We start from the raw sequence: 288,358 nt of genomic DNA on the forward strand, positions 1-288,358 counted from the left end.
CTTCTACCACTAAGCTAGGGAATCGTTGACTGGAAATAATCTCACTAAACCAATTAAAAAACTCTTCATGGATCTTTCTCATCAGCAGTTCAGTCATTCATATATCTTTGAGATATCAGCAGAGGCTAATCATGTGTGTGTTACTAAGGAGCCCACTGTGTCTATTTGGTAAACACACTTAGATGAATCCAAGAAGAAAACCAGGACAGCTAGGAAACTTGCATCCTCTCTTCTGCCTTATCCCCGGATGAAATGAAACAGAAGTGGGAGATTATGTTCTTTCCCCATTTTAATTTAGCAAACCAGGAATTGTTTCAACTAAGTCCTATAAAGATTGCATATGCTCCACAAACATTCCTCATACATAACAAACCTTGGGGTCAGGTTTTTAGCAGCCAGTCTGAAGGCAATGTAAACACATTCCTATAAAGTCTCTCCTGTTTTCAGCAAAAGATGGCTTCCACCTTTTCCAGAGGGGCCTCCACACAATTCAACAGATTTACTGAGTGCCAACTATCTGGAAAAGGATCTGGAGAGCAAAGAAGCATGAGAAAGGTAGTCCTCAAGACAGGAAGGAGGGACTCGAGTGAGCCGTGGCAGAGCAGAAAGAGCCTGGACTGGCACAGGCAAGCAGAAGGGCCCAGATGTGCAGGATTCTAATACCTAATATTTTTACACATTGACTGTTTGCAAATACAGTCACTTTCTGTACGCTTTCTCACCCAGTCACCACAACTTTTAGATGTGGATACCATTATTAAACCCTCTTTTAAGACGGGACCTACTTGCCCGAGTCACACCCTTAGTTAAAGACAGAAATTCAGACTCCAAATGTAAGTTTCTCCTCAATCTCCAAACAACAACAACGACAAAACAGTCTACCATGATGCTTCATATCTAAGTAGGTCTGATTTTTTTTAAGAAAATGAAGTCTAACTTCCTCATTGCACATTAGATAATTCAACTCTGAAACCTGAGTATTGGCTATGATGGGGTCAGAGTTTTACATTTTTGCCATCTGAATATTCTTGGGATGAACGGTGAGGCTAAGAGTGACTTTCATCTTTTTCATAGCCCACCCTTTCTTCAGCACTCAGAGCTGCTACACCGTCTCAATTACCTTTCAAGTTACAATTTGACTTCCATGGCACCTGATCAACCTCGAGTCCCATATCTGATATGTGTTTTCTTTTTTAAAAGTATTTTTAGTTGTAGATGGATACAATGCCTTTATGTATTTATTCTTATATGGTGCTGAGAATCGAACCCAGTGCCTCACACATGCTAGGCAAGTGCTTTACCATTGAGCCACAACCCAGCCCTGATGTGTTTTCTTCCGTGTAAGAAACCTCAAACTGGAAGGGACAACAGACATTATCTGTTCTAACTCTCTCCCATTTTTCAGATGAGGGAAATAGTCCCAGAGAAGCAACTCACCCAGCTTCACAGATATGGATTAATAGGTTGCACCTCCTTGTGTGGAACTGTTAGTTTTTAAAGAAACATGAAAGAGGCCCACAGAACTGCCTGAAGTCTTGGTTTTCAGCCTGATTTAGGTGATGCGCCTCTTTAACTTCTGTCAATCCTCCTGGTCTAGAGTGAGCAGATAATCTCCATTTGGCCCTGTCTTTTAACACATAACACTTGGTAATCTCTCTTTTTTAACCAAAGGAGAGCAAAGCTCAAGCTCAGAGCCTTTGACAGTCAACCAGACATCCAGAGTCTAAAAGCATCGTTCTGTTTTCATTGTTTTTATTATTTTATCTCTATTTATGGAAAATGATACTGACTTTCAATTTACAGTACTGATAGAGTTTCCCCTAAAGTAGATCTATTTAGTTTTAAAAAATGGATCTAGGCCGTTAAGCAAATAATAGTGTAGATGGGTTCATAAATATGACAAAAATGTTGATCTTGACAAACAAATGACTAAAAGCAGGAGATGTGGCTGTCAACCTTGTGAATAATGATTTGGGGCCACATCCAGGCCCCCAAGATTCAAAATCACACTGCTGAGTCCCTTGCCTACTTTGAGAACAGGCACCTGTGTAAGGATTAGGGGTAGATTCGAGTTGAGCAATCACGCAGCATTGTTCACACCTTGCCCCACAATTCCACCACTTATGTGGTCTGTTTCTTTGGGGTGTGTGGTTCCTCTGTCACCCTCACACCCCACTTCTTTTCTGTTACCATAATGACCTTTCTTTTTCCATGGATTCTGACATGAAAGATGCCAAACCAGGGAATTCCCTCACCCTGAAGGATGGTGGTTCACTGTGGCCTCCTTGGGCAGGCTTGGGTGAGTGGAAAAATGATACAGGGGTAATATGGGGGCACTGGGGTTCTGCCTCTGTCACACCCTTGCACATGTGACAAGCACCACCCTTCCCTAGGTCTCAGTTTCCTTATTGTTACGATAACTATACCACCAGCTCTTGAACCCTGAGTTCAACTGATCCTGTCCTCCATTTATCTCCTGTCTCTGCTAACAGGGAAGGTGGGCTGAAGAAAGCTGGTCAAAAGGGAAAGGAAATGGACAGAAAAATGGGAGTTTCCTGATTGGTGAACTAAGAGATGTGTGTAGATAAGTGGAGTTCCAGCCTCACAGGGCCACTGTGAGGATGAATTAATTAAAATGATGTCTGTAGGTGTCTCACCACGATACCATCACAGAGTGGGATGGCTGAGCATGGCGTAGTAGTTTGGTCAAGCATGGGGCTGCAGAGGAGGTGAGCCAGCTTCTACAGAGGAAGGGTCATGGGTTTCTCACCAGGCTGGACTGGACAATGGACTTATTCCTTTCCCCTGGGTCTGACCAGGGACAGAAGGAACATTCAGAAAAATAACACCAGGAAGAGAGTGATGGGTTGGGGGCCCTGTGTGGAGGAGAAAAAAAAAAAAATGACGAGGAACAAGTCAAAGGTCAGGAAATCAATTTTTTTCTCCTTACAGATCTATAAGTTTAGAGGCTTGTAAAGGTCACTGTTGTCCTTTTAAAGTACCTCCAGGATTTACATCCTGAGTAGCACTTGGTCTCCCTTGTGGTAAACATGAAGATCCAATTAGTTTTCCCTATAATTCAAAGAGATCCGAGCAACAGGGACCTTTCCGGTTGGGAGTCAGTTTGGCTATAAAGTTTCTTGCTACACTATTCTGCGGATGAACTTTAATCCATATCTTATCTCCTGCTTGAAAATGAACATCCCTTCTCTTCTTATCATAATGTTTCTGCTTTCTTTTCCACTTTTCCCCCCTTTCCTTTGGAGTCTTGGCTATATTCCTTTTTGGCAATTAGAATAAATTCCTTATACTTGGTTATTTGCTGCACTTGGTTACCTTAAGAATTTTTTCTGCCTGACTTGACTCAAGGAAGCATTTTAAGGTCCCATCAAATCAGAATGTTCTGGAACCCAACCTTTCTGCTTCTAAGTCTTTTACAGTCATGGGGAAGGGAGATTACTGGATAGTTTTCTTTTTTATGTCATCCTTGACCAGGGACGAAACCACTGCAGCTTCTGCTGCATGAACCTTGATTACAGAGGCTGCTTCTCAGCCTCCTGGCTTCTCCCCTGCCCCCTGGGTTTTCTAATCCATTCTGGTCATTCCCAGGGGGTGAAGGGGCAGGGTGGGCAATTGCCAAGAACAAACACCCTCCAGGGTAGGCTTTCTCCTCCTGCTGGCAGTGAGACTGGTGTGCTGTCACAAGCAGGGCTGGTTCTGGATTCCCAGGGTAAGGAGATTCTTCACCCCTTTTCACAGAGGGTGAGAATCTGTCACATAGTAAATACTCCAGGCCCTTCTGAAAAGCAGGGCAGAAGTAAGAGATCTGTGTGTGAGTAAAGGAGTTGCAGGGCCTTTTTGGGAATCTGGAGGGATCTTACTTTACTCTCTTCATCAAAAGAAGAGGAGTGAGCTCTTCAACGACAAGATGGTACCTCATCTAAAGGTCATCTGGAAGATCTGACAGGAGACATTGGGCCTCACTAGCACAGTCCCTGGTTGATGAGGGATTCCTGGAAATCATATAACCACCAACATTTACTGAGTGTTTACACCAACAGGGCTTGATAGAGACACTTTACAGGCATTATCTCATCTGATCTCAGAGCTGCCCTATGAGACGGATACTATTATTTGCTCCATTTTACTTGTACATAAACCAAGGTTCAAACAGGTCAAGTATCTTCCTAAAGTCCAAGTGAGTAAGGGTGGGGCACATTACATGTGACAGTTTGACATCACTCTTTTCTTCACCTTTGGGTTAACTGCACACCTACCTAATGTGGCTGAGCTATAGAGGAGTATTTTTGCTTTTGCCTCTTAAAGATTCCCATTCAGTTTAACTCTTTGCCTATTGCTTAGCAGTCTAGATAGGAAGCATATCGAGTTAGATTGTCTCCTGAAGTTGCAAAGAACAGAAAATCCCACTCAAACTGGCTTTAATAAAAGAGATTTCTGAGTTCATGTAACAGCAAGGCCAAAACTAGGGTGATCCAGCACTTCAACTGCATTATCATGGACTTGGTTTCTTTCTTTCTCTTTGGTCTTCTGTGGTGTCAGCTTCATCCGGAGGCTGACTTGCCTTTGGTAGCAAAATGGCTGCAGTTCTAGGCTTTGCATTTGCATAGTCAAAAAGGTGAGAGAGTATTTCTTTTCCAGCATCCCAGCAAGAATTCAAAGATTGACTCTGGCTGGACAACTTCCAGTCACAGCTAACTCTTAAATCAATGCTTATTCAAGGCCCTTGGGGTTAGAATTTATTGACTGATATATGCCAACCAGTGATCATCCCTGGAAATACAGGCAGAATCTGTTTCCATTGGCTACATAGAATATATTGGGTGAGAGGACACCTAAATGAAAATCTGTGTGGTCAAGAAGGGGAGGGCACAGAATGGTAACTGGGTAAGTAATTCATATCTCTGAATTATTTACAGATAATAAGACTTACTATTGGTTAAAAGTGACAGAATGCCCAGTGATTGAAATATAGGAATTTATTACCCTCACTGAACATGAAACGTGAAGGCAGACCATTCCAGTTGGTTTAATGGCTCAATGTTATCTCCAGTGACCTTAACTTTTTCTGTTTTGTCATCACATTCTCAAATGTGACCCAAACAGGAAGGAGGCCGGGAGGCTAGAAATAAAAGGGCTTTCTTTCCATGCATCTTTTCTCTAATTAGGGTAGGAAAATCTTTCCCCCAAATGCCCCAACCATCTCTGTCTCTCATCCATTGGCCTGAACTGGATCATATAGCCATTGTGAGCTGCAGAGGAGGCTGGGAAAGTGATACCTGGAGTTTTTTGGTACCTGTGATTTGAAGTTAGCAAGGAAAGAGTAGATTGAGAATGGTCTTGGGTAGTCGTCCAAAAATGTCATGGTTTGCTAATTCTGTGCTACAGAATTGGAAGCCACGTCCTAAGATTTTGCTCATGTTTATTAGAGAGAATCAACAGGGTCTGACTTAACGTCTTTAAGCAAACCTCAGACTCACAAGTAGTAGACTTCCTCCATATTATCTTTCAATACAATGCTTAATGTACCAGTAAGTGTTCATGTGTTGACATCAATGAGAGGTTTATCAGAAACAAATTTAGGAATTAGCCTACTTGACATTGTCAGCACTAACTGAACACCTCACACTTAATTAAACATCAGATGTCTAAAGTAGGCTTATGAAAATTGGAAATTCCAATGGAGGCTGTTAATTAATCTGAGGTTTGTTTTTTCTAGATGGCAAAAATATTTCTCTACCAATTAATTGCCTAATCCACAGGGCTCTAAACTCAGTCTCTGGGTGTATTACAAATATCCTATCACTCAATAAATTGCAGCTAGCATCAGCAAAATACTTTTGGCTTATTTGGAGACGGGAGCAATGAGGCCAAGAAAGTGACTCAATAGATTAGGGGAACGGTAGAGTGAAGGATGCTGAGAACAATCTGATTACACACACATATATCCATTATTTTTGAGTTTCAAACTATTCCAACTTTGGACATTATTTTTTGTCCCTCTGACTTCCTCTGAAAAATGACATGAACAAATTTTTCATTGCAGTTGGAAGCAGACTTGGTTTGAAGAAAGAGGCCAATAGGAGGGAAAATGTGACAAATGAATCTGCTAGGAAAGAAAAACTTAAGCCACTCGGAGAGCAAAGGATCCAGGAGTAATTGCAGTTTGGCTGGGCAGGGTCTGTGCAAACTTACATTTTAGTACTGACTCACAACCAACATTTCATGGTGCTTTAGCATTTATGAGACATTTCACTTACATTGCCAATTGGCCCAGCTCTAATAAATCTCCACTAGAGGATATTTGGTATGTACAATTATAGTGGGCTGTAATAGGTATTATTTTTTTTGTAGTCCAGCAGTTTATCCTCAATCTTCCCTTTTCTGGAAGCTGGCTCAGGCCTGGCCAATTATAGTACCCATTCACCTGAACCCATGGAGGGACCAGTCAGGATCTTCCCCTGGGATTTAAATATATAGTTTTCCACCCACCTCATCACTGCTCCATGTTGTAAAGCTGGAAGAAAGAACTGGAACTATAGAGGAGAACAATGGAGATGGGAGAGAATTTAGCAACACTTTGAGGCCAGGATCAACCTTTGAACCCAGTCCCTTGGGATGTCTGAGTTAGGTGAGTCAATAAATTCTGTTTCTGGCTTAGCTAGTTTGAGTATCTGTCACTTGCATGGAAGAATCTTGACTGATACCATTTATGCAAGTGACAATCCATCTTCCCAGGTTCAGCTTAAATTGAGCCTTGTGATGGCGTCTTCCCTAATGACCCCTCCTTTTTCCAGTAGCTACATCATTCAGTGGCTGTGGCCAACTGCACAGCATTGACTGCAATCGCAATAGTCTCTTATTTTTCAAATATCTTTTCAGTAGTAAAGCCCTGAGGGAATGGATCATTTAGTCCCCAATTAATAACCAGGAGAATTTTAAAAGTTTGAGGGGAAATTGATTAGAATTTGAAATGCGTTTCTCGGGATAATTGATGGAAGCCACAGTTAAGATCCCTGGCTAGGTCACAAAAGACGATTTTATGAAAATGTTTTTATGATGGCAGAGAATAATAGTAGTGTCATGCAGAAAACCATGCTGGAGGGAGAAAGCAGGTTGGATTTGAGGAAAGAAGGAAGTTGAAGCAGATGTTCTGGACTAGCTAGAGGAACTTTAAAGTTGTGTTGGTCTTCTTTTTCAAAAAAATTAGTTTTGATTTTTACCAAACTTATACAATCCCACAGGGTTTAAAGAGCCAAATAGTTCTGCAGGGTTTATCACATAAAATAGCTGTTTGGGGGCCGCCTACTCAATTTCCTGCTTCTTGGAGGCAACTGCTTTTAAGTCTTCTGGTTATTTTTGGTATTTAACATGTACATCTAAAAGCCACTTCTTGATTTTCCGCTTAGGTTTTATGTGCTCATTTCCATTAAGGAACATAACATTCCAGTTTTGTCCGACCTGTTCACCCTAGTACTCATTGCTCAGACCTCATCTTCTTTGATCATAAATTTGATTGGATCAATATTTAGTGCTCACATTAATATGACTATTTGTCCTTTATGCCTTTTAAAGAAAGGGTACATGACAAGTACACTGGGAACAGGGGACAAGTTACAAGACCTCCAGTGGATGCCTGAAACCATGGATGGTCCTGAACCCTATGTACACAATACAATGTTTTTTCTTATATGTCCCACAGTGTTGTCACATAGTACCAGAGTTAATCTGTCCTTTGTGTTTGTTGACCTACTCATCCTTTGTGTCACTACTCTTGGCAGTTTGGGCCATTATAAGTAAAATACATGTTATTTGAACACAAGCACTGTGATACTGTGATAGTTGACCCCACAACCAAGACAGCTACTAGGTGACTAACCGGTGGACTGCAGATGGACATGCTAGATAAAGGGATGATTCACTTTCCAGGTGGGACAGAGCAGCGTGGGATGAGATCTCATCAAGCTCTCTAGGGTGGTGTGCAATTTAATACTTATGAATAGTTTGTTTCTAGAATTTTCCACATAATAGTTTTGAACCCTGGTTGATCATGGGCACCTGAAACCATGGAAAGCAGATACAGATAGAGGGCTATTGTATATTTTTTGAGAACATGCATGTCTAAAAATACCTTCTCAGTTAGGAATAACTTGCCTAGGTACATAATTCTGAGATGGACGCATTTTAGTTTTGAAGGTGCTGTTCCAGTATGATGTCCCAGTAGGGATCCTGGACTCTGCAGCTACACACCTGGTTCAAGGCTCAGCTCTGCCATTTACTATGTGTGTCATATTGGGCAAGATGCTTTGCTCCTCTGGAACTCGAGATTTGTCTTCTGTGAAGTGGAGATAATAGTAGTACCTATTTCACTGGTTGTTGTGTGGACGAATTGAAAAGGACTTCAGACAGTGCATGGCACGTAGTTCAAGGCTTCCCTAAGTCTCCACTCCGTCACCTTTCAACTTGTAGTGCTGCTGTGCCCCTTCCTGTCCCTTCCCTTTTTTTCTTTTGGAGAAGCTGGGATTACAGGCATACATCATCATGACTCATGGTGCCCTTTATTTTCATATATTTTTATCTACATGTTTTATCCTTTGGTCATTTTGTCATATACTTAATGCCCAAGAGATCTGCCTTGTTCTCATTTCCCTCTTAAAAACAAAAACAAAAACAAAAACAAAAAAAACCCCTAAACAACAGCCTGTTCTTCTATCTCTGAGAATTTCAATGGGGGAAAAAACAAGACAAAACTTTTTCTTTCCTTTCTTTCTTCCTTGTTTCCTCCATATTACTTTTTTTTTTTTTTCCCTGTTTACTCTTCCATCTATCTTTAATATTAGAATCTTTCTTCTAACATCTGGTGATTCTTGGCTACCTGCCCACTGGGGCAGGGGGAAAAAAAGCTGATTGGAAGTACTGTGTACCTGGATAGGACTTGTCAATTATTGGTTTAGGGACAGGGTGACAAGAGCCCCTCATGTCTACACCTTTCCTTGGTGGTCAGATTCACCAGGGAAGAATCTTGCAATCTCTTCTCTGGAGATGTGTATCAGGCTGCCAGTCTGCCAGGGAAGAGGGCTTAGGCAGCAAGTAAATAAACTTTTCATTCTCCCCGTTTTAATGCACTAAACTTCCCCTGAGGCTAAACCTGGAGTGTCTTGGTGGGGTGAGGAAGTCACCCAGCTGTAATAATTTGGAGAAGACATTTAAATGCTTGCTCAATAGTCATCCAGCTGAAGCTGTTGACTTGTTCTCCAGTTCTGCTGTGCTAATTGAGATTCTTTCCAGTGGAACTATCCCCATTGTAGGATTTAAAATAAATAAATAAAAAGGGAGCAATTGTCCACATTCTACTTTACTCATCAAATACATTTTTTCATGTTAATTAAAAATAGTCTGGCAGAGAATGGTGGTGCATACCTGTAATTCCAGTGACTCCAGAGGCTGAGGCAGGAGGATCGCAAGTTCAAAGCCAGTCTTAGCAACATAGCAAGGCCCTAAGCAACTGTAAGTCCCTGATTCAAAAATAAAAAATAAAAAGAACTGGGGATGTAGCTCAGCAGTTAAGCACCCTGGGTTCAATCCCCTATATTAAAAAAAAAAAAAATCTGAAGTGTAGTTAATAGTTGTCTTATAACTCTTCTTATACATGTATCACAATTTCTTTAATCAAATTTTTACAGCTGGGTAGATCTGGGTTATTTCCAAATTCTTTATAAGCAACAGTGCACTGAACATCTTTGTTGCAAAATTTCTGTTTATATCCTGATTTCTTCAATTACAATTCAGTGTTAACTTCTAATGATACTGCTTGTGATAGTCCATTAATCCTGTGAGATGCTCTATAAAATACAGGTTTTGCAAACACACTTTTGGGAGTCCTGTGATTCTGTGTGGTTTTGGAAATCAGTTTAAAAACACCACAGAAGAGTCTGTGGTGCATTTCAGTTTGGAAGCCACCATGTGTAGACTCAGCTTGCATTTTACCCAAGAAAAGCTGTGCTGATCAAGGCCTGAAGGAAGTAGTGGAAGAAAATCTACAGGGCAGGGGATATCTGGCTCAGAATGACAAAGAGCCCAAGATTAGTAGAAAGCACACAGCATAATCTGCCCAATTTACAATCAGGATGTGCTTAGAGTACTACATGGTAGGAAGTAATGTTTCAGCATAATTTCTTTTAAAAAATTCATGACACTGAAATAAGGCACAATCATTTGGAAGTCAAACTTCATAGCATAGTTTTTTTTTGTTTGTTTGTTTATTTGTTTTTTAAGACTGTCCTAACAGTTCTGAAAGTTAAGGGAAGGTTCCAGATGGAAAAACAACAACAACAACAACAACAACAACAACAACAAAAAACAAAAACAAACAAACAAACAAAAAAACACATTATTTCAGCAAAGTCAAATAAAGGGTCAGGTCTAATAGTTTTGAAACATTATAGTGAGCAGAAATCTCACAAGGCAAGTTTGTTAAAATGCAGATTTCTGGGTCTCATTCCACTTAGTATAACTTCTCTTCTATAGTACAGGCCTTAAATTCTGAACCTATACCAAGGACTCCCAGGAAATCTGATGTCAGAGGCTGTGGACCACAACTTGAGAAATTAGCTCAGACTGTGTTCTACCAGAAATTACCAGGGTTCTTTGAATTCCCTGGTAATTTCTCTAGAATTTCCTGGTTACCTGTCCCTGGGTAGCAGGGATAAGGCTGAGATTCTTTTTATTGGTGGTTGGTTTGTTTTTTGAGACAGGGTCTCCCTAAGTTCTCCCGCTGGCCTCAAACCTGCAATCTTCCTGCCTCAGCCTCCCCACTGACTGGGATTCCAGGCAGGAGCCACCATCTCTGGCCTGAGAACAGCTTTTAATTATCAAGCAAGGCACCAAACCCAGAATATGGGCTCTGTGACCCACACTGGAGTAATTATTGATCAGAGTTTGTCAGGCAGACTATTGGGATGGTAAGGTTCTCTAACCTCCTTTCTGGTCTCTTTCCTGGGGGTAAATTTCATGTAACCCCTTCAGAAGTCAGGGGCTGTCAGGCTGGAAGGCTATGAAGATTCTGGGGATGGGCTTTTAAAATCTGTAATTAGGGAAAATGACAAAACAGGCTGGCTTTGCTCTCTGTCTCAAGGAACAGGAAATGCCCACTTAGCATTTGGAAGCAAATTTTTGTGGGATCCCTGTTTCTCTTGAGTCTTGACACCCTGACTTTCTGCCTCCTAACACTCCTCCTTCTGAGGCCCTTTCCCCTACTTCTGGAGTCTAATTAGACACAAATCCACAAATCTTTGACCCAAACACGTAGGAAGAGCCCTCAACCTAGAGTTCGGGTTCAGCCCATCGGGAGGGAGGTGCTCTTTCAGCTCTCATGAATTAAGGGGGCGCCGTCCTTGCTGCAAAGTGGCCCAATCACCTTCCACTTCTGCCCCTTCGGGCCACTGGTTGCATAGGGGAGTGCTGATCTTTGGGATCAAAGGTCGCAAGCTCACCGGGCTCGGCGCCAAGCGCCCCCTAGCCCCCACTCAGCCCGGGAGATCCAGTTCAGGGGCGCGCGACAGGCGGGGAGCCGCGGCGGCAGCGCAGAGCCCTCAGCTGCCGGGGCCGCCACGTCACTCACGACCTGACCCCACTGTGCCAGCCCTGTCCCCGGAGGCGCGAGCGACACCGGCCGCTGAGGGTAAGCGCTACTAGGCTGGGGGCTTTCTGGAACCTGGCACTGGTCCCAGGGCAGGTGCCAGAAATCCGGGGGTTCCTGCTGGGACCCCCCCCCACCCCCCCCCGAGGGTGTCTGATTCCCTGGGTTTCAAGTTCAGACCAGCGGCGACCTTGCGGCTTCCCCTGCCCGCCTTCTCTTCCAATCTGGAAAGAGCTATGGTCTGGGGGTGGGGGGACCTGCAGTGTGCGCCGACACCACTCCAGCCTGGCGGAGGGCGGCAATGTCCCTTGTCCCCAGCTGCTCACTCCCAGCCTCACTTGCCGCCCTTGTGGGCCTTGCCCTTGCACAGCCTGGGCTGGGGCAGCCACCCGCTTTGCTTCTAGAAAACACACCGGAAGGGGGAGCTTTGGGTCAATAGGAGGCTTTTCTGTCCGAGAAAGGCCCGCCTTCCTCGCACCTGGTTTTAATAAGAGCCCGGGGAGAAATATGGCCCGGGGCCTGAAGGATCCCCAAGATCCTTGCTCATAGAAAGAAGGGTGCACATGGACCGTACGTGCGCAGACGCACTCCCTGTACAAAGGCTTGTAAAGCCTCGTGCACTTTTCAACTTTAATTGTAGCCTGGAGAGGATGTAGGTTGTAGTGATGTTACATGGGATATAAACAGCAGTTAAAAACACATTTATTAACATCGAGGACAAGGAGACTGCACAGTTGTGCACAATGTATTCTTTTCTTCCCTGTTTTAATCACAAAAAAGGAATATTGAAAAACAACTGCGGCTCCTTCCTATCCTCCCACCTCAATCCATGTGCACACATATTTTTACATAGTTGCAATTAGAAGTACACAGCATTCTCATTCTGGAACAAGGGAGGTAAATTACACCCCAACAGAAGGGAAGTCTTCATTAGTTCTAAGGAAAAGATCTCAATACATGAACTGGAAGTTTAAGATTGTATCAGGCTTTCAACCTATATTATAAAAGTTTAAAGGATAAAAGACATGAAAGGCTTTTTAAAAAGACCCTTATGAGACATATAAATATCATATATTCACACACATTCTTATTGCATCTTTGTCCAAAGCCAAGGGGAAATTTCTTTCCAATGTAGCCCTTTGATGTTTACAATCTTAAAACAATTACTCTTATCCTTAACTTGAACTAGAATTTTGAGAACACTTTTCTAAACCTTTAATAAGCATTTAAGCTGAGATCTCAGGGTCTTTCACTTCCGTTCCCTCTTTCTAGAATGCTTTCCCCTTGCCTTTGAATGGCTACCTCCTTCTTATTCAGATCTCAGCTCAAATGTCAACTTCCCTGACACCTATGCAATGACAGTATTTTATTTTCTTCAAAGCACTAGCTATGACTTGAGATGCTCTTGGTTCAATTATTGCCATTCTCCCATCCCCTCTAAAACATAAGCTCCAGGAGAATAAGGGTCTTGCTGTTTTGCTTGATATTTTTTCCTAGAACTATACCAGCCTCTTCCACACTGCCAGTGTCTACCAGAACTAGCATTTTAGTAAACACTGAAAAAAAAAAGTTCACAACATCAAATGTGACCCCTGAGGAACCATCTTTAGACCCCCATCTCCCACCCACTGCCTTTCTCCAGAGTGATTGCTCTCTGATCTGCTGTCTCATGTTAGGGTCCTACCCGCAGTGTCTCAGGCCAGTCCCAGGAATTAGGACCTGGAGACAGCTGGAGCTCAGGCAGTATCTGCTGGGTGGGAATTTTGGACTGGAAAGCAACTGGGACTCTCCCTGGGGAACAGGACTGCTGGTCACACAAACCCTCTGACCCTTTAGCACCTTCCAGTGCTTGGCTGCATGTGTGAGGTTCTAAGGTTCGTGCATTGTGGGAGCTGCTTGAGAAAGATGCTCTGTTTATGTTGGCCTCCAAGTGCAGGGAATAATTATGTAAGTGACAGGCTGCTAAAGTTGAGGGCTTTCCTTGTGGGCTGGGCCACCAGGCTGCCATCTGGACTGCTTGCAGGCAAAGGCCATGGATTCCTGTGATTCCTACACGGTTCCTTAGAACCACGTCTCTGGGGAAGCCTCCATGAGGAAAGGGCTGGGGTGGGGACAGAAGAGTTTTGAATATTCCCATGGTTCCTTGGGGTTTGATGGTAGTTGAGAACTTCAGAACAATCCTGGAGTGAAGTGTCTTGCTTGCCTTTCTTCAAGGCCACACAGGGCTTCAAAGGTCTCAAAGGCTCTGTGGTCAGAGCCTGCATGGACAGTAATGAATGAATGTTCTCTCCTATGTGCTATAGACAGCAATTTGGTAGAATGAAGACCACTGAGGCGTCCACTTGTGTCACCAATCTTGTTCTTCTACCTTATCAGGGAAGCACCATTATCACTTCCTCACAGATGAAGAAACTGAGGCTGAATAACTTGCTGAAGTTCTGTGCTATCAAATAGTGGAGCCAGGATTTAAATCAGAACCTGTGTTCTTAATTGCTACATGTGGCAATTCTTATGTGTCACCGGTATAACATGCTGTATCTGAGCTTAAAAAAAAGAAATTCATTACTTTGCCAATGCCCACTCACATAAAATGCATACTATTGACGTCTCTCTGTGAATTAGTAGTTTTCTCCATTGCGTGAGAATTTGTCAGAAATAATACATATTACAATGTAGGAGTGGCTGTCTGCAAATTTCCACTCCTAGCCCTTTATATTTTTTATTTATCAAAACAGCCTACTATTCTGAGCAGTTCACTTAATAATAAGAAATGCTATACAGTTTAATTTAAAATAAATGTATATAAAATGAGGTGCCAACTACGTGTATTATAGTCTGTATATAAGACAAAATCATTAGAAAAAAGGATCTGGGGTACAAGAAAGAGAAAATTGACTATCACTGTCTCGAGATTATAATTGAAGTTTGGGAATTTGATGGTGTATGCACAGGGCTAAATGTTATTCATTAGTCCAACAGATATATATGGAATGATTCTTATGTATAAAGCATTGTGTTAGGTCCTCACATAAACTAGAGATGAGTAAGACAGTTTGATATTCAAGATGGTAATCCTTTAATAACAACCTTAATAAACTGTATTGAAACCCTTAATACTAATCAAAGCTGATTTTATGAAGAATTATGAGATTCCTACTATTGAAGTACTCTGAGTTCAAAGAAAAGATCAATGACTTCAAGAATTAGCATTTGAGCCCAGTGTAGTGGCGCATGCCTGTAATCCCAATGGCTAAGCAACTCAGTGAGACCCTGTCTCTAAATAAAATACAGAAAAGGGCTGGGGATGTGGCTAGTGCTTAAGCCCCACTGAGTTCAATCCCTGGTATTAAAAAAAAAAAAAAAAAAAAAAAAAATCAGCATTTGAGGCAAACTTAGAAGGTGGGTAAAGAAGAAGGGGAAGAGTGGAGTTTAAACTTGACTGAGGATGAGCAAGTACATGAAGGTCAGGGGCCTCGAGGCCTGTTTGGAGAGTAGAAAATAGCTGAGCCGGCTAGAGCATTAGGTTCTCCGTGCTGGCAAATTAAGCTGGGAGGATGGGCTGGAGGGAGAATATGAGGAATCTTGCATGGCAGGTGAAGTCTGGCCTTCCTTCCCAAGCTTTAGGGAGCCACTCGAGGAGACTGAGTGTAGTGGTGGTGAGCCAGCCCTGTGCTACAGAAGCAATCTTCAGAGGGTGGTTCCAATAGTATTAGAAAAGGAAGAGACCTGAGAGAGGGAGCCAATGAGGGGGTCACTGGGGCAACCTAAGGGAGACTTCCTGAGAACCAAAACTAGCGTGATGGCAGAGGAGACGGGAGAAAGGGGGGTGGATGGGAGAGGAAGTCTTGTTAACCAACAGAATGTGTTGAGAGAGCGAAAAACAATTAAAAAAACAAAAAAAAAAAACCAACTCTCAGATTTCAAGATTGGGTGCTACTGAAAAAAAAAAAAATAGACATCAAGAGGAAGAGGAGCTAAGCATATAAAAACAGAAAGACCAATGAGTGTGAAGCTGAGAAAGTTGGGATTCCAATTTTTGTACTCCAGGACTTTTCTGAGCCTTTGGTGAGACTGCACCGTATAGCACTTCCCAGGGTGACCACAGAAGTCCCTCTTTCTTTCTCCCCAGGCATTTCCCAGGACCTGGTTTAGAAATATCTCCACAGACCAGGCCTACAAGTAAAGAGAATGCTGAGCTTTTTACCTTTGCAGGTTGTCATCTTCAGCAACATCAATTCTACAAGTGTAGTCAGGAAACATCTCACAGGAACACCTGAGAGCCCAGGACACTGGGTTTTGGGACCAGATCAGTTTGTATCTGCCCATGTCTTCCAGCTGCTGCTCTAGGCCCCATTTCATGGTGCCTTGGATTTATGGGGACTTATCAAGGTTGAAAGGAAGAATGCATACTTGGGCCTGAGGGTGGGGTGTGACTGAGACTTATTTTTTCCTGAGGATACTTCGCCCCTCCTTCCAAGGCCTGGAAGAGGTAGAGGCCCTGTTTCTGTTACTGGTGCTCCAGGGCTGCTCTTGTTTGGACACTGTTTCCTTTAGATCAGGGTCCTTCTGTTTTAAACACGGTGTACGTTTAAATTCTAGATTATCCAAATGGACTCATCTGTAGGCCTATGCAAGCTCCCCAAGTGACATTTGATGATATGTCCAGTTACATCAATGCCTGCTCTTATCAGAAAGGAACCCTTGTGATCTTTTATAAAAACATGGCAAAATATACATAGAATTTGCCATTTAAGCCATTTTTAGGTGCGTGGCACACAGTGGCATTGCCTATGTTCATGTTGATGTGTTTCCATCACCAGGTCCAACTCTAAGACAGCTTTCATTTTGCAAAACTGAAACTCCAAACCCTTTGAACTCCCATCACCTCCTCCTTCTGGTGCCTGGCTACCACCATTTTTTCTCTGTATGACTCTGATTCCTCTAGGTATCTCTTACATATAGAGTCACACAATACATCTCCTATTGTGCCTGATTTACTTCACTTAGCATAATGTCTTCAAGATCAGCCATGTTGTAACATGTCAGAATTTTCCTTTTTAAGGCTGAATCGTATTCCATTGTATGGATATACCACAGGTTGTTTACCCATTCTTCTGTTCATGGACACTTGGGTTGCTGCTACCTCCTTGAGATCTTAATTAAGTTCATTAAGTAGCCCCTGCTTGGAGCTTTCTTTCACACAAGTTGGAGAGTCCTTTTGTATTTGTTTTAATTACATTTGAGTTGATAATAGAAAATCACCTTTTTGCTAAAGCAGTTTAAAACTGGGCCTATTGGATTTCAGAGAAAAAAATAAAACACAAAAAGCCAGCATTTCTAATTCCAATTTTAAGTGAACTTGGGTAGCAGTAGTTATGTATTTGATTGGGAGTCTTGTTGGAGAAACTAACTAGTGATTCCTTCAATTCTGGAAGAGGAAGGGGCTGTCCTAAGGGTTAGCAGTTCAGTTTTGGGGCCCTCTGTGCTTCCTAGGTCTTGGCAAAGCTTCTCACATTTGAGTCCAGAGGTTGAAGAGTCAGTAGGTTGGTTGGAAAACCAGTTCTCGATTCCACAAAGAAGGAATTTGGCTGTTTCCCAGGACGTGCTAGGTTGGGGGCTGCTATTGGTTCTTTGTTTTGAATTGGAGAGAACAGATTAAAAAGGGTTTTGGGGGAACAGAAGGAAGTGTGAAAACCATCAGAGTCCTTATCTCAGCTCACTTCCCACCCTTCCTTCTTTTCTCTTTCAGAGAAGAATTTGGTTCATGGAGAACAAAATAGTTTTGACTGAGCTAGTAGGTGTGGAATAATTTCAAGGCTAGCTGAGCAGCCTTGAAAGGAGCCACTTGATAAATTTTATTTCCCTTTTGCCAGCCTCACAGGGAACCAGCTTTATCTTTGAATCTACTTGTTCCCAAACTCTGCATGGAGGCACCTCAGGGAGTTTCAGGAGTTTCAGTAGTCGCAGGAGTGTCTTGAGGTATTTTGGGAAATCAGTTGTACTTGACATCTTCATGTGGGTTACCCGTGAGCTACTAGCCTGAGATAGTTCATAGTGTCACCATTGGGTTGATGTGCTACCTTCACTTCAATGGTGCCATATCTTTGTGAGGCTGGGTTATCAGTGGTTGCCACGATAAAAAATCAGCATGGAACAGGAAATGAGAGGAGATGTCTCCAAACTGATTCCACGGTGCCCAATAAGTGCATATATTCCACTAAGTAATTGTGATTAGTTAAGAGTGGAATAAAATATATTTTAAAAAAACCTTATATTTATTGATTTTTCAAGTGGGTTACTGAATTATTAGAACACAAGGACTTCAGTTTTTTTTTTTTAATTCGCTACTTAATAAATGGAACTGTTAGACATTTCTTTTATTCCAGGGCTACCAAAAAATTGTTGAGATACTCAAAACACTATGTACCAAGAGAGTTTGGGAATCTCTGTTTTAATAGGTTAGAAAATACCCATAATATCGTATTTACTTTTAAATATATAAGACATAGGTTTTGAAATCAGATGCAAAAAAGAATCAAGTAAATACTTTGAGATTTTAAAAAAGCATAAAGCCTTATTTTTCTGATTATAAAATTAACATGTTTTGGTTATATAAAATCCAGAAAGATGCAAAATTGAAGGAAAATCATCCATATTCCACCCCAAGAGATAACATATGCCATTTCCAAGAGATAACAGTTGATAACATTTTTATGCTTATCTTTCTAGACTTTTTTCTGTATTTAAGAATAGATATTTTATCAAAATTGAACCATATGCCTTATTTTACTACTTTTAAGAATTCATTATTTTAGAGCCGTATTTTCATGTTAACATGAATACCCTTGTGACCATATATAATGCATACATATTTACTTTAAACAAATTTACAAATACACTTTCCAGGGCCAGAGCCTCTCAGATCTGAAACCTGAATTGTAGGCTGATTCCACTAAGAGTAGCTCAACTTTGCCCTCTTGTGGTTTAAAGCAGCATATAACGTTTTCCCTCAGCTATTTGTGTAGGCTTTGACACATAAGAAATAAAGGTGAAGGATAAAATATCTTTTCTAGGAGCTCGAAGTCTATAAGGGCAGATGAGACATACAATCAAATAACTTTGAAGTAAAATCGGAAGTAATCAGTGTCACCAGGGAGCTAGAATTAAAATCCCATAGGCCGAGAGCTTAGTCCTGAAGATTATAAAGACTTAAATGACACACAGCAGTGGCAGCAACAGCGATAACAGACAACTTTTGTTGCGGATGAACCAGCAACTGCTCTTTGCATTTTTCATGGACAATATGGATTTTCTCTTATCAGGGGCTTTAAATATAGGTAGATTTTGGCCCAGAGGGCTGATGAGGAGATGGAATGGAAGGGATGGTCCTCCAGGTGGGGAACTGCCTGCAAGGGCAAAAGTAGCGGGGAATCTACAGAAAAGAGTGGACTTTACTTGGGGCGAAATGGAAGCAACACCAAAAGTTAGGCTTGGGCCTTAAATCTCGGGCTAAAGAACTCAGTGACCTTCATTCTGTTGACAGGTCATAAGAACCAATGATTCTAGCTTTTTGATGGGAAGTAATTTGATTGGCTGCATTTTTAGAAGACAAACTCTTTATAGTGTGAAAGAAGAGAGCCTCAGGGCAGAGGGACCAACTAGGAGGCTATTGCAATACAGAAATACTTAAATACAGAAAAAAGTCTAGAAAGATAAGCATAAAAATGTTATCAACTGTCCCTGCAGGATATAATGCAGCTCTGAATAGGTGCAGTCAGAATATGGGCAGCTTATGGACTTGGGGAGGCAGCCAGCAATGACAGAATCACTTGCTTTTCTTAGTTTTATTGTTCTTGTACAGTCACAGTAACATTGGTGAACTTTGAATGGAGGTCTGTCTACCTAATGGGCTTGCTTTATGTGAGTTAAACAGATGATTTCCCCAATATTCATATGCTACTTCCCCCACCTTCAAGAAAATAGTTACTTTAAGGATACCAGCTGGACCACACTGTTCAGCCACTGATCTGGTCATTTTGCAAAAGGCCAGGTCCTATGGTGGGGCACACTAATCCCAGCTATTCTCTTAAGTTTGCAGTGGTGACATGATATTTGGAGAATGGAGTTACAATATGTACCTTTTCTTTTCATTTCTTTTCTTTTCTTTTCCTTCTTACCTTTCCCCCCAATGAATATAAAACCAGAGACTTTGCTGAACAGGGCAGACAGAATTTGAACTAGACCTGAAGAGCTGATTGCAAGGGTGGAAGATAACTGGCACTGCCTGATAGAGGAAGTAGCAGCATGCTGTTTTGTGGCTATTTAAAACTATGACAGAGCTCATTGAGATGATTGGAATGTAGTGTACCTTCCAAACTAGTGAATTTTAAACTCTGATTTATAAATGCCTCTGAAAGAATTCCTGCCTTTAATATAGTAAGTGCCGAGATCAGTGATCGTCAAAGCAAGGTCTGCAGTTTGTTAGCATCTTCTTGATGGGCACAAGTCTCTTCCAAGAATGGATAGGTGTTATTTTTTAATAAAATAAAAAGCTAAGTACATAAGCTTGCATTTTTCATTAATCGAGCTAATAATGATGGCATCTTCCTCCCAGCTCTTTGTGATCTCTGGCTTTACCTTGCCCACATGGGGACATGTCCACATTTGAGGATCATTGATGTAAAGAGAAGTGATTTCATGAGATCTCTTTGTGCATTTCTTGGTAACTAGATTTTTATGGGTCCTCTTCAAAACTACATTGAATTGTAATGCACTTTAAAGATAACCAAGTTGGGGAAAGTTATGTCAGGTATTTCTAGGGCATCTAGGACCTAGAATTCAAGAGAATTTGCATGGCTTTTTTTTCTCTGAATGTTAGAGAGTATGCTCCTGCTCATGGGTGAAGAGGTGTGACTGACTATAACATATAATGTAGTTTCTTCAGTTTGTGGATCACTAATTAACATGCTTGAGCTATTTCAAGCTTTACTGGAATCATAATTCAAAACTGATTTGTCATTAGTATACAGCAGTATCATATTTCAAACTCTATCAGATTAGAGTTATGTACTTTATCACTTTTTAACCCGTTTAAATTGCATTCCTGTTAATAGGATCTATGTTTTAACATCAACAGGCGGATGGTTGGATTGCATGGTTCATGTCTAGTTGAGTTTTCATGGCTAATTAAGCACATATGTACTAAACTAACCCCTCTATTTAGAAGAGAAGGATTTTACTAAATATGAGCAGATTTTTATAACAGGCAGCTTATTTTCATCTGCTTAAGTAGTTTTTTAAAACATGAACCATTTTTCAGTACAACTGTATCTTAATGTGTTAACTGTATTTTTTTTAATACAGATTTCTTTCACTGGCTTAATGGGAATTCACAGAAATCATAGCCTTTTAATTAAAGCCAATATGTTTCAGTGCCAAATATTCTGAAGAATTCCAATGAACCAAAAAAGAACACATTTCTGAGCTGGAAGTGTGCATATGGGGCCCTTCAGGAAGCCTGACAGAAATGTCTGATGGAAGGATTTGAAGCAGGGAAAAGATTAATAAAAAGAACTTCAGTGTAGTTTTCAGAATAGCTTAAATGATGTGGGTAGTGAAATAATTTTCTACACCAAAGGATGGTTTGATTGAAAAATTGAGGCTGCTGCATAGTCTTGATGTAAAAGTCTACATCTGACTTTAATTCACTTTGAAATAATAAAGACAGTCTACCATACTCATCTTTTTTGAACCTAAAACTAACACAAGTGACTACTTTTAAAACTATTATAAGTGATCTGATAAGCAAACTTTGGAAAACAAGAGAATAGAACACTGAAATTCAAAGGATCCTGGACAATCTGGGATATAAGGTAGTTCTAAAAAAGTCACAGATTCATTTGGTAATAGTTTGTTTAAAGAAAAAGAGCTCGGCACGAGGAATCAGATGATCTAAAGTCTAATCACTGGCCTGCCTCAACTGGTCTAGGGACTAGGCAAGTCAGTTGACTTTTCTCAATCTTAAACAGTGATGATATGTACTCTAACCAACTTATGAGGCTGTTTTAAAAATCCTAATGAGGTATCGTGTACAGAAGTTCTTGATGTGAACACTTTGTGCCAACTGAATTTCTGTGGTTTTGAAATAATGATCAGGAACTGTTCACTATTGTCCCCCTCAGGTATTTAGCACCCAAGAAAAGGCTACATGGACAGCAGTGAATGTCTGAATAAATGAATGAATGAATAGTTCTTTGCTCTAGGTAATTTTTCTCCTTCAGAGACTTGGGCCAAAAAATAAAAATAAACATGTGCTTTGGGATTCTTTAGAGTTTCACACAGGTGTGCTATGCTGGTATCCATCCAAGCTTGAACCATGTGTATAAATACAATATATTTCAATAGACAGCCTAGTTTTGCATATAATACAGAATGTTTGGTGGGATTTTTTCCCCATGCTACTGGTTTTGACCACTACATCCCCAGCTGTAAATGCAACATTTGACGAAAGCCAATGACAGTTGAATTTCCTCTCTTTCCTTCTCCACTGTTCCACCCCTCTAGTTTTTGACTCAAACTCCTCTCATCCTATAGGTTATTTACAAAAGTAGAGAGTAACTCAAACAGGAAAGAGGGGAGAGTCCTCTTGGCTGTTGCCTTTTAGGGGAAGAGTGTTCATGATTTTCTCCTTTCTCAGAGGGAATGAGTTTGCGTGTGTATGTGGGGTAATTCTCCCAGCAAATTAAATGAAGGGAGGAATTGCTTCTTGCATGCAAGGAAGGAAATCTGGTTTTTGGTTCCTCTGCTCTATGTCTGCTTGGTCAGCAGGCATGCAAATCTGACCCTTGGCCTACTGGAACAGAGAAGAGAACTGGAGAGGGATGGCAGGGTGCAGAGAGGGCGCAGCCATGGGGCAGCCCTCACACGTGCTGGCTGATGTGGAGGGATATGGGGGGTGTACCATGGCAGACTGTGCAGGGCTGCTGGCTTTGAGACTCTCACAGGAGGTGGCCCACTGTGTAAGGATGTGTCCCAAAGAGTTGCACTTCCAGCTCCAGCCTGCTCTGCAGGGGAGGGAGATGATGGAACTTAAAATTCAAGTTGAGATTGGTACCTGTTGAACTAACTTGCAATAAGTGGTGGCAGCCCGAGGTGCACTACTGAGTCAGGAAGGGATGTTTGACAGCTCACAGTTAAAGCAGTGATTAGAGGATAAAGACACAGAGAAGAAAAGAAAGCCCTAACTGTTTCAAGTTTGCATGGCACTGAGCAGAGATTCTTCTATGAAATTATGAGGTGGATTGAAATCTGTCCATGTGTGGTTTGACTCTAGGATACTTAATATAGAATCCAGACTCTGAGCAGAAAAAACTCTGAGATAATTCCTTTGGGCTAGTAGATTTCAAAATGCTATTTTAGGACGTCCAGGGTGGGGTGGCTGCCCATAGAGTTTGCTTAGGACCCCTAGGGAGGGAGAAAAATGGGGTTTAGGTGGTGAGCCTACTGAGGAAGGTGGAGATTCTGAGAAGGCAGGACTTCTCCTCTCTCTTGCTTTAGCCAGAAAAAGTTTACTTTTATCTTCTTTTACATATCAGGCTTCATTGTAAGACTGCTTGTGGAAGGGGTGTCCTCCAAAGACATTTCCCTTATTTCTGGAATAAGTAAACTGTAGTTGAGACTTGGGAAGTGACAAGCCACAGGTCACAGGACCTTGAGTTCAGGTTAAGGATTCAGGTCACTTAATTCAGCAGCCTATTCCAAATGGAAGGGTTGAGTTATCATCAAGTATGCAAGGGGCCTTTATTGAGCATCTACTAGATAGTCATACAGGTTCCCCCGGCCTCCCTTCTGTTCTTCCTGAAAAGATTGATGAAGTTATTGCATCCATTTGGAGCCTCAACTGCAGGAAAAACAACTGCCAGCAGGGGCCTTCTTGGGTTACCGCGGTAAGAGATCTCTGCAAGTCAAACACTATTAACTTTAATGTGGCAGCTTTGATGGTGGGGAAGAGACAGCTGACACCGTATTTCCTTAACAATAAACCACTCTGACAGTTAAAAACAAACAGGCTCAAGATAACATATAGCATTTCGGAGAAGAGGGCCAATAATGAGCGCAGACGGATGTGAGCGGGCTTTCCTCTAAAGCCGTGTGCCTCCATCTGTCCATCTGCTGTGGAAACTTCTGAAAGGCAAGGCTCTTACACAAACCACTGCCTGGCTTATCATGTGAACAGCCTGGGAGGAACTTTCAAAGGAACCCAGTACTCCTGAGGATCTTTCTGAAGACCCTCTTTACTCCACTTTAGTCATCAGATTGGAGCATTGATGTTTTATCTATCCAGTTCTAGAAACCTGGGCAATACACTCCTCAGCCTTCTCTGCCACAGGGTGACCTGGCCTTCTGAGGTCATCTGCATGGACTGAGCTCCTCAGATTCCAGAAATGATCCTGTGAGCTGCTACACAGGGAGCTGCCAGGACTCATTCCATCTCGTCAGATACTAATCCAGAATGTGTCTAAAACAAGTAAAACACCACCACCCCAGTCAGGGGGAGACTAGGTTTGGTGCTAATGCCTGCTGGAGGCAATGGTATGTAATTTGGAGCTCTGATGGGATATGATCATTAGTTATTAAACTCAGATTTCAGTGAGACTATGATGAGTGACAGATAGTTATAAGAGATGTTTATCTCTGTGCCCTCCCCAAGCTGTCACTTATGGAACACCTATGTTCTATCCTTTCACCGGGGGCTTTGAAAGGATCACTGTAATTGTACTTTTGAACTTTTACATGGTTTTCTACATGTATTTTCTATTTTGAACGTCACAACCTCCCTGTTGAGGTGGTTTTTCTTAGTTTCACTGGTTTGCCTGGGGCCACATAAGTAGAAAATGTCAGAACCAGGGATGAAGGGATTTCGAGACTCGTTCTACTCTGAGGAAAAGCCCTGAGGGGTGTGTGTGTGTGTGTGTGTGTGTGTGTGTGTGTGTGCATGCATGCACACATGTGCATGGGCTGGTGGTGGAGTGGACGGTGTCTGCAAAGCAGAAGAGCCCACCCTGATTACTCATAGACACCTACTGTTAACTCTGAAGCCCTAGGTTAGCCCAAATGCCTGCTCTTGCCTTGGGAGATTCTTTTCTTCAGTGAGACGATATATAGCCCACATACCTGCTTTCGTAAGGGTAATGGTTATTGTTTATATTACACTAGATACTTATGCAAATGCCTGATTTTATACTTATTCTTCACACTAATTTTAGAGGTACTTGTATTACCCCTAGGCTATAAAGGAGGAAACTAAGGCTGACATTAACGTTTTCAAGGTCACACAGCTAGGAACTGCTTGTCCGCAAGTCTGTGTTTGTCCTTCTGTGCCTCACCATGCTGGACTTTGCGCTGAGCTTGTGGCCAGAGATGAACGATGAGAAGGAGAGACGCCCTGAATTAACCAAACTGTACATTAACACTCATAATAACAACAATGACTTACCACATATGCCAGGTCCTATGCTACTGTGTATCCACATGATGTCATTCATCTCCATAGCGATGCTGCCAGGTGAGAGAGGGCCTCTGACCCCAGCTCCATAACTGGCCTATTGTATGGATTAGGAAGAGCAATTGAACTTGTCTAGGCCTCAGTTTCCTTATCCCCCAAAGATGACAGCAGTGAGTCCTTCGGGAGGATGTCGTGAAGATGAATGAGGTCATACATGCCAGGCCGTTGGCACAGTGCCTGGCCTGTAGAGAAAACTCTAGGGAAATTGCTGTATTTATTATAACTTGGGTATTATTATTATCATCATTTTACAGGAGAAGCAACTGAGGCCGAGAGAGGTTAGGTCCCATGGCCAAGACCGCATGTTAAATGGAGAAACTAGACTCTCCTGTCTCCTGCCCATCACTGCTCTCTATCCCTTGATCCTTGGTTCTTAGCTTTGATGGATAAATCCTCCCCTTTTTTGTGATTTGGCCATGAAAAGAAATTGAATGTTAAAAGCCAGGACACTTCTCTTTCCCCTGCGGTGTAGAGATAACTTAAGCTGGGAGGGGAGCAGTTTCCATGGGTGACAGAATGGAGATTCGGGATGCTCTGAGCCAGCAGAAACACTGCTCTGGTACCTCCAGGAAGGAGCGTATGAAGCTCTCTCTGAAGGGTAGACATTCCGATAGGGTTTGGAAGGCCTGCTTGGGAAGCAGCTCTTGTGAAACAGATCTGGGGTTTAAGATTAAGATGAACCAGCCATGCTCTGAGGCATAGCTGCTCAAGAGGCCAGTGTGATCCGAGACATACTTCTGAATCATGATGGTCCTGGGATCCCTAAGGGAATTTGGGGATTTTGTTGTCTGCTTTGTTATTTGACAGTTGAAGAAGCTAAGCATCTTTTTATGAGGTCACAAGAGGTGTTTGGAGTCATTTCGAGGTGACAGGCAGAATAGACTTTCTTGCTGGAGGCCACATGCCTTTTTTATCCCAGCCTTGGGTGGGAAATCAGGTCATTTCAGGAGACAGTGGGCTCTTCTCCCTGGAGGTTTGCAGATAAGAAAGAGACTGAGAAGCACAGGCAGCCCCAGACCTTTCAACTCTAGGATGGTTGGTCAGAAGTTGACATACATTTAGTTTTAGAAACTGTATTTCAGATTTTGAATTTGGATCTTTCCTGGGCTATTTATTTGTGGTAAGATCGCCATCATGATGCTGGGCAGAGACAGTGAGCTGCAGCTCCTAAGGAGCCACACAATCATGAAGGTGAATGACACTCCATCGTGTGCTGTGCAGTATTCAATAGATTGCATGAGATCTTCAACACTGATTGTAAAATAGGCTTTGTGTTCAATGTTTTGACCAACTGTAGGTGTTCTGAGCACATTCAAGGTAGGCTAGGCTAAACTGGGACATTCCATGGATTGGGCATGCTAAAGGACAGTGGGATTTTCAGGAGCAACCTCAATGCAAGCTGAGAAGCATCTGTAACTGGCACTCAGGATTTGCCAGGGTTGCTTCATTAGCTCATTCCAGCCTCTTGGTGGTTGTATGCCATAATCAGTCCTATTCTCACCTTTTAGGAGGTTCAGAAAACCAAGGCTTAGAGCAGTTCAGCAGAGGCCTCCCATGTGAAAGTTATAACTGACCTAGAATTCTAAGTTCCAAGTTTGAAAGAGAAAATTCCTGTTGCCCCTTTCCACACCCTTGGCTGAGATCAGATTTCTCACTGATAGACACCCTGGAAGACTTGGGTTAATGAGGACCCTTATAGCCAGAGGAGGATGACGATGACTCATACTTGTGTTCAGATCCCCAGGCTGGGGGACAGGGGCATTGGAAGGACTGAGAACCTCAAGAGCATACTCCCTTATCGTCTGGCATGAGAACACCTCTGAGAGACCCACTGTTTTGGGGAGCCAGGGTGGCACCCCAGGACTGATTCCATGTAGCCCCCTCCGGATTGTCCTGGCCCCTTTTCTTTGCAGCCCTAAAGATGCTGCCTCCATTATTTACTCTGGCTGCCCATCCCCGTCCCCCCAGCTCCAGCCCATCAGCTCAATAAGAGTTGCAAATGAAGACCGAGAAGGAGGGATGCTTAGGCAGAGTTGATGCTCCCGATTTCCTCTCTTTTCTCACCCAGAATTTGTGCATCCAGATGAAATCCCAGTAGAGTGAACATCTGGGGTGTGGGCCAGGTGGGAGGCACTGTGGGGAAAGCAGCCTCTGGCCATGGCGCCTGTGCCTGGGGGATGCCCCTCCCTGGGCTGGTGGCAGGCAGGGCGGCTGGGGCAGGTGGGTGTCTCAGAGCCTCACTCTGCGTTGTCCCCTTCAGCATGGAGCATATCTTCTGGGCTGCCCTTTCTCAAGTGGGATTTGACCCTGGATGCTATAACCTGGTTTCCTTTTTTGAAAAGAAGTACAGACCCTTACAGAGGCCTGGGCTGTTTTGCTCTATGTGGACTTGGCATAAGGGACACAGACAGTCACAGGCTGCCTAGAAGTTCCATGGCAGCTTTTACTGTGATCACTCCTGTAATGACCAGGAAGCTGGGGCTGATTTAACTGTTATTAATTTCAAAATGTCCAAAATCTCTGCCCTCTAGTGGCTCTTTGAGAAACATCCACAACATTATCTGGAGCGGGAAGAAAAAAGAAGTCAACTTTTCATTACAAACGATTTGGATTTAAACAGAATGGTCAAAGAGCAGGATGACTGGAGAGCTGAGTCCCTGATCCCCACACTTCAACACCCCTTCTGCTTCCGTTGCCTCTTCCTGGCTGCGGATAAGCTTGGGCACAGTCCAAACCAATTTAGACTATTAAAAAACAAAACAAAAAAACGCAGCAGCACATCCCTAAAAACAACTCATTTTGGATTCCTTGTTCTTGCTCAAGACAGTGCCTCCAAGGTCCTCTGACTTGTCATCACTGAAGTGTGTTCACATTACTGAGGGATAACACAGCGGACTCGCAGCTTGCAGTAAACCTATTTTCTTTAGAAAACATCCCTTTTGCACTGCCATTTTTCACTCCATAACAAGTATCCTATTTTGAGAAGAAAATGTCTTTAGGATGTTGAGTTGAAAACGCCTTTCATAGCATACCCACCTTAATATTTGACTTTTTCCATTTCTTCAAAGTGAAGACAGATCTTAATTTAATATGGCGAGTTGAACTGTGTGTTCCCTTCCTCAAGTTTTTAACTTTACCCTTAAGTTGACTCTTGCCTACTCGGTGACCTTGCACCCTAATTTTTCCGTTTACTTCCTGTACTGCATTTGAAGTGCCTGTAAATCACGTCTCAGGTCAACCCTCTCTTTAACATGAATAATATTTGTATTCTCGCTGTGCAACACAATTTTACAACAATGCCAATTTATTTTCTTTTTGGCAGTCTAGGCTTTCATCCTCTTTTTCTTTTCTTTTTCAAAGCCCTATATATTTCAAGTCTTTCTCTTAGCTTTGGCGGTGAGCCCTGCTTTAAAGCACTGGCTTTTCACTTCCAGAGGTGCATCTGGAAAACCTCACACGTGCGGTTCTAGGTGGGCTGACCCAGTTTGATGTGGGTTCAAGGCAGAATTGGGCCCAGTCAGCGGCTGAGATGTGGAGGCAGAAGTGGAAGAAGGTATTGCAGGGCAAAGACCCTGGTGACAGATTCTCACTGGGTACTTGGGTTGGGCACTCGAAGGCTTACTGCCCTTCCCCCTCCACATAGGACCCTCCTTTAATTAAAATCACATACTTTGATGATCTTGTAATCATTGGTTTGTTTCCAGAAGCGATCAGGTTGCATGAGTCAGTGAAGCAGAAACAAGATCTACTGACCTTGTGAGGGAGGGAAATTTCAGCATTGAGCCCAGGGAGGGTAAAAGCAGATAGAATTTTTATTTCAATATTATCTTCTAAGAGCTTAGCTGATAAGCTCTGGCTAGTTCCCATGGTACCATTCCTTCCCCTTCTGAAAAATCATTCAACTATTGCTATACCCATTACTCTTTTGTCCTTACGAGTTCTTTGTGTGTTGAGTGTTCTTTGTTGAAGGGCTTAGAATTCTAAATTATCTGTGCCCTTACGTGGGGCAAAATTCATCCAGCACCTGCCCAGACAGTTGGCAGAAGTGACTAATTTATGGGGCCTAAGAACTTTGGAGTATCATACCTCTGGTGAGATGGTGAGGGTGGGCCCAGTTTGTCTACGGCCAGGTATAGCAGCATGGCTGAGAGTCTGACCCGCAGTCGGGTGGCTTCCCTGTGTGACTGCGGGCAAGTCACTTGCCCTGTCTAAGCCTTGTTGTTTTTTCTTCCTTTTTTCAACTTGAAAATGGAAATAGAAGTAATATAACGTGAGGATTCATGGTGGCGATGCATACAAGGTTCTTAGCACATCGTGTTCAATAAACCTTAGTTACGAGGACGGAAGATTCATTGTCGAGCATTCGCCTCTGTCGTACAAACTTGGACTGGGGTCAGAATGGCCTGAGTTGAGACCCTGCCTCTTATGTCTTAGTTCAGTGACTCTGGAAACTCACCTACCCACCTGCTATACCTGGCCACCTGAGCTCCACCTCAGGGTTGCTACAAGGCTTGTCTGAGGTACAAGCTGCTCCAGGCTTGGCACATGGGGCACCTCAACAAAAGCTAGCTTATTTAAGCCCCTTCCCCAGCTCCCTGGAATGATGGGTTGTGGCTGCACTAGACCATTCAGCCCTAGCTTTGCTTGATGTGTTAGATGAAAAGAAAAGGAGACCCCTTAGTTGAATACCCGCCCTCCAAGTTAAAAATAACCATTTAACCCTTCCTTTTAAACATCAAACACCCAGAAGCCTTTGGCTCCACCATATAAAATATCAAGTTAATTGAAACAAATATTGCTGTTTTATTAAAATTAAATCAGTGCTATTTCCATCGTTACAAAATAATGAATAGAAGGTTCTCCCAATCTTTCCTCTACGGAACAAAGTGCCCTGATAGGGAAGTGGCGCCCAGTGCCACGAAGAGCTTTCGGGACATGCAGTGCTTTGGATGTCAGCGAGATGGCCGGACAGATGCCAGCACTGAGCGCCGTCCACGTGTCCTAGTCTTAGGCTTTGCCCCTGGCACGCCTCTGGGCAGAATTTTGACCTGAATACCCAAGAGGACTTTTTTTCTTTTGTAAGTAACGAATTAAACTGATAATCAGTGTTTCCTGGTGGTTGGAGAGGTAGGAGCCAGGAGTCCACGGCAAGGGGGTGAAATGAGAGCTGCTTTCTGCTCAGCTCAGAAGCGAGGGCTTGTCCTCTGCGTGGGCAGGTCCGTGAGAAACAGCGACACCCGCTCTTGGTGTGAGCAGTCTGATTTCTGCTTACATACACAGACTTGATTTATAATCGAAGTCCGGACAGCATCTGAGTCTAATTACCTGGGTATATGAAAGTTCAGGAGATCTCAACTAAGTTAGCAATTCAGGGATGCGCTTTACCAGAAGCAGATGGAAAAAATAAAACACTTTAGTTTATGACTATTTTTCTATTCGGGGGAAGGAGAAAGAACAAAAAGAGTTGCCAAATTGATCCTTGTCAAGCACTAATTAAATATTATTCATGATTAATTTTGATGTTGATGTATTCAGTGTTTTAACAGTGTCATAAATATCTGAAAGAATGAAATAACTCACTTGGTGTAGCTATAATAAATCATGCATACCGCAGTCCCCACGTGCCTGTCTGAGCCAGCCCCTTGTTATTTTTTTTTTTTTAATATGTATGCTTGTTAGTGACTTTTCTGGAATGTTATTAAGGGATGTGAGGAAACAATTTTCTAATCCTGCTTTGCAGTTGCTGTTTCATCTGATTAAAAACAAATACATTTAAAATTATGAAATAATATAAGAATTAGAGATGAATACTGAAGAATTAACAGATGAAGTGATACAGCATCTAGGATCTGCCTTTAAAAATATTCAGATTGACTTGAAGAAGGTTGTGTGGGTGAGGCAATGGATGAAGAGACTAGCCATGAATGGGTAATTCTTGAAGCTTGGTGATGGATCCATGGGAGTTTATTATAATAGTCCCTATTTGTGAATATTTTTGTAATTTTCTGAAATAAGTGTTTAACAATATTTCTCTGAGAAAGTTCAAGTTTATTTCTTAAGAAAAATTGCGGTAATAAGTTTTCATTGTAAGCATATATGTAAGATATGAGCCAGAAAATGTAGTTAATCCAGTTTGGGGTTGACAGAATAATGTTGATGCTGAAAATGCCAATAGTAGCTTCTTTAATTGAATATCAACAGTATGCAATTACTATAGTAGATGCTTTACATACTTATTTAATCTTTAAGGGCTGGAATGTAGCTCAGTGGTAGAGTCCTTGCCTAGTGTAAGCAAGGCCCTGGTTTGAACCCCAGCAACACACACAGACACACAGACAAGATTGCTATTCATGCTAAATATTTTCATCCTTATTTTATACATAATGGAACTGAAGCTTAAGGAGGTTACATTACTTGTTAAAGGTCGCATACTCAATGTCAGAAACAAGGTCTCTGAAGTTCCAAACTCATCCTCATTCTTCCCTGCTCTTTAATTTATAGAGATTGCATTCAGTGAGACAGTTGGGCTAGAGCCACTCATTCAAATAATTTGAGCAGGAAGAGAACTTAGAGATGCTGTAGTCTGAAGATGGCAAACAGTTGACATGCCTGCCTTTGCTCCTTCCTACATTGTGGCAGATATGGCTAGTTGATTGTGGCACTTGCCAGTGCTGGCTCAGAATCCTGTTCAACACAGTGCCCGAGAGCTTGCTGGCTCAGAGTTGACACTCATATAGAAACCAATTCATCATTTATTATCTACCTTGCCACCTTAACAAATAAGAAAACAGTCCTAGAGGAGTCAGAACTTACTCAGGGTATCACAGCTAATAGGGGACAAAGTACTCATTGTAGGTCCAAGATTTTTCCACAAGTAGCTAAGGATTCTTCCAAGGGGGACTTTCTCTGATTTTTCTTATATGTGTTAATACATACAAACTGCTTAGAACCAGGGCCAGGTACATAATAGATACTGAATTAATATTGGTTATTATTATTGTTATTATAATTACTACTACTACAAGAAGGGGTAATGAAATATACCAATTATAAGATGTAAAAGCTGTGAATAAAATCAGGTCAGTTTGCAAAAGCATGTGCTAGTTTCTTAAAATAGCAACAGAGTCCTGGGTGGAAGTTGGCCAAACAGCTGCAGCCTCAGCCCCTAAGGCCCTCTGAAACATAGGCTCCTCAGCCTTGGGTCCCCCATCACTGCTCCTCAGGAATGTGCATGGCAGGCACCGCTCTGTCCAGCCTGGATGGATGATGTAAAGCAGCCGACCTTAGCATCGCCTTTGTGTGGCGCCAGCAGTACCCCGCCAGCCTCACCTTGCCAGGGGTTGGCAGACCTGTAAGCCACTCAGCTGACTCACGGTGTTCCTGCAACAACATGCCATCCAGATTGGGACTTCTCTCATGATCTCAGGTCTCCCTCTTCCCTTCTGAAGCTTTTAAAATTCTTGGACGATTTTGACCAACATTACACCATTCACAGCAGAATTTTCATACCTATGGAAAATGTGCCATCCGGAAGCCTTTATTCTTTGGTGGTTTTGTGGGTTGGTTCTGCCTTTCCTGGGAGATCCATGAGGCAGGTATTATGAGTGGAAATTTTTTTCCCTTAACCTGAAAATTAAGTAGCTAATAGAAGCCCATGTAATTTGTGTGACAAGTGACAGCTTGTGTGAAAATAACTTACCCGTATCCTGTTACACATTTGCATCCATTATGCTGGGTAAAGCTGTATGTCACTGGCAGACCATTAAGATGTAGTCACCAGTGTTTTCCTAGGTGAAAGGGTAATTATTTTTGCTGTTTGCTTGTAATTTATTAATAGTCAGTGAAGAACATTAAGGTAAAGGATTATTTCAAACAAAGTCACAGATCAAATGTGTGGAGGGCATAGTGATCTAGCAGCTGATAAGAAAGGCTGTTAGTATAAAGATAAGTTTTAGTTTGAGATCTGCATGTGCTATTCCTGATGGGCTTTTCAGATGACATTGGTGCATTATGCATGCACTGAATAGAAAAGGGAGAGAAGACCAGTCCATCATTTGATTTTGGAGAGAATCAACTCTATGCTCTGGAATAAAATCTCACTTTCTTATCATGTTGTATGCACTCTAGTGTGTATGCATAATGATTTTTAAGTGGCATATGCATATCCTAAAAAAGTTATATATTCATTTTAGGGAAAGAATATAAAAACATACCAAGCTCATGACTTGTTTTACTTAGGTTGATAAACTAACTCACTTTTTAAAAAAAGTGAGTTGAGGAAAAGTGAGTTAAAGAAAAAATTATATAATGGTAAAGGTACTATTCAGATATGTTCAAAAAGGAGACAATGATATGCACATAAATGATGTTTCGAGAACATTGAGCTAGAGACTAGTTCCCTCAGAATCTTAAGATTATCTTTGCTAAACACCGGGCATGGTGACACATGCCTGTAATCCCAGCAACCCGGGAGGCTAAAGCAGGCAGATTACAAATTTGAGGCCAGTCTCAGCAACTTAGTGAGGCCCTGTCAGGGGAAAAAATAAATAAAAGATTATCCTTGCTAACTAGGGGTGACCCCATGTCTGGACATAACGTATCTTATGACAAAACCATCTGGAGCTCTTACGATATTTCACCTTTTCTTTATATTTTCACATAATATTATTCTTCAGCTTGTGAAGCAAAAAACAAAACAAAATGTTGAATGCAAGTCAAAGCAAGCATTGGGAGGAATTTACTGGATTTTTTTCTTCTGGGTGTGAGATGAGAGATTAGTTTTGAGTGAGTTTGCAGATGAGCCAAGTTCTCCCCTGAACTCTGCCCCCAACCTTGTTTGGTCTCTGGGATAACGTGACCTTTCCCTGGACCTCAGTTTCCACATGTGTAAAATGAGGTTGAGATGATCACCAAGCTGCCTTCCAGCCCTGACTTTTGGACTCAGAATTCTGGAAGACAGGAAAAGCAATGCCTTCTTTAGCAGTATGATGTTCGGGAAAATTGTACACATTTCTGCATCTCCTAAGAAGGTTACTAACACCACAACCTGAGCTGATCTCTTAAAATGAGCAAAGTGATTTCTTTAAAAGGGACAGCACTTATTTAGGATATAAACTTGGATGTATTTGCTAAAGCAAAACCAAGTGCTGTTTCTTTTCTTTCACATTCAGGGTCTTATTGGAAAGCACTGCCCCTAACCCAGCTCAGGGAGAGGGTCAAAGATGATTTCCCAAGTAAGGAGGACTCTAAAGCTGATTCTTAACAAAAGGGAGGTTGTTAGCCAGAGAAATGGGAAAGGCGATTCAATCAGGGAGAGTAGTTTGAAGCAAGACCTGGTGATGCAAAGGATGTGGTTCATTTAGGGCAAAGCAAGCATTTGCTGACTCAGCAAATAGTCATTGTGCTGCCTATCTGTCCCAGGCACCAGGACCATCAGGCTGCAGTGTAGGATCAGGGGAAGAGGAGGGAGACCGGTGAGTGACACTGACTCCTGAGGGGCCTTAGAGGCCTTGCTGAAGTTTGGACTTATAACAAGCCACTGTCCACGGGAGAGGCCAGAAAGCTTTGAGGTTAGGTGAATTGTGGGAAAGACAGAGGCTTTGGGGTATGCTTAATGGATTGGCTTCTAGATCTCCAATGGCTCAGTAGACTTCAGGGGTTTTCCCTTGAGAGTGTCTTTCTGAATCTGGTGACTGGCAGGGCATCAAAGGTCTATAATTATAAACACTCTTGTCCCCTGGGTTCTGGGAATGTGGAATGATAGATGACTGTACCTAGCAGCCAATTGCATTGCGACCTCTGATGTTGATTTGCAGTAGAACCGTGTAAAGCTCCCTTTGAGCTTTTCTCCTTGGATGAGGAAGCAGGTATCTCAGAAGGTATTTCCACAGATTGGAAAACATAGGCATGTTTCCTCTCGAAAAAATTTTTTCACAGATGGCGTGAGGTATTGTTCTAGAGATAAACCGCTTGTTCTTTCTGATTATTTCAGACACGAGCAGCCTGTTCCTTTCCATCGACCAGATCTGGATAAGCCATTGCCCATCCGATGGAAGTGCAACATAGGAGCAAGTGAGACAGTGCTGAGCCAGGAAGCCAGGGGTGGGCACAGGCTTTCTAGAAAGAGTTAGATACATTATGGAGAGAAGATAAGGAGACCCTGAGAACACAGTATCTTGCAGTGGTTCATACAGCTATTTAAAACTACAGTTAAAAAAAGAAAAAAAGAGCTTCTGCCGCTACCCACCAAATACTCTGAAACATGAAGGGTCTGTAACAACTCATCATTTAAGTCTTTGTATTTGATACATTTCATTTGAGGAGTTAAAAGTAAAGGAAGACTGCTTGTCTGGTGGACTTGTTGACTGCCAAGTTCAAACTGTAACCTTATTGCTTACTAGGTCTAGTCCCCTTTGCAGGTGGCTGAATGTCTGTCCCTGTCTTTCCTCCTCTGTAAATGCAGTAATAATACACCTTCTCGAAATGATTCCAGGGAAGAGTAAATTTAATGAACTTGGCAAAGCTCTTGGTAAGCGTGCAGTGAGCAGTAGCTATTGATATTATCCAAGGGACGTGTTTTTGGACATCTCCATCCAGACAACCCTAAACGATGTGGTAATGATAGCAAGTTACCTGCCTATGGAGTTCAGCAAAATTTATAATTTGTACGAATGTGTTCTCAGGTAGGAGAATCAGAGCACTTAACCAATTTTGCCAAGTTCTTGGAGTGAATAAGGCCTAGAAATGGCACACAGATGCCAATTCTTTTGATTGAAACCTGGCTCTGTCTACTGCATCATGGCATCTCTACCAAGAATGTCTTTGAGAGACATTTTCATGTAAACTCCACTCTCTTTCTCCAAGTGAACCATTCTTATTTCTGTAAATCCAGAAATGACCAGCCACTTGTGTCCTACCTAACATGAGCCTGTTGGGACACATTTGACTTCCTAGATCTGGGTTTAGTCAGGCTGGGGAGTTGCTATAGGTACAGCCTGGGGGAAAGTGGCAGGGCTTTCATAGGGTTTATTACTGATATCTGGGACAGTCCTCGAGAATCTTTTTTTTTTTGTGGTGCTGGGGATTGAACCCAGGGCCTCGCGCTTGGGAGGCAAGCACTCTACCAACTGAGCTATATCCCCAGCCCCAGTCCTTGAGAATCTAAAATCCGATGTCTCATTTCAGTTGCGCTCAGAGGATAGCTCCTTGCTATGTTAGAAAGGTGCTTAACATTAGCTTAGAAAGTGAGTGTGAGTAAATCTTTGCTGGGGCAGAAAGAGCTATAGCAATGTCCCCTACCCACCTTATGCATAATTAACAATAGTCATAGGGGCTTGGGACTATTAATAATCACCTCTTGCCAGGTGTGGTGGTGCCCACCTGTAATCCCAGCAGCTTGGGAGGCTGAGGCAGGAAGTTTTACAAATACAAAGCCAGCCTCAGCAGCTTAGGAAGAACCTGTCTCCAAATAAAAAATAAAAAGGGGCTCAGTGGTTAAGCATCCCTGAGTTTAATCCCTCGTATTCCCCTTGCAGCCCCCCAAATAATCATCTCTCTCAGAGGGCTCCTGTTCAAGTCCATATCTTTTATCGTGGTCTGTTAGGTCTCTTATGGGACAGGGTTACCTGTACTTCATAGATTCTGGTCTTATGACCTGCAGTTTCCTTCTTGTAAGAATGGGCCTAAAATTCCATAGCTTGAATCGTGGCTTAAATGCCGCTCCGTATTTGCAGAGGTTGATTTTACTGTAACTGGAGACCTCTGACGGAAGCTGTTCTTGCACAATGTCATGTGATGTAGTCGTGAAAGGACTTACTTTGTTTCTAATCCTGAGCAAGTGACTTCATCTCTGTGGTGACATTTTCTCTCATCTGCAATGAGGGAGTTGAAATCAGTAATATTCAAGAGTCCTTAAGCATTTAAATTCTATGCTATATAAGCATTAATTTAGGCATAAATTAGAAGAATCAAGAGGAACACCAGACTCAAATTGAGACATGGAGACATGAATGCATTTATCCTTTTAAAAATTAGTTTTGTGGCAATAGCAAGATTCATAAAAAGACATTTTAAAGCACTTTCTGTGTAGTCTCTGTGCATGAAAGCAATAAGGTTTTTTTTATCATTGGAAAGTGTGTTTTATTCTTATTTTCTTCAAAAATTATTTTAAGGTGAGTAGTCATCCAGACCAGAAGTTCCTATTCCTGGTTTATGGTTAAAAACTGAAGGAGAGGGGCTGGGTTGTGGCTCGGTGGAGGAGCCCTTGCCTAGCATGTGTGAGGCCCTGGGTTTGACTCTCAGCACCACATATGAATAAATGAATACAATAAAGGTTCGTCAACAATGGGAAATATACATAAAAATAATTAAAACAAAAACTGAAGGAGACATTTTAAAAGTATGGTAATTCTGGGTACCTCCCAGACATACAGGATCAGAATAACAGGATTGTAGGCCCAGCAGTCTCCATTGAAGACCAAGAAGATAGTCAGACTCCCTTGGCGAGTCCCAGGCTGGGAAATCCCTGCTCAGTCAGCCTGAGTTGTATGATTTTGATGGAGTCAGTTTCTGATGGCTGGCTCTGTCTTTCTCATTCCGGAATTTTCCTAGCGCCTGAGGTGAGCCATTGGGGATAATCTGCATTATATGTTCTTTGTTAACTGCGGGGGTGTGTGTGTGAGAGGGAGCCCAGGCCTCATGTAAGGCCTGGTGTTTCCAGTCTGTGCAAGGTGAGTGGCTGCATGTCAAACCCTGCCTTTGGTGCCTCCAGTCTGACTTTGCCATCCTCTTCCCCTTGGGGATTCTGCCCTCCCACATGTGCTCCCTGACAAAGCTACTTCCTCCTCCTACTAGTAAGAACTCCCTTGCTATTCAGAGTGCTTTCTTCCATTTTAGGGGGTAACGGCTTTATTGAAATATGACTTGCATACCATGCAGTTCACCCTCTTAAAGTGCACAATTCAGTGGTTTTTAGCAGATTCACAAATATGCGCAACCATCTCTGTAGTCAATTTTAGAACATTTCATGATCCCAGAAGAAACCTTATACCCTTTAGCTAACATCCTAGCCCTAGGCAGCCACTGATCTTCTTTCTATCCTTATAAATTTGCCTCTTCTAGGCATTTCCTGTAACTGGGACTATATAGTGCACCACCATTTGGACTGCTTCTGTCACTCAGCATAATGCCAAGGGTTCTCCACATTGTAGCACCTTTCTGTGTTTCACTCCTTTTTAAGGTTAAATACTATTCCACTCTGTGGATAGCCCACATTTTATTTATCTGCTAATGGCCATTTGGATTGTTTCCAGTTTTTGACTATTCTGAATAATGTTGCTGCAAACAGTTATGTATGGATCTTTGTGCAGCTGTATGTTTCCATTTCTCTTGGTACATACCTGGGAGTGGAATTGTGGTCGGCCATATGGTAATGTCATGTCCTATCTTTTGAGAAACTCCTAGACAGTTTTCCAAAATGGCTGCACTCTTTTAAATTCCCACCAGCAGTATCAAAGGGCTCTAATTTTTCCATGTTGTCAACCACTACCTATAAATAAAATGAATAAAATAAAGGTCTGTCAACATCTAAAAAACCCACGTTAATTATTTCTCTTATTATTTTTTTTTAATCATGCCCACACTATTCGGTATGGAATGGTATCTCATTTTCATTCTCATGGAATGCTTTCTGCCATTTTAGAATTTAAAGTTATTCCACACTATATATTTTAATTTATTTAATCCCCAGAAAATACCTTTTTTAAAATTAAGGCAAAATCTTAATTGTTAATTGTAGAAAGACTAGAAAATGCAGACAAGCAAAAAAGTAGAAACTCCACATCATCTGTAGTATCACTACCCAGGGAATACGAGTGTTGCTCTGTGGAGCGTCTCTTTTCAGAATCCTTTCCATATAAAGCTCACTTAATGGAGAACTTTGTAGAGCACGTTGGGGAGCCGATTAGTGGAATTATGAAGAAGTTACTCCCGTCTTTCCATCTGAATAAGACCAGGGATGGGCCTCTTGATCATCCTTGCTAAGATTCTGACCTGGGTGGTAGATGAAAGAAGTACTCATCCTTCTTTCATTGAAAGAAGTTCATTGGAAACCGTGTCTGACCTTTGGCCATGTAGTTCTTAGTTGTCACTGAATGAAGGTCCCTGCTGTCATTAGACATGGAGTGTGGCCTTAGGGAAGGGGTTAGGGGTAGCCTGGTTCCCTCACATCCTGAACCTAAGAAACTTTTGACATGGTGCTATGAGGAACATACATTTTTATCTTTATTTGAGAACACTGGCTTCATCAGACTTTCGGATGAGGAAGAGGATTATGCATGTTGCCACACCATCTCTAATAGTTGACCCAACCTTTTTGAAGTGATTTAAAAAAGCAGTCTTTTCCTAACATCTAGCTGCTTAAGGGTTGAATGGCAATTCATTTTTCCTAGTAATGCAGGCTGTCTCAAGTTCATCGTGTTAGCCAGTGATTTGCCTCTTAGAGTAGATGCTTTCCTAGCAACAGTGGGATTCTGACCAGTAGCCCTGTTCCACAGGGCCATTTTTTTCTCCAACAGTTAAAATGAAATATTATAGAGCACTTATTATATGCTGGTCCTTTTACATAGCTTATTGCATTTAATCCTTACAGCTATTTTACAGGGTATGATTTATCACTGTACCTGCTTTACAGATCAGAATCACAGAGAGGTTAACAGGCTTTGAATGTACTAGTCTGGCCGTGGAGTCTTCCATGCTAGCATTCTAGAAAATAGTAATTTTTAAAAACTGGCAATTAAACAAATCAGGAAACCAAAACAGTTATAGAGATGAATGCTTGCTTATTGGAACTGTGTGTATTTGGGGACATGGGACAGTTCAAACACCTCTGCTATCTGTTAGATGTCACACACTGGCCCACCTCGGTCCTTCGCCCCTACCACTTGGGAAGGAGGCTTAAAATTAAGTGAGGTCAGCCTCCCCTACAGAGTGTGCCTCTATTACATGGCCTTTTTGTTAATTAAGCATTTCCCTGTGAATGCGCTTGAAGATCCTTTCATTCTCTTTTCTCAATCTCCTTCCCCCTCCTCTCTCCCATTCCCACCTCAAGTACAAGGTCACAGACGCTGTGGGGAGAGTAAGCAGGGCAGCACTTAGGAGAATGGACGGTGTCTCTGGCACAGGAGCACTGTGGGAAGGGTAGTGGGAAGACTGGGAAGGTGAAGAAGGATCTGTGAGTGGTCCAAGTGCCACTCAGTGAAATGGGCATTATTAGCTGTCTTGACTTCTTTTTGGAACAAGGCTGTCTGTCATCCCTATTTAAATGGATGAGTTTTCAGGCTCAGAGAGGTAAGACACATTGTCTGGTATCACACAGCACCCCAATGGCAGGTCCAAACTGCAGTTCTGCCTTGAATCCCAAGGCTTCATGAATATGTATTTAATTTATATTCTGGAGTTTATGAGTCTAGGTCCAGAGCTCCCTGTTGGGACCAAGAAGTGGAGTCTCTGCTGGCCTGGTAGGAAGGAGGGGATGAGTGCAGTCAGGGTAAACTGGAGCCTGAGTAGAGGGTCTGATTTGGAGAATGGTGCCTCTGCAGAGCCCCCCCAGCAGCTGACTTTATGTCCTACCTTTTACCAATAATAGCAACAATAATAATAAAAAGTGAAGGTTTTTAAGCAGTATTTCTAAAACTTTTATAAAACCTTAGTGGTAGGACTCAGGTTTAGGGTCGGGACCCCGGTTGGGATTCAGACTTTTCCACTGGCTTGTGACTTCTAGCTGCTTATATGGACTCCATTTGCTTAATTTATGAAACGGAGATTAATGCTACCCGTGACTTAGGGTTGTTGGAGGATAATGCTGGTAAGCGCCCCAGAAGTGTTAGCTGCTGCTCTGACCCGCCCACCCCTGTGCCTTCTGTCTCCATCTCGTCCACCCGGGAAGACCCTCCTTGCTACTTTACCATCTACCCTGATGAGGACCCACTAGGTTCAACTACTTTCTGGAAACTCTTTAGGAACTTCATCAATTCTGATTCTGTCTTTGTTTGGAATTGGGTTGGTTGGTTGGGGGCCTTCAGAAACTCCTTTGCTGAAAGGGGTCTCCCCAGACTGTGTGTACCTTCCCCATTGATGCCTCTCTGGGGCCAGAGCTGCTCTATCAATTCTTTATTAGACCAGCTATTTTTTATTTATGATGCTTGCGGGTCATTAAAAATGGCACTCCCTGTTGGGGATACCAGCAAGGCTTTTAGCCAGTTTTTATCAGGTTTGTTAGAGTAGATATGAATATTTTAATAGAGAGAAAGAGCAAAGGCTTCAACAAACTTAATTTGTTCTAGAATCTAAGTGACAGGCTTAACAGGGGTGCCAAGTAATTCGGTATAATCAGCCCAGATAGTGGAATAAGGAACACAATTAAATGGACCAGGGAGCTTTTCCAGAGGGGCCACAGGGGGATTCCCCCCACCCCCAGCAGCAGCAAATCACTGTGTCCCTGGATCCTTTAGTCCATGTAAGATCTAGCATAGCCAACAGGCAGCTTCCAGGCCCAGTTAAGTTCCCAGGAAGTCAGGAGAGTGTTTTTGCAGATTCCATTTTAACATTTATAGAATTCTTTTCCCAAGATGCTGATCTTATTAAATTATGTACAGAATGATGAATAAGCCAGGTCGCTGGTGCCCCTCAAAAGCATACTTGAGGCTTCAGTTTGGATCGCAGTCATAGAGATGGTGACGGGTTTCTTGATGTAGTTTAAACCATATCCACTTGGGGGAGCTTTATGATTGAATTTTAAGATACAAGTCAGGTTTCTTTTCTTCTTTTTAATGTGCCACATGAGATCCAGATGACTCCCCCCTCCCCACTACAGTGACAAGCTACTGAAGCAAGCAATGGTTGCAGAAATACAATGATAAATCAGTGTGAGTGGCTTTACTTTATTGGCAATTCCTCCCTCTGGATTTGGAAGTTATTCTTGATTTTTAAAAGCTTCTTCTCCTTCAAACTAAAATAGTTTAAAGATAAAATAAAGAATAGCAGTACTTTCTGCTCTTTCTTGGATGAGTATTCTGCATATGTATGCAGACATCAACGCATATTTAAATAACTGCATGTCCCAGTTGATTTTAAATAACCAAACCGCCAGGAAAAAAAAAATCCTTGAACTTTTAAGAATATGGTCAATTGCAAGGAAAGGTAAAATCAGGAAGCCAAATGTCTGAACATGGAATGGTGTTTTCCTGGGTATGCGGCATGGAACTCTCCATCAACCTTCCTCTGTCTCAAATAGGTGGGGCACAGAGAGGTCTAATGAAGGACAATCCATTGCTGCCCGGGCATAAGTCCAGGTTCCAGATGGTCTTTGGGGTCTACCCAGATTTGGACGGTTTTGAAATCATAGAAAGCTAGTTAGGGTTCCTAATTAGGACATTTGCTAGAGAGTGTTGTCACAATATGGATGCATTATTAACCCATTTTACTATGGAATAAAACGAAACCAATTATGAACCCACGTAAACAAGAGTGTCTCTATGTGTCCACCTGCCCTCACAGAGGGAGCTGGAAAGTGTTTCTGGAAGAAAAATGGCTTCGTTATTGCCTAATCTCAGCCTTACTCTTTTCCCTTTTCTCCTTTGTCCTCTTCCTTTGATTTGGTATGATAGTTCCGCTTCTTCTTTACTTAGTGCCTGGTTCTTCTATTAATATGGCTTTGCTATCTTGATAAAACCTTTCTTATTTTTCCTTCTTTCTTCCCAGGAAAGCAAAGGAAGCATCTGGAGGGTCACTTTTCAGTCTCTTGTCCATTGGTGATGGGTTTCTCTGTGTCTGCACACTGGCCAGTTTTCTGTGCCATGCTTGGCCACCCCAGTGGGCTCAGCATCTCCCTGTGTGCTCTCTCTCTGTCCCTCTCATTGGACAACCTGACCTGTCTTGACATAAGCATCACATTCTCTGACCACTTCTGCCCTATAGGGATAAGTCTCAGGAACCTACTCCTGTGAAGACCAGCCCCTGCCCCATCCCCTGTTCTCCGTCCTCATGGGTCACATCCATGGGCCTTTCTTTGTCTGCTCAGTGGAGGGGAAATGTCACTTTGCTTCCTTGGACCCTGTTGATCCCACCAGGATGACTTTTCTTCAGGACGGGGGGAAAAAAAATGCTTCCCACTCCTATTTTTACAGTATTTTCTGGTCTTTTGATTTTAATGTAGTAGTTCCCAACCATTTTCTTTTAAATTATTGACTCTTTTTTTAGAACTAAATGTACAGAAGCCCTACCCAGTGTGCCTCTGGCTCCAAGGGGCCCATGCAGATCATTTTCTTAGACAGCTTCCAGATCCTGTGCAACCAGTCTTTGCTGCTCTTCCATCAAGAGGTGGAGTCTGCTCCCCTCCCCCTGAATCTGGTGGCCTGGTGTCTTGCTTTGATGAGCAGAATGTGCAGGAAGTGATGTTGAACAAGCACCAGCCTGGATCTCAAGAGGTGCTGTGGTTTCCATTTCACTCCTTTTGGGTTCTTCCCTAAGACCACCAGGTGAAGAAGCTGTTCTAGCTCAGCAGAGGATGAGAGGAGACCTGCATTTAAGGGCATGGAAAGACCAGTCTGCTGTGGTGGCAGCAGAGGACCCCCACTGGGGTACCACAGTGAACCCCAAGCCTATGGGTCAGAAAGTCAGTGCTTTAACACACTCTAGAAAACTTCCAGCCTTCAGGATCAGTCAAACTGATGAGGTGTATGTAACATGCATAAGCTGCTCTTTTCCTGCAAGTGGGTGGTTTTTAAAAGTTCTAGTTAAACAACAGTAAGGAGACAACCCTGAGTGCTACCATTACACATTGATGTTAGACTTAGTGCCCATTTCCAATGACCATATTCTCACTTGTTACCTTGTGTTGGGTTCTGTGCTGAGCACTTCACATGCATTGTCCCATTTAGTCTTCTGGAAGACCTGGCGAGGCAGGTAGGATTGTCTTCATTTTACAGGTAAAATGGGAACTCGGAGAAATTAAGACATTTGTTCATCAGAGCTGTGGCATTACACAGCTCCAGGGCATGCTACTCATACTGTTGTCTCGATGGCACCCCCTAGTGTTGTGCAGTTCACACAGTGGTCCTGCCCAAAATACACCCTAACAAGTGGTGGAGCTGGGATTTTAGACTGCAAAGTCTGAACACTTCATTTCACATTACTTTATAAACCTTTGACCTCTGTAAGCCACTTTATTTCTTCTGTCAGTTTCTATATATTTGAGTGTTGATCTATCCAGCTGCCTATTCATCTGTCCATCCATCCATCCACCCAACATCCTTCCCTCTTTCTCTTTGCCCCTCTATCTACCCACTTGCCCACTCATTCAATTTAGAGGAATCATTGAAGATATTAAGTACATTTTCTATAAAAGGTCTGGATACACATTTTCTTAAACTATACTTGGAAACATTACTTTTCTACTGCTTGTTTTTATTTTTAAAGTTCATTTGAAATATGAAATCTAATTGTAGACCATTTAAAACATTTAGAAATGAAAACACATTTCTGGAAAATCATGTGTCCACAGTCCAGATTTCACATATTTGCTTCAAGTTTCCTTTGTTCCCTTTTTAAAGAAAGAAGATAGAAAAGAGTCAACGCCCTGCCTCTCCCTCTCGCTTCTTTCCCCAAGGTGTGTCCCATCTGTGTCACATTCAGATGTGTGATCTTATCTTTTTACTGAATCTTATCTTTTTACTTATCTTTTTACATAGATGAAGGTATCTATGAATAATATTTAGTATTATAATAATATTGTTTGGAGTTTTCGTAGTTTGCATTTACTATAGATATGCTTCTCCAACTTGCTTTTATCTTTCAACACTGTCTTTTCGTGATTTATTCCCTTTGACATGTGTATTCAGGTTCCATCAGGCAGTGATACAGGCGTAGGGCAACATTACCATAGAGGTTGGGAAGGATTTTCATGGAAGAAATGGCCTTTGAGCTAAAGAAACGAGAATAAGATGTTAATGCTAGGAATTGGGTGAGCGAATGGAATGGCGTGTGGATGTGTGCCCAACAGCACCGGGGTGCTCTCTGTGGAGGGTGGGGAAGGACATGCCAGGCAGAGGGAACAGCATGTGCAGAGGCCTGGAGGCTGGAACGAGCATTGCATGTTCTGGCTCTGCTGTAAACAGCTCAGCATGTTGGGAGGGAGGATTTTGGGGAGTGGGGCCATTAGAAATGAAGCCAGAAACAGTACCTGGGACTTGGCTGTCATCATTATTTGTTGAGCAAATGAACAATTAAAAGCTTTTAGTGTTACAAATGCCATCATGAGGCAAGCCCTTGATTAACTAGGATGTTCAAGACATTGTTCCTTATCATTAGCGGGGCTCCCCACACCTCTTTGGTTCTAAACTTTGTTCCTGAACTTACGAAGACTTAGATGAATGTTATTTCCCTCTATCAATAAGCAAGGTTTGGCAAGCCCAATTCAGTCTTCTGAAATGGAGGCTCTTTCAAGTCTTTTAAACCAAAATTAGAAAGCTATAGAGCATTAATTAGGACTAGAACTGTTGATGCAGCTGGTTTAGAAAATTAAGTCAAATGAACTTATTCCTTCTCAACACAGGTAATGTAATACAGGTCATTTGTGCTTAGGATGGGTTTGGGTAAGACACATCTATTATGAACTAAATTTTTTTCATTGATTTGAAGTCATTTGTTAGCACCACTTCAAAAAAATTTATTTTTAACATTTATCTTTACTAAATGGATCTATGTTTATTTCAAGGTCTTAATTCATGCAGTGGTCGTTTCTGACCACATCTGATTGGGATTTTGTAGTCAGGAGACTGAGGACAAGGTCAACATGCGGATCCCTTTACTCTGTGTTAATCAGCAAAGGTTGGAGGTAGCCAGGCTAGCTGACTCCCCAGTTATTATTAATGCTCCCTAGGCTTATCTATGATGATCCGTAGCTAACTTCTCAAAGCAATTCAAAGCTTGTACTCTAACATTCTTTAACAACAGCTGCTCTTCACATGTAGAATATTTATTTGGCCACTTGCTGGCATAACCAGGGTTCTGATGGGATGAATTTCCTAAGCCCCAGAAAGTCAGTGCACCCTGAGTGCCTTTGTGGTCTCTTTCCACTGACTGATCTCCAGCCACTGTGGTGCTGGTGGGGTGGTTCAGGAGAAGCAGAACTAGGGATCCCTTTGTGGTTACAGGGAGAGATTTCTTTATTCCAAGCTAGGAGCTGTGTTAGTCTTGGGGATGGAGTAGAGGTTACTCATAACAAATCCCATCTTGCTATTCAACTAGTGGGAAGTTGCTGGAGCAGAGGGAGACATATTTTTGTCATCTTGAATTAAAGATTTATATTTTTCTATAGGATTCATGTTGCAAATAATAATTAGATTTTTCAGGGTAGCCCACAAAATTCTAGTTGCTTAAAATGTAGCTGAAGGGGGGCTGAGGAGATAGCTCAGTCGGTAGAGTGCTTGCCTTGTAAGCACAAGGCCCTGGGTTCGATCCCCAGCAGCCCCCCCCCCCAAAAAAAAAAAAGTAGCTGAAGGAAAAAAATGGTGAAAACACAATGTACATGACAGACTGACAGAGCTTCTCTGGTTGAAGCTAGGTTGGCCTCACAGTCTTGAGTCTTGGTCCTTGAAATTCCCTTTCCTCTTAGGCTTGCTTCACTCATGTCTGGGAGGAGTGCTGTGTGCTTTTACTGTTCCACTGCAAGAGAGGATACACAACTCTATGGTCAATTCTCCAAGGCCAAAGAAATATTGGGAAAAGATTTAGCAGCAGCAACAACAACACCAAAAAAAAAAAAAAAAAAAAAAGAGAGAGAGAGAGAGAGAGAGAAATAGTAGTTTTTGAAAACTGGTCTGTCCCATGAATGTGGGCTGGTTGCACAGGAACTACCCAGGAAGTATAAACCTGATTAAAAAACAAACAAACAAACAATGTATTGCCATTCCTCAAAATTGCAATTCAGTGGCCTCAGACTTGTTCATGGGAATCTATATATTAAAAAGCTGCTCCAAAGGACAATGGTCTGCAGCCATATTGGGAAACCTGAATTGGGCCACCTGACTTCCTGGATTCCACACGGCCTTTAGCTGGTGGCTATGTCCTGCAGCAGTCTTTCTCCAACCCAGGGCAGGAGGTAGATCCAGACACATCAAGAGAATCCTGAGGAGAGATGGGAGTTTCCTAGACTTTCTAAGGCTAAGAAACCCGTACAGACTGGTTTCTTATCTGGAATGTCTCCTTCTCATTAATTGCCAGTACGGATATCCACAGTTGTCCCCTTCCAGGACTTTGGCTTCACCTCTGGTCTTAACAAAACAGAGCAGAAGAGTACGGCGCATTTAGTCTCCTGTGGAAAGAAACCACAGATGAAATTTGAAGAGACTTTTTTTATTACTAACCTGAGACCTGGTTCCTTAACATTTATATATTTTTTTAAAAATGTGCCCTAAGTCTGAATCATCCACTGAAAGGAACAGTCGCAGCCACTCAACCTTTTGGGATAGAACTCTTAGAACTTCATGTGATTCTGTGTTTAGTTGGTATTATCAGGATAGGCCTCCTGATTCATGAAATGGTGCTTCCTTGTTAGCCTTGAAAACACTAGGTTCTAGATCCTAAAAGAAATGGGGGCTAGCGAGGGAGGAGATGGAAAGGAACTAAGAACTGGAGAGAAAGAGAGAAGAGACTTAGAGGGATGTTTTTGGTGAATGGGATTTTGGGTCCTGGGTGAGTGCAGTATGCTGGTTAATAATCATAGCTAAAGTGTTGTGCTGAGTACTATGCAGAATTCCTATCTTTAACCCCGATGATAACCCAGGAACACGGCTGCGATCATTGCCCTCAGTAAACAGAGGAACCTGACATATGACTAAGTTCAGTAACTTGCCTTAGGTCCTATAACAAAGTCGAGTATTGGACCCAAATGGAAACTATTCATGCAGATGGCTGCACTCTTGTGTGCATTTGTGTTGTTGTTAATAGCTGTTACTGTGAATGAGGTATTTGAAGCAAATCCCAATCCTATGTCATTTCACTCCTACTTCATTTTGCATTTCTAGAAACTATGAATACTTTCTTATGTTACCATAGTGTCATTATGATATCTAACGAAAGTAGCAGTAATTCCTTGATATTTCGTAAAATCCAATTATCTTCAAATTTCTCAGATTGCCTTATGATGTCTTTGTTAAAAATCTTGATTCATACACATCAGGATTCAAATAATGATCTATACATGGCAAGTGTTATTCTGCTCAACCTTATTTTCTCGAGAACAGACCCATCTCTTTCAAAACAATGCCATTAATGTGGCTGCGAACACACACAGCCATTAACCCAACAAATAAACCTGATCAGTTAACCTGCAGAAGTTCCCAGTGTAGATGGGTCTGTTTCTCCCGTCATTTAACTTGCAGAACCTGTTCATTTACTCCTTAGCACTGTACATGGTATCTCTTGGACCTGTTATTCTAGGCGGTGCAATGCAAATCTACCTTGTCATTGCTTTGAAAGATATCAGGAGAAATTTCCCTTATTTCTTAGTGCTTTTTTTTGGATTTTTTTTCCTTTTTTAAAAAATTGTAAACAAATGGGATACATGTTATTTCTCTGTTTGTACATGGCTTTTTGGATGTTTTTTAAATTTATTTTTAATTATCAACCTTGTATTTCCCCTAGGAATGGACCATCATTTATTTAACTATTTTTTCTGCTCTTTTCTAATTTGTTTATAGCTTTTTCCCTTGTTTATGCTTCAATAGACGTCTTTACAAATACAGTGCTTTTTATTGTTTCGCTAGAGTAGCACCCAGATGTGGAGTTAAAGTGTTGAAAATTCTGAGTACTTCAGTGAATATTGAAATATAGAAAAATTGCTTTCTATAGGAATGCATTTTCTTTACATTAACAAATTCAAACTCAAGGTTTCTCACATTCAATGGGAAGATCTCATGGATTCTTTGGGTAAACAGACACAGGAGTGAGTACATAATTGCAGATCTGTCCCTAGTCTTTCCTGGTATCTTTCACAGATGTGATAAAGGAGATTAGCATTGCATGACCCAGAACAGCACATCCAGGAGAGACAACATACAGTGTAGGGATTAACTGAAGATAATTGAAGGGATATCCTGACCTACTGATTTAGTATGTTGCAATATTATGATTTGGGCTTTATTCAGTAATCCTGTTTTAAAGGGGATTTTGTTTGGGTGTGTTCCAATGAATTCTAGCTTGGTTGTTCTAGTGAAGTCTACCACAGGCAATTTAGACACTCCATTTTGAATAGATACTTAGTAAATATAAGTTTTTTGCAAAGTAAAAACAAGAAATGAAAGTCATGCCTCTTTTCCCAGTACCTGTTATCTGCCATATCCCAGCTAGTTGTTTATTTTGTTTTGTTTGTTAGATGATGTTTTGCAGGTGACTTTTCTACAGAACACTTTATCATCTTTAGGAATGAAGAATGTATTACAATGATTTCACAGAAAGGATACAGTGATTAAAATATTAGCGTGATTGATTTCCAGATGCCTTCACACCTATGCATTCCTTCCTTTTCGAAGTCTCTCTTCCTTACTCTTGAGACAATACTTGTTGGCTGTTTTAGTTAGAAGTCATCCAAGCTTCTGTAACAAAACTACCCTAAAAGTACAATGACTTAAATAATGAAGAAATTAATTTTTCTCTCACATAACAGTTCTAATGTGTGTGTTCCAGATTTATGACGCAGCTTTGCTCCATGAAATCTTTGGGAACTCTGGATCCTCTGCTTTATTAAATCTGCCAGCCCTTAGGCTATAGTCAGTGTCTGATTCAGGCTGGATCTTTGCCATTCTGGGCTCAGGAGTGGCACGTGCTTCCCCTCTTATTCCTTTGGCGAGAACCTAATCAGATGACTATATTAACTGCAAAGGAGTGGAAAAGTATAGTTTTTAGCCAGGTAGCCTTCTTCCAGGAAGGGGTGGATAATAGAGTTTGGTGGGTGAGAAGCAGCCTGTGCTGTGTCATCTGTGATAGTGTGTTCTGGAGTTTGACACACATGAGTTCCAACCTTGGCTCTACCAAGATAGTCAAGAACAAATGATTTACCATCTTCATTTTCTCATTAGAAAAACAAACATAATTTCTACTTTATAGAATTGCTATAAGAAATAAATTAAAGGCACATATACATGGAAAATACTTAAGAAAAAAATATTGGTAGTTAAGAGCCCATAATTGGGAATCAGACTGATTGAGTTAAAGTCTTGACTCTGTTTTTGTTAGCTGTGTGGCCTTAGATATGTTTTGCAAAATTCTCTGACATCTATTTTCCCACTCTATTCAATGGGACTATTATTTGTGCCTACCTCATCAGAGTTATAGAAAGAATTTGATGAGGTCTTCCATGCTGGGTATATTGCATTATTTGTCCATGTCTGATCAATCATGGCAATTTTCTCATATTTATTATTATGTGTGTTCATTTGTTAACTCACCGACAAAATGTAGTTGATCTACAAAAGGTAGTAAAACACAATCATGTAAGCATGCACCTGTCCCAAGTTGCTTTATTCTTTTGTATCTCTTGTTGCTGTCCATTCCTGCATCCTGCCAGCAGGTTTAGATGTACAGTTGATATATTAAGTTTGTGTACTCTTTCCAGTCCATGTAAGCACCTACTGATGACTTCATATTATAAGTCACATAGATGAAGTTATTTAGCGTGAACTCTACAGCTTGTCCCAGAACCTGAGTAAATATTCTTTTTCATAATGACTTCAGTCTCATGCAACTGTTTGAATCAAGTAAACTGGCCAAAAGTCCCTCTATGGATAAGCTAAGCAATGTGACAAACATGGAAGAATCAGAGAATGATACATGGCTGCTTTAACTTCAGGGTATCTCTCTTGAATCAATGAAATGACACTGGATTGCATTCCTCAGGTCTGATTTTGACATTTATTGACAGGATTTTGATTATCTGATTTTATGCAAGTCACCTAAAGCCCTGTGATTTCTCCTCTTCACCTCCAGGGACCCCTCTGTGATTCCCACACGATTGCAGGTACACTTTCCTTTTCTCTGTCTTGCCACCCACTACTTACAGAGCTGACATGCTGCTCTGCTGTACCATTGTGCTGTGCTGAGCCGTGTGGCATTCACTCTGGCTCCAGCGATGTCAAATGAGGGGGTATGGATGCCTTTTTCAAACTTGAGACTAGCAAAAGATAAAGCCCCCTTTTGTTTGAAACCATTGGAAGTGTAGTCTTGAGTTCTCACTCATGTAGAGAAAGCTGTGGGGCGGGTCTTTTTCTCTCCCACACCCGCATCCGCTGCCTTCTATAGTTTTGCATGGAGTAATTGAGCAAACGAAATACCAAACGTATAAAAGGTAACATTATCAAAGTGAATGAACAAGCAAGCGCTTACCTAGCCGAACTGTAAGACATGGAAAAATAGGAAGACAAGTTAATGATCTAGAAATTGTATAGCTTTGCTGTCTTAGAGTCATGGCAAATGGAACGTATGGCATTGGGTCATTTTTTGCATTGATATGAAAAGAAAATGAGTTTATTTTACAAATAAATGGAGTTTGTGTTTCTGTTTGTTATTCATGACTGTAATGTTTACTTCTCCTGAAATAGAAATATGTCACCTAAATATTAAATATAGAGAAAGATTTTTCCAGCTGTTAATGAAGAATTTTTCTTTACATGCTGGGCCTTCATTCCCATCAATAAATATTTTATGCTTTTTCTTTCATTTTCTATTCGTCTGATGAGACTGTCTGAACAGAGACATCTTAAGGGCTAGGGGAGGCATTGGTGAACAGACTGACAAGTTAGAAGTGTTATTTTCTTTAGTATTAGAATTTTAGATTAAGGCCTAGAATCAAATTTACTTCATTTCCTCATGGATTTTATGATAATGGTGTTTCCATTTCCTATGTCAAGATTTAGAGTAGGCTCAGAATTCCATTAAAGCTGCCATTAAGAAATCTACCACATCCATTGTTGGCACCATAATGGACATTTATTATTTTTGCTTCATGGCCCTAACTTATTTCTGGTAGCAGAAGCCCTCTTTTCCTTGTAGAACTTATCCCATACCCCATTCTCAGTTCATATCACCCAAGCCTAGCCATTCAAGATCCTCAGTAATAGGATAAGCAGTCGACTTGTGTCTCAGGTGGCTAGTCCAAGTCAATTACAAGACTTTTTGAGAAAAAGGAGTTATCTGTCCATTTAAAGCAAGAGAATAAAGCAGGAAACTGTCATGGGTGATCTTGGCTTCCACATAGTGAGAGTCACCTAGGACTGAAGACAGCTCAAAGAAACTGAACGAAGGGATGCAGGAAGATTTCTGACCATATCACTTGAGCATCCATGCCTGAGTCAGATTTCCTTTACCATTGTTTTCTTCAAAGTATTCTGTTTTTTCCATTTGCAGTTGTAGGAGTTCTGGCCATTATAAGCATCACCATTTTCCTGAGAAAGCATTTGTTCAGCAATTGGGTCATTGCATGCTAACCACTTAAAAATGGCTTCCTGCCTACCAGGAGAATATAGTATGAATGGAACACTGGAATCAGAGGGCCCCCTGGCTCAGCCTCCTACCTGATGCAGAACTGTCTTAGTCTCCTTCACTGATGGTCACTTTAGAGTCAAAATCACTGCAATTTTCAATGATTTCAAGATACACAGTGTTTTCATTTCCTAGTCTGAGTTTCAGAATAGTTCTTGAATTCCATCATAGTTCCTCTTTTAAAACAAATTCACCAATCTCAGGTAACTTGTTACCTCACAAGCCAGTGCATTTCAAATTTGGAAAGTTGTAATTCTCAGAAGGTTTTCCCTTTTATTGTGTTGAAATACATTTTATTTTTACTTTGGTCACTGGTCCTAATTCTGCTTAGATATTAAAGCAAATCCCTCTTTTACACAGTAGTGCTTCAGATATTTAAGATACCAGGTATCACTCTGTCTTTTGATTCCAGCTACCTAACCCCAGTTCCTTCCTTCATCCTTCCCAGAATGGGGATCTCCATCACTGTATTTGCCTCCCCTCAATTCTTTCCTCTGGTTAAATGTCCCCTTTAACCTGGGACTAGCACTGACCTAGCACTTGCTTTGTTTTCCTCTAGACACTTACATGAGTGCAGCCTAATACTGAATTACATTTTAGGGCTTCCGTTTCCTACAGTTTCTGATTTATAATGAGGTTAGTAGCTCATTGTATAATGGGCCTTCTATTTCACTCACTTTTTTTTCCTCCCAGACAGTTCTTAACCCAGGTCTGTGTTTGGGGTTTAATTATTTTGGTCTGCATTAGGCCTTTGCAAAAACCATAAGCTTTGCTCCCCTGAATTTCCAACACAACGTGGAAGGTAACATTTTGCCCATGTGTTTCTGCCCTATATAAAGAAGTATGGAGCAAGGTGGCCCAGATGTCTCCTTAAAGCCACAAAGGCTAAACTCCTCCCTTTATAGACCAGGAAACCGAGTCATAGGTGATTAGGCAAAGGGCCAGTTGTGGTCATGGTAAAACCAGGGATAAAATCTGGATCTTTGTGAAAAAGCACCACATAACTTTAGCTGGATTTGGGAAGGAAAAATATGGATTTGGTATGCTTGAAATGTGCATATTTCTTTCCTTTTTGGTTGTTGGGACAGTGAGGACTCTGGATGGCCTCCTCACCGTTGTATAGTGCCCTCCTTTTTTCCCTCCAACCCACCAAACATCTCTTTTTCACTATCAGATACATCCAAGGATACATTTCAGGCACATATTGCTCTGGGAAAATCTCACCCTGAAAGATCAGAGATTGATGCCCCAATTCTAAGCCAGCTGGCTCTGGAAGCAGAGGGACACTGTCCTGTCAAGAATCCAACAGTCTTGAAACTTCAGCTTGGTGGCAGCTACATTGTGTTTTCTATTTGTTTTTAACCACCAGAGTTTTTGAAGGATATTTGCATAAAAATAGCATCTTCTCATTCTTGTCAGTTCCTGAGGAGGAAGTCTCCCCCTGAGTCTTAATCCTGTTAGCAAGACTTGTGGATTGGACTGTTTCATGGGGGATTATGGCATCTGAGAAGACACAGGCAGTTGGAGAAGCTCAAACTCCGTGTGAATATAGACACAGCCGGGAGAAAACACCTTGGTTATTATTAATGAAAATCTGTTACAAGAAATAAAAGCATCGGCATAATGGGGAAGAACATATGACGGAAAATTATTACAAATAAATCCAGTTTAAAATTAGTGATCTGGAAGAAGTCATAAGAATCCATGGATGTTGCTGGACTTACGATGGGGCTATTTCCTGATAAACCCATTGCAAGTTGAAAATGAACTTAGTCCAGCTGACCTACTACCATAGCACAACCTGGCTACTTTCAACATGTTCACAGCACTTGAATTAGCCTATAGTTGGACAAAATCCTCAAACAAAAAACCCAATTTATGATAAAGTGCTGACTATCTCATGTACACACACAGATGAGCATTTTGTAGCCAAGACAGGTTGTGAAAACACAAAACAATATCCCAAAGTGCTGGCAGCACAGTCCTCTGCAGAGTGTTGGTGATTTCCCTTCCTGATGGCCCGACTGACTGGGAGCTGTGACTCACGGCTGCTTCCCGGTGTCATCCTGCATGTTGCCATCCCGGGAAAAGATCTACATTCAAAGTCCAGTTTCTACTGAATGCTTGTTTCTTTCATGCTGTCATAAAGTCAAAGGGTCCTGAGTCGAGCCACCGTATGGTGAGCCCTCGTAAAGTGAGGACCACGTGTAGTAATGGTGTTTGCCTCTGGGAAGGTCAATGAGTGGCTGGAGATCTGGATGGAAGAGCAGTATTTTGGTTTTGAACCATGTCTTTGAATGTATGACTTCTCCAAAAATAATCACATCAAAACAACAAAATAAGTAGGAAGTGCTACAAACAGTTCCTTCACCAGAAACAAGTAGTTTGATTCAAGAACTTTCAATGTTTTTTTTTAATGTTTCAAGTAAGTTTTATAAACAGCTTTGGGGAAAGACTTATAAAGCCAACTCATTTAACTTTGTTTTCTTTGATGTATGGGATTTTCTTAAAATTGTATTTGTTAGCTGGGCGTGGTAGCTTACACCTATAATCCCAGCAGCTTGGGAGGCTGAGGCAGAAGGATCGAGAGTTCAAAGCCAGCCTCAGCAAAAGCGAGGCACTAAGCAACTCAGTGAGACCCTGTTTCTGAATAAAATACAAAAAAATAGGGCATTGCAGTGGTCAAGTGCCTCTGAGTTCGATCCCCGGTACCCAAAAAGAAAAAAAAAAAAAAAAAATTGGTTGTTGCTACCTTTAAGGGTTTTTATTTATTTTTTATTTTTTTATTTTTCAGGCATCATGTCTTATTTCAGTATTTTCTGCCTTGGTATTCATTGATTTTTATCATCTTAAAGACTCTTTGACAAGTAAATAATATTCCATTTCCATATTTCTAGTCTTGTTGCACACTACTTGATATTTTGAAAATAGCTCCTGACCCATTTTATTTCCATCACATCTTCTTTCTCTTAAAATGTGATCTTTCTATGTGATGGACCAACTTTGCTCATCCTAAGGTCCTTTTGCCTCATGTGGGTTGTTTCAGTGTGCAATGAGTAAAATCAGCATTTGTGACTCTAACATTTCCACATTGGTAAATACAGAGACAGCAGTTTTTAATAGATGCAGCTTCATGGAGATTTTTTTGTTTCGAAAGACATGATTTTTTTTTTCTGCCATGGTTTTGCCTTCTCTAGAAATAATAACCATGGCTGCCATTATTTGTGATAGGAGAGGGTCTGTAGAAAGAAAGGATGTTGGCTTCAAGGTAAGGGTTTTGGCACATTCCATGCCATCTCATTGGTTACAAAGCCTTCCTGGAAGGCGTGCAATTATTCAGCTTGCACAGCACAATTAAGTAAACAATTCATTTAGTTTCTCTATTGATACTCTATTGCAGAGGGATGGGGTGGCTCGGGAGATTGGAAATGGGAGCTGTAGCCTTTTCCCTTGACGTAGGTGGTTTGGATCTATGTGTTAGGGTAGTGACCACATAGTGCCTCCCGTGCACATGACTGTGCAGCGACCCATGTGAAGCAGACTGGTGCTTTCAGGCCCACGGAGAGTTGGTCACATCTCCACATCCAGGATCCCAGCTGGCAGAAATATGTGCGGATTATACCGATATGATTCTATTCAGTTTGTGCTTTGGTGAAATTCATATCTTGAAAGTCCTACTTGCAGTAAAGTGAGCTTCAGAATATCTTCATAAAGCTCTGAGCAAAGGTCTCGCCCTTCTGCCTTTGTCTGGTGATTAGCACACTTGGTCTGTTTACTTTGGCCTAGTGGCTTAGGAATCTTTAGGTTCATAAAATTTCTTTCACATTTTTGAATGTCAAGATATCTACTCACAGTTAGTACAAACTACTTGGAGAAATGCAGTACTTGGGTATAGGAGTCTGTTTTCAATTTGTAATAAATCATGGCATGACTTGGTAGTTATAGTCTGCATGAAGCTTCTTGGAAGTGAAACAGATGTGCTTCTAAACTGAAAGGTGCCAATCAGGCTAAGAAATCTACCCTGGGCTTGGCAGGCTGTGTTAATGAACCAACTAGGATTCCCCAGCACTTTGTTTTCAGTCTAGTATAATATTTAGTGATCTTTTTCTATACAAATTTATCAATTCTGTCAATTTTATTAAAGAGGAATACATATCTGGGCCTCAGATTTTCAAAACTGAAAGCAACTTGTTAAAGGGAAAAAAATACATATATGCAAAATCCTAGGTTGTATAGTTACCAATGACATCTGGACAACCCTGTGATATCTAAGAAAGTTACCATTTGCTAAGGATCCTTTGAAAACTCTACAGGTGTTTCAGTGTGGGACATATATGTAAATCTTAATAAAAAAGGAATAATAAAATTGATATAGGACCGATGAGGCTGGACACCTGCAGGAAGCAGGTTTATTGGCTGCGGCCAACTGGTCCAGAGTGTGGCTCATGCCTGAAATTTCCTCCTCTGGACCAGGAGTCTAGAAATTCTTTGAACTTCATATCCATTTTTGCTGGGTTGGAAGTTTACATTTTTGCAGGAGTGTATATAAAAGTAATTTTTTTCTTTAAGTTCTTAGAAAGTGATTTTTGTCTCATTTTTTAGAATAGTCAGAGGTTTTACGTGTTTTACCACAAAAGCAGGAGTAGCATCATCAAGACCACTGTTAAACTTAGCTTTTCCAAGACAGAGCAACAGGAAATAGGAGGTTCTAACCACACTGAGCTCTTTTGCAGAAATCTTTGCTGATATTCTATATTCTACTAACAAGAACAATTATTGGTGAGGGTCTCTGGAGAAACTTTTGGTGGAGGAGGGGGCTTCACTACAAAATCTTCTTTAGAGCTTGGGAGGCTGCAGCAGGCTCAGGCATTAGAAAGTCTATTCTTTTTTAAATTTTAATTGTTTTAACCAATCCATCTGTTCCTAAAATTGTTTTGGTCTAAGGGATTTCCTGAGAAAGTATACTGCAATAGTTTGGATCTGGAATGTCCCACAAAGTCCCGTGTCTTAAAGACTTGGACTCCAACTTGGTACTATTGGGAGGTGATGGAGGGGAGGTCTAGTGGAAAGTTTTGGGTTGGTGGAGTTGTGTCCTCCAAAGGTATGGGGGACCCTGGCCCCTCCTCTTTCTATCTTTTGCTTCTGGGTCATGATCCTCTCACCTTCCAGCAATTTTGCTTAACTGCATGCTCCCTGCCATGTGCCCCACAAGTAATGCAGTCCATAGATCCTAGAGTGGTACCTCTAAAACTCTGACCCCAAACAAATCTTTTCTCTGTATATGCTGATTATCACAGGTATTTGTTATAGTAACAGAAAGCTAGCTAACAGATGCCTCTGGGTATGGGCTCCAACTGGGTCTGAGGTTTCTGGATTCTGATTTGCCAATGTTAGATATGATTTTTCAGATACAACTAGCTTCTCCCCAGCACCCCTTACAGGCCTGACAACCTCCACTCTTCCTTTTTGACCTCTGTGACCCAGTGGCCAGGTGATGAGTGTGAGTTAATAAGCATGGTGGAAGCTAAAAAGGTTGCATAGTCCTGGTCACATCGGCCTGTGGCTCTGAGGAGCCAAAGGGGCAGTGTCTGGGGTTGGCTCCATGCCTGTTTTTCAGAATGACATCTCCTGGTACATCCTATCAGTGCAGACACCAGTTCTGGTCTGGGAGCCGATGGGGCCATGGTGCAGTGGAAGGAAGAACAGGTGGGTGGGGTAAAACAGTGCCTGTTGGTTCTTCAGTGGTTAACAGGGGCAAAAACGTGTGTGTATGTGAAAGGGGACACTCATCTAGTTGTACTCAGTGACTGTGAAGATTTCTTTATTTTTAAAAATGATCATGGACTCTTACTTTCTTATGGGTCATGGTGAGTAACAGACCACTATTGAACTTTTTTTTAAAACCCCTTTGCTTTCTTCACAAAAAAACTAAACATACTGGAGAAAGACATGAATGAAATAGCAGACTTATCTTTTCCCTCTCCCTTTTCCACCCAGCCTGATGGGATTGGAGGTTCACCAATTCCTTGGTGGTGGTCTGAGTCACACCTGTAGGTCCCGAGCTAGTTTGGGGCGGTGGTGGGGTTGAATTTGTGACAGCTCCCTTTGTCTATGATATAATCAAATGCCAGGGGCCACCTGGTTTCCTTAATTTGATTCAGGTTTATTATTTAAGCTGAAAGATGTCACTTAAATATGAAACTGAATAGGAGGAGAGTCAAGTTGGATCTTTCTGTTGACAAGAAATTAGCAATTCTCATAAATTCATCATGAATTGCAGAAACACAGTGGGAAGATTTTTCAACTTCTTTGGTGAAGCTATACTAGTTCCTTTTGCAAATTATTTGAGAAGAATCTTGTGAGAGGTTATGGAACCGATTCACTGCCTCACAGGAAGACTGATTCGACTTTTATCTTCTGAGTTTGGCAATGAATGCTTTTATTTCGTTTAGAGAAGCCTCTATAACTTCTTTTCCATGACTCATAACTTTCTGAGCGGTCATATTGTGTTTTACAATGAGAGCTATAATGAGTGTTTGCAGGAAAGTGTTATCTAAATCGAGCTAGCCATTTTGAGTACAAGAGTATGAAATAAAGAAGCAATTGATCTTTCTAAACTTCACATTTGCAAGGTACCCAGGCCTTAGGAACTAACTTTCCTGTTAAGAGAAAAGAAATTTGGTGGATATCTTAAAACAAACAAATTAATTCTGACTTTAAAGCTTTCAGGCAAACACTTTCAACTTGCATAGGCTACCCATAATTTTAGGAAAAGTGGGTAGCTTTAAGGCAAGATTGTTTTCTCTGTTGGTGGGTGTAAATGTGTATGAAAGCTATTTGTATCTCATGTAAAATTGGGTCTGTTGACATAAGCATATTTTTTTAAAAAGCTTGGAGATAGAAGTCTGCATGAAGACTTCAAAGTTGCCTCTTCCTGAGAACTGGAATTTAGTCAAACAAGTTACTGTGAGATGAGTCACAATTTGAAAGAAATATTTTACATAGATTTTTCTCTGAATTTGTATCAGAATGGGTTTGTAAAGGGAAGTTAAAAGTAAATGTCAGTAGATAGGGGAGCAGGAAACCTCTGGTGTTGAAATATCATTCAGGATGGGAATACTAGAGCTAAAATAATGATATTTTGTATTTCCCTTCTTTTCATTTGTTACCTCTTTCTGAATTCACAATCTGTTGCCTTTCTTCATATTGAAAAAGAACTAGAATTGGACTAGTAGAAAAGTTTATACCATGAGATCCTTAGAATTAGAAAATTGAAATATTTAAGCTTTCACACAGATTTCATTGTCATTTATAGCAAAGCAAGGCATGCATCGCTGTGAACCAAAATAATGGTTTTATTTGAATTCTGAATTAAGGTTCATATAGGGTTCAATTTGTTTATTTTCAACAACATAATTTGAGGCTAAAAATTCCTTTTCTTTCTTTTCCTTTCCTTTCTTTTCCTAAGTAATATTTAGAGCTATACAGTTTAATATCCTATGCTCTATGTTTAGCAGGCTCTTTTCAAAAATTTGTGCCAAGTTTTAACCTTCAATTTCATTCAAAGGTCACACCTCTTTTACCAACCATTGGAGGAAGGAGGTAAGGAAAGTAGGAATACTGTGGGACTCCGTTCATATTTTGTTTAATCAAAAGAGCTGGATTCTAGCCTCGATTCTACCATTAACTAGCTTTTTGAATTTGGTCATGACACCATACTTCTGAGTCACACTTTATCTTTCAAAGTGGTTGGAGTGGATGACCAGTAAAGACATTTCCTTGATTCTACACAAACTCTAGTTTCTCGGATCTCTTTCTGGGGACATTTTACTGTAGTCTGTTTCCTCTATGATTTCTTAATTAATGGGGGTTTCCAATGGTGGCTGACAGAATGAAAAGAAGTAGAAATTAAGTCCTGAAGAATTTTTCTCAAGGCAGCAGGGAAGCTGCTTTCTCAAAGTCAATAGATGGGTCAACGTGAAGTCCACTGATCACCAGGTTGTTAATGCAGACACATAGAAGTCATCCACATGAAAGTCATGTCTGTCTGTCTCTCTCCTCCCTTTACTCCTCCTTCCCTCTTCCCCTTTCTTTCTCTTTTTTACCATGGAATCTCACCTATCTTTTCTACTTGCTAAGTATTTCTTGCCTCTAACTTCTGTCTCCATTAACAATAATCATACTCATTACCTAATTTCATACCTAATCATAATCTTTTATCTGAAGTACCACAGCACCTCAAAACCAATTTCCCTACTTCCAGTCCTACCCTCTCCATTTCCATGAAGTAGACAATATGATCTCATTTTATTCCTCTCTCCACCCCACCTGTATGCTCTTAGATTCCAAGATGCCAAGACCTTCCTCTTATCAGGAAAACACCCTGTTCCCTCTGCCTGGAACATGCCTTCACCTACTTTTCACATGTCTGGAACTTTCTCTTCTAGCACGTCCCAGCTTACTTATCATCTCTTTAGAGATGGTCTTCAACTAAGCAATTCTCTATCATTTTCCCTGTCCCTCTTTTACTTTTCCCTTCTTGGCACTTAAGGGGTATTTATTTGCTTGTGTAATGAGTATAAATCCTTATAAAACTTTAATTTGCAAAAATGGAATGTTAGTTATTTCTTTATAACTGAAGCACACTCAGCTTAGGAACCTTCATTTTGATCGACTGATGGCCATGGAGGAAGAAAAAGTCTAATCAATTCAAGATAAATTCAGATAACTCTGAATTTTCCCAGTTTTTTTTTTGTGTGTGTGTGTGTGTGTGTGTGTGTTCTATCAATTAAGAATGATTACTTTTCACTTTCACTTTCTTTTTCCTCAAGACAGTTAAAATCAGGAGGGACTGATGTATTTTCTGAGCATCAGGAGAAAGGCATCTAGTTTGTGCCATTTCTGTCATTGATGGCCCCTGGTTGAGGGGCCTTCTCTCTCTCCCCAGTTCTGACCAATTGAAATACAAGACAGATGAGGAATGCAAATGAAAACTGAAAGAGCCCATTTTCATTAAACCTAATATTAGAAAATGTGTCTTCTATCTGTGGGCGAGTGGATTTGCTCATCACTGTTCTAGTCTGAGAAAATGCTCTTAAAATAGTCTCTAACAATAAGTGCTGAGGTTGTTTTAATTATAAAGAACAATGGTCTTCTTAATCTTTATCCTCCTCTACTTTTAGGGGAGAGGAGCTTGGTCATAGTCTTGATGGAATTTTTCCTACACAATTTTAGTTATTTCTTTTTTTAAAATAAAAATATTCCAGAATAGTGTTGGGTAGTTCTATTATGCACCGTGTAAATAGTTGTTGAATGAATGAAAATATTTGCTTTACATGAGCATTTTTCTGAATGTGTTCATTTAACTTTAAGACAGAAACATTGGAAATAAGAATTATTCTATAAATATTCATTTGTGTGTGTGTGTGTGTGTGTGTGTGTGTGTGTGTGTGTGTGTGTGTCTGCAGAAGCACAAAATTCCACACTGTTAATTTCCTATGGTAGGCCTCTTTTAAGATGGACTCCATGGATTGTGCCTTCTGATATTCACATCTTGAGTGATTCCTTCCCTGTCAGCATAAGGCTGAGCTCTAAGACTTACTTCTAAAAAAAATATAATATGGCAAATGTGATAGATTTCATTTCTGAGATTTGATCTTGGGATCTCCCTTTCTCTCTGAGGGAAGCCAGTGTACACAGTGAGCTGCCCTGTGGAGATGCTTATGTGGCAAGGGATTGAGGGAGGACCCTGGAAAATGGCCAACAAGGAACAGTAGCTTTAATCAAACAGCTTTTGAGAAACTAGATCTTGCCAACAGCCATGTGAGTGAACTTGGAAGTGGATCCCCATCCACCCAGTTGAGTATTCAGATAAGGCTGCAGCCCCAGCTGAGTTTGGCTGCAACTTCATGAGAAACCTTAAGCCAGAGATGCCCAACTAAGCTGTGCCCAGATTTTATATCCATGGAAACAGTGGGAAAAAAAAAAGCTTGTTGTTTAAACTGCAAAGTTTTGGGGTTCATTTGTTATACTACAAAGGATAACTAACTATCATCTGTATAAAGTAGTGATAACAGAACATTTCCTATCCAGCATGTAGTAGGAGAGCGAGAGTTAGCACTTGGGAGGCTCCCAGTACATCCTTTTTAATATTTATAGGTGATAGACAATCAAAACTTTTGTTGAATTTTTCTGGGAAGTTTTCAGGTTGCCTTAAAAGAAATGAGGTCTTTGGGCGAGAAGGCAGACAACTGCTGAGAGGTACATGTTTGTCTTTCAATTGAGTTTATTGTTAAACACAGTTGCTTGTATTATTACTTACAAAATGAGGAAGAGGTGGCAGGGAACCTCAATAATTACAGCACCTCATATTAGAAGAAATATTGAAATTAACACCTGTAAAAGAAAATCACCTTGAAATGAGGGATGGAAAATCTGGTAGAGGAAGACAGCTTAGCCAATTTGGACAGTAGTTTAGCCAGCTTTTTGTTGCTGTGACCAAAAGACCTGACGAGAACAATTTTGAGGCGAAAAGTTTATTTTGGGGCTCAGTTTCAGAGGTCTCAGTCCATAGATAGCCAACTCCATTTCTTGGGCCCAAGATGAGGCAGTGCATCATGGTGGAAGGGTGAAGTAGAGGAAAGCAGCTGGGGACATGGCAATGGAAGCAGACAGAGAGCTCCACTCAACAAGGACAAAATATATACCTCACATCACATCTCCATCAACCCAGCTTTTCCAGCTACCCCCTATCTGCCTTCAGTTGTCACCCAGTTAGTCCTTACCAGGGGATTAATGCACTGATTAGATTAAGGCTCTCATAACCTAATCTTTTCACCTCTAAACTTTCTTGCATCGTTTCACACATGAGCTTTTGGGGGACAACTAGTATCTAAACCATAACCTTCTGCCTCTGGACCCCAAAAGCTCATACCCATCTCGCAATGCAAAATGCATTTAGTTCATTTTCAAGAGTCCCCATAGTCTTAACATTTCTAGCATTGCCAAAATGTTGAAGTCCAAGTCTAAAGTTCCTTTGAATCTCAAGGCAAGCTTTCAGTGTGAGGGTCTGTAAAAATCAAAAGCAGGTTACAAACATTCAATATATAAAGGCACGTAGTAAACATTTCTATGTGAAGAAATAGGAGCATAGAATGAAGGGATGGGACCAAAGCAAGACTGAAGTTCAGCAGGGCAGATGAGTCCTGTAGCTTCACATCCAGCATCTGGAGTGCATGGCATCCTGATGGTCTCTCCAGAGGACTTATGTAGCTCTGCCCCTACGAGTTTGCTGGTTGCGGCCCACATGGCCTTCCTTTTGGTTTGTTTGGGCTTGATTCCTGAAGCTTTCCTCAGCAGACATCCCACATTTCTGGCATTTAATCTCAGTTGCACTTTGTCTGGCCTCTCAAGCCTTCCTTTGAAATCTTGGTGGAAGCCTCCATGACCCTCTAACTCCAGCATCCTACATTCCTGCAGAACCAGCACCATGTGGTTGCCACTAAGGTGTGCCAAGATCTTGAACAGTAGCCAAGCCTCCATGGCTGCAGCAGCCTCTGAGTACCTGGGTGGCTGAGCATGTTGAAAAAAACTTCCTAGGTCCCCTTGTGCAAGCAGGTTGCCCTACTGGTTACTTCTCAAGGCAATATTTGCTTTTATACCCTTGAGCCTGAGATGGTTATGGCCTTGCCAATTCCTAAGATGCTCTCAAGTCATCTTTCCTGATGTCTATGGGCAAAGTCTTTGGTGTTTCTTTAGTGACTATAATGTCTTTAACAACCACAAATTCCTTAGCCCCAATTTTATTCACAATTTCCTGGCCAAACTGCAAGTTTTTCAAATCTTTCTGCTTTGTTTTCTGCTCCTGATTATCACAATAAACTTGGTTAAAAGCTGCTAGAATATCCACACCATTGCCTGAATACTATGCTGCCTAGAAATTTCTTCTGTCAGATTAAGAAGTTCATCACCTTTAAATTCAACCTCACAGAAAGTCTCAGGACATGGGGCAAAATGCAGACAACTTCTTAACCAGAACATAACATGAATGATCATTAGTCCAATTTCCAATAGAGTCCTCTTTTTCCTCTAAAACCTCTTGAACCAAGTCTTCATTGCCTACAGTTCTAGCAGCATTCTTGCCTTCTGAACTCCCACCAGAATTGCCCATTAAGGTCCACTCCCAACATTTCTGAGGCTTTCCCAGCTTGCACTGCTAAACTTCCTAAAAATTCCTCCCACGAATTCCAAAAAGCTCTAAAACTTTCTGAACCACATGGTCAGGTTAGTCACAGCAATAACCCCACACTTCTCAGTACCAATTACTGTTTTAGTCAGCTTTTTCACTGCTGTGACTAAAAGAGCTAACAAGAACAATTTTAGAGGAGGAGAGGTTTATTTGGGGGCTCATGGTGGTGTGGGGTTTGCAGAGAGAGATAGGGCCCTGGGATTTAACAGAAAGCAGTGTTTATTTTGTGCAAGTACAGACCCAGGGGAGTTTCAACCAAAGGCTGTCCTGAAAGCAGCAGGGTTTTGCCTTATATAGCAGTAGTGTCCCCCTCTCCCCACCTCAGCTTACATATTAGCCCCTTTGTCTCCCCTATATGGAAAAACACATTTTGCCTAGGTGTTCTGTGCTATAAAATCATAAGGAAGTGAAGACAGCTGCACACGTGCACCAGAAGGGAGTAGGGGGAGTCCCGCAAGGTTGCACACGTGCACTGAGTGTGCCACTCACCTCTCTTTTCTCTGGGAAACGCATACTTATGAGTCATGAACACTCGCACAGATACTGCCGCACCTTGTTGACAGTCGTGCACGTGTGCACAGAAACTAGCCACCGCACCAGCTTGTCTTTGAAGAGGCCTCTACCACAATAGTTTTGGAGATCTCAGTCCACAGCCAGCACCATTCCTTGGGCCCAAGGTGAGGCAGAACATCATGGCGGATGTGTATGGCGGGGTAAACCAGCTGGGAATATGGGACAGGAAGCGGGAAGAGAGCTTTTCTCAACGAGGATAAAATATATAACCCAAAGGCAGGCCCCCATCAGCCCAGTTCCTCCAGCCACACCCCACCTGCCTGCAGTTACCACCCCGTTAATCCCTATCAGGGGCTCCTTGATTCCACTCACTGGTCTCATGACCCTTGGCACATTGCTTGACCCAACGAGCCCTAGTTTCCTCAAATTTAAAATTATTATACTATACTTACTGGGAAGAATACATATCCATATAAGTATATAATATTTTCTGTATAAATGAATATTCGCTGTCGTTAATTATTATTATTACATTTGCCTAATACTGTGCTTACGCATAGTAAATATGCAATAAACACTTGTTTCTTGCCTCTTCCTTTTTCCTCCCCCTTCCAAAATCTATCCAATAATATTTTCTGAGTTCTATTTATTAATTTTACCTATTTCTCCCATTTCAAAAGAAACATTTTGATGCTGAGAATTTTTGAAATGCACTGCTCGCTTAAACCTTCTCTTAAATTCTCCTTTTATTTCTGAAAGTTTTCATGTTAGCGAAGTCTTCTGAGATCTTTTCAATATAACCCTTCGATTCATAGTTTGAACTTACCAGGTAGAAGTACACTTTTTTCTTTAAGTTTAGAAAGTATTAGTAGCCAAATGAACTAAAGGGAAGATACTTTGATGTGTAGTTATCCTGGCTATGTAAGAATGAGTGCCTTTTTGTATATTCTCCAAGTACCAAACAAGCAGGAAGACCTGTAATTGTCTGAAATTATGAGAGAAAGACAAGTGAACTTGTCATCGATAGGATGGAGTATGGTGGGAAAATCAGGAAAGGACAACAAGCAGTGGAAGTTCATTGAGGACGAAATGCGTAAGGGCCGACTGACCACATTAAAATAAATTACTTTCCCATTAGTTTAAATAAAACTTTAATTTCAGTTTAACAAGTTTAACATTGAGATTATTAAAAATAACCCTCAAAATAATCCTGCCTTTGTAAGCTTTTGAAGTTAAAAAAAAAAAAAAAAAGCCAATTGAAAGGAGTAAGTTTTTAAAAAAAATCTCACAGGCTCAGTGATTGTGATGGAATTGAATTCACTGCTCAGTTTCTAGGAAGGGATTAAACATAAAAGACAAATAAATTAGGGTATTGTCAAGGATCTGAAATGGGTAAAAATTCTACAAAATCAAGGTTTCATAACACAAAGAGGAATGGAGAGGGTGGAGATGGTTCAGGCCACTTAACAGTGGGGAAGAGTTCAAAGACAGAATCAACGTGTAGTAAGGAAATAAACCCTTGAAAGTGAAGCACTCCAAATTCAGTATTTGACTCAACTACCTTCAGTTCTTCCTTAATGTAGAAGTGATTTTGTGCCTTGGGTTTTATATATATATAAATCTCACCAGTGGTCAGGTTCAAGTGCCCAACAATTATCCCCAAGCAAAGCCTCTGAGGGTTCACTTCTTTGCTCATTCATTCATTCATTGGTTCATTCATTCAACAAGTATTAATGGGCCTGTGGTAGGTCCTGGGGTATAGCAGTAAACCAAATAGGCCTGGGCTGGGGAAACTCTGCCTTTCTATTGAATGCCATTCCCCGCCCCCCCCCCCTATAGAATATTCACAGGACCTGACAACATATCAAAGCCAATGAGGAACCCTGCAGTAAAGAAACCTCTTTAGTCTCCTTGGATGAAATATTTCCCATACAGAACCCTTTTTCCATAGCATACCCTTTACATCCTCAAGGGACCAGTCTTTCTTGGAGTATCCTGTGGGAAATCTAGTTTAAGATGGAATCTGCTGCCTAGAAGGACAGGATGACATTGGATCAAGGCTAGTGAAACACTGCTTTAATTCTTGTTACTACTTGTTGATTGCAAAGACCCCACTTAAAAGGAGCGTGTTGCTGCCTTGAGTTTTCCCAAGATCCTTTACAGTCTTCCTGTTTGCAACAGCTGTATTTTCAACTTGGAAAAGAATACAAATTCAGGAAGACCAGGAAGGTCTTCGATTTGTTAAAAATGGTCACAATACTAGCTGTTTGCCAAAAGGAACTTTCTTACTCTTCCTGGTCCTCCATTTTGGGAAAATAGATAAAAGTGTTGAATATCTGGTTCTCCTGGCTTCTGTTAAAAACATTCCAACAAATCTAACTGATCCGAAAGAAGGGAAACTCTGCCATTTTGGGATTGCATAATTTCATAAAGCTAGAATATTCATCAAAAGTATATTAGTACAAGTGCAAAAAATTAATCCATACAAAGTAATGGAAGCACACGGTACTTTTAATTTTTCAGTGGCCCTGGGGCACCGTTATCTGCTCTTTTCTGGGAAATCACTCATCATGTAGCTTTTGGGGAAAGGGAGCACTTTGGCCCCTTTTCTGGGAGCAATCCAATGCAGTATGGATATTAATTAAATTTATTAAACAAATAACACAGCGACTCGGGGAAGCAGGGGTCCATCTGCCAGCTCTGCAGACAGATCTCTGCAGAGACGCGAGCTGAATGGTAGTTAAAGCGAAGTTGCCGAGCTCAGCAGATGGGCTCTTGTCTCCAGTGGGGGAGATTTGGTGGCGGTCCAACAACTCTTTTCCCCCTCCAGGTTTTTGTTCCTTGCAACTGTGATTGAAGAAGCCCTTCTCTGTCTTTTCCCAGCCTTGTGCCTCTCTCCCCCGTCCCACCCCCCTTTGTTTATGTGAGCAATGTTTAAATCTGAGTGATTTGTTAGAGAGGCAAGTCCCGGCTGATCTCATTTTGTGTATGTGCTGTAAAGCTCAAGCAGAAAATAATTAGGAAAATGTAATCCCATTGACTTTACACCCCTCTTGTGTACACTGCAGCAGCTCAGCCCTGCTGCCCTGGAATAAAGTCTCTAGACAGATTTGAATTTAGTCAGCGTCCCGGTTCTCTGCGCTTGGAAGTTCATATTACTCTGAGGTTTCTGTGTTTTTTATTCTTAAAATCGATCCTTAGGTTGCTTTCAGACCTCTGTGACTTTTAAACCCTATGAGTTAAGAATTCTTGTTTGTTTGTCTCCCTCCCCGACGTCTTCATATTCTGTTGGCAAGTGTCTAGGTGCCTTAAATCCCAGTGTCTCCTTCACTTGCCATCTGGGACAAGATGTCATTGACAATGTTAAATCGGCACATGTGTGATCTGCTCTGTTTTGTAGAAACCCACCACCTTTCCTCCCCCCACACATTTTTTCTCACCAGAAAAGATGGCAAATTTGAAACCTTTCTGCATTGAAAGACCACTTTCTTTCCGTTTGTTATTGCTTCCTAGCATTTGGTATAGTTTTTGACCAAAGCCCCCTTGAATAGAATTTAATGCTAGGATGGTAGATTAACTTAAATCTCCACTCATCCCTTCTCCCCACCTGAACCTTTGCAGAAATTATTTTGTAGAAGGATCTCTCATCTCTGGGCTATATCCCCTCAGCTGGGACCAGTGGATTTCACAAGGGTTTCACAGAAACCCTGCTAGGCTGATTGTGTGTTCTATTGTTGGCAAAGTTTTGGACTAAATAGATACCACCTTGGGCTGAGTCCTGAAATGCCCTTGCCTTGGAGAGATAGGTCTGGTTCCAGCCAACCTGCCAGTGGACATATTTGCAGAGATAAAAGCATCTCTATGGAATAGAAATGCTTCCAATCAGATTGTATTCCCTCCTTTCCCATAAAACCCACCATTCTCTGCCAGCAGAAATCTCATCTCAGTTGGTTATAGAATCCGTAGAGAAGAGTGGACACATCTGGGACTGTGATTATCCCAAGGTATACTGAGTCTTACTGAAATAGGAAGTCGAACCTTTAATCCAGCTTGTAAGAAGACCCAACCCATGAATCCATTCACTGAAGCACCAAGAAATCTTAGCTGGCAAGCCTCTGTCCATCAAGAATGCTCAGTTCATTTCTGCTGAACACAAAGGTTGTTTGGCCAAGTCCTGCCTTGATGTTGGTCCTTGTTTGTGCTTTTTGGATCCAACTTGAAACCCAAATCTCTTGGATTTACCAGGAGATGAAATATTTCAGCTTCTGTTGTCCATTGCTGCCCCTCCCTGAGTTTCTACCCCACCTCTCCAAGGCCATGTTAATAATATGAAGGCTTCTATTACTATGGAAAATGTTTGGAATTTGGTGCAGATATTTGGTTTCCATTACAGCCTTGCCAAAGATCATTGTGTACTCTAGGAGTTATCGTTACTCCTCAATCCTTTATGGAACTTAAAAGGCTCAGCTCAAAAGATGGTCAAGAAGTGGCAGGTGAAAAATATTTGTTTACCAGTAGATTGTAGGTGAACGGCCAATTTATTTCTCTAATTTGTTGGAAGTCAAATCTGCTAGGGGTGGAGGGAAGACTGCATTTTGAATTCATAGGCTATTTACCACAGTGTCGGCTTTGCCTCTCCTTCCACCCTGGTGTACCTGGGCTAATTTTGTCCTCTGATTTAAATTGCAATCTAGTTCCTCTGGCATCTCAATTTAAGGGAAGATTGGACGTTGTTTTTCAAAGGGAATTGCAAGTGTTTCACTCTTGTCTGAAAACAGATTGTGGCTTCTTTCCCAAGGATAAGCTTAGAAATTACATATAAATCTCAGGGTTTTATTTGAGGCAAAATGTTTTCAACTTTCTTGTCCACACATTAGTATAAATGAATAAAACAGAGAAAAGCCAGGAAGCGCCCTGACAGACAGTGTGTGCTTGTTTCTGATCAGTTTCCGGAGTCTGCCATTCTGCTAAACACATTTTGTTTACTCTAGGGCTTCAAATTGTTTTATTGCAGATTTTGTAGGCAGCATGACAATTTAGGACTAAATGCATCAAAAAGCTGTTGATTGGGAACACGAGTTAACGCTTTTCCGTAAGGAATAGAAAAGTAGCTTTCAAAATAACAGTTTATTTTGAAATTACCTGATAATGACAGATGTTTTTTAGATGTTGTTTTTACTCATTGGCTTTGATACACTTTTCTTTCAAGAGCTCAAGTGCAAATTTTTAAACTATTCAGTGTAAGGGCTCCTCTGTTACTTCTTACTCTCACTTTTCTGATGAGCATTTTGCAAAGGAACCACGTTTGGGAATACCATGACCAGCCTTATGCAGCAACTGTCTCCAGAATTAAACACCGTGGCTCCTCAAAGCACGCACCTTATTGTCTAGAAGGGGTACTGAATAAGACTCAGGCCTGTGGGCTTGTGACAGAAAACACTGGCATGTCATAGCTCAGTTCCTGAAATGGAAAGGAAGTTTGTGGCCATTGCCCACTTAAAGGATCTGACAGTCTGTTTCAGATGATCCATTCTTATTTCTGGGACCAAGTCTGGTACAGTCCTGGATACAACAAACACTGATTGATTGTTGATTAGATTTGCATTTGTTTTCTTGGAGCCAAGCAAAATAATCCAGCCCTCTGTGGTTTGGCCCATATCCATCTGAGTCTTCCCTGGTCTTGGAATTCCTGGTCTTTGCAGTGTTTCAGAAGGTGGCCTTCAGTTCTTCTCATCTAGTCTACTGGGGTCAGCTGACCGAGGTCTCCCAGGGCTGGCTTGGTTCTTCTGTTCTTACTCTATTAGTTTTAATGCAAATTAAGAGTCTTATAGTTGGAAGGGAACATATCAGCCACTTAACCCCAGCATGATGGGAGGGTCATACCCCTTGTGTACTTATGATAAGAATACTCCCACATTTTTGCAATGTTTAATCTTGTGAGCTTTTAGATACTGGAAATGTAAACCTATGTTAATGAGTACAAGTTTTTTAAATCTTTTTAAAATTCTTATTAGTTACACATGACAGTAGCATGTATTTTGACACATTATACATACATGGCTATGTGCAAATTAAAACTACACTGAGATTTCATCTCACTCCAGTCAGAATGGCAGTTATCAAGAATACAGGCAACAATGAATGGCAAGGATGTGGGGGAAAGGCATACTCATACATGGAGTGTATGAGCGTTGTACATGATATAGAGTTACATCAGTCATGTAATCATGTATGCACATAGGATAGTAATATCTGACTCATTCTACTATCTTTCCTATTCCCCCTCCCTTCCCTTCATTCCCTTTTGTCTAATCCAAAGTACTTCTGTTCTTCCCTATCCCCTCCCCACTTATTGAGTTAGCGTCTGCATATCAGAGACAATATTTGGCCTTTGGTTTTTTGGAATTGGCTTATTTTATTTAGCATAATAGTCTCCAGTTCCATCCATTTACTGGCAAATGCCATAATTTCATTCTTCTTTATAGCTGAGTAATATTCCATTGTGTATACATACCACACTTTCTTCATTTGTTCATTTATTGAAGGGCATCTAGATTGGTTCCGTAGTTAGCTATTGTGAACTGAGCTTCTATAAATAATGATGGGGCTGCATCACCGCAGTATGCAAATTTAAGTTCTTTGTGTATAAACCGAGGAGTGGGATGAATGGGTCAAATGATGGTTCCATTCCAAGTTTTCTGACGAATCTCCATACTGCTTTTCAGAGTGGTTGCAATAATTTGCAACTCCACCAGCAATGTATGAGTGTGCCTTTTCCCCCACATCCTTGCCATTTATTGTTGCTTGTATTCTTGATAATTGCCATTCTGACTGGAGTGAGATGGACTCTCACTATAGTTTTAATTTGCATTTCTCTAACTGCTAGAGATATTGAACATTTTTCATACATTTGTTTGACCAATCATATTTCTTCTGTGAAGTGCTTGTTCAGTTCCTTTGCCCATTAATTGATTGGGTTATTTTATTTTATTGGTGTTAAGTTTTTGAGTTCTTTATAGATCCTGGAGATGAATGCTCTATCTGAGGTGCAGGTGGCAAAGATTTTCTCCCATTCTGTAGGCTCTCTCTTCACATTCTTGATTGTTTCCTTTGCTATGATGAAGCTTTTTAGTTTGATTCCATCCCATGCATTGATTCTTGATTTTACTTCTTGAGCTTTAGGAGTCTATAAGTTTTAATCTAAAGAAATCTCAGGTTTTTCAAGATGGCGGCCTAGAGGGTGGCTGCATTTCATGTTGCTCCAGGACTCAGGATTCAAAAGAGGAGATATTGAGACGCTTGGGACCAACTCAAAGCAGCCGGGTGACTCTCACCCCCTGGGGGGGCATCCCAGATGGGACGGGGGTCCTGGAACGCAGGAAACTTTGTGAAGTAGAACTGCCAGCGAGACGCCCCTCCCCCCGCTGGAGCAGTGAACTCGGACAGCTGGGAGCGCCGTAAAGGAGGCCGCTCGGCACAGCGCTGGGACTCGGAGCAGCCACTGGGGCTCCGGCGGCTGCCCAGGGGAAGAGTGGTGAGGAGAGCTGTGTGGACTCAGGACACCGGGGCCTGCCCTGAGGAGGAGGAGAGAAGCGTGGCCACTTGGATTCGGAGAGACTGCACCAGAGCTGCAGGCGGTTGCCAGAGGAGAAGCTGCGCGGCGAGCTGTTTGGAATCAGAACGACGCTTCTGAACACCGGGGCCTGCCCTGAGGACAAGGAGGAAGAGGAGCGGCCGCTTGGATTCGGGTGACTACACCAGAGCTACAGGCGGTTGCCAGAGAAGGGGCTGCGTGGCGAGCTGTTTGGACTCTGACCACTTCTGAACCCTGGGGCCTGCCCGGAGGAGTAGGAGAAGGAGGAGAAGGAGCGCGGCGGGTCCTTTGGACTCGCAGTGACTGCATTAGCGCTCCAGGCGGCTGCTCAGAGGAGAAGGCCGAGTGGTGAGTTGTTTGGTCTTAAAGTGACAGCTCCTGAACACAGGGGGGCTGCCTGGAGGAGAAGCGTGGTGGGACGCTTGGTCTTGAGTGGCCGCACCTGAGCTCCGGGCGGTGCCCAGAGGACCCGTGCAGCGGGTCACGTGGATTCAGAGCCACTCAGAGGGACTGCTCCTGAACACCCGGGGGGTTATCTGGAGAAGGAGGAGGAACAGGGAGGGTCACTTCGACTCGGAGTGATTGATTGCCCCGGGCTACGGGTGGTTGGTGGGAGGAGGAGGCACGAAGTGAGTTTCTTGGACTCCTAGTGACCGCACCGGCATACTGGGCGGCTGTCTGGAGGAAGAGGCCTGTGGCGGGTCTCTGGGACTCAGAGCAATTGTTCGGGGCCACAGGTGGCTGCTCAGAGGAGGGGCCACGCAGCCAGGCGATTAGGTGCAGAGCAGGGTCCCAGGATCTAGGAGGCTTCTGGGTGGAAGAGCCGCACAGAGACAGGCTTAGGGCGGAGCGAAGGTTCCAGGCCTGTGGGCAAATTCTCTGAGGAGGGGCAGCCTAAGGAGATTCATCTGCGAAGGGTGAGGCTCCCAGGCCCAGGAGGTAGGGCCGGGCCCCTGGAAACTTTGCAGAGGAAGGCAGCCCAGCCCAGGCAGTAGCTGTAAATTGAGGGGAACCTCTAGGAGGAAACTGACCAGCGAGACCTCCCCACTGGGTGAGTCTTCCCTGCCTGGTGAGGTTTCCCCACAAGGACGGTAAAACCAGAGACACAGGCCCAAACAGGCCTTGCCTCAGCCCACAGCCTAGGTCCCCTTTGGATGACCATTGGCCAACAAGTGGAGGTACCTCTGCCCACTAGCAGGGAATATACCCCACCTGAAGGCCACCACTCCTAGAGAGGCAGCTTCCTTGTGGAGCACCGCATTATCAACTTCCTCCAAGACTTCAGCCTACTGAAGGCTAAGAGGGGATATATATAGAAATCTTCAGGGACATTGTAAATCAACAGAGGAAATCTGCAATATCTCAGCGGTCCACTGATATCTGAACAATATGAGAAAACAAGGAAAGAAAATGCTGCAAACAAATCTAGATGTTACATCAATAAAACCCAATGACAGCATGGCAGAAGAAATGACAGAAAAGGAGTTCAGAATGTACATAATTAAAATGATCAGAGAAGCAAACGATGAGATGAAAGAGCAAATGCAAGCATTGAATGATCGCACCAATCGACAGTTAAAAGAGCAAATACAGGAAGCAAAAGATCATTTCAATAAAGAGTTAGAGATATTGAAAAAAAACCAAACAGAAATCCTTGACATGAAGGAAACAATAAACCAAATTAAGAACTCCATAGAAAGCATATCCAATAGGATAGAACACCTGGAAGACAGAACCTCAGACATTGAAGACAAAATATTTAACCTTGAAAACAAAGTTGAACAAACAGAGAAGATGGTAAGAAATCATGAACAGAATCTACAAGAACTATGGGATATCATGAAAAGGCCAAATTTAAGAATTATTGGGATTGAGGAAGGCCTAGAGAAACAAGCCAAAGGAATGAACAACCTATTCAATGAAATAATATCAGAAAATTTCCCAAATCTGAAGAATGAAATGGAAAATCAAGTTCAAGAGGCTTACAGGACTCCAAATACACAAAATTACAACAGACCCACACCAAGGCACATTATAATGAAAATACCTAACATACAAAATAAAGACAGAATTTTAAAGGCTGTGAGAGAAAAGAACCAAATTACATTTAGGGGGAAACCAATACGCATATCAGCAGATTTTTCAATCCAGACCCTAAAAGCTAGAAGGTCCTGGAACAACATTTTTCAAGCCCTGAAAGAAAATGGATGCCAACCAAGAATCTTATACCCAGCAAAACTTACCTTCAAATTTGACGATGAAATAAAATCCTTCCATGATAAACAAAAGCTAAAAGAATTTACAAAAGAAAGCCAGCATTACAGAACATTCTCAACAAAATATTCCATGAGGAAGAGATGAAAAACAAAGAAGCAAATCAGCAAAGGGAGGAATTATCCTAAAGGAATTGTCAAATAAAGGAGGAAACAAGTTGTGTCAAACAAATAAATAAACAAAATTTTAAAAATGAACCAAATGACCGGGAAACCAAATCATTTCTCTATAATAACCCTGAATGTTAATGGCCTGAATTCATCAATCAAAAGACATAGACTGGCAGACTGGATTAAAAAGAAAGATCCAACAATATGTTGCCTGCAAGAGACTCACCTCATAGAAAAAGATACCCATAGATTAAAGGTGAAAGGATGGGGAAAAACATACCATGCACATGGACTCAGCAAAAAAGCTGGAGTATCCATCCTCATTTCCGATAATGTGGACTTCAAGCCAAAGTTAGTCAGAAGGGATAAAGAAGGTCATTTCATACTGCTTAAGGGAAGCATAAATCAGCAAGATATAACAATCATAAACATCTATGCCCCAAACAGTGGCTCATCTATGTATGTCAAACAAATCCTTCTCAATTTCAGAAACCAAATAGACCACAACACAATAATACTAGGTGATTTTAACACGCCGCTCTCACCACTGGACAGATCTTCCAGACAAAAATTGAACAAAGAAACCATAGATCTCAACAACACAATCAATAATTTAGACTTAACGGACATTTATAGAATATACCATCCAACCAAGAGTGAATACACTTTCTTCTCAGCAGCACATGGATCCTTCTCTAAAATAGACCATATATTATGCCACAAAGCTAATGTTAGCAAATACAAGAAGATAGAGACACTAGCATGTATTCTATCAGATCATAATGGATTGAAGTTAGAAATAAATGAAAGAGTAAAACACAGAAACTATTCCAACATCTGGAGATTAAACAATATGCTATTATATGATGAATGGATAACAGAAGATATTAGGAAGGAAATTAAAAAATTCTTAGAGGTAAATGAGAACAAAGAAACATCATATCAAAATCTCTGGGACACTATGAAAGCAGTACTTAGAGGGAAATTTATTTCATGGAGCGCATTTAATAAAAGAAGTAAAACTCAACAAATAAACGACCTAACACTACAGCTCAAAGCCCTAGAAAAAGAAGAACAGAACAGCACCAAAAGTAGTAGAAGACAGGAAATAGTTAAACTCAGAGCTGAAATCAATGAAATTGAAACAAAAGAAACAATACAAAAAATTGACAAAATAAATAGTTGGTTCTTCGAAAAAATAAACAAAATTGATAAACCTTTAGCCACACTAACAAAGAGAAGACGAGAGAAAACCCAAATCACTAAAACTCGGAATGAACAAGGAAATATCACAACAGACAGGATGGAAATACAAAACATAATTAGAAGCTATTTTGAAAATCTATACTCCAACAAAATAGAAAATTTCGAAGACATCAACAGGTTTCTAGAGACATATGAATTGCCTAAACTGAATGAGGAGGACATAAACAATTTAAATAGACCAATTTCAAGTACTGAAATAGAAGAAGTCATCAAAAGCCTACCAACAAAGAAAAGTCCGGGACCAGATGGGTTCTCAGCCGAGTTCTACAAAACCTTTAAGGAAGAGCTCATTCCAATACTTCTCAAAGTATTCCATAAAATAGAAGAGGAGGGAACCCTCCCAAACTCATTCTATGAAGCCAATATCACACTGATACCTAAACCAGACAGAGACTCATCAAGGAAAGAAAATTTCAGACCAATATCCTTAATGAACATCGACGCAAAAATTCTCAACAAAATTTTAGCAAATCGCATACAAAAACATATTAAAAAGATAGTGCACCATGATCAAGTGGGTTTCATCCCAGGGATGCAAGGTTGGTTCAACATCAGGAAATCAATAAATGTAATTGACCACATTAATAGACTTAAAGTCAAGAATCACATGATTATTTCAATAGATGCAGAAAAAGCATTTGATAAAATACAGCACCCCTTCATGCTCAAAACACTAGAAAAAATAGGGATAGTGGGAACATTCCTTAACATTGTAAAGGCCATTTATGCTAAGCCCATGGCTAATATCATTCTAAATGGTGAAAAACTGAAAGCATTCCCCCTAAAAACTGGAACAAGGCAGGGATGCCCTCTTTCACCACTTCTATTCAACATCGTTCTTGAGACTCTGGCCAGAGCAATTAGACAAACCAAAGAAATTAAAGGGATACGAATTGGAAAAGAAGAACTCAAACTATCCCTGTTCGCTGATGACATGATTATATATTTAGAGGAACCAGGAAATTCCACCAGAAAACTCTTAGAACTCATAAGTGATTTCAGTAAAGTAGTAGGTTACAAGATCAATGCCCATAAATCCAACGCATTTTTATACATAAGTGATGAATCTTCAGAAAGAGAAATTAGGAAAACTACCCCATTCACAATAGCCTCGAAAAAAATAAAATACTTGGGAATCAATCTCACAAAAGAGGTGAAAGACCTCTACAATGAGAACTATGCAACACTAAAGAAAGAAATTAAAGAACACCTTAGAAGATGGAAAGATCTTCCATGTTCTTGGATAGGAAGAATTAATATTGTCAAAATGGCCATACTACCTAAAGTGCTATACAAATTCAATGCAATTCCAATTAAAATCCCAATTGTGTACCTTACAGAAATAGAGCAAGCAATTATGAAATTCATCTGGAAGAATAAGAAACCCAGAATAGCTAAAGCAATCCTTAGCAGGAAGAGTGAAACAGGGGGTATTGCAATACCAGATCTTCAACTCTACTACAAAGCAATAGTAACAAAAACGGCATGGTATTGGTACCAAAATAGAAAGGTAGATCAATGGTACAGAATAGAGGACACGGACACAAACCCAAATAAATACAATTTTCTCATACTAGACAAAGGGGCCAAAAATATGCAATGGAGAAAAGATAGCCTCTTCAACAAATGGTGCTGGGAGAATTGGAAATCCATATGCAACAGAATGAAACTAAACCCATATCTCTCACCATGCACGAAACTAAACTCAAAATGGATTAAGGACCTCGGAATCAGACCAGAGACCCTGCAGATTATAGAAGAAAAAGTAGGTCCAGATCTTCAACATGTCGGCTTAGGAGCAGACTTCCTTAACAGGACTCCCATAGCACAAGAAATAAAAGCAAGAATCAATAACTGGGATAGATTCAAACTAAAAAGTTTTCTCTCAGCAAAGGAAACTATCAGCAATGCGAAGAAAGAGCCTACAGAGTGGGAGAATATCTTTGCCAATCATACTTCAGATATAGCACTAATCTCCAGAATCTATAAAGAACTCAAAAAACTCTACTCCAAGAATTCAAATAGTCCAGTCAACAAATGGGCTAAGGAAATGAATAGACACTTCACAGAAGAAGATCTACAAGCAATCAACAAACATATGGAAAAATGTTCAACATCTCTAGTAATAAGAGAAATGCAAATCAAAACCACCCTAAGATTCCATCTCACCCCAATTAGAATGGCGATTATCAAGAATACGAGCAACAACAGGTGTTGGCGAGGATGTGGGGAGAAAGGTACACTCATACACTGCTGGTGGGGCTGCAAATTAGTGCAGCCACTATGGAAAGCAGTGTGGAGATTCCTTAGAAAACTTGGAATGGAACCACCATTTGACCCAGCTATCCCACTCCTTGGCCTATACCCAAAGGACTTAAAATCTGCATACTACAGAAATACAGCCACATCAATGTTCATAGCTGCTCAATTCACAATAGCCAGACTGTGGAACCAACCTAGATGCCCTTCAATTGATGAGTGGATAAAGAAACTGTGGTATATATATACAATGGAATATTACTCAGCCATAAAGAATGATAAAATTATGACATTTGCAGGCAAATGGATGAAATTGGAGAATATCATGCTAAGTGAGATAGGCCTATCTCAAAAAGCCAAAGGACGAATGATATCGCTGATAAGTGGAGGATGACACATAATGGGGGGGAGGGAAGGGTTAGAGTTAGGGTTAGGGAGGGGGGCAAGTATGGAGGAAGGAACTACTGTATAGAGGGTAAAGAGGGGTGGGAGGGGTGGGGGGAAGGGAAAAAATAACAGAATGAATCAAACAACATTGCTCTATGTAAATTTATGATTACACAAATGGTATGCCTTTACGCCATGTACAAACAGAGAAACAACATGTATCCCATTTTTTTACAATAAAAAAAAAAAAAAAAAAGAAATCTCAGAGTTCGTTTCTAGAAGTGATGATAATGGAATCACATTTGGGCTCGCTGTGGCCTTATTCCTTTTTCTACACAATATCGCTTCAACACACCTATTTGTGGGGATCAGTAGTCACCATTGCCTGAGCGCTTACTATGTCCTGGCTCCTGAACTGAGCATGAGGTACGTCATGACATTCACAACATATCAATATTCTCATTTTAAAGAGGAAGAAATTGATTTTAAGAGATGTCGAGTAGCTTGCCCAAAGCCTAACCTAAACAGTCTAAACAAATCAAATCTAAGTCATACCTAACAACCAGGCCTGGCTTAGAAACCGGGCAGATGGCTCTAAAACCCTTGCATCGAACTACGCTGCTGCTCCATTATCCACTCATTTGCGATTTAAATTTACTTAGATTCGAAAGGAACCTGTGGTCTCTTCAAATAAAAGTGCACCTAAGAAGCACTGTTAAGAACCAACATGAAAAGACAGATCCTAGGGGAGCCTATGATCAGAAACGGTGCTTCTCTCTCCTCTGCGTTTGCACTGAGTCAGCGTTGCCAGTTTAAATTTCCACTAACTGTTGGAAGAATGCAGGGCCGTAATTGGTCAGCTCTTTGGGGGAGGTGGCCCTGTCTTGTTTCTGCTGTTTCCAGTTCCTGTCTGTGTGTCAGAGGAGATGCAGCAGAATACACAGGTTTCGTTCAGGCTGCCTGTGCGGAAGCCACTCGTTTGGAGCAGGTGTTGGGTCAAACCAGATGGCATTTGTGACTTGGGACCCCCAGGCAAAAATAGAGTGCAGCGGGGAGAGAAGAGGTAGAAGAAGAGGACATTATTTTTCTTCTCTGTTCTTCACAGTGTGCTGTTCTGCATTGTTTGTAGACAGCACTGTAGGCTACTCGAATCCTTTTTAGAATGAGGCAGGAGAAAATGGTTGCTTATATACTTATATAGACTCCCTCCCCACCCAAACACACACTATTAGATCCGCTTGCCCTGGGAGTGAGCTGCATTAACAAAGGGGGTTTTCATGGCAGAGAAGCTAGTGCCTGTCAGATTCACACCAAGGTGGTGAGGCAGTGAGCTGAGATGGTCAGAAGGGTTGGGCTTTCTGCAAGTCCCCAGTTGTCCCTGCTGGTCTTGGAATGAGCCTCGATTGTTCCAGAGACTCCGGGTTCTAAGCCTTTGTCATGCTGGTAGTTTTCCTCTGGAATTTAAGATAGTCCCTCTTAAGGTAGTGCTATCCCTATCGAGAAGCTGAAAGACCCTTTCTTGCCTTGTTTGTTGAAAACAGTTCTATTTATGCATCTGAAGACTATTTTTAAAAATAATCTCACCTACCACACCGTGTGTCATACTGACCTTGTCTTCAGCTTCCACTCCTGATTCTCATTGGAAATTTCCCAGCCTCCATTAGTGCAGCTGGTGTTTTGCCCCTGAATTCAGGCACAAGGAAGCTGAGGACTCTCCCCCCTTTTCCCTCTGCCTGTACCTTTTCTCTGCCTGTACTGTGGCCTCTTCATTTTTTGTTGTTTACACTCATCTTCCGAGGTTTTTCCTCTTCCTATGCTGGTTGACTCCATTGTATTCTTGACCAGGTGGTTTCTGGGTGATTTATAAAGAACAGAAATGGATTTCTCACAGTTCTGGAGGCTGGGAAATTCAAGGCCAAGGCACTGTCAGGGTCGATGTCTGTTAAGGGCCCAGTCTCTGCTTCCGAGATGGTGCCTTAGACACTGCATCCACCAGAGGGGAGGGACAGTGTTCTTCACGTGACCTGAGAGCAAAAGAGCACAGGGAGAGCACCCACTCCTAAAAAAGCCATTTTTAAAAGGTACTAAACCACGGGTCAGGGCAGAGCCCTCCTGGCCTAATCACCTCTTCAGGGTTATAAATTGTGCAACCATTTGGAAAACAAAAAACTAGAAGTAGAACAATCATAGGATTGTTCAATCAATCCTACACTGATTATATATCCAAAGGAATTGAAATCAGTATCTTGAGGAAACATCTGTATTTGCATGTTTATTGCAGCACTATTCACAATAGCAAAGATATGGAATCAACTTAGGTATCCATCAGTGGATAGAAGTAGAGACTACAGTAGTGGTTTTCAGAGCTCAGGAAGGGCGTGGGGAGATGGAGAGAGGATGGTTGTTCGATACAGGGATACAGTTGGATAGGAGGAAAAACTTCTAATGCTCTATTGCCCAGTAGAATAACAATGGTTGACAAGAATTAATTGAATATGCCAAAATAGTAGTAGAGAGGATCTTGAATATTCCCCACAGAAAGAGGTGATAAATGTCTGAAGGGATACATATTCCAGTTACCCTGGTCTGATCCTTGCAAATTGTATATGTGTATTAAAATGCCACACTGTACCCCATAAATATGTAAGCTTACCATGTGCCAATTGAAATAGATTTTAAGAACTGCCTCACTTCTCAATAGAGTTTCGGTGGAAATTAAATTTCAGTGATTGTGGAGTGGACAAACATTCAAACCAGAGCAGAGGGGCTTTTCACAGGGTGGAGGCATCTGCACAACAATAAACAACTCAGTGGGTGACTCCTGTACAGTCTTTACACTAAGTGGTTGGCTTTTCCTTCATTGTCATGTACTCTGTCTCCAACCTCAGGAGAGGAGGAAGAAGAGCCCAACATGGCTGGATCAGAACCCAGCAGCCCAGCCTTCACTGCGTGTCCTGGGCAACCCTTGTTTGGTTCTTTCCAGGGAACCTGTGAAGGTTGGCTGGTGGGTAGCATTGGCTGCCCATCTCTGATCACCAACACTCCAGGGTCATGTTCAGAGTGTCAAAGTCAAGCGTGGGATTTGTAGTGTTACAGATAAAAGTTTACTTTGTGGAGGCAAATCACCTGCTTCTGCCTCAGGAGAGGGGGTTGGCTTAGGGATGCCCTTTTCACCCTGAGCCAGGCTTCTTAACAGCAGCAATCTCTCAGGTGTCAGAACCTTCTGTTGATAAAGAAGGAAACTTTGGGAGAGAAGGAGGAGCCTGATGAAACACTTCTTCCTTTGAACAGGACGGAACACAAGTTAGAAATCTTCTTTTTTCCCAGTCTGTAAGTCCCTGTCCATCAGGGCGGATGACTCAGGGAACAAGAAAGTCTTGACTTGAATAATGGGTGTGACCCTTTTTGTCTCTGACGACTGCATCCTTCTCAGTTCTCGACAGAGGTCAGTGAGTTGCAAAGAGGCGTTTGGGTTCAGTTCTCCAGAACTTCATTACTCCAATTTATAGTATTTAATTGGACAAAGAAAGTCATATATGTTTATATTGTGCACCCTATCATCTTGAAATCAGAACTTCATTATTTCTAATACCCATCAGTTTCATTCATTCATCCATTCAATGGATATTTATTTGGTGAGTGCTTAATAGGATCACTAAAACACTAACAATGGGTCTCTGCCCTCAAAGAGCCCCTGTCTAGAGAAGGAGATGGATATGAATTAAACCATCCCACTGGGGGGTGGGAGGGACGCAAGAATGGGGGAAGGATGGGTTGTATAGAGGAAAAAGAGGGGTGGGGGAAGGAAAAATAACAGAATGAGACAAACATCATTACCCTATGTACATGTATGATTACACAAATGGTGTGACTCTACTTCATTACCAGAGAAACCACAGTTGTACCCTATTTGTGTATGATGAATCTAAATAAATAAATTAATTAATTAAAAAAATCACACTGACAAATATATAATTGCAAAAAAGTAGTGAATGATTTGAGAGAGGATGGATAGAGAGACCTTATTGAGTCTGGGGGTTCCTTGACCATTCAAGTAGCCCCCGTCTCTGAATGCAGTAACTATATAAATAACTTTGGAAGAGGTGAAATTTTCCTCCCATGCTCTTCTGTAGTGCTCCATTATTTTATCAAATGCATGTGGCATATTTATAATAAAGGGATTTTTAAATAAAAATGAAAGAAGATAATGGGTTGAACCGTTGTACTCCTGTCAGAGTTCATTAATTCTCGGATTCTTTTGAGATGCCTATTTTCGTCTGTGGCTCATTATAAAGTGTAAGGGACATTCATGTAGTCTTTCCATTAAAAATCTAGATGTAAATGTGGAAAAAAATACACTCATGTTTGTGGAATTTTGAGTAAATGGCCAGAATTTTTCCTAGCTATATTTACAGGCTAGGAAATGCACTTTAATTATTGCCAGGTTGTTTCTGTGTATAATCTCAGCCATTTGGAAGACAGCAGGAAGAGCATGTGTTTCCGTTGATGTGTGGCCTTTGGTCTTTCGATGTTAAGTTTTAAACCTCTAAAGAAGATTGCTGCAGGTAGTGGACACTTGGTTTCAGTGGCTTAACTGAATCAGAGTCTATTTTTGCTCACTGCCCAGGGATGGTTCCAGACCCCTTCTCTTTCCTCTCTGGTGTCTTTGTCTTCATGCTTGTTCCTTCATGGCTCCGATATGGCTGCTCTTGGTCTCACAGGAGAATTCCAGACAGAAGGGAAGAGGGAGGAGTCGCGCCTCCTAAGTCAGACCTGCGAAGGAGGAGGGAGGGGCCTATGTTCATGAATCAAAAACTTCTCCTGATCTCCCACAGACTTTGTATGCTTCCTGTTGCCAAATCTGGGGTTACATGGCTGTTCATGCCAGTCTGGAGAATCAAATCAGGATTCTTTTAGTAAGAAAGAATGTGAGAATGGATGTTGGGTAGGCAACGTGCGCCATGAGAGACTTATAAGTACTTATTATCAAGTTCACTGAAATTCTGAAATTGAATCAGACACAGCGTCCATGTTAGGAAACGTTCATCATTACTGATGTGGCTTCATGTCTGTACTTAAATTCTTTTGTCCAGTTTTTTAACAGACCTGATTACTCCATCACTTTTACCCCATATGGTGGCAGACAAAGAAAGTGTAATAGGAAGAGGAGAGAAATAAACTCTGCTGTTCCCTTGCTGACGTGCTTCCACTTGTGTTTTTGTATTCAATTCATCCCCCACCTCTTTTGGAAGGCATCATTTTAAAGCTATTTATACTTAGGAGTTCATAATACACCATGTATGAATCTACTGATCCAGGGCCCTGACCAAGGGGGCTGCATCTGCCTAGAATGGAATTCCCCTTCCCTTAGGACATTCGAGGTTTCTCTTTGAGTGTGTCAGCGTCAAGCCATATATTATATTCTGTTAATACTTAACTTCTTTCTTCATTTTGTTGTTAAAAAATCAATTCGAATAGAAGATCTAGAATTTCCCTCCTACCTTCCATGCTTCTCATGGATTGGATCATTCTGGATCTCCCTTTGATACACATCCCACACTTTGGAGATCACCGGTTTAGAGGACAGGAAGAGTACGTGCACATGGAAGAGGGGATAAAATATTAAGAGCTGGTGAGGACCCCAGTCTCCACTTCAAAGATGGTACCTTGAACTCTGTGTCTTCACATGGCGGAAGGGAGAGAAAGGTAAAAAGGACCTGAGCTAATTTCCTCCAGCCCTTTTAAAAGGCATGAATTCACCAATGGCTTAATCACTTCCCCCAAAGGTCCCGACTCTAAATATCACCACAATGGGATTAAGTGTCAAGGTGGATTTTGTATGGGACACCATCATTCAAAGCCCGGCACACTACCAGCTGCTCAGCCTCTCTGCTACTTCGGAATATTGGGATGCCAGTGCTCACTGTCTAGAGTTGTTTGAGGGTTAAGTGAAACAGTCTATGAAAGAGTTTCATGTAGTTCTTGGAACTTTGTAAGTGTTCAATAATGAGTGACCATTAGGTTTGTGTATTAATGGATAGGAATAAGGTGTTTGGGGAGCTTTCTGTAAGCATGCTTAGGATTGGGGAACATCCTTGGTTTCAGCTGCGATGGTCAAAACCAGAGTAAAACAAACACAGTCCCTTCCCATCAATTAATAAGCCAACTAATGTGTCTCCTTTGTTAAAAGCAGTATTAAAACTCAGCACAGTGAATCCCAACATCAAGTATATCCATGAGACACTAATTAAAAAAAAAAAACTATAAATAACTTACAGAAATATCAATAGAGTGAAGGAGGGGAAGAGGGCAAGGGAGAAGGGCGGGGAGGTACTGGGGACTGAGTTACAGCCAGTTATATTCCATGCTTTTGTGATCATGTCAAAATGTATCCTAATATTATAGGTAACTAAAAAGAGCAACAACAACAGCAAAACACATTAAAAGTCCCAAGTGTTCAATTCTGTATTTCAAGGAAAATGACATGTATGCTAAAGTAGGTTAGTGTAATATAAAGCCGATACCCCGCCTCCCAACTGTAAGGCCCCCAAAAAGGAAACCCCAACTCTGTCCCATGGATGGACGGCAACCCCAATCAACCGCAGGAGGCGTCACTTGATGCAAACCGCAAGAGGTGTTTATTCCAGCGCGCTGGGACCCAACTCCAGGAGTCGAGTCCCTAGCAGAAAATCTTGTAGGTTTATAAAGGCAGAAACCACACATCGGGAGGGGTCACACATGAAAGGGAAAAGGGGGGACAAAGCTGCCAGGAAGTTTCAAAGGGGGTCTGGGTTTGCTGACAACATGTTTCACAATGTTTTACAACAGGCTGTAGATTCTGGTCAATAGTTTCTGGTAATCCTACTGTTTGAGCACTATTTAGTCATCTAGCCCAATTTACTCTTTTACCCTCTGTTTGGGGCTATTTCCTGGAACAGCTTTTAGGGGCTTTTGCTCCCATCACTGGGAGGGTGACCTCAGGGAGTTAAGATAACCAGGAGGGTGACATCAGAGAGTTAAGACAATGGGCAGGAGACCTTAGGGAGTTGAGATAAAAAAATGTTCATTCTTTCATTTCCCCATTTTCTTTTCGGAAAGTTCTAATCATGGAACTTCTGTCTCTACATATTCTTCCCCCAAATTGTTTCCTTGGCGGAGGGACTGATATTGTTGCCTGAGCATTAGCACCTGTACAGCATTTACTCTTTCCCTGATGAAGGTAACTAGGCGATTTCAGGCAGGCAAGAGCCGAGGGGGCGGGCCACCAATTAGCAGCCCCTTGTTTGCAGTCCTTGGTAAACAGTCCTTGATAAAGGCAGGTAAATTTGGTAATCAATGGGCTCCGGAGATCCTTGACATTCCATTCTTCCAGGGGCAGTCTCCAACTTCCAGAGGCAGATGATTTTATGGCCATTTCCTTGATTTGACCCGATCCCCTATTTCTACACTAACTACCTGTTTCCAATTCTGGCTTTATTTTCCCCTCTAATCTCAGGAACTCCATGCTGCTGGGGAAGGAGGTCGATGACCGCTCTAGCTTCTTCGAGCTGGAAGTGGGTGGCGTGGGGCAAGCAGCTTGGAGTTCCTTTTCTAAAAATCGGGTCAATCAAGGGGTCCCAGGAAGAAGCCTGGTTGGGGAAGAGCAGTTTGTAAAGTCATCTGGGGGCGGCTGCTTCTATGATAGAAGAACAAAAAGACATGAGTACTGAAATGAGATTAGCACAAAGTAAATGTTGCAGCATCTGAAACATGCCACTGAGTATCATGAAAATGACAGAAGTTAATCTCTCACCAGAATGTGGAAGAACTGAGAAATTGTTCCCATAACTAGGCCTAGCAAAGGCTGGAGAGAACAAGGCCTTTATTTGGGGACTTTAACATTGTCATAGATGTCCCCAGAAAATATAGTTAAGCTACTTAATGTCATCTGATTTTGTAAAATATCCCTTTATTGGTATAACCTGTGTTTAGTAGAGATCTCTATACTTCTGTTACTTAGGAATAGATAATCATACTAACAAACATAGATTAAGTCTACCTGTGTAGCTTAGGAAGGTCTTAAACTGACTAAAAACTTCTGACTCTGGCAGTTTCTCTTGATAGTTATCAGGCACATTTGCTGAAGAATCTTTCTTTCATTTGTAGCTTCCAGCCTTTATTCTAGTGGGCTAATACAAGTGTACATCTTAAGTTACATTTAATTATTATTTCCTTTAAATGCCCAAGAATGGCTATATTTTGGTTTTAACTGTTTTGCTGGGTATCTAAGATCAAGTTGGTCAAATTGACCTGGTTCCTGTCTTGTTAAAGAGTCAGCTGAGTTCCCACAGGGGTCACTCGTACAGAACTTAAGAGCGGCTCCTTAGCTCCACCAGTGACTTTGATTAGGCAGGGTCTCTTGATGAGGTGACTTCCTTTAGAAACATCAAGGGATGTTTCCCCTTTTCCATGACCCTCCTCTGCAGCAGATGCACTGGATAATTTTTCATCCTCTAGTCTCAACAATCTCCTTGATCAGGAGGTTGTGTGACCCAGAGTTGCAACGCTCCTTAGAGAAGTTCTCTTACTCCCTGGGTTCAGGCTAACATTGAGGGCAAGACCCAAATATGGACTTTTCTTGACCTCTGTATTTAACTCCAATTTCTAAGTTTGATCTTAATTATCCAGCAAGCCAGTCTCACCAGTCATAAATTAAGAGTAATGGGCTTTAACTTTAATGTCCATAACTTTACAGTTATTTACCCTTTTATCTAACTGGAGTCTGCATTAGTACTGGAAGTTACCACTATCTGTTCTATAGGTGATGGCTTATTATCACAAGTTACCTAGGTTGTTTGTTCTTGGAGCAGCTACTTCTGCAAAACATTAACAGGTAACAGTTTTACAAAATGAAATTAGCAAGAGTAAAAATATATTCAGCTTGTATAATAGCTATCTTGAATTTTGACTGAGAACCACATCATATCCCCTATTTGAGATCACAGTACTTTTACAACAAAAACCAATCTTTTGACTATAACTTTAAATAAGCTGAAGTCTGGCTTATTTTGGAGTCACTCTAACATGCAGTGAGATGGGAGGCAGAGCCTTATCTCAGGTAAGGCAGGGCTCTTTACAGATCTTAAGTGTTCTAATTCTGATGTTGATCTTTGCTTCTTTTCCTTAAATACCATTAAGTAGTTTACATATACTGTTTCCTGAGTTTATATAAACTTTATAATTAACACAATTTAACATAGTATCTAAAACATGAATCAAAGAAAGGCTGAGAGAGCTTTTAACTTTCCTTTTGTGTGATTAAGTGGCAAAATGTTTTCATGTTTCTTTCATATTTCACAATATTAACCTTTAAACAAATCAGACTCTAATGTTTAGAAATACATTTACACTTGAAATTCTTTATCTCAGTGTAAAAAGTAACAAATTTTACACATACCCTATTGATAGCAGGTCCTATAATAGAACATTAAATGATAGAAATAAATCCCCAATAAAATTTACTCTTTATAAGTTTAAGATTACCATTACAGACAAGTTTAATCTGGAGGATAGCAGAGCTTAATAAATTCCTTGCTTTAAAAACTTGTGGTCCTGAAAAATATGAACACATTTAATATACAACTAGTGACCATTTCACAAATACCTTGACACTTTTATCTTACCAAATTGAGTTTTTAAAGAGAAATGTATACTCTGTAACAAAGTACAGTACTCTATAATAGTTGTTTAACCATAATTGTATACACCCCAATTTTTAAGACTAATTGTTCTAAAGAATAAACTTAATAGACACAAAGTTAAGAGTAAATTAGTGTTTCAAATCCTTGTCATTTTACCATGTCATTCTACCATATAGATTAAACTTTGGTTTATATCAGAACGTTAGTATTTCACCTTAGGAAAAACCTTCAATAGTTTTAGCTGTCTCACATACATATAACCAACTTAGTTACACACAAACTTGTTGAAACTTGCCCTTTACTTACACAGACTTTCTTAGCTCTTACTTAGACCCTCATGTATTTCATCACACAAGCACTTTCTTACCCAGAAACATTTCCTTTTTCCTTTTACTAAATATATTTCCATACCCAGAACCTTTTATTTTCTCTTTCCTATTCGTTGACCCCTTTTTGTTCACATTCTGAAACAACTCTTATGAAATTTCTGAATTTAGATAAATTACTCTATTTTAATAAGATTAAATATTCTGTTGTTTATAGTACTCTAATTGAAACACAGTTGAAACTTTTGGGACCCTTTGTATATAGAATTGCACTTGTTAGGACATAACTCTTAGTAACCTTGTTTTTAGTTTAGTGATGACACAAAGCAAGTTTAAACCCTTTTATTTACCAACCTATGAAAACACCAATAATGTTTAAGTATGATACCCCATGGAATTTAATGAGTTAAAAGTACTCGATGTTATTTAACAATTAGCATTTTAACTTTGTAAATTAATCAGATGTCTCTACAAACACATTAGAGTAATCCCATACATGTTAACTCTAATTCACTTATTCTGTAAAAAAAACCAAGATATCAGACAAGTGTCCTGAACAGTATTTGCTGTCTCTTCCCTGTTGAAGAAAAGTCCTAGAAACAATTGATATTAGACATTTTATTAACATCAATATTTTATTAGCTTGACCACCTAGAGACTTGCAAGTTATTTTCAAAGACATTTTACTCTTATTAGTTTACCCAATTTGAACCTTTTTTAAATTACGTGAATTAAAAGTATCTGGATCCATTTTTAAAATTTTAATTTTAGGAGCGCTCAGTTTTGATACAGACAAAACATGACATCAGACAGCACAACATACAAATAACACAAAATCAAGCCCTTGTAACTTTATAGGTGAATCTCCATTGTAGTGTAACAGATGTTCAAAAACTCTAGTTGAATAAAAAATAGAACTGATCAAAAAATCATGAGCTCAAAAAAACATATAATAAAAATATAGCATTTACTTTGCTGGAGTTTTAAAGACTCTTTTTACCTTTTCTTTCCCTGGGTTTGAGACCGGTCTCCTACTGAGCCTTTAGGCTTCTTTTATTTATATTTCAATGTAAGCCTTGACTGAGATCTGGAAGGATCTAACAGGTTTTAACAGAAACTCTGTGTCTAAGGCATTTTAGCCACCTCATCAGGACAGGTTGGATGTTAAAATTATGAGACCTTATTTTTCATTACTTTTGAGACTGAAGCTACTTTGCTAAGTTATCCTTCAGGGCTGTTGGGAGGGGGAGTCCAGAGAAGGAACCTTTGGGGTCCACCCGAGAGTAGCCCGGTCCGAGAACCCCCCAGTTGTTCCAACCCTTCCTCCACCTTGTCCACCACAAACACACAACAGAACCAGATACAGACGGGCGCCAATCTCTGATCCACCAATTGAACCCCATCAGCGCCCTTACCGACGGAGACTACCAGGCGTCCCTGGCTCTCCTTCCACCCTTAGGGCGTCCCCCAGGGCTGCAACCTGTGGCCCCCCAGGCACGTCTGCCGGCCACTGTTCGGTCACTCTCACGAGTCACCGAACGGCTGCCACCGAAACCGAAAGCGCGCTCACAGAACCAGACCAACTAACAAAACACAAGACAAAGACAGACAACTTCGGGGTACCCCTTCTTACCTCCAAGGTCGACTCCGCGGATGAGGGGGGGCCATCTTATCCCGGGCGAGCCCCCAAATGTAAGGCCCCCAAAAAGGAAACCCCAACTCTGTCCCATGGATGGACGGCAACCCCAATCAACCGCAGGAGGCGTCACTTGATGCAAACCGCAAGAGGTGTTTATTCCAGCGCGCTGGGACCCAACTCCAGGAGTCGAGTCCCTAGCAGAAAATCTTGTAGGTTTATAAAGGCAGAAACCACACATCGGGAGGGGTCACACATGAAAGGGAAAAGGGGGACAAAGCTGCCAGGAAGTTTCAAAGGGGGTCTGGGTTTGCTGACAACATGTTTCACAATGTTTTACAACAGGCTGTAGATTCTGGTCAATAGTTTCTGGTAATCCTACTGTTTGAGCACTATTTAGTCATCTAGCCCAATTTACTCTTTTACCCTCTGTTTGGGGCTATTTCCTGGAACAGCTTTTAGGGGCTTTTGCTCCCATCACTGGGAGGGTGACCTCAGGGAGTTAAGATAACCAGGAGGGTGACATCAGAGAGTTAAGACAATGGGCAGGAGACCTTAGGGAGTTGAGATAAAAAAATGTTCATTCTTTCACCAACCACTTGTCAATCTGTGCTCCGCCCGCCTCTTACGTTACAGGAATTTCCGGCCTACACTACAGTCATTTCCTGCTTCCCACATTATGTCCAAACATGCTAGCTAGCTATTGGTTCACCAGGCAGCTTGCAAGTATTCTCTGCCACAAGTTCCTTCCAACCCAGGAGATTCCAATATCTGGGAGAAGCGCCCACGCCATCTTTCTTTTTTCCTTTCTTTTCACCCTGGAGCGGATGCGCTAGTCCTCCGCATAATAAAGTCTCTTGCATGAGGCCTGGTGTCCGTGGTGCATTTTTCTGGGGGCTATTGGCAAGCCGCAACTGAGACGGGAGTGCGCAGCAGCGGCTAGAATCGCTGTGGGTCCTGAGCTGAGCTGCATTTTTCCTTACAGTTAGAAACCACAATCTAGAGCTTATCTGTCCATCATTTTCATTAAGAATGAAAATAGATTGTCCTACAAATGGAACACTGGGGTACATATATGCTGTCCTGTAAGTAGGACATTGGGCAAATAATGAAGCCAGAATTGGGGACAGGCAGTTAGTGTAGGAATAGGGGATCATGTCAAATCCAGGAAATGGAGGCCATGAAAGTCATCTGCCTCTAGAAGTTGGAGACTGCCCCTGGGAGAATGGAATGTCAAGGATCTCTAGAGCCCATTGATTACCAGATTTGCCTGCCCTTATCAAGGACTGCAGGCAAGGAGCTGCTAATTAATGCCCCCTGGGCTCTTGCCTGACTGAGTCACTTTGGCCCTCCCCCTGCCCATGGCTTCTCACTTAATGCAAAACCAGGCCTAGTCGTCAGGTAGGCAGGAAGGAGAGATAAGGGGGGAGAGACCTGGAGAAAAAAAGAGAATTTAACCTATAAAAGATGTAGGGTGTGCTCACTTCCTGGGACTTCAGAACATCAGCCTAAGCCCCTTTTCCCTCCCGGAAGAAGTCTGTGTAATTACCTTTAAATAAAATCTGCTTAATATGCTTGCCTTGGCGTGCTTCTCTAGTGTTCAATCTTCAGCATTAGAGGGCACAGAACTCGTCACCTGTCAATGGCGGTATCAATAGGATATCTCTAGTGCTGGGACAAAATGAATAAATGGAAGCATAAAGCCCAGCAGTAGAATTTCAGAAAAGATGTAGTTTTCCGGTGACCTGTGATGACTGAACCTACCATGCACCATTTCCTTGTACATACTGATATTTGGGGGTGATATTTAATAAAGATCAAAATGATAAGAAGGTCAGAGTTGGGGATCTGATGTCTGAAACTGATCACTTAGGATGGTACAGAGAAAAGGTTCGCCTTTTGACTCCAGAGAGCCCTGGGGTGTGGGCAATGTCACACAGCATGGAATGGAAGACAGCAGAAAATTCCTCAAGGCTCCTATTCTACTGGTGGTTCCTCCTCGCCAGCCATGTTTTTGAATCCTGATAACATGACAGGCTGGTGCTAAGTCTGGAGAAATGAGGAATCTTGTCCTCCTTCCCTTGAAGAGAAGGTGGCAGGGTTGTATGCGAACCTCTGTCTCCTCCAGCCTCAGTTATTTTATTTGGGGGGGGAGGGGTAACTGGGGATTGAACTCAGGGGCACTCGACCACTGAGCCACATCCCCAGCCACATTTTGTATTTTATTTAGAGACAGGGTCTCGCTGAGCTGCTTAGCACCTTGCATTTGCTGAGGCTGGCTTTGAACTCGTGATTCTCCTGCCTCAGCCTCCTAAGCTACTGGGATTACAGGCGTGCACCACTGCGCCAGCCTGAATTCTTAACCAGCAAGCCTTGCATGGTTACTTCAGGGTTCAGCTGTACTGTGCTTTCAACTCTGTTAATAAAGAATAGATGTTTTCTTAAACAACACACACTAGCACGATCTGAATCCCTATAAGACTCGAGATGTGTATTTTTTTTCTCAGTACCTGATGTCTGTCGACTGTTAAATGCTAGCAAAGTCATTTGTGAAGGAGACTCAGCCAATCGTCCATCGCATTGACCCAGTAGTAGACTGTTCTGTTATTTTATTGTTCATTCAACAGAACCTAAAAAAAAAAAAAAAAAAAAAAAAAAAAAAAAAAAAAAAAAAATCTACAAGTGCTCATTTAGATACTGACTTCTTAGAGTAGGAAAAGGTGATATATTGAATTCATTTTGCCTTTTCCTCTCTGTGAGTATAATAAGCATAATTTATGAGTCTTCTAAAATAATTTTCAGATTTTCTAGTTTCAGTTAAATGTATTTTATAACAAAATAAAACATTTTTTAAAAATCGCAAAATGATACTTTTGGATCATAACCACATTTAAAATACCCCCAAAGTCAGATTATGCAAGTTAAAATTTTTTCTTGGAGTTGAAATCCAATACTTTTGGGAAATGGCATGAATTCTTTCAGACTCAGGGAGGATAGTGTTATAGCCCAAATCCGAAACCATCTGCTATTCCTAAAAGTCGAGAGCAGGACTACAGGTGAGACGAGTCTTATACGGGCCATTTAGCTTCACACAATTTCCTGGTCCCCGTCTGGCTCCAACCCTGACCAGGTATTATCTACATGTTGACTTTTGCTCTCACAGGGGACTGGGTGAAGTAGGGTGAATTTATTATACAAATTCCTCACTGCTGCCAAACAAGAGAGCACCCCTCCCTGCCAAGCAGTAAGCACTAACCTCTGTTGGCAAATTCAGCAACTGCTCTTAGAAAGCAATTGACCAGAACATTTGAAAACTTCTATCGCCTGCTAGACTTCAGCCTTTGTTTACTCAAACATCATTTCACCTAAATGTAAAACACACTGCTGGGACCCTTCTAATTTTTTTTTAAAGATTTTTAATTCAACTATAAAGACAATTCAAGTGAGAAACTTCAGTACGCTCATTTTGTTCTTTGAGTCATTGCACTGTAATTAGCTGAGTTGGGTTTTAAATGCAGCACGAGAACATCTTTCTTGTCTGTTTATGTCAGAAAAAAATGGCTAATGAGCACTTATCAAAAAGATGAACATTTTTTTCATTAGATTAAGTAAAATCAAAACAGATTTTATAATGTACTATTATGTTTCAGCTTGGAATAAATTGAGTCAAATAGCTAATATCTTCACAGTTCCCTGATAATGTCTTTGCATGGCAGGATCCGCCACCCGCCCCTCCCCCACACACCTAGACTTCGGGGAAAGGGCCAGTTCACAGCGACTTTCTTTGGGATATTGGGGCACATTCCTAAAGGGTTTGGAATGGTTTTCATATTATTTGTAACATCTGAGTGGCAGGGAAGTTCGTCACCCCTGATTGTCTCTGCATCTCGCCACTGTTCTTTGTTACTTAATAATACAGTTCATTAAGATTGTTCCTAAGAATGACTCCTCTCCAGTGTCTTAAAGCAATCAGTCAAAATGCTACAGGGGACTCAATACCATGCAGAGCTTTCTTTTGTTGGAGATTTCTGTCACGTTCCTGTGGACCTGGGTTAGCCTGCGTGTTACCAGAAGTTACAGATGGCGAAGACTGATTCCTTAGGAAGGTTTATGGTGAAAATGTAAAAGTTTAAGACCCTTCTCATTTTAAATGTTGCGGGGATGAGTGGTCATGGTAAGGTCAACAAGGACTGTTAAGTCATCACCTTTTCTTCTGTTATGTGAAGGCTGTATGCTTGCGGGTGACTACGTGGACCTGTGTACCTGTGTGCACATCCGTAAAGCGACCAAGGTAACAAGGCTTTATGTGAATAGGAGAGGTGCAAGTGCCTTCTGGAAGCCTAGTACTAGAGGTTTGGTCCTCAGTGTGGTGCTAGTGGGAGGTGGTAGAGACTTCTGGAGGTAGGGTCTCATGAGAGGCCTAAAATCATGGGATTGTGCCCTTGAGGATAGTTGGACTCTTTCTGGACCAATGGACAAGGGTCTGAAACCCCTAAAACTGAGCCCAAATAAACTATTTTATAAGTTGATTTTCTCAGGTGTTTGTTACCATAACAGAAATTTGACCCACACAGAAGAATCTTGCTTTTCTCAAGTCTTCTGAGTTTGCAGCAGGATGAATGGACTAAGAGGTATATTCTTTGTATAGAAAAATGAAAACCTGCTCTGAACACTTAGTATAATTGTATAACTTCTGTCCACATTGCATATTTTATGGGAGGCAATTTATTAAAGTATAACACACTCATAAATGTAAGAAGCTTGATGAAGATTCATAAATTCTATGAAGTCACATGCCAGTGTCATCACCCCTGGACAAAGGTTTAGAACATTAATAGCACCATAGAAGGCTTCTTTATGTCCCTTAGTCCTTATCTACCACTCAAAAGTAATCCCATTCTGATTCCCTCACTGTAGATTACTTCTGATGTTGTGGAACTTTATATAAATGAAATTGTACATTGTTTGTCTGCTTTACCTCAAAATTATGTCTGTGAGATTTATTAGTTTGATTCTGTGTAGCAGAAAGTCATTATTTTTCATTGCTGTATAGTATTCTATTGTAAGAATCTGCTATCATTTGTTTATTGATTTGACTATTGATGAGTGTTTTGTTTCCAGTTTGGGGCAAATATGGACAATGCTACTGTGTGGTTTGTATGTGTCTTTTGGTGTACATATGTATGCATTTCTAGTGGTTTTATACCCAGGAGTAGAATTCTGGATCATAGGATATGCATTTGTACAATTTTAGTAGATGCTGAAAAATAGATTTCTAAATTGTATGTAGGAATTTATGCTGCCGCCACCAAAATAATAAAGTTTTAGTTATTCTACATTCTCACTAACACAAGAAAATCATAGCCATTCTGAAGAGTTTAAGGAAAACCCTGTGATTTTAGTTTGAATTTTTTTGATGATTAATGCTGTTCAATAACACTTATTATGCTTAGTGGTCATGGATATCCCCTTTCATTAAGTTCTATGCAAGTCTTTGTTTTGGAATTGGATTGTCTTTTTCTTCTCACTTATTTGTAGGAAATCTCAACATTTTACATATATATAATATATATATCTTACTCATGTCTTTTGAAAAGCATAGGTTCTTAATTTTAAAGAAATTAGATTTATTAATCTTTTATGGTAAAGATATTTGAGTGATCTTTTTTAATTGACAAACATCGTATACACTTGTCATTAGGACATGAGGTTTTGGAATATATGTGTATTGTGGAATGGCTAATTAACATGCATCTTCTTACAAACTTGTCATTTTTTCTGTGATGAGGACACTTAAAATCCACACTGAGCTGTTTCCGAGAACACAGCACATTATCAATGATAATCTCCATGTTGTACAATAGGGCTGTTGAATTCATTCTTCCTATCTGAAACTTGGCATCTTTGGAGGAACATCCCCCGCCCCACCTTAATCTCCAGCTTTAAGAGATTTTTTTGCTCCCCCCAGTGTTACAAATATATCCTGTGTTACTTTCTAGAAGCTTAATTGTTTTTCCTGTTATTAATTGTTAGTCCTATTATTTGTGTGGAATTTCTTGGCATATTTTGAGATAGGATAAGGTTTCATTCAAAATATTAATTATATTAAAAGCATCTTTTCCTTCATTGGCACTTGTTTTATACATTATATAGTCTCATGTGAGTGAGGGCACCTCTTTTTTAGACTCTCTGTTCTGTTCCATGGATATATTTATTTATCATGTGCCAATAGCTCTATTTTAACTACTTTCTATAATCTTGATATTTGGTAATGTAAGTTCCTCGATTTCTTTTTTTTTTTTTTTAATGTCTGTTTTGGCTGTTCTAAGTCTTTTGTCTTTCCATGTAAAATTTAGGATCAGTTTATTAATTTCCTAAGGCAGGTGGTCTGAGATTTTGATTAGGATTACATTGAACCGGTAGAGCAATTGGGAAAATTGACACTTTGACAATACTTGGTCTTCCACTACATGGAAATGGTATATCCCTCCATTTATGTAGATATTCCTTAATTTCTCTCAGCTGTGTTTTACTGTTTTCAATATATGACTCTTGCACATTTTTGTTAGGCCTTTTCCTAGGGGATGCTTTTGATGCTAGATATTCTTGGGTAGTTTACATTATATTAATGAAAATGGTATTGTTTTAAAATTTTCACTTTCTAATTGTTTGATGTGGTATAGAGAAGTACAGTTTATTTTTAACTATGCTATCTATATCCGGTGACTTTGATAAATTCACTTTTTAATTCTTGTTAGTTTATTTTGAATATTTTATGTTAAAATCATATCCCTTGTGAACCATGACAGTTTTTCTTTCAAAAAAATTTTAATTTTCTTTGCATCACCTGGGTAATATCCAATAAAAGTAGTGATTGCAGACATCCTTATCTCCCAATCTCAGAGGGAAACGTTTCAGTAGTTTACCATTACTGTATTTACTGTTGATCTCAAAAAAGACATTTTTCATTAGTTTAAAGATATTCCCTTCTATTCTTAGTTTAAGATATTTAAAAATCATGAGTGAGCATTGAATTTCATTACTTTTCCCCCTTACATCTATTTAATAACTATATAACTTGTTATTTATGTAGTCAGTTGGGATGAATTTTATTGATTTTCAAATATTAAACCAGTCTTTTATTACTGTGATATAGTAACTTAAGATTTATTTGTTTTACATATCACAAGATTTGATCTCATGATATTTTTGACTTTGCCAAACTTTTAATCTATATTCATGAGCCATATTGACATGTACTTTTTCTTTCTTGTAACAATTTTCCTTTATTGTGAAGTTTTGTATCAAGGCCTCAAAATATGAGTTCAGAAGTGATTTTATTTTATCTGCTTTTGGAATAATTTGTACAGCATTGATTTTAATTCCTGAAATGTTTTAAGAATTTACTGATGGCTGGAAGTTTTCTTTGTGGGTAGGATTTTAATTACTAACTCATATATTTAAAGGACATATAAAGGTTTGGATTTTCTGTTTCTTCTTGTGTCAGTTTTGATGTTAGTATTTCTAAGAATGAATTTGTCCCTCTCATTTGAATTATTAAATTTATTGACCTCAAGTTATTCATACTACCTCAACTTTTTAATGCCTTTAAGATCTATAGTGGTGTGTCTCTTTTTTTGCTTATGTTCACAGTTTTTGCCTTCTGTTTTTTTCTTTATAATTTTACCAGGGTTTTAATAAATTTTAATCATCCCCTCCCACCAAACAACCCACTTTAAAAAAAAAAAATACTTTTTGTAATTCCTCTTTTACAGAGATTGACAAAATGTGACTAATGGGTCAAATCTAAACCACAGTCTGTGTTTGTAAATACAGTTTTATTGAAACATAGACATATCCATTTGCTTATGTACTCCTGATGCCTGCTTTTGTGTTATGCTGGCAGAGTGGAGAAGTCGGTACAAATGTTATTACCCAAAATGTTCTAAAATGTTCACCATCTGTCCTTCACAGAAAGTTTGACTACCTCTGCTCTATTATGTTTTTTTCCATTTCATTGATTTTTTCCTTATCTTTCTGTTGACCTCTTACATTTTTCAAGTTTAATTTGCTCTTTTCTTTGAAACTTCTTGAGATGAATCCTTAGATCATTGATTTCCATCCTTAGACTCTTAATTGTTACATTTTTAATCTACACATAGATTAGCTGTGTCCCACAAGTTTATATTAATATTTTCATTATCATTCTGTTGAAAACATTTTCTTATTTCTAATATGAGTTCTTATGTGGCTCATAGGTTATTTGCAACTATATTGATTGATTTTCAGGCATTTGGGGATTTTTAAAAAAGTTCATTGTTGTTATTGTTATTGCTTTTTAAATTAATTCCAGTGTGGTCAGGGAATATGCTTGTCTGGTTTTAATTCTTTGAAACTTGTTGAGATTTGCTTTATGGCCCAGAACATGTTTTATTTTGGTAACTGCTCCAAATATGCTTGAAAATACAATTGTTGGGTGCTGTGTTAAGTTAATCATGTTGCTCTAATTTTCTGTATTTTAGCTAATTTATTTTCTGCTTGTTTTTTCACCTGAGAGAGGTGTATTAAAGTTGCACAGTGTGGATGGTAATTTGTTCCAGTATGCTTTTGGCTTAGTTAATTTTTGTTTCCTGTATTTGAAACTATGTTATGAGATCTTCACGTTGATATGAACTTTTATAATTATGATCTTTATACTCTTTTATTAAAAGCCCCTCTTTTAAATTTAATAGTGTCCAAGATCTATTTTTTCTGCCATTAGCATATTTTTACCAGTCTTCTGTTCTTATTAATATGTCTTCCAGCCCTTTACTCCCAATTTTTCTGCATCTTTATATTTAAGATGTATCTCTTATAAGTAACATGTACTTGGATTTTTTAAAAAATTCATTTTGACAGTCTTTGCCCTTTATCTGGAGTATTTAGTTATTACTAATGTAATTATTACTGTTTTCACTTTATCTTACTGTTGTTTTTAGTCTCATTATGCTTTTTCTTTCACCTCATATATTGCTTTTTTTAGGGTTGAAAATGTTAATTAAACTTTCTTTTCTATTTCTGCTACTATCCTGGACGTTATGCCATGCATCCTTAATCTATTCTAGTCATTGTTGAATTAGGATTGTTGCCACTTGCCAAAAAATGCTCAAACCTCACAGCTCTGGAACAAATTTACCTTCCTATCTCTTCTGCTACTAATGTGGGACATTTTAATATCTCTAAAGCCCACAAGACATTTTTGTTACTGTTTTACATAGTCAATATTAATTTAAATTTATTCACTTTTCTACCCTTTCCATTGCTTTTATTTTCTGCATTATTATTCTTTCATTGAGGATGTTTTTTCTCCTGCTTAAGGAGACTTCCTTCAGCATTTCTTTTAGTGTAGATCTGCTTGGGATGAATTTTCTGTTTTCTTCATCTAAAAATAACTGGTTTCTTTTCATTTTCGAGGATCAGTTTCCTTGGGTGTAGAATTCTAGCTCTGCAGTGATTTGAGTACTTGAAAAATGTCATTCTTGAGTGTTGTCTTCTGTTGTTTCCATTGGATAATTCCACTTACTGTTGTTGCTTTCAAAGTCTTTTCCTTTGAATTTGATGTTCAACTCTTCCAGATTGAGCCAATGGGAACCCCTTTGGTGGGCTTTTGGCATACCCCACAATTTTCGAGCATTTCAAGACAGCATGTTGCAAGATCATCTTTTACTTTCTCTGCCTCCATACCTGAAGTAGTCATTTCTTCAAAGAGTCCTGGTTCCTTTCCATGGAGAATGGTAGTTAGAAATTAAAATTTTGATATTAAGTGCTACTGGAGTGCCTTTGGGTCAAGGCTCAACCAGGCTAGGGAATCCCTAATAACTAAAATCTCTCTCTTGAATCTGTGAGTTCATATCAATTCTCCTATATCCAATCTAACACCAGATGATTCGTTTTAGTCTTGCTTCTCTCTTTACAGTATTTTCAAATTCTTTGTGCAGTTGAGAAACCTGGTTTATAATATCCTTATTTGATTTACTCATTTGTCTGAGCTTTAATTAACAGGAAGCAGACTCAGAATTAAAAAGCAGACTCACTATTAAAAAACAAAACAAAACATAAAAACATAATAAAAAAATTAATGCTCAGTTTGTTAGTGGATCTTTGTGTCTTTAGACCAAAGGTGTATGGTCAAAAATAGTTATTTTTTCCCCGTCAGTGTGACTGTGTTATTCATTTGAAATGTAGTAAAGTTCATTTGTTTCTGTTTATATTCCATTTTAGGTTTTCTCCAACCTCCATCATAGATTTAACATCATCATCATCATCATCATCTTCCAAAATATTCATGGTTTCCAAACTCAAAATGAGATTAAAAGATGTATTCAGAATAGTGATTCTCTCCTCTCCTCATCGGTTCACCTTGTTAATACATGCTCACTACTTTCTACTTCAACCTTCCTGACTTGTTATTTTGTAAATCTAAGTACAGAAAATACATTTATGTGATAGATCTTATTTCCTCTTCTTTTTTACACAAAGTAGCATTACTATATATTTATTCTTTTACACTTTCATTTTCCTGCAAATCACTCCATATTGCATCTTTAGTCTGTTTTCTGCTTCATGATAGTCATTATATGAATGACTATCATTTATTAAACCAAATCTCTTATAGATGGCCCCCCCCAATATTTCCCCATTACTAACAGTGATGTATCTTGTCCATAGGTATTTTTGTATTGTTGAAGGTTCATCTTCGGGTCTATACTCATTGCAAGTTGAGGGCTAAAACTCACGACGGCTTTATTAGACATTGTCACATTAACCTCCTTAAAGGTGGGGACCTTCATACACACATTGTATGAGAGGATCTCTTTCCTCGAGGCCTTATCAAAAGAAGGTACTATCAAGCTTTGTAATGGTACCAAATCTGATAATTGAGAAATGGTATCTCCATGTATTTAGAATTTGCATTTCTTTTATTATGAAAGATGTTCAACTTTTCATGTTTAAAAAGCATGTTAAAATTTTCCTTTGTGCACTTTCTGCTTGTGACTTTTACTTACTTTTCAGTTAGAGTTTTGATGCCCCCCCGCCCCTCAATTTTAGAATTCTTCATGTGGTAGGAAGGATATTACTCTTAATATCTGATAAATGTTAATCATAGTTATCTTAAAATCTGAGTCTGTGGGGCAGTTTTTAGTGTATTTTTTAAATTCCTTTGAATTTTTGTCATGTATACCTCTTTCCTGGTAGGGCTATAGTTTTTGATTGAATGCCAGACTCTGTATAAAAAAAGTTACAGATTCTGGAGTTATTATGTTCTGCCAGAGAGAATTTGGATTTCTGCCGGATGACAGGTGACATGGGGAGATAACCTTTAACCTTGACCAAAGCTGATATAGGTCAATTTGAGGTTCATACTTACTCTGAAGAAGTAGCCTTTTTGGGGGTAGCAGATGAAAGAGAACACAGTAGTCCTTTACTCAATTTTTAATCAGATGATTTGTCTTTTTATTGTTAAGTTGTCAAAGTTCTTTATATATTCTGTATACTAGATTTCTATTATATATGGGATTTGTAAGTATTTCCCCCATTCGGAGGAATGTCTTTTCAGTTTATTGCTGGTTTTGCTGAAGTTTTTGTCCTTCTCAGAAGCTCTGCAAGCTAATTTCTGTTTCCCCAGCACTATGAAACTTCTGTTTTCTCCACAGACCTTCAGGCTCATGACAGTTGCTTTTTGCTGGTTTCTCTGTCTTGTTCAGAGCTACCGAGGAGCCTCAAGTGTCTGAGAGGGAGTTGCGATATCAGACTCACTTCTCCCAAAACCCACTCTTCTCCAGGATGGGATTGACCTTTCAAATTTGTCTCCTCTTCCAGGCAGCAAGACCACACAAGCTCTGGGTGGCTGCTCTCTCTTCAGCCTTTATTCCCCACACGGCAATTGGCAAATGCCCCAATGAGAAGCAGCAGTGGCAAATGCCACACTGTGTGTCAGGGATGCAGCCTGTAAATTCCTGCTGCCTTCATTATTTCTCAGTACCTTCGGACAGCTCTTCTTTTATGTTGAATCTAGCATTATAGTTGTTCTCAAACAGAGGGGTTATTCGGATACTAGTTATTCCATCATTGCTAGTAGCAGCAGTTATCTTTCCACTTAGCACATTTCATTAAATTTGTATGGAAATGAGGGAACACAGTCAAATTGACAAAGCATTTTAAAATTGACAGGGAAATTGGCTTGCTCATACTCTGCTAGGGAGGGGATAAATTGGTACCACCTTTCTGGAAGGCATTAATTTATATCAAAAACCTTAACACTTCATTTGCCCTTTGACCCAGCAATTTTTGCATCTAGGAATTTATCCTAAGAAAATAATCATGAATACACGTGAAGGTTTACTTGTAAAGATTTTTTTTCCCCATGACCAAAATTGGAATAAAAATCCTAAATATAAACAATAGGGGATTTGAGAAATTCTGGTGCATCAATGCATTGACTAGAATGGAATTTAATGTTACAGAAGATAAAGACTATTTAAGTACATTAGTGATCTACTGTTTACAGCAGGAGATTGTAAAACAACACATACAGTTGGATCCCATTAGAACCCATTAAAAATGCACATCTAGGTATATAAAACTAGAATAATGCACATGGACTTGTTAATGGTGGGTATTTTGGGGTTGTTGGATTTTCTTCCTTTTGTACATGCATATTTAAATTATTTTCTATGAGACATGATTTTTTAAAAAATTAATATGCTTTTTAAAGAACTTAAATTGGCAGGTCCTGTTGATAATGTTTTCTGGTAAACATCTTATTTTATGCTGATGCTCTGAGCTGTATTTTTGTTCTCTTAGGGACTTGTAGATTTCATCATATTTCACCACATTGAAAATACTTTGTGGAACAAAAGACCTCCATACAAACATACTATAAATTCCTTCTGGTAAAATTCTGACAAAAGCTTTACCTGTTTCTGTCAGTGTGTGCTGAAATGGTTTTAGTAAAAAGGTACATAGGGTTTGTGACAAGGACCTGGATTATAAGGATGATTTATTTCCTAATGTTCTTTTGAAACCAATGACCAAAATTCAATGTAGTTGCCTTTGCAAAACTAAAATCCAGTTTTCTGAAGAGTATTCTTATCTGTTGTTGCTCTTTCGTTGAAGGTCCTCTCCGAGGCAGCCAGCACTATGACATCTTGGGTTTCCAGGCTGTTTCCTAGGAATGCCTGTACCTTGGCTACTTCATCAAAGAACCAGGGACATGAGGATTGTCATCGGCAGCACAAGGCCTACGGATACTTCTTGCCCATCCAAACAAGATGGCAGGACAATGACCAGTATGGGCACGTGAACAATGTCGTGTACTATAGCTACTTTGACACCATTATCAACCACTACCTGATCAGGTAAGCCTGGGTTCTGCAGCTCCAGAGCTTCACTTTGACCCTTTCACACATACTAGGCTGGGAGTTCAAGTACAGCATCCTGGGAAGAGAGCCCCCCACCCCCCATTTTTCTCTACTTGCCCACCTCTTGTAGAGAGACCTGAAGCCCAGGTTATTCCGGGGGCGGGCGGGGGGTGGGGGGAGAACAGAAGGACCTCCATGTGAGTGAGGAATGTGTTGCCACGTGTCTCCTGAAATCTCAGGTGTTCGCATATCTTGGTTCTTTGCACTGAGTTGTCAGCAAATGTGCAGGCTTTGAATCTCAGATAAGCACGGACACAACAACCACATACTGTTCACAGGCTGGGTAACTTGAGCAGATATTAACATCAACCCTCAAGGCCTTTTTGTGAGCAAAACAGCTGCTTCCCCCACAGAGGGCACATAACAGGGAGAGAGGGAAGATGTAAAGATGCACATTATGTCTTCTGAATGCTGATGACAATTGCTTTCTGATTGGTGTGTTTGCATCATTGGTGAGTATACATTTGGTTAATTTAATTCTCCATATGGAAGGCTGTGTCCTACAGAGACCTGTGTAAATACCAACCTTGCGTTAACTGTGTGGTTTGATCAAATTGTTGAACCCATATTGAGTCTTCCATAAAAATAACTCACATTTATCAAGAATCTGTGTCCAGCCCTGTGAAGCGTTTTATACTCTTTGCTATTTAATCCCAAGGCTACTCTGTGAGAGAGAAGCGGAGACTGTCAGTGTTCCTGGTCTGGCTGGCCACTGCCAGTAGCAACATTTCCTTGCTTTTCCTTCCATTCTGGTGACTCTGGCCACCAAAGTCCCTTTTGCAGGCAGACCAGAAATGCTGAAGAATGGGTGCCTTTCCAGAATCAGCCTTCAACCATTGGCTGATGGGAGTTGGTGTATAAATTCCCCAGCTGTCTCCCCTCTTGTGTGAGGAAGCTCTGAGGAAATACTTCACACAGGCACCCGGGATTCCCTGGTAGGATTAAACTCCTTACCTAGATTGGTAGTCTTTAAAAACATTTTTAAGATAAAATTTAATTCAATATTTTAATCATTTTAAAGTATACAACTCAATGGTTTTTAGTAAATTCACAACGTTGCCCGATCATCGCCACCATCAAGTTCCAGAATATTTTCATCATTTCCATCAGGTAGCTCCGTTATCTATTAGCAGTCACTCTCAAGTCCCCTCTGTTCCCACCCCTTGATAACCACTAATCTACTTTCTATCTCTATGTATTTGCCTATTACAGACATTCGATATAAATGGAATCACACAATCTGTAGTCTTTGGTGTATGATTTTTTTGCTTAGCATGATGTTTTCAAGGTTCATCTGTTACAGCATGTATTAGTACTTCGTGCCTTTATGTGGCTGAATACTATTCCGTTGTGTGGATATGCCACCTTTTGTTTATTTATTAATCAGTTGATAGACATTTGAACTGTTAACTCTTTTGGTTGTTATAAGTAATACCGTTGTGAACATTTTGTGTACAAGTTTTTGTGTGAACATCTTTTTGATTATTTTCATTTTGGTCCCTCCCTCACTTCCAAAGGAGTGCTTAATCTATCAAAAAATACCTTGGTGTTCTCACTCAGATTGCAGATTTGCTTAAATTTCTTCTTTTCTAGTGCTGGGGATGGAAACCAGGGCCTCACAGTTGCTAGGCAAGCTTTCTAACCCTGAGCTACATCCCCAGCCAACACTGCTTCTTTTTTCAAAAGGGTATTTTTTGAAAAAAAAAAAACAAAAAAAAAAAAACAAAGGGTATTTTTTGTTACCACGTCTACTTGGAGAGCACCTGTTTCTTGTGTGCTGTTTGGTCCTGAATCTTCGCATTTATTTCCCTTTCTGTGCATCTGTCAGTAATTCCTCTAGAAAGCAGATCACGCTTGCTTACTTGTGAATCATAAACTGTCATTTGCAGCACTCATTTTAGCTTTTAGGAGAATGTGTGCTTTATACTTTCAAATCCACAGCAAAGGGTAAAAACAGTATTTGAAGTTTAATTGCCCATCATTTGTCAAATAGGGAAATTTGATGGTGAATTTTCCAACTCGTACAGTGCTATGCAGTCCTGGGAACAGTGAGCCTTGGACCTTCTTTGGGTGGACTCTTGAGTCACCATAAGACAATTGGTGTTTGGTTTTTGTGGCTTTTGAACATCTCCCATTTAAGAAGGAGGGTCTGGAAAGACCTTGTTGATGAGGGTTGACTCCTTTATCCAGTGGAGATTATTTCTGTGTGGTCCCGATTTGTTATAAACCACTTTATCCAAGGTCTACTTCTGCCAGTTTTGGGGGCAGGGATGGAGGCTGGCAGCTCATAAGGGAGAATTCCTGCCAGAATAATGTCGTGTCTCAGGTAGACGTCTAGGTGTTATGACGCATTGACTCTCAAATGGTGAAAATACCCTGACGGTTGTGCCCAGGGACTTATTGGTCATGGTTTTGTAAAGAAGATGGATTTACCTTTAAATGAGATCTGAGAATTGTTTAGTAGGCTGCTTGTGGACTGTCGGAAGGAAAGCCATGGAAGAGAGAGAAAGGGGGACGATCAGGCCAGGAGGGTGAGCTTGCCTCCTGCATCCAGAGGAGAGCAGCTGGTCAGGCCGTAGTGTGGCATCCCAGCCTGGGCTGCACCGCAGCCTCCTTTTCTCCTGGTTTTCCAAGGGTGGTCAGGGCTGTGCCTGAGCCAAATATCCATGGGGCTAACCAGCAACATCCTCGCCTAGCACATTCCTTCTTTGAGCGGGTTTCTCCAGGAGAGTGGGCCAGGGAGTTGCAGAAGGCCAGCTGGGGAGGGCGAGCAAGACAGCCGAACAGGCCACAGGCTGCCCAAAGTTCCCATCACTTTGACACACGGAAGGGGTTAAGTCATTCTTGAATAGTTTATCGCTCATCAATTGTAATTAAATATGTTTATATTAAATTATGTTCTGTAATTAATGTAAAATCCTTTAGCCTATGCTGTTATTAGAACCAGATGCTGAAGTACCAACAATATTTCAACATGACTGTGCTGCCTCGCCAGCTGTCTAACTGTAATTACTTTAATCTCAGCTTGTTATCTAATTATCACCTTTGTAAAGGGAAAAGTACTCTCTAATGCTTACTGATTGTTTCAGATGATGATGAAGAGCGGGGAACAGCTGTCAGAGATCGTGGGCCCTGCTTATCACAACGAAGGAAGTTATCCTGAAGTGTATTCAGGGCCAAACTGCTGAGGAGAGACGTGCCAGGCGGGAACTGGGGACTGGCCAGAGAGGGGAGACAGGTGGCGTGCTGGTTAAGGGTGCAGCCCTGTGGATGAGCTGGCAGGTGACACCTGCCTCCTCCAGCAAAGTCTGGGGGACAGGGTTCTTAATCCATTTGAGACTCAGTTGCCTCATCTGTAACATGGAGGCTGTAACTGTACTAGAAACTACCTCTGGGGATTGTTATGGGCATTAAATGAGATAAGCCGTGTGGAGCCCTGAGCACAGTGCTTGACAGATTGTACATACTTAGTAAATGTTAACCGTTCTTCCTTAAAAACAAAAACCAAAAAACTCAGTGTTGGTTTTCTCCATTTCCACCTTTGCCTTGATAGCCAAATCTGAAAGAAAAAAAATGGGTATCTGGATGCCAGCAACTTGGCATTATCAGTTTGTTTTTCGAATTATGTTTAAGTTCTGACCTTTTGGGACTGAAATTTATCTTTGCATTGATTATTCAAAGCAGTTCACCAGGGCTAGGGGTATAAGTCGGGGTTAGACCTCTTGCCTGGTGTATTCCAAGTCCAGCACCAGAAAGAAAAAAAAAAAGATTCACCAAATCAGCCAAGAGTATGAATAAGTACTGTCGGGGAAATCTTGAGGCTTTGGAGAAGAAGCTCTGTCTTGGACCATCCCATAGTATTGTATGACTGTTGGCACTTCAGCCATTGATGTGAAAACTAGTTCATTCCTAAATACTCCTTAAGGCAGATTTCCTCAGGATGTCTATTAAGCTTTTAATATCCTCTCCAATTTTACCTCTCAGGAGCTGCACCCCCATGGCCAGCTCTCTTTGTTATGCAAAGAGTAGAAGACTGTACAGGTGGGAGAAGGCAGGGTGGAGGTGGGAGGACCAAGCCAAGTAGGCAGTCAGACCCTTGGAGAGGGCTGAGTTACTGGACTTCCTAAGGCTACACCTAGCAAGGTCTGAGACAGTAGAAAAGAACTCCCATCTTTAGGAACCAAGTGATCAGAACTTTGAGGGCAGGTGGTAGGAGGCCATTTTTAAAGGTAAACATCTTATCTTAGGTAATAGAAAGAAAGGAATAGAAGGCAAGGAGACAAGAAGGGAGGCATAAATCACAGCTCAAAGAGGGCCCAAAGGCCTTTGCACAGAGAGATAAGAGAGGAGAGAGGATGCAGGAGAGTAGAGGGAAGAGTGTTGACAAGGGCCAGGGAGGTTCCAATCCAGTCTTCTTCCCTTGAATAGTTGCGTGACCTTGGCCTTAATGTTGTCAATTAGTATTTTAAAATATCATATAGCCCCCTATGTTAGGCGTAATAATTATGGGTAATGTTAGCAAAACACAGAAATGATCAGTAAATGATAGATGTTATTATCAAACAGGATTGAAGCCAGGGAAGTGTGCCCAAGGTAGCACAATCAGGATGCTGAGGAGGAGTCAGTGAAAGTCCTGGAAGTATCTTTTCTAACAATTACGGGTGTAGATATGTGGGGCATGTCAACTGGGGTCCAGTCAGGAAGTTGGAAACCACTTTAGGTCTTTCAAACAGAGGGAATTTAACACAGGGCTTTGGTGATGCAGGGTTTGGAAGGACTCACAGAGCAAAGAGTAGCATTTCAGAAAGTGTTCTTATATTTAAGACTGAGAAATAGCACAGAGGAAGTAAGATGACCAGAGCCCAGGACCCTGGAGAATGGGAAACTGACTGGGTGCTGGAACCTGGAGGCAGACGGTGTCCAGACAGTGATGAGAGTGAGGAGACGATGCTCAGTGCTGGGGCTGGAGGCAGGAGGAGGTTACCGGCTGCTGGGATAACGGGCTGATGCTGACTGCTGCCGGAGGTAGAAGAGAACGGGTCCTTTCTTCCCCTCCTCCTGCCTTCTGAGCTTCCCCTACTGCCTCCCAAGGCTAGAACCAAATCAGAAGCCTGCTAGCAAAGGAGTTTGTGGGGTCCTAAAGTCGAAGCCGAGCATGGAAGGGTGGGACTGGGGCTGAGAGTGTGCATCCTGCGTCCTATCCACTGCATCCTATCTCTGTCTTTGCAGCATCCCTTCCCATCCTCCAATCTGATATTTTGGAAGGAGGCGAGTAAGTAGCCTATGACTAATTTAATTAAGATCTGCTTGTTTTGTAATTTTTTTCAAGTGAAAAGCAAGGATTAGGTCTACATTTTATTTTCACTTGATGGCAAAGAGCAAATAACTATAAGCAAGTCTGTTTTATTTTACCTTAGGGAGCAGCCCTGGTTAACAAGGAGCAGGGTCTGGAATCAGAGAGACACGTCTCCTGTTCCCTCTGCTCTATCCCTTTCTTCCTCTGTACAACTGTGTGACCCAAAGCACTTACTGTTTCTCTGCCTCAGTTTCTTCATTTGTTTAGAAGAGTGAATTTATAAAAAGAGTCACTAAGAGTCTTTGCTTGTGAGATCTAACTGGGATTAATGTCTGTAAATCCCTTTAGAGTGCCTGGCACAGAGGAAGGAAGCAAAGAATATTCTCATATAATGGCTGTGGTTTGGAATGTGATTTGTCCCCCAGAAGTTCATGTGTTGGTCCTTAGTGTGGTGCTTTGGTGATGTAGAAGTGATGGGACCTTTAAATGGTGGTGTCTAGTGGGAGGGCATTAAGTCATTGAGAGTAGAGCCCTAAACACAGATTGAAGGTAGTTCTTATGAGACCCTGAGTTAGAATGAATTATGATAAGAGGAGCCTGAGTTGTTCCTCTGGCTCCTAGTCTGGGGATGCCTAGCCTTGCACATGCTCCAGCTGTTATGGTGCCATGTACCATGAGATCCTCTCCAGAGCCAAGATAATGTCTTGGTGCCATGCCCTTGAACCTCCAGAACTTTGAGCTAAATGACACTGTTTCCCTTATAAAGTTATACAACCTCAGGTATTTCATTATAGTAATGAAAAATGGACTACTACATAATTAATGTATTCCTGTGTCAGCTACTGGATTATATTCCCCACCTCCTACAGTGGTTAGCAAGTCTTGGGAGAACAAGAGAGGGGAGCAAGACCTGATGCTGAATTCTACAGCGTTAGCATCATGCTCTACAGCCATACGTAGTATCACATGCAGAAACGAGCAAACTGCATTGGAGAAGCCAGCATACCTTTGAGAGGCACCCAGTTTGTTCCACTTGAAGCCAAAACTTGCAGAGGATAGGCGCTTGCCTGCATATTCAGAAATGGTAGCCTGGCCTTGTGTAGGAGTTTGGTTCCATTCATATGAACGATGGAAAAATGACTTTGTCTTACATCAGTCAATCAGAAAGCTCTCCAGAGGTCTTTTCGCCACACCACCCCCAATCTGGTATTTTGGAAGGAGGGTAAGTAGCCAGTTCTTGGCTTAATTGTTGTTGATCCACATACAGTGCGGTAATAACCAATGCTTGTGGCAGCCCCGTGAGATCCTAAAGTGTGTTTCAGCTCAACACATTTGAGTGCCTTACAGTTCTTTTTTTTTTTTTTTTTTTTTTTTTGCAGTGCTGGGGATTGAACCCAGGAGCCTTACAGTTCTTTGAAAACTAGATAGATGTGTTTGGAAGTTTAGGGATGTGCAGGTGAGCCAGCCATTGCCGAGTGTTTCCTCAGGGGAGACGTGTGGGTCACACCTCCTTGCTCCACAGGTGCTGGTATACGCTGCCAGAGGGCCTCCTGGGGAAGCTATTTAAGCTTCCTCTTCCCTGGAAGTTCTCCAAGACCTTCTCAAAGGCAGAGCCCCCTCCTTTCCTTCCCCATCACTTGGCCTGGTGAGCTGAGGACTACATTTCCCCCATTGGGGAAATGCATTTTCATAGGACCATGGCTTTTCTAAATTGGGGGTCCACAGACTTTTTCAGTCAACAGGTAGATAGTAATTATTTTAGGCTCAGTGTTCACAGGTCTCTGTCGTAACTAGTCAGCTGTGCTGTTGTTGTGGGAGGTAACTCCGATGAGGAAGTGTGACCATGTTCTAATCCACTTTTTAATGTGGCTCCCTATTTATTCCACTTGATCTGTGCTCTTGTATTTGTACAATTTGAATCAGTCTTCTGGCTCCTTAATCATAAATTCATATGTATAATTCTTATACAGCTTATGAATTTTCCCTCTTGTAATGACATGTCATCCTAATCTGAACTTCGCAAGGTAGGGACTGCAGTGTCCTGTCCCTGATCCTCAGGAAACCCGAGCTGAGATAAGTTCTTGCATGTAGGTGCTCAGCTTCAGAGAGAGAATGGGGACCTAGGAGAAGTGACTGAGAGGGAAGAGAGCCAGACGACTGTTACTGAGCTGACCCACAGTGTGGGCAAGAGGAATAAATTCTCTGGATTTTCCTGAGGAGCTGTGTAGAAGGGGTCTCAGAATTTTTTGCCCACAGCATAAAAATGGGAAGCATTTATCTATAAAATCCATCGTGCATGGGCCAAGGCTTGCCTTGGGGGTGTTAGTACCCTGTCTCTTTCAAGTGGGTGAATGTGAAAGAATCAAGGAGCAAATTCCTGCAAGTCTGATGAGGTTGTGGGGAGAGACACCCGGGGCAGGAGGCAAAGGATTCTCCATGCTGTGGAGGCGAGATGCTTTCGGTCCAGCCTGAGCAGGCTGATCGCAGCAACAGTAGCTGGAGTGTAACCGTGGGGCTCAGAGGATGTAAGGCAGCCCCAAAGGAGTGTTGGAGATACATCACATATTAGTTTTGGTGTCTAGCCCAGCATGTCACATATGTGAAAAGCAGTAAAGAGGACAGCCCTTGGTGCCAGACGACTCAGGTTTTAGTCCTGATTCTGCTCCTTACAGTATTCTACTCCTTAGCATCTCTTTGGTCTCATACCCTTATTTTTGAAAGTGGAGAGGCTAATGTGAGGTACCCATTTTCTAAAATGGTCTGTGTCATGTGCTCAGCAGATGTTAGTTATTAATAAGCACTTAATAAACTCCTAAAAGATTTTAGTCAATATTTTATGTCAATATTTCTATCTTTTATAAGTCAATATTTCTATCTTTGTTTATTTTTTAAAAAATTCAATGTACTCTTTCCAAACTAACCTTGAAATGAGTTACCAAATGTAAGGTACTTAAATAATCTTTTTCATTAGAAGTAGAAAAATAAGAAAATCAAAAATCAGGGAAAAGACACAAAACACTACCTTAATGCTTCTACTGCAACTGAGCATGACATTAATCTCTGTGCTTTCTGGCACCCAAGAAAATAAGGGGAGCAAGATGAATCACACAATTCTCAAGAACTGATGAAAGAAAGTATACTGTTTCTTCAAAAGAAATAGATTTTTTTTTCTTACTTTAAATTCTAAAAGGAATTTAGAGGAAATTCACCAAGCAGTCTTGAGTAGTAAGCCAGAGAATGTAAGGAACCTGGAAAAAAAGCTTTGTTTTGGGCCTGACCAATAGCTGGTGCCTACAGACACTCAATGAGTGAATGAATAATGGGGTGAGTTTTCAGTAGATTTTCATAAGAACCAGCATTCTGCCTCCAATGATTAAAATAGAGGAGTGATTCTAATGGCGAGATTTGGGGCTAGCATGGTGGACAAAGGTAAGCTGGGCTGGCCAGTGGCAGGGATGTTTGGGGATTGGAGGAGCAGGTGCAGGTCTTACGCGCCCCTGCTTGCTCAGGATGCTGGTGCTGACCCCTGCCGTACTCCATGATTCTTCTTTTCAGCCATCTTTCCTGTCTCCCATCCCAGAGTTGATGAGCAGATTCTTTCTCTAGCCTTCCCCTGGGAGTAGGCGAGAACCAGGCAATCTTCCTGTGGCTCTCGGCCAGCGCCAGGTTTTCCCTGCTGTGGTGGCCTTGATGGGTTCCAGTCAGGCTGGCATCTCACGGGGCTCCATCTTAATTTCTCCCGCTGAGCTGCATCTCCAAGACCCCAGACAGCCACACTTGCTCACTGGCGCATTGCATCTCAGGGCTTGAGTTAACATATAGGTACTCTGCCAGGCTGAAGGCCTCAGTTAAAATATTATGATCTGTATTCTCCAGCCCAAGGAAATCTCATTATAAATAAACTAATCCCATTTGCGGGTGTGTTCTATAACCCACAGGCTCAAAAATATACCGGTACCGTATGCCTGGGAAGTTGGGCTGTCAGATTAATACATTGTGTGAAAATTGGGGCCAGAGGTCACCAGTCTCCTGATACACAAATCTCCCTCTGAGAATCTCATTTCATTCAGACTATCAGTTAGATTAGAGATACCCTAATTATCCCACTGAAATTAAATTACTTTATGTTAGGGTGATATAATGAACAACCATAAAGAGGAGATATACAACCAATCATCTTATTAGTCACAGCAAGACCAGATCATACACTCTAAAAGGACCTTGCTGATTATTGTCAGCCAGTCCCCGCCACACAAAAAGGGTGAGGGAAAGAGGGAAACGAGGTTAGCGCTGGTTCTTGGGCTGTTCTGTTTTTCCTGGACAGGCATGAGGTGCCTGTTGTGTCCTGGAGCTTAGTTGTTGAGAGGTTCTGCCCAAATGTGCCTCTGCTGGTCAGTAAGAAGTCACAGCACCCCACTGCATTCTTGACCTTATTCACCCCCATTTCCCATGGGGCCTCCTGATTAATGTGTAGAACCAGGCATCCATTGCCTTTCACTTCTTTGTTCTGGAAGTCTCCACAGTATCTGTCAAGTGATATGACTATGTTGCTAGTCCTCCACACCAGTTGATCTTTTTTAAAGTAAATACTGCAAGCTGCTATAAAGAATTCCAGTGACTTAATACATTAAAGGTTATTTCTTGTTGAAATCACTGGCTAATGCAGCAGTGTATTGTGGGTGAAACTGCTCCATGCAGTCATTCAAGAACCCACCTTGTAGCTCTGTTATGTCAAGTTTACATTTCTCAATGGCAGCACATTTGGGGCTGTATAATTCCTTGAAGCGGGGGGAGGGGAGAGTTGTTCTGTGCTTTGTAGAATGTTCAGTTACATCCGTCAGCTAATGGGTAGACGCCAATGGTGTACCCTCCCAGTTGGTACAACCAAAAATGTCTCCAGATATTACCAGATGTCCCCCAGGGGAGGGGACAAAATTGCCCTTGGTCAAGAACCACTGCTCTTAGTCAATGAAGCCTTCTTCATTCATCATGGAAATGGGGAGAGACAGCAAGGAGGATTCTGCAGGAGGTTTTGTGGGGGCAGAACTAGAAGTGGGACACCCGAGCTCTACCAGGCAGAAGTCACATGGCCTCTTCTAACTGCCTCCTATAACTGAAAATGTGGTCCAAATGCATCCCCAGGAGAAAAGGAAACAGGGTTTGTTGAACATGCAGCTGATCTTATCCAAGGATAAATCAAAGTAGACCACAACCAGGGACGTAGTTCCTCCCTATCAATTCTTCATGCCCTCGCTTCTACTTGCTGCCACCCCTGCCACTCCTGTTCCCCACCTGGGCCTGACGTTTTATCTCTTTACCTGACTTTGTCTCCATTCAAAGCTCATCTGTCTTGCCTTCTATTTGGGCACAGCCCTGATATCCAGCTACTTAAATGACCTAATCCATGCTGATGTGGGTAACTGCTGTTGAGCTTGTGTGCGCCCCCTTCTGGCGGCACGATTATGAATTTTTAACGGAATCAGAGGGATGGTGGGCATCGGGGCTGCTCTGGCCGATGGGGCAGAGGGGAAGGGGCAGAGTCTCTGGTGGACTGTATCTGTGCAGCCTGTTTACAACAGGATTGTTTTATTTATGGAAAAAAAGACAACAGTTTAAAGTTAATAGCATGGTCTTAGGTAAATATTTTAATTGAATTATTAGCAAATGGTAAATAATTTAACAAAATGAGTTCAAGGTCCTTTAAACAAATAAATTGCCTTGAAAGGGTAGCCCTTGTTCCTGCAATGTGTTCAGGTAGTTGGGTCCTTTCAAGTCTTTTTTTCATCACCAATATAGAGTACATAGGTAGTGACTGGAGGTTAAAAGTTTAAGTTATTACTGTTTTTAGGAACACACGGTCATAGGCAGAATATATATAGATAAAATGGGGAAAGAAGTCACCAGGTGGGTGCTGATGACCCCATCCTGGAGTTGGTACGTTAATGCTGATTGTGGTCAGTGCGGTTGTCTACTGGATAATTTCCCAGAAAGGTTTTAGGGATGTGCTACTTGGTTTATCAACATCACACCTTAAAGTGACAATATCACACCTTAAAAATTGTGCTACTACTAGGTAATACCATAGGGAGAAGAGTTTTGGGGTCAGGGTCTGCTGCCCTGGACTCCTGACTTGGCCGTGCCATTGGCCTTGTGATTCTGGGTGAGTCAGGCTACTGTCAGGGCCATCAAGGCTTTAAACACCTGCTCTCCTTGGTGGGTTTTTTGGCAAACAGCTCATCCGCCCTGCCACAACAATATGACCTCCATGTTGCAGCCAGAGATATTTTCCAGTCGGGCGATACCCCACCTTTCCACCTTAATCCCCATCACAACTTTTCCATAGCATGCAACTTGCATTTAAAACGAAGACAAAACTCCTTTGTACATCCTAAAAAACCCTGCAGGAACTAGCCCTTCCTCAGGCTCCCTGGCTCTCTAAGCTCAGTGGGTCCAAGCCTTGTTTCTGGTCCTCACCCTCCACTGTTCCTGTAAGGCTTTGCCCATGCTGTGCCCTCTGCTTCCAATGTGTTCCTTTCTCTCTCCAGTTGGTGGGCTTTTCCTTACCTCTTAGTCACTACCAGGTCTAATTCCCTTCTCATAGGCTCTTTGAGGATCACCCACAAGTAGCACTCCCTGCATTACCTGAATACATCCTGTCTCCATGACTCAATTGTAAGCACCAGGAGATATGAGAGAGTCTGGCTCCCTGCTGTATCCCAGGGTCTGGCATAGTGCCAGCACATAGTAGGTACTAATACATTTTTCTGGCATGAACAAATGAGTCATTTGGGTTATCTGGAAATACTAGTCGATCAGGCTTGACACTGGTATTCAACCTGTTTTATCATAAAGCCATATATTGGGAATGAGATTCCCCCACTCTCTAAGAGTAACCCAAGAAAGGTCAGCAAAAATGGTGTATATCTTTGTCAGCTCAGCTTGGTCATTTCTTTCTTTCATATGTATGTATATGTTTATATATGTATATATACACACAATATATATACATATACACATATATATACATATAAACACATATATATACATATTTTTTTTCCTAGTTGTTGATGGACCTTTATTTTGTTCATTTGTTTATATGCGGTGCTGTGAATCAAACCCAGTGCCTCACACATGCTATCGACCATTGAGCTACAACCCCAGCCCTCAACTTCGTCATTTCTATTGGAAATCTTGCTACAATCTGGAAGCCCTTTTCCAGCCTTTCTAAGTCTTTTACTGGAAATGCATGTACCTGGGCAGTTCGTTTGCAGCCGGCAACCCCTGGGAGTGACTGTGGTACAAAGCACAGCGTGCAGGTAAATAACCCAGGCTGGAAGAAGGGAAGACACCAATTGTGTGGCAGCCACTCCAGCGCTGTGGGGAAGCATTGGGGGCGAGGAGACTGTGAGTGCCTCGCTGTGGAAGTCAGAGGATGGTTTCGCAGCCCCGTGAGAGACTTAGCCTCTTATGATTCATGGCATGTGGCCACCTCTCAGCTCTGAACAGAGTGAGGTATGAAGTCATTTTCAGAGCAGTGTCTATGAAATTCCATTACACGGGGCTTTTCAATTTAAGGGGAAAGACCTTTGCTGAAACTAATTTGCAGTTGCTTTAATCATGGAGCTCAGAGTCATAGGCTTTCCCCACGGTGGTGGCTAAAAATTTGGCTCCTGCTGACTGTGAGGAGTAGGCTCCCCACCCAAGCTCCTGAATTCCTTCTGTGGCTGTCGGACATCCCCTAATTTTTGCAATTTTTGATACAAAAAGGAAATAATTATATTCAGTGCTCCTGGTGAATGTAAATGTTTTGGAATCAGAATGCATTTGAAAACAGAGTTAAAGCAAAGCAAATAGGACATGTCCCAGGAGGAGGATCATCCCAGTTTTTTCCCTGCTCCTCTGCCAGCCTTTCCTGCGCCCCCTTGCCCCAGGGTCTTTCTCTTGGGTTCCTTTGTTCCTTTACCCAATGACACCACCGGGATTTTTCTCTATCTGAAGATGGGGAACTAGGAATCACAGAAAGCAAAGAACACTTTGTTTGAAGTCGGGAAAGTAGGTCTAATCTTACTCATGCTGTTTACCAGTCTTTTAGGAAGTTTGCTAAGCTTTCTAGGGCATCTCATTTATCAAAGGAAGATGATAATACCAATCCTGAAGATTAGGTGGGCTGTAGCGGGAAGGCTGAGCCAGAGAAAGTGTGAGAAAGCCTATGAGTTCTACTTAGAGACCCTCAGTTGTTTGGGAGTTGGTGATATTGGTTCATCCCCGGGTATTTATTGAAAAGCAATTTGTGTCAGCCTAAAGACCTCCTTGCTGATCAAATCACCAACCACCACTATGGTAAATTATACCACTGCTTAAAATTCCTTTGAGTAGAAGCTCTGTGACTCCTGGAATCTGTGAAAAAAGATTCAGGAAAGAATCAGATGCTGACTGTCCCCTCTTCAGTCATCTGTTTAGCGCAGGTTTATCAGATAGCTATTGGTTTCTTGAGAGACTGGGACTGGAGACAAGTAGGCTTTATTGGTGGGAAGTTTGGTGGAGGGAGCGGATTGGGGGAGAAAGTGAGAATCACTATGAATGTTTTCACAATATGGAGTTCTCGCGCTGTGCTCAACACAGACTGGGTAAGCTAAGGCTCAAGGGTGAAGGAAAATACATCAGGTCCTGGATTAAGTATTTCATTTGTTTAGGGAATGTAAGTCATTCTTTTTGGCTGTCAGCAGCTGAACACACTTCCTTTGACTGCAGGATACCCCTTCCTGCTATCATACACATTATGATAGGAATAGGAAACAAGGTGATTTGTTTTTCCAGCTTCCTTTGCAGCTAGGATGCTGGTCTGAGACCCAGTTTCACCAGTGTACTGTCCCAGGCTGAGAATTGTCTGCTGCTGACATACTGGGATGAGGACTGTGTGGCATTCATTCAGATGAGTTGGTGGACCCATGGCAGCTACAGCTTACCTGTGATGGCAGCCACGACCAGGATCATGGTGACGTGCATCTGGGGATAGTGGCCATAACTTGGCAGAGGTTTCTTCAAGGGACTAGCTCTGTGATGTGACTCTTGGTCATGCTCCCTCCTCCCGTGTCTATGGTTAGGTTCCCAAATTTCTTAGAAATAACAAAGTTAGGTGGGCAGGTACAAGACTAGAATAGAATAGTTTGAGGAGCCATTTTGGAAAAACCATTCTCATGGTAAAGGAAAGTGGGAGACAGATTAAAAGACCAAACTCACTCTGTGAGTGGGTCAGTTGTTCCTGTTGAAGAGTTTGCTGCTTGCTTACGAGACAGTCTTCACTCTTTGGAAATGATCGAGAAACGACACTGTAGTGTCAGGGGACTGGGTTCCAATCCGATCTCTGCCAAGGAGCTGGGTCATTCTGGCAGGTCTATGCAGCACCTCGAGGCTTCCATTTCTTTATCTGTAGGATGGGGATAGGAACCGTCCCACTTCACAGGGCTGTTCTGAGAAGTCAACCAGATGGGGCTTGTAGGGCTGGGGAGATAGCTCAGCTGGTAGAGTGCTTGCCTTGCAAGCACAAGGCCCTGAATTCGATCCCCAGTACCACAAAAAAAATAAATAAATAAATAAATAAATAAATAAATAAAAGAACTTCAGATGGGGCTTGTAACTGAGGTGGAGCAGACAGGAGGGAGTGTTGTTGTGGGAGATGGGCTCAAGGAGGGAGTGAGAATCAGAGCGACCTTGGCAAAGAGGCCACAGAGGATGAGGACTGGATTTCTCCACATGCAGGTGATTAGAGACACTAACTAGTCCCCTTAGTGTCCTGTTGGAGCATAGCTGTTATAGGAGGGGTGGAAGAGCAGATGCAAATGAAGGAAGGAAGGAGTGACAGAAGGTTCCAGGAATTACTTTAAGATATGTTGTTGGGCTGGAGTTGTAGCTCAGTGGTAGAGTGCTTGCCTGGCATGTGTGAGGCCCTGGGTTTGCCACATATAAATAAATAAAATTTTAAAAAGATCCATTGACAACTAAAAATATATTTTAAAAAAAGAAATGTTGTGAGATAGTTAAGAGATAATTTGGGAGTCAGGGGTGGTATGCGATCAAGGGAGGTCTTAGTAATTAAAAAAAATTATTAGACGGGAGCATGTTAAGATACTTCCAGGGTCACAGATAGGGAGAGGGAGAAGTTGAATTATAAAAAAGAAAGGATGTTTGCTACTGAGGACTCCTTGAAGGGCAGGAGGACCCATGGAAATCCTGGTCTTGAGAGCAAGAGGGACAGTGGCATGGGGTCACAGCAGGGGAGGGAGGAGCAGGCCCAGTGCAGATGTCACCTAAAACGTTCAGGCGGTGGAAGCTCAGAGTGTTCCCATTTGCTGGCTCCCTTTTTCTCTCTGAAATAGAAGATCAAGTCTTCGGCTGAACATAGGCAGAATAAGTCAGAGATTCAAGGTGAGCAGAAATGTTTAAATACTTATTGTGGAATAAGAGAATTAGGATGTTGGCCAGGCTGCTCTAACGGCAGACTCCTGAGTGCAGTGGCTTCAACAAGACAGAGATGTATTTCTTTCCTATATAGCAGTGCAGCTCTGGGACTGGCAGAGGAGCTCAGCAAGCAGTTTTGAGGGCCCAGGCTCTTTGCTGCCTATAACTCTGCCATCCTTGGAGTGTTGCCTTCATCCACGTGGTTGCAGATGACCTGCCATCACATCTATACTCCCCCTGCCGGAAGGGAACCAGAAAGAAAATAGATCACATGAATACCTGAGAAAGGGCAGTCCAGGAGGTGGGAACAGCGAGGACAATGCTCCGAAAGTGCTCAGGGAGGTCAGGTCAGTGTGCGAGTGGGTACTTGGAATAGAAGGGGTGAGGAGAGAGTCCAAGCCGGGTCAAGAACACTTTAGACCTGAAGGGTCTGTGGAGAAGATGTGCACATCAGGGAGGGGTTTTGATGGAGCATCAGGGAACCCATGTCCTACTAATGTCCAGAGAACTCAGAAAGTCCAGTGAAGGGGAAAGGACCTGGCTCCCTACCTGTGCCCTTTGAGCACAAGGGAACTGGGGGTTCTCACTTCATACCCCCAACCATGTGGGTCTGTGAGTGGAGAAAGACAGGAAGGAGAGTTTGATTTCTGTTTGGATTCTTCATGCTTCTTGGAGAGCTCATTTTTAGGTTACTTCTCATGCTAGTTCATCTGTACGCATGTGCATGCACACGCACATGCCAGGAGTAACAGGTAGGCTCAGGTTGAAGCCCCAGATACCATCCTTACTATCAAGGCAGCCTTTGGGAAGTGAATCAGTCTTCTGGAGCCTCCATTTCCTCCTCTACAAAATGGTGGCATGAGCAGAATACCAGTCATAGATCTGTTGCGAAGATCAAGTTAGAGAAAGCATGTAAAACACAGTTCGGGAGTGTAGTTAATGCCCACTCAATTGCAGCTGCCCCAGGATTATTATGTTTAATCAGAAGTATCTGCACATCATCATCCATTTTCTTCCCAATAAATTTCCTTTATTTATTGAATCAAAATGTCCACACAACTCAAAAGGTGCATTAGCATTTCAAAAATAAAAAAATCCCTGTTTTAAGCCAGCGTGTCTTTTCCTCTCCAGCCCTTACCAGGCAGCTTGGAGTCTAGAGGGGAAGTTGTAGGTGACGCTTTTTGATGGGAAACCACCTGTCCATCCTTTTGTGTTCTCCTCAGAGAAATCTGTTGTCCTGGGAAGGCTTTTCTTTGCATAGCAGTTTGGCTAGAATGAAGCCGAGCTTCTTTGTGTCTGATCACACACTGGTTCCAGGACTCAGCACGGCGGGTGGAACAGCTTGTCTTTAGCAGGTGATGGTGGAGTATACTGCTGGTGGCCCCTTCTCCTCGCAGAGCTATGAGAACCCATGCCGTCTGTCCACCAGCTTTTCCATGAATGTGTGCATGTATCCGCACACCTGTGTGCATTCGCGTGTGTGCTGTTCTTGACAGACTCTCCCGAGGACTTGTTCTTCATCTTATCCCCCCCTTGGTGATGTGGTGTGGCTGTGTCACAGATGGACGGATGCATCTCCATCTGGGCTGCCTGCCAAGAGGTCAGGCCATTTTGGTTTTCCCTGAGGAGGTGGCAAGTAGCAATTGGTGAGGAGTTCCAGAGGTGGTCTCTCTCACCTGCAGACTGGGAGGGCTCTGGCCTTTGAGGCTGTCTGGTGTGGAGAATAAGAGCTTGAGCTTCTGCGTCAGACATTATCGAGTTCGAATCCCAGGTCCGACCCTTGGTAGCTGTGTCGCTTCGGACAACTCACCACCCAGCGCCCCAGTTTTCTTGTCTGTGGAAGAAATCCTTGAGCATGGTGAGTGACCCATGAATGCCAAGTCACCAAGATGACTTGGGTTCTTGGTTGTGCTGTGCACTAGAAAGGAGCCTTTCCCGTGTGATTCACCTTGACAATCTGCTGGGAGGAACACATGGGGAACTTGGAAGTCCCTTCCAGGCCTGAGGTTCCCTGGGTCTATCAGGGGCTGTTCCAGAGGTCTTGGTTCCTTTGGCCCCTGTCTGTCCCTCCTGAATGACCCCTCTTTTGGTGAATCATTCCTGCCAGGGTCTACATAGCCCACTATCTCCAATCTTTAAACCATTTCCCCCTCATCCTTGTCCTTTGCTGAATGTCTGGTCTTTTTCCAAGTGAAGATCCTGAACCCTTCATCTGTGTATTTCTTCGGTTTCATAGGAGCAGCAGCCTAGGGGAACAAGATAAATGACATGAAGAGCAGGCACTGTGCAGGTGTCTCACTTCCTCCCGAGTTCTGGCCCAGGTGAAGCACTGAGAAGACACCTCCTTCGTTGCTCTTCTCTACTTGTGGTGATCCGTTTTATGTATCATCTTGGCTGGGCCATGGTGCCTAGATCTCTGGTGAAGCATTCTTCTAAATATTGTCATGAGGGTGTTGTGCATGAGATTTACATTTAAACCAGTGGACTGTGAGTAAAGCAGATTGCCCTCCATAGTGTGGGTGGGCCTCATCAGTTGAAGGCCTGAGCAGATCAAGGTTGACTGCCACCGAGCAAGAGGAATCCTGAAGCAGACGACTTTCAGACTTGGATGGCAACATCAGCTCTGTGATGGCTTTTGAACTTGAATTTTCTGAGTCTCCATCTTGCCCACTCCCCACACCCGTCAGATTTCAGACTTGCCAAGCCTCTTCAATTGCATGAACCAATTCCTTAAAAGAATTCTCTCTATGTAGATATGTATATTTACATCTCTCTGTATTTATGTTTACCACCAGCCCACGGATAGAAAAACACAACCGCAGATAGAAAATATCTGGGAAGCCAGGTGTGGGGGTGCACACCTGTAATCCCTTTGACTCGGGAGGCTAAGGCAGGAGGGTCAAAAGTTCAAAGCCAGCCTCAGCAACACAGTGAGGCCCTACAACTTTGAGGCTCTGTCTCAAAAATAAATAAATAAATAATAGATAGATAGATAGATAGATAGATAGATAGATAGATAGATAGATAAAAAGAGTTGGTGATGTGGTTCAGAAGTAAAATGCCCTGGGTTCCACCCCTGGTACCAAAAGGGGGGTGGGGATAGAAAGAAAGAAAAATAGCTTTGGGAAAGTAATTGTGCTCAACCTATAAAGACTTTTTTCCTTTTCATTATTTCCTAAACTATGCAATATAACAGCTATTTATGTAGCAATTTCATTGTGTTAATGGTCTCCTAGAAATGATTTAAAGTATATGGGAGGATGTGTGTATGTTATATGCAAATACTATGCCATTTTATATTAGGGACTTGGGCCTCTGTGGATTTTGGTATCCAGGAGTCCTGGAACCAGTCCTCCATGAACTCGGAGGATTGCTGCTCACCTTGCAAAGTGACCTGGGAGCTCTTCCTCTTTCCCTTTCCTCCTGTGTTTGTTTCAGAGCATGAATAGGAACATCTCATCCTTCCCTTGTGGGTTTGTCATCCTTCATGGGCCTCGAGGGAGAATCTTTTCTCTTTTGTTCTGCCACAGATCAATGAGTCCTCCTGAGTCACCCCTTCATTGATCACAGGGGGATCAGATCCAAAGTGCCTCCCTTTGGTGTTCCCCTTGATAAAAAAAATGGCATAGACATTATAAGAATGAGGAGTCAACAGACTCAGGAACAAAGAATAAAGGTCCCACACTGGAGACCTTTCAGCATGTATCTGTTGTCCTGGGGGCTTTTGAAAAATTTTTTGAACTGAGATATATACATGGAGTTACTTAGGTAATTTTGAGAGCTGAGATGTTCCAAGTTGTGCATCTTCAGACAGGAGAACCAGGGAAGCCAGTGGCTGAATCCAAGCTTCTGGAGCCAGGGGGTGGCCTGTGGTATAAGTCCCAGTGTCTGAAAGTCTAAGAACCTGGAGTTCTGATGTCTAGGGGCAGAAGGATATGGATGTCCCAGCACTCAGAGAGAAGTCTCCCTTTCTGTCTTTTTGTTCACGTGGGCCCTCAATGGATTGCATGGTGCCTGCCCACACTGAGAGTTGCAGGTTTTGTTTACTCAGCCCACTGACTTGAATGCCATTTTCTTCTGGAAATGCCCTTACAGACATACACAGAAATAATGCTTTGCCAGCTATCTGGGTATCCCTTAATCCAGTCAAGTTGTCACAATAAAATACCCATCGTAGGGCCAGTCTTTCCCTCTCCTTCTCTCTCTCTCATTTACTTACGTTGGTTGAAACCCATCAAAAGTGGTGTTTTTCTATACTTTTAGAAATTGGCAAGTGGAGGTAAAGCAGCATCACAAGCCAGCATCACACATGGACAGACTCCAAGCCCTCCCTGTCAGAATATGAAGCATTCTGGGCAAGCTGGCCAGCTGCAGCAGAGGTGGAATAAGGAGCTCCCCAGCCCTACTTGGCCTAGAACAGTGGGCCTAGAATGAGGATGGTTACAAACAGCAGTGTGGCAGGCATGGTGGCACAAGTCTGTGCTCCCAACTGCTCAGCAGGCTGAGGCAGGAGGATTCAGGCTTTGAGGCCAGCCTCAGCAACTTAGGGAGAACTTGTCACAAAATAAAGAGCAAAAAGGGCTGAGAATGTAGGTCAGTGATAGAGTGCTTGCCTAGTATGTGTGAGGTTCTTTTTTTTTTGTTCAAAAAACAAAACAGCAATGAGCTTTTGTTGAGATAAATGAGCAAAGAACCTCTGGGTGCCTGTAAGTTCTAGAAGCATTAGCCAGCAAGATCCTACACCGAAGACAACCGGCTGAAAATCTCCAAGAAGTTCAATGATACCCCAAACTCAAGACAAGTTTAACAAGCAGCTCTCCCCCGTTTTTGGATAACAGTTTTTGTAAGTGACATTTTGTTGCAAAGTCTTGTCCATCCATCAATCCTTGCCCATCCTTCTGTTGCCTTCCCAAGTCGGCAGTGCCCCTTCCCAGCCCACCTGGCACCAGATGTTCTGTCAGCCACCACTGTGTGTCCCGCGTCCTCCGAGTGGCAGCCTGCGAAATCTCAGGCGACATTCACCTGGAAGCGCTTAGCCCTCAACAGCTGCAGCCCCTTGATTACCTTGCCCGCCTCGGCAGCTCCGTGCCGCCACCGTATCAATTGCTTGTCAATTCGGTTTAGCGATGACTTTGACTGACTGGGATGAGGGGAGCGGAAGTGGGGTGGAGGCGAATGGTTAAAATTAATTGCTACATAAGAAAAAATTGAAAGATAATTATTCCTGCTTTCCTGTCAGCGCTCGAGGGTAGATGACCTCATTAACTTGCAGCTTGTACACAATTCAATTACTAGGAGATGGAAAATACATTTTTAATTACCTCAGTGGCCTGCGTACCATTCATCTCCATTTGTGCGGCTGTTTAATTTTTTTTTTTTTAAACTGTTGTGCTCTGAAGAAGTCGCACCATTTAGGGAGGTTGTCATAAAAGCCGGTCCCTTGCTCTTATTGTTCCTGCTTAAGGTGGGATATTAAATGTGGGAGATTAACCCCTCGATACCAGGTGAGTTGCCAGGCGACCTTTACTACAGTAATGTGTTTTTAATTAGCTTGTTCTATCAGAAAATTCCCAGCTCCTAGTGAGAGAGAATTCATGAGGATAATATTTGATTTCCAGTCACTGAAAGAAGGAATTGGAAGCAACGGAAAACATGGAAATCAGCAAGGTGGGCCAGCACCAATTTCCACATGGACCCAAAGGAGAATTCTAGTCCTATTTTGATGTTTATTTCACTGATTGAATTAATGATGCCTTAATTATCTTAAGTGCATCCTTTGACATTTAGAAAATTGTCTACGCTGCAGATGGTTTTGCAGCAATCCTTGGATGTATGTTGGTGCTGTTGCTCTCAGAATCAATTGTGTGCAGGAGAGTAACGGTCCCCTCTCTGTGTCTCAGTCTCCCATCCCCAAAGTACCCTGAGTATGGACTCCCAGATACTCTGAAGCAGAGTAGATGGGACGCCCACTGGATGAAACCATCCCTGTGGGACCTGCTCCTACCACATAGCCATACAGCCACGAGAGGCTGCTCTTTCCTCTATGTACAGAACTTGAGGACGGTTAAGTTTCTAGATTATATTTGTAAGGAATCTTTGACCTATATATTTGGGGATTTGTGGGTTCTGTTTGTCAAAGAAGCTCATTTGTAGGTATAGACTCCAAGAATATTGTTCATTAATTATGATGGTCAAGTGCCTCATATACTAGAAGTGTCATGTATTTGTAGTATATTTCCCAAAGTCTGGATGGCCTTGAATCAACTGGCTATTGCACCTATTTGGATATAGTATCACAATCAAAAGCATTTCTCTTGAACCATACCTAAATGAGACTGTGGAACAGGTGTTAATTCTGCCAGGGCCACATTTGTAAAGGAAATCCTTCCTCCCTCCCTGTCAACAACCTCCCTCTCTTTAGGCATCCATACATGAGCTCCGGGACAGTGACTGAACTCTGGCTGGACAAGGGATGAAGAAGAAATAGCCTTCGTGTGGTGCTCATGGTCCACAGTGGAGATGCTCATGTAAATCAGTAACCTACAGTGTTGCCTGATAAGTCTATCGATGAAGTATTAGTGAATACACATTACTAGAAGAGGCAGTGATTAATATTTTCCAAGGTGTTCAGGAATGCCTCTATTCCAGAAAGCTTGTTTTGTTTCTAGCTCGTGTTCTAGGGAAGGGTTTCTGATCCTATTGAGTGATCTGTACTTAGATTTCTGACAGGCAGGCCCAGAGCTCAAATGACTTTAAGAAGTTGGGGAGTAAGCCGTGCTTTTGAGGAGGGGCCAGGTCTGAAATGTCACTCGCCTTGGGGTTCTTTGGGATCACTGAAGACCTTGTCCATACAGTTGTGAGAATTTGTCTATAAGAGTTAAATAGATTAACCAAGGTTCTCTCCAGCAGTGGGCTCTACATGTTTAGCAATGAACTCTACAGGGAAAAAAAGTTATTATAAATTTAACTGATGTAAAAGATATGTAGCTCACAACTTACAAATAATATGGAAATATGCAACACATGTTAATATAAATCTCATGTAGTCAATTGGTGATCATGGAATGCTTTAAGTGATTTTTACCTAATTTGTGAAACTGTAGCCAACCTATGGTTGTGATTTTTTTGTGTGTGTTTTATTTTTTTCTTCCACATTGGTTATTGGTGCATTATAGTTGTACAGCATGATGGAATTTGTTGTTACATATTTGTACATGCAAACAATATAATTTAGCCAGCATCACTCCTCAGCACTTTCTCCTCCCTCCCAACCTCCCATCCCTTGTTCCTTTTCCTCTACTGAACTGCCTTCAATTTCCATGAGATCCACCCCTACCTTTCTGTACCTTTTTCCTCTCTAGCTTTTGCCTGGGAGAGAAAACGTGTCCCTTGACTGAGTTTGACTTTTTTTTACTTAACATCACGGTCTCTAGTCCATTCATAATTTCTTCTTTCTTTATGACTGAATAAAATTCCATTGTGTGTATATACCACATTTTCTTTGGATAAAATTCATCCATTAATGGACACCTAGCTGTAGCTATTGTGCATTGTGCTGCTATAAACATGGGTGTGCATGTATCACTGTAGCATGATGACTTTAATTCTTTAGGATAAGTACCGATCAGTGATAGAGCTGGGTCAGATGGTGGTTCCATGCCCAGTCTTTTGAGGAACCTCTATACTTATTTGGATAGTGATTGTACTAATTTACAGTTCCACCAACACTGTAGAAGTGTTGCTTTTTCTCCACATCCTCTCCGGTGTTTATTATTTGTTTTCTTGATGACTGCCGTTCTGACTGTTATGAGATGAAATCTCACAGTAGTTTTGATTTTGGATTTCCCTAATTACTGATGATGTTGAACATTTTCATATGTTTTTTGGCCAACATCCAATATATGGGCAACATCCCTTGTCCATTTTTTCTTCATATATTTGTTGAGAAGTGTCTGTTTAATTCATTTGGCCATTAATTGGGTTATTTGACTTTTTCAGTATAAAGTTTTTTGAGTTCTTTATATAGTCTATATATTAATCCTCTGTCAGAAGAGTAGCTAGCAAAGATTTTTCTCCCATTCTGTAGGGAGAATATTCGCATTCCTAATTGGTTCCTTTGCTGTGTAGAACCTTTTTGATATGACATCACCCCATTTATTAACTCTTGACATGATTTCCTGAGCTTTAAGGGTCCAACTGAAAAAATCATTGCCTGTGCCTATATGTTGACCCTAGGTTTTCTTCTAGGAGTTGCATAGTTTGTTCTAATTACCAGGTCTTTTATCCATTTTGAGTTGATTTTTGTGCATGGTTAGATATAAGAATCTAGTTGATTTTTTCCACATATAGATAACCAGTTTTCCCAGCATTATGCTTGCAATTTAACCATTATCTGCCAAAATCTGACTACAAATAAATGCTTGATTACATTCTCTGATTCAACAAAGAAGTTGCTCACATCACTGATGAATGAATACATTCTGATATGAATATGATACGGCAAGGACATATCAGAACTTTACTTATTTGCCCATGATGTGAAATACTTCCTCAGTGGGGCAGATAGTAGTACTCTAATATCAGAAGGATATTTCCTCAATTTTTTGTGCTGTTCACTAAATTAATAGCTACAAAGGTGGCACAGTTTAGGTTTAATCTAGGTTAACATTTTGCCATCACTTTAAGTCTAGATAATCAATAAAACATACATTGAGTCCTGGTTTGTAGTGTTTGCCAATTTCCATGGTGTAAATACTCCTAACATGGCCAGCTTCAAGCTACCAATGAGAGGTCATGGAATGCAGGGATGGGAAGAAATGTGAAGCATCATGAGACAGTATTTCCTCCACACAGTTTTAAGGGCATATTAAATGATGTAAATTATTTAGGAAATGATGAGTTCTGAGTGCTATATTTATTATCTTTGTTTTTATTTATTTATTTATTTATTTATTTATTTATTTATTTATTTATTTTTGGTGGTGCTGGGGATTAAACCCAGAGCCTCGTGCATGCAAGGCAAGCCCTCTACCAACTGAGCTATATCCCTTACCCCCTCTTTGTTTTTAAATTTAATTACCCCGCTTTATCAAGGTTTAGTTGACAAGTAAAAATTATATATATTTACAGTGTACAACATGATGTTTTGATATATGTAGCCACTGTGAAATAGTTATCTTACCTTTTTAAAAAATATAGTTTGTTTGATTTTCACAGTTGTAACCTATTAACTCATCTCTAGCAACTTCCTAGACAGAGGTTTTCATGCTAGATCCAGGCCATTTGGAAGACCTCTTTCAACACATCTGAATTCTTTGTAAATATTAACAAACCCATCCCTTAGAAGGACCGAATTATATAGACACAAAGACTGAAGTCTTTGGGAAGGAGACAGACTAGAACTTGAAACCTGGCTGTTCCATTTCCTAATCTTGAGGAATTAGGCAAGCATCTTCTGTCTCTGAGCCTGTTTCCTTGTCTGTAAAATGAAAATAACGATACCCAGCTTTCACAGGTGTTGAAGGCCTATGTGAGATAATTGAAGGTACTCAGTGTGGAGTCCTACGTGCAGACAGTATATAACAAATTGTAACTCTTAATATTAAATAATAGCCTACAATACTAGGTATGAATTGAATACAAATACATTTTCTCCCCATTAAATGTAATTATGGTGATAGAATGAAGAGCTTGAGAGGCATATATTCCAGTGGGCAGAAGCTGTGTCAGGATTCAGTCTCTACTTCTGATACCCAGTCTTAATTCTGTGCCTAGGAATAAACTGAGTCACAGAATCAAGTGTCAGGGACCATAGACAACCATGTCCCTATTCCTTGTCCTTGATACTGGGAGGGAGGAACATTTAAATTACTTCTTGTTGTTTTTTTTAATGTCAAAAGTAATAAATATTTTCTGTTGAAAATTTAGAAAATATAGATAAGCCAAAACTACCAGCAATTCCACAGTCATCAGATATCATATAACCTCTATGAACACTTGAGTATTTTTCTCCATACATTTTTTTTCTTTTGCAGAATTGAATAATGCTATAACATTACCTCATAACTTTACCTAACAATACCCCATGATCCCTCATGACTAACATCCTTCAATGGTAGTAAATATTTTTTCTGCAACAATAATTTTAATCACTCTGATGTGTGTGTGTGTGTGTATGTGTGTGTGTGTGTGTGTGATTGTAGGAAGGTACCTTAGTATATTTCCACCAAGCACCTTATTGTTGAACATTTATGTTATTGTAAGGTTTTATGGAATCAGCTGTCTCTTCTTCAGAAATAAAATTTTCTGGGACAAAAGGAATGCATGGTTTTGATTTTACCTGTACAATGTCACCCATCTCATTTGGGGGCTCTTCTGGCCCCTCCTGCAGGGCAGGTGGGGTTCACACTGGCTTATAAGAAGGCATTTCAGACTCGGCAAGGCTGAAGTTACAAACCTCTAGCTGGATTCCTTCACCTCCCTCACTTTTCCCTCTAGCTGGCCTAGCAGGAACGGCACAGGGCTTTAGCTGCCACTTGGGGTGTGTGTGTGAGGGGTGGCGATTCCTTTCCTGATTCCTCTTCCTACTGCAGCATCTCTCACTGGGCTTGTGATATAGAGGACTTTTTGCATTCTCCTTACATGTCACCCTTTATAATTTTTCTCCTTTGTGGATGATATTTATGCATATTTTCCCTTTGCTCATGGTCAAAAATAAGTTCCAGTACTCTCTAATATGCATCATCAGCAAAACCTTCCACTCTTTCACGCAATTGCTTATACTTGCCTGCTTCTACACTAGACTTTACCAAGCTCTCCTTGTACCATCGCTGGTCAGTGCTGTACTTCTCTCCTATAGGAATGTGGAAAGTATGACATCAGAGCTGTGTCTTAATATTTACTTTGTTTTCACGATGCCACTGCTAGCACAGGAACATTGTACATAGTAAATTGTTAATCCATGCTTATTTAGTGAATTGTGGAATGGTTGGATGTAGGTATGAACCAGATATGGTTTTGTACTAATCTTTTCAGATTTTTTAATGTATTTTTTGGTTGTCCATAGACTTTTATCTTATTTATTTATTTCTGTGTGGTGCTGAGAATCGAACCCAGTGCTTCACACATGGTAGGCAAGTGTTCTACCACTGAGCTACAGCCCCAGCCCTGTTCTTTTTTTTTTTTTTTAATGCATGGAAATCCTTTTATTCCAATGAATCCTCACCTGGAACTGCACTTCATAAAACAGATTAAAATGGAGCACTGGTTGGCATGATATCAGAAGCTCAGAACTTTGCCCCATATTCTCTGCTCTTCACCCTACCCATAGAACCTCAGGAATATTTCCAGGACTTTTATGGAAAGACCTGGCTTTCATAACATATGAAACATCCAGCAAGTTTCATCTGTTAATTCCTACCTCCCAGCATAGTTGTGGGGAGTATCCTCCAAGAGTTAAATCAACCTAGTTGAGAAAAAAAGAAAATTTCATGTATTTGGGACTAATTAAGATTGCAATCCAGGAAAATACAAATTCAAGCAGTATTGAGAAATGTGCTCTGAAGTTTTCAAAATGGCAGCTATACTTATAGCTTTAAATGGCAAGGGGGCTTGGAAATTACATCACTTGTTAGTCAGGAACTACCATTAGTGCTTGCAAAAATTAAGCTGTTTTGTAAGATTGGTGCTGGCAAAAATTCTTCTGTCTTTTAAGAAAGGGACTTCATGCAATTTCAGTTTCTGGGTAGTCTGGGGAAGAAGAGGGTTGGTTGTACAGAAGATGAGCAGAGGTGGGATGAGCGTACCCAGGTGACTGAGAGGAGGTGGGGCCACGTCAAGTTGTGCTCAGAACAGGGCCTATACATAATCAGTGTTGGCTATTATTATTCTGAAAATATTTATTAGAAACTAAATAAATACTTATTAGAATTGGATACAATGAACAATTACAAAATATAATAATTACATTCTATATTATTCAAATATATTCAATATAATATAAATAATTATATTTTACTGAATTATACCATAAACAACTGCTTCAATGGATTTACCAGAAAGATATCCAAACTCAGTATTAATAAAAATAGACTGTTACCTTTTTTTTGTCCTTGCATTTTGGTGAAGGTGAAGGAAAAGGAGATCAACTGTACGAATGCTGGTGAGGACCCAGGGAAATATACACTCTTTAACACCGTTACTGGGAGTAACTAAAACTGACATTAAGTATACCCTTTTGAACTAGCATGATACTTTTCAGAATTTATTCCAAGGAAATGATTATTTTCCTAAGCTATAATTTCAAGGCTTTTCAATGCTTACGATTATAAAAAACATAGAATAACTTAAAGGTCCAACAGTAGGAGAATGATTAAATAGATTCTGATATCCTAATACTATACAGCCATTAAAACTGCAATATAAATTTATGTGTATATATATATTTTTTCTTTGCAGTGCTGAGGATTGAACCCAGGGCCTTGTGCATGTGAGGCAAGCACTCTACCAACTGAGCTATATCCCCAGCCCCTAAATTTGTATTTTTTTTACAAAGGAAGGTTGCATGATTTAGTAAGTGAAAAAAGCAGGTGGTAAAACAACATGTGATAATGTGATTTGTATCTGTTTAAAAATCTGGGTGTCCTACATATGTGTATGTATGCGTTTTAGCATGCTTGTTTGCATGGGGAAAATTTTGCAAGTTTTATACCAGAAATTTAATGGTGGGAGAGCTTTAGAAGATGTACTCATTCTGAAAACATTCCCGCCAAATTTGTTTTTTTAAATAAATATGCATAATTTTATAATCAGAGGAAGAGTATCAAATTGGTTTTATTGTTCATTAAAGAAATAAAGGACTTACATGCAGAACAAAGTGCTATGTGTGGATAATGAACACAGATGCCCAGAGGGAAGCCAGATGGCACAGACCGGTGTGCTGTGGCGGCTAAGAGATGAGGACCTCATTCTAACCACCTGTGTGAGGTGGGAGGCTTCAGGGAGGAAGTGACCTTTGAACTTGTCCTTGAAGGATGAGAATCAATGGGATGCAGGGGAAAGCATCTGTATTGATAAGACCAATGGTGCATTAGTGGCCTGTGATCTGAGCTGTAGTGATGTGTTTTTCTTGCAAAAGAAAGAGAAAAGGAGTTGCCTTATATTTAAGTCCCTTCTTAGGGAATCAATTTCAGCTTCTTTGTTTGGAAAAACCACATAAGCCTAAAAGAACCTAAATCAACTTTAGTTTTTAAGGCGTATAGAGGTGCTCTATACTGATTTGAGAATTACAGTATTTCTTAGAGCATGACTTCACAAAGGCAAGTGTTAGATTTTGTTACAAATGTCTTTTATAAATCATTTTGCAAAGCAGTACAGTTAGTGATTATAGAGTGAAGATGAGGAATATATACAAAAATTATAATGAATGAAAGACATATGCTCTGATGGTACGTGAAAATAATACTTGTGACTTGGGATAAAATTTTGTGTTGACTTTGTACACAGATTCACAAATACTGCATCTCAAATCAATGAAAATGAAGGTGCAGTTTTCAGAAAAAACTGACTCAAAAAGACTAGTAGTGACAAAAACATAATAAAATTAACTTTATGAAATATGAAAAAGGAAAAGCATTATTTCTAAATCATTGTATGATTTTGTACATCAAGTAACGTGTATATGTAACTTGGTTAATTAAAGTAGACATTTGTCTATTTGGTTAGATCCCTAACATTTCCCCCACTAATTTTCTCATTAGAAGAATGGGAGATTGGCACCTCATAATCAGACAGTATGACAGTATGGTATTTCCTGAGTTAAGCATACGCATTTGTCTGATACCTATGTTATATTCAAATAATGCTCTATAAGTGATAATAACAGTTTCACACTTTGTGTACCTAGTGTGGACTGTGCAATGTATATTTTTTGTCTTTCAAACTTTGTCTTTATTCCTCATGGTAACCCAGCAGGGCAGACGTATTAGTTTGTTAGTGCTGCTATAACAAAATAGCACAAACAGAGTGACTTAAGAGCAACAGAGGTTTCTTTTCTCAGTTTTGAAGGCTAGAAGTCTGAGATCAAGGTGTCAGCAGGGTTGTGGTTCCTTCTGAGGGATGGAAAGGAGAGTCTGTTCCTTGTCCCTCCCTTAGCTTCCGGGGATTTGCTTGCAATCCTCAGTGTTCACTCTGATCTCTGCCTTCATCTTTGCATAGCCTTCTCCCTGTGTGCATGACCGTCTCCAAATTTCCCCTTTTTATAAGGAGATTGGTCATTTTAGAGTAGGACCCACCTCGTAATCTCATTTAAATTTGATTACCTCTGTAAAGATTCTATCTCCAAATAAGGTTACATTCTGAGATACTGGGTGGGGGGTGGATGTGAACATATGAATTTGGGGAGATACAATCCAAGCCATAATAGTAAGTACACCATTGCCATTATGGATGAGTAAATTGAGACTTGAAGTTGTGCCACTGGTAAGTGGTGGAGGCGGGAACTGAACCCAGCTTGGTCTGCAGCCAGCCCCTTTACCTCTCCTGCTCCCGGATGCTGTCCTCCATGTTGGGTGTGCACTATTGGATGCTCCCTTATGGAAATTCTCACAGAAGCCATGGGATCTACAAGGTATTATCTGAACAGTGGACACTACAATTAAACTCTTTCATTCTGATACCTTTATGTGCATTTGTGAACCAGAGTAAAGTAGATGAGCTCTCCTGCTTGTATAACTAGTCTTTGTCATTAGGAAACCCAGTAGCTACAACCTTAGGCTGCACTTCTTTCCTTTGTTCATTTACTATTTATCAGGCACCTGAAAATAGGTAGGTGATGCTGAGAAAATATAAAAAGACAGGAGGTTGGCCCTCATCTATTCCTGTTGCTAGTATGAGATGTGCATAATCAAATTAAAATTTAAAATGGGAAGCCCACCTGTGAGCATAAATTTGGCTTGGAAATCTTTTTGATTTCTAAGAACTTTTGATTTTTAATTTAAACCCACCTCATTCCCAGTGCTTAGAACTTCCTCTGCCTTGAAAGTGCTTCTCTGAAGAAGAGAGGACTAGGGGAGGAAATTGTGATACCTTTCAGTATTTTGAAAGAGCTGGCAGACCCTTCCAGTTGTAAAAGCAGAGGGAGAGTAGCCATGGATCACTGGGAGCTTGGTGTACATGGTCTCATTTCATTTAACCCTCATGACCACCTGATGTCCTATGTGCGTTTGCCCCACCTTAATAAATGAAGTTTATAAACAAAGTTTAATGAGGAGAAACAGGGAGCGAGTGCATTTCTCCATGTCACAGATATTTCCTGAGCACTTCTCCTTTGAGACCCTGAAGGACAATGTTTGCGGGAAGACCCTGTCAGAACCCAGTGCATTCTGGCTCTGCCCACCTCCAGAGCCTATGCCCTTAACCAACACAAAGGGAGAAGCGCTGCTTAGGTGAAACAGAAGCTAAATAGGATGGAACGAAGCTGCATGGATTGGATAAAAGATTGTCAGACAGGCCAGAATGGCATCAGCCTGCTCAGCTGCTCTGCCACCACTATGGACCAACAAACTCCGGCATAATGCTATCAGGAGGGACCACAGACTCCACCCTGTAAAATGCAGGGTCACATGATTGCTAGTGACAGGTGAATGGAAGGCTGGAGTCTGTTTGAGGCCAAATGTTGATTGCCTCATACCTACATTAGCACTATTATGGGACTTGGAAGCACAGAATTCCACTGTGATATGTCTAAAATCATGAGCAGTGCTCAAGAAACACAGTCTAGTCATTAGACTAGACAATATAGTCCTACAGTCTAGGACTATTTCTAATAAGGTGTTATTGTTGTTGTAATTGTCTTCCCAAAATCTTATTTTTTTTTTCAAATTTTCTTATGGCTCTGGTCCAGAGTCTCTTAATGGCAGTACCATTGACATTTTGGACTTCACAATTCTTTGTTGTGGTTGTCCTCTGTATTGTAAGACATTTAGCACATCCCTGACCTCTACCCACTAGATGCTGGTAACATATCCCTTCCAGCTGTGACAAGCAAAAATGTCTCCAGGCATTGCCTCTTGTCCCCTGGGGCTGGAAGTTAGGAACTACAGCTCTAGTTCAGTGGTACTTCACATTGTCAGAAGGTCAACCAGTCAGCCAGTGTTTACTGGGCTTGGGCCACTGGGCCCACAAAGTGCTTGGAGTCATGTTGTGAGACCTCTCCACCAGGCAGACGTGTTGTGGAGCTTTGGAGGATTTGGGAGTGGAGAAGAGAAGAGTGTGATTGGGAATGCTCATGGCCTATTTGGGGCCTAGGAGTGTTATACATGGAGCAGCAGAAGAAGAAAAACAGACAGGAAAATGGGAGTTGGAGAGTCTTAATGACAACACAGTTAGAGGGAGCAGAGGCTCAAAGGAGCTCTCTCAGCATTAGGGGCTTCTTATCAGGATAGGTGTTCGGTAGATGGACAGGACTCCCTTGGGATTCACCGTCATCCTGGATCCAAGGTCTCTTCTTCAGTACCTCCAGTTTGACATCTTCACCTCTGTCCTCTAATAACGTTGATATCATGCCTGTTCTCTGCATCTCTTTGGATATTTTCTTATTCCTGCTCCTGATTCCCATTGGTTTGCTTCTGTCTGAAGTTCTCTGTTAACATTTTGGAAGAGAGGTTTTGAGTTTGTTTGATTGGCTTAACTAGTTACCATTTTCCTCCTTGGATAGAGTTTTCATGCTGGCTACTTCAGGTCATGATCAACCTAGAGTTGGACTGCTTTGGGGTCAGGTGTCCAGCTGTGGTCCAACTCGTGACTCTGTCTTGTTGTGGCTCAGCCTGGTGCGGCTTGCTATCCTAAGGAGAGTGATGATGACGGGTACCATGATTGACAAGTCTGGAATGACAACCTAAGGAGTCTAGATTCAAACTCTGTAGACACTGAGCAGTGTCTCCCAGATTCTGAAGGACTGAAAGCTAATCCCTGAGAGCTTGTGTTGGAGGCAGATAGTCTTCTGGTTAAGCCCTGTCTGGGCTCAAACCCCAGGTGGTCATTTACTAGCAAGTAGTTTTGGACAGATTTACCACTCTAAGCCTCAATTTAGAGGTCGATGGTGATGATAATAGTACCTGGGTCTCCAGAGGGCAGGGACTTTGCCTCTTGCTGCTCTCCCCAGCTCTAGCACACAGCCTGACACACAGTAGGTGCTCAGTACCTATTTATTGCATAAGAATTATAATACATACTGAGCACTGACAAGATCCCAGTTGTGGTTTTCAGCCTGTCACAGGTATCAACTCATTAATCCTGATGATGGTGGTGTGAAGGAGAAACTATTGCTGCTTCCTCTTTGCAAATGAGGAAACTGAAATATGGAAGAGTTAAGTCACGCAGTCCCCACTGACAAAGAATCCAGGTGGCTTGACTCCAGAGTGCAAGCTCCTAACTACTGGGTTGTGTTCCTTTTGCATCTGTGATTCACAGATACATCTTAATGAATGGTAGCCACTCTTGAGAAATTAAAATACTGCCCATTAAAAGGTAGATCCTAAAAACAACTGGAGGAAAGAAAAATATCTCAATGCAGTCACATCTCAACTTTGTCGTCGTGTGACTATCGCAGAGTGTACTGACAGACACCAGGATGGCTACTCTGTCGGCAGGAGACATACCTTGGGACCACCATCATACATGCAGTCCATCATTGATAGAAGGGTCATTTTGCAGTGTATGACTGTCCTAGGTATTATGCAAGTGCTTGCCAACTGTGCAGTCTGTCTTCCCATGCTGAAAGGTTAGTATAGATAAAAAATAATAATGACATAGTTTGTGTTCTAGGCACCTTATATGTATTAATTCAATTAATTCTTCTAAAGATCCAACAAGACAGGCATTTATTATTTTCTCCATTTAGAGGCAAAAAAAAAAAAAAAGAGAGAGAGAGAGAGAGAGAGAGAGACCCAGAGAGGTTGTTAGTCACCTTTCCACTGCTGTAATAAAATACCTGAGAAAGCCAACTTAAAGGAAACAAATGTTATTGTTGTTGTTGTTAATCACAGTTTCAGAGGTTTGAGTCCATGGTTGGCTGCTCCGTTGTTTCTGGTCCAGTGGTGAGGCAGAGTATCATAGCAGAAGGATGTGGCAGAGCAAAGCTGAGAATCAGAGAGCGAGCGAGAGCCCCATCTCTGAACATTGCGGATTGGAGCCCAAGTCTTCAACACATGAGCCTTTGGGAGACATTCTATAACGAACTATAGAATCCAAACTATAACAGAGGTTAAGTAATTGCCCAAAGCCACACAACTAGGAAGAGGCAAGAGCCAGATTTGAACCCATGTGGTCTGGCTCATAACCATTAGGCTATGCTCCCTCAGGAGTCTCCTCCACTGACTGTTCAGAGGATAAAATCTAACAGTCACATGCAGTAATCTTAAGACTTTTCAGAGTCTGTTTCACCAAGCAAAGGAAAAAGTGTTTTAAATTCCAGATGTGATTCAGAGTCACGGCATGAAAATACCTCTAAGTGCTGCATAAGTTGTGTGCGATCTCTGCTTTATTCGATGTGCAATCTTGAAGAGCATTGTGTTTTCATTACTTTGTGTTTAGTGTTTGGAAATTCATGTATATTATCTCACATATACTGTGAATTCCTTAAGAGGCATTTTCTTATCCAGAGCTGCTTCATACCATGATTTGATCATGGTGGCTTTCAAACCCATATGCCGATTGAAATAGAGTTCATAACTTCTTTGATTCGTTTGTTTCATTTTCTGTTAATGGAAATACTCTGAACATCTATTGTGCTCAAGGCAACGTGGAGAATCACAAAGGTGGATGAGGCAGAATTCCTGCCCCTGAGAGCTTGTCAGCTCGCAGGCCTACCAAATGTAATCACAGGCAGAATAAAGAATGGCTCAGTTAGGACATAAGCTGTTGTGGAAATGCAGTGGGTGAATTGGTTACGTTTGTCCCTTGGCCGTGGGAATGTAGAAAGTGAAGTGATTGAGTGGTTTACGTCAAGATGGTTCTATAGTGATGAGGAGCAGTGGGGTGGGCCAGATCAGGGAGGCCCCAAAAGGAACCAGGGTTCCAGAACTCAAGGGAGGGAGTGATTGACTCAGCCTGGAGCAGGCCGACGGTATAGCCTGGTGGTCTCCCTCCCAGAAGCAATGATAACAAACTGGAATTTGAAGAGTAAAGCAAACAAGATTGCAGGGAATAGACGTCAGACCAGGGCAACAACACAGACATGATAGTGCTGTGGGTATGGTTCTCAAAGGAAGAAAGGTCTGGGTGAGGAAGCACTTGTCAAGAGGAGATGGAAGCGTGAACTGGGGCCATATTGGAGGAGTCGGGCAGTGGGAAGGACACGATCACACTGTGTGTTAGGGCTGTGGCATGGAAGGGAGGTGAGAGGGAGGGGAATGGGAGGCTGTTATTTCAGCCTTGAAGGCTGCCATTCCGGTGCTAGGCATACAGAGGAGGCTATCAGTTGGCCTCCTCATCAGGGAGGCCGTGGCCTCTGGCTCTCACTGGTTCCCTGTGTTCGTAGCCTGCCTCATTCGTCTTCAGGATCTCATGGTGGTCACTCGCTTGACGATTGACAATCCTGCTGTCTGTCCATCGCCAAGCCAGATAGCTGCCCACAAACACACAAACTTAACCAGAAGCAGCCTTATTAGGAAGGGGATTTCATCCCCACTACGTGAATCACACTTGCCCTTTCATGACAGGCAGTGGTTGACTGAGAAGTCAGGGATAACTTTTGTGGCAAAAAGAGGGCAGCTGTTCTGGAAGGGCCCCATCCAGCACCTCACAAGGCCACAAGGGGAGGCTCTTAAGAGGTTGCTATTTAGAAAAAAAAACAAACACACACACACAAAAAAAAAAACCAAAAAAAAAGTGGAGGGTGGGGTGAGGGAGAAGTCAGAAATCAGGAACAAAAAAGCACAGGCAGAACTCCAAGCCCGTCTGAGGAGTTGCCAGGAGGCCAGGTGCTGCTGCTGGAAACCACGCTCCGCTTGGCATCGCCGTCTGTCATGGCGGCCGCTTCCTGTGCCTGTGCTGGGAGGGCCATCTCCCCACTGGTGGGTATTACAGTCGCAAGCACAGAGGGGCTCACTGAGGTGGAGAGAGGGAGAGAGAGCACGTACAGCAGGCCCCATGGAGAGTTCTGTCCGAGAGATGGAGGGAGGGTTGGCAACAAGCCTGACTTCTCCTGATAATTCACTTCTGCCGAGCTCTGCCCGTTCCTCCAGGGCAAGAACACTACACTGCAAGGCTGAAGAAATCCCTCATTGGTGGGGTCCCAGCCCCAGCTGACTTTCCACTTTGAGTCTCCAGAAGAGGTTCAAGGACACCCGCTAAGTCTTGTCCTAAGTTTGGCCCACTGTCCTCTAAATCCAAAGCCCAGGGTTGGGCTGCCTCCAGATTGCTGTTGACCATGCAGTCCCAAGCCACTGTTGGTTCTGTTACTTTTCTGTGAAGAATCATGGGGAAGAAATGTGACTCTCATTCCACCATGCGTTTCTTGGCATTCAGAGTACATTCTTCCTCAGCGGTGGGTTGCACTCTGGGGAGACAGGTTCCAGTTTAACCACCTCTGGAGCTGCTTCTCTTGGGTATGGAGACTAATCCTTACTTTCATGGGTGATTTTTTAACCCAAGTTGATATAGGTGAATAGGAATGAACTGATTTTGGGCTAACTGGTTATTCAGCTGCAGTTATTATGCATCTCTGGATGCTGAGCACAGAAGAGGGTGGGAAGAACACGATATGAGAGGCTGAACTAGTTCATAAAACAGCCTAACTTGGCCTTAAGGCTCAGATGACCTGGCTGTGCACAATTACTTCCTCTTTCACTAATTGCAAGGTGCTAGCTTCCCTAAGCCCCGTATCCTCATCAGTGAAACGAGTCTGTGTATCTATCTACCTATCTTGCAGGACTGTTGTGAGGGTTGTGTGAAATAGTCCACATAAAGCGCTAATTAGCACAGTTCCTGGTGCCTAATAAGGACTCAGTAGGCAGCAGCTATTCTTATGAAAGAAGTCGATTTTAGGTAATATGGAAAAGCCAGAGACAGGCCATATACTTTGAGAGGAGGTGGAAACACCGGACCTACATCATAGAAGATAAGTAGGACAGAATCAAGAGGGAAGCAGCTGGAAGCTTCTGTTTGGGGCAGGCCATGGTTAAAAATTCGCCTTCGAAGCCTTGTCCAACATTAGTTAACACTAGCTGAGCAGTTCTGAGATGGGCATGATCAAACGTTGTCCCAAGGGTCTTGGGAGTTAAGATTTGCCTCTGGGGGCCTGCAGCACTTGTAAAATAATGAAAGAACTGAACCGCCACAAAAGCAATAGGCTTTGGGGTAGTATTCGGGCTTGTAATTTGCATTAGACATAATTACATTTCCTAAACATAAAAGGAAATATTTGTGATCTACAGAGAGGAGGCCCTAACACACAAAAGCAGGTCTCTCTTGGTTCCCTGACCCATTAAGTGACAATTATAGTACCTGTGTTAAAACATCTTCTAAGTGAAATAACTTGCTTTAGTTCTGTGCTGCTAATGCTTGAAATAATGGCATTTCCTCCTTCAGTCGCACAGATGTCAGCATTTATGATTTTAAATAATAGCACATAAAAGCCCAGAAGGAATCTCTGAAGTACTTGCTGGCTTTCGCTGCCACACCGATTTAGAATTTCACATCCTTTTGCTCCTGTATTTTTATTTCCTAAGTAACTGATGACCCACTATAGCATTCAGGAGTTGGAATGGCCACATAGAGCAGAAAATCCAAAATAACAGGGATTTAAACAAGACTGCAATGGTTTTCATAAAAAAGTCCAGAGACAGGCAGATGTAGCTTCGATGAGAGGGACCCAGACGAAGTCACCTGTGACTCTGCAGAGGTGCTGGGGCTATAACCACCATGGCAGCAGGAAGAAGGAAGTGGAGACAGACAAATGGACAGAAACTCCAGTGGAGGCAGTTCCCTAGAAGAGTTTTTCTGGAAGCCCACATGACACTTGCATAGAACTCACTGGACAGCCCTTAGTGTCTAGGTGACACTATCTGCAAGGGAGGCTGGAAAATATAGTCTTCTAGTTGAGTTTGTTGTCACCTGGGATTACTTTGGGTTCTGTTAACAAGAAGGCAAGAGTGGACACTGGACACAACTGGAATCTCATCCACCTGACTTCTTTGAGGCATTTTTATTTGTACACTTGTCTATAATTTTACATGTACTGTGCTCAGAAGGTCAGTGGTCTCTGTAGTGAAGTGACTCTTTTCTTCCCGTATCTGGTCTGGCCCCCTTATGCATCTCAAAGATGCCTAAACTCTGGAGGAAAATGCCAAGGCTTGCTTAAAGGAATGCTAGATGGACACCCAGCATCTCCTATCTTGAATCCAAATTCTTTCAGGTTCGTTCTTGGCTTCATTGTCTGACTTATCTTCATTTGAACCTGTGATTTGTGACTCTCTTGCTTGAGAACCCCCTGGCTACTTCCAATATCCCAGCTGTTTCTTTTATTGCCCTGACTCTGAAGCAGAGCCATTCCATCGGGGATCCTTTCCAAAGGATCTCTCCAAAGTGGTCTTACTTGTGCCTGGTTTCAAGTAGGCTTCCCTGGGGAAAATCTTGCAGAGGCACCCAGACACTCAGAAGCATGGAGTGGGGCTTGAGGTTCAGATGACCTGGCTGTGCACAATTACTTCCTCTTTCACTAATTTTAGTTACCAGAACAGCTGAGTGTAACTGGGATATAGGGGGAAGGGAGGGCAAATATGTGGGGCAAAGCATCTTAGTTCAGAGAAGAAATCAAGTAAGACGATAGTTCCCTAAAATCTGGGGATTGTATTTGTTAATAGAGTGGGCAGCTTCATGGAGAGGTATTAAAAAAAAAATAAAAGTAACTGCCTTTTTCCTTTTACAAAAGCCATACAATTAATTCTACTGTCAGAAATTTTCAAATTGCATATTAGCAGAAAGATTACAGTTAAGAAGCCCCATGATTCCATTACATAGTGATAACTACTGAACATTTAGCTAACTATCCTTCCAAAAATTCCTTTGGACATTCACATATGTACATACATTTTTGAAGAAAATGAAATTGTTCTAGGGATACTGTGGTATTCTATGATCATTTGATCCAATAATATAGGAGAAACATCATTTCTCTGTCCATAAATATTCATCTGCTTTAGATGGCTGATATTTTATTGAACGGGTGCCATAATTTCATTAACTAATCAGTCTGTCGTTGAGCATGTTCCAGCTTTTCAGGAAATAATACCGTGATGAATGACTCTATGGCTAAAGGACTGAACACTTCTATGATTATTTACTTGGCATCAATTTCCAAGTAAGTTGAAAGTCCTAAGAATGCTCATTTTAAAGACTTTTGGCTAATATACCAAAGTGTCCCTAGAAAGTTTCTTCCCAGCAGTGTTGAGGGGTGTTCTGGGCGGTCAGTCTGGATCCCCCAGGGCAGCTGTCTTCCCTTTGCATCTCAGATGAACAGCAAACACTCTGGCACTTTTGTCCCAAACCTCTTGTTCTACCCAATGGCAGTGGATTCTGCACACATTCTTTCTTTGGTAAAAATCAAACAGTAAGGAGGGTGGGGGAAGGAAGGAAGGGCTAGTGTGAACCCCCAAAACACGATAGGATTGGCCCCTCTGTCAGGTGGCTTGGGGAAGCCACATGCTCAACAGAATCAGCCCAACAGAGAGACTGGCGCCAGAAGGACTGAGCTTGTGCTTATGAGCAACTTTTGGTTCACAGTCCCCTCAGCCAGCAGTGGGAAAACTTCCCTGTGAACATAACTCGGCTTGACATGCTTGCATCTCTGAATCCTGTGAAAAAACAGTGGACACCAAATGGCTCATGGAGAACAAAAGTCAGGAAGAGAGGAAGCAAGCCAGAGTCATGGAGATGTAAGACACTATCTCCCTTTGAGGAAGACCTTCTGCCAACCTCACCCAGCCTGGTGCTACCCCCGGAGTCCCCCAGGAGGCTCCCCCTGCTCTGCCAGCCTGCCCTGAGCGATCCTTACACTGGATTAGTTCCCAGACCCTCTGCTCTCTTGTTCAGAACCCTAGGACTGAAAAATCTCCAATGGACTCTTCACTGATGCCAAAGAAAGAACCTGAAAAACTCAATGCAAAGGGTTTGGAAATCTGTTGCTCACGCACTGCTCAGCAGTGACAGGTGGGGACAAAACAGGAGGCTACCCCATGCCCAGAAGCAAGGGAAGTATCTGGGATAGGCTGCAGATGGATTTCTTCAGATGGTTTAAGAGTTCATACTTATACTTTACAACCAAGGCCACTCTGCTTTGATGCCCACCTACAGATTGGAGACCAGGGAAGTGACCAGTTTCCCTTCTCTTCATTATCTTCTTCCTTCATTATCACGTTCCTTGGAATCCTTATCTCACCACCAGGAACAAGAAGTCTTCCTAGACGTGGATTAGTGTTCCCACATGGAGACAGACTACTCTGGGTCTCCTCTTCCTGATCCCAACCTGCTAAAATGACATGGTTTGTTCTCTTTGCCGAAGAACTGGATATTAGCCCTTTGACCTTGGATTTTCCCTGGCTCCGGGTGACTGGAAGCTGACAGGATCAAAGTGTCTCTAAGGGAACAAACTGTTTCTCTTTTATGTTCTTTGAGCAATCTCCATCTCTTTTTCCTTACCTACTCCCATGTACCTGGTTTCTTGCTCTTCATCAGGCATCTTTGGTAAGGGAGAGAGAAAGGCAGACAGGAAGACAGACCAACAGGAAGTGTGAAGTCCTACAACAGCAAGTAGCTGAGGAACAGCATTAATGGACCCAGAGAAGCAGAGCCCTGAAACCTGTCATCCAGGAGCTGTGAACCTGGAGTTGGAGGGTATCACATGTGGTTGAGGATACCAAGTGATTTAGTTCTACTGGCATTATCTGAGTCCTGTGAAGTCCTAGGCACTACGAGCCACAGATGTAAGAAAAAGAAAAGCCATTAAATCACTCAACCTGTTCTCAGGGAGCTCCCAGTGTGTCAGGGAAATAGAAGGTGACCTGACTATCCACAGTAAATTGTCTGGTTAGAGGAGAGGTGAGCAGAGGGCTCCTGGAAGGAGCCAAACTGCCAGCCAGGGTCAGAGCCAGTGTCTCAGGAGAGATTCTGCCCTGGTCTCTGGCAGGTGTGTGTAGATTGAAAGCAGAGACTGGACAGCAGGGCAGAAGGACAGGATGGTCAGTGTGTTGAGCTGGACACTGCTGGAGAGTCTGGGAAAAGGAGAGATTCTATAGCCAAAATAATTCAAATGGGAGGTAATGGCAACGCTGGGACCAGAGTCATAGGGAAGTGTTTCCATTATCATGCTGAGGAGGAGGAAGGTCATCCTGCAGGCAATTTGAAAAACATTTCTCAGGAGCAACAAAAAGAGATACAGAGATAGGAAAATTGGTCCTTGGAGAGAGGTGGGGAAAGGCGTGGGGAAGGAAGGAGCTGAGGAAGTGGGAAGAGAGAGGAAGGGCAACCAGCATGGGATGGGAACAAACAAAAGTCTGGAGTTGATGGAAGACCAGCCTGGGGGGCAGGAGGATCTCTGGGTGGTGTTTGGAGATGAGGATGCAAATGATGCCTTTTGACCTTGGGTCTTCCCAAGGCATTGGAGGATTTGAGGAATAACAGGTCCATGAAAGTAAATGTTTGAGGAGGATTCCTTTCTTGGCCATGCTTAGAAGGTTTGGGGAGGGACAGAGATTGAAGGTAATTGAGTCGTCTATGAGGAGATACAGAAATTGAGTAAATTCTACCTAAGAAAAAAATCTTACTTGCTTCCTGCTTGTCTGAGTTAAATCTACGGTTACCACAGGGGTTCAAGAAATGTCATCAGAAACATGTAGGCTGCATTATCTTAACTTCCTGCAGAGATGTCTTTGCCAGTTCAACTTAAAACTTCACGCTTGCCTTTCATGGAGCACTAACACAAGAAGTGCTTTCTGAAGAACATTTCCGAACCCTTTGCTAAGCTGTAATTAGACACACTGACAATCCTCTTACTCAGTGACCTTTTTCTAAGTAACCACACAATCAGTTGTTCTCAAATTTAGCACAAAGAGGGAAACATGTCTATCTAGCCAAACTTATGTTACCCTAAGGACTTCAGATATGAGAACTAAATAGCCCAGTGTCCTTAGCCTTTTTTCCTTGCATGCTAGGAGGCTCAGTACTAAATTTGCTTTGCAAATATGGTAACTATGTTACTCTTTTGCTCTCTGTTCTCTTTTTCATTGACTCCTTACCTTTTTAAAAGTAAACTATATCTTTTGAAATTTATTCCTGTTATATGTTTGAATAATGTAATCTGCCTCAGATACTTCTGGGAATTAGGCTGGATGTATGTTATGATTAAATCTTAAATGGAATCGCTTCCTCCTCCCTGGAAAGGCAGCTCTTAACTGTGCTTTTCCATGCAGCCAGAAAGTCTCTCCCTGATCCTGTTGGCCCCAGCTCCTGTCTGGTTGTGGTGCCCAACCTTCCTCTCTATCAGTCCATCCTGGCCAAGTTCCTGAGTAAAATACACTTACCCTGAGCTCATCCGCCTCTGTACACTGGCCCTTTTGGCTTGAGATGTTTTCTATCGTTTCTATATTTCAAAGCTTTGTGGTAAATAATCAATTCAAACCAGCACCGAGTCTCTCTTTCTGTAATTCTAAAAACCCATTAAATTATATTGTTGGGAGAAAACAATAGCTGTGCTAATCATGCCCTGTGCATGCGCATCTTAATTTCCCCAGAGGCCTGAATATGAATTTTTACTAACATGTTAATTTTGTGTGTTAATCAGTAGCTGTAGGCCGAATGAATGGATTGACTATGTAAAACTGTTTGATATTGAAACAACTCCTTTTGACCCCCTCAAATTGGCTTCATTCCCCTAAAGACGGTTAAAGTTAATTAAGCACTCAATAGGTTTATGGTGTTTAAATTAAAATATATTACTCCTCATTGTGTAGTCATCAAGTGAGAAAGACATCCTCCTCCTGGCTGCCTGGCTGGCTAATGGGCTTATCAAAATTCATGATGTAATAAGAAGGCCGACAAGTACAGAAGAGACTGGCTGTCACTCAAGGAAAAACACTGACCGCCTTTGCCCACTAGAGGGCACAAGAAAGCCATGAATGCCGGTAACTGGGCGAGGTGGTTTTGGAGATGGAAGTAGGAAATAGGCCCCTTGTAGGCCTATTTTAATCATTTGTAAAGAAAACAATTTGTTTTTCCTTTTCCCTAAAAAATGTGGAGCTCTCTCATGATGTCCCTAATTTCCCTTCTTCTTTTGTTCCCCGTTCACATTCATACCCCTCTTCTGTCTCCTTGGATTTACTCCTGAAGGTATTTATAGCAGGAGGTTGTGGCAGAAATCAGCCTTCATGGCTCTCAGGGAAAAGAGAAAAAATGTTGCCTTCCTTAGTCTGGGTAACGTTCCCATGAACGTTAGTGTTCATGGAGATGGTGGTGGGATCTGGAGGCCTGCGCTTCCAGGGAAAATCACGGGCAGGAGGGAGAGAAAACACATAAAATCACACTTTTCTCCAGAGAGGCACATGAAAGCTGTAATCGTACCTGCTGACTTTCCCCCCGGGCCTCGTAGGGGCTGGGGGCAGGGAACATGGGATCACCCTGTGCCACACAGTTAGCATTTAGATGTGGGAGAAGAACTGCTTAATGAAATCAACAGTTCAAAATGGGAGGTGCCGGCACATCCTGCTTACTTTGAATTAAAACACAACCTAGGCCCTGTGGGCAGATGGACCCAAACTTGCTGGCCCCTCCTCTGTCCAGCAGACTCCATTCTTGACCTCAGGGATGTTGGTCAGATTATCTGTGTTCACTACCAGAAATGTGACTGGTGGTAGGGATCACTGGGGATTCTTCATGAATCTGGAGTTCATTTTTCTCTTAAGACTGGTTTTAGGAAACTTGTACTTTTATCTAGTTCTTAAGTTTCTATGGGGGTAGGGGAGAGTCACAAAATGGACAGAAGATGCCTCCTTTAAAGGCTCCGTAGCCATGAACATCAGACAAGAAGGGAACAGGTGATAGGATGAATGAAAGGGAGTCATCACAAGGCCACGGTTGAAGGAGGCCAGGTTGTTGTGACAAGTCTCTGTAGAAAGAGGTGGGAGGTACCTCCATGCCAGGCAGGAAACCATCCCCAGGACAAGCATCTGAAGGGCATTGTTTGGCCATCTTCCATTCAGGTTATTGGCAATAGCATAGGATTTTATTTTCAAAATGCTTTTGATGAGGAACGAGTAATAATGAATATTGTTCAGGGACAGTGGTTTTCCAACTGTCAGGTAGAATACCTTGAACCTGGAGAGTTTGGCCAAGGGAATGAGCCTCTGCCCTTCTCTCCCCAGAGCTCTCTGTCTTTCCTCTGTTTCACATTTTGTGGCTCCACCTAAGGTTTCTTTTGGAAGAGAAGCTTCCACTGATAAAAGAGAAAGAGAGATGGGGGAGGTCTTTGGCCTTTTAGATTACAAAGGTTTCCTGTGATCTCATTTGAACCTCACGTAGGTTTTTCTCCATGTCTGTTTGCAGAAGAGGAAGCTAAGTTCAGAGAGGTTGAGCCCTGGATTCATTGTCAGGAAGTGAGTGGCAGAGTAAGGCCTGGAGCCTGGGTCTTCAGATTCTGAATTCAGGACTCCTTCCCTCAGACAGGGTAGGTAAGACCCTAAGATTAGAACTGAAGAGGGTCCTCGGTTGTGCTGGCACATTGGGTGACCCAGGGAGAAGATTCCTTGAAGGGGAGAGTGATAGAAGTTCACTGGAGGAGGGAGAAACCTGAGATTTAATAGGCAGGACAGCAGGAGGCAGCAGTGCCCCAGCCTCCAGGGCCTGGCCTACTGCCCCACCTACCCCACCCCACTGCCTCTCTACGTTGGGGTGTTGGGGTGACCAAGGGACCTGCGCCTGAATATCTCCCTTTGTTTTGGGATTGCCATTATTTCAGTCCTTGGGGAAACTGAGTCACAGAGTGTCTGAGCTAGGCAGGAATTGGTTCTGCCAGCCCATAGAGATTCCCAGGTCTTTCTGGGAAATGATTGACTTTGGAGGCGTAAAATGGGAACAATTGTTGCCCATCAGCTCTGTGTGTTCAGGGACAGTTCGTCTAGGCAGCCTCCTTTCCAGAATTACTCCCACAGGCTCCTTTGACCCCAAACCCATGGAAAGGGCCGTCTCATTCACTGTATTAACGTGATGCCCTTCCCCCCCAGCGCATCCAGCTCTTTCTTCAAGTTAACCAGTAACTGGTCTTTTTTGTTATCCCATTTCTGACCAAGGAACCCTCCCCCCCATTCTCACCAAAAGCACTTCTGATTTTTGTTTCCTTTCTCTTTGGGGTCTGCAGAAAACCTTTCATGTCCCTTTCATGTCCCTGTGTGTCCTAGAGAACTCCCCACTACCACCAGGAATGTGCCATCCTGCTTCACTTTTCTCAGCGCTGCTGATGGGGCTCTCAGCTGTCCCCTGCCCCGTTCAACCCTGACAATCCAATGGGCCAGGGAGGTGCAGGGCTTCTCTCTCAAGCGGCACTTTCTGGGGACTCTCTTGGGAAGGAGTGGCAGGCAGACAGTAGGAAGTAAACGACATCTAAAGTTTGTTGTTCATTTCTTCCTTTGTGTGGAGTTCCGCCCCACCGAAGCCCAAAGAGGGACCTGAAAAATAGCAGAAAGCCCGTGGAACCAATTGGCTGGAAAAGAAATGACAATCAAAGTTGCACAGAATCAAGTCTTCTGTCAGCCCCCATTTAAGTTAAACAGGTTTATAAGTTGATTTGATGGAGGATTTCTAGCACTTAGAATAAGAAAAATTGTGTTTTTTTTAACTTTTAGTTTATGTCTTAAACTCCATAACCCCCTCCCACCCCCAAATCTGGAACTAATTGCACCATTTTTCCCCATATAGATCAAAGATCTCACTGGAAAGTCCAAATTCAAGGCCGTGCAGTTCTCTGGGCCTCTGGTTTGCAGCCTAGGAGTGCTCTCTGTTATAGAACCCGCTCCATGTCATCTCTCCTAATTTGTGCACTTAATTGACAGCTTGTTAACAGTTCATTAGGAACACTGAAAACCATGTGGCAAAAACAGATCTGTCTAGCAGAGAGGATGTGGTCCTTCTTCTGAGCCACTGTTTATTAAAAATTTTGCCAGAAGCAAAATAGCATGACAGGAAACAACCCACCACCTCCTTTCAAAATGAGGACCTTCAGTCCCTTTCTGCTAAAGTTCTCATTTCCTGGGACACTGTGTTGTCTCCCCACGGGGACTTTGATCTTTAATCCGTCGGCCTGTGATGCACAAGGATCCTCAGAGCAGCAAAGGGAGGACTCATCCATCCATGAAGACAGATGGGCCACCCTTAAAGGCTCTGGGGATTGGTACTTGAGTATGCCTCTCGTTTTCCTGCTTCCTTCTCACCCTCCTCTAGGTCTCTGGATGCTTTTGTGGAAACTTAGGGTAGAACCAGTTGCAATGCAAAATTCTTTCCTATAACCCTCCCTGACCCTTCATTTTTTTGCTTACACGTTTGCTCTTCCTGTGTAAGATCGCATTACACCGTGGCTGGTTAGATGTTTCTTTGCTGTGAACATTATGAGCGCTTGCATTTTCTCCATCTCTGGATCCCCAGCACGGGGCAACCTGGGGTTGAATCGTTGGAGTTATTGCTTTTAGGACATCACTAAGCATCTTGTTCTCAACTACTTCCTTACCACCAACACCTCCTGCCTCAGTCCCCACCATTCAGAGGACTCCTAGTGAAGCCAGAATTAAAGACAGACAGTTAATATAGATAGATGATCAGGTGGGATTGAGAAAATGGAGGCCTATTTGAGTCCAGGAAGTTGGAAACTGCCCTTGGGAGGCTGAATGTTCATGTCTCCAGAGTCCTTTGATACCACCCCTCCCAAAAAGGTTGTTCATGAAGCAACTCCTGAGCAGACAGAGCGACTAATCAATGCCCCCTGGGCTACAGCTCCCTTCCTGCCTAGCTCTTCACCTTGGCCCTCAGCCCACCTGCTTACCCCACCCCACCATTTCATCAACATAACCCAGTCACTAAACAGGATGGGGGGAAATGAACAAGATAAGGAAGAAGAATGCAGAGAACAAAGGAAACTTTAGTCTATAAAAGGGGCAGGGTACTCTCACTTCTTGGGATACCAGAGTACCAGCCATGGCCCACTTCTCCCTCCCAGGAGAAGTCTGTGTTACTGTCTTTAAATGAAACCCACTTTGTATGCTTGCCTTGGTGTGCTTCTCTAATGTTCAAACTTCAACATTTGAGGAAGCAGAACTCGTCACCGATAACTGGCAGTATCAACAGTAGCACACGTGGAAGTCTTCAGATGAGCCCGTGTGTTATAATAGGTTGGCTCCTACAAAATGAATTCCATCTAATTTTATTGTATCTGACATCTACTGAGTTACCTACTGTATTCCAGGACTTGGGCACATAGTGGTGAGCAGAACAGACACAGTCCCTTCCCAGTGACTGTCACTTATTATTAATTGCCACAGATTATAAATTTGGGAGGAACATTCCATCTTTTAAATGAATGTGATATGTTAAAGCCCTCTTGGAGCAGAAAGTTATCAGGGAACACCCTAGTATAGAGAATTGTTCTTTTTCAAACTGCATCTGTTGTTTCCTTAGCCTTGGATTCCCTTATGCACATGGTGCCTTCTTGTCACCAGAAGGAGTGAACAAAAAAATTATTTAAAGAACTCTTCTCAGAAATTTGACATCATGAGCTTCCTGAAATCATTTCACCAGATGTTGAAAGATACGCCAACCTCAGGCTTGACCAGGCTTTCCCTGTTTCATCTTTGGGTACCAGCTGATAACACTGGAGCTTTGTCCATAAAAATATTTCTGTAATCTTTAACTTTTATGAGGAATCCATGTCTTAATATCTCTGGGTTAGAGTCAGGCTTTCAACAGAGCAGTCTGGGGAAATCCTAGCCAGGATGGAAGGCACGTTTTCTTAAAAGCATTGTGCTCAGGAGATTTTTCTCCAGCCAAAAGAGTCCCATGGTTGTGACAGTTCTCTGGAGGGATTGAAATTAATTTTGAGTGACATAGTTGAAGCTACCAGAGAATTCAGCAATTCCCCAGTTGAATACCCACACATCAGCCAAGATAAAGAAACAAGCTTGGACACATCATGTTGATTGTGGTGGACATTTGTTAGAAGCCTAATATCCACCTCCAGCTTTTTTAAAGACCCTGATTTTTCCTTTGGGATTTATCCTTCTCCCTTTATAGTCATACCAGTTGGGTGGGATTAACCCCTCTGCCAGCTCCTGGGATGGATTGTGATTGGTCTCAGCTAGTTAGAGAAGCTAGTAAAATCACAAGCAGTGATTGGCTCAGAGTTGGACATGTGACCCAGTTGTAGCCAATGGCAGAGAGTGAATCCTAGGATTTGAGGGGCACTAGTGGAACAGGCTCTTTCTCCTCTACTGGGTGAGAGATCTCAGCTGCAGAAGTCGCCCTGAGACCTCAAGGTGATTTCCTAGAACTGATAGAGATCACATTGCGGGTTTTTTTTTTTTTTTTTTTTTTTTTTTTTTTTTTTTTTTTTCTTCTCATTTGAGCGGCCTGGGATTCGAACCGCGGTTCTTCCACATGCTAGGTGACCGCTCTCCACAAGGAGCTATTTCTTCAGCTCCTAGAGATCACATTGACTTGGAAGAAGGCAGAGTAGAAACTGGGTGCTTGGTGAAATTATGAAACTTTCCTTGAGCTCACTCTCAGAACCGTCTAGTTATGGAAGCTGAGATAGCATTTATATGCTTTACCTGTGAAGTTTGTTGGAGTTGGTTTTTCTGTCACTTGTAACTAAAGGGTTCCTGATTACTAATAGCCAAAATGTCTTATACATTAGAATCAATTGATCAGCGATCAATAACAGGATGGAATTTAGCCCAAGAGGACAACTGTGAAAGCTTTTGGGAAGGGTAGCTCAGGACTGGGAATACCCACAGGCTCTTATCACAGCAGTAGGACCCCAACGACGGTGATGATTTCTGAGTGGGGCAGGATGGGGTGCTGACCAAGCCCCGTACAGGTCAAGCACGTTCCTTTCTGTTGGGTCTGTCCCATTGCCTGGCAGAAAGCAGTTAGTTCATGTGCGTTAAAGGGTAGCCTAAAGCAACTCACTTGAAAAAGTCCTAGGCTACTGTCTGCTGGGAAAGGAAGAGGACAAATTCTGAGTAAATGTCACTTTACACAGAGAGGTAATTAGAGATACTAGGAGCATCTTCTACTTCCACTAGACTGGAACCCTTTGGATCTACACTGTCTAGTGCTGTAGCCAGTGGCCACCAGGCCATTGAGAACTGGGAATGTGTTTGTGTAAATTGAGATGTGCTATCAGTGTAAAAGTCACAAGGGATTTTCAAGAAAGTACAAAAAAAAAAAAAGTAAAATATCTCATGCATAATTGTTTATATTAATCACATGTTGAATTGAAAGTACTTTGGCTATATTGGGTTAAATAAAATATATTATCCATAATAATTTAACCTCTTTCCTTGTAGCTTTATTAACAAGGTACTAATGCCGAAAATTTAACACTGCATATGTGGTTTCATTTGCTTTGTATGCCAATGCCTGGCCCAGGGTTTTCCATGTTGTTTTGAGTGAAGGAATCATGACTGGAAGTTGCCATTGAGAGCCCTGTCAGCACACCACAGTCTGTGCTTCCACAGTGTATGTGTGTGGGGGGCGGGGCGGGGTTGGGGGACTTTCTATAGAACTGGTGTCCTGATATGGTTGGGTCTGAGTTAGGCACAGCCCTGAGTGTTAAAGGCAGCCTTTTCTGAAGAAGGTGACCCTTCTGGAGGCAAAGTCCAGGAAACAGGTGGTCTCTGGCAAGAAAGGAGACTTTGGAAGGCTTCCCAGTTTTGAATCTAGACAAAGAGGCTTCTAGATATGGCTGAGGACAGTTCTGGGTTGGGAAGAAAGAGAGTGGCTTCTGCTCACAGTGGCAGACTAGAAGTAGCTGGGGTAAGAGCTTTGGGTGACCCAGTGGGTGTTGCGAGAGAGCTGATGTCCCAGACCAGCTGGCCTAGTGGGTGTTACTCTGTGCTGATGTCTTTGAGTGAAGCCTCATCTGCATGTTGTTACCTGGCTTTCTGGTCCAGACCTGGTTGAGCCTAGGAGGTTGTGGCAGCAGAGCTTAGTGAGACAGCTGCCCCTCTGTGCTTGGTACACGAACAACCTCAGCAGAGCAGACTCTGATGCTTATGGAAATTATTTTTCTAACAATCTCTCTCTAAAGTGTGTCTGGCAGGACTGCCCAAACTGGAGAAACCAAAAAGTGATTGTATGGTGAAAAAAGAAGTTCTCTAGCCTGACTGTGCTCAAGCTGCTTTGCTGAATGACCTCCAGGACTTGCCTAAACCCAGAATTCCATTGGCCTGGTGTCAGGAATCTCCTAGAGTGTCCCCATCCCCATTCTACGGACAGAGGGATGTCTTCTATACCCCGTGTCTACTTCAGTTGTTTCATCTGTTATTTGCTAATGTGTTTGTTAGTGGCCCTGTCTCCTCTGCCAGACACATACGTAAGGACAGGGCTCTTTGTTACAGAAAGATAACACTGACACAGAGCAGGGGCTGAAGCAATATTTTTTTAAAAGAAAGTGGCTACGGACATGGGTGTGTATGAATGACATTAGACACAAAGATATATGAATTCAGCTTCATTCTGTTAGCTAGAAGAATGTATTTTACTTAATTAATTAATTTATTTTAATTTATTTTTTGGTGATACTTGGGATTGAACCCAGGGATGCTCTACCACTGAGATATATCCCCAGCCTTTCTTATTTTTTATTTTGAGACAGAGTTTTACTAAGTTGCTCAGACTGAACTCAGCCATGTGGTCCTCCCGTCTGAACCTCCTGTTTGGCTGGGATGACAGGCATGCGCAACCTTTCCTAGCTAGGGGGATTGTCTTTTAACCTCTCTTGGCCTCATTGTTCAATGGATTAGTGATGCCCTAGAGCCTTTTAGCATTCATTCAACAAACCTATATTGAGCACCTTCTATGAGCCAGGCTGTATGCTAGGTGCTGGGATCAAAGAATATTAAAGTGTCTGGCATACGGTGAATATGTACACATGTGATATATACATCTGCATATACTTCTATGCATCGATGATCCATTATCCCTAACTTGCCTGGTCCTCTGTTCAGTTCTTATTGAAGAAATATTGTCTTTCTACTCCATTGGGGTGGAGTGAGGAGACCCTATATATAAAGATATTTTCCTTCTCTAGACCTGAAATAAGGAAGACAGAGAGCTGACGAACTTGGGGTCCTGTTGGAATTTCGGCTGAGCACAGGCAGATTGTCTGACTCTACCTACATGTTAAAACTCGTCAATAAATGAGAGACCCAAGTCCTTGTATGATCCTGGGAATTGCGAAGCCACGGAATTCTCCCACATTCTGCCCCTAAAGGAGGCATCATATTTGAATCCTTTTCTGTCTTCTCCCAAAGAAAATCCCAACGAAGCTCAAATGGATGGATGAGCCAGGAAATATCTGTGGAGAAGAAAAGACTTAAAACAAAGTTATTGATTTTTATCAGGGTCTTGAAAGTTTCCAACTTGCCAGGATGGTAATTCCACAATTTTCTGGTGAGGAAAATGTAAGACTGGGGTTGGGGATAATAGGGCTTAGTTGTTTGGAACTTCTAAGGAAATCAGTACCAAGTATTTACTTAAAAAATAGTTTTCAAGATTAAACATTTTCTACAAATTTCTCACTGAATAAACAATTCAATGTCATAATTTTGGAAAATCTGTGATGTTGGTGGCTTAATCGGCTTCATGGTAGTGCTAATGGCACCAGAAACTCCAGAATCTCTGACTGAGAGCTAGGTGTTGACTTTTGGAAGAGGGCTGTTGAAACTTGTAGCTTTCTGGTTCACTGGGCCATTCACCAAATCAAGATCTTTAGGGATGACACTAAGAAAGATTGACAGTTTAATAAGGAATTGGCATTGATTCTCAAGATCAAATCGAGTGTTGCTGTCATTTTTTTTTTTCTGTGCCCAAAGACCCAAAATCAACCCTATGCCCCAAATTCACTTTAGAGGGCCATTCTTCTCTTGCCAAAGACTGTCTGTCTTCCTTGATTTTGTGTTTTAGCCTCTGTCCATTTCTCATTCAATCTGTCAGTTTCTAGTTTCATGACCGGGTGGGCACTTTTCCATCTTTGCAGAATCCCGTTAAGAAATTTCAACATCATTTTCAGGAATAAATGACCTTGTCTTCTGATTTCTGATTTATGGCTCAAAATCCCTCACTTACTCCGGAGTTGACGTTGTCTTGATCTCACCCTGATGCTTTCTTCTCTTCTCCTTGGAGCTATGACCTTTGCTAATTGTGGAACAGAAGCAGAATGTGATAAACCCAGTCCCTCTTCCCAAGAATTTCCCTGGCTTTGTGGTCTCAGTTGGTGCTTAGTATCTTGTTCCTTTTTTAGATTTTTGAGCATGAAGTTCCTAGGGTGCAACACTGGGTAACCTTGAGCAGATTTTAGAATTTCAACATATTCTCTCTCTCTCTCTCTCTCTCTCTCTCTCTCTCTCTCTCTCTCTCTCTCTCTCTCTCTGGATTATGTGTTTCTGCACTCTATGAATGTTCACAATTTTTTGCTTCTTATATGACTAATACCGTGTGTGACCAGACTTGGAAAATGTTGACTCTCTTTATAGCCTTTATTTTCCTGTCTTTTATTATTCTTGATATTCTTCTACTGTCTGTGTTTTGGAGTCATCAAACTACACATGCTAATTCTTGAGAATTACATATTGGTGATGAATTCCACATTTTTCTTAATGATTCTACTGATGTATACTGAAAGTGAGAATGGTTATGTGCATATGCAAATATTCAGTGGTCTAGTATAATGGAATTGAGTGGATTCCATATTTGTTCAGTTACTAAATGGTTACATAACTTGACTTGGGCTAATTATGTTGCCTCTCTGAGTCTCAGTTTCCATAATTGTAATAAAACCATACGGTATTTACTCTGTAGAGTCATTCTGAGGGTTGCATTAGCTTCAAACTAGCAAATGACTAAAAACCCAGTCTTTAGAGAAATATTACTTTGCAAAATCTGCACTTTTGATTCCTAAGTAGAAAGAAAACATGTATAACTTACTTTTGTGGAGTTTGAAAACTATCTTGGACTGAGAGGTGCTACATAAATTAAGATTTTAAATTAAAGTAAAATTAGAAATGGAATTTTCTGAAATTTTCAAACATTTAGAGAAAAACAAACAACAGTGAAACACTTTGTAAACTGGAATTTCTTTTTTTTTTTTTTAAGCCTTTCCTTATTAACTTGGTAGGAATCATCGTTTTGAAATGCTAAGGTTCACTTCAGAGGTGTCTGTGAATTTTCATTGCATACAGAAAACAGGGGCTGGCAAATGGTTTAATGTGTGCTTCTTCTTTAAAAAAAAGAAAATTTATGTCAAAACTTCTTTTACTATGGAAGTTGCCTCACTGTCCTAGGAAAATCACCTTCAACAGTCACTTGTGGTGTCTGCTGCTCGCCACCCAGTGTGACAATGCCGGTGTATTAACTTTCTGTTACTGTAAGTAATACCTGGCATAATGAACTTATAAAGACAAAAGCTTTATTTTGGCTCTTGATTTTGGCGGTTCTAGTCCATGATCAGCTGGCTCCATTGCTTCTGGGCCTGCGGTGAGGTAGTACATCACAGTGGCAGTGTGGGGCCTAACTTCTCAGTTCATGGCTAGGAAGTAAAAAAGAGAAAGAGGAAGGGGCCTGGGTCCCACAATCCCCTTTAAGGACACACCCTTCATGACCTAAGACCCTCCCCCAGGCCCCGCCTCTTAAAGGTTTCAGCACCATCCAATAGTGCCAAGCTGGTGAGCAAACCTTTAACACACAGACCTCTGGGATACACTTAAGATTCAAACGGTAGCAGTCAAGCAGCTGTGCCTTGGTTGAGGACATTGTCATGAAGGGATTCAGGAAGGGCTGGTATTTTATTAACCATGTCTTGGCCCAGATGCTCACCAAGGCTCATCTGTTCTACCCAAGGGCAATTTTGGTGGGTGTTGCTATTTATGCATCTGGAAGGACCTATTTACAAAAGGAATACAGAATTACAAACATGAAATTGGATCCAGGACCTTGAAAGGGGTCCCAGCCAGCGAAGCACCCTGAAGCTGAGGCTGCAGTAGCCTCATGTAATTCTGCCCCATCTCCCCACCTGACAAGCTCTGTGAAACATAGATGCGGAATCCTAGAGACTGATGGGCAAGTTAAATTTAAGGCTGGTAATAGTTGATTTTCCTTCATTGCAGTGACTGAGCAGTCGTCAGCAAGCTGGGAATTGCAAAAGATGAATTTGAGAACTAACACCAAGATGTTTTCTAATTATAATTTGTGTTTCATTACACTGTGCAAAATGTCAATGCTAAAATCATTTTTAAGCTAATAAAAATGCCAAGAACTACTACATAATTTGTTTCCTATGTGCAATTTACCATACTTCTGTAGATGCATTTTAGTGCCATATGTGATCTTTTTAGAAAAATTTGCAAACTATGTGTAATGCAATAGAATATTTCACTATAGATTATGATTTTGAGGTCATTGTGATTTCTGAGCTACCCCAAATGTTTTTGTAGCGAGTGGGACATAACCATTCCTGTGAATTCTTATATTGTCATAATAAATAGCAGAAGCCTGATTTTTAAAGTTTCTTTTAATTGAGTTTGGGAATTTCTTATATGTTTATTTTAATCTTCTGACTGAAAATGGTATATCAAATATCATCAGTTTTTTAACTGTTGTTTTATCATTGAAAATGTATATTTTTCTTTTTGTAACATTCCTTAGATGCAGTCATATGTGGATTCTAGAGTCACAAGGTTTGGATTTATTTTGGTTACCCTCATAGGATTGTAAGAACAACACTTATTTTCATGGTGAAACCTTTTGCTAAGTGCCCAAAACAGTGGCCCTTGGGGCCTCAGAAGGTCCTATTTTCAGAAAACTGCAAGATAAAGTTGCCCTCTTTTCTCTTTTCTTTTTGGCATCTGCTCCCTGGCTCTTCCTTTGCCTGGAGCCTATGGAACAGCATCTCGTTCCAAACCCCCAGTTCTCCTGTTTTGCTCAGACTGCCCGCTTACAACCATTGTAATGTACAATTAGCACTGAAGCACATGCAGATAATAAGAGAATCATCATAAAAGCACTAAACAGAGCAAATAACATTTCAGGCTGGATTTAATCCCAAATACCTGGCGCTCTGAAGCAGGGTGGTACAGACACCCAGAAGCCAAGAATGCCCTGCGGTTATTGAGGAAGATTAGAATTATGTACAAAAATATATGTATGTACAACTGCAATAGTCAGATTCAGATATTAATATAAGGACTGCATGCCGAGGGAGTAAATATGGTTAATTCAAAAATAGAAAGGGCTGGGATCAAAAGGGGAAGGTTTTTAGGTTTAATGTAGCATTGAAACAGTTCTTCTGGTCAAAGGATGGTAAGAGAGACACTCAGATAAGGTGGGAAGAGTGAAGCCTTCGTGAGGATGGGGCCCTGGGATCTTGGTCAAGACTCTGAACCTTGGAGTGGGGCCGCCATCTTGGCCTTGGCATGGCCATTTACATCTCTTTGCATCGCTTTCCTCATTAAAAAGAAAAAAAAGGTTTGAATAAAAATATTTGCAGATGTTTCCTGGAGGTTGGACACTGATGCTTCTATTCAAGCTAATATGTTCATTTAAATTACAGTGATAGCTCCTAGTCAAGTGCTTATTCTGTTGTGCAACTGTGGTTGAGAGAGGTGAAGTCACTTCCCAAAGTTCTCACAGCCACAGTGAACTCTGTTCAATCTGATTCCAACTGAAGGGTGTCTTGCTTACCCCAGGACCTGAGCCTGGGGTGAGCACCCTGCCAGGTCTCCTCCCTAGTCTTTCCGAGGTCGTCATCACAGGAGAGTGCCTTTGGTCAGGCCTCGGGATCTCCTTGAGGCATTTCTGTTTGTCAGCCTCTCCCTCCGTTAGTCAGCTTTCCATCACTGTAACAAATACCACAGATAAATCAACTTAAAAGGAGGAAAGGTTTATTTGAGCTCATGGTTTCAATACATGGGTCCTTGGCCCTGTGGTTTGAGGGCCTGTAGGGGGACAGTATATCACAGCGGGAACATGAGGTTCCCGCTTGCCTCATGGCAGCCAGGGAGCAAAGAGAGAGTAAGAGGCTGGCATCCCAATATCCTCTTCACGGATATTTCTCCAATGCCTAACTAGGTCCAACTTCCTAAAGGTTCCACCATCTCTCAATAGCACCACGGGCTGGGGACCAAGCCTTCCACACATGGGCCTTTGGGACACATTCAAGATCCAAACTGTAGCAACCTTCCAGCTTCAGGCTACCAAGGTTGAGATGTGTGATAAATCCAGGCGTGGAGACTGGATGGTTAGGAAGAGCAGGAGGAGAGGGCCAAATATTTCCAATAAGCACCTTGTTCTCCTAGAGATCCAGGGGCGCTTAGGAAAGTGTGCGAGACACAGCTAGGGGCTGATACATAATAAATAGACCTCAGTATTGCCTTCTCTATCCCCGACACTGTCTCAGGCAGTGTGCAGACCCCAAAGCTGATGATTTATTAATTACGTTTTCCAGATGGAATGGCAGCCTAAGGGGTGATTTTCTACCTAAAATAGACACCAAGGATGTAGAGACACTCAAGGTCTAGTAACTGACCTTAGCGTTTCCATCTTTGCCTCTAAGCCCGAAAGGGCCACTCTGTTGGAGGGAACTGATAAAAATCCTTCTTTACCAATAATTTCCAGCCTCCAAACTTCAATTTTTACAGAATTCCATCAGAAGGCTAAACTGTATTGACAATTTACTATTGTATTTAAATCACAAAGTGTTTCCAGATCATTTTTTAACACAGCTCGGTGAGAGGGGGATAAAAGTGGAGTCCTTTGTTTTGGTAGAAAAGTTATTTGAAATTCTGCATGCTCTATGGTACCTTAAGTGCCCCGAGGGGTCTTTTTCTCGGATAACTTCCTCTAGGCTGTAAGTGGGATCTGCCTTCAGCTTGTGGTGTTTTTAAACCCAAAGTAAATGGGTATTTTGCAAAGCTTAAGTGTGTAGGAGGTTGGTTTTCTTTGCAGTTTAAATCTTCTAATAAAGCTTCTGAACTTTAGAAAACAAATCATTGGCCTCCAAAGGTTGCTGGGAGTTATTATTTTTGTTTGCTCAACGTGAAGATGGCTAATCTCCAACACATCACATTGCGTGTGTTGTTCTTCGCATGGCATTAGGGTATTAGTCCTCAGCACAGTATAGACTTATTAGCTCCTTTTCCTGTTTTCATGGTGTGTATTTTAATAGCAGAAGGGGATTTGCTGATGATTAAGAAGGAAAATAGAAGGAGAAAAGTTCTTATTACATAAAATAATTCTTTGCTTGCATAAAGAGGATTCTCTGGGGCTTAATTGGGAAAAAAACAAACAGGAGATAAGTGCTCTAGATGTTTACAGGTTAAACATTCCGTAAGTGGCTCTGGAATCAGCCCTTCCCGGCAGTCGCAGGGTGGCTAATTGCTGGAGCATCAAAACCGTTTGAGCAACTTCATTTTCCCCGGGGAATGACACTCACAACAGGATAATGCTTACCCTGATAGAGTGTCACAGTGGGGACTCGGCATAATTTGCTGATATGATATCAAAAATAGCATTAAGGTAATTACATTTTGCACTTGTAATATTTCACAGGCAATAATACAGTAGAAAATTGCACTTGGGGGCGGGGTACCCTGGTCATTTAAAACTTTTTTTTTTTTTTTAATGGAGCTGCAGTGAAGCTGGCACACTTGATGGGTTGTTGTTTCTTAAATGTGTGTTCAATTTATAAATGCATAAATGTAGTCATTAGTCCAAGCACGTGATCGGGGTTAAAAGACCGAGGGTAGTAACTAGGAAATCGTTTCTATGGACATAGTAAACAGTGTCTTAAAATTGTCGTAGCAGACAAATGAGAAAGGATAAGGTCTTCCTTCTCCAGGGGGAGCTTATTATAGTAGAAGCACTGTCTTAAGAAGCCAAAGATATGGAATCCAGACTCCCTTCCTCCATTCTTGCTGTGTGACCTCCTACAAGTTATTGGACCTCTCTGAACTACTGCTTCAAACAGTGCTCAATGCACTGGTCTCTTGTAGACCATCCCAGTTTCAATATCTATGATTCCATCAAGAATTCAAAATTTTTCTTTTAAAAAAAATTAAACTTTGTAAAAATATTTTCAGGACCATGTTTTTTTAATCCAGAGTTATAGTTCACAAAAGAGGTATTTAAAAAATTTTAACCAAGGAGGTAGCATAGCTCTCTAAATATTGAGACTTTCACTGAATTTTCTTTTTGATGTTAAAATTCTGGCAATGAGTTTGGATAAGAAATACAATTTCACCAAAGAAACCCTCATCTTTCTGTTATTCCAGACAGAGTTGGTGAGGAATCTCAAATGCTGCCACATCCTTAAACCACTTACATAGCAATACTCTCATCCATGAATTCATCTGATTTTTATTGAGCAACTACCATGAGCTAACACTGTGCTAGACTCTGAGCATGCAATAGTAGACAAGTAGTGCCTATTCACAACAGGATTTTTTAATGGCAAGAAACCTAAACCTGCTCATTAAAGCTCATTTAAGCAGTGGGGAATTTAATTTAAGGACAACAAGGCATCTTCCATAAGCCAAGGGTAGGCAGTAGAACTGGATGTTGGGACTATAACAAAGGGCTCCACAGCCTTCAGGACCACATGCAACTTCTCTATCATCACTTAACCACTAAGCCACATCCCCAGCCCTCTTTAACTTTTTAATTTTTTATTTAGAGACAGGGTTCTCATTGAGTTGCTGAGGGCCTCATTAAGTTGCTGAGGCTGGCTTTGAACTTCCTCTTGCCTGAGCCTCCTGAGCCACTGGGATTTCAGGCATGTGCCACCAGGCCTGGCTTCATTTCCTTCATTTTTATTTTTGTTTTGGTAGAAACACACACAGATACACACACACACACACACACACACACACACACACACGCCCGCACATGCACACCTATTTGCACATTGAAGAAGGCTTCCCTTCAGAGCACACAGCTTGACAAGCTGAGTTCCAGGGCTCATGTGCCCCTCCGTTGGGTGGCCCTGTTCATGGTGGCCCTGTTTGTACATGGCCTTCTCCTGGCATCCCCTAAATGGCGTCCTCAGTCTTCAGTTCCACATGATTTTTCAAGCTAAGCTCCCCACCAGTAAATGACCATAGCTCCTTGACCCAAATCCAGTTTCCTGGGAGAGGGAAGTTGGTCGGGCCAGGCGTCATCCTTTACCCAAGCTGGTGTGTCTGGAATGTGCGGGGAGTAGACCCCATAATAAACAGGGACCTGGGAGGCGACACGAGGAGCCATACCTCCACCTGGCTGGGACATCCCTAGAGGAGGACACTGAAGATGCGTGTTTCTGGATCAGGTGGACCCGTGTGGGATGCTGTGGGTAGCCACGTCCTGGCCTTGCATCTGCAGCTCTCAGAGCCGGTGGGTCTGGAAGGGCAAGACACTGCATGTTGACCATAGCTATGCTCCAGCCAGTGTCTGAGAACTGTGGGGTCTGCTGGGATTTCAATTTCCCCATCCTGCCCCTATCATTTTGAGTCTGAGGCTCCTACCTTGGGCACTTCTCAGCTGTCCCCTTCCCTTATACAACAGTTCTCACTGGGTCACCAGGACACAAAGAAGCAGGGACACAGGTCACAGGGGAAGGAAACTGTGTTCATCGAAGTCCAACCCTCATAAACCTCTGCCCTGTGTCCCCAGCATCCTCAAACACAGGAGGTACTCCAGTGACATGGGCCAGCATCCGTCTGAGATAGCCTTTAACTCTTGCCAAGACTCTTAGATCATCTTCTTAAGGCCTATTTGAGCTGCTTTCCTGAAAATAGCACTGAGAAGATTCTGTCTAGAAAGCATTACCTCATTTTACTGGGTTGTGTGAGGGCGTATTGCAAGACATTCAATATTTTTATCTGAAAAAGAAATGGAAGAAAGGACAAAAATGATTGAATCTTATAGACTTGCCTCTTCCAGAGGTTGGCTTGGATCAACCTGGCTCAGTGACCATGCTTTGGCCCAATATCTTTGCCCCAAAAATGTAGTAGTGAGAGATAAAATATTAAAATGGAAAATATAACAACAACCAAAAAGGTATAAAAGGCATGGCTGTGAAGTAAAAAAAAACTTCTCTGGAGCAACATAAACAGGGTGGAGCTGGGATTTAGCTTCCTTCACTGTAAAAAGTAGATAGAAAGTTCTTGATCACTCTTGGGAGCTGGGGCGGAGTTTCTCCCCCTCAGGACTATGGACGTGTTGGGCAGATAATTCCTTGTAGTGGAATTGTCCTGGGGGTAGTAGGATGTTGACCACTATCCCTTGCCTTTACCCACTGGATGCAAATAGCAGCTACTCACCCCTCTCTAGTTGTATCCACCAAAAATGTCACCGGACATTGTCAAATGTCCCTCAGTGCCTATGGAGGCTGGAGAACATGGAGCCTTTTGAGTAGGAATTGAACCAAGCTGGCCAGTGGCTCACAACTGGATGGTTGATTTTCCCCATACTACATGGGGCAGGAGCCCTGAGACGTCATTGCCTTACTGGAGGTTGTCTTCATGAAAGGAATTCAAAAGCTGTCAACCAAGGGAAGTCCGACAAGGTGTGAAAGGTCAAATGAACAACAAATGAGATGATATCCCATCAGAAGTCTTAGAAATAAAAAAGGTAGTCACTGAACCAAATAGATATATAAATACATACATATCAATAGGATAAGCCATAGATTAAACACAGTTAAAGAAAGAATTGGTGAGTTGGAAGATAGCACAGCATTAACTCAGAATGGTCCTCTAACAGAAGAGTTTAACAAAACAATAATTTTTTTTTTTTAAATTTGAGACAAAGAGGATAGATCAAAGCCTCTAACAAAGGGAATGGGAGAGAAACAGTATCTGACAAAAACTGAAGAAAGACATGAGCCCCTGAAGTTAAAAGTGCATGCCAAATCCCACCAGTAAATATGAAGAAATAGTCACAGATAGACACAGCACAGCAAACCTGTAATACTCCCAAAATAATACTTTAATATCAATAATAAAGGCCAGCAGACATTGAAGTCATATGTTCCAAGCATTAAGGGACTATAAATATAAAATATTTTACTCCATGAAATTATTTTAGAGTAGGGGCCTGCAAACTTTTTCTTAAAGGGCCAGATAGTAAGTATTTTGAACTTCGGGGTCTATGGTCATTTTCATACCTATATCACATTAAGGAGGAAAATAGAAATACTGAATAATTGAGACTTTGTTATACAAATTCAATAGTATTTTAATCATCTTTTACATCACTGTGACCAAAATACCCAATAGGAACAACTCAGAGAAGGAAAAGTTTATTTGGGGCTCATAGTTTCAGAGGTCTCAGTCCATAGGCAGCCAATTTTATTGCTCTGGGCCCGAGGCGAAGCAGCACATCATGGTGGAAGGGCCCAGTGGAGGAAAGTCACTCAGCTCCTGGCTGGGTCGGGAGGGACGGGGAGAGGCAAAGGAAAAATGACTCTTTCCAGAGCACACCCCCAGTGACTCACCTCCTTCAGCCAAGCCTCACCTGCCTACAGTCACCACCCAGTCAGTCCGTTCAAACTAGGGTGGACTGATTGGGTTAGGTTATCATAATCTAATCATTTACTTCTGAATATTCCTGCATTCGCAGGAGCTTGGAGGGACACCTCATATTCAAACCATAACAAGTAAGCAGGTTAAAATATTAAGGATAACCACTAGAAAAATGGAAATATAGCTTCCAAATCAACATAATAAACAAGATTTGCAGAACACTTTGTCCACCCAGAAAGTCAGAAAAAGAATGGAAATAAGCTATGAAATGAATAGCCAACAGAAACACACAAGATCAGAAGGTAGACATAATTCAGTATCTAAAAAATGGAACTAATCCATTAAATGACAGAGACTCTGAGAGTGGATCAAAATAAATAAAGGTCTACAAAACCCAGTTAGATTTTGACTCCGGATTCTTCTAAAGGCAATCATAATTGTTTCAGAAGTGAAAGACACTCAGATCGTTCCTCCACTCAGGAGAATGTCCAGTTCCCACAGACGATTTAGCACATTTTGGTTAAATTCATCTATATACAGTCCCTGACTTGGAATAGTTTGACCCAAATTTTTGTTATTAAATGATGGTGTGAAAGATAGACACATTGATCTTTGCCTAGTCTAGTGATATGCGGTACCATCCCCCTGCCCCTGCCATGCTGGGCAGTGCAGGGGTCACAAAGGGAAACCCACAGCATGCTGTGTTGCTCAGGCAGGTTGTTCAGTAGGCCGGGTGGATTCCATGCATTTTCAACTTCGAGATGTTTTCAATTTACAATGGGTTTCCTGGTATGGAACTCCATCGTAAGTCAAGGTGTGGAGGTCCTCTCTGCCACGTTCCATGTGGAGGAGGAAAGGGTTATCTGCCGGAGGAGGATGTTGGCAGTTATTCTATTACTCAAAAACTTATCTACTCAATAAACACACAAGAACCAATACTCTTTTTATAGGAGAGGGGGCGTGACAGGTCTGGCCATACCATCTCTGGCCTCTTACAACAACCTGGAATCGCCCAACTCTCCTTTATTTATAATATACAGGTAAAGGGGGCAAGGACTGGGAGGAGCTGCTTCTATGATGGATCCACAGGATAAGGTGGAGTTAGGGGAGCCATTCTCTTAGGGGGAAAATTCCAGAAGGAGACAGGGAACCACTCCCACGCAGCACCACATGCTTCCTGGCAGTTTCTAGAAGCCAGGCCTCTGCTTCCCATGGCTCAACCTAATCTGATTCTGCTAAACAAGGATGCCTTCCCACATGAAGGAGCATCTGTCGTTCTTTCCAGGAACTGATAGCTGGGAAAGAAGTTGAACTGGAAGGTATACAGGGTCTTTCCAATTCTAAAAATCCAAGACTTAATGCTTCCCCAGCCCTGATGTGCAGTCTTGGTGGACAGAGCTTTGTGCCAGCATCCAGGCATGTCGAGACACCATGGTTACCATGGACCACATGATGGAGGCTGGCCTTGCCACTTGCACATTTAACATTTGGAATGTAATCTGGACTTCCGTGTTGCCACTGGCTGGTGCTAAGGAGCCTTTTGCAGATGGGCAGATGCTTGTTATTGCCATTTGCTTATGGGCAGCATGGAGATTGGGCTGTACAAGGCAGGAGAGGGCCTTTTGCTCCTAATATGTTATGAACGTTTGATCAGAGTGGGAATTTTCTGTCATGGGTGATTAGTATCAGCTCAGATTAATATTCACTTTCCCTAATTCAGTATGAAAAGTGCCAACATAAGAACACTTTGCAATGAGATGGAGGCAGAATGAGGTGGTGCATGAGTTCCAGGGTCTCCCTTTGGAAAGCCGGGGGGATCCCCCACCACCAGCCCCCTGTGTATTCTTTTCCTCTTCTTTTCCACCCTTATAAAAATTCCTGAATTCATAAGCTATCCAGCCCAAATCACAGGAATGGCAGAGCTTCTCCACGTTTCCATCCACAAATACATAATCATCATCATCATCATTATAGTGCTGATAGGTAGCAGCCATGCAGTGAGTGACTACTGTATACCCGGCCCTGGGCTGACTCCTCTACACTATTAACGCACGGAATTCCCTTCAGCACCCTCTTATCCCATTTTGCATATGTAGAAACTGAAGCTTGGAGGGGTTGTGACTTGCCTAGAGTTCACACAGCCAAGAAGCAGCCCATAGGCCCCCAGCTTAGCAGGGGGAACTGGCAGCCAGCTACATGGAGCAGGGTCCCTCCTGCTGTGGAGAAGAGGTTCTTTCTGCTTTGATTTTGTTTTGAGAGGTGTGTGTGTGTGTGTGTGTGTGTGTGTGTGTGTGTGTGTGTGTGTGTTTAAAGAATCTTTTAGGCTCTAGACCACAATTTCTCAACGTCAGTTCTATGACATTCTGGCAGGAGAATTCTTTGCTAGGGGGCTTGTCCTGTGTATTGTAGGATACTAGCAGTCAGCAAGCAGTAGCCCCTCCACCCTGGGTCCTTAAATCAAAATCCTCCCCAGAAATTGTCAAGGGTCCCCGAGGACCCCAAATTGCTTGAATTCAAGAACCACTGCTGATGACCAGGCTCTTCCATCCTCTTGTGAGCGTCTCACAGGAAGGAGATCCCACCGCCCTCCTGCCCCAAGGTGTCTGACCGGAGCTGCTGTTCACAGAGATGGGGGTAACTCTGTTTCATTCCAGTTGAAAATGGGTTTTCTGAGTCCTGAAATTTTGCTGTGACAGGGCTGCTGGCCCTGAGTCTCCTGGCAATCACACTGGGTTGTTCCCCAGCAACTCTTTAGTGGGAACTGCTCGACACGTTCATGGGGCAGCATGTGTCCAGCCAGAGCAGATGGGCTTAGTTAGTGTAGAACTGTTTTTTTTTTTTTTTGGGTTTTTTTTTTTTTTTTTTTTTTCTTATAAAGAAGAGAAGTTTAATTCTCAGGGTTCTGGAGGCTGGAAGTCAGGGACCCAGGTCCTGTTCTGGTGAGGGCCCTCTTCCAGGTTGCTGACAGCCAACGGCTCCTTGTATCTTCATATGGCAGAGACTTAATCATTTCCCAAAGGCCCCGCCTCTAATTCCATCACATGACATATTAGGTAGGAGCTCAGCATATGAATTTGGGAGCAGAGGAACACAGAAATGTGGTCCATTGCAATAATAATTTGTATTCTCAGGGTATAGTCTTTATCTTATGTGGGCCAATAAGTTCTGCCTCCCAGGACACCAGAAGTAGGACCAGATGAGTGTCTCCTGGTGGCTACAGCTGTGACCTGCAAACATGGCAACTCTGTGGCCATCTTTCTGTCCAAGACACTAACTGATACAGAGCAGTGGTTCTCAAAGTGGGTGCCCAGATCAATAGCAGCGGTGTCACCTGGGAACTGTTTAGAAGCACAACTTCTCAGGTTCCTCCTTAGATCTACTGATTCAGAAACTCTGAGGAGGAGTCCAGCAGCCTGCATTTGATCACGTCTTCCAGGCAATTCTGATGCTTGCTGAAGTCAATATAGAGGGTGAGAGAGTTCAGGGAATATGATTCCAGGCTGAGCTGGACCTTCCCAGTGCTACTTCTTCCTTATGCCAGCATGTCCCTGCCCTTGAATCGGGTGTGCTGAGAACAATCCTTCCTGACTTTCTCGTTCCTCAGGTTGATTGAAGTCAGTTTTCTCCCTCACTCATTCACCTCACAATATGACTATATACAATTCACGTAGAGAGGAAATTATATGGAACAATATCACCCTGGCTGCTCAGAAAAAGACTGCAATTTTATCAAGGGCTCTTGGAAATATTTAAAAAGCTCCAGAGAAAATACCCCATGGTTTTTTCTTATTACGAAGATCAAGAATTGTGTTTGTGTGTGCGTCTGCTTAAAGAAGATTATCTGCTGACAAAAAACACACACACCCTTCTCCCTTTGGATTCTTCAGTGTTACAGGCTTGGGATTCTCTTGCCTATTCCTGCGCTCGTTTCTCCCAGGTTAATCTGGAATTAAGATAGATCTCAATCAGCCAACAAATATTTATGGAATGCCTACAAGGTACCAGGTGTTTGGAGGTCACCGTTTCCACTTAGTCACCCCTCAAAGCATTTATTGTTTTTAAGAGAGAACGAGGTTATCTTAGGACTGTGTATTACAACCTGGAGTTGAAGGTTTCGGATTACATTTGGTACCATGCTTAGAAGAAACCCAAAAGAGAGTCCTGAGCTGTGGAGGTACAGGGGGCGGGGGGTTCTGGGGAAAGGGGGAGAAGCCGTGGGAAGCAGGGAAGGCTTCCTGGGAAGAGGCTGCACCTGAGTCATACCTGGAAATACAATGAGGTGTCCACCAGGCAGAGGAGGCCAGGGAAAGAGGGTGGTCATTTTGTGGTTTGCAAACACCACAGGAATGATTTATGTGAGGTTTTCCTTTCTCATTCCTGTCCTGATTCTGCATGGGAGGCTACGGAATCATATAAACATTGGAAAGAAGGTGGAGACTTCTTGAAATTTCTTTGAGTCTCCAGAAACTGTCTCCAGCACTGTCAGTTCCTCTCTCTGGACATAATTTATGAACCAGACTTTGAAGATGATATGGCTGAACATAACTGGCCTTTAAAATCATCTTTGTAAGGAAAACAGATGGTATGTTGGTTTAGGAGAAAAATAAAGACTATGAAGGGGAAAAAATTCTCTATTTAGTTTTATAATTATAATATGAAAATTCAGTTGATTCCCTTTATCATAGTGAGTCATTAAAGACTGAAGTAGGTTCCCAGCCTTTTGTTTCCAGAACAATCCCCTAGAGGCTTAGCGCTCTGTCATCCAAATGGGCCTGATTAAAGCAGGGAACCTCTATCTTCAGATTACTGCTCTCCGTCATTAGCATTATGTTATCTTGCTCTTCAGACTGATTTTTAATTTTTATGCTTGCAATTATAAATGATTTACAGGGACATTCATTGCCCGACCTGTCCTGAGTCATTAAATTCACCTAGGTTGAATAGCCCGATATGCACCTGAAATTAACCAAATCAGTGACATTATCTTGCTGGATTTTTTCAGAGGCCTTAGAAATAGGGAAGAAACTCCGTTCTCCTTTTTAACTCCTTGGCTTAATGAGAGAATATTTTTAATTGATAAAAGAGGTAATTAGCCAAGACTAAGAGGTGCACACTAATTGTGCAGTATATCTTGCAGAGTAAGTTTGACCATGGTTTTTGGAATAGAAGGGAAGTGAGAAGATAACCCAAATGGGGTTACTTGGCATTATTTTACCTCCCTCCGTCAGGTCCTGGAAAGGAACTATGCTAATGTTTACTGAGCACCTACTAAGTGCCAGAAACAAGAACTCCTATCAGGGTCTCGTCTTTCTTCTCCATGGTTTGCATTGTATTGCTCTGAGGCAGGGAATGGAAATTCCTTGGACCAGCGCAGATGAAATAAAGACTGATCTCTTTCTCAAGCTAAGGAAGAAGGGTCTGAAAATGGTTTCTTGCTCTGTCTCTATCACACAGAATCCAGGTTGCTGCTCTTTTTCTGCTTTTCTTTCTCATTTCCCCCTTTTACCTCCTAGCTCTCCTTTTTTCTTGGCTGGCTTCCTCTGTTTGTTTTGTGAGTGGGTCTGAATAGCCACTCAAACCCCATTTGCCCAGGGACTTTCGTTTTAAACCCCTACCCCCTGAAGTGGCAACCGTCCACTCCTTTTAGTTAAAATTCCCTATGCAACACCAGCGTTTCCAATCAGCTTGTGAGCATCTGCCCTTGAGTCAGGAACATGTCCTTTGTCTGCTGTGGACAGAGAATTGTAGGCAGAACAAATAGTTGGGAGATAATGATATATAGTACATTTTTAAAACAAGCACTATCCTTCCCATTTTACAGATGAGGAAACCAAGGCTAATGGAGGTTAAGTTATTGGTGAGAGGTCATCTGGGAAGGCTCAGAGGCAGGAGAAACTGATTTCATTCTCTTGCTTTCCACTCAATGTGCTGATTCTGTAACATCCATGCGTTTGTTACACAAAATGTGCGAAAGAGGAACCTCAACACCCAGGCTGATTGCTATTTGATTTGGTGGAGAACCCAGTGACTAGGCAGTGTAGATAATGCCAACTTCTGCCCCAGTCTCTCACCTTTTTCTGTTCCTGTTTAGGGACATTGAACGAATATACCCCACCCTCAAATATCAGAGATGAAAGAGAAGACTCTTGCTTCATTTTGAGTTTCAGAAAGAGCCCAAAGAATATATGATTGAAGGATCATTAAAAATAAAATACTTGGACAGCACAGCAGGCTAAAAGAGAATCAGAAATGAGCCCTTTCCTCACTGTCAGAGGATGGACTTGTGCCTCCTATTGCCAGCTTTGACACTTGCTAGGCTGTATGACTTTGGGGAAATTGCTTACCTGTCTTGATCCTTTGTTTCTTCATCTGTAAAATGAGGATGATATCGATTTCAGAAATTAGAGCAGGTAGTGTGTGCACAGACAAGCATAGAAGCTCACATGCAAACGTGATCATACAACTGCTATTCTCCGTCTCTCCCGTCTTGCTAAGACACTCAGGCTTGGCTCCTTAGTGATTATGGCCTTGCTGTCAGCAATTGTTCTGAGTGTGGGAATCCCCTGGAAAATTCTGCTGATCAAGGGGCTCCAGCTGTTATTTTTCTAGCATTTCCCTCCATTAGGTAAAAACCACACCCCCTTATTGGGTAAACAGTGCCCCTTTCCTCCATGTGCTTCTGCCAGTTCAGCACCATCCTGGGTGTGGGCAGTCATGGTATCCATCTGCCTGGCCTCCCTGATTGGACCAGGATGGGCACCTTATTACTAAAGGTAGACCAATGAGAATCCATATTCTGATATTTATTGACTGGAGCTCTTGCCTTTGGGGGGGAATGTGGAGCCACAAAGACTTGCCTCCATCATACCTTCCACTGCTGCAGGTGGAAGTGTCTGCAGGAGCAGAGAGAGAAAGCAGGAGAGAGCCAGTTTCTGAGAACCTTCCTACAATTCTTAAAGTTCCTAGGCCACTCATCAACTTCACAGTTACATGAAACAGTAAATTGTCCTTTGCTGCTTAAGTTTCTAGAGCTGACTTTCTATCACTTTCAAATGGAAGAACCTGGAGAAAAACCGAGGTTGTTTCCCCTATTCAGGTGCTTGGTTGGGGCATGGCTCAGGTCCCACCGACGCTCACACCCAGCCATACCCATTTGTCCATTGAAGGCCACAAAAATGTCCCTGGAAGAAGCAGTACTGCAAAAGTGACATTCCATTTCCTCTTTTCTTCCAGAAAGTAGGCATGAGTCCTGAGGCCCCCTGCCTGCCTTCCTCCCTCCCAAGCCATGATATTAGCACAAATGCAGAGTACCTCATGATCCACTAGTACCATTCCTGACCATGGCCAGCACCTCCTGTTAAATTGGTTACTGCTTAAAAAGCACACCCCATTTCCTCTCACAAAGCCACTTAATTGAATTATAGATGCTTGCACTCACAATTTCCTTGTCAGTACAAACTGTCACTGATGATATGGAATGTGCTTACTGTCACAGTTTTGACTCAGGAAGTTCCCCATCTCTCTCCACATGTCCAAGTGTTTGATTTCATCCACTTTCATAATTTGTACCTGGGCATGTGCCCTAAGCACAGCCTCCCCATCCTGCTTGGCCTTCACCTGGGTATTGATTCGTCTGGAATTTCTCCAAGTCTCCTCTACCCCATTTCCAAAGTGAGCCTTATTAACAGCACTCCATGTTGTTCTGCATCAAATACACGGTTCTACTAAGCAACCTCAAGGGATGGACTTTGGAGTCAGATAGACTTAGGTCTGGATTGCAGTGCTATCCATAACTACTTATGAGACTCTAGACAACCTTCTGGTTTCTCACCTATAAAATGGAGATTTCCTGGGCTTCCCAGACAGTCCTGAGAGGAAACTCAGATACATTTGGATTGTGATGTTTGGTATTAGTTCTCTCCTCTCGAATTCATCTGCATCTGCTATTTGGCATCAGGACCAAGTGCCTTCTGGGTAGTGACATACAGATGTTTTTAACAACTAGCATATATGTACATGCATATGGTAATTGTAAATTTTATAAATAACAAAAGACACTTGGCACTCAGTTTACAAATTATAATAAAATCTACAATCCTCTTTATTGTAAATTCTATATAGCCAATTGGTTCTCAGAGAATGCTTTTGATTTTTGGCTGAATTCTTCTATCCCTAGCCAACCTTTAGCTGCAATTGACATACAATGTACTTCCAGCATTGAACATGGGTTGATGTTAATGAGTAAGAATTATGTTGTGAGCTAAAAAGAATACTAGTTTTTGAATACTAGAAGACGATTCCCCCTATTTTTGTACTATTCATGCTATTTACGTAATGTCCTTTGAAATCTAATCTACATTATTAACATGCTCTTAAGGTTTTATCCCAGGATTCAACAAATTATGTCTCTTTGGCCAAATCTGGCCTGCTGCCCATTTTTGTAAATGAAGTTTATTGGGACACAGCTATGCCTATTCCTTTAAGTATTAGAAATGATTACTTCTGTGCTACAGAGCAGAGTTGAATGGTTGTGACAGAAACCATATGGCTTACAAAGAGTGAAATATTTACCTGACCTTTTATAGGGAAAGTTTGCTGGTCCTCCTTCCCTGCCTCCATAATCAGTAAAACACTAAATTAATCAATAAATCAAAATGATAAATTTGTCATGTTTGCCAATTTCCATGGTATAAATACTGCCACCATGGCTACTAAGTACTAAATACTTGACATCCCAGAATGCAGGGGTGGAAAGAGATTCACAGTATATAGTATTCTTACTGCATAGAACCAATACATGTAAATCACCACAAGAGCATGGGTAACAGTAAAGGTAGGAGAATAATCAGGAATGATGAGTTTTGAGTATTTATTACTTTGTTTAATGTAATTTATTAATTATAAATCTATATAATTCAATTTTTAATAATGATTGTCCTTAATAGCCACTGGTCAGAAGTTCTGAAAAATGTGACAGTTGGCTCTTATGAACTGGACCAAACTGTCCCACTGTTCCTGAGGAAACATGGGACTGTTTCCATGCTGGGGTTTGGACATATAAAAGTATGATGGGTGATTTATTTGGAGATGGGGTGAGCAAAGGACTGTGGGAGAGACCAACAGCAGGCAAATGGCAAAGGAGCAGAGCAGAGCAGACCCCTTGAAATTTCTGTTGGTCTGAGAATCAATGTAGAGAAGAGGATATGCTCTGTGAGCCTGATCCAGTTCTCTGGCAGAAGGTGCTTGCCTGCCTGAGAAAAAGGTCTATAAAAGATAAACCTGAAAGAGCTGAAAGCCCTCTGGATACACAGGCTCTGCTAGGCAACCTCTTGAGCCAGTGGGACTCAGTCAAGCTCAGGGTACTTCCTGACCCATGGTGCAGCCAACAAAGGAGCGCTGTCATCTAAGATGGAATGGCAGTGGTGGCCATCCAGCATGGGCTCAGTGAAGTGTTGCATGGTGCCCAGAGTCATTCTGGTTACAAAAATGGTAACACTTCCTTATAGGGTAATTCTGAGGATAAGGAGATACCTACATGCCAGGCACCTGGCTCAGGATAGGTACTTACAGGCATGTGTCCATTCTGCTGCTCATTTTTCCCTTTCTCTGCCACTCAAGGTAGCTCCCCTCAACATTATCATCGTCATGCCTGTGTAACTTGCTTTGCCTTTTAGTGTGCAAAAGAATATGCTTCCAGCTTTGGTAACTCACCGAGCATCAACGAAGCAGGAAATTTACATGTCAGTTAGCCCTGGCTGCGTAACTGTACACCTTCAAATGCAATTAAAACAACAATGTTTTCTTTTTGCTCCTGAATCTATTATCTTTACTGGATAGTTCTTCTAGTCGCAGCTGGGTTTGCTCCTGCACCTGTGGTCAGTGTGTTGTCTGTATGGATCCTGGCTGGATTCTCTCATGTGTCCGGGGCTTTGGCTGGGATGCTGGGGTGATGTGGCTCTGTTCCATGGATTCTCACTCTCCAGCAGGTTTGCCTGAGCTTGTGCTCAAAGCCAAGAGAGAATCTAAGAGCAAGCCTCATCACAAGGCCTCTGGAGCCCTAGGCTTGCAATTTGGGTCTGGCCAAAGCATATCACAAGGCCTGTCCAGAGTCAGAGGGAGTGGGGACTCTGGAATTATCAGGCAAGGGGCATGAATATAGAAAGCTGTTAGCCAGAGCTCTCCTGAGTCAATTCTCCACAAAGCCAAAAGTGTGGGGCCTGCCTGTACTACATTTCCCACGTGGGACACACCATGATGGCTCCTAACCAAACCTTCTCAAGACTTCACTTTGCTCTAAGTCCCCTGCTTCTCCAGGTGTCACAGGCCATGTAGGTCTTGGTCTTCGGGCTTTCCTCTTTGGGAGATTATAAATGTGGCTTGTTTTCTTCCAAATAGTCTTCCTGGACGTGAACTATCTGGGGAAGAGCCTCCCTCGGATAATGTGAACCCTGGGAACTGGGTAGGTATGGACTTGGAATGTCATTGCTTTCGAGGGCACACACATCATTTCCAGTGGAGGCCCTCCTCCTCTCATGCTCTCCTTCCTGGTCCTGGCACCTCCTAGTCCTCTTGGTCTCATTTGCTCTGAGGGTCCTTTCTTGTGCTCCTTCATTAGATTAGGTTCTCCCAGAAGCAGACCTTGAAACAAGGGTTTAGTGTAAATGGTCTATTTGGAAGGTGATCCTAGGACACATCAGTAAAGGAGTGGAGAGGTGAGACAGGGAGGTGGAGGAAGCCAGGACAGAGCACATCAACGAGGTCACTGCCGTTGGCATATGGGGCTCATTCCCACTGGGACCTCTGTGAGATGGTGTGGAACACACTTGGGTTTGTCTCACTCAAGGACAAGAAAGCTAGAATAGTTACCCTGTAACTTCCTTTCATCATTGCTGAGGGCTGGTAACCCTGGCCTAGGGGTGAGGCTTCCTGGCTGTGTCACAACATGGCAGAAAAATTATAAGGGAAATAACCAGCCAGCTGCCTGCAGGAAAGACTACATGATGAGACAGGAAGCAAGAGACTGAGGAGGACGCAGACATGCTCTCTTTGATAACAATCCACTCTTGTGGTACTAATCTACACTCACGAGAGCTAGAACTTCCTTGGAACTGCATTAATCCTTCTGTGATATCAAAGCCCCCATGGCCCCATTGCTATCTGTTAGATCCCACCTCTTGGAAGGTTTTACTGCCTCCCAACACCGCCATGGAGACCAAGCTTCCAGTGCATGAATCCCTAGGGACCCAGTCCCATCCGAAACATTAGAAGAGAGAAACTTGGAGAGTTTCAGTGTGACCCTCTGGCACATTAGGAAGCAAAGTGCTGAGCAGATAAGGGCGGGGCACTGAGGACATCTGCCCCTTCAAGCATGCTTTGTCCTTGCTGTCTTCTCTGCCCATCGTCAGTGCGCTCTGGGTGCTGTCTCATGTGCCTCGTGGCCTCAACATCCATCTGTGTAGCAGTGACTGCCCAGATCTGTCCCCAGCCACACCCTCTCCCTCAGGCTCCTGGCTTTTCTACTTGGGTGTCCAAGGCCTTCTTGAAGGAAACACTTGCAGGGTTAACTTGTCACTCTTTCTTTCCTACCTCAACCCAAACCAGACATTCCTTCTACAGTCTCATTCTTGGTGGATGACATCACCATCTTCACATTCTCCCGCTGGAAATTTCAGAATCATTTCTTTGCAACAGCCCTATGATTAGTCTTTCTGCTACCAAGTTTTCCTGCTCCAAACTATTCAGTGTTTAACTGCTAGAACTGTTTTTGTACAATGTGTTCACACCACTCAACTGTAAACGTGTCTATTATCTGTTGTAAAAGACGCCATTGCTAATGTGCCTGGAACCTACTCTTACATTCAAAAAGATGGACCTGTTGCTGCCATATTAGCTCTGACTTACTCTCACCCACTATTGCAGTTAATGGTATCAATTGCACTCTTTAGTCTCCCAGGGATTTCAAATTAGACTCATAATAGAAAGTGTAACTCAAGCTGGATATAGCAATATTTCCCCTATCATACTGACTGAAGAGACAGAAATCTGATCTGTAGAGAAAGAAGTAAGAAGCTGTAATGGACGTGTTTTGACTGCCCAGTATCTCTGTGGGAAATCACCCTTTTCTCATTCTCATTTCTCTCCATAGTTCAGGTAGGGCTGGCTCCACCAAGTCGCCTCTTGAGAGACTTGTGACCAAGAGTTCTGCTCCCTTGGCTATACTGATTGCTTCAGGGTCAGACACATGACCTAGGCTCAGCCAATCAGTACTTTGCTTCCTGGTTGCAGTGATAGCTTCAGGAGGGGGTCATGATCTTGCACCAGGCCACCCAGTCATCATCCCCAGAACTTCAGCAGGAACTGCTCCGAGGCTCTTTTTGACTACAACCATTAGTTCTATAGATGACATATAGAGATGAGCAGCCATCTTTGCCACCGTATAAAGAAAGTCTTGTGGAAAATGAAGCCAACAAAAAGGAAAGAAGAGCAAAATAGAGAATGACAGAATCCTCATGCAGACCCCTGAATCCCTGCATTTAACAATGCCTGAAACTTTTTATTTCTGGACTGCTCACCTTTTTAAAAATTATTATCATGGTAACATAAACATAGCATAAAATTTACAGTTTCAACCATTTGTAAGTGTGCAGCCCGTGGCGTTAAACACATTTACATGGTGTCTCTTTCACCACCATCTGCTGCCTGTATTTTTTCATCACCACAAACTCTCCCTGCCTCCCTCAACCCAACCACTGGGAACTACCATTCTACTTCTTTCTCTATAAATGTAGCTACTGTAAGTGGAATCATAGTATTCTCCCTTTTATGACTAACTTATGTGTTAGTCACATGGGTCCTTGAGAACCCCCTAAGTTGGCTTGTGTTGAAATTCCCACTTTTGAGAACCAGAAAGTTCCTTTTTCAGCCTGAGCTATTTTGTTTTCTTTCTTTCCCTTAATGACCCAAAGAATCTGGCTAATACAAAGCAGACATGGAGACATAAATCAAAACCAGGATAAAAGGCAGGTTTCTTTAGCTTTCCTGTTCCCAGTTCCCAATTCCAGTTGCCTTTTCAGATCTGACTGCATCGAGTCCTTGAGCTCTCTGAAGACTGAAGATCATCTTTTCTTCTTTTAAACTAACTCATTTGGTTAAAGCCAACAAGTTGTAACTGACCCACCTCTGATTCCTCCTAAGATAAAGTCTAAGCTTCTCCCAGTGTGAGACAAAGGGGCTCCATCATCTCCAGGGCCTGTCCCCTCCAGTTGGATCCTGTTCTCAGTGGTAACTGGAGCACTTGGCATTTGCCAAGTAATCCCCCGTCCCCCTGCCTCAATGCCTGGTGTTGTCCTCTCTGTCTAGAATGTCCCTCTTTTCCTAGCCAGAAGACTCCTACATGGCCTCCAAGAGCCTGCTCAAGTGTTACTTCTTCTTTGTAGGCCTCTCTGACTTCCTTTTCATACCCCCAACCCAGGGATGCCAGGTATTGCAGCTGTTTGTAGGTTCCTCTATCCTTAGACCAGGAGGCCCATGAGGGATCCTAGGGCATTAGGCCATGTTGTCCTCTTCATGTCCCAGGGCCTAGCAGCAGTTGCTGACACTCAGTGACTGTTTTGTTGAATAAGTGAACATGAAGCATTATTCACTAAGCCTGAATATTTGATATACACATAGTTAATGTACTGAGAATGTTCAAAAGTATTTTATCATCTGAGTGGGTTAAATATGTCCCATGAAAGCTTTTCAGAAATTATTGCTTTTTGCATTAATAAAGATTCAGAGCAAATGCTCAGCTCTGTGCAGACCCATTTTTAAACGTTTCCAAGAGTGTAATCCAGATTCATGAGCCATGACCATATTTGGTCAGATGTAGAATAGCATTTTCTGTGACCTAACTTGTTCTTTGCAGCATGTATTCTTTTTAAGGACATATAGTGTGGTTGCTTGCTAATTGCATTGGATTATTCCTTAATCCTTATAGTCCTAAGTGAACTCTAGAAATAGTAGGGCCTGATATTATGGAAAAATTCACCTCCTTTTGCTGCTTGGAATTGTCTCTTTTTGGAGCAACTAAATGATTCATTCTACTAAGGTACTATGGTAACTTCTCCATAGATTTCCTTAGCTTTTAGATGTTTTTACTTGTGGAATTTATCACATCCTCTCTTAGTACCCTCTGATCTTCCCTGGCTTTTGAAAGAATAGGGGGATATTTTGTCATCTTAAAAGCTTCATGTGTTTGATTTTTTTCACCCACTAGTCTTAAGGTTCACACCTACAGACTATTTCCTTTAATTGTTTCTGTTCACCCAATTCTTTCTTTTTCCCCAAAAGCAGATTTATGGTTTTGATAGCATAACATGTTCATTTTGAAAACTTGGGGAAATTCATAAAAGGATAAAGAAGAAAAGAATCATCATTAATAATCCCACAGAGACTAATTTTGATTAGAGGTCAGTATGTTCACTATTTGCTAAGATCCCTAAGATTGCTTCATTGTGTTCTTCCTTTCAAATACTTTATTGAAGTGTAGCTTGCAAGCTACATGTATTTCAAAAGTACAGTTTGATGAGTTTAGACATATTTACATGTTCATGAAATCCCTACTACTATCAAGCTGATGGACATTACCACCATCACCAGTTTTCCTGGTGTCTTTGGTAATCCCTCCCTCCTGCCCTTCCCCATCCCCAACCTCTAGGAAACCACTGATATGCTTTCTCACACTAAAAATTAGTTCTCCATTCCTAGAAATTTATGTAAATGAAGTCATACAATATGTACATTTTTGCGGGGGGCGAGGGTCTGCTTCTTCTATTGGCATAGTTGTTTTTAGATTGTCCACACTGTTCATTCCTTTTTATTGATGAGTACTATTCTATTGTGTGATGTACCACAGTTCATTTATGAGCCTGGACCCACATTTGAGTTGTTTCCAAATATTACAAACAAAACTACTATGAATATTCAGGAATAAGCCTTTGTGTGGACATATGCCTTCATGTCTTTGCCTATTTTTAGGTTGTGTTGTATGTCTTCATATTATTGAGTTGTAAGTGTACTTTATATGTTGTAGTTCCTGGTTCTTCATCAGATATGACTGGCTGTTTTCTCCCAGCCTGTGGCTTAACTTTTCATTTTTATAACAGTGAGTTTTGAAAAGTGCCCTACTCTATTTGGACTGCTATAATAATATAGCTTAGACTGGGTAACTTATAGCAGCAGAAATGTATTTTTCACAGCTCTGGAGGCTGGGAAGAACTTGGTATCTCCCTGCCCATTGACTAGTTGTGTGATCTTTGACAGTCACTTTCTTTCTGAGTCTCAGTTTAAAAATCTATAAAATGGGGATAATAGTTTTTGACCCTATTTATTTGACAGGGGTGATATAAAGACCAGCTTAAGATAAGTAATATCATTTGTGATTTTGTTTTTCTCTGAAAAGTTGGAAGCTTGAGAGTCAATGTCAGTTCCTCCCTCCCCATCACCCCCACACTCAAATGCCTCTTAGACTTCTCTTGAATCTCTTTTTCCTTCACTATCCCTACCCCTACTGTACTGATTCAGACTGGATCCTTCTCTGACTAGACTATTATAGCACATGTATAAAAATTATTATGTTAATTTTTTAAATTGTCTTTGGATTGATAAACTAAATGCTACATTCACAAAGGGATTGGCAGTCATAACAAGAAATACACTTATTATGGAAACAAATTCGATATATTATGGCTAACTGTGGAAACAAGTTCATGATACATATTTGATTGAGGAAATCAGTATAATCTCAGTTTATTAGAACAAAAAAATCTGCTTTCTGAAAACTGTCTATAAATATGTCCATCAAACTGTTCATTCTGGCTATTTCTGAGTTACAGAATAAAGGGGAATTTAAATTTTCTTCTTTTTCATCTGTATTCTTCTATGTGTCTATAGTGTACATGCATTAAATATAATAAAACTAATTATTCAAAAATCAGAGAGAAGTAAATTATTTTTTAAAATAACTTAAAATCATCCAAATTTGTGATCTGATTCCAGGATCCTCTGAGCTGGGCAACTGCCTTGTCTGGTCACCTCTTGCTGGAACAGAGACTTCCAGTTCTTTCATCTTCCAACATCACACTACAGTGATAATAAAAAGAAAGAAAGAAAGATAAAATTTCAAAAAGGAAAAGAAAAACTCTAAGCTCTGTCTTCCATCTCTTCCACTTTTACCTTGTCTAAATATGAAATCTTCAGAGTAACGTTATTTTTGGTGCAAGTAGTATTCCAAATCATTCTCCATGTGCTTTAAGTATTCTCAGCCATGTGGGGGTTTAAAAGAGGGTTTTACACTGCGCTCCTCACCCTGTTCTGGACTTGCACAGGACTGATTGCTGGGTGCATCAGTCAGACTCAGCTTCTAGCCCCAGTTTTCCTCAGTAGTCCTAGGAATGATGATCAGATCTGGGTCTGCTTAATTTTAAGGACTTGAACTACCTAATAACCAGTGTTCAGAGACATACTTTCTTTGAAATCTGTCACTTGGAGAGCCACTCCAGGAATGGCAACAGAAACACAGTTGTGATATCCGTAGTGTAGATTCAAAGTTTCTGTCTAATGCAGACTCTCTGAGCTGTCTGTAGTGGTTGATTCTGCTTCTCGATGTCTGAAAAATCAGATCCTCATCTACTGCATTTACCCTTTAAGATGTATTTTCTTGCTAATTGAGCATAATGTCACGGTCTTCTTATTTCTATCCAAAATGTTTTAATGAATTTATGTCATATCCTTCATTCTTTTTGCCTTGAATTTTTCATCAGATTCTTTTATGTTCACTTTCTGAACACAGATTTGGATTTTTTTTTTTTTTTTTTTTTTTGCTTGTTATGTATTGTGCCTCTTGAGACACGTTGGATTTTCTTGTCATTTTGACACTGATTTACCAGAATGAACTTCCTGTGAGAACAGTGTGGCAAAGAAATTGTTCGGCTCTGACAGCAAATGATTTTCATTATTTTTATTTTCTGCGTTTGAGACCCCCGTGCACACTGTTGAAAAGCACAGTAGTGATGATCTGCAGCCAACTGGACCTGGGTATTTTTCTAATGTAAACTATTATTAGCTCATTATATTAACTTCTTATATTTGGAGACAGGCAACTTGGTTTAGAAATATTTTTTATATTGGTATATTTTCAGGCATATACATATGTATATATATGTGCATATATATATGCACACACATACATACATATACATAGCATGATGTAAAGGATTATGTAGATTTTTACTCAATCTCACCTCTTGCTAAACTCTGGTTCTGAGAAATTTTTCTTGTTAAATATGATAAAATTTGTCCTGAAAATAGTCAGAATGTGCTTGAAAGCAACATGAAACTAATCAAAGAAAACAGTATTCTTCAAGTCACGATTGTTCAAAATATGAGATGGTCAGAAAATATTCTTTCCCATTTTCATGTTAAATGCCCCCCATATCTTTTGAAAGCAAAACAGCTTATACATTTCAAATAAATGTACTCATCTGCATGGTCATTTCCCTGAGGTTTGAAATACTCTTCTTCTGGAAGTATTAGGAAATGCTAGATATAACATGATACTCCAAAAATGGGACAAGAACAGAATGCAGAATGGTGGGTGACTGAGGCAGAATCTAGAGGGGGTGGTGTGACTTCATGGTGGAGGCTCCACGGTTTCATCCACTGCCTCAAAGATAGGAAGCTGATGGAGGCACCTGCTCTTCGGTGCTATTACTATCAAATACCATCCTTTGTCAGAGGTGGAAGCCAGTCAGCCAGGATAGGCCCAGATATCTGTCCTTTGAGCTTCTCTGTGAATAGCTCTGGAAGCCATAGCTGTGGCTAGTCTCCACCTAGCCCAGGTCTCATCATCTTAGCAGTCTCCTGAGGTCTCTGCATCCACCCTTGGCTTCGCCAGTCCATTTCCTAGAGTGCTGTTCCACAACTAGGCCGCCACCTTGCCCCAGCAGCATGGCTCCCCATTGGTTAGGGTAAAATCCAATTCACACGTGATAGGCCCCTGCCTCCCTCCCCTGACTCATCCATCATCATGTCCATGGTCCAGCACGTGGCCTCACCTGCCTCCTCCTCTCAGCTCCTTGGAAGATCTGTGCTTCACTGGTCTCTTACTAGGTCAGCCTTCTTTATTACAGCATGTCACACAACCACATCTATCCATATCCTGCCAAATACTCACTCTGTGTGTAATGAAGTATTCAACATTGGCTCTCTTTGATTAAGGTAGGATCCACCAGAGAAGAGACCCTAGTCTCACTGTGGTATCACCAGCACCAAACCCAAGGATATGGTTCATGGTTAAGCTTAAAAAGTCTAGACTGAGTTACCAGGTCCTATGGAGAAGATCTTAGCTGCACCAACTGGTTACACTTGAATCATTGCTACAAAGGGGCCAGGACAGACTGAGTAAGTTCCTGTTATGACAATGCAGCAAACGCCAGTTAAATTCTATAATATTTACTATGGAAATTATATTGGCTTCAACTTTTCCTGGCTCAATAACTGGGTCCAGTCTCTCTTCCTTTTGAAGCATTCCACAGCTCTTCCTGGAAGTTCCTAAAGTGTAAGAGTGGCCAAACATCATCCATCTGGTTCTTTCCCTCCTGTTCTGCTCCTCTGGTTCCAGTGTCCATGGCTCCTGACATCACCTTAAGGAACCTTTATTGACAGTCCCTGCTGTCTGCACCCTAGCTGGTTACCAGTCCTGGCACAGGAATCTTCTCAAAAAAAGGCCCATAGATAAATATAAGTCTCCACCCACAGAGGCTAAAGCTGTTTGCAAAGTTGGAAAAATAAGCAGACAGCAATAATTACAAATATCTCTAGGGTCCAGAAATAAGTCGGGACACACACAATGTGCGTTACTTTGTTTAATTATTGCTGTTGTAGGAACCAGTTTACCTTATATAGTCTTTCTGGTCTCTGGAGACCCAAGTCATTCTGTAATGACAAGATCCAAATAAGCTTGGTTGAAGATAAATTACTTCTACAAAGATACATAGAACGTGTTCTGAAGTGTTCGTTTCTTCTTCATCTGTTGACTTTCTTTATGTTTCCTCTTGAGGTATTTTCTCACTGAGCTCTATTTCTAATGCACTTCTCCTTGTGACCACATATCCTATGAACAACACAGAGGCTTCCTTGTGTGGCTCCCAAGGCCTCATGTGCCCTTCAGCTGCCCTTGTGATGCTCCTTGAGGACCCAGCAGGGCTCGTGGGTTCCCACCACCAGCCTGTGTTTATTCTTAGTTGAGGGAGTGGGGATGGACTTCCTGCCAGACTCCTGCTCTGGCATTCCAGGTAACTATGACCCATTCTATGCTATTTATAACAAGTGACAAAAATAGCCCTCTGAAAGGTGTAGTAGTGCCATCTGCCCGCTGGCCTCATCCCACTTGACAGATGGTTTCTCTTCCAGCCTCCAGAGGAGGCAGAGTTGTGTCCTCACTCAGACCAGAGGCCTGGGGTGGCTCTGAGACAGGGCTTCAGCACAGGGGTTCAGGCTAGCCTGGTTATGGATCCTCTGAAGGAGGCAGGCCTTTGGAGGAGAGAGGAGAAGGTAAGACAGCCCAGTGGTTGGAGTTGGTCGCAAAGTCAGGGTGAGGATCACAGGTAGTGCCCATCGGACCCTGAGCTGTGGTTGGGTCTGAGACTCATGGGTCTTCAAGCCTGAGCTGGGGCTGAGTCTGGGGCAGGAGGTGAATGGACTTATCTGAAGGGACCAGAATGAAGGGCAGAGTACAGACATACCCTGGCTCTTTCTAGCTGTGTGACTGTGAGCAGTGTGTTTCTTCTACCTGGGTGGCTTCCTTTTCTGAGGAGATAGCCCTAGAAAACACTGTCAGGCTCAGATGCATCAGAATCACCTGAAGCTTGTTAAATAAAAATGCTTGGAGCCATCCTGGCAGATTGACTCAGTAGGTCCGAGGGGATGTTGGGGATCCATCCGTTTACCTGGGAGATCCTGATCTTCCAATGCTAGCTTTCCTTTATTCTAAACTTTACTAAATCAGGGATAAGAATGCATGGAAAATAGGCATTTACCTCCTGTGATGATCAGCAGTGCCAGAATCAGATACTATCTGTCACTTGCTATACCCTAGAAGACCATCAATGGGGGTTTTTTTCAAAGGTGATTTTCGAGGTGGAAGACGGAATCACTGGGCTCAAGTTCATTCCCTTCTGCATTCTGTCCTATGAAGCATTTCCTTTTCTCATGACTGATTACCATCTCGCTCAAAGGTCACAAACTGGGATCCTGATAGACAAACGTAGGGAGGCCATGCATGAGCTGGTCTGCCCAGTACTTTTCAGAGGTTTGACTCTGTCTGGTGTCAGACTGGGCACTTGGTTTCTGGTTCCACACAGGCTTGTCACATTCGACCATATTAACACCCAGTTCTTGCTTTTTCATTTCCTTTTTTTTTTTTTTTTTTGGTACCAGGATTGAACTCAGGGATACTCGCCACTGAGCCACATCCCCACCCCTATTTTGTATTTTATTTAGAGACAGGGTCTTGCTGAGTTGTTGCTCGGCACCTCACTGTTGCTGAGGCTGGCTTTGAATTCACGATCCTCCTGCCTCAACCTCCTGCGTAGCTGGGATGACAGGTGTACGCCACGAGCTAGCCCCAGTTCTGTGTGTTACCTGCTGGAATTCTGATTCTAGATCTAATTGTGCCTCTCAACCCCTATCTCTAGCCCAAAGCAGTCTTCTTGGCTCTAGACCCAGGTATCCAAATACCTCCTGGGAGACAATCCAGGTTATGTGCTTAACGGAAGGTCTGGCAGGACAGAGCTGAACCTTGTTAATCGTATTAATGATTCTGAGTTCACGTTTCACAGAACCTCACAGGCACCTAAGCTCACCCTCTTCAACCCTGAACTCCTCCCTCACCTTCCTCACCTGCACGCCGTGTCTCCACCCCACATTTCCTTCGCCACTAGGGGACTCATCAGGACGTGGCCTAAGACTGGGAGTCATCCTGGCCTCCTTCCTGTCCACTCCAATTTATCATCAAACCTTCTGCAAAAAGGTTCTCCTGAATCCATCCGGTTTTTTTCCATCTCTGCAGTTGTTACCCTAGTCCACGGCACCTTTGCCAGAATGGTTGAAGTGGCCTGTCATTATCCCTGCAGACGTTATTGTTTCTGTTGGAACCCATTGTCCCGTCTAAAACCACAGATTACACTAAACAACCCCATCTCGCCTCTCCCTTACAATTCATTTGTTGGCTTCCCATTGCCCCAGGATGAAATCCAAGTTCTTTAACAAGGCTGCTCCCAGCCTGGCTCCTCCTCCCCTCCCAGCCTCCTTTGCAGTCTGTGTTTCAGACACTGGGGACTCCCGTTGTCTCTGGGATGTGCCCTTCTCTCTCCGGCCTCTGGGCCTTCATACACAGTTTCTCCTCCTGGAAGACTTTTCCTCCTTCTGTTAACTTGAGTAACTCCTACATTTTCTTCCTGTCTTATTTTAGCTGTCACTTCTTGGAAGGTCTTCCCAGATTCCCAAGACCAAGTAAGTCCCCTGCTTGGATCTGGCAGAGCCCCTCTGCTTTCCCTGGCATTTTCTTCATCACATTGCATGGGGATTGTTTCTGGTGATTGCTTTCTCTCTAGACTAAAGCTGCATCTGGGCAGGGCCCACCACCATCTAGCCTGGCCCCTGCTTTCTCTGATGTCTAACACATACTTGGAATGTAGTAAGTACACAATAAGTATTTGTTGAGAAAAGGAGAGGAGAAGAAGGACAGAGTGGAATGGGGCAACCTGACTTTCCCTTATTCTACAGTCATAAAGGAACAAGCATCTTGTGGCCAAGAGGAGGACAAGAGCTAACACACATTCCCCCTTATTGAGAACTTCTGAGGGCAGGAATTCTCTTTTGCTCAAAGATGTGTCTTTAGTGTGTCAATCAGCTTCACATTACTATAACAAAATATCAGAGATAACTAAATTATAAAGAGAAAAAGTTTACTTTGTCTCATAGTTTAGAAAGTTCCAGTCTATGATCTGGTGTCCCCATTGCTTTGGATCTCTGAAAGAGTAGCATATCATGAAAGTGTGTGATGGAACAAAATCCTCATGAACCAGGATGCAGAAAGGAAGAGGAAGAGACCTGGATCCCACAATTCTTTTTGATGGCATACCTCAAATGATATAAGGACTTCCTAGTAGACTCCTCCTCCTAAGAGTTACATCACCTCCAAATAGAGCCACCCTAGGGGCCAATCCTTTAACACGTGTGCCTTTGGGGGACACTTATACCAACCATAGCACTCAGCATCTAACGAAGAGCAGTAGAGGTTGTTTAGTGAATGAATTAATTCAAAGAACATCTCGAACATCTATAACTAATGGTATATAACCAGCCAGAAATATGCTGTGGGTTTTTTTGCTTGTTTTGTAATAAGACTTGAGCAATAGTTCCTTTTAAAAATATGTACACATGTACACACCTTGACAAAAATAAAATAAAATCTAAAAGAAAAGCCATAGTTCTAAAAAACTCTCAAGGAGGCCCTGTGTTACCACCAACCCCATCACATTGGGTTATCTACTTACAAACGTGGGGCATATTGTCCAAATGTAATGGCACTGTTCCAAAGTCACGGAAATCCCCAAAGAAAACCCAGTTCATCTGCTGAACTAAAACGTGGATATTTTTTTCACCATTTAGAAATCTGGGGTGGAGCATAAAATGTAAACCTTGTATCTAGAGCCCAAAGTTTGGGTTCAAGTCCACCATTTGCTACATGCAACCTTGGGAAACTTGATCAACCCCTCTGCTTTATTTTCTTCCCTGTCAAAGGGGGGAAATTAGACACCTTGCAGGGTTGTTTTGAGAAGCGAATATAAAATGTAAAGCACCCAGCACAGGCCTGACATATAACAGGTGCTCAGTTGATGGCTTGGCTTAAATGCACTCCTGTATTTCAATTATTTAAAAGCATCGTGGCTGAGCTCACACAGAAAACAAGGAGCTCATGAAATATTACTCTCCTGGTGGGAAGAGGCACTATTTCTTTACTGTCTGCTCTCTAAAAGAAAGAGGAAAATTGTGGCAGAGCATATGAAAGCAATAGTAGCAGAGAGGCTAGGGAAAAGAAAATGGGAGAATTTGATTCTCACTGGATCTTGGGGTCAAGCTGCAAAGTAAGGCCCTTCTTTTTTCCCCACCTTTCCCTCTGCTATGCACTGAATGTTTGCGTCCCACCAGATTCATGTGTTGAAAGCTAACCTTTAATGGGAGGGGATTTGGACATGGGGCATGTGGGAATTGATTAGGTAACAGGGGCGGGACCCTCGTGAATGGGATCAGTGCTCATATAAAAGAGACCCCAGAGAGCTCCCTCAGCCCTTCCGCCATGCGAGGACATGGTCATGCTATCTGTGAACCAGGAAGTGAACCTCACCAGACATGAATCTGCTGGCACCTTGACCTTGAGCCATCCTAGCTTCTAGAACTGTGAGAAATAAATTTCTACTGTTGATAAGCTGCCCTGTCTATGGTATTTTTGTTACATCCCAAATATACTAAGGCAGCCTCTTGGTACTTATGAGGAAGACTTCAGGAGGTGACTGGAGGCATAATCCTCATGGGCAAAAGGAACATCATTTATCCAAATGATGTTTTGGATAAAATAAAAAATAAGCTTCATCTTAAAATAAATAAAAAGCTTCATCTTGTGAAGGTTTTATTAAAAAAAAAAGAACTTTGCAATCATTTCAAAACATTTTTTTCTTCTTTTGCAGGCAAATAGTGTTCAGTTTAGAACATGCATATAAGTAAAAAAAAAAAAAAAAAAATCAAAAACAAACCAAAAAAAACACACATTTCCCCCAAATTCCACTGTGAGGTAACTCCTGAGAACATTTTGCAGTTTATCTTTTTAGGGATTTTTTTAGGCAATATGGCCATAAGGTAATATGTTCTCATGTAGCAAATGAGGTGGCATGGTACAGGACCTATTGTTCCGTCACCTGACCTTTTTCATTCTACAGCTTGTTCCAGGTCAGGAAGTGAACATATCTAATGTCACCAAGGGCGACAGTAATGGACTCCCAGGGTGACGGACCACAGACACTCAGTGCCCTCTGAGCGGAGCCTGGAGTTTGTTTCTATTTCTCCTCAGTGAACAACTTGGTAGTTGAACCTTTACAGGGCCCGTAGCCGTTCCGTCACAGTTAATCCTCACATTGTCTTCATTTTTTTAGAAAAGAAGACAATGGGATGATATGATGAAAATGTTTAAATCACAAATGGGTGGGACGGCGGCAAGGGGCTGGAACGCAGCACGATGCTTTCCATGTCCTATTCTGACTGCCCACCAAGTCTGATCACAAGTGCCAATTCATTTCTATTCAACAACCTTTAGAAATGAATGAGACGCAGCTCCTCTCCTTAAAGAGATGGAAATCTAGTAGCAGAGATGAGACACAATAACTTATTGTACCTGATAAATGAGTTTTCTCTCTCATTTAGCACCAAAGTTCCTGCCTCTTTCATCATGAAGCAAGGACAAGATGGACATAATTATATTAGAAAAGTCAGTGTTTAATGTTTATATAGTAAATGGCATACATTCACCTTTTAATTCTCACAGTTAGACTATGAGGTTTATTGTAAGGATCAAAGCACAGAGAAGTTAGTATCTAGCCTAAGGTAATTTAGCTACTAAATGGCAGAATTGGGATTTATTTTGATCAATTGATTAATTTAGGTACTGGGGATTGAACCCCAGTATTTTATTTATTTATTTATTTTTATTTTGAGAAGGGGTCTTGCTAAGTTGCTTAGGGACTCACTAATTTGTTGAGGTTGGCCTCAAACTTGCAATTCTCCTGCCTCAGCCTCTGGAGTCACTTTGATTACAGGTGTGTGCCACCAGGCCTGGTTCAGAACTGGGATTTGAGTAAGGCCCTTTAGGGCTAGGGCCTTGACCATTGAAGAACACTGCCTTTGGGCTGGGGGACAGTGTCATGGTAACCTGGAGCATGCATTGTAATTTTACCTTCTAGGTACTGTGGCCTGAAAACCAGCTTACTGACGTCCCCCATGGTGGGGTTCATGGTGACCAGTCAGTGCACCTACCACTCGCCCATTGGCTTCCCTCAGATCCCAGTGGCTGCCTTAGCGGTGGAGAAAGTGGGTCACTCCAGCGTGCACTACCGACTTGCTCTGTTTCCACCTAAGCACACTGAGGAGCCACCCTCAGTTGATCACCATGACCTCTGTCATGGCTTTTTCTTCGGCCATCCTAAGTTGGCTCAGTTTGATGCTTTGGCCTGTACCACGGGGTCTTCAGTCCACGTCTTTGTGAATCCAGCCACCAGCAAGCCAGCAGGCCTTCCCGAAAACTTCCGAAGGGGCCTTCTAAAGCTGATGAGCCCAGCTTCAGTGTGAATTATGTACACTATACATGGAATTGCTCATAAAATAAAGTTTAGATTATTCTCTCTGAAATTTCTTTTGATTTCTTAGATACACTTTTTTTGCGTTTTAAAAAAGGCTGTTAACTTCTTCAAAGATTTTTAAGAGTCATCTAGCTCTGTCAATGAATCACCTCCTTGCATCAGACCCTGGGCCAAGTATTTTGCACAGTTTGTCCCTTGGACCATGACCACCAACCTCAGGAGACAGGTGCTGTTCTAGCTTCCCCTTTACAGAAGAGGAAAGTGAAGTTTGCAGAGTAGAAGAAGTAGCCAAAGAGAGGCCACTGGACTCAGAAGCCCATGCTCTCAATCACCACATAATATTGCCTCTCCAGCCTGCAGCACCCCTCAGCCCCAGGCCGGCCCGTGGCCATGGAGGATCCACTCCCGCAAAGGAACCCCATTCACTTCCTGCAAGCCAACGACTCATCTCTGCATCGCACATCACGTTTCTTTACCAATATCTCACCAGCTGGGCCGCATACTTTCCAAGGCTTGAGATCATTGATCTGATGTGACTCATTAAATGTCTTCAGCTTCTTTCAGTTAATAATCATGTGACCCATGTGTTGGGGTGGGAGTGGGGATGTGAACTTTGGCCCTGGAAAAATCACCTTCATTTCCTATGTTTAAAAACAACCAAAAACCCCAACCCTTTGATGCTTATCTGTTAAATCCATCAACTCAATCGGTCACTAATGGCATGGCTTGAAGCCAACAGTAACTATGAATAAAATAAACCTCTGATGCTGAAATATGTCAAGACCATCCTTTGGGATAATAGCAAAAATGGTAGCCACTGCTACTGAGTGTCACCTCCACAGAATGCTTTGTGGTCATGACCTTAATTGATCCTTATCTTGTTCTGTATGGCAGGTGTTATCATTAACATCTTTCACAAGAGAATGTTGAAGCTTTTGAGAATTGTTGGAGGCAGGGGAAGGGTCTCCAGTTCAAAGTTGGCCTCAGCCTCAACCTGATCCCCCCAAAACCTGTGGGCTTATTCTCTCTCGACCTCAGTTGCTTCCTCTGTAAAACATGATCCCTAAAGACCTTTTCCAGTTGGACTCCTGAATGCTTTTAAATAAATGGAGACTCTTGGCCTGCTGTGGAACTGAGTTCCAAATCCCTACCACATATAAATAGCTTTGGAATATCCTCATTGTGATGTAAACAAATCCAAGTGCTATTCCTTTGCCATTAAGACCATTCAAATTCAACTAGGTCAATGTTTAGGTTTTAAAAATACTTCACACAGTTATCCTAAAGCTTGGAAGACTATTAACCAGCAGCCTGATGTTTGCAGGCATTATCTCTATGACCTCTGCCATTTGACCTGCTCAAGCAGGTCAGGGAGAAGAAATTCGGGTACTTGTACATCACCTCCATCTTCAGTGATTGCCACATACATTCTCTCACCTCATCTACATAACTACTCTGAGATTGGGCATTGTAACCATTATTATTATTATCCCCACCGTGGAACCAGGGCAGGCTCCTCAGGAGGAAAGTGATCTGCCCAGACCGTGAAACTTCTGCCTGGTAGAGCTAGAACTTGAATCCAGCTGGGTCTTTGAATCCATCTTTCTGTGTCACCAGCTATGCATCTCATCGCGGCGAACCTGATGCCACCAGTCTTTGAAAACTCTGGAATAGTAGTGGTAGTTTTATCAAAAGGCTGTTAATCAGAGGCAATGTAGTGGAATGACAAAGACGATGGGCCCCACCATTAGTGAGACCTGCATTTGTACCCCGCCTCTGCTTTCTCTGCAGGGAAACTGCGTGTCTAAGTACTCTCAGAATAGTTCTGGTTATCCCAGCATCACAGCCGAATACTTGATTCCTAGAGTGGAGTGAAACTGGCAAACGATCCATGAGTCACTCCACCATTTTTCTTTCTCCCAATGGGCTTCATGTAGGTGTATACTTTATTTAGTCCATTCCTGCTGCTATAACAAAATACCTTAGACTGGGTAATATATAAGAAGGAAGTTCTCACTGTTTGTGAGGCTAGAAAGTCCAAGATCAAGACGTGGGGCAGCTTGGTGTCTGGCAAGGACCGTTCTTTGCTTCTAAGATGGTGTTTTGTGGTTGTGTCCTCACATGATGGAAGAGTACAGGGGAAAAGAGGGGCCTAGCTAGTTTTTTCTAGCCCTTTTTAAGGGCACTAATCCTCATGACTTAATCCCCTCTGCGGGGTCCCACCTTTTAATACCATTACATTGGGACTTTGATTCCAGCATATGAATGCTGGGGGGGTGGGGGGGGACGCATTCAAATCATTGCAGTGTATATAGACACTCCAGCTTGCATGATCAAACTGAGTTCACTTCCCGACAGCTGCCTCTTGGCTACTCTTTCTAATTCGATGTGCATACACCTGCTACTTTGCCTGCCCTTTGGAAGATATACTTGGGGAAGAGGCCAACCAAGACTTGAAGATGCTTGGGCATGGAATTCTGGGTCTTATGGGGATTTGGAAGCATATCCAGAAAAGGTGGCCCTGGCTCTGAGTCAGAAAAACCCCTTTGTCCATGTCCTTCTCAACCATGGGAGAGGCACAGCCAGAAGAATGAAATGGGTCTTTCTAAATCCCAAAATGGGCGGGGAAGGTGGCCCAGGATCTGGGGAGATATTGATTAAAACAATCCTCTTTCATTGTCAGTGATGTCCTGGTCTGAACAACCAACTATATAGTCACCTTGTTTATGAGTTGTGTGGCTCCGAACATCACTTCCCTCTGCAGTTCCCTGACTTGTGAAATGGGGAAAACAATGTTGTAGTCTGACCGCAGGCACTGTTCCATGCTGTCAACAGTAGGATTGCACTGCCTTGCTCTCTTCAAATTAGATATGGCCATGTGACTTACTTTGACCAATGTCAGTGGGCAAAAATGACATGGGTCACTTTCAGGAGGCAGCATTTAATTATTTGTGTTTGGCTTTCCGATGGATATGCACTACTGCTGCCATGAACAACTGCCCCGCCCACAGCCTGTTTTGCCAAAGCAGAAAATTAAGCTTTTATGGCTTCAAAGCCCTAAGATGATAGGGCTGTTTGTTACCTAGCATAACCCAGTCCGTTCTCTTTCTTTCAAGTACCAACCTCACAGGGTAGTTGCAAGAGTTGCATGAGAAATATCTGTAAGTACTGACATTGTGCCTGGTATACAGCTATTAGAATTCATCCTAGCAGAAACACAATATGCACCCTCAATATAGACAAACACCTTCAAGGTTGGAAAATACTCAATTATTATATTTATTTTCTTTGATGCAATTCCCTGGGGAATCAGACACTGTTTTCTATTTTATGTGAGAAAAATGAAAGAAGTAAGAAAAATGCCTGGTGAGGGGAGGGATGCTTTACACCTGGGGTGTGTGTCCCCCAGGACTCGCCAGAATTGAGAGGGAGATGCTTTCTTTAAAAATAATCCCACATTTGGGTAAATCTCATGAGTTTAAGAACTGATGACATAATCTTTCTGGTGCTTAAATTTTTAATACTTCAGAGTGAGCCAAAGCAGAGAATATTATGGCACTCATTGGATTTTACTGGGAAATTCTAGCCCTATAAATTTGTTTTAAGACTACAGAGACAGCGAGCCAGATCTCAAATGCATGTTCTTGGAGAGAGCCAGGATTTTATTATAAAGTGGCAAAAATAAATCTGGAGAGACTTTTAAAAAAATTGTCAGCCATTACTACTTTACTCTTCACAAGATATTTTAGCTGAGCTGCTAATAAGCAGCCATGTGGCTCCTGTTTGCCGGGTACTTCTGAGCAGATATGACTTGTGCGTTTGCTAACAAGGGGACAACCGCGATAACCAAGCAGGTGAAGAAAATCTTCAGGTACTTCAGATTTTCTAACTACATTTTTGTTACACTCGAATTCCTTCAAAAACCTACAGGAAGAGACAAGAGGTACAAAATGTGTGTTCATGTTTTGCTTAGACAGAATATGGCTCCTAGCAATTAATGCTTTCAGTCACATTAAGCATTAAATAATGCCTTGTGACATTACAGTATTTCCCATTACAGATCAATTTTGTAGCATTTGTTCATAATCAGACTTGAAATGTTACCTAGAAACAAAATATGTTTTCCTTGAAACAGTCAGACCTTATTAGAAATCTAAGGTTTTACAAATCACCATGTTAACAGTTATATCCCCTGGCTAAGGTTTTCTTTCTTTAAATAGTGTTAAACTTAGCCCCAGAAGCTTAAGTCTCTTTGAAGATTACTCTTCTTGTGTGCACTGACTTGAAAAGAAAAATTTAATGTTCCAAATACATCTAGCGTCCTACTATGTAAAACTTAATAAATCAAACAGTATTCCCTTTTCAGGAAAAATATTAGCACCTTGTAAAAATGTTATGCTTATGCTTAGGTTATATAATGTTAGTTTCTCAAAAACAGGTTTTTGTTGCTTAAAAAAAAAAAACAGCCTATTTCTAGGTTAAGAGGAGTTATTTTCATTTCCTGACCACATAAGCATATGCTGTGAAGTAAACAAAGAAATAAAGAGAAAACATGAAAATCAGAGATTAGCAGCAGTGCAACCTACTGCTAAATTGCAGAGATTTTTGGAGCCAGAAACATCTGAATTTGAGTTCTGGCCCTGACATTATTAAATGAATACAGAATCTTGGGCAAATTGCTTAACTTGCCATTCAGCAAGTATTAGCTATTTTTATAGTTTTTTGGTCTTTTTTTTTTTTCTTTGCTGGTGAATATTCCTTTTGATTAAAACTCCCAGTCTCTTTATTTGTTGGGCAAACGATTTATTGTATGCCAAACTCTACTCTTCTAGGTCTGTCAACAACAGTAAACAAAACAGACCAGACTGCTGTTCTCACAGTTTACTTTCCTACTTAGGAGAGAGGGGCAATGTACAAACAAGGCAAGGCCAGATGAGAGAAGGCAGAATAGTGGCCCCTCAAAAGATATCTACCTCCTAACCCCCAGAACCTGTGAACATGACTATATGGAAGAGGGGTCTTTGCAACTGTCATTAAGAATCTCAAGATGAGATCCTGGATTATGCAGATGTGCTCTAAATCTGATTGAAGTGCTTTTACAAGAGACATGCCAAGGGGAGATCTGGGGAAAAGAGGGAAAGTCCATATGAAGTTGGAGACAGAGATAGGAGTGACAAAGCCACAAGTTTAGGAACAACTCGTGTCACTAGACACTGGAACAAACATGGAAAGATTTTTCTCCAGGGCCCTTGGAGAGAACACAGCCCTGCTGACACTTGGATTTCAGACTCTGGCCTCCAGAACCATAAGAGTTAAGCTTGTCAATGCAGACCACTCATGTGGCTGTGATTTGGATGGTGGCCATGGGAAACAAATACTAATGTTAATGCCAACCAGAAGAAAATAAGACAGAGATATGAGCTAGGGACTCAAGTGGGGACTGCTTTAAGTAGTGGGGTCACTGAGGAGGCCTCGCTGAGGAGGTCACATCCATTACCTGAGGATGTGGGGGAATGGGTGATCTGAATCTGAGGGGGCAGCAGGTGCAAAGGTCCTGTCCTGGGAATGACATTGGTGTGTTGAGAAACAGAAAGTCTGAGGCTGCAATATGGAATATGGGGTGGGATACAAAAGGAAGAGGGTAAGGAGATAAGGCAGATGAGGACAGTAGGGATCAGATCCTCTAGGGTCTATTAAGACATCTGGATTTTCCAATTGAAACCCGTCTTAGAAATATGACCTGCAAATACCCTAACTGCATAGAGAAAGAAGGATGTTAAGTATAGATTAATCAAATTAGCAAATATGGATATATTCTGGACATTCTAGTCATTGGATTTTTAAAAAACCCAGAAACTTTATAATCTTATTCATGGTCTCCCATTGCACTGTTTAATTCTATATGAATAATGATGTCATGAATAGTCTATGTGAAGTCAAACACCACAGGACACAGTAGAAAATCCTCACGGAATCCTTTATTTCATTCACTTCCTACTCACAAGGTGGAATTTCAACCTGTAGTCATCATTTCTGCCAATCCAGTCAATGGCTGGGAAAGTCACTGTCCTAATCCCAGGGGCCAACAATCCTGGGGGCAGATCCGAGGATGGCAGATTCACCTTCACTGAGGAATTCCACTACATTTTGCTTCCTTGGGACCCCCGGGCCTCATTCCAATTCAGGATCATGGAGGAAATGGATCGTATTTCTATTCACTATTTCAGAGATCAGACCTACCTCATTTACATGTCAAGAAAATTTTCTCAAGTATATTTAAAGTGTTTACCATTTTCCTATAGTTCTGCAAATGCCTGACATTCATCTTTTCCCTACCTCTAAAATTCCTTTCGTGTTCACATTATCTTCCTTGATTACTTCTTAGTTAATTTAAAAAAAAAAAAAAAAGTGGATTTACTGTGTACACTGGCAGGTCTGTACAGAAAAATGCACAGAGGTTTTATATACCACTTACAGTAACAGCTCAGAGTAAAAAGTCAGGAAGAAAGAATCTGAAACGTTAAACTTGCTCGGAAGTAAGGCTACCTGGGACAATACCACTATTTAACTTCATTAGAATTTTTCTTTTCCAACTGTTTACCAGTGGCAAATTAAAAAAAAAAATTGATAATTAAAATATGTAGCAGTCACTCCATATACTGTCCCTCCCAATGTAAGAATAACAGAGGTTTTCCAAGTTTTATTCCCTTTTCATTTAAATTTAATGGAAAAAAACTGTAAAAGTCATGTTGCAGCAATGTATCCCCATGCATAATAACTATTTGCCAAGACTTTAATGTGCTTTGAGAGAAATCTTACTGAAAAATAGTGATGACCATTTTCCAGTAAATACTGAGTGAAAAATAATCTTTATCCCAATCTGAGGTATAAACTTGCTTTTCTGGGGACACAACTACTGTAAATTAGACCACTGTAGCAACCAACCAAGACAGTAAGTGAAAACCTATCACCATCTGCCACATTATAATATGTCTATCAAAGTTCATCATGATTTTTTGTGAGATCTTCTCCATAATTGGTAGCTTGGCTTCCAACAAACATGTTCCAGTTGTCCAGAATTTCCTCTTTAGTTAGCTTCTCATCCTGCAGAAGAGAGGGAGGAGCTCTGTAACTGCGAGCAGATCGTTCAGCATGAGGCCCATGTTATTTCATTGATTTGCAATGTTTTAAATGCTACATTGAATAATTCAGAAGCTTCTGGGTTCCACTTTCATCTACCATTACTGCACTTCAAAATTCCAAACTGTAACATCCTCTTGCTATAAAAGCTGCGTGAAAGTACATCAGGTAGGTCCCTGAGTAATTTCAGAAGCTAGAATCCATTTATAACCATAAGCAGTGCAAACATGCTGGAAACAGGCCCTGAAGAATTCCACTTCCCTTTTATAGTCTAGCTGCATAACCTAACTAACCTGAATAACCTGAAAATTTGGGGCAACTAGCAGAGTGTGATGATGCAGGACTTTTTATTAATCATGTTTATCTATTTTAATATTGATAGATAGTAAAGTACTGGAATTAGAAAGAGAAGTGGGAGCTTGCCTGAGGGTGTCTGGGCTGTGTGGGACAGGCTTCCTTGTGCCTGACATATCCCAGAAGTCTGATAAACATTTGGTGACTGAATGAATGGATGAATTAGCTTGTCTTAGGGCAGGCATGTTTTGCTTTAATTCCATGCCCTGCCTATATCAAACAGAGTTGCTGCTTCTTCAGTCCTGAAAGGTGTGACTTAATGAGTCTGTGCTTGCAGCTGGCTATCCAGAAGAGTCTAGGCCCACTGAGCCCACTGTGGGCTACCATGGCCTGGTCTCTACTGTAGGGCAAGAACAGGAAGTCAGCAAAACAGGGCCACGAGGGCCGGTGTTATCACCAGACACAAACAAAGCAATCTTATGTAAACTGTCACCCATCAATCAATGACCCCAAACATTTGAACTACCTTGTTCTTATCCGACTCGTATACCAGGTGCCTGGCTTCGGCTTGGGCATGGTCATAATCTTGAGGGAGGATCCAGTGGCGAATCTCATCTTTGTCCAGCTTCCCATCCTTGTTCAGATCCCGGAAGTCACTGAACTGTTCCCGTTCAGACAAAACCCAGTCTGGCTCAGGGCCATTATCCTCGTGAGAAAACATATCCGCTAGAAGGGAAATTGTTCAAAAGGGTAGGTAGAAGTCAAAACACTTGACCCCCTGAGGTTCTGGAAGGGTGATAACCAATCAGGAGACCCAACTCTTAGTGTCATTATGTTTGGTGATGCTGGGGATGGAACCAGGGCCTCAGGCACAGGAGGCAAGCACTCCACCACTGAGCTGCATCCTCAGCCTCATCAAGAGACCTAACTCAAACAGCTGGTGGGCAGTTTCTTGGTGATAATAATGCCAAGATTTATCCACTCTTAAGGCCACATGGTGGAATAGGAAGACCTGAGATTAGGATCCAGGAAGTGAACCTTGACTCATGACTTAGTTTTGTAAATGGAATTAGATTACTTAGTTTAGTGAATGGGTCTTAAATTTGTCTGTCTGTGAGAATGGGAAGTGGCCATGCCTGTAAAATGGAGATATTAATTAATAAATCACAAGGTTATTAGGAAGATCAAATGGTCTATTTATGTGAAAGCTCTGTAACCCAAATTGGCACAATAAAGGTGAAAACTAGTAATAATGACCACTTAGGAGCATTTTCTACAGTCAGGATAACAAAGTGTTCCCACACCTTTTTTTTTTTCCCCATCTGATTCCCTAACAACCGTATGAACTAGGTGCAGTTGGTACTCCCAATTTATAGAGGAGAACAGGAAGAGCCTCCCTATAAACCACAACAAGTCTGAGCTTGAGGCTACACAGGAGCACGGCACTCTGCTTTCGACCCACTTAGCCTCTTTGTTTATGACTATTGTCATTTATGTCATTTCCCAAGGGCTTTCACATATCATTTTATTTCCATCCTTATAACAATTCCATAAGACAGACGATCATCCCCATTTCCAAACTAGCAGGAAAAAGAAAAAGTTAGAATGAAATGTTGATACATTGCTCGTTCTGCCACTTGTTCTTAGAAAAAAGTCTGAACTGCAGGCAGTTTGTCTTTGATGGGAGCACAGTTTAGAAATGTCAGGTCATTTAAAAGTTTCAATACAAGGGGCTGGGGATATAGCTCAGTTGGTAGAGTGCTTGCCTCACAAGCACAAGGCTCTGGGTTCAAACCTCAGCACCGCAAAAAAAATAAAAATAAAATAAATAAATAGTTTTAATACAGAAAAGAAACTCTGTAATGAAAATCCAATGTAAAGAAAAGTTCTCTGTAATAAAGTTTCAATATAAGGAAAAACTCTTTATAATAAATTTTCAATATAGAAAAACTTTGCAATAAAGTTTCAACATAGAGAGAAAAACTCTTTGTAATAAAATTTCAATATAGGGAAAACTGTCAGGTGGTAAAAGAAGCAGGGAGTGAATGAGGGCAAAAGAGGAAGCCCACACTTGATGTTCACAGGGCTGTGACACATATTAGCTAATTTGTACTTCAGTCAATTCTGCAAGGATGGATTCTATGTATTCCCATTTTGCAGACTGGGAAACTGAGGCTTAGAGTGATTACATGACTCTCTGGGGGTCATGGAGCCATTAAGTGGAGAAGCCCAGGCCTCTTGATTCCAGTGCCCTTTCCATTATACCACACCATCACTAGTTTCCCATTCATCCCTGCCTGAAGAGGAGGCTGTCCCAGAAATGAAAAGAAATCAACTGCTAGACAAGCTAATACATTAGGTCTTTCTGACTACAAGTCACTAGAAATTCAATTTTCATGTACAATGCCCCTACCTCCTTCTCTGCTTGATGTAAAGAATGGAACATTTCTTTTAGGCAGAACCACTCAGAGTTCTGCCCCTGACTTGCACCATTTCAATGCAGAGTTCAGGAGGACCTGGAAGAGTACACGCTTCTAATCGAAAGCGCTACATTGTTTGCTTTTTTTATCAGTCGGCCTTTTCTGTCAGTCTAATCCTATCACCACTGTCACAGTCAGACCTCCAAAGCTCTGAACACTTCCCTCTCACATGTACCCAGCAAGTGAAAGGCGCATCTGATTATGCAACAAGGTAGCTGTCGGCATCATTTATTCCACAAGGGTAGTGCCACCAAGATCACTTTAATTACTGAGGCAAGAGCTACCTGTTACCAATGACAGACAGGCAAGTGTTCAGTTCTCGGAACCATATATAATTTCTAATGATTAGCACAAACTTTGCTTATCATTACCAAAGGTACACGTCTTTTATATGAGGTGGCAAAATAATACAACCACACCACCAGAGAGTGAAGGCAACTTGGGCTCTAGGTTTACACAGAAAGATAATTAACTGCTTCTATTAAATATGCACATGAAAATTATATTATCCCATTGCTCTTCCATAGGTCAACACCTCAATCAATTGATTGTCCAGTTTTCAGCTTGAGTGAGATGGGAACAGATATTCCCATCAGTATGTAGTTGAAGCCATGTGCCTTAGCAGGTTCTGGGGCAAAATGGACATTTACTTATTGCCTGCTCCAGACCTTTATGCTTGGAGGGGAAATTGAGCTACCAGGGAGGGCTTAACCAGCAATGATGGCTTCTGACGCCAGTGAAAACTTGAGCTTTAGCCAGCCAGTGCTCACGGTGACCCGAAAATGTACTTCTCAACGCTGCTTAAGGGAACCTCTTTAGATCTCAATGCTAGGCATGGAACAACCACAGGATGGAAAATGGGAGGCACAAAATGGCTATGTCATTGGACAACTGGGCACTTTGTAGAAGATTTGATCTCTGAAAAGGATACCTTCCTGCAGAGAGCTCAGATTCATAAACAGTTCTACTGACCATAGCTGCATCTACTCAGGGCTTCTAGGCTGGGCCCACACAGTCTGATTCTAGAGTCTTCCCCTAACCCTGTCTGCTCCATCCTCACTCCAATCCCACTTTCCAATGGTAAAATGAGGCATTGTGATGAAGGTACCTGAGAGCCATTGGGCTAACTGCCGGCCAGTCCATGGTAGGACCAGCCTTTTCATCTCTTCTCCACTGAATGAGGTTCGATAATGCTCCCCTGACATAGCACCATGGGGGCTGATGTGACAAGTGGGATGGAAAGCCCTCCCCACTGGGAAGTCCCAGCAGGACACTATCAGACTTGCAGCTGCTGCTGTAAGAGATGTCTGGGAAAAATACCCAGGCCCATGGGTGGAGAAAAGGTGCCCTAGGAGGACAGTGAGCAACTCCAGGCCGGCACTCACCAATGTACTCATCCTGGTCCACAAACCCATCCCCATTCTTGTCGATGTCCTCCAGAGTTTCCTAGGAAGCAAAGGGGAAAACAGAATGTAAGTTGGCCATGTGCTCTGAGCTGAGAATTCTAATGTCCAGCTTTCATGGCCTAATGCTTGGTGACTTCAGGCTCATTCCCTTACCTGCCCAGGCATTAGTTTACCTGTTAAAACAGACAATGGATTCTGTCCCTACTCCCCGTCCCCCATCAGGAAGTCCTGCCTGCCCAAGCAATCTCCACCATCCAATCAAACTCTGGGGGATCTGTGAGACCACTGGATTGGCTGATAACAAAAAGATTCCAGGGCTACCAGGACTAGGAACACTGAATTGTTGTCAGAGAAATATGAACCCACAAATAAAAAATAAAAGTATATCTGACTTCTGAATGTATTCTACTCTGTAATGAGTATATTTGACTTCCTAATTAGATATTTTGCCAGGTCAATAATTAAATGAATTTACTGTTCTTTGGCACAGCAACTTGAAAGATATCAAAAGTCAAAGAAAATAGCCAACCCAAGAGCACAGCACTAATCTTTATATATATATAAAAATATATATGTACATATAATACATATACATATATATTTTAGTTGTAAATGAATACAATGCCTTTATTTTATTTATTTGTTTTTGTGTGGTGCTGAGGACTGAACCCAGTGCCTCATACATGCTAGGCAAGCATTCAATCACTGAGCCACAATCCCACACAGCACTAATCTTAAAGGCGTGCAATCTATACACTTGTGGATAATTCCATCTTCACTGTCCTGTGGCAAATTAGTTGTCACTAAACAGATATTGGGCAGTTCAGAGAAATGATTCTTAAAGTCATTGCCCAGTCCTGGGGTCCTGAGCATGAGCTGGAGCATGAGGCAAGAGTGGACCCCTCCCCGCCTGGATAACTAAAACAATCCCAAGCTGCTTCTGAAAAAAGCAACTAGACTGGCTCAGGACATCTGCCCAGGAAACAGGTGATGACATTCATTTAATTGTTATGGAAAATGGACACCTGGGACCCAAAAAGTCACTGTGGAAAGTGGTGACTCAGAGAGGCCTTATAAGCACACTCATCCCTCAAGCCCTAGCATCTGGTCTACTCATCCTCCAAAGACCCATCTTTAAGAATAGCATCGTTTTAAGCCAGCATTCTACCTTAAGTCCATACAGTTTTAACAATCCAGTGCATTTCATTTCAGAATTTTTTTCTAATTCCCTCAAAGCTAAAAAAATGGCTGGAGAGTAGCTAGTTGCTCACTAAACCCATCTGCTCTTCCTGGGCACAAACCAACACTCTATTTCGCAGTCTCTTCATATCTAGAAGGGGCCACAGGAACCTAAGTGGAAGAGATGTGGCCAGAAGAGTAAAGACCAACGATACTTTCTCTTTATTCCCTTTCTTTCCTTTGTCTGCCACCTGGTCATTATCAGGATGACCTTGAAGTCACAAGGGCAGAGCCCAAGATGGAAGGAGCCTGACCTGATGGTGCTTAGGGAATTGCTTAGGAGTGGGACCATCTGTACAGGACTTGGTGTAAGTAAGAAAAAAGCTGTGATCATGTTAAATGATTTTGATTGGCGGCTATTTGTTATAGCAGCCAGCTTGCACTAACTTCCTGGGTACATAAGCATTCAACACATTTAACTTCAGATTCCTTCTCCAATTCTCTTTAGGCTAAAAAATGTCTCTCTGTGGATGAAGGGACAAGTTGAGGGGCAGCATTTTCCTGGGTTTTTTCTTAGCCCAGGCTCTTCATTGATCTCACCAAGACCACAATTTCCTTCATATGCTCAAACTCCTCAGGGTGCAGAAAGGCAGTGAACTCTTCCCGAGTGGCTGTGAGGTCCCCATCGAGGTCTGCAGCCTTGAACCTTCTCTCATCACGTGGCAGCATCTTTTTGAAGGTGTGGTGATCGGAACTATCTTGGAACTCTGCAGGGTTTCCTGCAGGATGTATGTAGAAATGCCAAACATTACACACTGGACAAAAGGTCCTGACCTACTGAGTTCTTTAAAACATTTTATTTCGGAATGCCTCTAGTATCTGTCCCTTCAAGTCATCCCTTCATAAAGGCCCTAACAGCTTATTAGGGACATTCGTGCAAATGGTTAAGAGCATAAGCTTTAGACCGTACAATACTGTGCTTCTTTTTGCAGAACTCTGCTTTCATCAATACAGTCTTTGATCTAAAATGTACACAGACTCCCTGGTTCCCTATCTTGTCTAAATGCTTCTACCTGGCTTTCACTGTCTCCTGCATTTTGAGCACATGTGTGTCTTTGGTTCTCTTGAGGCCTGTCTCCTTGCTGTCTCTACCAGGCAACAAGAGGGTTTGTGCCCTGTACCTCTGCACCACACTCCTGCCTCATTACCCCAATCTAGTTTGTCTTAAATCCAAATTCCACCCCTCACTGAATGCAGTACTGTATCTCTGCTCTACCCCCTACTTTCCCCACAGGTCTCTGTCTCTCCAAATAAAAGTCCATTCTTCAAGACCCAGTTCCCAAACCACCCTCCACCAGAAAACCATTTCCCCTTCTCTGACTGCTCCAGAACACTCCATTTTTGTTACCTAAAATTTACCAATGGTTCAAAACTCTATTACAGATATATTTCCTTTCTGCTTTCTTTTCTGTGTGCATCTCTTAGATGTAACTTCAAGTAGGGCAGCGATCTAGTGGATTTAGTAGTTCCTCACACCTTCCCCCACAAATCCAGGAAGGATTTCAAGGTCAGCAATTCAGTCCATTCTCAGTAGGCAGAGGGGATTGTTCGCAACAGGTTCTGTTTGGGAGGCTATGCCACCTCACAAAAGGGGTGGGCATGATGACAGAGTTGCAAATCTCCCAAAAGAAGGTTGTTCCCTGGACCCCAGCTGGGTGCTATCTCCTCTTACCCAGATAGTATCCATAGGTGGCTTGTTTGTATTCTTCCCAGGAAATTTTATCATCTTTGTCTCTATCATAATCCTTCCAGACTTTCGCCACATTATCATAGATGTATCTTTTCTGCACCCGTTTGATCCAAATTTTCAGCTCCTCAGTGGTAACAAAGCCATCCCCATCACTATCAATTCGATCAACAATCTTCCTATAGTAAAAGGGAAAAAAAAAAAAAAAAAAAAAAACCCCACAAGATTATTATAAAGGCATGTGTGATCTTGGTCCAGCAAAAGATCAAATACTTGCACCATCTAAAAGTACATAAATTACTAAAATAGAATCAGTGATCCAGTGGTGCTGGAAAAAGTCTTAAAATGAATCATTTCCAAGAATGATATGCCTTTCTCCCACACCTCAACTGCTGCCCATTACAGACATTACTAATGGATCGTGCCCCTCTGTCCTGACAAACCTGGATACGGCCTCAGAATTATTCTCACCACTGCCAACTGATTGGAGTTGACCTAGAAGATGAAATCTATCTGTCCTTCCTGGAGCATTCCAACTCCCTCATTTTAGAATAATGGAAACTGAGGCCCAGAGAAATGCAATGACTTTTTCAAAATCACACAGATAGTATTTAGTATAATCTGAATAAGGACTCATTTTTGGGGGGCTCCAGGTCCAAGGCAAAAAATTTGAAAATTCTATGTAAATCATAAGATAAGCAATTTTTTTTTTTTTTTAATGTCCTACCACCTTGAAATCAAAGACTTGGAATTTGAAACAGGTAATCATATCTTACTGGACAAAGTATAAAATGTCAGAGATGAAAGACATGTCATGGAACCTATTCCAGAAACTTGAGCAGCTGCAGAAGCCTACGTTCCCCTGCTCTCTGGGTGAAGATCCACAGGCCAGTGGGGTCTCCAGCTCCACACCTCAACTGCTGCCCATTACAGACATTACTAATGGATCGTGCCCCTCTGTCCTGACAAACCTGGATACGGCCTCAGAATTATTCTCACCACTGCCAACTGATTGGAGTTGACCTAGAAGATGAAATCTATCTGTCCTTCCTGGAGCATTCCAACTCCCTTGGGCCAACTGGCCCAAGTTCCAGTGACTTCCCACTGGACTCCACTGAAGTATCCTTATGGCTAGTCCAAAGCAAACTTCAGGTTGGAAACTTACCATGTGTCCATCTCTAAGCCAGATGGTCCCAAGCTAGGAACACCATTTCTGTAGGGAACTTCAAACACATTCCTAAGTTATTTCTAATGTCTACAAAAGTTTTGCCCTAGCAGTTCATTACCTGGGATGAGGTCATACTGGCCAACTATGACTTTTTCTTTTTCTTTTTCTTTTTTTTTTTTTTTTTTGAGGCTAGAATTCTATTAACTTCAGTGGTAAAATTTTCTTGGCAACTGAAGTTCTGATTGGCAGTTAATCTTTGATTAATTAAAATGGGAAGTGAATTCCTTAGTTCTTCATCAGTATAGCTTGATGGTTTGATCTCCCATAACTAATACCTTTAGGGAGAGGGTAAAGGAATGGGGTAGGGGGGCAGTGGGGTGATAATCAAAGTCAACATCTCCTACCTGAACCCAGGGAGCTTGGTCAAGCTCCTCTTTCTCAGCAAAGGGAAGGTATGAATGCTACTAGCACCTTTATGGTGCCCCTTCATTCCCAATTTTAACAGATCTCAAGCCTCAAGCATCTTCAGGCTTCCCCACAGGAAATTCCAGACAGACACAGCAAAAGTTTTTCAACACTGTGCAGTGTTAATCCCAGCTATTGTGTGTCAGGCACTGCTCCAATCCTGGGAACACAGTGGTGACATGCCTGTTGGCTACTCAAAGCTACTAAGAAGCAAAATCTCAGGCCAGCAAAAAGCTAAGGACATTAGACCATACAGCCTTCCTTTGAGGAATGGGTACATCCAATTTATGCAAATGAACCTCCAGGACATAGCTCAGCCTGACACATAGTAGGAGCTCAATAACTGTTCGTTGGAAGACTAAATAAGATTTTGACCTCTCTCTTGAAAAAAAATCTCAAGAGTGAGATACTTGTAAAAATAAAAATAAATTGAAAAATTTTTAAAAATGAATGAAATACTGGGCTGGGGTTGTGGCTCAGTGGTAGAGCGCTTGCCTAGCACATGTAAGGCACTGGGTTTGATCCTCAGTACCATATAAAAATAAATAAATAAAATAAAGGTATTTTATAAATATGTAAAAAAATTTTAAAAAAGAATAAGATACTAGGGAAGGCAGATGTGATATATACAAAACTGAATGCTTTAAGCAGAACACCTGGATCCTTATTCTGGCTCCAGTGCCATTATTTGAGACCTTGGGCAAATAACTTGATACTCTGAGCCTCAGTTTCCCCATCTGTAAGTTGGAACACTTACTTCACAAGGAATGTTGTGAGGAACAAAGACGAGGAGGTGTGCTTTTCCTCACTAAAGACAATAATCTAGATCTGGGTGGATGGAAAGTCCATAGACACTGAGCAAGTAACAGAAATGAGCCACCAGGAGGGCCAATTGCAACTGGGAGATCCCCTGACAGCTGTCACACAAAGTTGCCCAATTGGGTGTTTAAAAAAAAAATTGGGGTCTGTGTGGGAAATCATACAGATTTTTAAAGCAGCAAGTAATTTACATTTTTCCCTAGGATTACATAAGGCATTTTGAAACTGCATGTGTTTCGAGGGGCTATAGAATGGTCAGAATTTTAGAACTGATGTTCAGATGGTGGAGACAAAGCTGCCTAGATCCAGCCAGTAGACCCCCGGCAGCCTAGACTTGCTGGGAACTGGTCCGGTAATTTCCAAAAGCCCCATCCCACCTACTGCCCATCTGGTGGCTCAGGCCAGAGACCCAGATGCCATCCTTGGTCTCCTCTCCCCAACACTGAGTCAAAAGCAAGAGCTGCCACGTGTGTCAAGATGCATCCTCTTGGGCCACGGGAACTCCAGATTCAGGCTTTCGTCACCTCCCCCTGCCCCGGCATCCCCATCTGTGCCTGGGTTATGCTCTGCACCCTACCACCAGTCTTCTCCTAACAAGTTTGAGTGATTATGACATCTCAACCACATTCAGGATAGTACTTAATCTCCATCACACTGAAGTCCCTCCCGCTCTGCCCTTGGTTCCCCTACTCCCACCTCATTTCTTCTCTGCCCCTTCAGGGACCTAACATCCCTCATGGCCAGAGCAGAGTTCAAAACCTTTATAAATGGGCTGAGCTATCTTCAAGAATGCCTGACGACTTCTGATTCATCTCACAAGCTCTGATCAGGTGACAGCTCCAAGTCACCAAGTCCCTCTCTCCAATCTGAAATCTTAGGGTGCCTTCTCCTTGAAGGACTTGCTGCTGGAGTTTGTACATGCCACCATCGCAATTAGGTACAGCATCTGCCTGTCCTCCACATTTAAATATAAGCACACTGAGGCCTACAACATGAGGTTTCATGCTAGATAACAAATGTGGCGCCTGGTACACAATAGCCATTCCAATGTTTGTGGTATGAATAAATGGAAGAAGTCAAGGTTTTCACACAAAGATCAAACCCTGCCAATTCCACCAGCACTTGCTCTAGCCATTAGGCTGACCACATAATGAAGGCAATAAATGAGACCAAAGGACCCAAAGTTACTCCCATTCCTCCCCCTCCTTCCTCTCCAGCAACAATGCAGCGTGGTTGCCACTCAGGGCCCCAGAATAAATCAGTCTCCAAGTGCCTCAAAGCAATACAATAGTCTGAATTTAATCAATGGCCCCTATTGTTAAGTCCTAAACAAGAAGAGAAAGTACTTCTCTGCTAAATAAAAGGTACTTGTTTGGAGGTGACTTTGAAGTTCAAAGATCTTTTTATCACAACAGGCAGATGGTGCACCTCACAATAGGTATCATTTATCCTCATATTCTAACTACACACATTGGCCTTTGGTGGCCCCATGAGCACAGGGATGGCTGTGTTCCTTTTATTACAGCAGAACATGAAGATCCTCCACCCCCAGGAGCAGGGTTTTGGAAGCCTGCTGCCCAGTGGGCAGTCTATGTCCCTCCCCAACTCTGCCTCCATCTGGGCCCATGCTGGCTGCTGTCCCTCTGTGGAAGGATTTCCAGATAATTCTGCACAATACCCAAGTGTCTCCTCCGGGGCCTAGGGAGGGGTGCACTGAGATGTATCAAAGTTTTGTTTCTCATGTTTGGTTTCTGATTCCACATCTAAGTTCACGATCCACCACCAATGGCCACTCTCCAGCGTTCTGTCCCTAACAAACAGTTGCCAAAGCACTGGATGCCTTGGGGATATCTGCTAGAAACAAATTAGGGGACCGGTTTCTACTTGTGCATGCCCTCACCCCCCCCCCCCCCCCGGCCGCATCTCTTATCCCCAGTTCCCCATTTCTTGACAACGGTATTTTTACACCCATACACCAGATTTATGGGACAATTAGGCATCAGGCAATAACATCCCAGCCACAGTCACAGGCCAAGAATCAAGCCCCACATCTAGCCTGCCACTTTATCGTTTAATCCATTTGGTTCGTCCTTGAGACCTTCTTAGCAAGTGTCTCAGGCCCCGGTCACTCCCGGTCTGGGGGCGGGGGTGTAAGAGTTAGAACCTGAGCGGGTGGGGAACTCAAGCCATTAAAAGGCCACTGCAGATAAACTTCTTTTGTACACACACTCCCCTCCCTTCTGATGCAACCGAAGAGAGGGGGCGGGTTCTCTGGGTCCTGGCTCCGCGGCAGCTGCCACGTTCTCGACTCCCCGCGGGAAGCCACCGGGCCGGGGCGTGGCAGCGATCTCCACGCGGGGTCCCGGCGCCTGCAGGCAACTTTGCCGGCGCCGCGCCGCCAGGCGGGCTGGCCCGGACGCTCGGAGCCACGCGCGCTATTTCGCTTTCACTTTGCCACTGAGGTCCCGCGTGGCTCCCGCCCAGTGGCGCCGCGAGCACCTGTGTCGCCCCCAGCGCGGCCCGGGCCGCGGCCTCACCCCAGCCTCTCCTTGCTCTCGTCCGGGGTGAGCTGATCGAAGGTCTTGGAGTCCTCCTTGCCCAGGAAGGCCTCGTGGTCGTACTGGAAACTCTGGTTGTCCTCGGGCGGCCGCTCGCCCAGCTCCGAGTCGGGCCGCACCACGCGCTCCTTGCGCACGGTGGGCTTGGCCCGCAGCGCCCGCGGCGCCAGCACTAGCGCCAGCAGCAGCCCCAGGGCGAGCCCCTGGAGGCGGCGGCTGCCACCGCGCGCCATGGTCCCGAGGAGAGGGCGGCCGCGAGGGAGGCACGGAGCGCGCGACGCGAGCGGAGGCTCGGCAGCAGGGGCTCGCGGCGCGGCGGCGGGGCTGGGGCCGCCGGGGGGAGGGACGGCCGGCGCCGCAGCCAGAGCCCGCCCCGGGCCCCGCCGAGGGGCGCGCCCCGGCCTCGCGCGGGCGGCTTCGGGCGGCCGGGCTCACGCGCCCATTGGCCGCTGAGCTGCCGGGGGGAAGCCGGGGCCGCGGAGCCACGTCGCCAGCCGGGGTGGTGGGCACCCGGCTCGGGTTTCGCCTCGGGCCCCTCCCCGCCTTCTCGTCGCGAGGGGCGGGCCCAGGCGAACCGGGCCGGGGACTGGAGGGCTCGCGGGAAGACGGGGAAGTTCTTTGTCAAGCAACAGATGTTCAGGATAAAATTCCCTCACGTCCTCCAGTTCCCGGGAAGTGTAAGGAAGCACCCGCTGCTCCCGCCCCGCCAACTTCCAACTGAGAGCGTCCCCAGCCGCAGACACCCCCCACCCCATCCCCGCCTAGATGTGCTCTTAAGCCCAACTCAACTCCATTTAGCAAAATTTGGAGTTGGTTACACGAGAGAGTGCGGGGAGGCCAGGGTGTGGTCCCCCAGTAGGGGAACGCAGACGAGCAGGGTCACCGGATAACTTCAACATGACCGAGGGTCCATCTGAAAGCAGCCCTGCGTATTCCAGCGGCCTGGGGGAATAGAGTCCCGGTGCTGGCAGATAATCCCGCCTCCCCAAAGCCATAGGAATTTCAGAGTTTTATATTTTCATTTCTAAATGTGGCCACTCATTTTACAAAGGGCTACACGAATCAACTCCTATCTGTACTATCTTCAAGGATAACAATCTGAGAAACTTGGTTCCATTGAACTTTCTGCAACCATGAATGTTCTCTGCCTGGGCTGATCTATAGGTGGTGGCTATTGAGAACTTGACATGGAGCTAGTGTAACTGAGGCACCGAAATTTAAACTATTAATTTATTTTTATTTTTATTTTTGGTACCGGGGATTAAACTCAGGGGCGCTTAACCACTGAGCCACATCCCCAGCCCTTTTTATTTTTTACTTTAAGACAGGGTCTCACTAAGTTACGGAGGCTGTCTTTGAACCCGTCATCCTCCTGCCTCAGCCTCCCTAGCCACTGGGATTATAGGCCTGTGCCACTGCACCCGGCATTGAAAATTTACTTTTAATATAAATAGCTATATATGTCTACTGGCTATCATTGGACAGTGTTAAGTCTAGAGCGGTCATTCTTTCCTTTTAAAAACGTATTGAAACTCATGGCCATTTTTCAAAACACACACACACACACACACACACACACACACACACACACACAGAGTTTTTGGCATGGGGTGTGGTTTTAAGAGTCAGAGAATCAATGAATCTTCAAAAGCCCCATCCACAAGCCTCAGGTTAAGGATCCCTAGAAAAACTAAAGCCATGGTTGGAGTAATAAGCCCTGGAGAGCTGTACTCCCTGAAATGTCCTCCATCTTGTTTCATATACCTCCCAACCTTCCTCTTATTCTAAGGAAGGTCCCTGGGCAGTGCTTCTAGTCTTGCAATAAGGATATCAGGACTTATCAATAGAAGCATAGATGCAAGTACCTTTCTTATGAGGATCTCTTTCTATCAACTAACCAATAATTACTGTAGCCTCACTATAGCCTGGACTGGATGCTGAGGATACAATGCAGAACAAGACAGTCATGGTCTCTGCAGAGCTATAGCTACAGTGTGTGTGATCAGATAGATGGTCATTTGTTCATTCATTCATTCATTCAAAAGAATTGAGTGCCTGCTTAAATGTGAGGATTGTGCCAAGTAGGTATTGGTTTCCTAACCATTCATGGATTGCAAATCAGCATGACAAGTGTTCAGAGAGGAAGACATTCTGTTCTATGGGGTTACTCTAGAGGGACAGGACCCAGACTTGGGGATCTATCAGGGAAGGGCTCTTGAGGAAGGGACTTCTCTACTGAGACTGAAAGTGTGTGGGATAAGCTAGACAAAGAGGATGATAAGATCCTGTGTGAGCTGGCAGAGAACAGTAGAGTTTGAAGTAATGCCCTTGCGACCTTGTATATCCCTTCTGGTTGGAAGTGAGACCTGAGGATCCAGTCCTCGGAGCCTTACCCCACCTCTGCTGACTTTGCATGGGATCAAAAGTACTTGTTTGAGACCAGCCATGTTCCCCACTGCCAGTTTAGAGACTTGGATTTCTAGCAAAGGAGAATTATGTTGGGTGTCCAAGTGTTCCCTACTAAAATGAAAACGTCAGAGGTAGGTGGCTTAGTATCCTCTGTGCTTATCTGGCATTCAGGATCTGGATTGTTGAGGGAGTGGGGAGGAGCCAGAGGAACCACAGGAAGAGACAAGTTTAGAAAAAGCGGAGGATTAGGAAGTGAATGGAGACTGGTAACAGACTTTGCTTATGTATAGCTTTTGCCACAGGCTGGTCTGTGTTGCTGGGATTGATCCAGACTCTCAGGAATGAGAACAGCATATCCTTTGCCCTTTTTACAGTTGGCTTCCTGCCAGATACTAGTGGATTCCAACAGATTGTTCCAGAGGTAATCTTGGCTCCCATGGGAATTAGCAGAGAATCACAGCACTGCTGTGAATCTGGAAACATTTATGTAATTTCCCCTGGGCTTACCTATGCTCTTCCTTCATGTTTTCAGCCCTCCCATCTCTCATGAGAGTTTAACAAGTCCTCTCAACCAAAGGAGCAGAAAAGGTTAGGAAACAAAATAGTCAAGGCATTGCACGATGCAATTGTTTTCTTTCATTTTTAAAAATTGCTTTTCATTTCTCCCTTGTGCCTGTATGGGGAGACTAATTAAGTACATAATCATTTCTTAGGTTAATCTCCATTCTTGATCAGGCAAAGGAACTCGAAGCAGGAGGATTGACATGTCACACAAAATTGGATTAACCGAAAGGAAAAGGAAGTTCCAAGGAGGGGTGAATTAATGGACTGATCTGCTGCATTAGGCTGCAAGGAACTCCATTAAAACTCTAACCAGAAGTTACTAAAAAAAAAAAAAAAGAAAGAAAGAAAGAAAGAAAAAAGAAAAGAAGAAAATGTAATCATCTCATGTAACAAGAAGTCTTGGGTTAGATCAACTTCACATTGGTTAATTTAAGTGGCTCAAGGGCATCATCAAGGAACCAGGGTTTTATTTTTTTTTAATCTTTATTTATTTTTTTAATTTAACCTTTTATTTTTTTTTTATTTCTTTATTTTTTATGTGGTGCTGGGGATCCAACCCAGTGCCTCATCCATGCTAGGCATGCACTGTACCACTGAGCTACAACCCCAGCCTGGTTTTGGGGTTTTGTTTTTCTTTCTCCCTAATCAGCTGGGGGTTGGGGGAGGGAAGAGAGGGAGTGTTTTCTCCCTGTATCAGGAAGAAAACTTTTTCCCAGGAGACTTCCCTTCACATCTCATTGGTCAGAACAGTGTCTTGTGCCTATGCCTGTTCCAAAGACAGGCAATCGAAATGGAAATTCCATGACTGATTTAGACCAATGAAGGTCCAGTCCCTGGGGCTGGAAGATGTACAGCATCTTCTGAAGCACACGGTGAGGGTTCTCTTGGCAAAGAAGGACAAGCTGGAGGGCTATGTCTGCCAGAGGGAATCATGGTTAACCGCTTTCCATTTTTAAAAGCACTTTCAGCGTCTCTGCCTCCTACTTTTCCAAATTCAAAATCATATAAACTCTTTGAGGACAAATTCAAATGTCACTCTTTCCATGACATTTTCCCTTATGCCTTCAAATCAGCATCAATTACTCCTCCTCAAACTGCCCAAAGCCTTTGTGTCTCACACATAACACTTCAGAGTCTGATTTGTATTAACAAATTTGCTTCAGTACCTCCTAATTCTGAATTTCTGGAAACAACTGATTCCATCTGACTCGAGCCCATGTGCACAAGTCCAGGGACTAGCACATTCATTGCCTTCTTACAGAAGTTGATTGCCATGAGACAGAGGCCAGGGACCATATCCTGTTGGTTCACCACTGTTTATGCAATACCTAGCACAGTGCCTAGCTCCTAGTAGGTGCTCACTCCTGTCAGGAGCAGAGAATGAATCATTCCTTTGAACTGCCCAAAGACAGAGGCAACACCTCCCTGGGGAATTTCTCAGTGCACAGATGCTAAATGAAGATCGCCCAATTGATATGGAGATGCCCTGCTCAAGGGAGATTATGTGCCAGCCACGGAATTTATAAGTTCATGGTGTTGGGTTCAAACACTTGCGGCCCGGAAGTAGAGAGTTATGGGTGCAAGCTGATAAGCCCTAATTAAGCTGTATTACCCTCAACTTTAATTTTGTTTGTCTTGAAGAAGCTTTCTCACAACAAATTCTTTTGATGCTTAAACCTATATAATAAATGTGCTGAGCCTGCTTGTGGTCAGTCTTCTTCCATCAGAAGTTTGGCTGATCCACCAGGTCCCACTTTTTCTCTATTTGTGTGTCTTTTTTGCAATCCCCTTACCACCTGGTTCGGGAAACTGAGTAAACAGTCGTGCCAGTCACAAAACCCTCCACCTCTAAAATCATGAATAAAGAATAAAATTATAATAGTTACCAAGTTCTGCTTCTGGTCAAGATGGGATAAGGGAGGGATTAGATTTCCTCTCCCAGTGGAAGTAAACAAACAAACAAACGAACAAAAAGTCCAGACAAAATACATGAAAAAAAAAAAAGAAAAAGAAAGAAAGAAAACAGTTTTCAAGACACTGGACACCAGATAATGAAGGGCACTGGAAATAAACAAGGCAAGTTCAATGATTACCTGTTTAGCGCCTTTACAGTTTCCAGGCCACTGTATAGGGAGGGAGAGCTAAGATAAATCCTAGCAGAAGGAAGAGTCAGAAGGGAGCATCCAGAGACCAAGTCAGTTATAGTTCTTAGACAAGCAGACCAGAGAGGAGACAGCTGCAGAGACAGAACCCCTAAGATCTGTCCTCCTTGAGGAGTCCTCCTTGAGTATTTAGTAGACCATTGATCAGTGCATGCATATGAAGCTGAAGAGTGAGACATCTGAAGGGGTAGAAGGAATAGTTAGTACTGGAACCACTGCTAATTCCCACCAGTCAGACAGAAAATATCATAATTAATTGGGCACCAAGTAGAAAACTCAGTGAGGTATTGCCTCGTGGTGGGGAATAATTCACTGTTCCTGAAATGCCTAACAAAACATAAAAGACCTGGAAAGTTCCAGCTCTTATCAAGTAACTTAACTCCATTCCAACAAGAGAGCTCAAGAAAACTTTCAGACATATGAAAAATATGCAGCACCCTATAAAGTAAAATTAAAATAAAAATTTCTAGCATACAAAGATACAGTAAGGCAAGAAAACACAACGAGGAGAATGATCATCAATAAAACCTGACCCAGAGCAGATGTTAGAATGGATAGACAAAAGCATTAAAATGGTTATTATAATGTAGTCAATGTTTTTTGGAAGTTCAGGATAAAGAAGGAAGTTACAAAAAAAAAAAAAGATACAAATTGAAAGTCTAAGAGTTCAAAATTTATCTCTATGTAAGTTTAGTAGAAAATTAGATATTGCATAAGAAATTATTAATTAACTTAAAGGCAAAATAATATAAATCATCCTAAATGAAACAGACAAAAATGAATTTAGAAAATGAAAGAGAATCAGTGATCTCTGGAGCAACCACAAATATATATATAATTAGAGTCCACAAAGGGGAGACAGAAAAAGTATATAAAGAAACAATGATCAGACATTGTCCAAACTTGATGAAGACATTAATCCACAGATCCAAGAAGCTCATCAAACTCCAAGCACAAGAAACAAGAAGAAAACTCCATTAAGGCACACCATAGTCAAACTGCTTAGATTCAGTTATAAAAACAAAATCTTAAAAGCAGCCAGAGAAAAAAAGACAAGTTAGGAGATTATTGCCAATGTAATAAAGATATAAACTTTGATACTTTAAACCAAGTAATTTTTATCCCTGGTGATGTGGAATTGGACCTCCTCTGCAACTGGCTTGTCAAAATTCTAACCCCTGATGTGATCATATTTGGAAATAGGATCCTTAGGATACCTCATTTAACCTTTAGGGTTAATCTTTAGGGTTAAATGAGGTTAGGTGGGGATTTAATCTGATAGGACTGGTATCCTTGAGAAAGGAAGAGAGAGTTCCCCCTCAAGCAAGCACTATGGAAAGGCCACACGAGCACCTGAAGAAATGCCAAGAAGTCAACACATCTGTAAGCTGTGACTAGGGCCCTCACCAGAAAACAACTCTGATCTCAAACTTCCAGCCTCCAGAATGGTGAGAAAAAAAAAAAATTTTTTTTCTGTTGCTTAAGCCATCCAACCTATGGCATTTTGTTATGGTAGCCTGAGTGACTAATATAACTGGTAATTATATTTCATGATTGTGCTCAATACTGGTACAGCCAGGTTATTTGTAAGTGGGGAAGAGGATACTAATAAAAAAGGGGGAAGCCTTAAAATGAAAGAAAGAGAGGATAAATGATAAAGCAAAGCAGTGAAGCAGCAGAGCCCTTGGAATTAGACAAAAACTAAGGATTCTCAACTAAAAATTATAAAGATAAAAATCTGTGTTTATTTTAGAAGATTCATGGAACACCTGGAGGCACCTTGGACTCTTCATAATCCCCTGGACCTTAGCCTGAAGAACTTTTGTCCTAGGAAAAATCAGCTGTGTTGGGACCAAGAGCTTTGATGGGAGATTCACCAGGTGATGAACAGAGACAAGGACATCAGGGAGCCATTTTGGTGAAGGAGGAGTTGAGTCAGCGCCTCTGTGGAGTGCAGGAGGGTAAGGCAGGAGTGCTGGGGCTTGAAAAGGGTTGAAAAGGTTAAGATGTATTTGAATTAGGGAAAAGGATGAGGAGATGCGTAGCAATACGTAAAAGAATTCAATTCTTAGCGACACCAGCTGGAGTGGGTCACAGGACTGCTGTAGAACCCGTCAGCAGAGGTGTGATTTCATCAGCTTGTGAGGGAGGTTTTAGCAACAGCAGCAATCGTGGCAGAAGAAAAAATGGATATGGGGTCTAGTGCAAGTTGGGAATTGACAAGGAGACTGCAGGATCATTGGTGTATTTGCTTCAAACTAAGATGTCTGTTAAATGAAGGTCTTGCTGCCAATGTCAGATCAAGAGGGAAGGAGAAAGACAGAGAGGAAGAGGGGGAGAGGCAAAGAGAGAGAGAGAGGAGTAGAGGGAAGAGACAGGGAGGGCAGGAGGGAGGAAGAGAGGAAGGAAGAAAGGAAGGGAGTATACAAAGAAGAGAGGAAGGGAGGGAGGGAGCGAGAGAATTCTTTTAGCCTTTGGAAGGATTAAGGTATTAAATATCCTTTGCCTGCCCTGGGGCATTGAATTTCTTAGTCTGAATGTATGAAATTTAACACCCCGTTAGTAGGCAATTAGAAGAGTTTTCTTTAGTTCACCAAAGGATCCTAACAGCCTATGGGCAGGAAAATAAAGCAGTACTCTGCTATTCCTCCAGGACAATGGGATGCCCCAACCTTGTCTCCCTGTGGATGAGACTCTAGGCTTAAAAGCTTCCATGGTCCTAAGGGTGGACTGAAAAGATAGTGTTCTTCTAAACTCAACAGATGGTATGTAACCACCTTTGCCCCGATTTTCTCCTCTCAGACTCTCAGTGGGATTAAACAGATGTGTTCCACTACAAGTAATTCTTAATAAATCTTGGAAGAGGTGATACTACAAAGTCTCACACACAGGATGCTGCTGAAACACCTGATGATACCTGTCAGCAGAAAGTACTTGAAACAAGGTCAAGGCTGTTGCTGATAAGCCAAAGGATAATTAAACAAAATGGACTCTATGGGAAAGATTCCCCCCTTGAAAAATTATACATGTTCTTATAGATTAACTGTAAAACAGATAAACAAAAAAATGAAAATCACCCCAAATCCTACCACCCTAAAAATAACTGCTCTCAGTATCCTGTATGTCAGACCCAATGCATTCATATGCAAATATATAAATGTATGTTTCATGAACATGGTATCACATTACATACATTGTGTTGCAACAAGCTTCCCATCACCCTGCAATTTATCACTCTATTGTGAACATTTCAAGTCAGTATACAGCTACCTCAGCTTAATGGCTGCATAGTATCGCACCTTTCTTCAATTGCTAGAAATTTAAATTGCAATTGTATCATATATCCATGAGCATACTAATGCTTTGCAATGAGCAAACTCAATCTCCCTGGCATATGCAAATAAACATTTGGTTAGTTCAGAAGTTTTGGGGGTTCAACTGATCTGGGCTGGGCTGGTTTGTGCCTCTGCCTCAGCTGCCAGTTGGCCAGGCAGGACTCCTCATTTTGAATGTATTTCTTAAATGACTGGGGCTGGCTGTCTCTCAGCCCCTCTAAGATGCCTCCAACTGGGACAAATAGGCAAGAGGGCAGTTCAAAAATGAGCTATCTTCCAGGAAGGAAACTCGTCTGGACCTGTTCTCATGGCTGTTCAGATTAACAAGGGCTAATCTATTTAGAAATGCACAAGCATTTTTGCAAATCTCTTCCGCTTTATGTCACATTTGCTCACTTCCTGTTGACCAAAGCAAGCCATGTGCCAACTGAGCAGAGTGGAATTATGGGGCAAATGGTGTGGGTGTGGGTATGGGGTGCGGGGGTGGGGGGGTTGAGAACTGGGAGCTATTATCAGTAAATTCTTACATAAGTATCTTTGATTGTTATCTGACTATTCTATGGTACAGTTCCTCAACCTAAAATTGCTCCGTCAAAGGTATATCCTTTTTTGAAGACTGAACATAAGACTGCCAAATTGCTGTCTAGAAAGGTATACCAATTAATGTTCTCATTAACAATAAATAAGAAAGCTGATGTCTATATTCATGATGTGTAGCGATCTATAAGCTGGGGGTTTGCACTTAAAGTTGACTGATATATGTCCCAAAGCCTTATAGATATAAACTAGGGGAAATCTGTTTATCATGTAAATCCCAGGAGAGTCCTAAGAAGAATTGGAAAGACTCCAGGGCAATGTCAAAAGACAGAGGGGGTGACTACATATGTATGCTGGATGTGCTGGTTTGCACGGGAGCATCTTAGTTCATCCTGTTGTCCTGACTTAACTATTATTAGTGATGACTGTTGCTCTCAAATTTCCCACTGTCACCCTGTTAGGTCACCTAGTTTTAATCCCAGACTTCTTCACTCATGCAATTCATGGCTTTTGCAGTTTTATTTTGAATGTTTATTATGTGTCAGGTACCAGGCTAAACACTGAGGACGCAGTGGTGAGCAAAGCTGGCGTGGTCCCTGCCCTCACAGTACTTTCCGTCTAATCGGGTACGATGTTCATGAAATAACCACACAGATCAGTGCAAACCCTCAGCAGTGGCGCATCCTCCCAGGAGAGCTCCGGTACAAAGACATTTTTGTAATAGGGAGATTCGATCTTGTCATGGAGGTCAGGGAAGGATCCAGAAAGAAGTGACACAGCAGCTGGGACAGGAAGCATGCATTGGATTTACCTAGAGGAAAGTATTTCTGGGCAGATAAGGGAAAGACTGTGATGGAAGGAAGCAGGTGCAGGCAAGGGCATGAAAGAAGACTCATGTTGTATGGAGAGAGCCGGGGCCACGCGACTGAGATCAGACTACAGAAGCTCTAGGTAAGGGATACTGGACATGTCTACCTAGCATCCCTTACAGCCTTCTTCTTTCCCAACAGAATCCCTGTTTTTTCAGGGATCCATATGCACCCTAACAAAGCTTTCACTCCCAGTTTAAGGCAGTAATCCTGTTCCCAGGAATTTGTTTAGTTATAAGCCTGTGCCCTGATTCTGGCAAATGAAAAGTGAAAGTAAGTTTCCCTGGGAACCACTGAGGAAAGTTTCTGCATTCTGAAGAATGAGTCACAAGAAAAGATGGCTCCTATTTGTTCCTCTGAGCGATGCCACCTAGAACTGCTACAGCTATGTTCTCCTCTCAGATTGAGGCCAGCACTGAGGATGGCAGGGCAGAGATATGGGAAGAACCTTTTCCTTGATAGAGGTTGACATGCTGAATCAACCTGCCCTGAAAACTGTGTGTTTTAGTCAAGTTTTTCACTACTGTGACCCAAAGCCCTGAACTGAACAATTTTAGATAAAGACAAGTTTATTTGGGGCTCACGATTTCAGAGGTCTCAGCCCGTAGATGGCTAACTCTGGGGTTAGGTGAAGCAGAACATCATGGTGAAAGGGTACAGCAGAGGGAGGTAGCTCAGGCTATTTCACTAGGAAGCAGAGAGAGAAAGAAAGCTCTGCTTACCAGGGACAAAATATATACCCCAAAGGAATGCCCCCAATGACCTACCTCCTCCAGCCACACCCTACCTACCTGTAGGTACTACCCGATTAATCCATTCAACTTGATTAATGCACTGATTAGGTTAATTCAATCATTTCATCTCTTTCTTACATTGTCTTAAACATGAGCTTTTCAGGGACATATACTATCTAAACCACAGCACTGTAGTACTTTAGAATATCCTGTTATATGAGATACAAAAATTCACTATTGTTCAAACAAGATCAAGTTCCTGTTTATTACAATTAAAATGCTGTAACAATAAAGAAAAGGATACACCATATCCCCTATTCATGTTGAGGTCTATGTTAAAAGTTTAAAAAGGAAAACCTTAATCCTAAAATCAATGGGAAGTTATTAGCTTTAAGCTGAAAACATGATCTATAGTTGCAGTTTACAAAAGACCATTCTTGCTGCTAACTGGAGAGCAGGTTCTAGAAGGGCCAGAGTGGATGCAGGGAGAAAAGTTAGCAGGTGTTTCCCTTAGGTAGGGAATGTGGAATATCTGCCTTGGCCCCACACTTAAAATAGGAGCCTGTGGAGTGAATACCATTTTAATGAACATCATTCAAATTCAGTGTTGACATTTTTGTTTTTAATAATATCTCAAGGTGTTAATGAAAGACTCCAGTACAGAGTGGCCTCCTTTTTTTTTTTTTTTTTTTTTTTTGGTGCTGGGAATTGAACCCAGGGCCTTGTGCATGTGAGGCAAGAACTCTACCAACTGAGCTATCTCCCCAGCCCCGAGTGGCCCCCTTTTCAGGGCCAGCATTTTGGATGAATTTTTCCCTGACTTAAGTTAATCTAGATCCTACCTTCTTCTAGGGAGATTCCTAGAGAGTGAAAGGTGAGAGATGATAGCCTGGATAGAAAGTGGGGATAGAGAAGGTGGGGAAGAGTAGATAGAAATATTTTGAAAGTAATATTTTGGTGAAAGAATGAATCAATCCAAAAAGGGAGGGAGAGAAGTTAAGGATACCACTTGTTTCTGCAACTGCAAGAAATGAGGGTTCCATTAGGTGATATGAACAATTCTGGAAGAGATCCTGGTTTGGGCCGAATCTGATTCTGAGTTTAATAAGGCATGCTAAATTGATGTTCCCTTGGGATTTTCAAGGGGGAAGTTTTGAGAAAGTGGGGTAGGGTGCTCAGAGGGCAGCTTGAGCCAGAGTTAATAATATTTTAGGTGCATTCATTTTAGGAAATAAGTGAAATTATGGGCCTGAATGAAAAAACTTTGGGAGAGAAGAAACCTAGGGAGAAAAGACCCGGAACCAGGCTTCTTGCAAAGACCACTGAGAAGCTTTTGACAGAGAGGTAGAAAGGAAACAGAAAAGTATGGTGTTGTGCCAGGGAGGAACAGTGTTTCAAGTAGATAGTTCACAGGGGAAACTGGTGACGGTTGGGAAGTCAAAGAAGAAATGTGACTGCAAATCTCCCAAGATGGCGCCCATGAACTCTGCCTCCTGTAATTCATACACTTATGTAGTGCCCTCCGGTGTGGAGTTGGGACTGGCCCTATTCAACCAATAGACTGAGGACACTATTGACTTTACAGGTCATATGAATCCTTGCAGCATCCACTCTGGTCTCTTAAATACTTTCTCTGAGGAAAGCCAATGACCATGTAGGAGTTTGCTCACCCATAGGCCACATGCTCTGAAGAGGCCCAAACTAGCCATGGAAAAATTCCCTGTGGATGGAAGGCCGATTTGGCCCACCTGCAGTTTGTTATAATGATTCCTGCCTGGGTTCTAGCCAGGAGATGAAAGAAGGCAGGCATCCTGGAAGTCAAACCTTCAGATGGCTCCAGCTCCACCAGGGACCTCAACTGAGACCTCCCAGCTCATCCCAGTCAATCCATAGAATCAGGAAAGATTTTTAAAATCCTGTTTTAAGCTGCTAAGTTTTATAACTAGCACAAGATGTGACTTGAAAAAAGAAATGCCTTTTTGATTTAGAGGTATGGAGGTCACTGCTATTTCTGGGAGTTACAGGGACAGAAGTTAGATGAGAGTGGTTTGAAGAACTGGTAGACGCTGAAATAATTAAGAAAATAAAGAACCACTTTATGGAGAAGTTGGGCTTTGAAAGGAGAAGAGAAAGGTTAGTAACTGGAAAAGAATATGAGGATACAGGAAAGTTTTCCTGAAAGTAGTCTCTACCATTTAAACATGCTTGAAACTGCAGCCTATGAAATACTCATAAAAGACTGAACTTGAATCAAATCAAGCTTCTGATGTTACCTGTAATGTATAAAGCTGCTCCCCCGACCTTTCTGTTGCAGCCATTTTCCCCACCTCCCAACTACTGTCAATCTGTGAACATCCTAGCCAGCTATTGGTTCATCAGTCAGCTTGCAAGTATCCTCATTGGTCCCCTTTTAGCCCTGCGGGATTCAACTGCTTCACTGAAGCTACCCCGCCATCTTTGCTCATTCTTCTCTCTCTCCTCCTTGCTTTCTTTCTCCTCACTTTCCACTCTCTCTAGCGCGGCACGCTTTCTCTTTCCTTTCTCTTTTCCTCTCATTTTCTCTCTTACCCTGCAGGGAGACACTCTGTTTGCTTAATGTATTCCCTTATGCGACTTCCTGTGTCTGGCATGGTTTCCGTGGGATCCCTTACATTACCACCATTTTTTTTTTTTTTTTTTTTTTTTTAAGGTTAAGGTCAGGATGCTTCTAGGAGGTCAGCATTCCTGGTTCAACCATTTTTTTGTTTTTACTTATTCTTTTTAGATATACATGATGGTACAGTGTATTTTGACATATATATGTATGCATGGAGTATAACTTACTCTAATTAAGATCCCATTCTTGTGGTTGTTCATGATGTGGAGTTCCACTGGTCATGTATTCGTATATGAACATAGGAAAGTTATGTCTGATTCATTCTACTGCCTTTCTTTCTTTTTTTGGAGTTCACTACTTGAGATTGTAGAACATCAGCCATGGCCTCCTTCTCCCCCTTGGGAGAAGTCTGCATTGTTACTACTTTTAAATAAAACCTGCTTAATATGCTTGCCTTGGCATGCTTCTCTAGTGTTCAAACTTCAACATTAGAGGAAGCAGAACTTGTCACTGGTAAACGGCGGTATCAATAGTCTCTAGTTCCATCCATTTACCCACAAATGCCATACTTTCATTCTTCTTTATGGTTGAGTAATATTATACTGTGTATATATACCACATTTCCTTTATCCATTCATCTGTTGTAGGGCACCTAGTTTAGTTCCATAGCTTAGCTATTGTGAATTGAGCTGCTATAAACATTGATGTACTTGAGTCACTGTAGGATGCTGATTTTAAGTACTTTGAGTATAAACTGAGGAGTGGGATAGCTGGGTCAAATGGTGGTTCCATTCCAAGTTTTCTAAGGGATCTCCATATTGCTTTCCTGAGTGGTTGCACCACTTTGCAGTCCCACCAGCAATGTATGAGTGTACCTTTTCCCCAATGTTTATTTTTACTTGTATTCTTGATAATTGTCATTCTGACTGGAGTGAGATGGAATCTCAGTATAGTTTTAATTTGCATTTCTATAATTGCTGGAGATGTTGAACATTTTTTTAAATACATTTTTTGACCAATTGTATCTCTTCTTGATTGGGTTATTGTGTTTGGTGTTAAGTTTTTTGAATTCCTAGAGATTAATGCTCTATGCAAAAGTTTTCTCCCATTCTGTAGGCTCTCTGTTCATGTTATTGTTTCCCTTGCTGTGAAGAAACTTTTTAGTTTGATACTATTCCATTTATTGATTGTTATTACCAATTTACTAGAAATTTGGGGGCTAGAGATGCAAGTTATCAACCTTGACAGATGTGATTGTCCAAATCAAGAATTTGGGACTCTCTATACAACAAATGGCCAAGAAATCAATGACATTTTCTTGACAAATGGACAAGAAAAAAAAAAAAAAAAAAAAAAAAAAAAGGTAAGGAGACTGTTGTAGGATAAAAATGACATGACTAGACAAAACAACCAGATACCACATAAAGATCCTGTTTGAATCACAATTTGAACAATCCAACAATAAAAAGACATCCTAGAGGCCACTGGAAAAACAGAATGTGGGGGGTATATGAGATGTTATTGAGGGATCACAGTTAGTTATTTAGCTGTAATGATGGCATGGAATTCAAGTTTTTAAAAATATGCCTTTGTCAGTTAGAGACCAAGATGATCTGATACAGGGAATTTTCTTTGAAATATATACATTGATAAAAAGGTAATAATTTTTGAGTTTGGGTAGTGAGTAATAGGGAGTTCATCAAATCAGTTTATCTCTTTTCTTTTTGTGGTACTGGGGATTGAATCCAGGGCCTCACCCATGCTAGGCAAGCACTGTACCACTGAGTTACACCCCCAACTCCTTCTTAAATATTTTATTTTGAGTTAGGATCTCACCATGTTGATCCTGGCCTGGAACTTGAGATTGTCCTGCCCTAGCTTCCCAAAGAGCTGTAATTACAGGTGTGTGCCCCCATGCCCTGCTTTCTATTTTCAAGTGTATTTGAAAATATCTAAGACAATTGTTGAAAAGTATATTGAAACATACTCTTCATTTTATTAAGAATTTATAGGCAAAATTAGGTTCATATTCAACTGCAGAAGCCAAGAATAGAGTATGTCCTCATTAATGCAGTGAGTCTTCTTCTGGGGTATTAGAGAAAAATTCCCATATGAATTTGTTAGTCTACTGATTTTTCTACAAGAAAAAAGAGCTGCAGGGGAGAATTCAATTGAGAGGAAGTGCCTGGAGGGAAACAGGTCTTTTGATAGTGTAAAGTTCTGAGGAGGAGGATGGGTGGAATCCAGAGTCAAGGTGAAAGATGGGCCAGTGTAGACAGGTTATGTGTGTGCGTGTGTGTGTGTGTGTGTGTGTGTGTGTGTGTGTGTGTGCTGATACTTTGAGGTAGAGGCAATTCTCATTTGGCAGATCCTGAGAGAATTAGGAGCTAGGTCAAGGGTTAGCAAGTTGGAGGATTGGAAAGCAGTAAGTTATGGTAAAGAGATGGGACAAAGTAATTGAGATGAGTGGGAAGTGAGCTTACTGGAGGGACTCAGTAGATTGCAAGGAAGGTTAGAATATTAATAAGCTAGAGTGTTATTGAAGCAAAGGACCAGAGACCTTAAGGTGGAGACCTTGAGAACAATGGAAGGAAAATGCCAAGGAACCAGGAGGGAAAAGAAGTGTTGCTGTGGGCACTCTGATAGTGATGAAGAATGGACCCACCTCCAGTGCTCTGGACTCAGGAAGCGAGGGGCGGGTACCAGGCATCTGTATGTTTAGCAGAGTCCAGGTGATTCTAATACAGGTGCGGGGGTTCTTGGACTATGTGTGAGAAGTGCTGCCCTGTGCTGGATGGGCATGTAGCCAGCTTGGGCCTGGAGGACTGTCATGTTCCAGCGGGAAGTATGTGGGACAGACAGCAGGACACGGATCTGTGTACTGTCTCAGGTGGCTCTGTAACTTTCTTGGCTTGATGAATTGCAATTCAGGGACCCAATTAATCCAGTGGGGTACTCTTCCCAGGGCTCTGGGTGGGGCTCAAAAACAAACACAGTGGCCTCCAAATGATGCTGCCTGTGCTCACCTAAGGGTTCATATCCAAGAAGTAGAACTCCTGGGAGTCTTGTTGTTCCTTGTTTGTTTTTGCAATTGTTGATTTTAGAAATAAAAATGGGCTTTCAAAATCAACCAACCAACCAATCAACACTGTTGAGGTTGGCACATTTGGGCTAATTGTTTTCTTCTCATTTAGACTTATTTCCCACTGAGTGTGAGGGAGCACTTTCAAGCAAATCTTCGGTAATTCCCAGGAAAAAAAGCAATTGCTTTCATTCCCCAGCAGGATATATTAAAGTGGGCTCGTTTGCAGAGAGAATGGGAATAGCAGTTTTTATAGCTTAGGGCCTGGAAAAAAACTGCCTTTTTTTTTCCTTCTTTTCCCTGACAGTCACGATCTACCCATGCTTTAAAAAACTGTTTTGAAACCAAAAGTACTCTAAGAGTCTGGGGTATGCTAGAACGGTCTGTTGAGACACCACTTGTTTGCCAGTTGATCTGTGATCTAGATAAACTTAACTCTATTTCTCCTCTTGCAACTTCCTCAGTCACAATCCCTGTGAGTTGCGCCGATGTCAAGAAATTAAGCCTGTCTTGAATAAGCAAAAGCAATAGGAGCCCAGAGAGAATTGTTTTCTTTTTTCTTGCTCTCCACTGTGATTCTCTGATTTAAATGTGCAGTGGCAGAAAGAAGGAGAGATGGGTGCCTGGGGAAGGGAACACAGCCTGGGTAAAGGCCTGCAGGCCAGCTGGTCACATGGCCACTGTCTGGACAGCCTGGCTGAAGCAGAGCCAGCCTGGCTTGTTCTGGGGTGCTGGATTAGGGAGGCTGAGCACAGGGGCTTTGAGTGGTGCCTGGGGAAATCCTGAGCCATTTAAATGCGCCATTTAAATCTGACAGACAAATTGGTGTTTTAAGAAGATTTACCAGGTAGTGATGTGCAACGTGAGGCGGGGGCAGGGTGTTCACAGAGATGTGGGGGGAGGGGGAAATGAAGCTTGGGGAATAAAGATTCTGCTTTGGCCAAGAAGACACTTACCAAACATCTGCCCATGTCCCTTGCTTGTGTCCCCAGGCACCACCCTCAAGCATGCTCCCCCTCAGTGAACAGAATCTGCAGCTGTCATCTGTCCTCTTAGTGCTATGCCTCTGATGTCACCCCCACTCCTCCGTCCTATGCAGCCACTGCCATTCCCCCCTGGGTATAGGCCTCCCTGCTTCTAGCCTCCTGGTTAAGTCCTTCTCCACCTGGCAGCTGTCTGGGTGGAAATGGGGTGGCCTTTCTAAAACACACTGAAGGCAGTGCGTTCCCAGTGACTTGGGAGGCTGAGGCAGGAGGATTGCATGTTTGAGGTCAGCCTCAGCAACTTAGTGAGACCCTAGGCAACTCAGTGAGACCCTGTCTTAAAATTAAAAATAAAAAGGAGAGGGGATGTGGCTCAGTGGTAAGCACCACTGGGTTCAATCCCTGAAACCAAAAAAAAAAAAACAAAACATGAAATCAGGCCACTCCCCCAATAGTCCTTTCGTGGACTCCCCACTATCCTTCAGGTGAAGTCCAACTCTTTGGTGAAGGCAGGAGACCGGATACCTGGGCAGTGTTTGGCTCTCCTTTCTTCCCAGGGTTCTTGCCTCCCTCCCCTCTTTCAGTCTTGTGACTCGGCCATTTGAAAATGCTTTCAGTGCCTCTAAAAGTTCATGTTCTTTCTTCTCATCCCCATTGAGAATATCTTCCATTCCATTCCTCCCCTCTGACTCATTCTTGGTTTAGAGATCCTTTTCTCCAAGAAGCTCTTCCTGGGTCATGGGTCACTCCTGTGTCACTGGCCCTTCTCTTCTTTTTTAGGGCATCTGAGTTTCTTCCTCCTCACCCAGCGCCCCTTCTGACAGTGCAAGGTGCCCTGCAGATAGTCATCAAATGTGAAGAATGAATATACAAGAACCTGGGGTGACAGGGGGAGGTATTGGTCCCATTTTACAGATAAAGAAATCAAGGCTTAGACAGTGATTTCATAATCTGTCTGAGGTCTCTCAGCTTTGCAGCCCAGAATCTGCTTCAGGGCTGTGATTTTCTGGGCAAGGATTTTTCCTTTCTTATAGTCACAGAATGGATGTCATCATGGGAAAGAGTCCTGTTTGGTGCCTTTGATTCTGGCTGGTCACTCAGAGAGCTTCCAGCAGGGCCACTGTGGGAATGAATGTGACAATAGATGAAGACACTTTGATATATCAGTAAGGGATTTCATAAACTGGATTATTATTTGCTTTGGAGATTGCAAAGGGTTTAGAGTCCAAATGAACCATTTTTTTCTGACGTAATTTGAACATTTATTTCTCCGAAGTTATTATTCAGAAAAAACTCTCTCTGTTTCTGAAAGTTGAGGGATCTGGTTGCACTTGTTCATTGCTATTTTTTCTTCCCTTCAATAAATGTTCTTTGCTTACCTTTTTTTTTTTTTTTTGATTGACTGAAAGAGCCACATTTCAGAATGATAGATATTGTTCATTTAACTCCAGCATTTACTTTTCCCCTAAACTAGCGTACTGTTCATGATTGATCAGACTTCTCCCCCATTTAGCACCCATGTAAAACATTGCAAAAGATTGGGTCTGCAGCTTGGAAAGCATTTCTGCTGCAATCTGTTCAAGCCGCAGTAGGCTCACGGAGTAGCATGGAAACTCTTAATGAAACGTTGGTGGATATTAGGATTTTATGGACTGGAAAACAGTACAAATCAAAATGCTTTGCTTACTGTTTATCTGTTTAAAATATTTTTATTTTCTAAACATAGCAATGTTCATTTTTTTACCCGGCATTTCAGTTTGGTTCTTTACATATTGATTTTCCCGTTCACTGGCATGCCGGGATAAAGTCAGGCGCACTCAGGTGTGATGTCTACAAGAGCCTCAGACAGGAGCGGCACAATTGGAGTGCTTTTTTGTCCCCAAGACACCTCAGCTCCAAGGGTAGGAGAGAGCAGGGCATACCTGTTTATCTTCTGTGTGGTTTTTAGTTTCTCCCCAACATTTATATGCAAATCCTATAACAAAATTGGCATTCACCCCTTAGATGTTATAAGGGAATATAACAGTCAGGGTCCAGGCAGGACCATCAGATGATTTTCCAGGAGTCAACGAGTTGTATCTATGAAGGTCCAGATAGGAAATATTCTTAGCTTTGCAAGTCACTTAGTAGTGACCATGTACCTAAGCCGTATGTGTGACTATGTTCCAGTAAAATGTTCTTTGCAAAAAGTCACTTGGAGATGGTACAGTTCTTTCCATATCTGTGGATTTCACATCCATGGAGTCAACTAACCATGGATTGAAAATATTCAGAGAAAGAAATTGTGGCTGTACTGAACATGTGTGGACTTTTTTTTTTCTTGTCATTATTCCCTAAACAAGACAACATAGCAAACTATTTATGTAGTGTTTACATGGTATTGGGTATTGTAAATAATTAAGATTTGTTTTAAAGTACCCTGGAGGATATGCATGGCTCGAGCATCCACAGATTTTGGTATCCAAGGCAGGGGGGTCCCAATTCCCTATGGACAGCAAGGGGCACCTGTATTTGGCTTGTGAGTTACATAGGCTGACCTCTGATTTTAAAGAAAAGACTAACTAAATGAAAAAATATATAGGTACACTAGTGTCAAGGGATTAGACAGGGAGGTGAATCTCCCCAGAGACAGGCAACTGCAGGAATCTGTTACTCCCTTAGAGGCTGGGGGGACAGGGGGAGGATGTGGTGTCACAGGGTTTAGTGAGAGACTCTTCATGAAGAGATGCTGGAGCCAGTATTAGAGGATTTTTGGGTCACCTCCCAACAGCGCCATCAACTGGGGACCAGTCCTTTAGCACATGTCCTTTGAGGGGCATTTAAAATCCAAACCATAACACTGACTGAGAGAGAAAGTACAGATTTTCCTTTGGAGACAATGCCTGCCTGCCCCAAAGCTGTGTGGGCTTCAGATGAAGCACAGTGAATCACCAAAGCATGCAAGACGTAAGGGTTCTTCTGTGTGCGTATTTTCACTGTGCATATAGCTCATTTGAGCCATGTAGTTTTTAGCTATCATACCAAAAAACTTTCTTTTCTGAACATCTCTGTGACATGGACCTCATGTGTCACAAAGACAGCAACTTCCTAGGTTATTATATAGGTATGGGGAAATACCATAGCAACCTGGCAGGTTCCAAGTTGTAATGTCATGCAGATTGCTGTGCCCTGGAGACACTGATGTTCACTTGCCTAGGTCTGTGTAGGTTGTGGTGACTTTTCATTTGCTTGAACTGTTCTTAACATGCAGTACTTCCTGTCAGTCAATGATTCCCAAATTTTGAATTTTATGGATCCATAAAATATCCAAAACAAGTTGGGTGTGGTGGCGCATGCCTGTAATCCCAGCGATATGGGAGACTGAGGCCAGGAGGATCATGAGTTCAAAGCCAGCCTCAGCAACTTTGTGAGGTCCTTAGCAACTTAGCAAGACCCTGTCTCAAACTAAAACATAAAAAGGACTGGGGTTGTGGCTCAATGGTAATGTGCCCCTGGGTTAAATCCCCAGTACCAAATAAACAAATAGACGCAAACAAAAATGTCCCAAACAGAAAAAAGTTGTTAACTTTTTATTTTGCTGAGAACTCCTAACAAAAGAGAAAAAACAAACAACTACCACTTACTATTCCCATCATTTTATGTTCATGAGGAGATGCCAGAGCCAATATGAGGGTGTTTCTGATGATGACAGACCATTTTATGATGAAAGGCCATTTTCACATCCCTGAGAATAGAGAATATAAGCAAAGCCCTGGAACTGTGCACATTTATGTTTAAAAAAATGTGCAACTTCAGGAATGCTGGATGGACACTTGAGCATAACCAGGACACACAGATGAAGGGCATGTGGGGCCTGATGCTACTGTACAAACCATGCTTCCTGCACGGGCTCTGTCCCCTTGGGTGATGAAGCCCAAAAAAGGTGACTTCCTAATATGCACCCAAAAAACCTCTTCCAGAGTCTTGCACAGCATTGTCCCACTTTAAAAAATTTCACCATGGCTGTGCTTGGGCCAATGCCTGGCATTTAGTATGCATGTGTCCATAGGTGTTAGATGCCTGGTGGGAATTCCATCCGGGTCATTCCTAGTCTGCAAGTGGACATCTGGAAACCATAGTAGTGAACTGCAGCCCAGCTATGGGAATCATGTTTCCTGAAATTTTTTCACCTCTTTGGTAGGGAGTGGAGAGCATGACAAGAGAAGCCCCTCCTGCTGACCTGTGAGCACCATAAGGAAACCAGCCCTGTTTAAGTGCCTGCTCTGTGCCAACTAAGGCACTAAGCGCTTTCTACTCCTATCTCACTTAACTCATTTTATGGCCCAGGTAGGTGATCTTTTGAAGGATTAAATAACCTGCTCCTGGTCACCCTGTGGCCAAGTCAGATCTTGACTGCCAAGTCTGTATTGCTATCATTTGTGTGGAGAATCACCCTGGGGTTCTGCACTCAAGAAACAATAAGTGAGTATGCAGATAATATTCCTTGTACTCCCAGGAAATGACCCATGCATGGTGTTTGTGGTCAGCATACTTGTCTCATTTTCAGCATCCCTGGAGCTGTCCCCGTTAGTTCCCCATCCCTATTCCATCCTGTGTCTGGTGGCTGTGGACTCCATGACTCTGGGAGTTTGTATTAGATTTCTAGAGCTGCTATAAGAAATTGCTATAAGCGTGGTGGCTTAAGCCAATGGAAATGTATTCTCTCATGGTTGTGGAGAGCAGACGTCCAAGATCAGTTTCACTGGGCAGGAATCAAAATGTCAGCAGGGCGGTAGACCTCTAGCAACTCTAGGAGAAAATTGTTCCTTCCTTCTTCCAACTTCTTGAGTCATTGGCTTTTGCTCATGACTCCTTCCTCCATCTTCAAAGCCAGTAGTGTTACACCCCCACATCTCTCTCTGCTTCTGTCCTCACTGCTCCTTCTGCCTTCTGTGGGTATAAAATTCTCCTCCTCTTCTCTTTCATAAAGATACTTATGGTAGCATTGTGGGCCCATCCGGCTAATCCAGGATCATCTCCTCATCTAAAATCCTCAAATGAATCACATTTGCAGAACTTTACTACCTAAGGTAATGTTCACAAATTTCAAGGATGAGGGCCTGATAGCTTTGAGTGACCTACTATAGACAGTAAGAAACTTGGCCACAAGTGTGAGATTCAAGGCCAGACCTTGACCACCATAGCACACCCCATCAACCAACCACCCAGGTGAAGGACCAGCAGCCCCAAGCCCTGTTAATCTCAAAACCCAACTTGACCCGAAATTCAGAAGTGGTTATGTGCATGAAGCTATAGAGGTATGAATGTGTCCTAGAGGACATGAGATCTGAGTATTGCACTAGAAGAATAGTTGAGATTTGGATAAGGAAAAAGAAGGAAAGAGCGTGCCATGTATATTAGTTCATTTTCCCATTTCTGTAACAAAATGCCCAAGGCTGGGTAATTTGTGAAGAAAAAGAGGTTTATTTAGCTCAAAGTTTTAAAGGCTTAAAGTTCCAACAGCATGGTACTGGCTCTGGTTAGGGCCTCCCTAGCCTCACCACATGATGGGTGGCATCATGGTGGGAGAGTGTGTGAGAGAGAGATCATATGGTGAGACAGGAAGTCAGAGAGACTGGGTAGGGGTGAGGCTTGCTCTTCGATAACATGAGAACTAACCAGGGTTCCATGATGTTTCCCTTAATTCTCTCTGAGGGTGGTATCCCCATTACCTAATGACCTCCCATTTGGCCCCATCCCATAAAGGTCCCACCACCTCTTAACCACACTGCTTAAGGGTTCAAATTGTGAACCCTTGGGAGGCAAACCACATCCAAATCATAGCATATGAGAGGGGACCAGAATAAGAGAAGGTGCTGAAGATGAGAAACTCAAATGGAATGAACACCTGCTGATCCCAGACACTGGATATCATCCCTTCATTCATACACTTCCTCCATGTTTCCACCATGGTGCTGAGTCACAGATGAGTCTAAACGTGAAGATTTGCCAACTGGAGTGGAGCCGTTGGATTGCCGACCCCTGTGGCCAGGCCTCCAGGTTTGTTGGAGGAGGAAGATGAAGAAGGTGAATAATGTATTGGAGGAGAAATGGGCTGAAAGTGGAACAGGGAGCTTTAAAGAAGACGACGACTAAGCAGAATGATCTACTTTACACAAGTCTTACTGTGATGTGGCTGTTTGTCTGGCTGCTCCCTTCCTTCTCACCTGGGCGAAACATTGAGGTTCGCCCCATCGTCCATCTTTTTGGGATCTGCCTCTCTGTAGAGAGCATGCCCTTGGCTGCAGGGTCGCATGGCAGTAAAGGCTCTGCCTACCTGGGTTGAACCTATGGCTTTTCCAAGGGTGCCTATTCTAGGGGAACAGGTCTGCTTAGCCTATGGTGGCAGAGCACACACATGGCCAATGACATGTGAGCAAAGGTGACATGGTCACTTCATGGTGGAAGAGCTGAGAGTCAGCGGGGGCTCACCATTCTTATACTTTTACCTCCACCGTGAATATTGACCAGTGTTCCAGATAGTGACTGTCCACCTTCTGGTCTCCTGGCAAAGATAATATGGAGCAGACCCTCAACTGACCCACAGTGGATTTGGAATGTGAATGAGAAATAAACTCTGGTTGTTATCAGCCACCAAGACTCCTGGGTTGTTTGTTACGGCCACATAAGCTACCTGTCCTGACTAATACCAGGTCTATTATGGTGGCACATCTAAGCGACTTTCTCCAATAGCCCTGTCAATGAAACACCGGCATTTGCATCTCCATCTGCCCTACTCTTTTTCCCTTTCTCAGACCCTGTTGTGATAGAGGTCCTTATTATTTAGATTTCCTCACACTCTGCTACAGGCCCAGTCTACAGAACTCCAGATAATAATGAATCTTGCATTTTGATCTGTGAAAAGCAAGGCTGGAAGCATCAATAGAAAATGTATTGGTGAGTTCTGATGCTGTGAAGTGAGCAGAAGATTATTTAGATAAACGGATTAATCTGATTGAAATGGTTCCTAGAAGTAAATGTCAATGAACCAGACGTGGTAATTTCTTGCTCATGAAGTAGTGTTAGTATGCATGTGATTTGAAGTTTATGCTAAAACACAAGCATGAGATTACCTCTTGGGCTGTGGATGGTGTAAGTAGGGCACAGGGCCACCATGAGTGGGAGCTGTTTGTGTCAAATATGGTTAGCTCAAACAGGATGATGGGCCAGACCCAAGGTTCCTAGAATTTCATCAACAATAAGACAAGCCCAGAAATATATCTTTTGTGTAGAAATTAACATCACGCTATCTGTAAAGATCTGCTAAGCAAATCCCAGGGGCCTGTGTGCCAGAGGCTTTGCTTCAGTGCTTCAGAAGAGCAAGAGTTGCCTTCAGAGGAAGAAACTGTCCTCTTAAAATGCATGTGGGATCTTAGCAGATAGCTACCCAGTCACATGCACATTTCCAAATATGGGTTGCTGGTAAAATGTGTGATTAAGAAAAGCATTAAAATTTTTTTTTTTAATTTGCTTTATGTAGTTTCTTTTGTTTCATAGAGCTTCTCAGGAGCTTTGACATGGTCATGATCCCTGTGATTCTCCATAAGGGACTACAGTATGCAGCAATAATTCAGGCTTTCTTGAGTACAGAACTCCAGATGGATAGATGGATACAGAGATGGATGACTAGACAGATGGATGCACAGGATGTATGAGGAAAGAAGTCATGGACATAACTATAGATAAATAGGTAAACATTTCGTTATACTATTTGTAAATAAGGAGGTGAAGAAATGAACCTATAAATTCACCTTTGAATGGATAAAGACCTCCCTTTGATGAGCTCTTATAGGAAAAATTAAACCAGTTTATAAAGTAGGATGCAGTGGGACATACAGAACAGATTTCCACTATAAAAAGAGACTTAAACAATAAGGTTATCTCTTACCTCACATAAGGAGTCTGGAAGCAAAATAATTTCAGGATTGGTTAAGGCAGCAGCTCTATGGCAGGAGCTCTATGATATTATGAAATCAGATGGTTTCTTTCTACTCTGCTCTTCTCTACACAAAAGCAACATCTTACTCCTTGTTGCAAGGTATTGCTGCGGTTTCTGACTTCAGGTGGACACATAATTTTGTGATGGAGCATTTCCTTCTGGGTGGCTGATTTAGGAAAGAAATACTCTCCAAGGAACCCCCAGCAAACTCAGGGGGGTCCACATGGCAAGGCTTGGGTCGAACCCCTGTGTCCTGAATATAATGAAAGTTTGGAAGGGGAGTGTTCAGTGTTTTAAGATTCTATAGTGGGAGGCAGTCCCACCAGTAAGGAAAAGTGGGGTGTCTCAGGATAGTCAGCAGACAGGTGACCAGGAGTATCCATCATGTGATTGTGTGATCCAGTCTACTAGTCTGGATTCTCAGAGAAACAGGACCAAGAGAATATCTATCTATCTATCTATCTATCTATCTATCTATCTATCTATCTATCTATCATCTATCATCTATCATCTATTATCATCTATCATTGGATCATGAGGTCCTGAAAGCTGAGATGTCCCAAGATCTGCAGTCAGCAAGCTGGAGACCCAGGAAAGCAGACAGTTTAGATTCAAGCTGAGTCCAAAGACTGGAGAAGAAAAATGTCCCAGCTCAAAGACAGTTAGGCACAGAGAGCACATTCTTTCTACTTCTGCCTGTTTATTCTATTTAGGACTTCAACAAATTGGATGAGGACCAACCACTAAGTAATCTCCTTTACTTAGTCCACCAACTCAAATGTTGACCTCATCCAGAAATAAATACCCTTCCAGAAACATGCACACTAACATTTAACCAAATATCTGGGCACATGGTAGCTCACTCTTTTAACATATGAGCTTTTGGGGGACATTTCAGATTCAAACCATAATAGTCATCTCATTTGTAGGATGAAATGTCTACTTGAGTGGTTCCGAGAATTAAATAAAACAACATATTTAAAGTACTTAGTGCAGCATCTAGCACTTAATTTGCTCTCAATACAAGATTTTTTAAAGCACAAAATCACTCTCATTGTAATGGTAATCACAATTGATTCTCTCTCTTGGCTGCCCCCGAGCCTCAGCCGCTGCAAATGCTGAGTTGGTCATGTCAAGGAGCCCCATACAGACTCAGAAATTATGGTGTCCTCTGCAATTGCCATGAGCTGTGGTATTTCTCTCCTACCCTGGTCCCCTGCAGATGTCAGTAGCCTGAAAAGCCACAGAAGGTGAGAGTGCCAAGGGTAAACCTACACTGATTCTGGGATGGATCCTGTACTGAATCTGGAGGATTCCAGAGCTAGGTTCTGAGCAAGAGTATGTAGAAAATCCCTCCAAGTTGCACAGAATCCTCTACTCGGGTTCTTCTTCATCCCTCTCTCCATCACTCATTTATTCCTCCAATAAATATTTATTGAGGATCAACTATGTGCTAGTACTGTGCTAGAGAGAGGCTCATAGATTTGTGGCAGTTGAGCTGAACCAAAGCCATCTCTTGAGTCAGTAGTGGAGGCTGGGGACTTGGGGACCAATTCTACATCTTTCCCAGGTCCGTGCTGCCCAGAGGCCACACTGCTTATATCATCTTATAGTCTTGGCAATAGTAGGGATGGGGGTGGGGAGGGGAGAGGCATAAAGATTTTCCAACTATCACCTTTGAGAATAAGAACTATTGCTTTTGAGTGTACTTGATCTTTACATAAGGTTTTCTGTGCCAGCCTCTGGTTAGTGTCCCATTTTTGAACAGACATAGGAAAAAACAAAAAACAAACAAACAAACAAAAAAAAACAACAGTTTTTTTTCCCCTTTTTTCTGCCCTCAATGGGCATGATTTTTCTAAACATGCCTATCTCTGAAAACACAAGATGCTACAAAGTTGAATTTTTTTCTTGTTTCTAGTCTAAAAAGAGTGTATATTTGAAGGAAAATCAAGATTCCAGTGTTGGTCAACATTGCCGGTGGAATCACAACTTGCGTGGATTGGATTCTGAAGTCAGTGAGCACAGTCAAGATTGCCTTATGCTAAAATAACCCTTGAGAATTCAAAGTCCCACAGTTATGGTCTTGTGACTTCCAAGCACAGCTTAGTATGTTCAACACAGCAGTTTTTCCTTCAACATGGGAACAGATTGCTATTTTTGTGTTGGAGCACCAGATGAGGTATTTGGCTTGTGCTTAGGGATCATGATGAATGCAAAATAGTTTTGTTTTATGTTAGCTGAGTGTGAATAGTTTGCATATATTTAAATAAGTGTTTGAAGGATGTGAAATCACTCTGGAGGCCATTGCTGATAAATAGTACACTGATCATTTCCATTTAACTGAACATTAAAAAAAAGAATTTAAAACCATTTTTTTCTCAAAACTTTTTTTTATATTTGAAAATTTCAAACCTAGAGAAGAATTAAAAGAATGATACAATGAGTAATGAATACCTGCTTCATCATTATCTATCCCGTTTCATCAATTGCTAACAATTGCTGTGTTTAATATTTTCTCTCTATCATACGCACACATGCGCGCGCACGCACACACACACACACACACACACACACACACACACTGTGAACTAGCCATAATAAAGTTTCACAAATCAAATACACTCTTGTAACCAGAACTCAGGTCAAGTTTGAAACAGAACATCACCAACACCCAGAATTCTCTCTTGGGTACCATTCCTGACCTCACTCCTCAGAGGTTAACAACTCTTCTGACTTCCAATATCCAAATTACACTTTGTGTAAATAGAATCAACTTTCATATACTCTGTCCTGAGTCTTTTTTCTTTTGTTCAAGTTGTGTTTGTAGATTTGTCCAAGTTGATTCAGGTAGTACTTTCTTTTCTATTTAGCCCTGTGGTTTTGGTTGTTACTGTTGAGGACACCAACTTTTTTGAGTGTCCAGGGCAGCTGTCTTGCAGAGTGCTCTGTGAACTGGACTTCTTTGATTGTTTCCCCTTGATTAGATTGAGCTAAGACATTATGGTCAGAATATGACAGAATATGAGGGACACATAGTGTCAGTTTTGTGCCATTTGGGGGGGTGACACACTTAATTGCTTGGTGAAGCAAGTGTGTGACAGATACCTTTCCTTTTGTAATTAACAAGTAATCTTTGAAAGGATACTTTGATGTCTGTTAAATATCCTGTTGGCCAACTGACTATTCCACTCAATGATTTTAGCATCTATTGATGATCTTTGTGTGTCAATCATTTCACTGGAGTTGTATACTTAAGAGGTTCTCTTGGAAAACTAAGATAGTTAAGTACGTTCACATGTCCTAACCCCTTGCCTCAGCAAAGAGACAAGGTGAATGTGCAGACTCTTCTTCCTTTGCACACCAAGTCCACCTTCTGTCTTCTCTACTCTGTTTTGTACTCCAGGAGGTGGATCCCCAAACCTGCACTATCTACATTCCTTTGCAATCAGGTTTCTGGTTGGGTGTGGACTGTGGGAGGATGCCACCCTCAACACTCCCAGGGTAGGAGGAGAGAGTGGTCAGTGCCCGCTCCTGCCCTGCGTCAGCCCTCATTTCCTGAAGTGGCTGTTTCCTTCCCCATCTCAGCTCCCACTCAGTGGCCTGGCGCTCCCTGCACCAGCATGGGATTTCCTGTTCTTGTCCCTTTGGCTCTAGGAATATAATGCCTTCCCTTTCTTCCACTCTACTCTCTGGGTGCCTCTTTATTTCTTGTTAGTTCTCTCAACCCTGTCCACACCTCTATAAATAGTCCTGTTACTAAAAACAAACAACCCCTTTTTATAAACCATCCTAAAAACCCTGCTTCCTGAAAGCATCTTGATTTAGGGAATTTCCCTCCAAATCACTAGTTCTGATCTGAATGGTAGGGTTTTCATTTTAGTTTGATCAAACAGACTGACCACAAAGGGGAGAGCAGACTGAGGGAAACAACAAGGACTGTTCACACACCCCAGGGCTGGTCACCGTGGGCACCCTCCCCAGCCTGGGTCTGAAGGGGCAGTGAAAGGAACAGTTATTCAACTGGAGACTGAGTGGGCAGTGTGGCCACTTCACAGGAGCCATGAGCTTCAGGTGAGGGAACAGCTAGCCCTGCAGTGTGGAAACCAGAAGAATAAACACTCTGGCCACCTGCCTCTCTCCTTCGGTCTCTTGCCATTGCCCCCCTGGCCAGACTCCTCAGGGTGTGGCCAGTTCCTCCTTCCTGGTTCAGAGCAGGTTGGAGAAGCAGGCAGATCTTCAGACATCCAGCACACACACTCCCCTTAGTTCCTGACCCCAAATGAGCCATTGCAACCCAACACACCAAATTCCAAATGGATAAGACCAAGGAGCCTGGCATCTAAGGACCATCTTTGAGAGGTACTGAGTGCCATAGTGAAAAGTGAGGCTTCCAATCCCAACTGTACTCCTGGACAAGTAACCTAACCTACTGAAGCCCACCTGCCAAGGGGAATTTGAGGGCACCTGCCTTGTAGTTATGTTTGTGGCTTAACTGAGCTAATAACTGTTAAGTGTTTGGCATATATGGATAGGTACTGAGAGTTTTGTCAAGGTTTGCTTTTATTAATATCACCATTATTTTGGTACTGTCTCTGGAGAATCTCGAGGTGGGGCAATTTGCCTCAGAAAAAGTCTTTGTTGTGATTTGGATATGAGGTGTCCCCCAAAAGCTCACATGTGAAACAATGCAAGAAAGGTTCAGAGAAGAAATGATTGGGTTGTAAGAGTCTTGACCCAATCAGTGATTTAATCCCCTGATAGGGATTAACTGGTGGTAACTGCAGTGTTAGGGTGTGACTAGAAGAGACTGGAGTTGGGGGAGTGACTTGGGGTCTGTATTTTGTATCCGAAGAGTGGAAACTCTCTCTCTTTCTCTCTCTCTCTCTGCTTCCTGATTCCAATGTCAGCTGCTTCCCTCTGCCACACTCTTCCACCGTGATGATCTGCCTCACCTCAAACCCTGAGGAATGGAGCCAGCCTTCTATGGACTAAGACCTCTGAAACTGTGAACCATAAATAAACTCTTCCTCCTCTACAGTTGTGCTGGTTGGGTCATTTAGTCACAGCAGTGAAAAAACTGACTGAAACAGTCTTGATGTAAAAAGAATACTCATTTGGAAGCCAGGACACACGGCTCGTATCCTGCCACAGTGTGCTCTATCTTGATGTGACCTTAATTTCTCTGACCCTCAGTTTCTTAGCCATTAAATGGAGTGCAAGCCCCCACTGCCCAGGTGTGGATGAAGACCAAAGCAAAGGAGGAAAATTCACAAGGAAATGTTTTCTAAAGTGAAACAGCATTCTGCTAATGTAAGGAATTATCATTATTAACTTAGCAAAGAGGGCCAGCATTTTTCTGACGATCTTTATTGCTGCCCTCTTATTGACTTGGTACTTGTCACCAGACAACTCCAGTTCAATCTCAATGTCCCTTGCCCAAGCTAATTGCTAATTTAGACTTAAACTGTGCCCAGCTCACAATTAGAATTCAAACCTTGGAGCTCCATTAGGGATGCATAATGCTACATTTTCCTTCACTGAAATTAATCAGCTGCAAATGATTAAATTACTATATATAGTGTGAAACACAACAAAGCTGTAATTTTTATATAAATTCCAGAATGTTACATTATTTCCCTTCGGCGCTGACATCGGAATAATTCCTCCACAATCGTTGCTTTGTCTTCTGTAAAATAAAATTTTAAAAACCCATTGCTCTTCAAGCGTACCAAAGTCTGCATTCAATATTTAATATGATTAATGTTTACTGTATTTGTTGTGGGGTTGTCTGCTAATTGTGGCGTTAAACCGCACCCCCCTTCATCATCTTTGGGGGCTGAGGGATGTTGGTTGAGAACCACTGTTTGAGAAAGTATCAATTAAAATTCAGCTCCATTGAACACATGAATCTTTTCTGTTGTTTGTTTGTGGTGCCCGGCGTATCTGGTGGCAACACTTGCCTTCACTCCCCCTCTCCTAACTACTAGAACAGATTGAGATTCTAGCAGCTTCTCAGGAAGGATGAAGCCCATGGTGAGGCCCCAGGCTGACTCCATTGGCAAGCAGGGCCAGAGATCCTTAGTGTGCAAAGCAATGTGCTTCTCAGGGGACTGCAAAAGGGCTGGAGAGGAACCAGACTGGCATGTCAGCAAGGCCGACGTGTGGGGGAGGGACTTGCACTGGAGTGACTGTCTCCAGTTTTGCACCCCAGTCACCTCACCTGCCTCCATTCTGACTAGCGGCATTGAACGAAGGTCGGAAAACCTGGAATGATGACCTCATGTGTTCAGGTGCCACCATGATTGACCTTGGATAAGTCCCTTAACCTCTCTGGCTCTTAATTTTCTTATTTACAAAATAAGAATGGTAATCTTTGCTGGGAAGACTAAGTGCTTTGTGAACTGCTCTCTGGAGGTGGTGTCATTGTCCCTGAGTGGTATGTGTTCCTCTGGTTTGCTTCCCCACCTGGAACAGGCCCTCTGGTTTTCTCCTCCAAGCACCTACAGCCTATTTTGGCACACCCTGGGGAAAGTCTTGGAAATGCTGCTGAATAAGAACTCTCAGCCTGATTATCGTGTCCCCCATCATTGCTGCGGCTCACAGCACCTCCAGCTATTGGGGCTCCATCCTGTTGTTGGCTTTGAGGCCACACTGGCCAGGTCCTTGACAGTGGAAGAGTGATTTTTTCACATCCCTGTCCAATCTCATCAGTTCCAAAGGATGTCTGCCTCTATCCTTCCAGGGTCTCTGAAGAATGTATGGACCAACCATTCTTCCAAGGTCTCTTGGTGACTCCCCTATCTCTAAGCCCATGCTGAAGACCATGGAGAATGACTTCAAAGTCTCCATGTCCTCATTCCTTCCCCTCATCTTCCTCTCCCCTGTGAACCTGGTCCCCAGATTCATGGTCACTCCTTTCTGCTGAAAGCCAGGGTTCCATGATCACCCTGGGCGTCCCTGAGAACTGATTGGGCACCCTCTGTTCTGGGGTCTACACAATGAGCCTGACATGCACCCCGCCCCAACAGCCTCACCACACCCACCCCCAAACACCCCTGTGTGTTGCTGTGCTCTTCTTCTTTCTCTCTGGGAACAAGCTCTCTCCCTGACTGTCAGCAGCCAGAAGTGGAGGGGCTCCTGAATATTGGTCTCTACCAGCGACACGAACCAGAACAACCATGTGCCTTTTTTGACATTGAGTAGTTCTTCCAGAATTAGGAGGGATTTCTGTGGAACCCAGACATACATTCTCACTGATCTCTTTTGCCAAGGAAGGCATATTTAGAAATGGCAATCCAGTCTGCCCAGTGGACCAAGGGATGCTCTGAGGGGGTGGGATTGAACCCCATGACTTGACCTAGAGATGATATTTAACCAGGGTCCACCAGCAGGGGTACACCATGTTATTAAATACTTCCATAGAAAGTGGTCAATAGCCACTGCTGAATGGCCCTCTGTGTCCCTGCTATCCAGCCCCTTCCTTGGGTCCTCTGGATTTCCCGACAACAAGAGAGAAGAAGCCTGGTACCCCAGGAGTCACAGGGAGCCTGTCTACACTAGGAAAGAAAGTCTTCTTTCTGATTGGCTGGTACTCCCACCATGCTGGTGGTTAACTAGTTTGAAGATCACCCAACCCTTCCAGCTAACAGAGGTTGCCCACAGAACCTCTTCGAAAAACATAGAGCCAGGTGTGGTGGTGCACACTTGGGATCCCAGCTACGTGGGAGGCTGAAGCAAGAGGGTCACAAGTTTGAGGATAGCGGGGCAACTTAGTGAGACCCTGTTGCAAAATAAAATAAGGGTTGAGGGTGTAGCACAGTGGTGACGTGCTTGCCCAGCATGCTTGAGACCCAGGGTTGTTAAAAAAAAAAGAAAAGAAAGGAAGGAAGGAAGGAAGGAAGGAAGGAAGGAAGGAAGGAAGGAAGGAAGGAAGGAAGGAAGGAAGGAGGGAAGGAAGAAAGGAAGGGAGGGTGCGGGGAGAGAGATGACTGCTCTCAATGAAATTCCCCTTCGGTCTTCCAGCTCTGGCCTGGCACTCCCACACTGCACCTCCCCATTACACTTGCAGAAAACAGGAACTGTCGCACTCACGGAGGACGGAGTGCCAGGCACTGTGCTAAGAGCTCTCCGTGTAGCATCCTGTGGAATCTGCCTTGAAACACTGACTTGTGGGCCTTGTCACTGTTCTGTGACAGATTCAGAGAGGTTGGGCAATTTAGTCAAGCTATCACACTTGGAGGCGGCAGGGCGGGGATTCAAATCCAGGCCCAGTGCCTCCACAGGTCTTTGCCTTTAGGCTGAGCCGTTCTTAAGTTGTTGTGGTCATCACTGCTGTTGTGGGTGCTGTCGTTGTTATTGTTGTGTTCCCCAATATTGTAGTGCCCCCAGAGTGTGTGTGTGTGTGTGTATGTGTGTTGGGGGGTGGCTGGGTAGGAATGGACATCTGCTGGGTAAAGGGAGAGACACGCACAGTTACTGCCAGGTTCCTGTTCCTGGTCATTTTGTGGTTCCTTCTAGTCACCTGGATTGTGTGGGATTGAAAGCTACTGTATGTCAGGGCTTTAATTCACTTTCGCCAGAAGCCACCTGAGAGCCACATGTAGGCCTGTCCTGTTAAAGTGCTTGGCTCACAATGGGGGTGAAGAGGGACAAGAATCAGTAAGGAAAAATTGCTGGCACCAGGCAGGAATATCCTCCTAGCTTTCCTCTGCCAAGATGAGCTTTGAAGGTTTTTTCTTTCCTGCCGGTCTTCCTCACCTTCCTTCCTTTTTTCCTCCTTTTTGTCCCTCTCCCTCTCTCTGTACCCTTCCTTCTCCTTGTCCCCCTCCATCAGCAGGGAGAAGGGCATTGAAGACATTGAAGAACTATGAGAAATAGCAGCAAGGGCCCAGAACATTCTCTACTCCCCAGTGTGGACCAATTTAATGGACTCTGATGCCTTCTTCCCTCCCTTAATTCCCTTTGGAATAGTTTTCTTAAAACACAAGTTGAAATGATACAGTGGGCCAGTTCCTCTGAGGGGTTGTCCCTTTGTTGGCCAGACCAAGGTCACGCCCAGCGATGCCCAGCCTATTCCTGGGACTAGTGAAGGTCAGGCAGCTCTGTTCTCTCACTTCCTCCCTGCCTACCCCACTCTCCACCGCTGTCAGTTGACCAAAATGTCCATTGTCTTTGTGCCCGAGGTCTGTTCTTCATTAAAAATCCCCTGACCAGTGAGCACTGTGGACAAGTTTGTTTGTTTGTGGACAAGTTTGTTTGTTTGTTTGTTTGCTTTTCACCTCTGGAGCTAAAAAAAACTCATTTGCCTGTACAGCATGACTTAACTGCAAATTCAATCCAACCCAATCCAGGAATTCTCACCAAAGAGGCTAATGTGAATGTGGGGGCCAGAGAGAGAAGGGAGTGAGAGAGGCAGACAAAAGTCTCTCTTTTGCCCCTATTTTTCCATTTTCCGAACCTTGCTGTTTCTCTTGCTGTGGGGAGGGTTGAACCCCGGGGCCAGTCACGAGTGGGGCAGCCTCTGAGTTTGGGTGGTTCCTTCCATCTGTCCCCTCCCTCCCAGGGAAGGCGAGGGCTGCTCCAGGGCAGGAAAGCATCCTGAGATTCTGTTAGTTGCCCAGCGAGGTACAGCCAGGGAGGCCAGCATCACCTTAGTGCCACCTGCTGGAAGACTGAAAAAGGAACCTGAACCTCTTCTGGACGGTGACTACTGTCACAGCTTCAGGATCATAATGACTCTTTTTAATAATTCTCATTTTGTCTTGCAAGAAAATTATGCAGGTTTATTGAAGACAATTAAGAATTTCATGTAAGCAAAACAAAACATAAAAATTGCCCACAATCCTGTCACCCAGAGATAACCATTGTTTGTATTTTGTTGGCTTTCCTTCCAGTCTTTTTTCTAGTTGGCTCTACACATTATTGTAAAGATTGCTTTTTAAAACCGAACAACGTGTCTTAAATATCTCTACAAGTCATTAATTATAATAGGTAGCGTGACTTTTGCTTAGCAGTTTTTAGATCCCTGCGCCATAATTCTTGGACCTCTGCCTATATTTTGAATGATGATGATGTTTCTGTGCTTTGAATTTTCATTCTCATTTCCCCTCCCTTTCCTTTCCCTTCTTTTGTTCTGTATCCTTCCTTTCTTTCTTCTTTTCTTCCCTCCTGTTTTACTTCTGTCTTTTCTTCTTTTCTTATGTCTTTATTTCCCTTTTATAGAAAAGGGTCTGCAGCAGAAGTTGTTTGGGGGCAACTTTTTGCAGAGCCTCTGTCCTCGTGGCCTCTTCTAGAAGCTCCAGAGACTCCCCACTGAGTCCTCGAGCTCTCCAGGTAGGCTCTGCTCTCCCTGCTGTAGAAGGGAGAGTGCCCCCTCCAGTGTCTAGGAAAGAACAAGGCTGACAATTACTGATCAGTTGCTCTGTACTGCCTCCATCTCACAAGGGGAAGAACCTTCCTGAATGATCATGTGGAAGCATCACTGAACCCTCATGAGGTCTAGTATTTCCCTTTCCTGCCTTTCACTGGACCACTGAGGACATCAAACTTCGAAAAAGCAAACTTTCCCAAGGTCACCAGCTGGTAGAGTCCTAAACCTCAGTGTCCAGTGGTTGTCTATAAAGCAAAGCAATATTTCCAGCCTCTCTTAAATTGGAGGATCTAGAAACATGGATTTGCATTCCCCCTCAGTAACCATGAACTGGAGTTGAGTAGCTGTGTCCCTGTTTGACCAGCCCAGGATCCCCAGCTGTACCTTCTCCACCTTGCATATATTCCCCTCTCAAGAGGAGAAAGGTATGCACTGCCCTTGGCAGAAATCCTTAGCTCCTACAGAAAAAGGATATAAAACTTTAGGGATCAGAGCCTTGGGATGGGTCTATCTTCTGCAAGCCCTGCACTGTTTAACTTAGGTGGATTCCATTTTCCAGAGTAAATTGTTTTCTTCAACTGAATTCTTACCCAAGTATCATTTCCCTCTTTCCGTAACATTTGAAAATGATCAAAAAAGACTTCTTCCTGGAAGTAACTTGGAAATGGAGATGGAAATGCAAAATTGAAATCTCTGCCTTGGGTTACTTTCTAAGGTATGTCAGTATTTAGATTCCTGGAAGTTTAGAATACTCATGAAGGCTCGTATTTGGACTCAGAAGTTACTAGGCAGATGGTGCCCCCAGTGGAAGAGTCACCCCAAAAAGGGATTGGTCCTGCTGGGAGATCCTAAAAGCTCCCACTTTGCAACACTGCTGCATTGAAGACCAAGTTTCCAATGCATTAAACCTGGGGTACACACTCAAGCCATAGCACAAGTCTTCATTTTATTTAATATTTTTAACTCAATTTCATCTGAATCTCAATGCATGCATGTGTGTGTGTGTGCAAGCATATGTGCCAGTGGTTCTCTAGCTTGCGTGTGCCTCAGAATGACTTGCAGGGCTTGGGAGACACAGCTTTCTGGACCCTATCCCCAGATTTTCTAATACAGCAGGCCTTGGTTGTTCCTAAGAATTTGCATTTCTAACAAGTTCCCAGTAATGCTGATGCTGCTGTTCAGGGACTGCACGAACTGTTGGCATATGGGATGGAGGTAGAGAATAACATCTGCCATTTCTAGAAGGTTTTACAATTTGTAAAGACCTTTAGTGCACTTTATTTTAATTGAACCTCATGGTCATCATGTAAGATAGATAAGACAATTATTATTGACATATCTATTATTGCGACAAGAGAACTGAAGCTCAGAGAGAGAAAATGATTTATCAAGTTCACACAGCCACAACTTGCAGAAGCTGAAACCAAAGCTCAAATCATCTGACTGCAGTAATTTTTTGCATTACAGTATGCTGTCTTATATGAAAGTGGAATTCAATTGTAAGGAAGGGAGAGAGAGAAGAGTTGAGGGATTAAAGGCAGTTGGGGTGGGAGAGAAGAGAGAGAACCTAAAACTGAAACCCTGGAAAGCATGTACCATGGACTTGGAGTTAGTGAACCCTGGTTTTGGTCAGTTTCTGCCACTTTATAGTCCTTAAACCTTAAGTATATTTAAAACATATCTTTGATGTCCAATTATAAAAAGAAATGATGAAGATTATTTGGCTTATTTAATGAAATAGTGTATACAGGTGTTTAGCAAGGACCTTGCCTGTAGCAAGCTCTGTATAAATGTTAACTATTGGAATTTCATTTAACCCTCATAGCCTTCTGAGTTAGATACTGTGTCAGTAAAGGCTACACTGGATCACAGTAAGAAATGAACTCTTTAACTTGCTTGCAGAATAAAAAGTCTGTTTCCTTCTCACAAGACAATGTGAAGTGAGCGTCCTCAGTTAGTGGGCAGCTTCTTCTGTACAGTCATTCTGGAACCCAGACTGATGGCAGCTTCTTCAGAACTTGGCTTCCAAAATTCCTCAAATTCCTCTTCTTCTTCTTCTTTTTTTTTTAAATTTATTTTTATTGTAAGCAAATGGGATACATGTTGATTCTCTGTACATGGAATAAAGGCATACCATTTGTGTAGTCATACATTTACACAGGGTAATGTTGTTTGATTCATTCTGTTATTTTTCCCTTCCCCCCACCCCTCCCACCACTCTTTTCCCTCTATTCAGTCCCTCCTTCCTCCATTCTTGCCCTCTCCCCCCCATTATGTGTCATTATCCGCTTATCAGCGAGATCATTCTTCCTTTGGTTTTTTGAGATTGGCTTATCTCACTTAGCATGATATTCTCCAGTTTCATCCATTTGCCTGCAAATGCCATAATTTTATTATTCTTTATGGCTGAGTAATATTCCATTGTATAAATATACCACAGTTTCTTTATCCATTCATCAAATTCCTCTTCTTATTTCTATTCAAACTAGTAGAAGGAGAAAGAGACTGGATGAAGCAGGGCCTGGTCTTAAGGTATCACTCCAGAAGGCATGCACATCTCTTCCCCCTTGTTTCTATCACAGAAACCTAAGTAGCAAAGTGACATCTATTCTCAAAGAGCTGCTGGGATAAGAGTATTCTGTGGGCCTCCTGCATCCCAATATGTCTTGCTGGGTATGTTGAGATTCGGAGGCCCTCCCCATTCTTTGACCCAGACCATTTTATATGGTGTTTCTGCAGACAGTTACCCCAGGCAATGAAATAACATCTCCCTCTTTCTCTCCCCCACGACAAACCCGTGCACCATCATGGACGGCAAGCACACTTATATTGCTTTCTATAAAAGTGATAGCTTCCCCAAGCCTGGTATTCCCCAGTTGCAAAGCAAACTCACTATATGTACACAATCCCTCTGGCCATCACATCCTTCCCCACAAAACCTGGGGCCAAGAGGAACTGATGCAAATATGCCTACACTCATGCTGTTCTGGCATCATGAGTGCTAAAATTCTTTGTCTCTGACCCAGGAGACTCATGTCTCCTCTCAGTATCCGTGGAAATTGTAACAAGCTAACATATTAATTTATAAGTAGGGTAAACTCAAATCCCAGGCTGGCCAGGAAGTTGAGAACTGAGGTCCCTAACTGGGCAGCAATGTTCCATTTATAATTCAAGAACTATAAAAGAAAAACAAAAGAGACTTTGGTGATTAGATAAGCTACTCTCTTTTATATATAATCTTATCTTCATAGGATATGGGAACTTGAAAATGTGAAGCAACTAGCTCAGGGTTTGATGAGAGGCAGAGTTGGGATTTGAGTAGGTTCAAGTCTGTTAAATTCCTTCTACTAAAATGAGAAGACCCATCAGGGGAATCACAGCTATACAAATGCATGTACAGAATCCCATTTGCTGTGGAGATGTAGTAACCTTAATGCCACCTTAATCCTTGTCCCAACACTTTCAAGGTTCTGAGAGGGGCACTAGCAGTGTGTTCACATGGCATTGAATGCCATGCTAAAGACCTCAGGCATCATCATATAGGCAACAGGAAGCCTTGTGAAGCTCTTGAGCAGGGATATAATGTTGTGACTGTAATGTGGGAGATGAGTTGGTTGGAGGGAGAAGCAAGGACAGTGGTGCCTGGCCCCAAGTAAGTGCTCAATGTATGCTGACCAAGTGGCTCTGGTGAAAAACAACAATGACCTGAACATATAGAAGGGCAGGATGCATGGGAGAGAGGTGGGAAATCATAAATGCATGCAACCTCCCAAGTATGGAATGATACATATTTTATCCAAGATGGCAGTTGCTTCTGGAGGCACAGATGGGAAAGGAAGGGGTGATGATTTGAGAAGATGTTCTAAGGAACCTAGGCTTTTAAATATTTTATCATGGAGATTCTTTATACCATTTTAAATCTGAAGTAGAATTGGTAAAAGACACTAGAGGCAGAATAGAAGGGGTTGTATTTTGGAAGATCTGCCTATACAACCTTTTGCATTTCAATAGAAGATGATTTATTAATAAACAAAGAAAGAACATCTGATAGAGGAAGATCTTGTTCCAGAAACTTGTAGACAGGGAAGATATTAACAGGGGAAAGAGGACTCTTTGGGACCTCCTTGCAGTCACCTGTGCATGACTGCCCCCCCACCCCTGGTGTCTGGCTAAACTGCATAAAAAGCTGAAGTTGGGGCAAACTGTACCCACCCTTACAGGGGGTATCTCCCTGGCAAGCCTTTCGGGCTCACTCTGAGGTCCCCCACCCCTAAAAGCATATTAGTAGCAGACGTTTTAATAGTCACATGTCTTGCGCCACAATGCCCGTGTTCCCTCTGTGAATTTTTCTTAATTTTTTTTAAAGCCAAGATGAACATACTAATCTTTCTCTGCTTCACATCAAACGCTGGTGCACAGCCTTGCATTATTCATGAAGGTTTACATTAATCAAATGCTTCAAAGTTTCATAAAGTTTCTATTTTGGAGCTCACATTCTTTGTAGGGTAGGCACTTAGTGGACAATGGGAGTGTATTTTGGAGCTTCTCCAGCATTCTTAATTCCCATCTGCTTTATTTGCTGCAGCTGTGTTATTTATTTTTTTCTTTTCTGAGAGACCATATCTTACAATTCTGTAGACTGTTTTCAAATAAATGCGAGCACCAGGCAATGCTTTCTAGATGGAGTGGATGCAAAAAGTGTTGACATAGTTACAGTTGGTTTGTCAACTCCGCCTTGCGTCTCCCTGTGATATCCACTGGGATGATTTTTGTGGCAGAGACTGCTGCTTGCCCTCCTGTGTCCTTTAGTTCTTTTTCCTTAAAAGTTGACCCGCTGACTTTTAGCTGAGCCATGAAATGACTACATTTCCCAGTTTACCTTAACACTCTCCTGCAGTGATCCTGTTCTGGCCAAGGGGCTGAAGTGTTGCCCAGGATCTTGGGGTTTGGCCCCATTTTCTTTCCACCTTCCTGCTGGCTGGAATATCTGTAGTGCCTGGAACTGGGACTCTGAGGAGTAGTCAATGTGCCGAGGGCAGAGGAGCAACAAGATTGAGTTTGCTGGAATCCCTAGTCCTTAGCATAACTGGACTTCCTAAAAGGAGGAAGACTACCATCTTATTTAAGTCCCTGATTCCGGGGGAGGGTGGAGATTGGGGAGGGACAGGAGGGTTGTGACACACAGGCCAAGCTAATACTTGCTAAGTCATTTTTTTTTAAATGTCTTCAGAGGATCTTATTTTGAAAAATGAATTTGCTGAGAAAATTTTAATAACAAAGGTCATAGGTGGTAAGATACCAAATCCAGGAAAGAAAAAAAAAACAAAAAACTTCCTGTATAACATTAGACAGACTCACTCAGCATCTCCTTTTGCCCACACCCACAGACAAGCATTAATGCACCGAATCTCCCAGCGATATTCTCTATTGCACTAGAAGAAGAGAGGAACTGATCCAGCTAAGTAGGAACATCACGCTTCCAATAACGCTGTTGTTAATGGTTGAATAATATTGGATTATTGGTATTTTTCTCAAAATGAAAACATGAGAATGAAATCACTAATCACCCCACTACCAAGTTATCATTTTGATTTACTTCCTTTCATCTTTTCCAATGCAAGTGTAGATGTTTATCTTTTCATAAATTATACCATCGTGTATACACTCTATAGTTTGCCTTTATTGCTTTTTATGGAAAGAACACTGTTACATGACATTAAAAATCACTTCACACTGTGTTGTTTTAATCATGTTTACTTCAGACCGTCACTTGTCTACCTTCTGATACATTGTCCAATGCCCTAGGTTTAGGTACATACTTTTTTCTTTGTCTTTTTTTCACCCATTATAAATAGCATAAAGATGAACATCCCTGTTCCCATTTTCCTACATTCTGATTTTTTTAAATTAGAGTAAATTCCTAGAACTGAAATTCAAGTGCATTTAACCACAGTTGCTTCCAATACTTTTCTCAGACCCACATTGATGCCTTGGACATTTCTCTCTCCCCTGTGGTAAGGCATCTCTCAATTAGGGCCTCGGTACAAAAGCTCATCATCTGATTTATGTTAGACAATAAGAGTATTTGAACATTTCCTGTTCTGAAATATTCATAGGTTTTTGTTTTCATCTCCTACCAGGGCAAAGAGTTAAAAACACAGCCTGAAGAAGTGGCATTTTTCTTTCAGGAAACGAATTGGCAATTTATTCTAATGAGGCTGGGTAGCTGTTCTCAATTATTACCTATGCAAACCACTAATGAAATGAAGTCAGTTTACATCTTGAAAGAACCTGTAATATTTGTGCAAGCAGATATCTCCTTTTGATGGTAATAAAATTGACAAAAATTTTCATTTTCCTCCCAGCTCAGCTCACTCATGATGCCTGTTAAAAGCCAAGGGCTCTCACACCGAGCACTGCTAACTGCTTCGGCAAAGACAGGGTTTCAAAGGTAAGGGAAAGGAGGTGCAGAGCTGATGAAGTTTTATTATTAGAACATAGAATTAAGATTGTGACAAGAGACAACAGTGGTGATGACATTAGTTATGATGAAGTTTATTAGTTTGTGAAGTTTATTTGTTTGCAAAGTCTCCAGCTAAATCCCAAGGACAGAAATGTTGAGGAGGAGGAACTGGTGAACGCTCCTGAATGGAAACAATTTAGAAATCAGAAAATAAAGCCAAACAAACTAAAATGGGGGGCGGGGGGAATAGGCCCAGGTCAAGCCAATTTAAGCAAAACACAGGGTCATATAAGAGTTTCCACCTACATGAATGATAAAGTCAGTGAGCAGGGAATTGTTTGTTCTTCAAAACAAGATGGAAATGTTGGATCACAATTATACTAAGCATAGCAGTTTTGAAATATTGTTTTAGTGATTTGTAATTATTTTTGAGTGAAAGAGATAAAAAGGTGAAAAAAGGGAGATGGGGGAAAATAAAAAGATGAGGCTAAGAGGATTCATCTTTATCCAAAATGAAGCTCACCAATGTCGTCTTGAGGAGGTCGTCAATTCAGACGGAACTCATAGCTCAAATAGGCTCTTTGTTCTCATTCCCCTTCTCTTATCCATCCCTTTCCTCTCTCTGGCCTGAAACTCCCTATTCTTCCTGATGTAAGTCTTGCTGCCTCGCTGACTTCTCCATTTTCTGTTCTTCTCTTCCTTTCCTTCTCTAAGATCAGCTGCTGGGAGCTCCAGAGTAGAGAAGGTATGTTGTATGGGGTGGGGGCACTGCTGCTGGTAGGGACTACTGGGGACCAAAAGAGGAAAGAGGACTGCAGATGTTACCTTCTGGCTGCTTCAGGTCATCACTAATATTGTGATATATCTAAATGCCCAGTCCACTCTGAACCAATGTCATGAAACAGTGATGCACGTTGTAGGAAGGTTCTTGAAGAGCCACCAAAGGGGGAGAACTACAGAGCATAACTTCCAGTTAATGTCCTAATAAATCCCTTCCCTTCCCTTTACCAGAAGAGCCAACTTGGCATGATAGCTGTTCCCTATCTCTCATCTCTGCCTCACCACAAATCTGTGGATTCTTATACACAAATGTTTTAAATCTCATCATGTGCATTAAAAAAAAAAAAAATGCAGGACTAAACCATCTCTTCCATCTGAAAAACCAACAAATGATTCTGTAAAATCCCCTTCTGGGTTTATACTCAAAACAATTGGAAACACAAGTTCATATAAAATCTTGTGTATGAACATTCATAGCAACATTATCTGCAATAGACCAAAAGTGAAACCAAGCCAAATATCTCTCAACTGGTGAATGTCATATGCTCATACAGTAGCATATTATTCAGTCTTGAAAAAGTTCTGATTTTTGCTTCAACATGGATGATCCTTAAGAACATTGTTCTATGTGAAAGAAATCAGTTATAAAAGTCCACATATGATTTCATTTATATGAAATATTCAGAATAGGCAAATATTTAGAGACCAAAAGTGAATGGAATGGTGTTTGTGTAGGGTTAGAGGAGCTGGCTAAATATAGCTAAGAACTATAGGCTTTCTTTTTGGTTCATAAAAATGTTCTAAAATTGTGGTTGCATAATTCTGAATATACTAAAAGCCATTGAATTGTATACCTTAAATGCATGAATTTTGTGGTATATAAAAATAATAATAAATATGTTAAAGAACCAAAACAGACCACATGTTGGGGAGTGAGGGGACTGGTCCAGGATGAGTTTGAGCAGTTGTTCAACTGCATCGTTTGCAGTTTCTTCATTGCAGGATTAGAAAGAGAAATGACCTGTGTGTGAAAGCTGGATTTGTATCTTGTGGTGGTGGTTGCTGCTATAAAGTCATGATAGGGTGGACCACACTGGGGTACCTACTTAAAAAACAAATCCAGCAGCACACACATCCAGGTGTTGTCTCCTTTGTCTCTTTGTGTATTGCACATTTAAACCTGAACAATGTTGTGACAACCAGCCATTTTATAAAGTAAAGGGCTAGGTTTTTTCAAGACCATCTAATTTCTGGTGGTGATGTGGGATAGTGTGCAGGGATTTTGAATCACTTCCTCCACCCAGATTCAAAACCAGTCATCTATCCCATCTCATCCCTTGGATCCTGTTCCTGACAGAGCCAGACTTGTAGGCCAAGCATGAGGTTGCCACATAAAGCTATCCTAGTTTTATGCATTGGTATGTAAAAAATGTAGCATTCTGCTTCTGAATTAAAATCCCGAACATGTATTGGTCTTTGTTACTCTTTTGCACCATATTTCTGATTAAGTGATATTAATTGTGAATAGATGAACTAATAGGGCACAAACAATAGCTTTCATTGAATTAACTACCAAATAGAAATAATTTATGCTCTTGTTTTAAAGCAGTGGTCAATTCTTAGGGGAGGACAATGTTAATGTTAATGGCTAAAATGAAACATACCAAATATAAAAATATATAATTGTATGTATATGTATAATAACAATAATCTTTTGCTTAAGAAGAGTTCAGAATTTCTAGCCCCTGGGAAAGGTGCTCGCTGGGGGAGAATGTAGGCGTGATTTGGCTCATAAATGCCGGGTGAACCTCAGCAGGTGGTTTAACCTGGCAAGGATTAGTTTCCTTGCTTCTCACATAAAGATCATCACTCTTTTTTTTTTTTTTTTTTTTTTTTTGCTTTTGAGAAATATCTTTATTTTAAACTTCAGGAAAGCGAACATAAAAACATACGTCTCTTCACTAAAGGTGCACACATACTGTTCAAAGCACTGAAACAGAAAACCTATACTGCTCAAAGATGAAATCCTGAAACTTGCTATCTCAGAAAGAGTGAGAACAAAAATTTGGAGCGTATGGGCTACATGCATTATTAGTATAGATATTTTAAGAAAGCGAATACTGCCCTTTTTAGAGGGGATCCACATTCTTATCAACCGTGAACTTGTGACAGACAAACCTGAGCAGCATAGTTCACCAGCAGATGCTGGAGGACAAGAAGTTTACCAAGGAAGCTGAGAAGTTCCTAAGCCTCCTCCCCCTCCTCTTCCTCCTCCTCGAAGTCTCCCAGTTCCTCGGCGGTGGCATCCTGGTACTGCTGGTACTCGGACACCAGGTCGTTCATGTTGCTCTCGGCCTCGGTGAACTCCATCTCGTCCATGCCCTCGCCCGTGTACCAGTGCAGGAAGGCCTTGCGCCGGAACATGGCGGTGAACTGCTCCGAGATGCGCTTGAAGAGCTCCTGGATGGCGGTGTTGTTGCCGATGAAGGTGGCTGACATCTTGAGGCCGCGGGGCGGGATGTCGCACACGGCCGTCTTCACATTGTGGGGGATCCAGTCCACAAAGTAGCTGCTGTTTTTGTTCTGCATGTTGAGCATCTGCTCGTCCACCTCCTTCATGGACATGCGGCCTCGGAAGATGGCAGCCACTGCCAGGTAGTGGCCGTGGCGGGGGTCGCAGGCGGCCATCATGTTCTTGGCGTCGAACATCTGCTGGGTGAGCTCGGGCACCGTCAGGGCACGGTACTGCATGCTGCCCCGGCTGGTCAGGGGCGAGAAGCCGGGCATGAAGAAGTGCAGGCGCGGGAAGGGCACCATGTTCACCGCCAGCTTTCGCAGGTCTGCGTTCAGCTGACCGGGGAAGCGCAGGCACGTGGTGATCCCGCTCATGGTGGCCGACACCAGGTGGTTGAGGTCGCCGTACGTGGGGGTGGTCAGCTTCAGGGTGCGGAAGCATATGTCATACAGGGCCTCATTGTCGATGCAGAAGGTTTCATCTGTGTTCTCCACCAGCTGATGGACAGACAGGGTGGCATTGTAGGGCTCCACCACCGTGTCCGACACCTTGGGCGAGGGCATGACGCTGAAGGTGTTCATGATGCGGTCTGGATACTCCTCCCGGATCTTGCTAATGAGCAGGGTGCCCATGCCCGACCCAGTGCCACCACCAAGTGAGTGGGTCAGCTGGAAGCCCTGCAGACAGTCACAGCTTTCTGACTCCTTCCTCACCACATCCAGGACGGAGTCCACCAGCTCTGCTCCCTCTGTGTAGTGGCCCTTGGCCCAGTTATTTCCTGCACCACTCTGACCAAACACATAGTTGTCTGGCCTGAATATCTGGCCAAATGGTCCGGATCTCACTGAGTCCACTGTTCCTGGCTCCAGGTCCACCAGGATGGCCCGAGGAACATATTTGTTGCCAGCTGCTTCATTGTAGTACACATTGATTCTCTCCAGCTGTAAGTCACTATCTGCATGGTAACTACCAGTGGGGTCAATGCCATGCTCATCACTGATGACCTCCCAAAACTTGGCTCCGATCTGGTTGCCACACTGGCCTGCCTGGATGTGCACGATTTCACGCATGATGCCGAAAGTGGGTGAAGGAACAGAGTTGAAGACCACGTTGGAGCGGACGAAGGCTAGAGGACTTGGTTTAGTGGAGACAAGATCATCACTCTTGATCTGCTGTCCTAGAGGTGCCTATTATTGCTTGCCCTGTCCAATGGCCCATCTAGCCAGCGACCCATGATTTGCTGCTTCCTAAACAGGGAAACACTCGGACAACCAGATTAGCTCTTCTGGGAAGTGAGCTGATACACGGATATTGGTGGTTGGTGGTGCAGGGTTCAACTGAGTAGTTGTGCTGGCTGCCATGTTGGACCACGTATGGAAGGAGAAAAAAGGCGAAATGGCCAAGAAAGAGAAACGCAAGAAACCCATAGAGAAGAGAGATAGGGAGACCATACGGTCTGTTGAGAGAAAGCAGCGATGGATCTCAGCTTTAGTCCAGTCTCTTGTTCATTTAAAGCCTGGTTATAGTTTGGTCTCTGACCTTGAATTCCAGGAGGGCTCTAAATGTTTATACTAAGCTTCTCTTTTACTCCCTTTGATCAAGTTTGAATGTGTTTCTGGTTCTTGCAAATAAAATTTTAAAACAGAAGAAACTGGAGGGAGGATAAAGTGGAGGGAGATTCAGGGCAGCCTTATTTAAAACATCTTCCCTGCTACCTTGTGGAGTTGGATTAAGGAGCATGACCACTCCTGATTGAGTGTGAGCACCGGGCCCTACCTTTCTAATATTTGTGTTGCTAAAATATTTGCTTAATTGAACTGAAATTGGTAAAGTGTGTGAAGATACTTTGAAAACTGTGAAGCGCACCACTGATGGAGAGCATAGGGTTTATTAATAATTTGATTAAGATTTTATGAAGTTCCCATTAGTCATTTTTATGTATCTGCCACAATGAATAAAATCAAAAGAAATGGCTAAAATATATCCAAGTTGGGTGAATTTTCACTTCCTCATCTGGGCAATTTTAACTTGAACCCTATCCTAAAGCAAGAGTAAAACTTCAGGGTATGTGCCTCAGCCAGCAGGAGAGATTGTTCCTGTCTGGAGCCGACACTCATCTCCCTGTAAACCTGAAAAGCACATTTGTTCATTTTTAGCATAAAGCAGTTGGGATCCAGGTAAAAGACCAAATTTTTCTATCAGCAAAATTCCTGACCCTAGCTGGAGATAAAGTCACAACAAGAAGTGAAGGGCCAAGTCCATCAGTGTCACGCATCTCCACTGAACACCCAGGGGAATTAAGGTAATAACTAAACCTCCCATCACTGAAAAAGTGCATTGGTAAATGCTGAATTTTCCAGGTTACTTATATTGACCAATTTCACTGGTCACTTGAATTTACCTATGTATCCTACAGGTTACATATTAAAACATGGAGAGAAGAGAAGATGCAACCAATCAAGGATTAAAGAAAGATGTGAGGTTAAAGAAAACGTGGACTGTTCTCTTCATTGTGTGGCTCTCTTCCACGTTCAAACTTGCAGGGGCTCTATGTTATGGGAGAAGAAATTCTAGGTGAGCTATGTTGCAAAGAGCATGTATACATTCAAATTCGTGCCTAGTGGGTGCCTCACCCCATATTTTATAAGGCAAACACACCTGTCAGCCAGGCTGGAAGGGAGGGATCACGTTTAAAATGTCTGCAAACAACCATCTCCAGATACAACCTCCTGGGTTTTAATTAGTCCCTGAAAGTGAGAGTCATCCTGGGATCCTCCTGTGACATTTTCCAGTTTCCCGTCGGCTCCACTTATGAGAAACAAATGGGTTGGCTGGCCTCCCTCTAGATTGAGTTTTTCATGAAGTCATTACTTCTGTCACGGGGAGTATTTTCAAATTGAAAAATCTGAAACAATAAATGATGGTGAAGCAGTTAATAACTGTTAAGAAATCACATTTGGAAAATTGCATTTAAGCAATAACCTTTCTCCCTGTAATTAAATGACAGAAAGGTCCTGGTTTTAATTAAGTCAGCAATTTATAGTTATGAAGCTATACTTCACTATGCAGATTAGCAAATGATAGGTCACAGAACACCCTGAGTGCATTTTGAGTGGGCCTGATATGGTAATTACTCCACTGTTCAGTGGTGACCACATTGAACCGTATCTCTAGATGAAACAATTTTCTTTTCCTTGCTCCATGATGTATAACTAGGATGAGTAAATGTACCACGAGCCCTGCCTTGCGCATCTTTAAATTAAAATGGATTTTAAATGAGGGGGCATGAGCAGAGGAAGCATGTTTAAAAAACAGAACCAGGAGTGAATGGGCCACAGTCAATGCCCGCGAGCAGAGAATATATCATTGTTTTACAGGGCTTTCTATCTTGCGCCTGAATGTTTGCTGGAGATTTATGAGGAAGTAAAATGCTAATGTTAGTGTATTTATAAACATATGATGGGGGTTTCATCTATAATTTATTCTCTAACCCTACTCTCTTCCTCCCTGGAAAGGAAAATGAAATGCTGTGTTGGACAGCCGAAAGGGTCATTAATACGGCTTTCACATTTTATTTAACTAACCCCCCGTTCATATTACACATTGATGATCACATTGTGAGATGGTTTTTGAAATGCTTATTGTGTCTTGTATCCTGACTGCCTCAACCAGGACTAGTTCAGAATTGTAGCAGTCACCAAAGATCTGCTAGTGGGGGACTTGTGTGTGTGTGTGTGTGTGTGTGTGTGTGTGTGTGTGTGTGTGTGTGTCTCCCTGGAGGGAAGAGAAAAACCCAGCTGCTGAAGTCATGTCTCTTTTCATTTCGCTTTTCAAGTTTCATGAGCATCTGAACCCTAGGACTTGCTTTCAGGTGTTTGATTTCATCTTAAAACTCCTTATTTCCCTGCCTATCTTCATTAAAGTGTATCTCTACCCAAACTGGCGGAGAGAGGAGGCTGTGGAGGAAGCAATGAAGCCATCCAGACTAAACATCCAAAGCCAGGCACCTTCACATGCAGCAGAGGGGGCTGAGGATGCAGAGATCCTCTCCCACCCAGAGTGGTGACCGGTAGCCATGCTTCTTTGGGGCAGGAGCACTGGCTGTTCCATTTCTCAGTTCTGGCGTTATGCCCTGTGTTCCCCCTGACACGCACACAAATGAAGAGGTAGAATGAATCAGGTTTGATTTAAGCTGTGCAGGCAATCACTGAATGTGTTTCAACTGCTTACCAACCCCTGTTCCAAATAACCAGAAGCAAACCAAGATTCTCCTAAGTTGAGAATTTCTCCTTTTAAAAATATTGGATCTTGTTTTAGGGAGAAGAAAGAGAATCAAATGCACTTCCATCCTCTCTCCCTTGGATTTTTTGGAATTCTAGAAGAATTCCAAAATTATTGTATTTCCAGGCAAATAATCTGTTATATTTCAAATTAAAACAATACTGCCAGAAGATTTTTAAGAATGATATCATGAATCTTTAATTCAAATATTAACTACATGGATATTCCCAAGCTACACAGCCTGCTAGGACTGGTCTTTGAAACTTCCTTGTCCAGAACCTTTACCACCTTAATGGAAAGAGACAGTATTCTTCCTAATACTTGGGATGATTCTCAGAGTGACTCAGATTTTCCAGAGTCCTCTCCCACTTGAATTCCTATCTTCACTGAATTCTACATCTCTGCTCTGTTCTACTTTCCATGGCCACCTCTCCTGTGCTGCTCTGGGTCACCCCCATTGAGCTCCATCCCTATTTCTTTCTTCCCCAGAGTCCTTTGATCCAAACTCAGAAGGCAGCAAAAGCCCCCTGAAGGTTTGAGGAAATGGAGGGAAAAACTTCACAGCTTAGCAAAAAACAAACAAACAACAACAACAACAAACCCTCAAAAGTGTAACAATAGTTATTGCTCTTAAAAACACTTTTCATGTTTCTGTTACTGAGAAGTTCTTGGAGGAGACCTACTTCTGTTTCTTGGTGGGTCCACAGTCTCCTTCCCTTATCCCATTTGTATCTTTTTCCGGAGTCTCAACTTCCTGTTTATTGCCTGACCTTGTGACTTGGCCCTCTTTTTGTCATTCTTCCTAAATACTCCTGCTGTGCCCAGGGGAATTCATCCTCAGGCCTTAACTACCACTTTCTTCCTGAGAGGAATTCTGCTCTCATCTTTGAAACTACCTTGATCTATTTCGCCACACTGCAAAGAAACAACAAATCAGTACACTAAGGAGATGCTCGTCTGCATGGAAACCCCCTTGGCATTCTGGGGGCATTCCGCAGAGGCAGAGACCACTGCCAGCTGCTTTGGTGTTGACTAAACTTCTGAGACTCTCAGAGGCATTAGCTACTATGGTCTTTGAAAGGTAGGTTATTCACTTGTTTGGTTTCTCAGATCCAAGAAGACAGTCACCCTCTGAGCCCAGAGGTCTCCAGAGCCTCAGCCTGACATACACATGAGAATTATGCCTCATCCCTATCACTGGATTAGGGTGCAATTTGGAAAGACTGTCCAGGATAAACAGGAAGGAAGTGCTGGCCAGAATTTCCTGGGGATTCGTACATGTGAATGAAGTTCCCGCTACAGTCCAGATCCAGGTCCGAGACCCCTGTTGGATGGGACAGGCGGCAGTGCAGGGTGGAGGAGAAAAGAGTTATTCTGGAATGTGCAAAGACAAGCCATATGGCTTCCAAAATGGGTCCCTTAAAAAAAAATAAAACTGAATGCATCAGATCTGGCTGCAGGTGTTTATTTGAAGGAACAAGCAAAGAAAAATATTTTTGAGAATTGTTTCTTTTTCTACTCTTTGTAACATTTTCTTGAAATTTCTCCCTTCACCTGGTCACCTGACCTCTAGGAAAGATGTCTGTGGCTGAACCCCCAGTTAGGTGAGATTCAGACTAAGGACTCCCTTTTTTCCTCCCTGAAGATGTGGTAAGTCTCTAACCAGATGAAAATGTAGATTTAATAGAAATCAAGAAATCCTGGCAGGAAGTTACTCCTTGATTTTCTCATGTGTTCATCCACATAGCTACCTTTGGCTGGTTGAACACCTGCTGTTTACTTTGTGCTATGTGGGCAATAGGGATATGAGAACAGATAAAACCAACACAGGGGGGAACCTGTGCTTTCCTGGCTGAAGTCAGATAAGAAGCAGAAGGGCAGTAGACACAGAGATGTAACTGTAGCATTATGGCAAAGAACTCAAGAGCAAGGCAGAGAGTCAGACCCGGAGAGATCAAACTACTTCCAATGCTTACTGACTGTGTGACTTTGGAAAAGTCACTTAACCATGCTTGACTTCACCTTCTTGCTCATTAAAATGGGCATAATAAGATTGTCTATCTCATAGGAGCATTAGGAAGACTGAATGAAACATGATGTTCATTAAATACCCAAATGTTAGATATAATAGTATGTGGGTGGTATAATAGGGAAATGCCCAAATAGCATGAGAACGCAGAAGAGAGGTGGGTTTCTAACTCAGCCTAGAGGAGTCAGAGACCACTAACTTTCATATTTATTTACTTATTTATTTAGTGGTACTGAGGCTTGAACCCAGTACTAAGTTACATGCCTAGCTCTTGTGATTTTTTATATTGAGACACGGCCTTGCAAGTTGCCCACACTGGCCTTGAGCTTGTGATCCTCCCAAGTAGCTGAGAAAACAGTCATGCCCCACCTTGCCTGGCAACATCTCTAACTTCAGATTAGATGGCTGTTCCAGTGGTGCATTTGGTTAAAGAGTGGTGGGGAGTATTCCTGGGAAAAGAGGGTACTTAAGGTTTACCATAGGATTCTGATCCTGAATGACCAGCAAATTCCAACTTGCTCATTCCTTGTTGGCAATGATTGGTATGGAGGTTACTGTCTTGGACAAGGGGAAGAAACTTCTTGGTGCTTCTTACCTTCACTGTATCCTAAGGGCTGTTTCCTGAGGTCTCCTCCAATGCTGAATTACACGATGACACCCAGTGAAGAAATCCTGACCCTTTATGGACACAAAGCATATCTCAGGCTCCTAGAGAGGCAGTGCAAGGCAACTTCCTGTCCTGTGCAGCACTGTAGAACTCTCCCAAAAGATTTGCCAAGTCAAAAAGAAGTTTAACTTCCCAATCTTCTTGAATCCTCCAGTGAATTATTATCAAGTGGAAATGCATGTAATTAAGGTGGGTGGAAGGCGGGAATTGAATTATGATAAAACTCATGCCTGCTGATGTGTTTGATGACAGAGGAGAAAATCATAAAGGGAAAGATGATGAATTTCTGTCTTTTCTCTGGGAATAACTGACTTAGAATCAATGTAATGAAAAATTGTCAAGTGAACACAGAATGGCACAGGAGAAGGGGAAGTTTCTGATGGAAATGGATTAGCTCACAGCAGAACCACACTTTCAATTTTTATCCCTGGGGGGAAAACACCACCAAAAATGTATTATTTGGTGAACAACTATGATCATATCACTTTTCTATTGAAGAGTGCTCAGTGACTTTCCCTTATTTCCTCCGGAATAGAGTTTGAAGTCCTGAGCATGGCATTCAAGAACTATTGTGACTGACCCCAATCTGCCTTGCAAACCTCACGCCCACCCTGCCTAATTCAAAACGGCACACTTTCACACGGGCAATGCACGCATGTACCACACCTTAGTACAAGGCAGGCCAACGACATTACTCATGCCTTCTTAATATGCTCTATTCTTGCTCAAGCCATCCGAGTTACCAAATTCCACTCCCACCTAAGGTCTAGTTCAAATATCTGTTCTTTCATTGAAACTTTTCAAAGCTAGGACTGATCTCTTCCTTCACCAATCCCACAGATTTTCTCAAAATAGTAACTAATAATACTTGTATTGAACCTGATATGCTTGTTATAATTATTACTATTAGATTTTTTTCTTAATTTTTCGTGAAGGTCGGGAGACATGTCTCATTTATTTCTGTAACTTTCACAGTATCTGGCATGAAGATTTGCATGATACTGGTTTTAAAAATACATTCCCATTTTTGCTTTGGCTGTCAGGAAACTCAGAACTAAATTTTTTTTTTTTCATTCAGTCACAGTACCTTTTGATTTGGGTTTTCTGGTATCAAATTTCCCACCTTCTTTACTTGACTGTTATTTTATTGTTCTATGGCATTGGGTCTTTTTTATTTATTCAATTTTATTTTTTAAATTTTGAGTCTTACTAAGTTGCTGAGGCTGGCTTGAACTTGCAATCCTCCTGTGTCAGCCAACCATGTCACTGGGATTACAGGTGTGTGCCACCATGCCTGGCTGTGAATAATCTTTGGTCTTTTATTTTCAGTTACCCTAAATCCATTTTGGAGGTAGACAGGTAGAAATAAGAGCTGTAAAGTTTGAATTGGAGTCATTACTGTGTGATGAAGTTAAATGTATGCTTAAGTTATCAGTTATTAGCACTGTCTGGTGGGCAAAATAGGGAAATGGAAGGATATGAAAATCAGATCACATAAAGATGTTATTTGAATTTGTTCTATTTGTAGCCTTTTGGGTTTAATCTTCATTTTATCTTCCCAGAAGTTCTGTGACAAATATTTGAGATAGTCTTTTTTATGCTTCTTTTTAGCAGATTGAGGATAAGGAGTCTGTCTTATTCAAGGTCACACAGTCAGTCAGAAGCAGGGCAAGGCATAGGTCTTTTTAAAAAGTTGCCACTATGAGTATCGATGTAAGAAGAGTCAAGTGGGGCAGATAAAAGTCCATCACAGGATCTGGCAGGAGTAGATGGTGGGTTCAGGGTGGGAGTGGCTGGTGCCCACTAATATACTTGTGATTTCTGATTTCCTCCCCATCCAACTTCCAGTGGGTGAAGAACAGGTGTTTCCTTGGCTGTGGAACAAAGAGAAATCATCACTGAGGGTAAGCCAGTTAGGGTCCTTTCAGCTCAGGTAACAGAAAACCCAACTCTAATGGCTCAGAAAAATAAGGCTGATGATTGAGTCCCTTAACTAGAGGTCAGGAATCAACTGGGCTTACAGGGGAATCCCATCAAGGATATCCTGTGATTCTTTTAAGTCTACTCTCCTCCATGTGTTGGCCTCATCCTCAGGCCAGTCATAGGATGAAAGCAATCTTTTTTGACCTCAAAAGAAAAGAGTCACCTCTGGGGGCTTCTTCCAGAACAAGAGTCTGCCCCCAAATCCCTAGCACTCCATCTTTGCATTCTGTTGACCTGGTTAGATCATATGTTCATTCCTGAATGAGGCAAGAGAATGGAATTAACCCCAGCCAATGAAGGAATGGGGTCAATTTTTCCTGAATCACAAGGGTGGCATGGGAAGTGGGGAGGAGGGAGGAAGGGACAGGAAGAAGAGTCATCAGATCAAATGTTCCATTAGTGCTGTCTTCTAAATAAACACACCCTCCCCACCTTCCTGCCCTCTCACGGGGCTATGTCTCTCACACTTTCTCTAGCTTCACCTCTTCTTAGTTAATGAATTTGTTTTTCTATGTTTATTCTTTCCTTCCTCCACTACTTTCTTTCTTCTCTTCATTTATTCATCAAATATCCCTTTCACAGGACCCTGGGCTAGACCCTCGAGGTACCAAGATGGTCACAATGCTGCTCTCCTTAACGTGGGTAGCTCCCTTTTGACTTAGGTGGGACAGTGTCTTACAGATTCAGTGAGAAGCCCACTTAGGTGTCCTGAACAGGTTATCAGCAAATAGGGGCATATGGGGCAACCATGAGATATGGCACTAATCAGGAAGTTTGTTTCATTTCTGAGAGAGAGAGGGAGGAAAGAGAGAGAGAGAGAGAGAGAGAGAGAGCGCTCAGTGAGGCAAGGAAGACTGATTTTGGTCCACCCAGAACCGAAATACCACATTAAAATGCTTCCTAGCACCGAGAGGTTTGTCCATTAAATTTAATTAAGCTTTCTTTAGAATTGAATGTCTCAGGAGATCTATTACGCCCAGGGGACAAAGCATTTGCTTTTGCCAGCCTTCGCTTTGCTCTTTGCATCATTCTTTCTGACCAGGAAACCCTTGTGCCTCTATTGTTTAGCAGAGTGTTCATATTTTTGTGGCCAAATTTCAGGCATATGAATTGGAAAGATTCTTCCTGCTGGACAGTCCTGCCGTTTCTGGCTTCAAATGCTTCTTCCATGAGAGCTTGGAGGTTTGAGAGTTTCATTTTCTCTCTTAAAGAAGGACTGCCTTTGACAGGGATTTGCATTGTTTCCAGGACAGCATCTCTGTGTCTCTGAGATCCTTGTACCTCTCAGTAGCTAGTTCTGGAAGCTGTGATTCCTCCAAAGGGCCCAGCTGGGGGAGGCACGTGCCCAAGTCAGCCTCCGAGTGGGTGTGAACTCCTCAGCTCCAAAAAGGAGCAATTCTGTCTGCTGGGCTATCTGTGCCAAAGCTTAGCCTGGCAACTTTCTTAGCAGTGAAACCCTGGCATGCTGTGGGGGAAATATTTCAGCATGTTTCCCAACCCTGGGGACCAACATGTTCCCATCCTCCTCTGCTTAAAGGAATGTACCATTCAGAATGCAGCCACTGAAACCAGTCACTGACCTCCAAGTGACAGCTGGACCTTCCTGCACACATTCCCCTTTCATCCCCAAAATCACCATGCAGAAAGTTGAAGGTGTTGCTTTTATAGCAGGGTTTTGAGGGTATTCCTGTTAAACCAGTGGGGTGGGCTCTCCTGGAGACATCTTTACAAGAGAAACTAAAACCAAATGGTGTCCTGGGAGAGAAGCACCCTGGGGAAGAAGAAATGAGACAGATGAACTTGAGCCAGTGGCAAGGCCCTGGTCATCAGAGGCAATATGCAATAAAAGAGCCTAGGAATCTCTGAACTGCTTTTGTCCTCCATGGAATACATGCCTTGGAACCAAGGTGAAGAGCAGAGCGAGAAGCAGGTGTTCTGGGTTGCATTAGGGTACAGTCCCTATTAGGAGGGACCCCTAATAGAATTTAACACCTAAAACAGAGCTTTCCCTCCTAAGTTGCAAAGAACCTGTGATTTTGGTCTGTCCTCAACTAATGGCTTACGTGGAAGGAGCAGTATCTAGTGGAAGAAGTTGGGAACAGGGACCATTTGGCTTGGATACGAGCTGTCCCCCAAAGACTGTTAATGCAGGAATACTCTGAGGTGAAATGATTAGATTATAAGAACTATAACCTAGGTCCATCCTAGTTTGAAAGAACTGACTGGGCAATAACTGTAGGCTGGAGGAGGTGGGTCACCGAGGTTTGCCCTGGAAGGGTACATCTTCCTGTGGCCCTTTTCCCACTATTTCCTGACCTCACTATGAAATGAGCAGCTCTCCCCCTGTGGTCCATTCCCCCATAATGCGCTGCCTCACCTTAGGCCCAGAGCAATGGAGTCAGCTGTCTATGGACTGAGACCTCTGAAACTATGAGCTGCAAATAACTTTGTCTCCTCTAAGTTGTTGCAAATGACAAAAGCAGGAATGTAGGGAGAAATACCAGAAAGATACCATTGGTTACTAATAGGAGAGCTGACCCTTCTTGTTTGTACACACACATGATGCTTCTGGGGAATCTTGGCAATATTGTTGTCCATGATTCTATGATAGCAAGCGAAGGCAAGAGTCATTTGGAGATTATTCACAATGTGATTCTTTCTGTATTCCTAGACTTGTGAGGCTTGGAGAAATTTGGTGATTGGTTAGGATATTTGTCTTTCAGCTATAAAATAACAGTGTCTTTAAAAAGTAGAAAAACCTGTGTCTTTCCCACGTAATTCCAAGCCCATTGGTGGTCCATGGAGGTGACTCTGACATCAAGATGTTCCAAGGACCCTGGTGCCTTCTTTCTGGGTACTTTACCATCCCCTACAGTCTTCCTGGGTCACATGATCAAAATGAGCTCAGCACCAAATCTTATTCCAGATGCAGGGAAGGAGAAAGAAGTAGAAAACAAGCAAACTTCTTTTTTAAAAAATAATTTTGAAAAAATTAAAAAACACCAAAGGTAGAAAAGAGAATCCTCATAAACGTATCATTCAGATTTAGCAATTATTAAGATTTTAGCAGTTTCCTTTTCATGACCTGATCGGAAATTTGCCTGTTATCACTTCTCCTCACATCCCGTTGATAAGAATTTAGCCACATGGCCACCCTGGTCTGCATAAGACCTGGGGACGTGGATTCTACCTGTCTATGTATAAATTGCCAAATAAAAGGCAATGCCTTTAGTGCTGATTACTCTATCAACATCTGCAAAAACAAAACTGACTTATGTTTGCCCCTGAAAAAAAGTTGCACTAACAGAATGTTCTTTTTCCATCAATAGGCCCAGGATAGTATAGTAGGTTGCATGACTTTTGACCTCAATTTAGGTTCAGCTGTATCAACAGCGTCCAATGTGCATAGTCTTCTGAGGGATCGCTAACACTTAAGCTGTCCTATTTGGTGGCTATTAGTTAGACATTCTCATGGGGGAAGCAAGAGAGATGGAGACCCAAATAGTATTATGTTTCTTGGTAGGTTTAAATCATCTACCCTTTGGATTTGGGTATTAGTTTCTTATCCTGGCGTTGAATGGTTGATGATAGTCTTATCTCTAAAGTAAAAGTACTTGTGGAAGCCTTTTGTGATGGCATTGTGCTGAAGAGAGAATTTTGTCTAGGGAATGGGTGTGACCAGTATTGATTAGAACACTTCAGCTATAGGGACAGAAACTTAAAATACTCACGCAATAAGAAAATATGTTGACACGTCTAACAACATCCACCAGTTGAGTAAGCTCTAAGTCGGTTTAGATTGGTCATCCCAGCTTCTTTTGGAGGTTCTCTTGTCTTGTGGAGAAACCAGTCATTCCAGGGCTTGCGTCCCAGGCAGGATATGCCCAGAGACAGAAAAATGGCTCTTCTGGTGCTTCTCCCTTAAGAGCAAGGGAACTTTCCCAAGAAGCCCCCCTCAACTTCCCTACATATCTCGTTGGTTTAAATGAGATTGCTTGTTTATCCTAGAACCTGTTGCTGTGGCCAGGGACATGCCATATTCTAATTAGGCTGGACCTAGGTTCTTGATTCCTAAACCAGAGGAGTTGTCTAGCACTGCTCAGAGTCCACCCTTGGAGCTCAAGTCAGCTCCCCACTCACCAGACCATAACAAATGGAGCAGGAGCCATAGGACTTCCAGAGATCCCCAAAGTGCTTACTGCATGATACTTTAATTTTACTTTATTAAAAAGATTTAATAATGTAGTCCAGAAAAAAATTTGCATGAGTCAACATCCTATAAGCACCATCATTAAAAACTCATCCCCAGGATCTGTAAATTATTTCTTATTGCTAAGAGAATATTATATCATAATAATATCACTAGTGAATCACCAAAATGAGTATTACCAAAATCTTTGTGCACGTCTATTGGTTGACAAGGGAAAACATGAATTTAGCAGAAAAAAAAGAATAATAATAATAACATGCATGCCTTTGACAAGCTGTAGTTTATTCTTTGCCAACAGATTTTTTTTTTTTTTCCTCCTGAAGTGAACTCATTTGTGAAAGGATTTTGCTGCCTTGGTTAAAAACTATCCAAAGCTTGTAATATCTAAATGTCAGAGAACAATGAAGTGCATGCTTCTTGATGCTCTAGCAAATTGTACAAACCAAGGGGAAAAATTACTGATGGGTCAGATACTGAAGGTGAATAACGAAGTCCTTGGGTACACTGAAGATTTTCAGGGGGACATTAGCTTTCCAATCATTAGGTAGATAGGACTTAAAGCCCTCCATGAAATAATCTAGGAATTAGAAAATGGAGGCAGGCATTTGTGTAATGTGTAATCTTAGGCAAGTTACTTAAGCACCCTTGGTCTCAGTTTCTTCATCTGTGAAATGGGAATAATCATCTCTATTATCAAAGTTTTGTGAAGTCAAAAGATGATATGCATAGGTTAGCACTATATTTGGGACATAGTACATAATTAATGACAGTGTTATTCAAATATCCAGAGCATTCCAAAGGATCCAAGATGCTCCAAGATATAGGCTTTTGAATGAGCTGAGACTTGCTTGGATTAATTAACTCTTGGTAAACTCCATCAAGCCAGAGACTGGTGGTCTCTTTGCTACCTCCTATTCTGAACACCTTTCAGTGTTACTGCATAAAGACCCATCTTTCCAACAGCAGCAGAATATGAAATTGATCTCTTAGGCTTGAGTTGTTTCCAGCCTTTATTATTAAGAAAAAACACAGGAATGCACATCTTATGCATACAACTTTGTGCATACATTGGCTGTTCTTGTTTTGAAATAAGTTGTCAGACTTCTAAAATATACAAACCAACATAGCTCAACATAGTAAATGAGCTCAACATAGCAAATGCAGCTGACAGGTTGTGGACAGGTTACCAAATCCTATGTGAGAAAAGCAAACTAAGCCACTTGGCTTCAGTTAAAATCTCACCAGCCTCTGGGGGCCTTGTTCAAGAAGCCATTTATAAAAGTAAGAAAAACCCTGTCCAAAGTAGTAGGATTCCCCTGTGTTCTAGAAACGACTATTACCTGGGCCATTTCCAGAACTGCCCAGTAAATTCTTCTCCCCTGGACTTAGCAGCTGCATCAAAGTGCACTTGAACAGGCAAAAGTCTTTCCTGTCTCCCAGAGGTTTCATGTAACCACATAACAGAAACCTGCTGTGGAGAAAGGAGAGAGAAATTCTTACTTTACTTTTTCTGAAACTGAGTTTTGAAGCAATTATTCTTGTTGATGGCAGAAGATTAATTCTGTTATGATCATCTATCCATCTTTTATCTATCATCTACACACACACACACACACACACACACACACACACACACACACACAGAGTATTTTCCCAAATTTTTCTAACTTTTCTATCATTTTAGAAGTACCATAAATGGAATGGTGGTGCACACCTATAATCCCAGTGACTCAGGAGCCTGAGGCAGGAGGATGGCAACTTAGCCTCAGCAACTTAGGGAGACCCCCATCTCAAAATAAAACATAAAAGAGGCTGGTGTTGTGGCTTGGTGGTTAAGTGCCCCGGTACCTCCTCCCTGCCACCAAATGGAAGTATAATTAACCAAAGAAAGATATTAACTCAAGTCAAAAATTACACCATTTCTCCTTATTGATAAAGGAATTCCCATGGTATTCCCTCTAAAAGCAAGCCTTGGCTTTTACAACGTACTATACAAACATATTATTTCCTTCTGGTACATTAATTTTTGGATTACTTTGGGGGACAAAACACCACCAAAGTAGTGGTTTGGCTATAAACTCCCTTGACATCTGGCCAAACCGCCAAATAACAAGTATATAATTGCTTTCAAGTTCACATCACTGCAATTTTCTGGCCACCCCTTTCATAAATGAAAAAGTTAGCATTTGTACTTCTGCAGTAATGAAAACCACAGCTTATCATAATATTTATCAAATTGTGATAAGATAAAAGCTTAGTTTGTGGGGGTGTTAGGAGCAGTATTTATCACAGTCAATTAGGGAGTGGTGAGCATAGCCCACAGCGACTTCTCCTGGGATTTCAGCTTCTCTCAGAGATAGCTTCTAGGTTCTTCCCTCTGTGGCTTTCACCGGTCACTGCCTGGAGACGTTGCTTGATGTGCATGGTGAATTCCGGTGAGTTTGCGGGGACCCACTGGGGCTTCCCTTTGTTCTTCCTCAGGTTTTCCTGTCTGTCTCCAGAAATGTGGCCATCCTCCCATAGAGGGCCCTTCTCTGGGACTGCTTTCTAGAACGTGAGTCACACACTTCTAGTGGCACAAAAGAATGTTTTAAGGGCACCCGGCAGGTAGACTTTGAGGAACCTCGAATAATATGTGAAAAACGAATTCCCTTCCTAATTCTCCTTTAAGACATTGATGATCCGGAAGCAAATCTCCATTTGCCTTTAGCACCCTCTGACCTCCCTTTTGAACAAAGAGAAAGCAGGCTTCCGGCTCCGCCCACTCTAATCTAGGTAGAATGTAATAGCTCAGGACTTTGATTTCTCTTTATAATTAGCTTTTGTTTATGAGAGGCAAGTGTCATTAGTTTTTTATTTACAGGAACAATACTAAATGTCCTTCGATAGTACATTTACATGGAGCTTGTAAAAAGTGAACCGTTTTTAATGGCTCCTAGAGTTTCCCCACCAAGGCACTTTTCACACTGCAAGTGGACATGCTTCCCGCCCTGAGCCTCTCAGGCGCCATGACTGGGTCTTTTTGACCTGTCTTCCCACCTGGCTCTGCAGTGCTTGACGAGGGCGGGAACCCTGGCACAAAGTTCCTACCTTCGGTCTCGCGTGTCCATTAGTGCTTATTGAGTGATGGAGTGAACAGTGAATAAATGAAGAAGGAACTTCTACCTCCCTGGAGCCTCTCAGCTGTTCTACGACAGTGTCACTGAAGATCCCGCTCCCAGTCACCCAGGTAGTCACCCAGGCTGTGTGTACCGGGGAGCACCTGGGTTGAGGACAGAACCATTGGGGTGGCAGCAGCCCCCACCCCTGCCTGGATACAGTGGAGGGATCCTCAACCGACTGGTTGTGCTACCTTGTGCCCAAGGGTTGCTGTCCCCACCCACACTGACAGGGCATTGTCACCTCTTGGGCTACTATAAGGGCTCTGGAGGACACTGCAGGGTGAGGTGTCTTCCAAGGTTCCTTGAGATGCTGGCACCATGCACAGTGGTTACCCAGACTGTCCCACCTCTGGGCACTCTGACCTAACTTGGGAAGGGTGCCTGGGCAGGCTCGGTGGGGCAAAGGAGGCTTAGGGAACCATTTTGCATCAGGAGTCTCAGGATCGAAATATGAAGAATCGAGAGGATCAGAGGCACAGAACCCAAGATGACCAAGGCACATTCTTCCTGTTTAAAAATGCATACCTTCTCACTGCAAAATAAATCCAAGAACAAAACGGAAGGAAGGGTAGGAAAGGCTAGAGGAGACCCTGGCCTTAATGTTGTGTTTTATTTTGTACCCCAATTTTGTCCCTCATATTTTGTCATTACCATTTCCATAAAGAATAATTTGCATTACCTTTATTAGAAATAAAAAGTTCAGCCAGGCACAGTGCACATGCTTATAACCCCAGCGGCTCAGGAGGCAGAGGCAGGAGGATTGCAGGCTCAAAGCCAGCCTCAGCAACTTAGTGAGGGCCTAAGCAACTTAGAGAGACCCTGTCTCTAAAAATAATATGAAAAGGACTGGGAATGTGACTCAGTAGTTAAGCACTCCTGGATTGAATCCCCAGTACCAAAAATTTAAAAAGTCATTGCCAAGCATATAATAATTGAAGAAAGAGAAAAAGAAGATCATCAGCAACCAGTGTTAAAATATTGATCTACATTTCAGCCATCTTTTCTTTCTGTGTGTGTTGAAATGTAAACATAATGGTTACTGTGTGTTGAATGCCTACTATGTGCCAGGCACTATTCTTAATCATCAGCATCTCTTAGTCCAATCAAATTGACAATTCAAATTGACCACTGCAATACTTTATCAATATTTTTCAGCTGTTTATTATTATTATATTATTATCAATAATAATGCATATCAATCATGCAAATTAATGGGTTTTACTGTGCTATTTCCATGTATGCATATCTTGTGCTCTAATCCTATTAAACCTCTTTACTACCCTCCCTTACTCTTTCTTATCTCCCCCAGTTCCCTCCCCTTCTCTAATAGTCCTCTTTGCACTTTCAGGTGGTCATTTTTCCTTTTCCTAGCTTCCACATATGAGATAGAACAAGAGATACCTGTCTTTTGTGTATGGCTGATTTCACTTAACATGATAACTTCCAGTTCCATCCATTCTCCTGCAAATCACATGATTTTGCTCTTCTTTATGGCTGAATAATATTCCATCATGTATTTACACCATATTTTCTTTATCCATTTATCTGTTGACTGGCACCTAGGCTGATTCCATACCTTAATTGTTGTGAATAGTTGCTGCAGTAAACATGGATACCAACTTTGTGTGTTTGTGTGTGTATGTGTGTGTGTGCGCAGGTGTGCAGTACTAGGGTTGATCCCAAGGGGCATTCTAGCACTGAGCTACATTTCCAGTCCTTTTCATTTTGAGACAGGGTCTTGCTAAGTTGCAGAGACTGGTCTCGAATTTACAATCTTCCTGCCTCAACCTCCTGAGTTGTTGGGATTACAAGATTGCCACAGCACCCAGCCCAACATTTTTTCACTGATTCTTCCTTGTAGCCCAATCAGCTACCATTACCCCCATTGACAGATGAGGAAACAAGCTCCTTAGATTAAATGACTTGTGCACAATTACACATTGATCAGTAAGAGAATGGAGAGTTTACACGGCACTGTTTGAGGTACCTCTCCCCATACCTCTGTAACTCCCTACCCTACTTTCCATCTTGATTTTTAATTACTTTATGACCTAGGAGTAGAGGTTTTCAATGCTATCTGGGGATTAGAATCCAATGGGTGATTTAAAAAAATACAGATGCTGGGGCCTCACATCCAGATGTTCCAACAAATACTGAGTTACTGGTGTTTTCAAAGTTCCCCAGGGGGCCCTCTGTGTTGCCAGGACTGGGCTGCAGTGTGCCTTAGTTTACTCAGTCTGTGGTTTCTCTGTTATTGGAAGGGGAGTGCTTGAAAACTGGATTCATATTCCAAATGATTTTCTTACACATAAAAGCCACTCTGCAAATCATGACTTCCACATTCAACTAGCACTAGATGAAAGCATACATCAATGTCTTTACACATGACCTCTGGTGAGGACAAGGTGGCCAGAAGAAGGGTGGAAGCTGGTACTCAGAGTCTCTAAATGAGAGCACCCCAAACCTTGGACATGCACAGAATATTTCAGGTCACTGGTCCGTGTGTGCCTGAGTGAATACTTAATTTCCTTTTTCAGACCTCAGTAATTTCTAGCAGAGTATAGAGAGTTCATGACACAAACACATCTGGATTTGGGGGTGTGGATCTGAAATATTCACAGGCCAATATGTCGGGCGCAGATGTCGAATTGGCAGCCAGGGATGATGGGGGTGATCTCATTGGAGGCTCCATCTGGGGCTTTGCTTGGAGCGGCACAGCCTTCCCTGCTGATTTCAGCTGTGCCTCATACCTGGGTGCTTCCTCACCTGCCCAAAGGCATTTCATAGCCTTCTCTCTCGAGGGGCATCAGGAATCTTGGCATTGCTGCATCTCATGCACAAAATGCCAAGAGAGTGGAAAACCATAGCTTCTTATAGATATCAAGTCTGGACTGCCAAATGCAGCATCAGTCCCAAAAGGAGCCCAGGGAGGCTAAAGGGGGAGGCTGGGCCTCCTCAGCATGGCCTGGAGGGTGGACCAGGGGCTGAGCAGCCAGACCCAGCCAGGTCTGAATACAGATCCCCTCACTTTCTCATCTTTAGACCTTTCTTAGGTGAGTAACCTGAGACTGTTCTTATCTGTAAAATAGGGACCATCGGAAGCTAATTCACTGGGTTGTTGAGAAAATTAGAAAAGTGGCTGGCAAGCCCACAGAGCAGGGCTTTTGGCCCTCCCCTCCCCTCCATGCAGCTGCTTCTAGATTGCATGTGATCTTATGAGATCCCTTCACTGTGGCCAAGCTAGCAATTCAGCAGAATCCAATTCAAAAAGCGTTTCAAGGACCCCTCTACGCCTAGCACGCTGGTCTCTACATTCTATTCTTTTCCGTCTCTGTGCCTTCTCTCAAGCTGTTCCCTCTGTCTGGAAGGTTTTTCTTCCTTATTTCCTCTTGTTCTCCTGCAGCCCATTCTGCAAGAACCAGTTTAGTTGTCACCTGATTCTTCTGACCGAATATCCTCTCTCCTTTTCTAGATCCCTACAGTGCTTCGGCCAGAGGTTCTCAAACATTGATGTTTAAGATCCTGGTGAGAAGCACCCGGGATCCCTAATGCTCTGAGCTTATGGTCCATGTCCAGGAGATATGAAGAGCTGTACTAGCCCCTCAGAGATGTGTGTGAGCATTACATGAAATGTCATGTGTAAAATATTAGGCACAGGGTTGGGCATGTAATCGGTGCACAATAAATATTACCTAATGATAATACTGTTTCAATATATTATAACAAATAATCGTGGTATTAGATGAAGTAACACATTTTGACAATAAGAAGATCAGAAGGCAACATTCAGGAACTGACAGTTGAGAAGAGCCGCATTCACAGAATCTAAATGGATTTCCCGGACACCAGGTTCCCCCGGCAATGTGACAGGACTGCTCAGAGTTAATGAGTTTCTAGAATAAAGTTCTATGTGGAGGGAGGAGGTTTCAAGTGCCAAGTTCTATCCACTCCAATTCTCATGCATTGTAACCCTTGGCAAATCTTCTTCACCCAAGAGTTCTGATTCTGGCTCAGCTTTCGAGCATGGTACCAGTTAATTATGGTAATAGGATAAGGCATTCTCGGGCAGCAGGGAAATGCTGGGCTAGAGTCTGGGACAGCAGGTTTTAGGGGAAGGAATTTATTATAAGCCAAATAATGGCATCAGAGAATGCAGGAGATGTCAGTGTCCATTGGAGTGAAGCTAGGAGGAAGGATGGCGGGAAGGCAGCCCGCGAGGAAGCTGGGGGAGGATGCTAGTGTAATTGGTCCTTGGGGATCAAGGGCCACCCTGATTTTGAACATGGGGAAATTGAATGTGTTGGGAGGAGGCCCCCGAGTAAAGACAGAACCAGTACAGACAAGATTAGATCATGTGAGTTTATGTCAGAGGCATGAGTAGTCAGTCATGGACCCTCCTGGACCAGTCCTCCAGGCACAGCATAGTTACTTTTCCTGGGTTGGTGGCTGGAGAAGTGAATCTGAAATATTGTTGACCAGCATCTTGGTTGCAAATGTTGAACTGGAAGGCAGGATGATGGGGTGATCTCATTGGAGGCCCCATCTGGGGCTTCACTTGAGAAGCTGTGGGAAGGGACCCCCCCACACACACACCATAGTCTCCACCTAAAGAGCACAGTGTCCATCCTGAGTCATCTCTACACAGGGCTTCTTGCAGTGACCCGAGAGCATGCATATGGGTCCTGGGGTCCTGGGATCCAGAAGTCTGTAAGTCTGAGATGTCACACCAGAAGTTCGCTCTGTCTTGGTCATCAGCCCCACTGACCCACAATCCTATGGTCAGCACAAGATGGGAGTTAGATGGACTTGAAGTGAGATCCTAGCTTCATTCCTCTCTTGCTCTGCTACCTTGGACAAATGACTTTACCTTTCTGAGTTTCAACTGCAAAATGGAATTCATCAAAATGGATTGAATGAGAGATGCAGAGGTCATGTTATAGAATGGGGTTGAGAAGGCTGTGGTTGGAGAAATAAGGTCTCTATCAGCAATGAACCATCTGAGAGCTACTTAGTTCATTTCACTTAACCCTTCCAATCGGGCTGCATGCTATCCCCACTTTATAGGTAAGGAAATGATGACCCAGAGATGGTAGGTCATTTGTCTCAGGTCACAGGACTAAAAATAAGTGGCTGAGTTGGGATCTGAATCCAGGTCTCCCGTACCTTCACTGTGCGCATAACGCCTTATGTGGATTATCTGTTGTCTGTGCACAACCAAAGTTGGCTGCTCCATTGAGCACAAAGGAAAAGAGACCTTGACTTGCTGAAACTCACTCCTGGAGTCCTGCTTGTTGCCTTTTCTCTTCTCATTTATCCACAGACCCCCAGATGGCCGTGGAGGTAGCAAGGTGGCCAAGAATTTCAGTTAAAGAAAACTCCATTTACTTTCCATCCAAGATACCGTGCATTCTCCAGGTAAAGTCGGGAGCCCCTAATGCACCAGAGCAGTTGAGTGTGGCCAGGGCGGCCCCTTCAGCTCTGAGTCAGTCCCAGCAGAGAGCTGGCCCGTGTTGTTCTGTGTCCTTTTTCGTTAAGGATTCTCTGTATTGAGATGCAACCTAATTAGGGTTGAGCTCAAAGCCTGTTCGTTTGGGGGCTTAGTTCATAAAAGATTAATGTTCATTTTCCGTGGGTTTTGTTGCAGAATTCAGCTGGAAAAAATCCAGGGTGCACTTCTTCCAAGAGAAGTAGCACTTTGGTGGTTTGCGAAAATCCCTTTTCCCTCACGTTAAAACCTTGATTTGTATGTCTCTCTCTACTCCCACCCGGCTGCTCTAGCATTTTAGTTTCTGACGATACATAAGAAACACAATGAATTCTGTAATCCAGGCAATCTATTGGAGATATTACTCCAGAGGAACCTGTTTCCTTATAATTTTTTTAAACAGGTGGCAAATAAAACAGAGCACAGTAGAAAACAATTCCACACTCATTCATTTATGCTCCCAATCATTCAGCAAAAATTTATTGAACACCTGTTACGTACCAGACCCTGAGCATATGCATTATTTCATCTGATTTTTCTTTTTGTAATTTGCTTGAGTGATTTAATTCTATCAGTAGAGTGATAATAGGAAGTGTTTCCTACATATAAACAGGCAGCTTCTGACGGTACTTCCATCAAGAGAAAGACATCCCATTCAGTTACACAAATGTCTACTGTATTTTCTGATAACAAAAGTAATAGTTGCTAATAGTAAAAATACCAAGTAGTATGGATTAAATTTAAGAAGTAACAGACTTTCATAATCCCAACTCCAGAGATTTCTAGGGTGAAATGATTTATTTTTATTTATATATTATTATTATTAATTTTTTTTTTGGTATTGAACCCAGGGGTGCTTAACCACTGAGCAACATCCCCAACCCTTGTTTGCATTTTATTTAGAGACAGGGTCTTGCAGAGTTGCTAAGTGCCTTGCTAAGTTGCTATGGCTGGGTTTGAACTTACAATCCCCCTGCCTCAGCCTCCCACACGCTGGGATTATACAGCTGCACCGGGCAATTTTTTAAAAGCAATAAACCATTACCACATGTGATTTCATTTACAGAAAGGGAAGACAGCATTTCTGTTTGCAGCTTGTGCTGGTACTTAATACCTTACCTGGTTAATAACTGAGGTACACTTTCCACTGTAGCCCTTAGAGAACTTCCTGGCTCTTTTAAACATGTTCCACTGTGGAGAATCATTTATTCCTGCAGTTCCCTATCAGGGTGTTCTGGTCATTTCTAACATGCTCGCTACCATTTCAAGCAATGCTGCTGTGGACCTCCTCACACTTGACCTTGGGTGTTTCTAGGAGTATTTCTGTGAATAGATTCCTGGCTCTGGGGTTCCTGAGTCGGGTAATGAGGGCCCTCTTTTTATTCATTTGTTGTATGAAATGTCACGACCTTTCACACACTCTGAAAAGTTCTTTTCTGCAATCCTCCCCCCTGCTCCCCTTTTCTCTACTTCCACACCTCTCAAGACATTTTTAAGGCAAGCCCCACATGGTAACAGGTGTTTGGGGGAAATGATGCCCCAGCTTTGAAAAGAAGCAAAAGTAGAACATGACTGGATTTTTTTTTTCCTCAGAGCAACTCTGGCTGCTGTGAGTGAACAAAATTAGCCTCCTCTCTCCCTGGAGTCAGCGGCCTATGACTTCTGGCTGATGTGATGATTCTCCCAGGGGAGCCAAAGCCTGGGCTTGCTTTGCTTTTGCTCCTCAGGTGACCTGGCCAGCAGAAAACAATAGTCATGGAGGCTTTGCTGGCTTGGATATCATGGATAACAGGGTGGGGGGGGGGGGCATCCTGTAAGCTTCGCACGTGACCCTCTTGGCCACTGGATTGATTCTCTAAAACTCTAGAAAACGAATATTATCATCATAGGATATAGCCTCTTAATGAGGCCAGATGAATCATCCTATGTTGGGAAAACTTAAAAATCAGCTAGTTCTATTCCTACTTCTCCAACTTAAATTATTTATTAACACATTTATCTCCCCCAACCCTGCATTTTACAGCTTTTGATTTTTTTTTTTTTTTTTTTTTTTTTTTTTTTTTTTCCTGTTAAAACCAAGAACAGGCATCTAGAAATGCAGCTCTCACCTCTTTGGGCATCTCTGACACTTTTGCTTTTGTTTTTCTTGGACCACAGCTAAATGAAAGACCTGTGTCACCACAGCTAAAAGATCTGGAAAGGGACTTTCCTAAAGGCCAAAGTCAGAGAGCAGTGTCCGGCTCCTGACCGATTTTGCTCTCTCTGTCCAACAGAGGGCAGTACGTTTCTCTCCTTGGCCTGCTCAAATTTGGAAAATGTTAGGTGAAAACAGATGATTCTCAGCATCTCAGAATTCAAACCCCTTTCTCTTTATCAAAACCATTCTTAGTGTATTTCTAAGCATACTAGACCCATGGACATTCCAAACATGGGATGGATACAGGAGATGCTAGACATGGCTCCATCCCTGAGACTCAAAACTATGAACAGAGCAAAATAGTTTCTTGAATAGTTCTTTTTACTGCTTTGGGGTTTTTTGTTTGTGTGTTTTGTTTTGTTTTTTAAGATCTGCAGCTGGTCAGAAGAATTGGTTTCAATAGTTTAATGTCTATAGTTTAATCTCTTTCCAACACTTTATTATCAAGTATTTTCTAAAGTCAATTTAGATATTTCTGATGGGGGAAGGAAGACGTTAGAGACCTGAAGGGTTTGGGGTCTGGGAAGGGGGTGTAGGAGCAAGCTCGCCTTGTTTTGTTGATGGAAGGGCTTGACACTCTTGGCAAAAAGATATGCCATCAATTTGAAAGACTCCAGCGCCGTCTCCCTTAGATTGGCACGATGATTTCCAGCGTAATGAACAGTTGGGTCCAATGCCAATCACTGTCTGACTGCCAGTTGGAGTTTCCATCCTTCAAACTCTACCACAAGGGAAATAGGGTTGAGGAGAAGAAGTGTCTGGAGACGTCTGGGAGGACAGCAGGAAGAAGGGGAGGGGGCTCACACTCCAGGTCCTCAGCTTTCCTCCTCTGGATTCCTGAGCAGACAGGCCAGCCCACCTCCTGGAAGGTCCAGCCTGGGTGGCCTGCTTACTGACAGAGCGCCTGAGACCCAAACCTGGTTTCCACTGCTTTCACCCCAGTGGTGGCCGGTCTCCCAGGCCAGCTTCAGGGGCCGCTCCTGGTGTTGGTACCCGAGGGACGTGCCCTCCCAGGAATCTGGCTCTCACCTCCCTTCAATCAATAGAATGTGGTGGAAATCACACTGGACCAGCTCTGGGCTCTAAGAAGGCTTGGCGGGTTGCGCTTGGGTCTTCTTGGAAGACGCCTACCATGTCTTCCAAGGGAGGGTGAGGCTCCACATGGAGGGAGAAACCACGTGGAGGAGAATCAAGATGCCAGATGGGAGGGAGGAAGCCATTTTCACATCCAACCCCGCAGAGCCTCCCGGTGGCTCCAGCACCACAATGCAAGGGACTCCCTGAGCCAGGCCAGCAGAAGAGCCATCCAGCTGAGTCCAGTCAACTTGAGGAATCTTGAGCGACAATAATAAACCCTTTTAACCTGGAAAGGCGGGGAGTGGTTTGGTGCCCAGGGTCAGGAAGCAGAAGCACGTGCCCTCTTGCTTCAGGGCTTTCCGGTTGAATGGTGTTGACAGCCTGCCAGGCTCAGAGGTTGGTTGCCGTGGGAACCAGGCACAAAAGAGGAGCCTCTGAAGTTGCTAGTGGGACAGAGAATGGGTTTTCTGCTGCAACTCAGGAGACCTGGGTTCTGGGCCTGGCTCTGCTACCAAGGAGCTACATGACCCTTGTTCAAATACATTTCTTCATTTGAGAAAGATAATAGTTGAACACTTAGGGAAGCCTCCACTTTCTCTTTATTTTTCTATGACAGACATTATGAATCAATTGTGGCTTTACTGAGCCTAGACTTGGCCTCAGACTCCTTCTTAACACAATAATGACTTTCTGATCATAGTTGGCTCATCAGATGAGTCCTTTGCTACGCCTGGACTACATGATTTCTAAATCCTCTTCTAGTACTTTAAAAATAATAATAATAAAAATAATAATTCACTAACTAGGGAAAGAAGATGGTTTGGAGTAGGGTAAATCATTTCCCATTAAAACCTTTTGCTTCCTTGCTCCTTAGAAGTGTTAAAAAGACCTTGTGTGATGTAACCTTGTCTATCAATTCTGCCTTTTCTCCTCTAGCATGCTATCTGTACCCTGTGCTCAGATGGGGAACTAGGATGCAGTGGCTTCTTGACTAGCTTGAATCAGGCTCCACTGGGAACTCTTGAGGCCAGTAGCAAAGTTGTATCCATCAGTAACCATCTCCAGCACCTTGTACAAGCCTCGACTCTACCACAGTTAGATGGTGGATGAGTGACTTATGGATAAATTAACAAAATTGCAAATGACAGCCCCTTCACTGCCAAGTCTTTGGGGTGTTCTTTTGGGCTCCAGTCTTTCCCAGGCGTCCTTGGTACAGAATATGTGCAGGCTTTCGTGGCTGTGAGCTTTGCAATTAAAGAGCCTCCAGAAATCAGATACAACCTGGAGTAACCTAACAGAGTCCAAAGAGTCTCAGAACATTCTAGATTCTTATCACCAGGGTCATGAACTTAAATACCTGCAGGAGAGAAAAGTGGGCCAACCCCATCCAAAGGTGTCAACCCTGTGGCACGCCTGCCGATGTCTGCCCTGCTTGGTTAGGAATCTCTGAATAGCCTTTGTGGCTTCTGTCCCCAGCATCCAGGATAGTGCTTGGCACTTAGCTATTTGTGGAACATATGAATGAACCTTTTAGGGGGGCATTTTAGAACCACTGAAAGAACCAGCAAAGAAACATGAGAGGTAGGGAGAGGTAGGCAAAGGAAGAGGACTAAAACCAGCTATGATTTATTAAGGGTCTGCTAAGTGTGTAGTGTGATAGTAGGATTTTTACATGCATTATTTTGCTTAGCCCCAATAGTAAGCACATGACCAGATTTCACAATCTTTATATGAGAAATGAGAGTTCAGAGAGGTTAGGTATATTGCCTAAGGTCACACAGCTAGGAAGAGGCTGAGCCAACATTTAAATTCAGCTCTGTCTGCCTTTATGCTTTTTTCCATTTGGACAGTTCAAAACAGCTCTGCCTTCTCAGGACTAGCTATGTGACCTTGTTATGCACTTTCTACTTCTAAAAATTGGACATAATAATGGTGTCTACTTCATAGGGTCATGGTAAGGATGAAGGAGTTAAAACATGTAAAGTGCTCAGAACAGTTCATAGCACTTAGTAAATGCTCCATGTTAAAATTAGCATTTTGTTCATTTTTGTTGTATTTCTTTTTCACTCTACCACTTCCACTCTGTCCAATCTTGACTGCCCAAGATGGATGCCACCCCTGGTAAGTCACCTAACATTCAAAATCTGCAGTCTGCTTTTACATTTAATTTTAAATTTGTTTGTAGTCTGTCTTTGTATTGTTGCCTTTGAGGTCTGGGTTTTTTTTTTTTTTTTTTTTTTTTCAGTATTTATTTATTTAATTTTATTTTTTCTAGCTAGTTGTACATGACAGTAGAATGTGTTTCTACATTTTGATAGATCATACATAAATGGAGTGTAATCTCTCACTTTTCTGATTGTACACATTGCAGGATCACATTGGTCATGCAGTCATACATGTACATGGTGATAATGTCTCACTCTACTATCCTTCCTCCCCCATATCCCCTCCCCTCCCTTCACTCCCCTCTACCTAAGCTCAGGTAACTATTCTTCCTGTCTTTAAATGTCCATGTTAAGGCATCTGCCAGCCTCAGTTTCCCCATCTATAAAGTGAAAACAGCAGCTAATGGCGTCTGACCCTCTCGGAGCTGCTATGGAAGATGCATAGGGTGGACATACGTGAGGCCGGGCCAGAGGGCTGCAGGTTCCCGGAAAGCAGGGACAAGGGCTGGGGCAGGCGAACGGCGGGGAACAGACTGCCATCTGAATAATGAAGCGTTATTTAAATGGATCCGTGGCCCTGCGGAGTTCGGAGAGCTCATTTCCCACCGCACACCATTCTCCTAGTCAATGGGGCTTGACTTGATTACCCTTCCCCGGGCTTCAGGAGATGCGGGCAACATTGGAGATTTGTTAAAAATTAGCTAAATAAGATTGCGCCCTCCTCCTCAGCGGTGTGAGTGATGGAGCTTTCCTAGGGCAATTTTGTAGGTGGATGTAAATGTGAAAACAAAACAAAAAAAATACACAGGGCTGGGAATGGTGGAGATAGATTGCTTCCTATGTTAATGGAAAAAAATCAATAAATAAAACACAGAGCCTAGCGGGGCATGTTGGCACACGCCTGTAATCCAAGCAACCCTGGAGGCTGAGACAGGAGGATTGAGAATTCGAAGGTGGCCTCAGCAATTTAGTAAGGCCCTCAGCAACTAAGCAAGACTTTGTCTTAAATAAAATATTTAAATAGGGTTGGGCCGGGCTGGGGAGATAGCTTAATCGGTAGAGTGCTCAACACAAGACCTGGGTTCGATTCCCCAGCACCGCTAAATGAATAAAAAGGCTGGGCCTGTGCTCTTAAGCTCAGGAGTTAAGAGCCCGTGGGTTCAATCCCTAACACTAAAAAACAAAACAAGGCAAAAAACCCAAAGAGCCTAAAGAAGCAGCCCTCAAGAGTCGGTCACCCAGCTTCAGGGGAAGCTGCCAAAGGAGGCTGTCTAACACATCTGCACCCAGCAGGCTGGTGTTCTTATTGTTCTCTGTGTCCAAACAACTTGAAATGGTTTAAACAAAGAAATAACCCTTAAAAATAAATTAATTAAAATGTCATTTAAATATAAAATTTTAAAATAAAGAACAAAACTATCTTACAGATTCCAAAAGTACATTAGAGAAAAATTTGAAAAAAAAAATGCAGAAAATAAAAGCACCCACTACCTTCCCACTCAGAAATCACATTTCAACCATTTTCTTGACACCTCTTTTAATGTGCATACATAAATCTACATAGAAATGCACAGCAAATTGGATCGTGCTGGATATGTGGTTTTGTGCACTGATTTTTTTTTTTTTAACGTAACATTTCGATGTGGGCTTGTTTCCCCAGGATTGTTGAATAGCTTTCAAAAATCATGATTCTTAATGGTTGCATAATTTCATCAGATGAATGGAGGATGATTTATTTAAATACTTCCTGGTTGTTGGAAATTTAGATTAAACTGAAATAACTTTTCAATGAGAGAGAAAAAAATGATGCTATTTATGAGACAACAATGATTTCTCACCCTGCATGAGCAGCCAGCAATAAAAGTCAACGACAGGATCTGAGTGTGATGGAAGTTCCAGAAAATGGATGGGGGAAATTGTGAGGGAGGAAGTGAGTTATTAGAGTTTATTATTTATATGGTACGGTAAATGTATATAGCCCAGGACTGTGCGTTCACTTGTCAGCAGTTTACAACCAGTCCATGGACCTCGGAGCCCAGGAATGCTGAACGGTGCTCATTCTGGAGCATCCTTAGAGGAGATGGAGAAGCAGTCGCTCCTGATGGAGAGGCTCTCCAGACCCTCTCAGCAGGGGCAAGTATGTTTCTTTTGTCTTTTTTGCGTTCTTTTTTTGTGGTGCTGGGGATTGCACCCAGGGCCTTGTGCATGCGAGGCAAGCACTCTACCAACTGAGCTATATCCCCCAACCCTTGTTTTGTCTTGAGATGACTTTTTCTTCCAAGGACAACACTCAGTCCCCTGACAACTCAAGGGTGCATGTGTATGTGTGTGTGTGTGTGTGTGTGTGTGTGTGTGCGCGCGCGCACCCATGCTCACATACACGTGTATGCTCAGGCATGCAGGGGAGGGAGGACAGAGCAGACTGAGGTGAACACTTCCTTTATATCTTCTATGGTTCTACCTCCCGGGACAGCAGCTTCTAATGATCGCACCTGAGAATCCCACAAACCCAAAAAACCTCTCTGACTCCTTCACACCAGGCAGGAAATCTTATTTCCAATATACAATTTAAAAAATAGAGTCAAGGAGAGGTGCAACCACATGAACCTTGTCTTTTCAAATGACAGACAACCCAGGACTAAAACTCACGTCTCCAAGTCCTGAGTCATGGCCATATCCAGCTGTCTCCATAAAGTGTCATTTTTGGGTGTCTTCCAGTTTTGATTCCCCTTTCCTGTTTATATTGACTTGAGAAGCAAAGTCTCTTTGGCAAAGTTAGCAGTGGTGGTCTGAGAAAGACATTGTTGCTCTTAGGCTCATTAATGGGACTCCCCTCAAGGTCCCCCATACCCTCAGTCCTTCTCTCCTGCTTTATTTTTCCCTAAAGCACCTATTCCCATCTACCACAGCACAGCTTTTACTTAAAATCCAAAATGTCTCCCCATCAGAACTAGAAGTAAATTCTCTCAAAGTGGTGTTGAGACTGTAGGAGATAACAGTAAGAGCCATCGTTTACTGAGTACATACTATCTGTCAAAAACTTTCCAAATTTTAATTCTACTTTTTGGAAGGTAAGTATTCTTACTGTGTTATTTATTTATTGTCACTGTATTTATAGTACTGGGGATGGTACCCAGGGCCTCACACATGCCAGGCAAGCACTTCTACTTAGCTATCTTCCTGGTCCTTTTTTGTTTTTTTAAATTTTGAAATACAGTCTCAATTAGTTGCCCAGGACTGGCCTTGAACTTGTGATCTTCCTGCCTCAGACTTCCAAGTAGCTGGGATTGCAGGTGTGCACCAACATGCCTGGCTTTTACTGCATTTTTACTAGTGAAGAAAAAAAAACTTTAGAAGGGTGACCCAAACACCTCAGGCTCACCAAGCTCAGATAGTGGCAGAGAGGGGATCTGGTCCAATCAGCCTGAGTTCAGCTACTTCCCCTCATATTGTACTGCCTTGAGAGGTTGATGAGTGCCAATTGGGTCACTTTGGTCCCTATGTCTTTCCTGCCTGGAGTCTAGGTGTTGGGTGGGGAATAGGAAGCAGGTCCTGGATCTCAGAACTTCTAGAAAGAGATACTCACCAGGCTCCTGAACCAACATTTTCTCCTGACTAGAAAATCCCTTGGCTCACTTGTTTCTCTGAAACAACCCCTTGCTTCTTGAAGGCATATATTTGGACTTTTTTAAAGTTGCTTATGAGTGGGCTTATCAGACTCTGCTCTGGGTGCCAAGAGCCAAAGAATACCTGGCAGCGCAAAAGGGGTGACCTTCAGAACACCGAACAACACCTCTGTCACGTTTTAACCACTGCTGTGACCTTCTGAGCTGGAACCAAGGCCTGGATATAGTCATCTTCCCAGAGAAAGACACGGAAGTTTTTGCAAAATGTGCTAGACAAACTAGAGTTGCATCCCTCTGCAAGGCCACAACCTGGTTCCCTGCATGCGGTAACTTACAGATAGGTGGTTCCTTGAGGGACTGGATGGGAACCACAGTCCTACCTTTTGCCAGAGTTTTTTTGCTTTGTAGATTAATGGTATTATTCTCCCTCCATTTTTAAATAACACCTGAAGATGTTCATCAAACAAAATTTTCTCTTGCAATCCACGTGTAATCCCGATAAAATGGGGATGCTATGGAGAAGGTGGAAGCCTCTGTCCAGTGGGCCTGCTGGCCTTTTTTCCTTCCTCAACTCCAGTCCTCTTTTGTTCTCTTGAAAGCCCAGGAAATCCTGGAAAACCATTGACTTCCATCATCTGAGGCTGAGGAAGATGCCTTCCCATAGCCCAGAAGTAGCAGAGTCATCCCAGAAGTCTCTATCTTCTTCACAGAGGGGAGGTAGAACCTCTAAAAAGGGTGAATAGGTGAAACCAGGTAGTCAACAGTTGTGACTTGCAAAGACCATACTTAAGCCAACACAGTCCCTGTGTCCCAGCCCGCTAAAGGCAGAAGCAATGTTACTGGGTCACCCACATGGGCAGGAGAGCACAAGAGGAGGATTTTGATGTGGAATTGGTGATTTCTCTGTATCGTGACTGTTATTCTTCTACTTTATCTTGCTATGAACTTCATAATATTGACACAGGCTCAGAATAAATAAAATAACTGAATTAAATTTTATAATTCAGGGCTGAGTTGTGGCTCAGTGATAGAGCACTTGCCTAGCATGTGTGAGGCACTGGGTTCGATTCTCAGCACCACTTTAAAATATATATATATTTAAAAACAATTTTAACTGGCTGTGGTGGCACATGCCTGTAATCCCAGCAGCGTGGGAGGCTGAGGCAGGAGAATCGTGAGTTCAAAGACAGCCTCAAAACTTAGGGAGGCCCTAGGCAACTTAGTGAGACCCAACTTAGTGAGACCCTGTCTCTAAATAAAATATAAAA

At 42.4% G+C, this 288,358-nt stretch overlaps 3 protein-coding genes and 1 long non-coding RNA gene across 5 annotated transcripts; 2 read left to right on the forward strand and 2 right to left on the reverse strand.

Moving 5' to 3' along the window:
• Positions 1-11,427: 11,427 nt before the first annotated feature.
• LOC306639477 (uncharacterized protein) lies at positions 11,428-198,048 on the forward strand. The gene is made up of 3 exons (XM_079103098.1): positions 11,428-11,698; positions 104,259-104,500; positions 191,179-198,048. Exons 2-3 carry the CDS (start codon positions 104,283-104,285, stop codon positions 191,561-191,563), a joined length of 603 nt encoding a protein of 200 aa, XP_078959224.1. The 5' UTR covers positions 11,428-11,698; positions 104,259-104,282; the 3' UTR covers positions 191,564-198,048.
• On the reverse strand, positions 197,977-211,354 carry RCN1 (reticulocalbin 1). Of its 2 annotated transcripts, none has more exons than XM_079103094.1 (6): positions 210,810-211,351; positions 205,806-205,999; positions 204,674-204,852; positions 202,874-202,934; positions 199,535-199,734; positions 197,977-198,678 (listed from the first exon to the last, which is right to left on the reverse strand). In XM_079103094.1, exons 1-6 carry the CDS (start codon positions 211,061-211,063, stop codon positions 198,571-198,573), a joined length of 996 nt encoding a protein of 331 aa, XP_078959220.1. In that variant the 5' UTR covers positions 211,064-211,351; the 3' UTR covers positions 197,977-198,570. The 2 variants fall into 2 exon arrangements, with proteins under 2 accessions (XP_078959220.1, XP_078959221.1); XM_079103095.1 differs by having other exon boundaries at positions 198,590-198,706; positions 210,810-211,354.
• A 44,258-nt stretch (positions 211,355-255,612) lies between these two features.
• On the reverse strand, positions 255,613-257,335 carry LOC306639952 (tubulin beta chain-like). The gene has a single exon (XM_079103637.1). It carries the CDS (start codon positions 257,277-257,279, stop codon positions 255,939-255,941), a length of 1,341 nt encoding a protein of 446 aa, XP_078959763.1. The 5' UTR covers positions 257,280-257,335; the 3' UTR covers positions 255,613-255,938.
• Positions 257,336-262,873: 5,538 nt separating this feature from the next.
• LOC306639483 lies at positions 262,874-278,057 on the forward strand. Its single transcript, XR_013757666.1, has 3 exons — positions 262,874-263,375; positions 265,035-265,090; positions 277,861-278,057. It is a non-coding gene; the product is annotated as an uncharacterized lncRNA (long non-coding RNA).
• Positions 278,058-288,358: the final 10,301 nt, after the last annotated feature.

This window comes from Sciurus vulgaris (assembly GCF_902686455.1).
Source record: "Sciurus vulgaris genome assembly, chromosome: 11".
Classification (NCBI taxonomy): Eukaryota; Metazoa; Chordata; class Mammalia; order Rodentia; family Sciuridae; genus Sciurus; species Sciurus vulgaris.

Excerpts from the sequence above, each read along its gene's own strand:
- LOC306639477 (XM_079103098.1), top strand. The coding sequence starts at position 104,283 with ATGACATCTTGGGTTTCCAGGCTGTTTCCTAGGAATGCCTGTACCTTG. Across the intron at positions 104,501-191,178 it reads ATCAACCACTACCTGATCAG|GTACTGTGGCCTGAAAACCA; the intron begins GTAAGCCTGGGT and ends TTTACCTTCTAG.
- LOC306639952 (XM_079103637.1), bottom strand. The coding sequence starts at position 257,279 with ATGCGTGAAATCGTGCACATCCAGGCAGGCCAGTGTGGCAACCAGATC.
- RCN1 (XM_079103094.1), bottom strand. The coding sequence starts at position 211,063 with ATGGCGCGCGGTGGCAGCCGCCGCCTCCAGGGGCTCGCCCTGGGGCTG. Across the intron at positions 202,935-204,673 it reads TGAAGGAAATTGTGGTCTTG|GAAACTCTGGAGGACATCGA; the intron begins GTGAGATCAATG and ends TTTGCTTCCTAG. Across the intron at positions 199,735-202,873 it reads GGACCAGGATGAGTACATTG|CGGATATGTTTTCTCACGAG; the intron begins GTGAGTGCCGGC and ends TTTCCCTTCTAG.